At 40.0% G+C, this 267,710-nt stretch overlaps 3 protein-coding genes, 4 long non-coding RNA genes and 1 other non-coding gene across 10 annotated transcripts; 4 read left to right on the forward strand and 4 right to left on the reverse strand.

Annotated features, from left to right (window-relative positions):
- Positions 1-12,258: 12,258 nt before the first annotated feature.
- LOC126963972 (uncharacterized) lies at positions 12,259-29,001 on the forward strand. The gene is made up of 2 exons (XR_007729269.1): positions 12,259-12,416; positions 15,524-29,001. It is a non-coding gene; the product is annotated as an uncharacterized LOC126963972 (long non-coding RNA).
- Positions 29,002-34,876: 5,875 nt separating this feature from the next.
- On the forward strand, positions 34,877-83,894 carry LRRC8B (leucine rich repeat containing 8 VRAC subunit B). Of its 2 annotated transcripts, XM_050806411.1 has the most exons (5): positions 34,877-37,055; positions 54,821-54,875; positions 65,699-65,795; positions 68,744-70,908; positions 78,766-83,894. In XM_050806411.1, exons 4-5 carry the CDS (start codon positions 68,770-68,772, stop codon positions 79,036-79,038), a joined length of 2,412 nt encoding a protein of 803 aa, XP_050662368.1. In that variant the 5' UTR covers positions 34,877-37,055; positions 54,821-54,875; positions 65,699-65,795; positions 68,744-68,769; the 3' UTR covers positions 79,039-83,894. The 2 variants fall into 2 exon arrangements, with proteins under 2 accessions (XP_050662368.1, XP_050662376.1); XM_050806419.1 differs by lacking the exons at positions 34,877-37,055; positions 54,821-54,875; positions 65,699-65,795 and having other exon boundaries at positions 67,412-70,908.
- On the reverse strand, positions 69,442-78,982 carry LOC126964002 (uncharacterized). The gene is made up of 3 exons (XR_007729284.1): positions 78,904-78,982; positions 74,001-74,183; positions 69,442-69,543 (listed from the first exon to the last, which is right to left on the reverse strand). It is a non-coding gene; the product is annotated as an uncharacterized LOC126964002 (long non-coding RNA).
- A 33,978-nt stretch (positions 83,895-117,872) lies between the features above and the next one.
- LRRC8C (leucine rich repeat containing 8 VRAC subunit C) lies at positions 117,873-214,540 on the forward strand. Its single transcript, XM_050806424.1, has 3 exons — positions 117,873-118,109; positions 174,721-174,862; positions 207,698-214,540. Exons 2-3 carry the CDS (start codon positions 174,725-174,727, stop codon positions 209,969-209,971), a joined length of 2,412 nt encoding a protein of 803 aa, XP_050662381.1. The 5' UTR covers positions 117,873-118,109; positions 174,721-174,724; the 3' UTR covers positions 209,972-214,540.
- Positions 145,540-145,871, reverse strand: LOC126963966 (cytochrome c oxidase subunit NDUFA4-like). Its single transcript, XM_050806813.1, has one exon. It carries the CDS (start codon positions 145,815-145,817, stop codon positions 145,569-145,571), a length of 249 nt encoding a protein of 82 aa, XP_050662770.1. The 5' UTR covers positions 145,818-145,871; the 3' UTR covers positions 145,540-145,568.
- On the reverse strand, positions 213,370-237,791 carry LOC126963992 (uncharacterized). Of its 2 annotated transcripts, XR_007729280.1 has the most exons (5): positions 237,447-237,791; positions 235,612-235,750; positions 220,259-220,327; positions 218,700-218,836; positions 213,370-213,456 (listed from the first exon to the last, which is right to left on the reverse strand). It is a non-coding gene; the product is annotated as an uncharacterized LOC126963992 (long non-coding RNA). The 2 variants fall into 2 exon arrangements; XR_007729275.1 differs by having other exon boundaries at positions 235,612-237,791.
- A 15,472-nt stretch (positions 237,792-253,263) lies between these two features.
- LOC126964016 (uncharacterized) lies at positions 253,264-259,824 on the forward strand. The gene is made up of 2 exons (XR_007729296.1): positions 253,264-253,626; positions 258,183-259,824. It is a non-coding gene; the product is annotated as an uncharacterized LOC126964016 (long non-coding RNA).
- LOC126945668 (small nucleolar RNA U13) lies at positions 258,177-258,281 on the reverse strand. Its single transcript, XR_007722513.1, has one exon. It is a non-coding gene; the product is annotated as a small nucleolar RNA U13 (small nucleolar RNA).
- Positions 259,825-267,710: the final 7,886 nt, after the last annotated feature.

Genomic DNA, 267,710 nt, shown 5'->3' on the forward strand with positions numbered 1-267,710 from the left:
TAACAGTTCTTATCATAAAAACGTGTTAAACTTTGTCAAATGCTTTTTCCCCATTAATTGAGATGATCTTATGAATTTTTTCCTTTAGTTTGTTGATGTTGTGTATTACATTGATCAGTGTTCTTATGTTGAAATATCCTTCCTTGCACCAGAAATAAACTCTACTTGGTCACGATGTATAATCTTTGTAACATGCTGCAGAATTCAGTTTGCTACTATTTTGTTGAAGATATTTGCATGGATTTTAATAATTAACATTGGTCTGTAGGGTTTTTTTTTTTTTATTCTTGTAGCATCTTTGGCTTTGGTATCAAGGTAATTGGGCCTCATAGAATGAGTTTCAAATTATTCATTTCTCCTATTCAATTTTTCGGAAAAGTTTCAGAAAGATATTTTTGTGTGTTGTTCAAGTCCTCTAGTTTCTTTGTCTAGTTGTTCTATCCATTTTTGAGAGTGGCATATTGGAGTATTCAATTATTACTGTAGAATTGTCTGTTTTTCCCTTCAGTTCAATTAGTTTTTGCTTTGTAAATTTTGATAGTCTGCCATTAAGTGTGTAAATGTTTCTAATGGTTGTATCTTCCAGCTATATTGAATATTTTATTAATATATAATATCTTTCTTTGTCTTTTGTCATCTTTTTTACTTGTTTATTTGTCTCATATTATAATAGCTACCCTACTGTCTTTTTGTCATAGTTTGCGTGGATCATCTTTTTCCATCTTTCACTTTCGATCTACTTTTGTCTTTAGATCTAAAGTGAGTCTCTTATAGACAGCATATATTTGGATTCTGTTTGTTAATTCATTCTGCCAATTTCAGTGTTTTGACTGGAAGTATATTCCATTTACCTTTAAAGTAATTACTAACTAGGAATAACTTAATTCTATCATTTTGCTGTTGGTTTTCTATATGGCTGATAGCTTGCTTTTTCTTCATTTTCTGCATTACTGTGTTCTTTTGTGTTTCACTGATTTTTTTGTAGTGAAACATTAAATTCCCTTATAGTTTTCTTGTGTATATATTTTATAGCTATCTTTTTTTGTGATCACCATGGGAATTACATTTAATTTCATCAAATTAGAACACTATAATTTGAATTTAAGGTAGCATAATTCAATAACATACAAAAACTCTGTTCCTTTAACAGTTCCATCCTTGCCCATTTTTGTTGTGATGTCACAAAATTACCACTTTACCCATTGTATAGCCCAAACATAAACTAATGATTTTTAAAAAATGTATTAGTCTCTTGAATCACATAGACAACAGAATGTGAAGTTACAAACCAAAACTACAATTTGCTAGCTTTCAGTCTTTCAGGAAAAGTTTTTATTAACTTTTTTCCTTCGAATGGGCCATATTTTCCTGTTTCTTTGTATGCCTTGTAATTTTGTTGTTGGTGGTGGTGGTGTTGAAAACTGAACATTTGAATTTAATAATGTGGTCACTCTGGAAATTAAATTATTTTCCTTCCCTAAGACTTGTTGGGTCTTGATATTGATTTTGTTTTTGTGTTCTTGCAGGCTGTTTCTGTGCCAAGAATCAGCCTGAGGCATAAAATTAAGGTCCTTTAGGTCTTCACTAAGCATGCCCCTTTCCCTGGGCATGTTTGGTAACTTTTGCATTTCTCATTTTCCCTGTATATACAGTTGCTTTTGAATCTTCCAGCCGTTAATGTCTGGCTCTCAAAAGGGAAGAAAAAAATGAAACAGGAAAAGGGCACTGGATCCTTAAATCACCCGCAATTCACTTCTGCTAGAAGTAGAGGGGCTAGAAACAATTGTGGGAGATGTAATACCAATGGCCGCCTGAGTCTTTGTCTGCACCTCTGTCTTCAGAGGGACCAATCAGGGACCAGAGCACAGATGCCCAACATTTGGAGGGCAGGGTTCTTTTTACCTACCTTGGATCTCACCAGCTGTGTGTAAACTGCTCCTGGAACAAATTAACAGCTATCTGCCATGGAGGAGGAGGGGTAGGAATAGGAGTGGTATAACTGCTACTGTGCTAAGAATTGAAATAACCAAAAATAACAGCAATTTATTGTCCAAGCCTTCCCCTGAAAGCCATAAGCCTTCAATAGACTCCAGAGCTTCAAAATAGATTAGACAGCGTAATTGTTGCCTAGGTGAGACAAAGATGCTTTCTACTCTGCTTCCCCTCTCTGGGGTTGGGAGCTTCCCAGAATCCTCTCCCTTTGTCCATTTGTCCATTTGTCTATTTTTTTAGTTGAGTTATTTGACTTTTTATTTTTGAACTGTGCTTTTGTATTAGGCTATTCTTGCATTCCTATAAAGAAATATTCGAGACTGGGTAATTTATAAAGAAAAGAGGTTTAATTGGCTCACAGTTCTGCAGATTATACAAGCATGGCACCAGCATCTGCTTAGCTTCTGATGAGAGCCTCAGGGAACTTTTACTCATGGTAGAAGGGAAAGTGGGAGCAAGCATGTCATGTGGCAAGAGCAAGAACAAGAAAGCAATTGGGGAGGTGCCACATGCTTTTAAACAATCAGAGCTCATGAGAACTCACCCACTATCATGAGAACAACACCAAGCCATTCATGAGGGATCCACCCCCATACACCCCCATAACCCAAACACCTCCCACTAGGCCTCACTTCCAACGTTGGGAATTACATTTCAAAATGACATTTGGAGGGGACAAACATCTAAACTGGATCAATTTTCATACATTCTGGATACAATTCCCTCATCAGTTACGTGATTTGCAAATATTTCTGCCATTCTGTGGCCTATCTTCTCCCTTAACATTAAACTTTTAACTAATGTTGTCCCTCTCTTTCTACTTACAAAGACCAAGAAAGAACACCACATTTGTACAAATGTATGGATGCAAGAGCCCAGAAGGAATGGCAGAAATACAAGGCAAATAAATGAGACTTGGCATATGAGTGAAAATCATGTCATCCTCAATGCTAAAACAAATCTTAACTTGCAACACGGCAAAATATGTCTACTGTGCCATATTCTATTCCTAAAGTCCAGGATTTCTGAACACAAATCAGAATCTGCCTTCCAAAACCAATCAACTAAGAATTCCTACAGTGTGAACATCTCCAGCAGAGAGGACTAATGTTGCTTAAAATATTCCGTGTTAGTGGCTTTAAACTTACAAAACGTTTAGGAAGCAGTTACCACACTTTCCCATCCCCACACACCTAGACATATAAAATAAAAAAGCATTAATTTCATGTTAATGAACAGTTTATTGACTGCCCCCTATCCCAAGGTACCATGTTAGGCTTTGGAGTACCAAAGGGAGGAAAAGACATACTCAAGAAATTTAGAGTCTAGTTAAGAAGCTTGCCTCAATTTCCTAATCACCTTTCTTCCATCAGTCAAGGAAAGCATCTAGTAATTAATCAATCACTTCTCTAACCACACACATATATGTAGAAAAATGTATGGATGAATTGTCCTTGTTTGAAAACAGTAGGTTCAGGAGGTTGCTACTGTTTGGATGTTTGTTCCCTCAAAACTTATATTAAAATTTGATCTCTAATGTTGGAGGTGGGGCCTAATGGGAGGTGTATGGTACGTGAAGATGAATCCCTCATAAAGAGATTAATGCCTTCCTTGTGGTTGGGGAGGTAAGTGAGTTCTCACTCTTATTAGTTCCTGCAAGAGTCAATTGTTATAAACAACCTAGCACCTCCCTCCCCTCTCTCTTGCCTCCTCTCTCACCATCTGATTTCTATAGTCTGGCTCCCCTTCACCTCTGCCATGAGTGAAAGTAGCCTGAGGCCCTTACCAGAAGCTGAGCAGATGCTGGCACCATGCGTCCAGTACAGCCTGCAGAACTGTGAGTTAAAGAAACTCTTATTACCCAGCCTCCAGTGTTCCTTTATCAAAAAACAAATGGACTAAAACAAGGGCCTTAGAGACAAACTAATCAAAGCCTCTCATTTTAAAGATGAAAATTAAAAATACAAAGCAGGTAAGTGACTTACTTGAGATTGTTATCACAGCTAATACTAATATGGGACTTATTATGTTCCCAGAACTGCCTTATCACATTATATATTCGATCCTCACCACAGTCTATTCCTCAAGCAGCAAACTAATGCACAGAGAAATTGAGTAACTTGACAAAGACCAAACAGTTCATAAGGACAAAGCCAAGATTTGAACCCAGTAGTTTTGCTTCAGAATCCAAGCTATGTTTAGGTAGCTATTTCTAAATATAGGCATGAATTTCTGACACATGTTCATACACTGGCCTATTTGATACTAATCATCATGGTTGTTTCCAGCATCTCCAAATCTAATATCTCATGATATTATGGTACTTAAAAGTCACAAAACACACAAGTTGAAAAGAGTAGTGTGATTGCCAACGTGGATCTGGACGCTACCAGGAGGAGGAAATGAAGACATCCAAAGTCGTGACAAATATATTTGTAATAAGCTGACTTTGGCAAACATTGCCACTTGTATATTATTCTTTTGTCATCCCTAATCACCCCCATGTACTCCCTCCTACCTCCAAACCCTAGTCTTCTATATGTGTTTTCAATCAAGTAAGAACAGGTTAAGCTGTAAAACCTAAAGTGGGTGGAGTTGGGGTTACATCCTGGGATGACCCTGGAATATCCAAGATAGAGAAAATCTGTTTCAGACGTCTCAGACCTCGTTTCATTTCATACATTCACTTATCAATGAATAAATATTTATTCTGTGCCCACTTGGTAAAAAACACAGACCCATTTATTGGAAATACACCGGTCCATGTGATGAATTTGACCTTTTCCCTCCTCACACACACAGTGTCGTAGCATTCCTCCAGAGGAGGTAAGAGATCTGCAGTTAAGCAAGTGTCATCTTTCTACCTCGTGGACCTCTGAATGGTGCCTGAGCTGCAGGAGGTTTAACAGAGTGACTCAGCAAGGCGGGCGAGGGACTGCTAAGATTATTACTCACTCTTAGGTATACAGGCCATAGGGGTAAGAGAATGTTGTTTAGAAATGGCTATAATACATTATTTGAGTGATTTGTATGAGCTACCAACTAGTTTATAAGTAAAAATTGTTTGCTTTGTTATTGTATTTTGTCAGAATGCACATATCCTTTTTGTCCTTGGGGACCCTGAATAGCAAAATATTATATCTGCTTATTGAATTGATAAACGAAGGAATTCCAGAAATTTTGGAAATTGAGTTCACTCAAAGATAAATATGAAATTGCAAAATTTCTACCACCTATATATCTATTTTCATCTTTTAGTATGAGTACCCATGTCTTTCCTTGTAATCAAGCTACCATAACTTTCCCACCTACACTAAGGTCTTTGTCAGCCACCAAAATCTGTTCTGCTTACTAAAACAACAGGCTTCCTCTGAAGCCCTAAGTTCTTTAATTCACTCAGCATGATTTCTAAAAATGTTTTTCCCACTTTAACCCACTCTCTCCTTTATCAAGATAATAACTAATTAATTACCGTTGTCCCTCAATTTTGTAATGAGGTAAAAAAAAAAAAAAACATTATTTTAATACCCATTATCATATGGTAGCCAGGCTACATTCAGCTATCACAAAGCACATTTGAGTTATAGGTGTAAGTCTACATATCTTGTATATAGCTTGTGTTAGGGGATTCTACTGGACCCACATATTTGCTCACATATCTGGTTACATATTTACCAGCATATTTTACGTTTTAAAAACTTCAAGCTTCTTATGAGCAAGTGTCCTATTGCCTTTATATGCTCCAGAAACAGAAATTTGATGGAGACAAAGAATTGGATAAAAAGAAGGATGCAGAGATAAGTCAGTAGAAGAACAAGCAGGTAATTGGAAGGTGTGTTTGCATTTAGGTATGTAAGATTCAGGGACAAGGCCAATGAGGCTGGTGTTTTGAAACAGACTGAAAGTCTAGTTAGTTACAGTCTATCAATTCATCACATCCAACCCTCACACCCTTCTTAGAAATCTGCAGGGGCCGGGCACAGCGGCACACGCCTGTAATCCCAGCACTTTGGGAGGCCAAGGCAGGTGGATCACAAGGTCAGGAGTTCAAAACCAGCCTGGTCAAGATGGTGAAACCCTGTGTTTACTGGAAACACAAAAATTAGCTGGGCACAGTGTCAGGCGCCTGTAATCGCAGCTACTCAGGAGTCTGAGGCAGGAGAATTGCCTGTACCCGGGCTTCAGAGGTTGCAGTGAGCCAAGATTGTACCACTGTACTCCAGCCTGGGTGACAGAGTGAGACAGACAGACAGACAGACAGAAAGAAAGAAAGAAAGAGAGAGAGAGAGAGAAAGGGAGGGAGGGAGGGAGGGAAGGAGGAAGAAAGGAAGGAAGGAATCTGTAGGACTGTAGGCTATAGGAGAGCAGAGAAAGAAAGAGAGAGAGACGGAGGGAGGGAGGGAGGGGGAAGGGAGGGAGGGAGGGGGAAGGAAGGAAGGAAGGAAGGAAGGAAGGAAGGAAGGAAGGAAGGAAGGAAGGAAGGAAGGAAGGAAGGAAGGAAGGAAAGGGAGGGAGGGAGGAATCTGTAGGACTGTAGGCTACAGGAAAACAGGCCACATAAATCACAGACTCATGTATCTCCCAAAACTCCTACAATGCTTTTCACACCGTAGATAGAGAATAAATATTTATTGGATAGTAAATGAATAAATGAAACAAAATGAATTCTGAGAATTCTGAAACATCTTCTTATATAGTCCAGGATAGATATAAAAAACATATTGAAAAAAGAAACTATCTAGACTGTTAATGGCTTGCCCCAGGTCTCATGGCCAAAAGAGCCACCAGTCAAATCCAAGAGAAGACCCCATGTCCAGTGCTCTTTCTAGCATACATCTTTTCCTTTCCAGCTCTATAAAATTCTGAATCTTGTTCTTTTATAACTTATTTTGAGTTTTTGCAAATTCTTAATAAGCCACAGACATATATCAGCTCCTACTCTTAGAGAATCAGTTTGAGAATGAAATCCAGTATTCTATATGTATTATAATTAATAGATAGCTTTATATCAGGCTGAGAACATAAAAGAAAAACCCTACAGCTGCTGAGAAAAAAAGGGAAAATCAAGGTCTAGCTAGTGTCAGACCTGAGTTACTCCAAACCCAAGAAATGGATGCATTCAGTATTAGGAACCTCAGAAGCCAGCTTTCACGGCACCAGGAAACCTCTTGCCCAGATTTCAACAGAGTTCAGGGAACACAGATTGAATCCTCCCAGGGATCCCAGCAAATATCTCAGTCACTAGCAAAACTCATGAGGGCTTTTTTTAGACCACTTCACAGGAGCAGAGGAGCACCAGTTCTGCTTTAATTGTGGACTTTCAGCTGGCTTTCTTACAAATATTTTCTTGGAAGTCATTTTCTTTTTACAGATAGGAAAAGGACAAGAGTCAATAACTGCCTGGCTGCTCTATGGTGGATTCCCACACGTGACCCAGATGACAGCAAATATTCTTTCTTTAAATGGGATGCATGGGAAATTTTCAAAGAAATTTTTGGACAACTTCCCAGAAGACAGATTAACTGAAGATGTCAGGCATCCCGCTGCAGGAATTGGGTGTTTTTCCTAGAAGAAAGGTCTGGAAGGTCACCTTCACAGCACTTGTTTGATAAGGAAGGGGCATAGTATAGTTCAGGCAGAGTGGGCAGTCAGCACAGCGGGTAGTGATCAATTCTGTGTGAATTGATCCCCAATCATAGTCTCGGTTTGAAATAGTCACAACTGGTTACCCTGCGTTCTTGCAGTCTGTGTTCTTATTCAGCCAGTCTCGCACAACTGCAGTTTGAATTTCTAGATCAAGCTACCTTAATCTGAACACACGGGCAATATCCAACTCACCCCATCTTCAGAATTCTCACCACTGAGCTCATTCTCCAGGGTCATTCTCAGAATTTGTCCCAGGCCCAAAGAAAACTCATTTTAAATCTCTGCAACATGTCAGAAAAACATGACCAACTGTCAGAAAAACATGACAAACTGTTTAACAAAAAATAAATAACTAAACATTCCTCATCAACAACAACGTGCTCAATCATACACAGCTGAACCATTGGGATTCTGGCAAACTTCCTGAGAATGCTTTTTTTTTTTTTTTCCTTGAGACGGAGTCTCACTCTGTTGCCCAGGCTGGACTGTGGTGGTGCAGTCTCCACTCACTGCAAGCTCCAGCTCCCGGGTTCACAACATTCTTCCGCCTCAATCTCCCAAGTAGCTGGGACTACAGGTGCCCGCTACCAAGCCCGGCTAATTTTTTCTATATTTTTTAGTAGAGACGGGGTTTCACCGTGTTAGTCAAGATGGTCTCGGTCTCCGGACCTCGTGATCCACCCCCCTTGGCCCCGCAAAGTGCTGGGATTACAGGCATGAGCCACCGCGCCCAGCCAAGAATGCAAAATTACGGGTGGCCTTGATTCATAGACTTCGGTTCTTTTCTTCTGATCTGACACTTCATTAGAACAAACTTGATCCATGATGCTGAGACTAAATTTAAACACCATGGCCGGGCATGGTGGCTCACGTCTATAATCCCAGCACTTTGGGAGGCCGAGGCAGGTGGATTGCTTGGGCTTAGGAGTTCGAGCCCCCCTGGCCAACATGGCGAAACCCTGTCTCTACCAAAAATACAAAAATTAGCCAAGTGTGGTGGCAAGTGCCTGTGATCCCAGCTACTCGAGAGGCTGAGGTGGGAGGATCACTGGAGCCCAGGAAGTTGAGGCTGCAGTGAGCCATGATTGTGCCACTACACACTAGCCTGGGTGACAGAGCAAGACTCCATCTCAAAAAAAAAGAACAAGAAAAAGAAAAAAAGTTAAAATATAAAATGTATGTAATTAAACATTTTAATTGAGAACCCTGAAGGTAAACTTCCTCAGACCTCTGTTCAATGCGATTCTCCCTCAGTCCTGCACCAACCTCAACTCCCCTGTAGGAGGCTGTGTTCTCTCTGGTTATGCCTTCCCCACCAGAGTACAATATCTTTAAGAAGAAGAATTACTATATTTATCTTGGTATTCTCCCTCACCTCTGTCAGGTCCTCAGTGCTTTTTTTATGTGTTGTAGGCATTCAATGTTTAATTAATAGATATAAATTCAATGTTTAATAAACTTATTTCTTTAAAGAAATAGATTTTCATTCTCATAAAGTATTTTTCAAATACTAAATTGAAAAAAAAAACTTTAGTGTTAGATAAGATTGTCTTTCCTTTATCATAAAATTTTTCTCAAGACTCAGAAAAAACCAAACTCTTATCAAGGTGGCCACATGGAGCATAGCTTAATGTTGATGACACTGAGAGATTTTCTTTAAATTTTAGTTGTTTTTCAGGGAATCAGCCCAGGAGACACCTGCCAAACCCAGGAGTTAGGTGGTTATTTCATGTGGGTCATGGAATTCAACCACCAGAAGACCAAATTGTGGTGATTGTTTCATTTTCTATTATTTGTGACTTTGCTTATGTCACTGGATAGAGGAACTGGCCACACTTACTGTTCATTCTCATCCCCTTTATCACCTGAGTGTAAAGACCCTACCTTGAGGTATTGTTCAGATGTTGTAGAGACAGAATATTTTCATATTGGCTTCTTCACCAGATTCTCAGCTTGCCAGAAAGAGCCAGGAGGCTGGATTGGTTATTTTAAGACAAAGTTTAGGGCCAATAAGACAAAGGTAAAGGATGTAGTCCTTTTAAATCCTGCTCCTGTTTCAAAAGTTTAAGTTCCCTTCTCTCCATAACGCATTTTCTGACTACTTACACCCATGTTGTTCAATCTTCATTTCCTTTGAGAAGAAGATGCCCTTGTTTTCTGTGTTCATCTAAGTTGTGGGCTGCTGGGGTCAGGGACCAAGTTTTATGCTTCTTTGGTATCACCCATGATGTCTAGCACACGGCTGGGCACATAATAAGTGCTGTGAGACAAAAATGGAATCTCTGGACCCCAAACTCACTATGTCAAAGGAAAAGTTCAGCTTTTCCTTTGAAACTGAGTCACTTAAAAAACTGCCTTCTTTTGTTATCAGGCAGCTGCAACAATAAAAGGCCACATATCTCCCCAGATAGTCTCCTTCACAAATTGCTTACAGAGAAATTCCTTGTAGGTCCCTAAATCTTTCAGAATGCATATCTCTCCTATAAATGAGCCCTAAAACAGAGTGAATCTCATTATGACAATAAGATAACAGCTCATCTTCACAGGTATGGTATAAGGACAAGACTAGAAATCATCCCTCTGCCCACCTCAAGACAAATTCATAATTGACTTTCCCCCTATTTTCACGTTTATCTTATGTAAAATGTAGATTTACTGAGCATGAGGGGAACACATAATCACCATTCCTCTACCCACTCCTCACATGCAAAATGTGAATTCACTGGGCACTAATCAAAGCCTCACAAGAATGTAACTTCTTCCCTCATTGCCTACCCTCCCACTTCCCTTTTTTGGTTTTTTTTCTTTTTTTTTTTCCTTTTCTCCTTCCCCTCCTGCTGGCTCTTTCCCCTTTAAATACTGAAGTCCTCAAAACTCTCTTTGTAAAAGGCAGAGATCACAGACGTTCCTGTATTTGTGCTTTTTCCTGGTAAATGTCCTTAACCTTGGCAAAATAAACCTCTAAAACGATTGAGACCCGCCTGTCATTTTTTTTTTTTTGGTGCTTAATATCACTATTTTAGACTTGGGTAAATCCGGCTGTGGAAGTAGTGACAGAGTCTTTTAGAATTTTCTTCTACCAAAAATAATTAATCAGAAAGTCCCTGAGAGAATTTCAGATATTTCTGTAAGGATCAAACCTAAATTTAAATACACTCATAGATCTGTTCATAATCCCAGTGTCTCACACATATAAACTCAATAAAAATTTACTGAATGACCAAGTGAAGAAATGTTCTTTCAGCTTTTCCTTCGAGACTCAGAAAAAAGATATCTGCAATTCCAGAATGGACTGAGTGAACAAGAACAGATCAGTGACACAAAGCCAGCCTTCTTTTTCCCTTTCAGGGTGACTCAAATTGTAGTCCTAATCTGAACAGTGTGAGACACAACTCCATCTCATATAACTCAATAGTGCATTTGCTATACTCCCATTTACACAAACTGCTCAGATGCCCCAAATGCTGAGTCTGTTCGCCTTCATTCTATTCCTTTGGGAGATGCCGGTACAAACTTGTTTTTCCTTTCTTTTTTAAATGGAGATGTGATCACCATAGCAACTAAAAGATATAAATCTTGCCTAATTGAATTAGTGTGCTCAAGATAATAGGGCACAAACTGAGTTAAAACTGGGATGAGGGCAAGAGTGGGGAAATGGATGAAGATGATAAAAATATTTACATCCCTAGAATTTCTGGGTTTGGATTGTTTCATAAGGAATATTTTTGGCCTTCAAATGCAGGGCCACTTGGGAGAGAAGCAGGTGGGGCAGTAGTTGAGGTGTCTCTGCAGTTGATTCGCAGTGAAAGGCAGGTTATGAGTATAGGGACAGCCCTTCGGCCATATGGTCCCCTCCCTATCCTGAGGATAAGGACATTTGAGAGAAGCCAATGGCATTGGAGGGCCAGAATCGAACTTAAGCCGCTTAGTTGGTATAACTGTAAACCCTCCCTCACAGGGGCTGGGCCCTGAAACCTTTCTAAGCAGGGTAAAGAAAGGTAAAGGGACTTCCTTGTCGAAGAGGAGGTTCCCGCGTTCGCACCCTAGCTTTCCCTCAGGGTTCAACACGCGTTATATAAATGCCAAGTTACTCAGGGGCGCACACGTGAGAAGGCTGGGGCCCGACACACGCGGTGTACTGCCGGTCACCGGTGTGGTGCGCTGGGGGGACACACCAAAGCCCCTGTCCCTCCCGCCTCTGGAACGCAGTCCCCGCTCTTTCCAGCTGCTCCGCGGGGTGTGTGGCTGTGCGCTGCCTCCTGCGGATCCGAGGCTGGGCGAGCGGGCCGCGGTGGCCACATGGCGCGCTCGGGGAGATAGCAGCTGCGCTTTGTTTCCAGCAGTGAGAGGTGAGTCACCGGCTCCCGCAGCCCCAGAGCTGGGCAAACACTCAGGCCCAGGCAGCTGAAAAATTCACAGCAGGAGCAGCTACCCAAGCGGCTGCAGGCTTTTCCTTCTCTTCCTCCTCCTCCTCCGCCACTGCTACCGCCACCGCCGTGATCGCCGCCTCCGCGCCCTGCCTCCGCCCAGTCCCCTCCTCCTCCACCCGCGAACTTAGTCAGCGGTTCGCGCCGCCGCGCGCCCATTGGCCGGCGGAACGCGCCGCGTCACAATGGAGCCGGTCGGAGGCGGTGAGCTGGGCAGCGCCGGGGCTTCCCGCTGAGCCCGCAGCCGCCGGCAGCCGGGAAAGTGCAGGCGCGGGGCCGCCGCCTGCGCGCCTGGAGCGGCCCGGGAGCACGCTGAGAGGAGCGCGGGCGCCCGGGGCAGGAGTCGCGCAGGTAGGTCGGAGCGTGACACCCGGGTTCCAGGAGGGGGAGTCGCGCCGACCGAGGTTGGGAGGAGGAACACCGGGTACGGGGACGCAGCAGGTGGGGCTGGCCGAGCAGGTGCGGTTACCTGTGCACGCCTCACCTGCGAGCCAGGCTGCGGGTCGGTGGCGCGGCTGCGGAGACGAGTGGCGGCTTCGTTCTGCTCCCTGCCTTCGGGAGAGACAGAGCCCCACACTCAGAGGACCTCTCCTGTGTGCTGGGGTCATTTGGGGCAAGAGGAGTGGGCGGTCGCGCGGAGGCGGTTCCCTCTGTCTCCCCCGGGAGTCTTGGCGTTGCACCTGAGCGTGAGTCCTCGGGGCGGGGCGGGAAGGGGGTTCCGCTTTCCCAGGCTGGCGTCTCGCTCCAGGTGAGCGCAACTCCCCTGAGGGTGCCCCCATTAGGTTGCTCTCTTTTGCCCCCTGCACTGGTGCTGTTTATTGGGAACTATTTTACGCTCTTGGATACTCGTTGTTTGCCTATAATTTGGTGGCGGTGTTGGCTGTTGATTTGTTTGAGAAAGAAGGGGCAAGCGATACCAATTTAAAAAGAAGACTCAAGAGTTTCCCTTGAGCTTAGTTGAGCAGGTGCTGAGAGGTCAGAAGGGTGGAGGCTCAGTATTGGCTCATTAATCTGTGTCCTCAACTGACTTCCTAACGTCCATAGATTGCCTTTAGATGACATTTGTGGAAGACTTTTTTTTTCTTTGTGGTCAAAAAGACACCCCTCTAAAAGAACAAAACCGACATGTGAACTTCCTTGAATAAATTCACTTCGCCTAAAGACAAAACAAACAAAACATCCCACTGATAAAAGATATAAGTATGAACATTTTAAATTGTAAATATATAGCCAAATTAAAACAATTTGTTCAGCGTATATTAAGACATTAAATAGCATGATTTTTATTAAAAGACTTAACCCATTTGCAAATGATATAATAGTCTTTCCAGAACACCCCAGAAATCTAAAAACAGATGTATCTTGATCAGATGATTCTGTCCCCTAAACCTAGGTGTAGGAGTGAGGATGGAAAAGAAGTCAAACTGCAGTATAATTTTTTAAACCATTCCAGTACCCTCTATGTGTATAGGCTACACCTCCTGAAAACCCCAAATGCTCTTTGTTTTTCTGTTTGTTTGTTTTGTTTTGAGACAGAGTCTCAGTCTGTTGCCCAGGCTGGAGTGCAGTAGTGCAATCTCCGCTCACTGCAACCTCCACCTCCTGGGTTCAAGTGATTCTCCTGCCTCAGCAGGCGCCTGCCACCACGCCCGGCTAATTTTTATATTTTTAGTAGAGGCGGGGTTTCACCATGTTGACCAGGCTCATCTCGAACTCCTGATCTCAAATGATCCACCCACCTTGGCCTCCCAGAGTGCTGGGATTACAGGTGTGAACCCAAATGCTCTTTGAATTGTGGGTGCCCGGGCGACTTTCTTTTTCTCTTGGCTTTCCTTGTCAGCAGCTCTACTCAGAGAATATAAAGTGACAGCCAACCCTCCAAGGTAATTGGGCCTGTGTAATTTTAGAATATAAGCCCTAACATGTCTGATACTTCTGTAAGCTAAAAAGAGGTCCCTTCATTCTGGTAGAGAATGGGGGTGATGATGTCATTGAGTGCACCCTTGGGTCATGGCACTTTCCTTAGCCTTAGTATCCCCCAAAACATTTTTAAATCTGCTTGTAGGAATTAAGTTTACCATTCTTTGAAATGTGTTCTCTTTTTCTTCAGTTGGTAAGGTGTTCCAACATGTTCAGCCTATTATGAATCTCTTCACATTCTGAATGATTTGACTAGTTGAGATTTGCTTTTTTAAATCTCTTCTCTACCGCTGTCACAATTTCCCATTGCTATTTTAATTTTCAGAATCCTCAGAATGAAAACACCAACAATAATTAAAATGAAAAGGGGCTTAATAAAACTTAAAGGATACTAAGCCCTCCAAGTATTTTAGGCTAATCTATGTGAGCATTTTCCTGCAGTGGCCTGAAATTTGTTATTTTTTGTTGTTTTCTGAAGTTTAAGGGGGAAAATATTTTAAAATTTAAAACATCCTTGCTTTAGCCAAACTTTTTCTTATAAACAAGGGTTTTTGTTTTTGTATTTTAGTTTTCAAATTCTTCTGATGATACCTGAGTATTTTATGTTTTCTGAATTTTTTACTATTCATAGCCTGTTTAATCCAATCCCCGATTTTCACTTGGTGTGTCTCTAAAGTTGAATTCTCAAATTTTACTCTTATTTCTCCTTCCCAGCATCCTTCTACCACACACTGATATTTTTAGAAATGAATGCATTCTGATTCTGTCATGTTCTTACACACTTGGTGGAATGATTTGCATTGCCTTGCATGTAGCAGATACCCTACTGCTATCCTGACTCCCAGAGCACTGGGTACATCAGCAAACAGTTCAGACCTGTGACCGTTCAAGAGGAATTTGGGAGACCCAGTTATAGTGTAGAATTTATTTAACCATTTGTAAAATGCCTTCTAATTTGTGTCATATCTGTTTTCATATTGCTGCCTTTTATTGCTATTGCCTACTTTCATTTTCTTCCCCATCTGTATTTTCTAAACTTCCTACGTGCCTTTATTATGACTTAATTTCTCTGGTGTTTAAACTAATGCCTTTGGCAGACATAATAACCTATTTTTCTTTTTCTGATCATTAAGATTGATCTTAAATAAAATTAGGCCTAGCTCCAATCATTGATCTCTCTCCTGAGTTCTTATCACTGTGGTTCATTTAGAAACTGAACAAAGGGTAACAATAAACTCCCTGTTCTATGACTGCCTTTCCTTTAGGATTCTACTGAATTGCAACACAATTTACATTTACTCCTTCAATGCTGCCAAGAACCTGAGTAAAGGAAATTAATAAAAATGAGTTGTCAGGGCTTCAACCTTGACCTTTCCCTTTGGCCTTTTTGACCTTTTTGCTGTTTTTGATATGGGTCATGTGATTCTGCTTGTTTCTTTCTAGACTGTATATATTTAAACTTCATCTCTTGCTTTTTTTAAATTTCAGAGTCCCTTTAAATTCTTTCTTCTCATCTGTCATCCTGTGACCATTTCCAGGGCTCCGTTCTGCAATGCCTGTTCTTCGACTGACAAGCACAGCATCTTTCACAGACACTGCCAGCTGCACAGCTTCTATTTCTCTTCTGTTTCCAGCTCCATGCAGGTGACTGAGATCTTCCTCTGCTCATCTCTGATGGAGACCACATTCTTTATTGTTGAGTAGCATATTCCTTTTGATTCTTTCTCAGGTAGCAGATATAAGAGCATATTTGAACCTTCCTTATTCTGTCAGATTCCTTTTCAGCATTTTGGAACTTTTTTTTTTTTTCAAAATCTCTTGCAAATTACAAGCAAGAGTTCTTCAAGGTTTTACCTAAGAGAACAGACTTTGCAGACTGACAGGCCTGATTCTGAATTCTGTGCCATCACTTTGGATGAGTTGTGGATTAGTTAAAATTAGTTGCCAGCTACAGAGACTGCAAAGAACAATGGCTTAGTCAAAATGATGCTTGTTTCTCTTTCACATTAAAAAAACTTGCAGAGAGGCAATCTATGGCTGGTATGATGGTTCTACAGTCTTCTGAGAACTAGGCTGATTCTACCTTTTGGATCATCTACCATAAATAAGATGAGGTCCTCAGCTTCATGATCCCAAGATGGAGCTTCAGCCATCACCCCCAAGTTCCAAGTAGCGGAAAGGAGGAAAGAAGGAAAAAAGAAGGAGGGGAAATGCAAGAGCCCATGGTCTCTGAAGGAAAATTCCTGGATGCTGTCATATACTTCTTGTTATATGTCATTGCGTAGAACTTAGTAACATGACCTCAGGTAGCTGGAATAGAGACTCAGAAATACTATCCTTATTCCAGACAGTCTTATTCCTAGCTAAATTTAAAAAAAAAAAGAGAGGCTCAGATCCTTAGCAAAAAGTGGGGAATTTTGGAGATATCCAAACACCATAGCTATCCTAACCCTCTTTTTTCTTGACTAATACTGTCTTTCTCACAGGAGTCTTAGGATTAAAATAAATGTTATACATTAACACATCTAATGTAGTATCTGGCGTAAAACATGCTTTCAGTAAATGCTGTTTATATTGCTGCTTATTTCTTTTCCTTGAATTGTCTAGTTTCTCTGCTACAACATCACTGGCCCCCAAATCCTATTAATATTTTAAATACTTGGGCACTTACCCCACTTGGTGTTACCAGACTGCTGTGTTGTATCTTGTCATGGGAGGAGATGAGGTTTTTGAGTGTCAGGGAGCAAGACATTATTACTCAATGTCAGCATTTATTCTTAGCCTAAAAACATGGCCCATGAAATCAAATAGATCTGGACACAAATCCTCCCTCAGTATGCAACCATAGTCTCTCTCTCTCTCTCTCAGTTTTTTTAATCTGTAAACTGGATAATAGCTGACTGTTAAGGTTGAATGAAAAAAGTATATAAAGTGCTTAATACTGTCCTCAGTAAAGTGGTAGCTTTTCTTTTTTAATTTGGCCTAACCTGTGTGAGCCTTTTCAAAAACAGTACTTATTCTGTTTTTTTAAAAGTTATAAAATTATCTGTAAAATCAGTTTATCACCCAAGTGATAGCAAAATTTTTTCTATCTATGTTGATATAACAAAATACAGAATGGTTAATGATACAGAATGTTTAAGCCTTAACCTTCCTCAGCCTTGAATTATTTTTGGCTGAGCCACTCTCAGAAGCTAAACATCACCACCATTTAAAATATTTCACAGTATTTTTTCTTCAGTAGCTATTAAGCATTTAGTTTGTGCCAGGCAATGATGATGAGCAAAAATGTACATGGTCCCCACCCTTATGAAGATCTGGGACCATACTGAGGAGGACAGGTGAATCAATCACTCACTGCAAACAGATGAGAAGTTGTCACTGTGAGGTTGCTATAAAGGAGACATTGGTTGGGCATGGTGGCTCATGCCTGTAATCCCAGCGCTTTGGGAGGCTGAGGCGGGCAGATCATCTGAGGTGGGGAGTTCGAAACCATTCTGGTTAACGTGGTGAAACCCCGTCTCTACTAAAAATACACACACCCACACAAAAAAAAATTAGCCAGGCGTGGTGGCAGGTGCCTGTAGTCCCAGCTACTCAGGAGACTGAGGCAGGAGAATGGCATGAACCCGGGAGGCGGAGCTTGCAGTGAGCTGAGATCATGCCATTGCACTCCAGCCTGGGTGACAGAGCAAGACTCCATCTCCAAAAAAATAATAATAAATAAAATAAGAGTATATCATGTATAACTTCTTAATGTGACACTCAGGAATAATCTAATGCTTTTACAGTTTATTTGGGCTATATTAGCAAACTTTAAATACAGATGCTGTCTCCACACAACAAGCAGATGCATCTGAGACGGCACTGTAAAGTAGTATATTTTTGTAGAGGGTCAGAGGGTTGATCTGCATCATCCTTAGCCAATGGAATTTGAAACCACATGGCTGAATGGAGAAAGACTGTTGGCAAAAAAAATCAGTAGCCCATAAAGCAGCAATGGAAAATGACCACAGGATGGGAAGTATGAGCAGTGTGTTTCAGAGGGTTGGGTGACTGGACTAGGCATGGGATGGCCTTCTCAAAGACGGTGGACAACCCCCACGGCCAGTCCCTCTGTACCTTTCCATTTTGCACAGACAGGAACCAGCATGGCAGGGGGTGCTATTGGCAGGTGCATTAAAAGGTACCATTTCTCCTTGCCGTGTCCTGCTGAGCTATTAGGGGAGTTTGTGGGGGAAATGATGCCTCTCTAATCCCTGTAACAGCCTTGGCGGATGGCAGGGAACACTCTACTTTGATGCATCTTCCATGTACTGTGGTATTTTCCATGTATTGTGGTATGACGTGACTGAGCCTTGGGGGTTAAACCATGAGCCATTGCACTGCAGAATGTTTCTTGCTCTGAGTCGACAAATTTAAGATAAATTCTGTTCATCTAAAGATTTTAACTTCATTTCTCTTAACAAAACTGAGTTTATTCCTGGCCCCATTTCAATGCTAAAATAAGCAGTCCTAAGCTAAGCAATGACTTGTCTTTGAGAAGCATTTGTGGATCATGTAGGGAAGCTTAAATTTTTCCCTGAAGGTTTGATAATTTGAGTCTATGAAACAAAGTGATAATAGCTTCACAGGAAAAAAAGGCTGATAAATTTTATTATGTGCACATGTATGCACAGGAGTCGTATAAAATATTTTAAAAACTCAAAGAAATGGCCAGATGGTTAATGCTTATATACCATCTTGAGGTAACAGAAAGAACAGGGGCTGAGAGCATGGCTAAAAACAGGTAATGGTGGTAAACCAGGTTATGGTGGCAAGACAGGTTATGGGAAGGAGAGAAGAGGAGGCCTGGCCAGCAAAGGTGGTCTTGTTATCTAAATGAACCTCTCTGGTAGCAGCCCTCAGATAGAATAGATGGTAAATGTTTCTTTCAGACCTTTAAATCTGTCAGACTCTCAGTTAATCTTTCCTAGATCCAGACAGACAAGGTGGGGCCTCAGAGAAAGCCCGGCTGCATCAATGCAGATACTCTACAGACACAAATCTCCCCAATAAATGACAGCTTTACAGGCCTACTTCTGTTTTGCCCTCCTAACAGCCATCTCAAAATATGTCAAAGAAGTATATTTTGGGGTGCAATATTTTGGTTTCCTTCAGTCATCATGCTGTTTCTCAGAGGCACAGTGTCGTGCATGGTGGTCAGGTTTGCAGGCAATCCTAAGAGAGTTTATCTTGGCCACTGGTACCCTCAGGTGTCAGAGTCTTTCACCCTCCCTCTCCCTGGAATGCCCTTGTAACTTGGACTTCCTGCTTCGGATTTGCCCAGGTATTTGCAATTCCTCCCTCAGTGGCACACCAAGCTCCTTCCTACCTCAGGGGTTTCTCAGTTGTTGTTCTTTCTGCCTGGAATGTTCTTCCCTTATAAATTTCCATGACTACTTTCTGCTCAAGAGTCAGCTCAAATGTGACCTCAGAAATACATTCCCTGGCCAAAAGTACCCATACCCCCTACCTATGTTCCCATCATAGTCTTTCAAACCTTGGTTTATTGTTTGCTTGCTTGTTTATGCTCTATTCCCCTCACCCCCACCAAAATATAAGTTCTGTGAAAGCAAGAACTTTGTCTCCCTTGTTTAACTGCTCTCAAGTCTGGTGTGCAGTAAACGTGCCCAAACTGCTGCATGTGATAGTGGGTGAATAATATTACCTCACTGATATGATTTGGCTGTGTGCCCAGGCAAATCTTATCTTGAATTGTAGTTTACATAATCCCCACGTGTCGTGGGAGGGACTGGGTGGAGATTATTGAATCATGGGGGCAGTTTCCCCCATCCTGTTCTTGCGATAGTGAGCTAGTTCTCACACTATCTGATGGTTTTATAAGGGGCTTCCCTCTTCACTGGGCACTCATTCTGTCTCCTGGCACCCTGTGAAGAGATGCCTTGCATTATGATTGTAAGTTTCCTGAGGCTCCCACAAGCCATGCAGAACTGTGAGTCAATTACACTTCTTTCCTTTATAAATTACCCAGTCTTGGGTATGTCTTCATTAGCAGTGTGAGAATGGACTAATACACCAAGTAGTTATAAAATGGGAATAATAATATCCATGCCACCTACCTCACAGAACAAATGAGGGCCTGGAGTTAGTGTATTGAATGCTTTCCTCAGAATTTTCTGTTCACCTTTAGATTCTGTGTTTTTGCCAACAGCAATACTATTTACCCAAGTATATATCCCAAGTTTCTTGGAACCCATTCTGGGCTTCTCCTTGCTTTATTCTCCCTACAGTCCTCTTATAGGATTGGTAACCCATTTGTCTAGAGTCTGTAGCCTTCAAGTCTTTCTATCACTGTCCTTCCTCTACAGCCCATTTTCTGCTGTGAGTCTTCAGGAACACTGCCAGTTATCTTCTAACTGATAATGACTTTGTAGTCTTGAGCATAGTGTCTGCTACCATCACCTACAAATTTATTGTCCACACTGCAGAAAATAATCTTTCTAAAAGACAAATCTCATCCCATAATTGCCTGGTTTAATAAGCCTTTAATGGCTCCCTATGCCTCAGGATTAAGTCGAAACACCATGGTGTGGCATGTGTGAAAGTCTTCCTTTGTCTGACTTCTGCAGCTCTTCAGCTTCATCTCTTGCCACTCTGTCATTTCTGTGTCCGCAGTGCATGTACCATAGACACAGTGTGCGGTCACACCCCCATACACCAGCTGTCCTAAACTATTTGCAGTACAGGGAGGAAGGTTCTAGATAGTCAGATGGCTTCATTCCATAGCTTTGTTCCTTCCCTTTATTTGGGATCCTCTTGACAAGCACACGACCATCTTTCAAGGCTCAGTTAAAGCGTACCTCTTCTGAAAGACCCTTCCTGACACCTTCTCTCTGCCTGTCACCCCCAACAGCTCCTCATTCCCGCCTCTGTGCCGCTTCTGAGCTATACCTATCATAGTACCTAGGCTAAGGAACATCTTGGCCTCCTCCTGGATGCTTCTTCATGATAAACACTATATTTTGTTCATTTCCTGGGATTTCTGGGCCAGATGTCATACATGGCATACTGTGGGCATGCGGTGGATATCCAGGAGAGAATTAGGGAATAAAATTAGCATAATTATTACCTAGTCTAGGGCTTCATTTCAATAATGTACTTTTGACTGGTATTTGCATAAAGTTTTAAAGAATATCTCCTTGAAGGTTAGAAGTAACAAGGTATATTATACATGCTGTTAATAGATATCTGTTGAATAGCTAAAGTACTTTGTTTATGAGCTACGGTTTATTGAACACTTACTGTGTTCAGAGTTCCAGATTTAGCAACTTGTAGGGGATGCTTGAGATGGCTTTTGTACTTTAATGAAATAATCCTGACTTTGGCTTTCTATTAGAAGTCAAAATTTTAGGTGGTCAACACAGGCTCTTCTTCTTGGCTTACAAGTAGTTTATAACAGTATCTCTGAATGTTTTTGAGTATCCTCTACAAAGATTTTGAAAAACGATTTGTTCTCATACATTTTTAAAGTTAATGTCTAAAATTTTTCATCATAATTTTGAATAGTTGCAGACAGTTGCATTTCTAATGTATAACTATTGGGTTTTAAAATCACTCTTTTAAATGTACCCAATGGAAGTTAAATTAAATACCAAAGTAATTTGATGTCTCTCATCATCCATTTAAGAAACATAAAAATAAGCTCTTCTAGAAAAGTCAGGAATTTTACATAGATCTTTTTTCTCATGGAACTCATTTTATTCCTCTTCTATTCTATAAAACTTAATCCCAATGTAACACTGTTATGATTGAAAGTTTATCATTGATTATGATGTCTTACTTTTGTGACATACACACACACACAAACACACACACACACACAATATATTTGTTTTTAAAAAAGTACTTGTGACAATAAGGCTCTAAATGTTGAAAAACATTTCTTTTGAATTGTTATTATGATTTTTCACTAGTACACAATTGACCAGAACAACACATATAATCAAAGCAAGTGTTTCTTTTTAAATGGAAGTGCTTAAGAAGTCTTGCCATATAAACATGGGAATGAAGTCAGTATAATTCCATTCTGTCTTCTAAACTCCTGAGTTATATGCCCAAAGATATCTGATGATTTATCACAAAAACGATTTTTCAATTGCTTGATGGTTTGATTAGGTCTTCCTCCAGTGTTGATCTAATCAAAGAAATAGAAACTTTACTCTGACTCCCAAAAGGATTTTTCTCAGGCCTGAAAGTCTTTCACTTTGTCAGTATCTGTAATCCTATGGTTATTTCAAAATGGCCCTCTGCTTGGGGGCCTGGAGATTTTTACAACCCAAGACAATGCACCATAAGTGAACTTCTGAGAAATAAGATGTTTGCCTTTCTTTTTTACTGCACTAAAAGGGTGAATCTGAAAAGGGGACAAAGAATATGGTTGGAAAGAACAAGTTGGACAATATGTATTTTGAAGGAGGTCCTCTTAGGCAGGGTTAATTGATTTAGAAGTAGATTCCACCACATTGTCTATCACTCCAAATAAGACTCCCAAGCCCCGTACCCCAGCTTGGAGATCACTGGTTTGGACACTAAAGAAAATTTTTCAGTCAAATTAGGTATCAACCATTAGGTCCCTAGTAGGCCAATTTAAAGATTCCCCCTTGGTGTACACAGGGATATCAGATAGGGAAAGAGCATGGTTAGAACATATCACTCTTTTGGACCTAGGCATGGTGGCTGGAGCCTGTAATCCCAGCTACTCAGGAGACTGAGGTGGAAGGATGCGGTGAGCTATGATAGCACTACTGCACTCCAGCGAAGGTGACAGAGCAAGACGCTGTTTTACAAAAAACAATAACAAAAAAGAACATCACCTTTATAAATATACCTAATAGAAACTAATTTGATACCAAAGTGATTTAGTTACCATCATCCATTTTAAGAATGCACGAACAAACTCACCTAGAATAGTAAGAAATTGTATACAATTCTTTGATACCCATTATTAGACTAGATAGGAAAAGAACATTGGTTAAAGATAACCAGACGCTTGACTGACAGTCATCTGGGTGAGTGAGTGACTGGTTTCTAAGAACAAGTCTTAATCCCACTGGGAAAAAAAATGCTTAAGCATTTTATCAAGAAAACTAATTTCTTGGAAGAGTTTGTGAATTCCAGCATGCAAAAAGGTTTGGTCCTGGGCTAGCTTTGGGGCATATTTTTTTTCTTTACAGATAAATGCAATTGAGAGGGAAAGGAGTGGACAACAGGTTGGAGTTGGGCCTGGCCATCACCTTGTTAAGTTGGGAGCCTTTCCTGGGCCCTCTGGATTTCTGGACATTCTGTTCCTGTTTAAGAGGGTACTGTATAGCTGTCCCCTGCTCTCTTGCCTTCATATAGCAAAACAGCCTATAGCAAATCTCTGCAGAAACCCCCCCCAACACATCACTTACTATGATAGACATTTGCCCATCACTGCTAACATATTAAGTGTTTATATTCACATTTATTTTCCTGATGACATGCAGTAGAGGATACAAACATTATTCCCATGATACAAACGTGGAAACTGAGTTCCTGAGGGGATATGTGGCTTATGTAAGTGAACCACACAGTTACCAGCAGATCTGGTACTCGAATCCTGATAAAACAGCTTTTTCTATAATACATTGCTTGGCTCCTTTTTACAGGTGTATTATTTTAGAAAAATCTCTAAGGATTGGGAAACTTGCCTTAAAGTAATAGTATGAAGATTGAGATAGATAATTTCATAAAATGCCTGGTAGAGTGCACGGCTCATAGCAGGCCCTAGAGTTTTTGAAAAGAAAATTAATGTATTTGAGTATTTGCTCTTACATGCTTCATTTTACAGATTTTTTAAAAATTAATTCATTCAGTAGATTTTTTGAGCACTTAATATGTGCCAGGCACTGTTAACAGGCACAGGGAAAAAATCCAACAGAGAAAACAGAAGAAAACCCTTTTTGCATGAAGCGTATATACTAGAGGAGGGGAAATAGGCAAATGCAAGGTATCATGTCATGCAACAAAGTGCTATGAAGAACAGTAAAACAGAGTGAAGCACTAGAGAGTGGTTCTTGGTGGGGATTAGGTAGTATCCAGTCAGGGACAGCATTTCTGGGGTGGGCAGTTTTGATACCGAGTATTATGCTCACCTGAGTCTGAGTTCAAGCTTTGAGTTTATTTGGGTAAGTTGATTCGAATCATGGTATTCCAGAGTTGTACGGAAGTAACCTGAGAGGGTACTTTTAATTTTTAACTTTTTAATATTATGGATATACTTGAAGGTCTTTCCCAGAATACACACATACTCATATGTGTACGATTTCAACATGCCTTGAAATCATCCTTAGAGTCCGCAAGCTCATACCCCTGTTCTATTTCAGTCATTTCTTTTAACTGGTAAGATACTAAGATTGAGAAAGGCAAAGTAAAAATTTTCCACAGTGTCACAACTAATTAGTGACTGAATCAAGGACCTAAGATTCCCACAAAGTCATTTATTGTTTTTTCTATTAAAATGTGTAAGTAACACCAGGTCTAGTAGGGGAGGCTTGAGGCTTGAGTTCAAGGCTGTGGCACTACGATCATGCTATAAATAGCCACTACATTCCATCCTGGGCAACATAGCAAGACCCTGTCGCTTAAGAAAAAAAAATTTGCAAGTGGCTAGAGTGTTTCTCCTGATTATTTTGTATATGCATTGCTATGATCTGAGTCTGAGTGTTGGTGTTCCAGCAGAATTCATGTGTTGAAACCTAATCCCGAGGCAACAGTAATGAGAGGTAGGACATTTGGAAGATGATCAGATTGCAAAGGCAAAGCCCTCATGAATGGGACTGGTGTTCTTTTTTCTTTTCTTTTCTTTTCTTTTTTTTTTTTTTAATTTTGAGACAGCGTTTTGCTCTGTTGTCCATGCTGGAGTGCAGTGGCATGATCTCGGCTCACTGTAACCTCCACCTCCTGGGTTCAAGCAATTCTCCTGCCTCAGCCTCCCTAGTAGCTGGGATTAAAAGCACATGCCACTACACCAGGCTAATTTTTGTATTTTTAGTAGAGATGGGGTTTCACCATGTTGGCCAGCCTGGTCTCGAACTCCTGACTTCAAGTGATCCACCTGCCTCAGCCTCCCAGAGTGCTGGGATTACAGGCATGAGCCACCACACCTATCCAGGATTGGTGTTCTTATAAAGGAGGTTGGAGGGAGGTTGTTTGCCTCTCCCACCACGTGAGGATACAGCAATAGGGCACCATCTATGAGGAACTGGCCGTCACCAGTCACCAAGTCTGCTGACATCTTGATCTCGGAATTCCTAACTCCTGGAACTGCAAGAAATAAATGTTTGTTGTTTACAAGCCACCCCAGTTCATGGTATTGTTATAGGAGCCTGAATGGATTAAGACATGCATCATTTTTATTTACACAGAGTAAAACCTCCCCAAGTAGTTTGTGTGGCTGGTAAGACTTCTTGTCCTGTTTCCTGACCAGTATCACAAGATAAATAACATTTCAAGTATTCCAAATGTCCTAGAAAATTATGAGCAAGGAGAACTCTGGCTGGTGGCAGGAGAGTAAAAAGCAAATTAAGAAGTGGAGGTCTTGCAGTGGGAAAATTTCTTTCCTTACCAATGAAATTTTGGCATGGCAAAGAACAGTTAGGAACTGATAGTGCCTTTGAAGGTCTGAACCAATGGACAGCAGATAATATTCCTCTTTCTTTCATAGAAGCAGTGACTCCCTTAGAGTGAAGCATCAGCCATCCCCCACCCCAACCCCAGTGATTTCCTTTGGGGACATTTTATACAGAGACTTGGAAGATAAACTTGTCACCTTTAGGAAAATATTCATTGTAGTAAGTTATCTTCCCAACCACACTTCCTTAACAGATGTTTTAATTTTTAGTACTGCAAAGTAACTAAACATTTTAAGTAGCAGTCATCCACACTGCGGCATGAATACGTCATTTCCAAAACTGGATGCTGTTTAAAGGTTTCAATTAGCATCTTCAAGATTGTTTTGTTTTGTTTTGTTTTTGAGACAGAGCCTCTCTTTGTTGCCCAAGCTGGAATGCAGTGATGTGATCTCAGCTCACTGCAACCTCCACCTACTGGATTCAAGCAATTCTCCTGCCTCAGCCTCCCAAGTAGCTGGGACTACAAGCACCCACCACCACGCCTGGCTAATTTATGTGTTCTTTTAATAGAGATGGGGTTTCGCCACATTGGCCAGGCTGATCTCAAACTCCTGACCTCAGGTGATCCGCCCATCTTGGCCTCCCAAAGTGCTGGGATTACTGACGTGAGCCATGGCGCCCAGCCCCTTCAAGGTTTTTAATACATCTGGCTTTAAAATCTCAGAAGCCTAGCAAGACTATCTCCTAGAAACATTGATATTTATTTAAATTTTAGGGTGTTTTCTATTGTTGCTCTCTTAAAGGCAAAGAAAACCTATTTTTCTAGTTAGAATTACCCCTTAATGCATTGACAACTCTGAAAGAAGAAATTCTAGCCTTTTCTCTCTTAATCAGTGAAAGGCCCTTTCCCCCATATTGCCCTCTCTGCCCCCCATTTTTGGGTATTTCTAGCCTACTTTTTCATCTGTATGCCTTGTTACTATGGTGACAGGCACCATAGAAATAGAGAACAAAGCAGATGTAATAAGCGTCTCCTACATGGTTTACAATGCTAAAAAGAGATCTAAGATTTTCAGGCATTGCTTTTTCTTCATTGATGGTAGAAATGGACCAGCCCAACATTGTTGGGATATAGGGGCTGGTATGGGCTGCTTTGGACCCTGCAATTCCCATTGTCCTTGACTTTATCAGTCCTTATTCTACCCAGGAGTCATGAAGGTGAAGAAAGACTAATGGGAGTCTGCATGGAAAGTGTAATATAGAAATTAGGGCCGCAGAAACAGCGCGTTGCAAAGGACAGATACTTCTGCTGAAGCATATTCCATGGGAGGGAATCTTGAGCCAGCTGTAATGTTCACCACTCATTGATCCTTTTGCTTGATTTTGCATTGTTGAACTTAACCTTTCAGTAGAAAGATTTATCAGCTAGGTTTCTCCCACTTCAAGGTACTTAGCCTATATTAGATTTTTTAAAAAATTAAATAAAAATAAATCTGGATTACTAATAACTTGCAATATTTGCTCCTGGCCATTGTGGCCATTGAATTTTTTAAAATAAGTAGTTAAACAGCTCATGCATGCTTATCTTGTACTTGTTTTAGAATTATAATTAAATATTTAGCAGATACTGTGAAAGTTATTGTTTTCCATAAGATCCAGGAGAAATTGTCCATAAATTGCTTTTAACCTTCTACATGCATGTTTATTATTTTATTTATTACATCTTCTTGTATCATTTCTGGATATCTTTAATCAATTACCTAAGATTAAATAAAGTGTTCCAGTTACTCAATTCCATCACCTGGACAATTATTTTTAAGTTTATTATTTTTTAAGTTTCATGTTGCTTATATTTTTTGGGGGGACATGTATAGTTTTAAAATAATACTATGTTTAGAATATAAAGTTATGATACATGAATCAAATGTTTGGAGCTATAGAAGCTGAATGATCCATGTGCCCATTGCATTGTGGTATGAGGGCCTGAAACTCCTTCTACCTCTAAATTCTTGTTTCTTTGCCTATGTGGCTCATTTCTTTTTGCTTGATGAGCAAAAGAAGTATTCTTTCCCAATTTTGTTATCTGTTGTGATGGCGCTAACAGTGATGTGAAAATATGTCTGAATCAACCCCACACTTTGAGTTTTAAAAAACCCACACCGTGTAACCTTCCCCAGTCATGTCAGCTTTTCCCCTTTGTGGCATGAATGAAAGAACAAGAGCATTGGAGTGGGAGTTGGAACACCCAGTGCTGACCTTGGCACAGCCTCTGCCAGGGGTGAGCTTGGAGATACATTTATAACCCTATACACAGCATACGGCTTCACCAGGAAGAGCCCAGGAGCCCCAAGGAAGGTTTTGAGAGATTATATTGATTTGTTTTGGGAAATAACACTGGCAACTCTATGGAGGGTGTGCTGAAGATGAGAGAGATCATACTGCAAGACCAAGTAGGGCAGTGGGATGAAGTAGAGGAGACTAGTAGAAAAGTTAGTTTAGAAAGAAGTCATAGGATTAAATATCCTGTTTCCTTTTATCAGAAGAGCCTATGGTAATTACTTAAGTCAAACTGTGATTACTGACATTTTACTAGTTTTACTATAACTTCTAACTTTTTCAGAGAAGGAGTGGATCATTTTGAGCCAAATGATTTGCGGTCAAATGGTCAAATTTTGGGTTACCAGTGAGTGTGCTTTATATTAGCACAACTTTAAAAATCATAGCTTCTAAGCATGGATGTCTTCTGACTGGAAATGGGAAAGGATTTGGGAGAAGTACTATTTGTTGTATGGAAGAATAATGACATTTTGCACAGGAGGGGTTTGCTGAAACCAGGTCCTCCAGGCAGTGTAGCTCATTGTCTTCCAGAAAGCTAAAAAATTATGGGCTCATTGGGTAGGGTTTCTTAGCCTAGAGAGAATAGAGGTTGTATTTGTGAGGAGCTTATTCTTTCATGGACTGCTGTTCTCTAAAACCTCCCGGGCAGAGAGAGTTCCCATCACTTTTGGTGGTGTCATCACTGTGAACGTAGAAAGTAGACCAGGTAGAATTATTTCTGTTTTTATCAATTAAAAAGCTGACTTTCTGAGACTGCATAACTTGGCTAAAGTTAAGGCAGATGGTAGGCAGATAGGAGTTCAGTCTCCTCCATCTTTTTCCTGACTTCTACTGTACCATGTGCCTGAAGTAGCCACCTTCACACATTCTTTGGAACAGAAAGTGTTGACTATACTAAGAATCAAATTTCCCTGATAATTTTTGTAACTGTCCTCTTGATATAATCTACAAATTATATTATTTAAATGAATAATTCACAGATTTAAAAATTTCAATGTGCTATACGGCTTTTACCTTTAAAAGTTGTAAAATCCTGGGAGCATTTGAAACTGAAACGCAAACCCAGGGCTACTCTCACGTACCAAAAATATGGAACTAGACAGAGATCTCCTGGCCTGGAACATGTCTTGCTTTCATGATGTCGTGGTTATTATTTATTTCTTGAACCTGCACCTACATTTAGCTAAGGGACTAGAGAAGAGTATCATCTGCTAGGGCAAGCTTTTGAGCTCTCTGGCTCAGTTCTCACAGTGGCTCAGTCTCCTAAGAGTTTCAGAGTCTTCAAGGTGTTTCCTCTACCTGCCCCACAGCATCTAAAGCACTTATTATGATTATAATAAAATAACAGAGGATTTGTTTAATCTTTGTCTGTGTCACCAGACTATAAATTCCATGAGGTAGAGATAGCACCTGTTTGAGGACATCACTGGTTTTGTTTATTTTGTTGCTTCTCCAGTGCCATTTACCACGTAACAGCCACTAAATATTTACTGAATGAGTGAGTGAATGAGTGAATGAATGAATCCATTTAGCCTGTTGTTCCTTCCATTGAGCTAAGCTACTTTTTATTTTTCTCAGAGATCGCTTTGAAGAATATTCATATTAATGCTCATTTTACTATTATGAATTTACTAGTCGTGCATGTTTAGATAAGTCACATAACTGTCTCAGTTGCCTTATCTGTAAAGTGGAGAAAATCTCATGGGGTTTTTGAGAGTTTTAAATAACTTATATAAGCACTTATAAAAATACTTAACATAAAGCTGTCATCATGAGTATTGGCATCCGTTATTGTTATAGTATACAAGTATATTCAACTACTTCAGCCTCACATTAGCTACTTCTTAGGGCTTATGTGTCCTCACACTAGACTTGTTTTGTCTTATGTACTGGGGGGAGCTATTAAGGCAAGCTCCACCTGATTTATCTTTTGTAAATTGTCAGTTCCATTAACTAGACTTAAATTTACTTTTTTCTGGTAATTTTTAAAGTAGAGTCAAATTACTTAATGCTGAAAAATTAGGCTTGCATAGTTGTTGATCTAATAAAAGCATTATTGACAAAATAGAAAAAATTAAGCTTTCTCGGGACAAGATCACAAAAGCCTCTACATTTCTGTTATAGCCTGAAACTTTTTCAGTCTTCACATTTTCTGAAATTCAACCTTATTTGGTAAATAGACAAGTAAAAGAAAACTGTGGTCCTTCACATTTTTAATGGATATTTTGAGACATGTAGACTATAACCTCGAAAAGTCTTTTATGCAAATTGGTCATCATGGGTAACAACACTCAAAGTATTCAAAGTAACATAAGTCTAAGGTATAAATTCATGTTTTATTTGTTAGGAGTCTTAGAACTTCTTTGATTCTTTTTCTGTTGTGCATGAAGGTAACAAAAACCAGTGAGTGGTAGTTTTCTTATTATAAAACAATCTTTACAAGAGAAAATTTATTCTAATATTATCTAAGTTTTGAAAAACTGATTTTTTTTTTTTTAAGATGGAGTCTTGCTCTGTCACCCAGGCTGGAGTGCAGTGGCACAATCTCAGCTCACTGCAACCTCTGCCTCCTGAGTTCAAGTGATTCTCCTGCCTCAGCCTCCCAAGTAGCTGGGACAACAGGCACATGCCAGCACGCCTGGCTAATTTTTTTTTTTTTTTTAGTAGAGATGAGATTTTGCCACATGGCCAGGCTGGTCTCGAACTTCTGACCTCAGATGATCCACCCACCTTGGTTTCCCAAAGTGCTGGGATTACAGATGTGAGCCACCGTGCCTGGCCATTTTTTTCTTTTTTTTTTTTTTTTTTTTTTTTTGAGATGGGGTCTTGCTCTGTCTCTCAGGCTGGAGTGCAGTGGCACTGTCATGGCTCACTCTAGCCTTGACCTCCCAGGCTCAGGCTATCTTCCTGCCTCAGCTTCCTGAGTAGCTGGGACCACAGTTGCATGCCACCAAGCCTGTAATTATTATTATTATTAATTATTTGTAGAGATGAAGTCTTGCTATGTTGCCCAGGCTGGTTTTTAACTCTTGGACTCAAATGATTCTCCCTCCCTGGCCTACCAAAATGCTGAGATTATAATCCTGAGCCACTGCACCCAGATGATTTTTAAAATCTCTATAAATGTCTGTTTATGCAGAACAAGATGTAAGAATACATAGTTATTTGGTGTGTGCAGCAGGGTTTCATGAGAAGGGAAGGGAAATAAAAGAAAGGAAGCTGTTGTTCAGTAGTTTACACTTTTGATTCTTATTGTTTTCCTCTCTAGTAACATCCCAGGGATGTTACACATGGTGAAGTCATATGTTTTAAAAAAAGTATTTCTAAACAAAATGTTTCTTTCCCTAATTAGATTCTGATTTGGGTGCTTTATTGTCAGTGTGCTGGGAATTTTGGAATGTTCTCTGTGTATTTCTATGATTTTGACCTAATAATCTCATTTGGATTTACCAGGCTCAGCAGCTGTTGTTTTTATCGACTATTGCTAAGTCGTATTAATGTCCAAAGTTGAAAAATCCTTTTCCTGTGCTGGCCTAGATTATTCAGAGTTTTATAAAATTTAAGTCTTTTCTCCAATGCCTGTGATTTTTATTTGCTTGTAAGAAACCTTATAATATTAATATCCCAGTGGGTTCTTGAGATGGGCTAAGCCTATTTGCAGATCTCTCACAGGATGCTAGTGATGTTTGCAGGATGGTTTGTAGAACAGTGCTTTCCTGATAGATCCATCTATCCTCTTTTCTACTGGAGCAAGAAAAAAGCCTCAATTCCATTGACTTTAAGTACTGTTTGGTGTAACATGATAGATCGTTGCAATTTGATATTAATGATTTTCCTTTGGCAAAGCAGAATGCAAAGTTGAGAAGTCAAAGACATTGAGAATGCCCTAGGAGAGCATAAACTCAAAATTATAACCATTTTATTGGATACAATTGAAAAGTTTTATTTGAAGAGGAAATCAGATGTTGAATTTTGCCTTTTGATTTGATTTTTAATGTAATAGGAAGTTTTCTTACATAGTTGAAAACATATTGCTTTCTTTGTAATTTCTAATTTGTTTGTTTTAATGATAAGGCAGTGGTTTTTGAGGTCTGAGAAAGATACCAGTATGCTGTTACATTCCTCCCAGGGTGAGTTTTCTTGATTCTTAATCCCATCTGATCTCTGTACTGTCACATTCCCTTTTTTTCTGTTGGGAGTTTAAAATTATTCTCCTTATACATTTAGGATTCAAACCAATAGCTTTTCTTGTTGTCTAGGGATATGGTTAATGATTTCCGCATTTACAGGTAAAGATGAGCATCAACAGTGTACTTTATCAATTATAAAATCATCTTTATATAATAATCATATTTGATTCTGACAATTTAGAGAGGGAACGAGGAAGAATGACTGCAATTAATTCCTGTTCCTCAGAGAAGTCACACAGTATACCCCAAATAGCATGTAAACAGAAGAGCAGGACAAGAACCAGGCCTTTTAGCTCTGTGTCCAGTCTTCTTCCCACCCTCTCATACTGTGTCTGCATACCCTGTCCAAGACATTTACCAAGGCATTTACCAAGACATTTCCCACGTACAGAATTTGGTTAATATGCTGAATAAAATTATTGTGTCAAATTTTAATAAACTCTATAAAACCAAGTGTGTATCCTTCGGTTCTTTCCCTGTTAAATGTGAATTCTTGCACTATATGTACGGCGAGAGAGCTTTCCTGCTTTCAAGGCCAGTGACAGTGAGTGTCCAACTTTAAGGTAAGAACAAGAGGACAACAATAAGACAGATGTCCCAAGAAGGCATATGACTCACAAGTTCAGTGGAAACATCGTAGGAGGTGAGGCTTGCAGGACGTGATAAGATTTGGAAAGCTGAAGAAGGGGGTGGACGGGAAATGTTTGAGCAGAGGTGTGTAGGAAAGAATGTATGCAGTACTGAAATCATTGCAGATGAAATGATACATCCAGGATTTGCTTCAAAACACCTGGCATGGGTGTGATATGAATTGATCATTGTTGGGACTGGGTAAATGGTATATGGGGGACCCTTATGATATTATTCATACTTCTGTATACATTAGAAAATTTCCATAGTAATAATTTTTTTTAAATAAAAATGGTATGTGTTTTTTGGACAATAGGTTAGGCTGGCCTGTCAGAATAGAGAGCATTGTTCAAAGGCATAGTAGGAAAGGTTGGAAAAGCAGCCTGGCACCCAATTCGATGGTGAGAGAGGATTTGTGAATGTGTGCTGTGGAGTTTCGGTGAGTGCTAATAGGCACTGGTTCATTGGTTGGACTTGAGTTCTACTTGACTGTGAGCCCAAAGTGGAGTTGCAGTCCAGTGTTGGCATCTTATCAAGGATGACAGTACTCCACTTTATCATCTGCTTCAGGACTGTCACATCTAATGTGCCATATTCAGTTCTGGAAGGCACATTTAAAGAGGACTTTTTGCGAACCAAGTTTCAATGGTGGGATATGTCAAGCCCAGAAGAGTAACTCACATCTTCCTAGCAATCTTCTTTCTGTCAGAACACTCCGTCAGCTCATGGTTGTCTACCTGGAATAGACGTATTTTCCCTTCTTCCAAGTCTCTCTACTACTCCCTTTCAAACTCTTTTTCTTTTGAGAGCCAAAGAATAGGCAATAAAAAGCAAATTAATCACATCTCTATGATTCCTGAGTGACATGAAGGTACATAATCACAGTGGCATCTGACTCAACCTCCTGGCAACAGACTAACAGCTGGATGAGCTATACCCAGAAAGGAGCCCTTAGTGTAGCTTTCTGAAGCAAAGTTCCTCCTCCTCCCTGCTGAAGCTGTTTCTCTATAGCTCAGTAGAAAAGACAAGAGATGTATCAGAGAAATTTGGGTAATTGGTAATATTAAGGAATTGTTAATTATTTGTATATGATTTAGTAATGATTCTAGAGCTGACACACATAAGCTTGTGAAAGCTGTTGTGTTATAGGAATTTTGCAAGCTAGTCAAACATAGTCATTAAAAACTAAATTGTACAAACTTAAAGTATTAAAAGTAAAATAAATACTCAAAACTCTCACTCCCTAACAATTTTAATATAATTTGTTGTTATCTGTGCTGTTAAGGTTATTGATGTCTAAGGTGTCTGCAGAGTAGAAGTACTCTATAATGACGTATGACACATCTCTTCTCAACTCCACATTCAGTGACATCATGTTGGTACTTTGAAGTTGGCCATGGTGGGAATCATGGAAAATGGCAAAGATCCAGGGTCCTTTTTTTTTCCTTTTTCTCAGCAAACTGGTTGCTAAATATTTACCAGCACACCACTGGGTATTATGATGATATTGTGGTTATGTCTTAAAGACTCTTTCTGTTTTAGGGATCCAGACTGAAATAAGACAGAATATATCTAGAATCTGTTTCAAAATAATCCAATGAGGGTGGGTATTGTGATGTTGAATCAGAGTGGTGGGCAGATGGGTGTCATCGTACCGCTCTCTCAACTTTTGTGTATATTTAAAATTTTCCATAATAAAATGTTAAAACAGCAATTGTGGAATGTTACAATGAAAATAAATTGCCTGTACCTAGTAGACATAGATAGCAGTCCAGTCTGGCACCTGTCTGTCCTTCAAACTTTGATGCCGACATCCCTTTGATGAAATCATATTCTCAAATTTTTGAGCGCTTATTTCGTAAATGGTTCACATAGGTCATTGATTTTAAAGATCTGTTTCTCATTAAATAAAATCAAGAAACCACTATGTGCAGTTTATCATGCCCATCAGGGCAAAGGAATCCACTAGAGCCTTCCCAAGGATAGCAGAAAGCTCTCTTCATAGTGGGCGGGCGGGGAGGCGGGGGGGGGCATTCATTGTTGGAATGCAATCCTGTTTGCAAAACCAGTTGTACGAATAGGGAAAAATGAATCAAGTAATTGCTCAGAAGGCTACTTGCGGCTACATGACAGCTGTGTACCCTTTAGATTTATTTTCAGTCTAGCTGATTTGAGTCATTGCCCAAAAAAGGAGTGTTGTCAAGTGAATTGTCTTTTATGCAGATGATGACAGCCTTTCTAAATATTGCCTTGCTGATATAAGGGATGTGTTTGGAATTACTGGCCTATGAATTAAACTAGTCCTAATCCAAACGATTTAAAAAGTTCTCGCTTAGGTTATATATTGATTACATTTCACAAAGAGCACAAAAGAACTATATTTTTTCTAGCATATATTTAGACATCAAATGGAAAAGTTATAGCATGAATTACTCAGAATACATCATTTTTTTCTAAGTTTGAAGTTTTAATTTCATTCTTAATATCAATTTGGAGTATGGTAATAGTTTCTCCTTGGATTTGATTATGCAATAATACATACAAACTAAATCCAGTTTACCAGGAAAAAAATTTATGTTGAGTAATGAATGCAAGTGGTCACTATGATTATCCCATCAAACAGGGTAGTGAGGAAATTATTAGGTTTTATAATGGGGACAGAGAAGGACAATCAGAACCTTGAGGGGGAAAGTAGTCTATTCTGTCTTGTAATGTTAAGTTAATGTGAGTTTCTGGTCCGTGTAGAAATACAGACTTAGACCATTCTCTTAAGTTAATGACAAAAAAATTCAAAGCCTCGAGCAATGAAAACAACAGATGCAAACTCAGATTTGTTTTGACCCCTCAGTTTTGTTTCACCCTGGGCTGAAACAGATGCTGCAAATAGGAATTAAGATCAGGGAAGCCAGAAATCAGAAGAGTGTGGGTAGGAGAAAAATCGTTATAACTTCTCCTCATAAGACAGAGCTGGACAGAAAAATCACCTGGAGAAACTGGGAGCCTTTGTTGACACTTTGCTGCAGTTTTTCCCATGTTAATTCCTTTGTACCAATACCCTTCAGGGCCCTGCAGGGTCCCGCCACAGCATACATTCTGAGAGTTTGTTTGAGGCATATAAATATAATAGAAGTCATAGTTCGAAATTAAGTTGGAGCATGAAGATTGGGGTGTGATTGCTAAGAAAAAAAGCACATATTAAGTTCCTGAAGTGAGATAATCACAGGCTTGTGATTATTCACTCAGAAACCATTTACTGAGCCCCTACTATCTGGGCTAGGCAATGGGATACCACAGTGAGCCCTGCAAATAGAAGCCCTGTGCTACCAGAGCTTACTGCTTACTGTGCGGAGAAATGCGATAAACAGCATAAGTATATAGTACATTAAACGGAGACAGATTCTGTAGGATAAACAAAACCAGAGCAATTCTTCAAAATTAAATTCCCAAAGGATAACATTTTCCAACTCTATCAAAGCTAGCAAAGAAAGGAGATTGATATTTATAAAACGTAACGCACACCACATCAGAAATTATTTCATGTTTCCATTAACCCTGTTGATATGATAAATATATTCACTATCTCTACAACCATTAGAGAACAAATTAAAGATGAAGTAGCTTGGGAAAGGGAGCAGCTTTTTAACACTGAAGTGAAATGAAAAATATGCCCTAATGTTTTGTTAGTGAGTTGACAGTTCATGATCAGGAAGACAGTGAGCACCTGCAATAGGGAGGCTGGAAGTTATTTTTATAAAGAATGTCTTTGATTGCTTCCAATTCTATTTATCTCCAGTTGGACAACTAAGTAAAAGTCATTTGAAGAGATGTTTTGTAGTTATGTGGATGCGGGTTTGCATATGTGGATGTTTTCGAACATACAAACTTCATATTTTAATGAATTCAGTCATCTTCATAAAAAACTAAATTGTCCCAATTTTAAATGGAAATATTCTGGAAGGAAGGTATTAAATGAGTTCTTTTATGTGGGAGATGGACTGAGACTGCATTGAGTTATTTAAGTAACTTTTAAAATTTTACCAAGTGCAGGTCTTTAAGTCCAACATTGGCCCGAGTCTTCGGCAAAAACAGCCTAACAAACTCATTGATATTTTTTCCTCTCCCTAGGGCTCCAGTTTGTGTTTTCAGTTGCCTACTAGACCTCACTACCTGGATGGCCCACAGGTACTGCAAACTCAGTGTTTTAAATAACACACTCACTAGCCTCCTTCATCATTGACCCTGTGGCCAAAGCTAGGGTAAGTCACTTGTCGTTGAGTCCTGACTCTCCTTAACATCTAATCTGCTACCAAGTCCTTCTAATGGATACCTAAGGAGCTCTAGAGTCTATGCCCATAAGCTAGTTAGCAGAGCACCTGCTTGAAAGCACTTACAAGTAATAGTAGTATTTTTGCTTCTGTCTGCTCTTCTCTTCCCACTCAGTTACATCTTAGTTCAAGCCTCCTTTCCTGATGTTTATCATCTGGACAATTGATCTATCCTGGTCTCCTCCCTATGTGTATTTCTCCTTTTTAATGAGTTGTTCATGCTGCTACCAAAGTGGCAAATTCTAACTTTTTAAATTTAAGATTTGACACTGACTGGATTAAGTCACTGCCTTTCACAAATACCTTTTTGGGTTCAGTAGAATGGTACCTGTGTCTCATTAGGTCTGGACCTAAATGGTCTTTTCATCTCACCTTCTTCAGCTTTCCCATTAGGTTCACTTGCGAGAACAGTACTCAGTCAAACCTTAGCTATGCCAAACCTTTAATAAAGGATAAAAGATTAATTATGTTAATTATTAGCCTTGCTTTGAAATGAAAGGGCAAAATTCACCACATAGCTTCTTGGTCTTCCACTGAATATTGGAATATTAACTAGCACTTTATAACAGAGCCTTTCACCAGGCCAACTTTACTGCTCTTCCCTTTTCCCATCTCTCTCATCAGCCAGAACCCACCGTTCTGCCTAAATTCCTTCATTCCTTCATCCACTGATACTGCCATGGTCTTCACTCTGACTGCTTCAGCATTGAATGACTGCAGTAGGATCCTGCCTGGTTCCCTTACCTTCATTTCCCCTGGCCCCTGATTCTGCCCCATTGTATCTCTCATGCCTCACCAGATTAATTTTCCTAAAACATTGCTTGCATTCTGTTTTAGAATCTATAATTGTTCTCTTTTGTAAGTCAATTCAAGCCATACGCTCATATTCTGGAATCTCCAACCGTAAATGTCCTCACTGCCTCATTTATTTGTGAAGTCATCTCCCTCTGGCCGTGAAGATCCTCTGCAGCCTCACTGCTCTTCCTCAGACAACACCCTTCTGCTCTGTCCCTCCCCACCACCCCACTGGAGATCTTTTTCCTGCCCCAGCCCATGCATATCCCTAACAGCTCAGAGATACCTTATCTATATTGCCTTCTCCATTCCCTGAGCTATACCTGTTCACCTTATGGGAGGAAGCCTTGGATGGTTGGAAGAGCACCATGTTTGGTGTCAGTAATGGGATCAAGCTGTTGCTCACCAGTCATGTGTCTTCAGCAGCTAATTTTTTTCTCTCTGAGCTTATATCCTTATTCTAAAGTCAAGTATATGACTTAAGTGACTGAAAAAAAATGCTCCAAAAACTTTTGAGCATTATATAGATGTTCAGAGTTGTTCTACTCCACTATTTAATCCTTTATTTTTTTTCCTTTTCACCTTGTGTATAAATTTCCCATTTTCCTAACTTTGTAAGTGTTTTAAGGATAGATATAAAATGAAATATACTTTCTTATCTTATTCGGACCATACCACAGCAAATGCTCAATGAATTCTCCCTGTCAAGAGAATTCATTGAATATAAATATAAAGGATCAGGCTCTGTGGTGAAAGTACAGTATTTGATAAAGTGAGTGAGGGAGTAACAAGAAAAGAGGGTGCCCAAAGAAAAGGGGACTGATTAGGGGACTGGCCAGCCTCAATACTTTTTGGTGCATCCACAGACAAGCTCTGAATGAGACCCACTAGCCAGGCTCTTCAACCTCTTAACACCATGGCAATAGAATTGACTCAGTTTCTTAAGTGTCACACTGTTCTTAAAACATAGTAGGCTCTCAAGTGTTTCTAGAAGTCACTAACCACATGATTTGCGTATTATATATATTTATACACATGCATGTATGGTGCCAATAGATTTGTCTGTCACTGCTTATTTATTCATAGTTTTTTTCCCTTTTAAATTTCATTCTTATACAGAGCAGCAGTATGTCTGCTTTGTCTGCAGAGTAGCACTAATGTTCAGATTTGCATTGTGTTTGTGCAGTGTCTAATAGGGGCTACCTGATCACTTGCTGAAGTCATAGGTAGTTCAGGAACTATCTTCTTATTTAGATCGCTATGAAGTTTTCATAAAAGTATTGTCCTGTGTATAATACTAAACTTACTCAAATCCTGCTTAAAATTAAAAATAAGTATAAAGAATAATAATTAGTAAATGAGAATTTATTTTATTTTTGCATGGTGTCTTCTAGCCCCTTCTCCCACACCCGACCTCCTTGGAATAAGAAATATGGTAATGGAAACCAGAAATTGATGATCCTACTTAGTATCCATCTTAGCAGAAAAATTTAAACAGTAGTGAGTTTTGTTTGCTAACACTATCCTTGGACAATAAGAATAATCGTTAGGTACTTATAATAACTCTCACTATGTTTAGGTCACTGAGTCAGTTAAAAGCAGACTAATCAGTAAAATACATTTTCTGGTTTTAGAGAGCTTATAATTTACAGTAGATTAAAGGGAATGACAGTAACCCCAGCAAAATAATTAAGAGAAATGTGATTTACTTGTTACCTAAGAAGCAAAAGATACATTTTTCTCCAAAGTAAGTCATTAAAGATTGCAATTGTTTATACCAAAGTTGATTTGCTACCATGAAAATGATTGCTTAACCCTGCTCCCTGCATTCACCAGGCGGGCTGGGTGAGTGCTTGTGTTTCAGATGAGCCAGCCTGGCTACAGGAAAAGATATTTGCATAGAAGACTGGGGACATTGCCACACAACAAAATGAAGAATTATGCTTTCAAAATTCCTTTTATTACTGCCTTGATTAAATTGTTGTTTCCAAGGGAATGGATTTTCAGATGAAATTTTAATATGCTTCAGATAATTCCAATTGTGTTCTTTCGTTTTACTCGGCTTTCACAATATGATCATATTTGGTTTCACTTCCTGGTTAGTGCACACAAGCCTGTTGCTGGGAAATATTTGAATAAAGTGTTTATGAGAGAAGACTATTGTTTCAAAGTAGAGGAAGGCATTTTGGTTTGATTTAGACTTAGTTCATGTAGTAATTTTTATATAAATAAAATTTCTGACATGTAAATTGGTTAAAAACACTCTTTAAAAATAATTTAAAGGACTTATTTGGCACTGAAATTAAGTTACCTTGTGGTGAAATCATCTCGTCTACAGAACTGTTTGATTAGGTACCAGTTGTGCAACAAATGAAATGTTTGTCCATAATTAGAGTAATTGTTACTTGATTTTAAACAGAGGTTTGATTGCATAGTGAGTGTCATAATGCCAAATGATTTTTCCATTGATTAAGGGCCCAGTGTATTCTTAAGTTGATCGTTTGCTCTCAGTGTGTTTAACCTGGCTAGAATATATCTGGCACCCTTTTGTGTATGTTGTAAATGACTGCTCTTCTGTGTTACTTCATACAAAATCTTTGCCTATTCTAAAAGTGGTATTTTTACCATTAAGTATTTAATTCCACCAGAGTACTCAGGTATTACCTAGTCTAAAAAAGTACAAATCAAATTTATTTCTCTTTTGAAAAAGTCAGTTAAGACTTTCAGGAAACGTGTGCTTCCTTAAAATCTAATTGCTTTGTCCATTTGCGTCAATTTACTGGCTAAATCTGAAAGTTTAATTTTTTAAAGCGTAACTATTTTTCTACTCAGAATTTTAATTTTGAAGTCCATCTGTGTTTTATTTCTCAAGGTACCCAGATATATACCCTAATATAAAATTAGGCTTCCTGCTGTCAATCTTGAACTCTCTCTAATGAATTCCTTCTGATGCTTTCAAATTAATTTTCTTGGTATATAATAGTATGTCCTTAAATGTATTTTTCTATCATTCCCTTGCTCAGATACCACCAGTGACTTCCTACTGCTTATATCAAGCCTAAATTCCTCTCTGCTTATAAAAATATTTGAATATTCTAAAAGTGATATTTTTACCCCTAAAGCAATAATTTCTCAGGTGCCTGTTGCATTCTGCGCCTGAGTTATGTCTTGAAAATTTTTTAGTGTGGCATTTGAGACTTACTTAGCATTTGATCCTAATCACCTTTCCACTCTTATCCCTATCATTTCTGTCTCATAAATTCCACTCCATCTCTGTGTGTGCTAATTCATTAAATTGACCTTGACTTTCTTTTGCCTTCTTTATTGGTTGTTCCATTCCTCCACATAAAATATTATGTGCCCTGTTACTAACCACCCCTTTTTACCCCTTATTCCTTCACCCCCTAACTATATAAATCTTATGCGACTTTCTTGGTCCAACTCATAAACCCTGTGCAGTGACTATTGTTCTTCTAGCATATATTACCTTAAGATGTAACTGTGTAATTCATTTGTTTGGTCTTGTACTTATGCCTTCTTTCACCAATGCATAAGCTCCTTTTGAGATTTAGGTCTGAGTGTGACACCTTTCTATTGCCTTCATCAGCTGGGCCAGTTCTTTGCACCCAGCAGAAGCCTCATCATGATTGTCGAGTACACCTAGTGTCAGAGCATGTGCAAGATGTAACATTTCCACTTTCTCTTGGTGCCCCATGACGCCAGTTGGTGTCATACAAGACCCTCTTCATTTCTACCTTTCTTCAACTGACAGAGACTAAGTTGTTGCCTTCCTTAAATGGATAAGAGTCTCCATACAATAAAAACAGATGGTATTGTCAGATATAAATAGGTAAATATTATTTTGTGTGTGTGGGTGAGAGAAAAAAGACAGGAAAAAACTACACTTGTAGCTTTCTTGGCACAATCTTTTTGCCTTTCAAATTTGGTTGCTAAGAAATAACCATAGATTCGTCTACTGTGTATAAAAGAGAAACACAGAGACTCTGTGTGTTTTACAGCCAATTTTGTCACTGAGCTATGACAGAGCCTCACCCGGATTTAGAAGTCATGTGTCAGACTTCCAGATGGGGAGTCTATCTTTTGTCTCCTGGAAAACCATTGTTTCCAGAGGGCCCATGTTTCTCCCCTTTGCTGAGACCAAGTGAAGCTGCAGAATCCTGCTGAGTTATGAAGCCCGAAGCCAACCTAATGTGCAGGAATGACCTGTCACATTTTTTGGAATGTAGGCATTCTATTTGATTCATATTAGTTATTTGTGGGTTATCTTAGAAGAAGCTTACTCTGTCACTTCAGAGTGCCCAGAGCTGCACCAACTTATTCTGAATGCCATGGCGGAGCTAAATTTGTCTTCTCTGCTGATGAGGCTCAAATGGAGTCTTTAGTCTCTGCTAAAGGATTCAGGAAGCCTTGCACGTCACATAGAATTTGGGATGTGAATTGAAGGTAAGAAGGTATGAAGATTGTAAGATACTTTTGCAGCTTTTGCTTCCAAGCAAGGAGGTCTAATTAAAACTCTTGTATCTGTTAAATTAATATTTACTAGCAGCTTCTACAAGCTAAGCCCTGGGATGCTATGATAAGCATGATACATGTAGACCAGACCTCAGAGAGAAATAAACCTTTAATCAAACAATTACTTATAGGTTTGTGATAAATGTTATGAAAGGAAGGGATAGAGAACTACAGGAGTATGTTGTGAAGTGACCTGTCATGTCAAGAAGGTGTCCCTTAGGAAATAACTTTATTAGTCGTTGATTCAGGGCATCAATGACTTAAACGACTGCCTTGTTTTGGCCTTGAAAGCAAGCTTGACCTTTTAAGTGAACTATCTGGCACTGTTTGAAATTGCAACCGCCACTGAAATAAGAATTCGCTCTCCTTATGAGACTTTTCTTATACAGCATCATGTTATATGTATAATAAATTCATATTTGGCCTTTTCCCCCATGTCACATCACAGAGCCCCATTCCTGATAAGAGTGTCCTTTGTTATTCATAGTGAGCCCCTGTTAACCATACCTAAGTTTTGTTTTAATGTGGTAACTCATTGTAGGCACCTGGGTAGCCTCAGGATGGGGGCTGGTCACCAGAGGATCCAACCATGTGATTCCAGCATTGGAACTTTTACACCCACCATCAACGTCTGGAAAGGGGAGAGGGACTGGAGATTTTCAATCACTAACGGCCAATGTTATTTAATCAATGATGCCTACATAATGAAGTTTTCATAAAAACCCCTAAACAATGGGGTTCAGGTAACTTCCAGGTTGGTGAACACATCAAAGTGCTGGGAGGGTGCTGAGGTTGGAAAGAGCAGAGAAGCTCCATCCTCCCACTGCCCTCAAATACCTTGCCTTTTGCATCTCTTCCATTTGGCTGTTCCTGAGTTGTATCCTTTATAATAAATCAATAATGGTGAGTAAGGTGTTTTCCTGAGTTCTGTGAGTTATTCTAGTAAATTATCAAATTTGAAGAGAACGTTATGGGAACCCCCAAATTTATAGTCAAGTCAAACAGAAGTACAGGTAGTCTGGATTCCTGGGACTTGTGATTGAGTTTGAAGCAAACGCAGTCTTGTAGAATGGAGCCCTTTAAACCTGTGGAGTCTGATGCTAACTCTGAGTAGTTTATGTCAGAATAGGATTGAATTTTAGGACACCCAGTTGGTGTTACAGGGAGTGATATCAGAAAAAAAGACATCTCACTCTGCATTTACCCTAAATGTAAACCAGACGTTCTCCCTCTCCAGCTGAAGAGCAAATGGCAACCAGTGATTTTGACTACCAGCAACCATTAACCAAGTCACAAATGTGAAGCATTAATTTAACACCAAGGTAAAAACGGACATTTTACCTGAATCATACGTGACACAAGAGCTTGCTTTTTCAAAACAGACTGGTTTCTCTCTGAATGCGCTTGCCCAGTGTTTCATTCCCTACACCTTCTTCCATGGAAAATAGGAGCTGGAACAGATAAGCAGTGTTGACTGACTGGAATCTTTTAGAAGAGCTTCTCTGGGTTGGGCAGTTAGGCATGTGCACTCCATTGGCACAGTGAGCTAGAGATTGTGCGCATTCTCTTTTTGTCTTTTTCCAAATCCCCAATTAACAGACCTTAAGTGATCCATTATCCATCCATTATTGCAAGGCAGATTTGGAGAATAATTTTCTACTGAGGTTGTTGTTTTGTCACAGTGAAACAAATGACTGACATTCTGTGTTTGGGCCACGTAGTTCTTCTGAACCCCTGGGCCTCAGTGCCTTTTTTGAAGAGTTCTTTTTGACTTCGCAATAGGACCTAAATGTGATGAAATGTCAATGTCTTTGCAACACTTGCTGTTTTGTTTCCCTGGAACCAGAGTGGCATAAATAAAGCTCACTTCCTGGGTTGTTTTGTTTGAAGATACTGTCCCAAGGCCAAAAGCATCCTCTTTTTAAATCACTTTGCTAGTAAAAGCATTAGCTTTCTTTATGAGTTCTCTTTTGCATTTGTTTGCTACTGCAGTGATTTCAGAGTGCTTCCATGATATTTGTTTTACCACTAATATCAATTCTTGAGCCAGTATGATTGTCTGTATTTTAAAGCTGAGGAGATGGAGGCCTGTATTTGATGAGTGACTTAAGCCCATGCAGATAATGGTGGAGGCAGGCCTGGGACTCAGTCCAGTGTTCATTTTCCACACTGCTGCCATGGAAAACCAGCCCCTGCGTCTTACTCTCACTAGTGCGAGGAGTGGAGAAGCAAAATGATACTGTACTCAGTCAGCAGCAGACACATAAATAAAATTTCCTAATTTTTATGTATGTGTTTTTTCCTATATTGTGTGTGCCCCTGCTAGGGCTTGGGGAACGTTGAAATTAGGAAATTTGTACTTACCTAAAACAGCTCTAGAACACTTAACACGGCAACAGATCAGCAAATAGGGCAATTGCTCTAAGATGTGCAGGGTTGACTCTCACAGCAGTGACTGCTGCTGACCAGTAAGTCAAGAAAACTGGGCCTGGCGTGGTGGCTCACGCCTGTAATCCTAGCACTTTGGGAGGCTGAGGCGGGCGGATCATGAGGTCAGGAGCTCGACACCATCCTGGCTAAGACAGTGAAACCCCGTCTCTACTAAAAATACAAAAAAAATTAGCCGGGCGTTGTGGTGGGCGCCTGTAGTCCCAGCTACTCGGGAGGCTGAGGCAGGAGAATGGCGTGAACCCGGGAGGCAGAGCATGCAGTGAGCCGAGATTGAACCACTGCACTCCAGCCTGGGCGACAGAGCGAGACTCCGTCTCAAAAAAAAAAAAAAAAAAAAAAAAAATCTGTAAAAATGCCTAGTATCTGTAAGCATAGACACCACTGAAGTATAGATAGAAATAAAGTCAGAGGCTTTGAAAATCCCTTGCCATCACAGCAGGGTTCCAAACTGATTGGAATCCATAAGACAGGCAGCATGATAAAGCAAGAGGTGGCCATAGCTAACTGTGAGGCTGAGTGAGTGTCCACAGTGAGTCACAGGGCGAAGCATCCTGTTGTCATGTTTGTACTGTTCTCAAGTGATCCACGATCACTGTGATCACAGAATTAATAATCCAATCTGCCCTACATTTTGGGGTCAAACTTAGCACTCCTGGGAGGGAAACAGTAAGAGCCAATAAAACATAAAGCAAGAGAAGCTGGAGATCACCACTCTTTCCCCTCATTTCCCAGTGGCAAGCCTCCCAACCCTCCCTGAGACATTGCTTTGTCTTTATAATAAGAAAGCAGCAAGTCAAGAGGTGACATGTTTTAGAAAGAGCTCTCTGGCTGCAGTATGGAAATGGGACTAAGGAGGGCAAGAGAAGAGGTGATTTCAGAGTCATCCTGCCCAAAGAGGACATGGGCCCCACCCAAGACAGTGGTAGCAAGATTGTAGAAGGAACTGGTTTAAGAGGCCGTTGGATTTGAGGGAATAGAAGAAGAGAAAGTTTCTGGGTTAGGTGCCTGCCTTAGTCTGTTTGTGCTGCTGTAACAAAACACCTAAAACTGGGTAATTTATAAGTAACATAAATGTATTCCTTTCCAGCTCTGGAGGCTGGAAAGTCCGAGATCAACATGCTACAGATTTGGTTTCTGGACCATGAACATGGTATAGGAGTAGAAGAGCAACAGGGATAGAATGAGAGAACTTACCCTTCAAGCCCTTTTACAAGGCACTAAATCCCATCCTTGAGGGCAGAGTCCTCATAGCCCAATCACCTCTTAAAGGCTACATTTCTTAATATTGTTGCACTGAGGATTAAGCTTCAACATGAATTTTGAAGGGGACACAAACATCCAAACCATAGCAGTCAGTGCCTTAGCCCTTGATGTTGCTATCAACCTGAGATTCAGGGATCGAGGAAGGGCAGGTATGATATCTAGGTGTGGGAGGAAACAGTAGATGCAGTTTGGGACATGCTGCTTGAGTTGCTTCCACACATCTCGGTATATAGCCAGGACGATGTTGGGGAGACGATTCTGCAGCTTGGGGTTAGGAAGCTGGGCTCATCATATACACAGAGGTGGTGGATGAAACCTTAAGCATAATGCTCAAGATGTCACCCGAGCATAGCATATGTGTGAGTAGAGAAGCAACAGGCCCAAGACTGAACCCCAATGCTTAAGGGGTAAGGTAGTATTAGAAACCTTCCATGGTCCTAATACCTTTTTATCTTCAGTTAAAATTAGTACTTCCTGCTGGGTGTGGTGGCTCATGCCTGTATACCCAGCACTTTGGGAGGCCGACGTGGGACAATCGCTTGTGTCCAGGAGTTTGAGACCAGCCTGAGCAACATTGTGAGACTCTGTCTCTACAAAAAAATCAAAAAATAGCTGGGTGTGGTGGCGTGTGCCTGTAGTCCCAGCTACTCGGGAAGCTAAGGTGGGGTGCATTGAGCCATGACCACAACACTACACTCAGCTAAGTGGCAGAGTGAGACCCTGTCTCAAAAATATATATATATATATCTATACACACACACACACGTACACACATACGCACACCCACACACATTTTTGTGTATATGTGAGGCAGAGTGAGTGCCCATAGCAAGCCACATGGTGAAGCATCCTGTTATCCTACTTATTTATAAACATATAAATAAATTTTAAAAATTAGTACTTCCATTATATTGGCTTGGTGACCTTTTCTTGCTATAACCAATTTTTACTCTCTTTTTCAGTGAGACCAATTTATGAGTTGGCAATTGTAGACATTGTACTCCCTTTCTAAGAAAACCTGCACCATTGCTTTTCCTGGTGTTCTAACTTTAAACCCCTTCTCAATCCTCACCACTCCAGAGGAGTCTTTCAGACTAGATATCCCCTAGCTCCAACCACAGTTAATAAACTCATTGCATTGTGGGAAACTGGAAGTAGAGACTCTCTCAATCATTTGCTCTCTCTAACATTACATGTAAGGAAAATTAGGTTAAGTGAGGTGACAAAGCCAACATTATACCATCAGTAAGATGTAAAGCAAGGAGTAGAACTTGAGTTTCCTAACACCTAGTTGGGTATTCATTTGATCAGGTCATGCTGCCTTGTAGTGTTGATCCTTCCCTATATCTCAGTAATGGTTACTTTCCTTCATTTGAACATCTAATCACATTACTACATTCCCATCATCCACCTAATATAGTTCTATGGAGAGGCAGAGCAGCTGTTTCTCTATTATTAACTCATTTGATAGGGCTTTTAATATATCTGTCTCATTTGATATATCTTTTAATATGTTTGTCTCATTTGATATGCCTTTATCCACTTGTGCTTTAGGTGAGCAGTTCGACCCCACATATCCAGAGACTATGGAAGTAACAAGGCAATCATGCAAAAATGGGTTTATTACGAAAGTCTCAGGGATAGGTGGATGGATGGATGGATTGATCTGTTTGTTTCACATGGGCACCCATTAAGTGTGTCTACTATCACTAAGGCCAAGGATTGCTATTACTGTCTTATAACCACCTCCCAAAACACTCACACACACACACACACACACACACACACACACACACACACACACACCCTCTTACCACCACCCATCCTCCCACCTTCTTATCTTTTCCTTTTCCTCCCTGCCTTTACCTACCCTATTATTGCTGTCCTTGATGCCTTCTGGTGGATTGACCTCTTAACAAAAGATTAACAAGAGGATCAAATACTTTGCATATCCATTAAATTTTTAGTGAATTTTATAAACGTGGAAGCTTCAATTGTTATTTTAGGGAAAAAAAGATCTCCCATATTCAGTTACCTTAATAGTTACCAGAAGATTTTTAAAATTTCTTAACTTCATATATTGCGATTTATCCTTTTTTTTTTTTTTTTTTTTTTTCTTTCAGAGACTTGATCTCACTCTGTCATCCAGGCTGGAGCTCAGTGGTGTGCAGTCTCGGCTCACTGTAGCCTTGACCTCCTGAACTCAAGCAGTCCTCCTGCCTCATCCCCCTGAGTAGCTGGGAGTAGAGGCAGGTGTCACTATGCCCAGCTAATTTTTAAATTTGTTGTAGAGACAGGATCTTGCCTTGTTGCCCAAACTGGTCTCAAACTCCTGGGCTCAAGTATCTTCCCATCTTGACCTCCTAACGTGCTGGGATTACAGGCATGAGCCACCATGCCTGGCCATATTGCTATTTAGTAAAGAAGACGTAAACCTTTTCTAGACAAATTTGGGGGATCACATTCCTCTCCCACCCAAATCAGGATGCTCTCCCACCCAAGGAAGGATGTACCCTTCCTCTGGCTATCTATCATGTCAACCTTAAGTATTTAAAACAGGCAGGCAGCATGGAAGAATTCAAGGTAACAAAATTGATAATTAAATATTTAGTATTTATTGTAACCTATGAATTATGAACAAAGCAAATTCAACACATTAAAATTTTATTTTTTGTGTTGGTATGTTTTCTAGTATATTGAGACCGACAGTATATTTAATTTGTGTAATCCATTTATGTTCATTTTAAAGCAATAAGAACAGTTTTCCTGTTTTACATGAGTATAGATTTTTTTGTGGAGATATATATATGTAACAAAATTTACTTTTTAAACTATTTTAAGTACTTTTTACTTTTTTAAGTATTTTAACTATTTTTAATTCTGTGGCATTGAGTTCATTTATATTGTTGTACAACCATGATTATAGATTTTAAGTCATGACCCTCTGCTTGGGTGACAGTCATATCAGACCTGTCTGCAGCATAAATCTTGATAGACATTGCATCAAAGAGTAGAAGTTACCAGCACAGGTTAACTTTTTAAAAATGTGGCATCAAGGTATATTAAAGATTTCACAACACTTTGCCTTCCTTATGGGCCATATAGTAAATGATTAAGAACAGTTACATTGATATTTCACGACACTTTCTAGTAATGAGTCTTGTGATGTATGGTGAGAACTGGCATGGAAATCACAACTTAGGTGGAAAGCCAAACCTCCAGTATCTAATCTGCTATTTGTTTATAGGATCATACTTTAAAGGCAATCATTAAAGGATTAATTTTAGATAAAGCTACTACTGTGTTAATAAATAACCATGTTTAGTGCTTACACTGTACCTGCTGCTGTGCTAAGCATTTGAATTGTAGTTGCCTCAATTAATTCTTAAAACAACTCCATTAGGTTGAAACCATTATTATGGTTATTATCCCTATTTTACAGATGAGAAAAGTGATAGCTTATCTAAGATCAAGCAGATGGTAAACAACAAAGTCAAACCTCAATCTTAACTATTCTGCTACCTTCCCTTCCAAGTCTCTCACATTTTCATCAGTTTTAGGATGAGAACTAGGCCAAAGTAACACATTGAAAACATGTGATACTCCTTTTTAAAGTCTTTCAAAAAGAAGGTCGTATATGGGTAGTATGGTTTTGATTTATTTTAACCACATTTTAATCGATATGTCTGGAAGAAAAGCCATGTAAAACACTATTATTTAACTGCAGATTAAACTTGGGTTATTCATCTTGTTATTAAATTGTTGGTAAATGTTTCTTCATAAGAGGCTGTGCAAGCAGGATGTACCCTTGCTCTGGCTATCTATCATGTCGACTTTAATTATTTAATAGGCAGCCAGGATGGAGGAAGCACTTGTTGATTCTGTTTCCTAGATGGAATACTGAGCAAAGAGCTAGGAAAACAAAATAGATCTCATTCTTAAATTGTCTCTTTTAGTTCTAAAAGATAGATTGTAACTTTGAGAAAAGGAGAAAGCTGTCACATTCTATATAAAACTCCTTTTTATATAGCTCCTCGGGGAGGCTGTGTACCAGATGGCTCTTAGTCAGCTCTGTTGTGAATGCTGGGTCTGCCTCTGAGCTTGAGCAAGTTTGTTTCTCGGAACCTCAACTTTTTCACCTTTAGAGTCGGCTAATACCTATTTCACCAGGTACACCGTAAATGTTACCCTTCCCCTACCATCACCCCTTTCCATTCAACAGTAATTATTGAGACTGTTAGTGTTACTTCTTCCTGCACACCTGACTCTTCCAAGAGCTCAAAGGCTGAAGCAGGAAGACATCAAATCAGATATTGGTGATTCAGTTTAATGGAAGCATAATAGAACTATCAGTATTCCCTAAATGCTAAAGAAGCATGAAGGACTAACTGCTTGTTTACGGGGACACATAGGGTAGCAGTGTTTGTTTTAAACATATTTTGTGTTTAATAGTCACTTAATACTGAACATTAAACCTTTGTGTTTTGTGGTCAGAAATTAGCTCAAGCACTAGGCTGATTTGCAATGCGTAACAATTTGATTTTGTCTTTGGGTTAAGAGTATATTATAGCAGATGTAGCATTCTTTACAGTGATCATTATCAGATGTTATTGATTTTATGAGACTAAAGCAATAAGGACATGCAATATTGGCAGCTCAATCATAGCTCACAGCATTGTGGAATTATAACATTTATGAAGCACCTAATATGTGGTTGACTCTCAGGACACTAGAAAGGTCCTTGCCCTCCAGAGTTCAGGACAAGTGGGCACAGAATTGTATGATATGCAGCATGCTTGTTTGGATGCTACCTTGATAATTCCGTTGGTCCCAGTGTTGTTCTTGTTGCATTATACTTAGGTTAACTTGTGGAAAAGGGAATAATTGTGAAATCATAATTTGATAAGATATTAAGGTCATTTTGGAATGCTCTGGCATTTACCCAGTGGTCCAACACTGATTCAAAATGACTCTCAGTCATTATAATGCAGCCACTCAGGCTGAATTGACAGCAGTTTTCCATTCAGATTTGTGAAATGTCCCATTTGGTGAGTAAGTTGGCAAATACAAATTTTTCTCCTTTCTCCCTGAAGGATGAAGACTTAGTCTCTGCTTCTGAATTTCTGCCCCTGCCATGGGGTCTTGGAAATGCCTGAGTCTCTGTCCCTGTCATGTTGCCACCCTTCCATACCCACCATGTGTGTGCATAAGTGGTGTTCACAGATCTTTCTGAGAGCCAGGCCTTCTCCTCTGTACCCTTGGTTCCTAAATGGGTGGTGAAACCTGATCTGCTGTCCTTCATTTACTCAACAGTGATTTACTAAATATTCATGGCACAGAGAGAGACAAGACCGATGCAAGGGGAGTGGGCTTATCACTGATCACTCTGGGCTCTGGACAGGCTAAGGATTTGATGCCACTTCACACTGGTATTCATTAAATATTTGTTCACAGTGTTTTTAAGTGGAGTAGTGAAGCACTGTATGGAAAAAGAGTAGCAAAAGAGCCCTCTGGGTCCTCCTTTTGCCAGTTTCTGACCCAAAGGAAATAGACTCATGATATTTTCTTCCAACCACATTCAATACCATCCTTGAGAAAGGTTCAGTAGGTACTATTTTTGTTTAATCTAGTTAAGTTTCCAGAGATCTAAATGCCCCATTGATGAATCCATACATGGTAGCTGCTATAATATCTAGGACCTTAATCTAGCCCATGAAAGAGACATTGGGATACATCCCTGGGATACCGATAAATGAGATACTGCCCCAGCCCTCAAAGAATTGGAGGCAATAGCTTCACATATATTAATAAACACTGTAAAAGAAATATTAGCAAATGACTTCCTGGAACACAGATGAAGGAGCAACAAATTCAGCCTGTGCTGGTCTGGATGGCTCATAGAGGTGATTCCACTTGATCCAGAATGGGAGAGATGATGCAGTGGGATGTTCTTTTTTTAAATCCATCTGTTATTTATGATTTTGAGATTTTCAAACTGATGAAATGGGAGGCTTTAATTTTACGTAGTCTGAAGCCTTAAACTTATACAATTGCCTGAGGCAGGGTGAATGAGTATGGTATTACAGTGATTTCTGCCGTAGCTCTCCTGCCAGAAAAGGTCCCAGTGACTATGCCTTTAACCCAGTTCAGGTCCTTTGACCAGAGATTCTTGACATCTTGCTAGATCTTTCCTAAGATTTAACTATCCCTACAAAACAAATACGCCCAAATGGAAAGCCATGCTCAAATTCCAAAATTGTATAGTAGTTCTTTGTGCACTACAAAAAAGTTTGTTTTGTCAAATCCACCATCTCTCCTAACCAGAAAGAAACAAGAACATCAAGAGTAAGATCCTTTGGGGCCTTTTGTTTTTCTATCAGAAAGCTGATTGTTGCTGTATTGTTCCTTAATCCTCAGTCACTTGGGAGCCATGCCTTGTATGTCCTTCATTGGGAGCCTTCCTTTCAGGAAGAAGCTCTTATTTGAGAAAGAAGAGAATTCTCAGTGTTATACTTATCTCCAAATCTTCCAGAATACCCTTTTATTTTTAGGTTATCTTGGAATTGACTTTTTAAGTTAAAATACACACGTCTTGTGTCCTTCCTCTGGAGAGAGAATGTTTTTGAAGGGGTAGATCAGCTAGTTGTGTAACACTCATTAGCATAGCAAGCTGGCGGACGTGCTGACGCAGGCCGCCTGCCTCAGCAGCTGGGTCGGTCAGAATTGCTGTAACAATCTTTGTCCTCTTTTTATCCTGCCTAATATGGACTATTTATGCTATTCTAAGAAGCATTGTCATTTAGTATTTCACATTTCATTCTTCCAACTTGGTACTTTTGTGTTCTGCTAAGGAGGAAGAAAGGTGATAAGTTTAGTTATAGTTTCTAAAATTGGTTTGAATGATTTGGTTTTATCCTGAATAAAGAAACTCAGCTACATTTTGTTATTTACTTTACTTGACAGCAGTGGCTTCACCCTGAGATGACAAATTTTCATTACGAGAGAGCTGTCATTGAGCTCTACATTTATATCTTCTCAGCAAAATATTCCTCTGGTTTAGGTAAATGTTAAATAGGAGAGAGGAATGAAATGTATTAGTAAGTATGCTGAAACATGTTCAATTCAACTCAAAGAAATGCCAAATAAAGCAACAATAAGATAATTTTTCACATAGGAATTAGCAAAATTTTTTAATAATGATTTCTAAATCTGGTGAGGTGTTACTCATACATTGTTGACAGGAAAGAAAATTGGTATAACCTTTCTGAGAAATAATTTGATGCTGTATATCAGAGGCCTTAAAATGTTTATGCTCTTTTGACCTAATTCCTTCATTTTGGAAGTATATGCAAAACAAAACAAAAAAACATATGAAGAGTACAGAGATGTTTACAACATTATTAGTATTAAAAAAAAAGGAAAATTGAAAATTTAGTAGGGGAATGATTTCGTAAACTAAGACATATCCATGCATGAACTATATGCTTCCATCAAAAATGATTCTTAAAGAAACTTCGGCCGGGCGCGGTGGCTCAAGCCTGTAATCCCAGCACTTTGGGAGGCCGAGACGGGCGGATCACGAGTTCAGGAGATCGAGACCATCCTGGCTAACACAGTGAAACCCTGTCTCTACTAAAATACAAAAAAAAAAAATTAGCCGGGCGAGGTGGTGGGCGCCTGTAGTCCCAGCTACTCGGGAGGCTGAGGCAGGAGAATGGCGTGAACCCGGGAGGCGGGGCTTGCAGTGAGCTGAGATCCGACCACTGCACTCCAGCCTGGGGGACAGAGCCAGACTCCATCTCAAAAAAAAAAAAAAAAAGAAACTTCGTAGCAGTATCAAAAAAGCCTGTGTTATATAAGTGGCAAAAAAAGATCTCAGTATTGTGCCATTGAATTTTATAATGGCATAATTGTATAAAACCAGTAGGTCAACAAAAATTAAAAACTGGACAAAGAAAACTATCCCAAATGTTAAGTCTTTCACTGCGTTTCCCCTTTTAAAAAGCATAGATACTTTCAATTTGTTTTCTGTCTTATATTTATAAAATCAGTGGTACTCATATATAATGCTGTCTTATTCTCCATTAAAAATTCATTGTGCACTTTGGGAGGCCGAGGCAGGTGGATCACGAGGTCAGGAGATGGAGACCATCCTGGTTAACATGGCGAAAACCTGTCTCTACTAAAAGTACAAAAAATTAGCCGGGCGTGGTGGTGGGTGCCTGTAGTCCCAGCTACTCAGGAGGCTGAGGCAGGAGAATGGCGTGAACCCGGGAGGCGGAGCTTGCAGTGAGCCGAGATCGCGCCACTGCACTCCATCCAGCCTGGGCGACAGAGCGAGACTCCGTCTCAAAAAAAAAAAAAAAAAAAAAAAAAATTCAACGTTTATGTTTTGTGCCTTGTAAGCTACTGTTGTGATGAAGTAAAATGTGTAGTTTGTGACAGTGATTTGTTTCTCTCCCTGGGTAATAGTTAACCTCTTTGAGAAGTCAGAAGGTGATCTCTTTAATGCTTTCTTTTTAAGTAAGTTATCTTTTGTATGTTTCATAAAATTATTATATATGTTGGAAATTTTAGAACCATATCAGTGGATGAATTATCTTGCAGTCCTGTGATGTGTAAAATATAACAATATGCTTGTGATTTCTCCTTAGGAACTTTTCAAATTGAGACTAATTGCAGAGGTTCCAGTTGACCAGCATTCATAGGGTAAGATTAACATCCTGAATTATAAACACATGGTAAAGATAATTACAATTAAGTTGGTAGCTTGGGGCAAATAGATACTGAATACTTAGTATGTAAAAGAGATTACTATTCTTACAGATGTTTTGAGTAAAATCTTTCTGAGGTTTTTAAACCAGTTAATAAACAGAAAATTAGATCTGTAACCTTTTAGTAAAAATGTCATCTTCCTACCTTTTGTGGATTTTGTATGCAGGAAAATATATGTGTATATGATATTCGTCATTTTTAACAGTAAAATCTAAGGAATATAATAAATGCCCATGGCAGACTTAGAGTCCATGTCTGTATTTTTCTGATTTTTGTTTAAGGTAGAATTTTTAATACTGCCATAGATTTGGTTTGCTGTATTTCTATTAAGTAAAAGATGGCCATACTTTCTTTGAGTAGGCAAATCAGAAATAAGCCCTATACTCCGTTGCTTCCTGCAAACATCATTCCGTCTTTTGTAATTGCAGAAGATTAATCTTGAGTTAGATTGTAGCAGTGCTTTTAGCTTTGACACAATGAATGAAGAATTTGTACGCTGTATAATAGCACAACTCTCTAATGTTCTGAATACAGCTTAAAAGTGTCACCCAGCTCTGAACATATAGTCTAGATGAATCAGTGGTGAAGATAAGCGGTCTGTCACCTACTGCATTCTAAACACCTTTCTTTTTTACAGATGAAGGTGAAGATCCTTTGACTTCTTAGGTATATTCACATTTCCATTCTGACTCATTGAGTTAACCATAAATTCTTTTTAATTTTATAATTTCAACCTTTATTTTAGATTTGGGGATACATGATCAGGTTTGTTATCAGGGTATACTGCATGACACTGAGGTTGGGAGTAAGGATGATCCTGTCACCCAGGTAGTGAGCATAGTGTACAATAGGAAAACTGTCAGCCCTTGCCTCTCTCCCTTCCTTTCTCCTTTTGGAGTCCCCAGTGTCTGTTGTTCCCATCTTTATATCTATGTGTACCCAATGCTTAGCTCCCACTTATAAGTGAAAAAATGTATTTAGTTTTCTGTTTCTACTTTAGCTCACAGAGGATAATGGCCTCCACCTTCATCCATGTTGCTGCAAAGGACTTGATTTCCTTCTTTTTTATGGCTGTGTAGTCTTCCATGGTGTATATGTACCATATTTTCCCTTTTTTTATCTTTTTTTTAAATTTTTATTTTAAGTTCAGGGGTACACGTGCAAGTTTGCTACATAGGTATACTTGTGTCATGGGGGTTTGTGGTGGATATTATTTTATCACCCAGGGATTAAGCTGAGTACCCATTAGTTATTTTCCCTGGTCCTCTTTCTTCTCCCACCCTCCACCCTTTGATAGGCCCCAGTATGTGGTGTTCCCCTCTATGTGTCCATGTGTTCTCATCATTTAGCTCCTACTTGTAAGTAAGAAAACGTGGCTTGCAGAACATTTGGTTTTCTGTTCCTGCATTAGTTTGCTAAGGATAATGCCTCCAGTTCCATCCATGTCCCTTCAAAGGACATAGTATCATTTTTTTTTATGGCTGCATAGTATGCCGTGGTGTATATGTACCACATTTCCTTTATCTAGTCTATCATTGATGGGCATTTAGGTTGATTCCATGTCTTTGCTATTGTGAATAGTGCTGCAATGAATATACACATGCATGTGTCTTTATAATAGAATGATTTATATGCTTTGGGTATGTGCCCAGTAATGGGATGGCTGAGTTGAATGGTGTTTCTGTCTTTAGGTCTTTGAGGAATTGCCACATTGTCTTCCACAATGGTTGAACTGATTTACACTCCCACCAACAGTGTGTACGCATTCCTTTTTCTCCACAACCTCATCAGCATCTGTTTTTTGACCTTTTAATAATATCCTTTCTGGCTGGTGTGAGATGGTATCTCATTGTGGTTTTGATTTGCATTTCTCTAATGATCAGTGATGCTGATCATTTTTTCATATGCTTCTTGGCCATGTGTATGTCTTCTTTTGAGTAATGTCTGTTCATGTGTTTGCCCACTTTTTTATGGGGTTGTTTTTTCTTGTAAATTTGTTTAAGTTCCTTAAGATGCTGGATATTAGACCTTTGTCGGATGCATAGTTTGCAAAAATTTTTTCCCATTCTGTAGGTTGTTTGTTTACTCTGTTGATAGCAGAAGCTCTTTAATTTAATTAGGTCCATTTGTCAGTTTTTGCTTCTGTTCCCATTGCTTTTGGCATCTTCATTATTAAATCTTTGCCCATGCTTATTGTCCTGAACGGTATTGCCTAGGTTGTCTTCTGGGGTTTTTATAATTTGGGATTTTATGTTTAAGTCTTTAATCCATCTTGAGTTAGTTTTTCTATATGATGTAAGGAAGGGGTCCAGTTTTAATCTTCTGTATATGACTAGCCAGTTATCCCAGCACCATTTATCAAATAGGGAATCCTTCCCCCATTGCTCGTTTTTGTGTTGTTGAAGACCAGATAGTGGTAGGTATGCGGTCTTATTTCTGGGTTCTCTATTCTGTGCCATTGGTCTATCTGTCTGCTTTGTGCCAGTACCATGCTATTTTGGGTTATTGTAGCCCTGTAGTATAGTTTGAAGTCTGGCAATGTGATGCCTCCAACTTTGTTTCTTTTGCTTAGCATTGCCTTGGCTATGCAGAGTTTTGTTTGTTTGTTTTGTTTTGTTTTGTTCCACGTGAAGTTTAAAATGGTTTTTTCTAGTTCTGTGAAGAATTTCAATGGTAGTTTAATAGGAATAGCATTGAATCTATACATTGCTTTGAACAGTATAGACATTTTAATGATAGAGATTCTTCTTATCCATGAGCATGGAATGTTTTTCCATTTATTTTGTGTCGTCTTCAACTTCTTTGAGCAGTGGTTTGTAGTTCTCCCTAGTTAGCTGTATTCCCAGGTATTTTATTCTTTCTGTGCCAGTTGTAAATGGGAGTTTGTCCCTGAGTTGGCTCTCGACATGACTGTTGTTGGTGTATAGGAATGCTAGTGATTTTCACACATTGATTTTGTATCTGGAGACTTTGCTGAAGTTATCAGCTTAAGAAGCTTTTGGGCTGAGACTATGGGGTATAAGACCATGTTGTCACAGACAGGGATATTTTGCTTTCCTCTTTTCCTATTTGGATGCACTTTATTTCTTTCTCTTGCCTCATTGCCCTGGCAAGGACTTCAATACTGTGTTGAATAGGAATGGTGAGAGAGAGTATTATTATTGTGTGCTGGTTTTCTTTCTTTCTTTCTTTCTTTTTCTCTTTTTTGCTAAGGAGTGTTTTACTTCCAAGTATGTGATCAATTTTAAAGTATGTACCATGTAGCAGTGGCAATGAGAAAAATGTATATTGTGTTTTTGGTTGGATAGTTCTGTAGATATCTATCAGGTCCATTTGATTCAGTGTTGAGTTTAGGTCCTGAATATCTTTGTTAATTTTCTGTCTCAGTGACCTAATATTGTCAGTGGGGTGTTAAAGTCTCCTACTATTTTTGATTGGGAGTCTAAGTCTCTTTAAGGTCTCTAAGAACTTGCTTTGTGAATCTGGTGCTCCTATGCTTATGAAGCTTCGTTTGGCCAGATATGAAATTCTGGGTTAAAATTTCTGTTAAGAATGTTGAATATTGACTTCTAATCTCTTCTGGCTGGTAGGGTTTCAGCTGAAAAGTTTGCTATTAGTCTGAAGGACTTTTCATTGTAGGTGACCTGACCTTTCTCTCTAGCTGCCTTTAACATTTTGTCTTTCACTTCAACCTTGGAGAATCTGTTGATTGTGTGTCTTGGGGATCATCTTCTTGTAAAGTATCTTACTGGGGTTCTCTGCACTTCCTGAATTGAATGTTGGCCTCTCTAGCTAGATTGGGGAAGTTTTCATGGATGATATCCTGAAATATGTTTTCCAGGTTGGTTCCATTCTCCCCATCTCTTTCAGGTAAACCAATCAGCCATAGATTCAGTCTTTTTATATAATCCCATATTTCTTGGAGGCTTTGTTCATTTAGAAAGGCCATCCTCCAACTTTGAGATTATTTTGTCCACTTGGTCTCTGCTGTCTGCCTGTCATTTGAAAGGTGAGAGTGTGATTCAGAAGGGATTACATAGGCAGTGGGTTTTGTTTTACATAGTATGACTTGCTTACTGTGGTGTGGGTGTGGTCAGGAAAATAGTCTTATAAACAGCAAAAGGTGATGGAGAAGGATTTGAGGTTGTCTTCTCTATAAGAATTATCCAGCAACTCGTGGCTTATGCTTGTGTTCATCTTACAAGAATATGGCTGCAACTTCTTTTATTTTAAGTAGATTTTAGAAAATATAGTAGCTTACTAAAAACTTCAAAGAATTGGGAGATCTTTTCCTAAAGAGAAAAATATTATCTACATTAAATATATGATGTATTCTGTAACTGCCAGAAATAAGTAAAAGTGAAGCAATATTCCTTAAAGTTTAGAACAACTCAAATGTCCGCCGGGCACGGTGACTCACGCCTATAATCCCAGCACTTTGGGAGGCCGAGGTGGGTGGATCATGAGGTCAGGAGATAGAGACCATCCTGGCTAACACAGTGAAACCCCATCTCTACTAAAAATACAAAAAATTAGCCAGGCGTGGTGGCGGGCACCTGTAGTCCCAGCTATGTGGGAGGCTGAGGCAGGAGAATGGCGTGAACCCGGGAGGGGGAGGTTGCAGTGAGCCGAGATCACACCCTGCACTCCAGCCTGGGTGGCAGAGCGAGACTCCATCAAAAAAAAAAAAAAAAAAAGAACAACTCGGATGTCATTAGGATTTCTATAATTTCTATATTTTTTCCCATAGTTTTAATTCACTCAGTAACTTTTTAATTTAATTTATTACTATTTATAGTTATTTATTTTATTTCATTTATTCAGTAACTTTCTCCGAGGGCTTCTGATGACTAGGGTAATTTTCCTAATGTTTAGAGTATTCATCAGATTGTTTCCCAGACCCATTATCTTACTACAGCTTTGGGTCAGAAGCTCTGGAAAGGCAGTTGTGTGTCTCTGTTCTCCTTTGGTTCTCTGTATTATTTTATGATGATGTCAGCTTCTTTCCTTGAATTCTGATTTTTGTGTTCCAGAAATACTGTGCTTCTCCTTTACCACATTGACCCTGCTTCTCTATCCTTTTTCACTCTTCCTTATCTAATAAGCCTTCCTGATCTATTTTATAGAGGGAACAGCAATTCTGTCCTTCACTCACTAAATTCTTTCTCTCAAATAATTCATTTCTGTGGCACTGACCACCACTTAAATTTGGTCATGACTTCCTACAGTGGGCTAAACATGGCTGCTAAGGCTTAGCAACTTATCCATCAAGAGGTGGAGTTGATTTCCCCACCCTTGGAATCTGGCTGGCTGTGGTAGGTTTTTTGATCAATAGAATGTGGCAGAAATGGTGTGGAGTAATTTCCAAGGCTGGGCCTTAAGAGACTTGTAGTGTCTGCTTTTGTGTGCTTGAAACATTCCTTCTTAGCTCTTAGTCTCTTGCTGTGAGGAAGCCTAATTAGCCATATAGAGGACTGGCAAGGCCCCTGGTCGACAGCCTAAGCTGGGCTCCCAGCCAGCAATCAGTAGAAGCACCAGTGTTGTGACTGAGGCACTTTGGGCCTTCTAAGTATTCTAGCGCTCCAGCCAACACCATATGAACTGCCACATCATTCCATAGAATCATGAGAAATTATTAATTGTTAGTTTAGCCACTAAGTTTTGACTTGTTACACAGAATAAAGAATCAAAACAAAAGTTGGTACCTAGAAGTGAGATGCTGCCATAATAAAAAATCTGTCATTTTGTCTTTGAGACCAGGTGTCAGTGAAGGCCTGAAGGGCAGTTAGAATACTGTTGCTGTTGGAGGATGTCAAATGGTACCCTTGCTTTATATTGAGAAAAAAGTCAGCAAGACCATCACCTGCAGTAACATGGAACATAGATAATGAACCTAATGAACTTGTGGATCTAGCTTAGGAGATTTTCCAGCAAAATATCAGAAGCTCCGAGTGACCCCTTTAACTCCTTTTTTAACTCCTTTTTCTTTTTGTTTGATACTATGATCAAAGTATTTCAAGAAAGAGACCAATTAAAGAAGAAACTATTTTGATTTTAAGCAGACTTTAGAGGAAGTATTTCCAATCTTGAATTTTCTCAGATTGTAAATCCAACTGTTTCTCATCCCCAGCTCTTCTACCCAGCAAAAGATACTCAAAGAAAGAAATGGCCTCAGGTCCAAAGATCAGATCAGATCCAGAACATTACTGCCAGTAAAACATGGTCTCAAGGTGAAAATAAAAGTAAAGGCATAGCTGTAAGACCCTTTATTAAAACTTTAAAAAGATTGAAGGCAGTGCCTCATAGAACTTCTCAGCTAAATGGTAGGGCTTCTAATAATTTCAAGTGTCTTGTCCCACAGCTTTCTGGAACTGAGTTAGATGACAAGATCCTGGACTTCAAGCCTGAATTTGATGCCATAGTGGGATGAAGTTTTGGGGGGGATCTTGAGAAAGTGTTAGTGTGCTTTGCATGTAAGAGGAATGTAAATCATTGCATGGCCAGAGAGTAGACTGTGGTGGATTAAGCATGGCTGGAGACTCTTTGCCACTCCTCCCATTAAAAGGTGGAGTCCACTTCCCTTCCCCTTGAATCTGGACTGGACTTATGACTCCTTTGGCCAGTAGATTTTGGTGGATGTGTCAGTGTGTAGCTTCAAGCCTATGCCTTACAAGAGCTATAGCTTTTACTTTTGTGCTTGGAATGTATTGTCTTAGAACCCACCCACCATGCTATGTGAGGACACTCAAAGAGCCACATGGAGTCTCACATGAAGGAGTTACCAGCCAGCAGTTAGCACCAACAACCAGCCTAAGGAATGAGGACATTTTGTACCTTCCAACCATCTGGAAAGTGTGCCAGCCAACACTATGAAGTGAAAGAACCTCCCACAGAATCTCAAGAAATAAAACTTTTTCTTAAGCCATTAAGGCTTGGAATATGCAGAACAGTTAGCAAAAACCCTCCCATCTCTATTGCTGCTGAGTTCTTGCCACTCCCTGGGAAAGGCTCTGTCACCCTGAATACACCCTAAAAGTTTGAATGGTTGGGGGATCTTTTTCATTTTGTACATTTAATTGTTATATAAATATTTATTGTGCCCCATGTGCTAGAAACTGTGTAAGATACTATAATATCATAGGATCAAAATCTGAATCCACTTGACTCCTGCCTCTGCGTGGACCTCTTTATCTGATGTTGCTATAGGTGGTACTGAATTTTAATTTCCCTTGACTATTTTATTCTTGGCTTTCTTTTTGAACATATTATAAACTTTACCCTTATTATTTCTCACCCACATAATTGAAATAGGCTTTCAGCCGCTCCCTTTGTTTCTAATCCCTCCTCCCACAAACCATCCTGCATATCTCCATAGCTCAGTGATTCACTGTTCTACCGCTTCACATTTCTGAGACTCTGAAGGGTTCATGTGGAGATGGTATCTGTTACTTTGTAGTCTGTAGAGTGGAGAGAGCATCCTAGATGTCTAGTGCAACTTCCATGAAGACTTAAAAGATAGGCGCTTTTCTCAGATAACTTTATTGTCTATCTTGTAAGCTTTCTCCTCCTGGGGAGATTTGGGGAAAAAAAAAAAAATCTGGCCTCTCCTAGACCAATTGACTTGCTCTGTGGGAGTAAGGCCTGGGTTTAGGTTTCTTTTAAAAGTGCCCCAAGAGGTTCTAAGGTGAAGCTGAGATTGAGAATCACTGTCTTAGATTTGTGATTCTTGAAAAGTGGTCCTTGGACCAGCAGCATCAACATGAACTAGGAATTTGTTAGCAATGCAGTTCTCGAGACCTACTTCCTACCTTATGAATTGGCCACTCGGAGGGATGGACTCATCATGTGATGTTTTAATAAGCTCTTGTGATTTTTATGTCCATTAATGTTAGAGAACCACTATTAGAAAAATCTAGGTCTCAAAACTACAACTGAGTTTGGGAAGTGTGTTTGTTATTTGAAAATCACTGTACTAACAAGATCTGAAAGAGCTGGAAAGGGACATAAGGAAACTGGTATATCAAATGTTACTGCTGGTGATCATTTAGGTACTTGAAAATGTTTAATGCGTGTCATTAAATCTCTCAAGAGTGGTTAAATGAGTTACTTAGCATAAAGAAAGGGGGCAAATTAATCAGAGATACTGATGCATTGTTTCCTGGAGAAAGAACTCAACAAAAGGTGAATTTAAATTTCAGTTAGATATATGTTAGTCCCAAAAAACATCTTAATGGGAAGTAGCACTAAACATTTTGAAGGGCTCTAAGGTGATTTTTAAATCAGTGTTCAATGAGAGTAATGTAGAGAACCGCTTTTTGGAATTGTTCGGCTATAATCCCTGCCTGGGGTCAGAGACAGATCTTTGAAGTAGCCTCCAGTTCTCAGTATATAATGACACTAAATACCATCTGATCATCATTTGTTTATTTTTTCACTTGTTATTTTAGAAATGCTTTCAAAGTAAAATAAGTACTGGGAAGTACTGATGCCTAACTTGAATGTTGATTTTACAGTCTTAGAGACTTTGGAGTAAGATTGTCAGTGAATTCATGTGTTTTGAAAAAGCTTTTATGACTTCTTAATGAGGTTTAAAAGCTGAAAGAATGGGATTAGAACTGCAAAATCCATTACTCTTAACATTTCTTTGGAATGATTTAGTGTGTTTGTATATTAGAAATAGAGATCTTATTTGGATTGAGTCACCATTGTTTACTAAAATATGGTCTGGAAACAATTTCCTGGACAGACAGTATTAAATGGCATAATGACAAAGGATAGCTATGCTTAAACTCTCTAGTTAAGCACTTCATAGGAAAATTAGCATCATTTTATATATAGGAATGCTGAGATGTTTTATATATACTTAAATCCAGATGCTATATATTTAAATATTAAGTTTTAGTTCAGTAGAAAATATTTAGTAGGAAAATATTTAGCTGAAAAAGTAGATTGTATGTAATGGAAGACATTACAGAAAACTAGATTTACATCCTTATTCAAAAGATTATAATAGAACCCAGTTATAATGCAGATATTGGGTGAGTTGGGAAAGAGCGATAATTAGCTTTTTCTTCAGCTTTTGAGAGACCTAAGACTGTTAATTGGATTGACTGAGACCATGTCGTCTGGTGTGCATGAGGTTGGGATTTGAGTCTGAGGACCTAGGTTCCAGTTGCAACTTTATTTCTTGCAGGTTTTGTCACCTTGGGCAAGGTAAATTCTTTGAGCCTGCGTTAATTTCTATGCATATAAACATAAAGAGTAATACTATTTATTTCAGTGGCTTGTTTTAAGTATAAAACAAATTAATGTAAATGAGACATGCTTTGAAAGTAGAAAAACAGATGTTAAATTATTAATAAAGTAGAAAGTGTATTTCTGATATTTAAGGAGAACTGTATTGTATAAAAAGAATCATGGCTGAGTAGCATTTTTGAATTATGCAATAAATTCTTTTCTGGCATGTTACAAATGCAGCTGCTGTGAAAGAATATGTAAAATGTTTCACACATCAGATGTCTTTATCATGCTCAGTGCACATAAATGCAGTCATGTGATATATGTTGTAAGACTTTTATAAAGGCTTGTGAATTGTGAATGAGAAATTCTTACTCCAGTGGTGCCATGTAATTATGAATTAGTATACAGCTAGGTTCTTATACATACTAAGTGTGCTTTCTAACCTTCAAAACAATTTGATGCTGGATGGTGACTAATTGTAAAATAGGCTTTGCACATGACTTGGTAAACCCAAAGTAAGTTTCGGACATGCCCAGCTTTTTGATATTTGAAATGACAAGCTTACAAGATTATTGCTAAAAATATCTTAAATACAATTTGGGGTCAGTACTCTTAGGAGTATTTGAAGTACTTTTTAAAACGGATTGTATAATACAAAACCTCCCTAGAAACTTTTTTTTGAGGTTTCATAGGTACTAAAAGATATAATTTTTACATTCAATTAAAAACAAATTCTAGCATTTTACAATTTTCTCACAGTTCAAATTATCAATATATATGTAATTTAACTATCACAAATTATTGAACTATAAATGTTACAAATGGGTTTTATTAACCTCTAAATTAAACAAATATAAAGCCTAAGTATGTTTAATAATAACATAATTTCCAGTAATTTCAGCCATATTTCTGAGCTGTATCTGGAAAGGTGTATTAACTTGTCACTTTTTCTAATGAGATTGGTAGGCTAAATTTTAGGAGCACTGAGACTTATTTGGATAGATGTTTGGTTTTAAATATGGGTACAGAAATCACTTGGTGTGACAAGCCATCTGAAAAATGCAAATAAGAACAACTGTGTATAAGGAATGAGTGAGATAAATTAACATATGTCGACTACTTAGAAAAACTAAGTGTTCATCTAAGTGTTGTAGATACAGAATTTTAAAATATGTTGTGTTTAAATTTCTGAAGGAACTTCCCTGTAATTGAAAAGAAGTTCAGGGAGTGAGTATGGTTTAATGAATATGAGTGGGGCCCTGTAGATACAACTTTGCCAGAATGTGCCCCAGTGTGAAAAGTAAACTGGCCTGTGAAAATCTAAGCCAGGCACAGTGGCTCACACCTGTAATCCCAGCATTTGAGAGGCCAAGGTGGAAGGATTGCTTGAGGCCAGGAGCATGAAAATCTATTTGCCATATCATGTCTTATGACAGAGAGGGTTTCTGGAGACAGTATCTTCAGTTTGTTTGTTTGAATGACTATAGCTATTTTAAGATATTTATGTTTTCTCATAGAATGAAGACAAACACAGAGATGGTGTGTCTAAGAAACTTCAAAAGGTGTAGACCTCCTGACTGAAGCATATTGATTTATTTAATTTTTTTCATTATAGTAAGTATAAATATTTAAAACACATTATTCTGGTCAATGTTGACTTGTATTTTTATTGACTAAATATTCACTCTCTGTCAAATACCCTTATCATTGTTAGAGCTACTGTTGTTTTCATTCTTCTGCAATTTCAGTTGCATATCTTAAATTAATTTAATTCTCAGGACCTTTGAGAGGACAAATGAAACATGAATTCAGAGCTGAAAGAATCCTTTGAAATTATCTGCTTCACTCTTTTTATCCATTACAAGAAATTCCTTTGCAACTTCCCTGATGGATGGTCATTTTATTGATCAAGATTCTGCTCAGGACATAGAGCTGAACTGTTTCACAGAGCAGCCAGTTCGATGACTTTCCACCACAGACTGAATCAAAATGTAATTTTCTAAAGCTTCCACCTACCTGGTTCTACCTTGGGAGCAAATCCACTATTCTTTCACCTGTGAGGTTGTTGTGCAAAAATGTAAAGATAAATTCTCAGGCTCACCTAGTCATCTGTTATCTCAGCTGAATTTCATCAATTGCCTGTGTTCCTCTGTAGGAAATGGTTTGGAAACAACAGCTCCTGGTTGGTTTTTGGCCCATTTTATCTTTAACCTGTAACTGAGCATTGGGTTTCAGTATTGTGATCTCACCAGGCAGGTACAGGAGGACTGCAGCTCCTTTATCTGGGTTCACCTATTAATATGGCCAGAAGTTATAATCAATATTTCAACATAACAGCTATCACATGACTAGCTGAAAGTATGCATACATGTCAACTAAAATCCTAAAGTGTTTTTCACATGTTCTTTCTTTCATCCAGCAGTGTTTTCTACCATCCCTCACCCCCCTGGCCACATCATATTTATAGTATTTTGAGGTCTAAGCCCAGGACTTTCTCTTTGCCTCATATATTCCTCTCATTTTAGTTTCTGTCTTACCTTGACACACAATTATGTAAGGCAGAGAGGTGAGGCGGAATGAGAAGAGTTGAGAGTTAGAAATAGACCCACTTAGCTGGAGTGAAGGAGAGAAGCCCTGAAGAGTTATATAATCCACCTGTAGGTCCTAGGAGGAAGGTGAATCCATATAATATAATGTGATGCCCAGAGAGGACACAAGCAGAAAGTAGTGCTCCAGTCCAGCAATTAAACTCAGAAATTGTAGAATGCCCTAACAGGTATAAGAGCATGAAGCTGTAGGGTTCAGGGTCAGATGGTCAGGAATATGCTGAGGATGAGACTTATTAACAGGGAGCAGGGACTCTGTAATGGGACTCTAAGGTTCAAGGCAAGATACCAGACCCCAGAAAGAGGGCAAATGAGAGTAAAAAAAGTCTTCCTGGCTGGGCACAGTGTCTCAGGCCTATAATCTCAGCTCTTTGGGAGGCCAAGGCGGGCAGATCACAAGGTCAGGAGTTCGAGACCAGCCTGGCCAACATGGTGAAAGCCCATCTCTACTAAAAAGACACAAAAATTAGCCGGACATGGTGGCATGCACCTGTAGTCCCAGCTGCTCAGGAGGCTGAGGCAGGAGAATTGCTTGGACCTGGGAGGCGAAGGTTTCAGTGAGCTGAGATTGCGCCACTAGACTCCGTGTCAAAAAAAAAAAAAAAAAAAAAAAAAAAAAAAAAAAAAAAAAAAGTATTCCTTGGGGATGCTACTAATACTAGGGTGTCTAGAGAGAAACTCAGGCCCAGAATAGATGGTAAGACTCCAGACTCAAGAAAATCCAGGAGAAGCCCTTGGAAATAGGTTAGAGCTGGACTACCAGCAAGGGAGGACCATGCTACCATTACTATTTTTCTTCTTTTTCTTAGCAGATATTTTCTAAGACCCACATATTTCCTTTTACCTTACTCTGTGTTATCTTATAGATGATCTGGATTTTACTGATTAGCAATTTTTGAAACGATGTATGTAAGACTCAACATAGAAATTCTCAGGAATGTTGTCTGAATACTTTTCAGTATGAAAATACAAGATAATCTTGTTTTCCTGAAGTCAAAAATAATTTAATAATGGAATATACCTTATTCGTTTATCTTTTTAGTACTTTGCCATCACAACATTAAACATGAGAGGGAGTCCCCGTGATCGAGTATTCTAGCAGAGCTTTTCTTCCTTATTCTTTTTTAAGCCATAACTTTTAAATACTTCCCAAGTTTTAAATACTCAAAGTTTTTTAATACTCACGTACTTAAATTACAAAGTGAAAGCTTGTGTGGAAAGGAGATATAATACATTCAGTGACAGGTTGTTTTGGGCATAGAATTGTAGACCCCTCTAAGCCTAAGGGGTAATTTTACAAAGCAGAGCTTGCTTAAAAGAGGCTCCTTGTGGTGACTAAAACAACTTTCGGGCTATAAGTGATGCTTCAGACATGGGAGAAGGTGTGGAAAGGAGCTTACTCAGACATTTTGGAAGGTGCAATGTGACCATTGGAAATTAGGTGGCTGGCTGTGGTGGCTCATAGTTGTAATTCCAGCACTTTCAGAGGCCAAGCAGGGAAGATCACTTGAGGCCAAGAGTCTAAGGCCTGTGAGACCCTGTCAAATAAAGAAAGAAAGAGAGAGAGAAAGAGCGGGGGGTGAGGAAGGGAGGAAGGAGCATAGGAACAAGTTTTTCAAATGTCAGTTGAAGACAGATTGACTCCTGGTTTTTAGTAGCCTAGCCTGGAGTTGAGATCCAAGACGTAATGAGATAATTACCTCAAGAGCTCCCCCTAAATTTCTTTCTAGTCACTATCACTAAACGGTCCCCCATCTAAGAGACTATGGCTCAAAGTTGGATGGCCTATGGTTTCAAATGAAACCAGAAGACTTATGTGCCCCTTGATCAGCTCTCCCTTTTAGGTTTGACCCCAGAGCTAAATCCTGCTTGGGAAGGAGGGCATGTGTGTATGAGCATTAGAGTGAAATGCTTATTTGAGTACTTGCTTCAGTAGTGTTTATTTTCCTCTTCCAGTTTCTGTCCTCCTACAAGGGAAAGTCATGATTACACTAACTGAGCTAAAATGCTTAGCAGATGCCCAGTCATCTTATCACATCTTAAAACCATGGTGGGACGTCTTCTGGTATTACATCACACTGATCATGCTGCTGGTGGCCGTGCTGGCCGGAGCTCTCCAGCTGACGCAGAGCAGGGTTCTGTGCTGTCTTCCATGCAAAGTGGAATTTGACAATCACTGTGCCGTGCCTTGGGACATCCTGAAAGCCAGCATGAACACATCCTCTAATCCTGGGACACCGCTTCCACTCCCCCTCCGAATCCAGAATGACCTCCACCGACAGCAGTACTCCTATATCGATGCCGTCTGTTACGAGAAACAGCTCCATTGGTTTGCAAAGTTTTTCCCCTACCTGGTGCTCTTGCACACGCTCATCTTTGCAGCCTGTAGCAACTTTTGGCTTCACTACCCCAGTACCAGTTCCAGGCTCGAGCATTTTGTGGCCATCCTTCACAAATGCTTCGATTCTCCATGGACCACCCGCGCCCTGTCAGAAACAGTGGCCGAGCAGTCAGTGAGGCCTCTGAAACTCTCCAAGTCCAAGATTCTGCTTTCGTCCTCAGGGTGTTCAGCTGACATAGATTCTAGCAAACAGTCATTGCCCTACCCGCAGCCAGGTTTGGAGTCAGCTGGCATAGAAAGCCCAACTTCCAGTGTCCTGGACAAGAAGGAGGGTGAACAGGCCAAAGCCATCTTTGAAAAAGTGAGAAGATTCCGCATGCACGTGGAGCAGAAGGACATCATTTATAGAGTATATCTGAAACAGATAATAGTCAAAGTCATTTTGTTTGTGCTTATCATAACTTATGTTCCATATTTTTTAACCTACATCACTCTTGAAATCGACTGTTCAGTTGATGTGCAGGCTTTTACAGGATACAAGCGCTACCAGTGTGTCTATTCCTTGGCAGAAATCTTTAAGGTCCTGGCTTCATTTTATGTCATTTTGGTTATACTTTACGGTCTGACCTCTTCCTACAGCCTGTGGTGGATGCTGAGGAGTTCCCTGAAGCAATATTCCTTTGAGGCATTAAGAGAAAAAAGCAACTACAGTGACATCCCTGATGTCAAGAATGACTTTGCCTTCATCCTTCATCTGGCTGATCAGTATGATCCTCTTTATTCCAAACGCTTCTCCATATTCCTGTCAGAGGTCAGTGAGAACAAACTGAAACAGATCAACCTCAATAATGAATGGACAGTTGAGAAACTGAAAAGTAAGCTTGTGAAAAATGCCCAGGACAAGATAGAGCTGCATCTTTTTATGCTCAATGGTCTTCCAGACAATGTCTTTGAGTTAACTGAAATGGAAGTGCTAAGCCTGGAGCTTATCCCAGAGGTGAAGCTGCCCTCTGCAGTCTCACAGCTGGTCAACCTCAAGGAGCTTCGTGTGTACCATTCATCTCTGGTCGTAGACCATCCTGCACTGGCCTTTCTAGAGGAGAATTTAAAAATCCTCCGCCTGAAATTTACTGAAATGGGAAAAATCCCACGCTGGGTATTTCACCTCAAGAATCTCAAGGAACTTTATCTTTCAGGCTGTGTTCTCCCTGAACAGTTGAGTACTATGCAGTTGGAGGGCTTTCAGGACTTAAAAAATCTGAGGACCCTCTACTTGAAGAGCAGCCTCTCCCGGATCCCACAGGTTGTTACAGACCTCCTGCCTTCACTGCAGAAACTGTCCCTTGATAATGAGGGAAGCAAACTGGTTGTGTTGAACAACTTGAAAAAGATGGTCAATCTGAAAAGCCTAGAACTGATCAGCTGTGACCTGGAACGCATTCCACACTCCATTTTCAGCCTGAATAATTTGCATGAGTTAGACCTAAGGGAAAACAACCTTAAAACTGTGGAAGAGATCATTAGCTTTCAGCATCTTCAGAATCTTTCCTGCTTAAAGTTATGGCACAATAACATTGCTTATATTCCTGCACAGATTGGGGCATTATCTAACCTCGAGCAGCTCTCTTTGGACCATAATAATATTGAGAATCTGCCCTTGCAGCTTTTCCTATGCACCAAACTACATTATTTGGATCTAAGCTATAACCACTTGACCTTCATTCCAGAAGAAATCCAGTATCTGAGCAATTTGCAGTACTTTGCTGTGACCAACAACAATGTAAGTAAATCCATTCCTTCTTTTGTTCAGTATCTGCCGCACTTGTAGTGTGTTACATAGGGCAAGCAAACACACTTCAAATCATGCTATGTGTTCTCAAGCCAAGCCCAATCTGATCTTGTATAAATTACCAAAACACTGAGCATCCATTTTTAATCTAACTTACAAGTCGTCATGGAGATTTTATGAAAAAACATATAAGCATTTGGCACAATTCCTGGCACATAATAGTTGCTCAGCAAATGTTTTTCTCTGTGTTTTTTTTTCCCCCAATTTTTTACATAAACATCACAAAATATTTTAAACTATTTAATTCGTTATGGTAGAGCTTACTTTTTGTTTTATGAAGGTTTTAGGTATTTAGGGAGTTTGGTAAAACTTTTCCGCTTTCCAAATCTGTCATAATAAAATAACTTCTTATTTTAAAATGCTGGGATTATGAATTATTCATAAATCCTTTTTGTGACGTTGTGAAAAAGATTTGAAATCTGCATGCATGTCTAGAAAGATGATTCAAAATGAAAGGCCTGCCTCCATAATGCAACACTATGGCTTCTTAGAAGCTTTTTCCAGGATCCATACTTTAGAATGAACCATAATTTGCAATAGTAAAGCCAAGTTAAGGAAAACTTAACTTTACCAAAACATGAAAAAACAAAATAAATGAGTAGTTTCCTAGGTTAAGATATGGAGGAGGAGGAAAAAGTAAAAATTCATGGTAGTCTAAAGGTAAGAGAGTGAGGCTAATGTCCATTTTGGAAGAAAGAGGGAAAACCTGGTCAGAAATCAAATCTACCAAGGGATGAAACTGACATTCCTCTACTTGAAAATGGGTACAGCTGTTCCACCACTCTTCAAAATATATTATCCAAAAATTAGCTGGGCGTGGTGGCGGGTGCCTGAAGTCCCAGCTACTCAGGAGCCTGAGGCAGGAGAATCGCTTGAACCCGGGAGGCAGAGGTTGCAGTGAGCTGAGATTCCGCCACTGCACTCAAGCCTAGTGACAGAGCGAGACTCTGTCTCAAAAAAAAAGAAAGAAAAGAAAAAGAAAATCTATTATCTTTTAGACTTTTTGTAGTTCATATGTCATGGTAAATATAGTTATGAGCATCGTGTTGGCTAATAAACATATTAATTATACATTATTTTTGAAAACCATGGGTGTTAGAGAAATACCAGAAAATTGGGGGTGAGAGCAAAATTCATGCTGATTTTTAGAACTCTCTGACTTTATTCATATATAAAAGGAGCGAGTCCATTGTTAGACAAATGAGACATCTTCAGATCTTAAAAGTTTGTGAGATTTTAAAACTGCATTAGGATTGACCTAGATTAACAGTGTGCAACAGAAAGGGCTTGCTGAAACACAGATTCCTGAGCCCCGCTCCCAGGGTTTCCAATTCAGCAGGCCGGATCTAAGACCCAAGAGTCTGCATTTCTAAAACGTCCCCAGGTGGAGCTGATGATGCTGGCCTAGTGACTGCACTCTGAAAATCACAGGTCTAGAAGTATATCAATGCCATTTAATTAGGCACATAATTAATATTAATATTTTGCTCACATTTTTTTATTGTTAAATTTTAATAAAAATATAAATAATATTTTTAAAGGCATTGGTTCCACTAAGCAGTTACAGACAGTTAAATCACTTTCAAAAATGGATTTTTGAAAGTTGCAGCTTATTCAGGTGTTAGCTGGCCATGCATTATTTAAATGTATGAGTAGGTGAATGTTTTCACCGAGTTAATGTAATAAAGAAACCTTAAGACCCTTAGTACTTTTGACACAAGTTTATGGAATGGAATCCTGGACAATATCTGAAGAATAAGTGTGAATATCAGACACATGCTTTCTTGAATAAGAAAGGATACTTTGTACCACAAGAAAAGTCTTATGCTGAAAATACTTTATAACCAAAATAGAATGGTATCTTTTTGAGTGGGTTGTCCCAGAAATCTGAGAAAAAAGTAGTTGCTGAGCATCTTTGGAGCCAAAATGATGAACATGACATCTTAGGTGAACTTAGAGTCAAAGAAACACTGTGCAGACACTATGTAACAACAATATAAATAAACTAAAACTCATCAGAGGACAGCCACCAGGAAGATGAAAACCCTGATGGAATACTTTAGCCTCATGATGGGAAGTACAGGTGGGAAGGGAGAATCGTCCACAATATTGGTCTTCAGATATTTGAAAAATTTACATGCAGAGTAAAACTTGCTGGGAATAACTACAGTGTTAGAACTTAGGGCAAATGGAGAGAACTAGGGCCAGCAGGGAAAGATTTCTCATCTTTCCCATAAGCATCCAAAGATTGAATGAGCATTTGAGGAGGGAAAAGTCATTTTCTTATTAATAAAACTCTCCAGACAGGGACTGCCAGATACTCAGCAGGAGGGTTGTTAAAGGGCATCAGGAATTCATGTTTCATGTGGGGATTTAACGAATTTCAAGATTATTTCCAACCTTGAGAGTCTCATGATTCTGAGTTAGACCAAAATATTGAACTATGAGGTCAGGAGTTCGAGGCCAGCCTGGCCAATATGGTGAAACCCCATCTCTATTAAAAATAAAAAAATTAGCCGGGCATGGTGGCACGTGCCTGTAGTCTCAGCTGCTCAGGAGCCTGAGGCAGAAGAATCGCTTGAACCCGGGAGGCAGAAGTTGCAGTGAGCCGAGATTACGCCACTGCACTCCAGCCTGGGCAACGGAGCAAGACTCCATCTCAAAAAAGGAAAAAAAGAAAATATCACACTGGCTGCATACATAGTTAGATATGCATATACTCAGAAATTCAAGCCAATTAATCCATGTGGAATGGCAGTTGATAAAGATTCCTATAACATGCATTTTAAACGTCTGATCTCAAGACTTGGGCAGTGTATCAGGTTTATAGATGGAGGCAACAAATACTACCTCATAAGCAGAAAAGACGTTAGTTGAAAGGATATTAGGTATCTCATATTACCACTGAAAAGACTGCAAAAGTAAGCTTGGAAAACAGGCACAAAGTAAGACAGCAGTGAGGACTGTAGCTAGAATCATAGCGGAAAAGCACAATGGTGAGGATACACTTCCGAGGACCTTACCGGCTCAGAGCACTGGTTCTGTTCCTGAAAACTTGATGTTGCTGCTCTTGTGACCCTGGGCCTTCCACAGAATAGATTCTTCGTGGCTTCGACTTCTTTGTGATGTTAGCCCCAATTCAAAGTCCGAGTCTGAGCAGCTGATTGGCACAGCTAATGAATGCCCACATTGTGGCTGTAAGAGAGCTGAGAACACAAGAATCTGGTGGTGGTAGTTTCTCTAGTAGGAAGTGAGCTCTACTACCTACCAAGACTCATAAGGTAGGGAATTACCTCGATATGGGAAGGTATTCGGCAGTCCCTGGGTGGCAGATATTCACTGAGCGGGAGAGCCTTTAACATATGAATATGCGTTGTGCTTCTCCAACGAGAGATGGTATGCAATATTTGCCAAATGTGTTTGAGCAAGACGCTTTTTTTATAGAGTGACTCTTGTGTTCTGTGAAGCATACCCTAGAACACTGGATTAGGGAAGTGTTAAAAAATAGAGGTCATCCACAGAGGACTGAAATAAGCGTGCCCAGATGTACAAAGAGATGAGACCATTTAGTAAGGTGGGTCAGAATGGAGAGTGCCTGGAAATCTCCTGGTCAAATTCATGTTTGATTCATTGGATAGTGACTAGGGTAAGACTTGAGCTTGAAAGTGCTAGTTAGCCTGAACTGGTACCTTCAAAGGAGGCTCTGATTGTAGCATATGAAAGGCTTGTGAGAGGACAGCCAAGAAACAAAACCCCATGGAAAGGCTGAATCAGTTACGATTTAGAAGTAGGAATCCAGATTTAAAACAAGAGACAAAGACTCTCATACCTGAAAGGAACACTGAATCCGCAGACTGCAGCCTGGGGGTCAGGTCTACCCACTGCCTGTTTTTATACAGCCCAGGCTAGGATTGGTTTTTACATTTTTAGATGGTTGGGGGAAGAAAATCAAAAGAATATTTTGTGACCCATGAAAATTATATGAAATTCAAATTTCAATTTTCACAAATAGATTCCATTCTTCTTATTAGGGGGCCTGTATTACAACAAAATGATATTCAATTGTTATATTTTGAATTTCATCACTTAAAAATGTATGGAATTTTTTTTCTATTATATAAGGACCTACATAATATTTTCAGTTTTGCCTCTTGGCCCAGAAAGCCTAAAATACTTATTCTTCTGGTCCTTTGGAGAAAAACTTTGCCAGCCCCTACTCTAGTCCACTTCCCTTATTTTACTGATGCTCAGAGCAGTTCACCTGAGGTCTGAAGTTTCCTGGCAAGGGGGCTAGGATGGAACCCAAACATTCTGATTTCTACTCTACTGTTCTTCTCCTATGTCTCGTTGGATCAATCCAAGTGATTTTACATGGGGAACAGTATGTGCGGGTGGGCGTGGAAGGTGGGAGAATTGGAGGCCAAGATCCATCCCTATCGCAGTGCCAAAGAGTAATTGGATTATGGTGGCATTGATTGTAATGGAGAGAAGCACAAGGCTTTGAACTAGGTTTGCTGAAATCTTAGACCAGTCCAGTTTACAGCTAGGTCTTCTTACTTCCACATTTGTGCTTTTTTTTTTTTTTTTCTTACATTAGTTTGAAGACTTCTAGCCAGAAGATGAATAATGTAGAAATTCCTTCTGAAGATCATCTGTGTGACACTGAGTTTTGTTGTTTTTGGCATCACTACTTAGAAATATTCAGCTGTGTTTCTTGAAATGATTGGACTTTAGGGTTTGGTAAGCATTTCCCAAGATAGCATGTGTCATTGGCCAGGAAAAAAAAAGGAAATCTGGTATTGAGAAGGATTCTAAAGTAAGATCCCAGCCTCTGGGAAAAAGCGGGGGTATTTAATTTACAATGTCAGCCATAGATGTAAAAGAAAAGCATCCTGTTCTCGGGGACTTCAGTTCATTTTGCTGAAGACATTTGGTTGTCAGAGAATTCTAGGATGTAGAGAGATTACATAGCCATTAGTTTTTGTTGTTGTCATCTATTTTGTAGTTTATTATATAGTTTATGTAGGTGTGTATTATATATTATAGTTTATTCCATAAAACCATTTTGTTGTTGAAGTATGTCATCCCCATAATAGCCTGTAAGCTTTCTCATTGGTTTTTTAGAAGAAATCAGTGATCCATTAAGGTAATATTTTGCTCTCTGGCTCATGTGTCATACAGTCTAAGAAAGGGCATGCTAAATAAATTAGTTTTCAGTAATTGTTTTCCAACATTTTTTATAAAATTTGTTTTTATAAAATTTGTTGACCCAGGCAAAATTGGAGTTCTTGTAAGCTTCAAGGCAAACTATTTTTAAAACTATAAGTAGATTTTTCAGGATACAATTGCTGAGTTGAAGGAAAGTCTTGAGTCTTTAACAAAACTCTCCAGGCTCATTTAGAAAAATTGAATGAGAGTAGGTGAGGTAAGATCCTGTGCCTTAGTTGGGCAGAGAGCTGGAGAGAAAGCCCTGGAGATGGACCCTTGCACATAGGAGGAGTTTCGCCAGCGCAGCTCTTGACTCACATTCACAGCAGCAATGCTAAGGGACTGGCCCTGAGGCTCACTCCCACTGCCTTGGGAAATCCCTTTCCTCTGCTGGAGCCTGAGAAGTCCACTGAAATCACAGATGTAGAGATTTGAAAGGAGACTGGTGGGAATGTGGTAGTGCTGATAACCAGACAAGAGAGTGAGGGCAATGGCTTCAGGGTAATCACCCAGTAGGAAATCAGTCCAGTTAAAGGAGGTTCTTGCTGGGAATCTGAAGCTGACTGAAGAAGGGAAATATGGAATTCCCTAATGCAGTTCAGGTTAGGGTACTTTTCTTCATACCACTCATTACAGACAATTGTGTAATTGTTTAATGTTTCTCTCTTCCGTGAGACTAGTGCTTCTCAACTGGGAATGATTTTGCCTCCCAAGAGACATTTGTCTGGAAACATTTTTAGTTGTCACAACCGGGAAGGGGAGTGTCACTGGCAACTGGTGGGTAGAGGCTGAGGATGCTGCTAAACATCCTACACTGCACAGGACAGCCCCACAGCAAGAATTTTTCCACCCAGAATGTCAACAATGCTGAGGCTGAGATGTCAATGGTGACCTGCATTATTAGGCTAGTTTTCAAAGGCAGTCTTTCTAACTCAGTACTTTATCCCAGCAGCTAGCTGGGAACCTGGCACATCAGAAGGCACTCAGCACGTGCTCACTGAATATAAATGAGCCAAGCCTAATTTCTTTTTTAGCCAGTTTGCCTGAGTCATTTCATAGGCACCAACAAGCACTCTTAATAATGCACACTGTAAAGGACTGATTTTTTCTCCACTTGGACATCACTGACCCTACTTCTGAGCTGCAGGTGCCTCTGTGCAGAAGGGCTTGCCTTAGAAAGAGGTTGCATTTCTTCTCATCTCTCTGCCTCATCTCTCAATATAGGTCTGCATATGTTGGGTTTGCATTGCTCTTGGAAAGGAAATGAAAGTAAAGGGTAGATATTTTTCCCTTTGTTTATATCTAATATTTTAGTGTACAGTGACGATCTATATGGAATGTTGTTCTTAGCAGTGACAGTAATTAGATTTATTTTTAAGGATATACAGCACTGAATGTGTGTTAGAGGGAGGGGTGATGTTGGAGAATGGAGTTTACAACATCATTAACATTTTTTATGGAATTTGGTCATTTTTTAGCTTATATAAAAGCTATTTATCCTTTTGAGGAGAGACAGTTCTGGATGGCCCTAGAAACTTGTCTCCCATCAGGTCTGCATTAGCCCATCAGAGGATATAGGCCAAGTCCCTGAGTGCCCTTTTTATCCCTGTTTCTAACAAAGCCAGTTTTTGAACCAAGGAACCTACATTATTTCATAGTTTTGTAGGTGGCCCCTGTCCCCAGCCAATATGTAAAGTATTATGGGGGTGGGGGGCGGTGGTATGTGCAGTCTATCTATGCTGAGGCCAGACTTACCCCTCAGTGAAGTGATGGGTTGAAGGGATTGTGTATGTGCTCAACTTCTTCTCTGGAGGTCTTTCCTCAATAAACCCTATTTCTTGTATGTACTGTGGCTCCCTTAGAAATCGACATACAACCTATCTACCATATAGGGGAGCAGTCAACGTGAGCAGCTTTAGGAGTTAACCTAATTTGCATAATATGTATTATATTTAAAATTATCTCTGTATTATAAATTATTTAATTGAAACCATGCCAGAGGGAAGGAACAAGAGTAAATATTCAGGTGTATGTGTATGTAGAGGGGAATGAAATGTGCATGTATATATAATCATGTTTTTTTGCTTCTGCTTCTGTAGGCTTTTTTAAAACAGAGAATAAAGTTTTCAGGCTGCTCTCAGGATCTTAGGATGTTTTTAAGGGTATTATTCATTACATTACACAGTAAATGTTTTATGAAGACTCTTGAGGGTGATTTATTTCTGATCCAGGACTCAAGAGTAATTATTATTCTTCTTACTGGTTGGTTTTTTATCTTAACGACAATGTGTGTATAACTACATTTTCTTTAAGAATTGCTTGTTAGAGTGTTTAAAACCAAACTTTTTGCCCACCCATATACAGCAAGGATGTAGGTGTCCAAGGTAGCCACAGTCCTCACTCCTCGCTGTACTCCTGTCTTTATTTTCCCTCTATCTTTTCATCTGCTTCAAATTTATCATCATTGTGGTCTACATCACTTATAAACCTCCAGAAATGTGTTTTTGGGCAAAAGGTAAATGTCTTATCATAAAACACCAAAAATCTATTTTACCAATTTCTTTTTTCTTCCCTTTCTAGATTGAGATGCTACCAGATGGGCTGTTTCAGTGCAAAAAGCTGCAATGTTTACTTTTGGGGAAAAATAGCTTGATGAATTTGTCCCCTCACGTGGGTGAGCTGTCCAACCTTACTCATCTGGAGCTCATTGGTAATTACCTGGAAACACTTCCTCCTGAACTGGAAGGATGTCAGTCCCTAAAACGGAGCTGTCTGATTGTTGAGGAGAACTTGCTCAATACTCTTCCTCTCCCTGTAACAGAACGTTTACAGACGTGCTTAGACAAATGTTGACTTAAAGAAAAGAGACCCATGTTTCAAAATCATTTTTAAAAGTATGCTCGGCTGGGCGTGGTGGCTCACGCCTCTAATCCCAGCACTTTGGGAGGCCAAGATGGGCAGATTGCTTGAGGACAGGAGTTTGAGACCAGTCTGGCCAACCTGGTGAAACCCCATCTCTGCTAAAAATACAAAAAAAATTAGCCGGGCATGGTGGCATGCACCTGTAATCCCAGCTACTTGGGAGGCTGAGGCAGGGGAATTGCTTGAACCAGGGAGGTGGAGGTTGCAGTGAGCCAAGATTGTGCCACTGTACACCAGCCTGGGTAACACAGCAAGACTCTGTCTCAAAAAAAATAAATAAATAAAAATAAAATAATGCTCCAGGGCTTTAAATGAGAAGTATAATTTTCTAAGTTAATAGAGATGAAGAATGGGTGACTATTATGATGAACCATAACTAAATGTCTTATTAAAGCAACTCAGTGTCTAGCCCTAAATTAACCAGGTAAAAACTGTTAACACTAACCTGAAGTTTGTGAATAATTGTTCTTTAACTTATTGAGATGTTGCAAGAAATGCACATCGAGGGTGGACTGGGAGCTATGAAATGACTGAATTCCTCCTTGCAGTGTTTGCCTTCAAGATTGTATAGGTGTTCTCTCCTCTTCTTCCCCCAGTCCCCATTACTTATTTGCACACTTGTTTTAACTGACTTCCTGTTTTGATATTTATCACCAAGAACATAAACTCATCAATATGAATTGTCTTGATGTATACTCACCACTGTCTTTGATTTATGTTCCTAAATTTTTTTAGATGGGGTGTATTGTGCTTGGCAGAATTCGTTTTTGGCTTAATTTTTACTTCCTTTCCCAGCTTGCTTGAGTCTTCCTTAACCTGGTTTTTCTCAACACCAATGATGACCCTGAGAAAATGCCTGCATTTGACCTTTGCCTAGAACAGGAGCTGAGTATTTAAGATGTATTATCCCTGGGGCATCCTGAAAATTAATGTATTCCCCAAAATTTCTTCTTGTCTATCATCAAGGCCTTTTTTTATTTGTTAAGAATTTTTATATTAAATGTAAAACATATAAATATTTTCTATTGTATAATCTTGGATTCAAAATCTGTGAGGATTGTTTTTGTAAGATACATAGAATTTATGCATTTCTTTATGAACTTACTGTTAGTGTACTTGGTTTTGGCTGTTTATGACTCTGATGTTTGTGTACATTCTGCTCCAAAATGTTTTTGTACTCTGCAACTAATTACTTTTGGATAACAAAAGCCTTGTGTTTAATGCCCTAAAGTATTTGGGGGTTTCCTTGTGAGAGAGTGGCCGAATCATCTACCTCTCTCTTCCCTAGTCGCTGTGCAATCGTACGGGTACAATTCTTAATTACTTACAAAAACTGTGATAGAGGGGAGAGGTACAGATTTGGTTTTGAAATTAATTTTAAAATATAGAAATTTAGTAAGAGTTAAAGCAAAAGACTTTTTTTCCCCTCCATCTGCGTAATCTCTAGCTGTGATTATAATGTAAAACAGCCTCTATTCAGTGTCTAAAATGAGTTCTCAAAACCCACAAAGAAATAGATCCATTTAACTGAAATTCATCTCATGCCTTTATCTAACTTTTCTGGAAAATACATTTTGCTCCTTTTTATAAAGAGCTTTGTGTTTGGCCTTTTATTATGCATATTTTTTAATGAATAAAATCAACTGACTCATTTTTGGGAAATGTACATCTTTAATGTGTTTTTCCCTAAGGGTCTAGGCATTATGATGTCACCTCTTCATTTTGGATATAACTATGAAGAAATCTATTAACTGCACCTACACAAAACGGGAAAGCACTATAGGTAAACAGTACTGTGTATATGGAATTGTGGTGCGTGGTAAATGTTTTCTCTTGCTTTGTTCCAGAAGGATGAAAGTGAGTCTTTAAAGCATAGCAAATAGAGCTTCCCTCATCTGCCACACACTCCTGCACTAAAGTTCAGAGAAAGGAATTATTCAAATCAAATGAAATTTGAATAATATTGGCTATAAGGAATATAGGACACCAAACACACTGCCTCACACATTATTGTTTATTCTGAATGGAAAGGAACAGTGTAAAAATAAATGACTTAACCAAAACTTGCCTTTAGTCAGAACATTCAGCTCTCAGGGAAGCAGGTATAACTGATGAAACTTCTAGGACTTCAGAAAACAGATTCTAATTATATCCATGTTTTTTGTTGTTATTTTCTTTTTTTTAAGTGTGAGTTGATGTTTATTTTAGTGTTTCACAATAGAATTATCATGTATACTGATTCCAGTGTGGTATATGATTAAGTTTTGGACATGAATATGCCAAAAGTGCTTAAACGTTTTTGGCCACATAACTAGCTAGAATTTGTATGAAAGAATCTCACCCTCTTTTATAGGAGGAATTTTCAAAACAAAATTCAGATTTGCTACCATTCACCTGACGAACTTCTCCATGGCTCGTCACTGGTTTGGTTCAACTGCAAAAGTCATTGGCTAAATTTCCCTTATCACCTACATAAATTTCTAGAGGAATTTACTAGCAGGATTAATAATAAATATTATAAACTGCTTTCCACACACTAGGGTATAATTATTGGTGCAATCTGTATTGTTTTTGATGCCATGGTTTTACATCTTTTAATTTAAACCTTATACGCCAGTGTTTAGGTCGCTTTTGAGACAAGGTAGCCCTGATGCAAGGAGCAATGAGGCTACTACTTCACATAAAAAATAGGGTGTTAATACCACCTTTACTGTACAGTTGGAGCAGATCTTTATTTCACAAGTGTTCGTATTCACTTAACAGAATTTTAATAAAGACAATTAAGTTTGTTAAATTATAATTATGAGACTTTCGTTGGCATTTGATTTCAAGAATACATATGCATTTTCCAAAAAATAAATGTGGAGGTTATTCAGAACAAAATTCATAGCTTATGGTAGTAATGGCATGGGTTACTTTTATTTGCATGCACACACAGACACACATACTTCATGTATGTAAATTATAATATTATTTTTTGATATATCTAGTGGGGTTTTTTTCCCAAAATTGCAGGAGGTTGTAGATTAAATAGTAGGATAGCAAGTTTTTCAATTCATTAGTCATGAAGTGCTGTATTCCCTAAGTTATGACATTTAAAAGAAATCACATGCTCAACCTTGATCTGAGAACCTAAGTGTTTCTGAGCATTCGAGTAAAGGAGTAGTGTTCTTTTCCTAACTTACATCAGGGTACATCTGTGTGGCACATAGATACTATATTTTCATTCTTCACTCCCAGTCTTAATTTCTTTCTCCTGTATGTCACTGTATTTTATGTCACTTCACATTATGTTAAACAGGGTAAATAGAGATCCTCAGTATCTCAGTGCTGTGGCATAGCTCCGATAGGTGTGCTGTGGTGCACTGCAGTGATGTATTTGCATAACATTGTTTGATAGTGAAAAAATTTTTTTTCTGTTCAAGTGTTTTGTGATTAAAATTTTATGTTTAATTAAAATATTGCATAATATTGATGGGTTCAAAAACCATTAAAATAATCAAACAATTATTCTGTGGCCTTAACATTATTTTCTTGCGTTTTCAATAAAATTTTCTTTTCATCTTTCCATCTTCACATTCTCTTAGCATCATCCTGTGCACATAAGGTATGTTGTTTTTCTTATTCACTCACCTACTGCACTAAATTTGATCAGCACTTTAACAGAATATATTTATGCTAGAAGATTTGCAATGATATTTGAGCATGTATTTATTTAGGAGGAAGCCATTGCCTATAATTATGTCTCATTGAGTAGTTTTATTTTACCCATCCTGCAGTATTTACAGCTGATCTCTACCCAAAGCAGGACAATGTAACTGTTTTGTTTTCAGTAACTGTACATTGCATCAGAATCTGTTTATTTCTTTTTGGAAACAGAGACAGAATGGTGGGAGAGGGAAGGAGTTATTTTGCATTCCAGTTTGGATTATGAAGTCATTATATATATTTGAAATAGTGTAAACTAATTACTGTTGCAGAATGCCCTCGATACAATTATTTCTTTTCAGCTGGATGTGAAAAGCTGAAGCAGTGAAAACCTGCAGTCCTATTTAATTGGTTTCCTTCTGTTTCTTGTCCATCACTTCTGTATCCACAGGGAGCTATCTACTGCATACCTTTGGTAACAGGCTACCTTCTCTTCAAATTTTTAATATGAATAATTTCATCAGCACTAAAGCATTAACATAGAATAATGAGCCGAAGTACTGAATTGAGATGGCTTTCAGTTGAGCTTCATTTCATATTTAACTTTTGCATTTGACTTGTATAATACACTACTGCTGAGAAAAACAATTATGAATGCCTTCTGCATGTTGTACATTATTTCTAGCAGAGATGGTGCAATTTTAAGAATACAAAGGGGTATAGAGTTAGAATGGATGTGTTCATGCATGTATATGTTGTGTTTAAATATTAACGTTTACAAGAAGATTTTTTTAAAAAAATTCTTCAAATATTTCACTCAGTGAAATAATGGGCCAATCTGGAATAGAGACATTTTCTTTGGTTAGTGCAAGAGTGAAAACTAGCATTTGTTAACCTTCACATATTTATCTGTGCACAATTGTTTTTGCTTCTGGTAATGAATTATTAGAAAATGGAAGATTTTGTTCAATATTTTTGGCCCTCAGGTTTACCGTGTAAATTTGCATTTTTGGTGGTAAATCCCTTTGCCGCAGATTCAGTAGCTTTTGGTAAACTTCACTGTTTTTAAAGTACCTTTTGTGTAAAATAAAGATCCAATTTTTATAACAAATGGCAAATAAAAACACTAAATGCTGGAAGAAGTTGACTGTACTAATTTTAACCAAGTTCCAAAAGTGATTCCCTCACTCTTCTCATGCTTCCTTGTACCGTCGTACTGTTATTCACCAAATGATAGATTTCAGATTTACATATGAATCTTACAACAGTGGTATGAGTTTTCAAAATATGCTGCCATGGCCACAAAATAACAAGCACCTGAAGAGCTGCGTGGATCCTAGAATACATGGGTTGTGAGGGACAGTAGATCTCTCACAAGTGGGCCCATCTTTCCTTGGAATTACTCAGGGAACAATGTTCACAGAACACCTCATCTCCTTTCTTCTTGGTGTCTGTTTCTCCATTTCCTGTTTAACATTAACACTGAATTGTGAACCAGGTAAGCAAAAGCTAAAGAACTGCAAGACAGACAATTCTGAGATGGTTTAGTCAAAGGAGAAAAAATTGAATTACTGAATACAATATGTACATGATAGTTTGAACTTTTCGATAGAAAACAGTCTCTCTCCATCTCTTACACACACGCACACAGTTTCAGGACCACATTAGAAAGCTGATAGCCAGAACTTTGATGGAATATATATAGACTGAATCAGATTATGAAGGAAAGTAACTTAATTGTTCCCTGGCCATATTCTCTGAAAATGCAGTAAGTCATTCAAGAAAGGCTTCCCCCATCTCTTAAGTGGTTCAGGAATGGGAAGTCTATTGAAATGAAGTGAGTGCCTGCCTCCAGGCATTAGCAGCCTTTCAGGGACTGCTAGGTGCTTTGAGATGCTGAAGTTATATGCTAACAGTCTGCAGGGCAGTGACATGCCCCCCTAAACACAGCAATAATTGTGGCTTCATGTGCTTCAGCATTCACTTCCACATTTCAAAGTGGCTTTTTGAAAAAGTGGTAAAGGGCTTGACTGGAAGGGAGAGACTCCGGTGCTGTTGAGGGCAGGGTTCCATTCTCTGGAGCTGCAACTTTTGTTATGATTTGTTTCCTTCTCCTCTGTTCCCACCTGGTGTTCTTTGTTACCCTCATTCCTGAGGTCTAGGGAAAAGCAGTTTACCCAAAATGCACAAAGCCAGACCTCAAACTCAAGTCCCATATTTACATAAGATCCTACATCAACATGCTAAAGAAGGATCCGAAAAGGCCTCTTTCACATGCGTAGTCCCTTTAAAATGCAAATCTCTTTATCCCATGTTTTCTCATCTTACCCTAGACTCAAGTTACGTCTTTCTGCCTCCTAAATAGCAGAGATTCTATAGAGCTGCCTGTCATCTCGTGAGATTTTCAATTTCCTTATGATAAATACCTTCCATTTTGGATCCCTTTGTATTCCTATAGGGCTCAACCCACATCATTTTTTACTCTCTACCTCCCTCTGCTGCTGAGAGGAGAAAATGTCAAATAGAAGCATGCCACTAGTACCCCCGTGTAGGTAAATATAACTCCAGATTCTTTTGGAGAAAAAGATGCCTATCTTACTTACCTGCGAAGCCATCACAGATTCTCTCTGCTTTCCTTTAACACCAAACCTTCTGGTCAGTCCTGTTTCTTCACTGACTATTCACTTCTTAACCCACTTCTGTCCAGCTCTCCACATGTCCCAGTTTCTGCCTGTCCTGGTAATTTCTCTTACACAGATTACCAATCACTTATTTGCCAAGAGCAGTGACTTCTCAGTCCTAGACTCTGTAGGTAGAGTGGAAATGCCTTTTTAGGTTTATCAACATTTGTAAATCTTGGCCAACCTTCTTCCTCATGGAGTGTGGGCCTCACAATTGCAGGTATAAAAGATTTACAAAGTTAGGAATCAGCACTGCCCCTGCAATTACTGTTTTGGAGCCTAGCCTCTCCTTCCTGATACGGTCCTTAAACCACAGCATCCAGTTTCTTGCTCCTATACTCAGTTTCTCCTTGCCTTGCTTTGCCTTTATCAAATGCAGCCCCCAAGGTAAGATCTTGAGGATTCATTGGCCCTCACTTAATATCAGTAACTCTATCTCAAATGAGATGCACATAGAAAGCCCCATATGGTTCCTGGCACCAGGATCAGACCATAATATGCAGGCACCCTGGGCAGGTAAGAGTGTGGTACCCCTTTAAAAGAACATGCTTAGAATGTTTATTCAACATGTTTTTGGCAGAAATGGGAAAACCGGTGTTCTGTTAGAAAAAACAATCATGAACCTTTTAACTATCTTTGTATTCCTTTTTCCAAAACTAAAACTCTATCTAGCAAGAATGAGATAGAGTTAAAGATAATTTAGCGGAAGGACAAGTGGGCCTAGGGGCTGTAGGGAATATGAGTTTTTACAGCTCACGGCATTTCTGTTGAATATCCCCAACTGACAATCACCTCCCAGGCCTTGTGAGCAGGCCTGTCAGCTGCTAAGTCTCCCTTCTTGTTCCCTTTCAAAGCATCCTACTCTCTTTGTCCCCCACCTAGCCTCACCTATTACTAACTCCCATCTTCAAGAATATGAAATACCTGTTATTCCAAGGATGATGCTTTACTTATGCTCACCAAAATACATGTCTCCCAGTTATCAAGATTCTCTCTTTCTAGAAGATAGTTTCTTGCCACAGGTTCAAATTTAAAATAAGAGACTTATTCCATATGCTGAATGGGCGAAGGGCCAAGTTTCATTTGTTAGGCTGCTAACATAAGGAATTACATGTGGAAACCTGAGTTAACTGGCACCAAATTTCCAATTACTCCAATGACATGTAGTTACTCCTTGTAAATTAATACCCCAGGCACCTGTTTAAGGGCACTTACCCTTAGTTCAGCACAGCCTAGCATGTGAGTACCTTGTATATGGCCATGACTATTTTCTTCTCAACAGGAATCAATGAGTTACCATTGTGGTGGGAAAAACTTTTTCCCTTGAAATACTTCTCAGTCATTAAGGCGTAGGTGGGAAGGTTTCCCTTCTGGAGTTTCTGAAACTGCACCACTAGTGGGGACTAAACACCACCTGTGTGAAGGGAGTTTCCTTGTAGTCTTTCCCTGAGCGGGGGTTGGATTCACACCCTTGTCTACAGTAATGCATAGAGAAACTTCTCAGATCCTCAAGGGGAGAAAAGAACAGTTCTGTTTTTCAAGTGGATCAAACCACCCTTTTCATAATAGATTGAGTCTTTCTCTGGCAGTTGTTCTGTGAAAAGGGAAAGCCTAAAGAAGTAGCCAAGTGAAAAATTGATGCAACGTGCATTAAGTGGCCTGAGGAAAATTTACTTGACTTGTGGTATCAGAGCAGCACAATGCACATCAGGAACCTCACTGGTGGCTTCAAATTGAGAAAAGATAATAATTAACTCTTTCCTGCTCCTTGAGTTTGGAGAGCGTCACATTAGGAAGAAGTATTGAGGTGATATATGACAACAACTTTATTTTGCACCTCCTGTGTGCCAGGCAGTCTACTAGCTTTTCCATGTGTGCTATCTCAATCCAGCCAACAACCCTATTTGGTAGGTTGTTCTGATTTTACAGGTGAGAAAGAAGACTTCAAAATTATTACCATCCCAAGGTGTCATGACTGTTGAGAAGAGGAACCATATTCAACCTACAGTTCTGCATAGCCCGTTTCTACAGAGATTTAGCTGAACATTAAACATCAACTTTATCCTCTCATAACCACCTTGGTGTTTTGAAAACTCTGGTTTTCAGAGCTCAGTGGTCTCGTCCAGTCTGCTTTGATCCTAGTGCTTCCTCCTGCTCCATATCTGTCCTAGTTTCTATCTCCTTCTTAGCCATAGTCATTTCCTATATGTTTTATTTTCCTCCTCATCCTCTAATGTAATTCTGGATTCAGAGAACTTCCCAATGAGAATTTGCTGAGAAGGAAGGGTTAAGTGGCTTGTTGGAGATCACAGCCCCAGTGATTCAGGAAGATGGTACCTAGATCTGTGCATGCCCCTGTTGAGTGCTCTTTTCACTCTGCTGGGCTGGCTCTGAAGAGCACAGATAATCCGCATTTAACCAAAGCCTAGTGGAAGAGCCAGATCAGCACCCATGTCTCCTACCTAACTCTAGAATCTGTGTATTCTCTAACAAGCTGCATTCATTTTAGTTGTAATCTGCATCTTAATGATAATCCCTTCCCAGGCACAGTGCATCACTGTACCAAAGAACTTTAGGCCATTTTCCCCATTTCACATATAAGCAAACTGGGCTCTAAAAGAGACACCTTCAGTAGTTACCATTATTGGAAACTACTAAAGCACCTGCCACAAGCTTAATATCATTAATCCTTAAAGCATATCAAGTAGGCATTACCTATATTTTACAGGTTCAGGTAGCTTAACTAACACACTAGATTATATAGCTAGCATAGCACATGGAAGAGTCAAGTTTTAAACTGGGGACTCCATAGCACCATAGACTCTGCTTTTTATATACTATGCACTGCCATGGTCATATGGCTAGTAAGTGGTAGGGTTGTGAGCACAGTCTAGGATTTTAACATCTAACTTAGTACTCTGTTCTTTATAATGTGCAGACTCTGAATAGTCTGTTGAAAAGTGTAGATGTGTGCACACCTACACACACAGTTTTAAACATTTTAGTACAATTTCTTCCAAAGAACCCATTTATTTATAAACTTTGATCATTTTGAAAGTGCATAGTTTATATTTTGATGCTTTAACCTAAATCTATGAGTATATTTGCTCTCATTAGAAGAATGGAGTGTCATCCTGGATTTCTGACCCCGTGGGTGATGTTGGATAATGACCCCAACCTCTTAAAAAGAGTTGTTAACATGTAGCGTTTTTTGTTTCAGTTTGCAAATGAGGCTCACTGTCAGTTTGGGTTTTATTAGAGAATGGAAGTTCCAGTTTAACTCCCTGAAAGTGCTGATTTATTATAGGAAAATGCTGGCAAGCATTTTAGACTTGCAAAATGACTTCTAATCACAGTTCAGGCGAAATTCGTTCTTCTGCTGATTTAGAATGTTGGAGAGTGAGAAGAGTGAGGAGGAGGGACAAGTTATGCTGTCCTTATTGAATTCATGCCGTGTTCCAGATAAGAAGCTGCCTTCCTTGCCCTGGAAGATGCTGTGACCCTGGCTTTGCCTTCTGGCTGAATGCACTGCTAAGCAGGAAGAAAGCCTCAACCCCAGCTCTAACAATCCACTGCCATTTAGCACTGGTTCACTTGGCATTTCCCCGAGATTCTTCAAAACGCTAGCTCTTTGAAATGTTTTTCATGTCAGGTCCACGTGAGTCACCTGCTCAGCTGTCCCCAAGGCCCATTACACAGTGGGACTGTGGCTCTAAGGGGTCCCAGGCCCTCTCCACTGAGCTCTTCTATGAAAGGAAGATGGCTTACCAAATGACCTTACTGGGACTTTGCACTATTTTTAAATTTTCTAGAATATGAAAGAAATTGGCCCTTCTCCCTTTTTCTTTCTTTCTGGTAGTGAGTATAATAATTTCTCCTGATGAACAGAGTGTCCACAGAGAATTGTTTCATGCTGGTAATCAGGCAGATGGCTTGGGTGTTGTCTCAGATCATCAGTAAAGGCCCCAGCTAAGTTAATGACTAGAAGGACCTGGGAGAAATTAACATGCTTCTCATGGTAAGCTGTGGCTTGGGGAAGTTGGCGATGGTGAGGATGCTGGAGGCTGTCTGACGGAGGGAGAGAAAATAGGGTTCTTGTAACTTCTGGGCTTCAGCACCAGCCCTCGTGATCCTGCCATTGCCAGTGTGATCTGCCTTACGTCAGCATGCACAGGGTCCCAGCCTAACAGCCTCGTGAGTGGTGGGCTTGGATGCTCGCTAGCCGGCCTTCCAACTCCAATATTCTGATCTACATAAAATGCTGAGTGAGTGGGAAGTGTTGATCACGTTTAATAGTGAGTAATTTTCTTAAGAACTTGAGTATGTCATACATTTCTTTTTTCAGCTTTGGAAATGATTCACTTTTATGACACATGAATAAGACTTATTCACTAAAGAACCTCGAGCATAATAGCAAGTGAAGGAGGATGGAATTATCTTAAAGGGCTGTTCTGCAGCGCCTCCCCATCAGGAGAGCCAAGTAGACAGTGAAGAAAAGCTATTTAGGGTAGGACAGATAGAAACATTCCCAGCAGGGCCTTCACAATGCTCAGGTTACAATTCCCAGTTAAGAGAAATGTCCTGAGGTTGCACAGGTATAAAAGTGACCTGTGAGGTACTTGGCTCTCTTGGGCTTTAACACCAAAATTTGAAAGTTGAGGCTGACCCTTTATCACTGGCTTTCCTCCCAGAGTCTGACCTGGGGCAAACAGATTGCCTGACAGTTTTAAGTACTCCAGTTTCTGTTCAGCTGAGACTAACAGGCTCCCCGTTGGAGAAACATGGCTCTAGGTTTCAGTGCACTGAGAGATGTTAAATTCTGCCTGGTCTCAGGGTACAGCCCCACCTGGGTGCCAGCTCCAAGGGCAGACTATGCACTCACCAGGCTCATCTGATATGCAGTGGGCAGACATAGCTATGTGCTGTTCACCTGCTCTGTGCCCTCATGCCCAGTCTAAGACTGTCCAAAGCCCAGCCTAGTCTCTGCTTTATCTGGAAGAAGAAAAGACCATTGTCCTGGACTGAAAGCCCAGAAGGTACTCATCTCCAACCTGGATCAGAGCCCTATTTTCACCGGTAACTCTTGAGTCATCTTGTATCTCTGAGCCTCAGCTTCCTCATCTGTAAAATATAAGCTTTATTCTATAAATATTGAGTGTCTGCTCCTTACCCAGATGCTGCCTAAGATATTGTGAATACAGTGAGGGACAGCAGGGACAAATAAGACCCGCTCCTCATGGAAACAAACTTCATAAGATCTTAGGAGGATTCCATGAGATAATGTGTGTAAAGTGTTAGCATCTTGTCTGACCCTAGTGGGTGCTTTCTACATGTTAGCTTTAATGAGTTTGCCTCCAAAGATGGTAGAAAATACTTCAAAGTATGTCCTTTCCTGCCTTGGTCTGTGCACATGCATTTCTCTCTGCCAAAAAGGCTCTTCCTTAATTCCTATGCCTAGCTAACTCCTGTTCATCCAGTTCTCAGTATAAATGGTCACTTCTTCAAGGTGGCATTTTTCTGACCAGTCCATCCTTAGATCCCCGTTTGTTCCCAGGGCAACTGGTACTATACTTTGAGGTATCCATCCTCTTGATAATTATGACTTGTTTAGTGTCTGTTTCCCTGACTAGACTGTAAACCTAGTGTAAACAGCATCCATGTTGACCAGAAATCTTGATGCTGAGCTTTGAGATTCTGCATAAACATCTGACCATCTTGCTGATATTTGAAGGGAATGTTCCCCTTCGAATGAGAAAATTGCACTGGACAGAAAAGAAGAATCTGGCCCACCAGGAGCACATGGGTCCTTTCTTCCCTCTTTTCTCTCTCCTACCATGAAGAGTAGGGACGGCCAAGAAATGGCTGAAGAAAGGCCATTCCCTGGGCAGTACCCACATCTCCTAGAAGCAGCAGGTAGTCAGGGAATGTACGACGGAGAGCTGGGTTCCCCATTGTTCAGAGGAACTTATCCAGAGCCCATTCAAGGACGTACTGGGAATGGGGCAGTAAGGGGCTTCTTTGATACCATCTGCCACAGCCACACCCTTGTCTGTTCTCACCACAGCCAGGCAGCATGACTTAATGGAAGTCTTGTTTCTTGTATCTATAGACAGTAAAAGCCTGATAAAATGAAATCTAAGGTCGTAAGACTGAAATGGCGTCAGCAGCAGAAATGTGTCTGTCACCTTGTGTGAAAGATGCCCCCAGCCTCAGTACCTTTTGGATGAGACCTTGGCAAACATACAGCCATTTACATGTGACTCACCAGAAATGTGAATGTTCTTGCCCTTTTGTGCCCTGTGGGGTTTAACAAAGCAGCAATGTGACCTGACCCCAGTGGTTTTCTTTTGGCCAGAATCCAAGTCCTCCAGGCAGTGCTGGACTTCCCACATGCATTCCTGCCAGCCCACTATATAGAACTACAGGGCAGTCCTCTCTGCCAAGCCTTTCTAACTTCTATGCCTTTGTCCAGGCTGTTCCCTCAACCAGAAGTTCCTTTTTTCCATACATACACATATGAATAAACCTCAATTCATTCTTCAAGACTAAGATGATATCACTCTATAAGTTCTCTGACCATCCTCTTTCCCCCAAATTGGAGTTAGTTATTCTGAACCCTTATACCAATATAGTGAAATTATTTACGGATTTCCCGCTAAGTCATCTGAAGGCAGAAACCAAATCTTGTTCACATTTGTGTCCCCTTCGACTAATATAGTATCTGCACCTACAATTTGCTATAGTATTCTATACTGTAGGTGCATAATGAATGAATAGCTGAAAGTCGAGCATTTGCAAGGTGTGTGCTGGCCAGCGGGTCAGCCAGGATGCCTAAGGGCAAAGGCATGTGCCAGAAACCATGAGTGGAGACGCTTGTGGACAAATTGTTGAAACAGTGAGAAGTTGTTAAAGCCTTGTGGGTAAGGAAATGGCATAAGGAAGTAGTACTTTGGATACACTCTTTGAGGGCATGGGTGCAATGATGTTAAAGGAAGAAAACTTATATTTATTCTATAGATGGGGGAACTGAGGCTTGGGGAAGTTAAGTAATTTGCCAAAGGACACACAGCTAGTAAGTAAAGGACACCGGTTTAGAATCTAGACCTGGTTTCAAAGTTTGTGTTCTTAAACATATGCAAAAACTCAACCACATCTGCATACAACACCTTGAACTAGTGTCCTTTAGATCTTCAGGGAATTCCCCTCCCAACTGTGTTAAGTTTGATGCCAGAATATCACTAGCCCTCATGGGGCCTCAGTTTCCTCTTCAGTAAATGAGGAGAGTTGGGGTAAGTGACTCTAAGGCCACTTTTAGGCTCTGAGATGCTATGATTCTCTATAGAGTACAAATGGACTTTCTAACCTGGAAGTCAGCTTGGTCAAAACATAAGCGTACTTGTGTATTGGGCCTGAAAATCCTTCTCAGGTGTTGCAGTCATGATTCCAATACACACAAAAAGCTTAGAGGTCTAATCATTCGTCCCAAATGAGTATTCAAAATATACTCGGGCATCTAAGTTTTCTGAACTCACAGAAAGTTCCTGTTTATCTGAAGTCTACTTAAGTCACAGCAAAGTTTCCACTCATTCTCCATGCTTTCCATGTTATTCCAAATCACACTCAAAGAAAGTTCAGTATTGCATTACCCACATCTGTGGCACCCAACTCCCAATCCCCCCGCCACCTCACCTCATCACACAAGTCTCAATCGACCATACATGCAGTTATCTAACTTTAGGCTGAATCTTAGGGTGGAACACATCTGAAAATGTCTGTGTGGTTCAGAATGAACTCTGAAAAAGTTTCCACCCATACCATTGAATAACATCCTGTTGTTTTGGCTTTTTTTTTCTATCAAATCTGTGTAATAATGCCTTTGATTTGGCTTTCATTTGCAATGATCTGCCTGACACCATTTTTCTGAAACATTCAGAACCAGATACAATCTTATTATAGTCAGCTACATAAAGTGGACCTTTCAGAGCATAAAGAAACATCTGTCTTCCATCTGTCGTGCCTGAAAAATAGGACTTTCAATAGAGCACTTTGTAGGACACTAGTGCTTTTAATGGGCAAGAAATCCTTTTCTGACTAAAATCTCAATAAATATATCTAACAGAATTATTTTCATCTTACAAACTGTCTTTGAAAGAGCACTTCAAAGGCCACTCTAGCAAAGTGGCTTATTAAGAACATTGTCTCTAGACTCAGCCAACCTGGTTCAAACACTTGGTCTGTGATATACTGGCTGTGTGATCTTGGAAAGTTATTTTACCCTGATAATTTTAAGTTTTCTCGGGGATGTAAAACAGAATGCTAGCACCTACCCTGAGAGACAATATTTTTAAAGAGACTGGCACATAGTACAGCACCAAATAAACATCAGATGCTGTTCCTGTTTTGTTATTGCTGCTATTAATACTAGGAGCAGGATGGCCTGATTCCTGATGCAGCTGAATGAACACAGCATTTGGAATCAGAAAACCTGATTTTGCACTCTACCATTGCCACTGACTAGTCAGATGACCCTGGGGAAATCACTGAATGCTTCTCAACTTAGCCTCCTCATCTGTAAAACAGGGAAAATAAAAATAGCTATCTCACAGATAACGACTGTGAGGTTCAAATAAGGTGATTTATGTGAATTTCCTTTGCCAACTTCTAAACTCGGTACATATGCGTTACTTGGTGATTGTTAGTGTTATGGACTGAACGTTTGTGTCTTCCCCCAGAATTTATACATTGAATCTGTAACCCACAATATGAAGGTATTAGGAGGTGGGGCTTTGGGGGGTAGTTAGGTTTAGATGAGGTCACGAGGGTGGAGCCCCATGTTAGAATTAGTATCCTTACAAGAAGTGACTAACAGCTCACTCTCTGTCTGTGTATGTCATGTGAGGACAGAGCAAAAAGTCAGCCGCCTACAAGCCAGGAAGAGGGCCCCCACCAAGAAGTGAATCTGCCAACACCTTTGTCTTGGACTTCCTAGCCTCTGGAACTGTGAGAGACAAAGTGTCTGTTGCTTCAGCCACCCAGTCTAGGATACTTGTTATCACAGCTCAAACTGACTGAGACCCTTAGTAACAACACCAGAACTGAAGAATATATCTAATTTTCTTATTCAGAAATTTTTATTTACAAAAACCTTAGTGATGTGCTCAAGTAATTATAGCTGATTTCCACTTAGTCACAGAAGTGAGGACTCTTTGCATGGACTAAGGTAGCATCAGGTGCAGAAGGTCTGCCTTTTCCAACAAAATTTTGTCATCACTGTGTACTCACCTTAGACCTGGTCTCTGTGAATGTTTAAAATGTGTCCTTTCTGTTAGTGATGGGTCAGGAAAAAATAAGAAATTAAGAGAAAAATCTTTAAAATGTGTCCTGGTCAATTGCCAATATATCTGAAGAGGTGGTGTTTCGGGATCTTTCGGGTGTCACTTTTCTGGCCGGAAACCTCAGTGGCTGGTGGTGCCTTTGTCTGAGTTTTGCTCGGCCCGCAAGGCTTGTTCCACCCACTCGGCCTGGCAGGTTGCACTCAGCTCACACTACCAGTCTGGATCCCATGCCTCTAAGAGAGACTGTGAGTCAGGCGTGGAGTGGCAAGGGGTGTGTAGGCGAGTATGGGGTCTGGCCACTGCACAGTCAGACATGCCGGCTGCTACCACAGGGTGGGCAGCTCCAGGTGCCAGCACAGGCACTGGTTCTCTGTGAGGTTGCAGCTGGAGCAGGCGCACCACAAGCACCTTCCTCGGCGGGCACCGGGGAATGTAGCAGCACCCAGAAACTTGGAAACATCAGGAACCGCGGAGCCCCGAAGAGGGAGTCAAAGCCCTGGCTCTGGGAGCTCCCAGGTCTGGGCTTCCCGAAGGGCCACAACTCTTCTCTCCTTTTCACCCACAACATGGCGAGCAAGGGGCATGTTTCAGCCCTGTTTGGGTTATAGATATTTTAGCTTCGCCATTTGGCTGGCCCTGAGTTCTTGAGCTGCAACCAGGAAGAATGAGGTGCACAGACAAGTGGAGGGTAAACAAGACAAAGAGGAGCTTTTTTGAGCGGTAGAACAGCTCAGAGGAGACCTGCAGTGGGTATCTCAACCAGTGTTCAGCTCCCATCAGAGAGGGTAGTTCCTCTCTGCAGCTGGTCATCCCATCGTCTTCTCAGCTCTCAGCAGACGGGAAACCCTGGGGTGGGCAGCTCCTCTCTGCAGCAGGTCATCCCATCGTCTCTCCGTCCTCTATCCTCTCTCTGTCCTCTGCTGGAGTCTGGCTGAACCAAGGGTTTTTAAGGGCCTCAGAGGGGAGGAAGTGTGTGCTGATTGGTCCATGGGTAGCCGTGGGCAAGCCCAGGAAAAGCTCTACAAGTCCTCCCTCTGGTCCTTGGGACTGGCAGCCCGGCCCTCAGGCTTCAGGTCCTCCCTGGTTTGAGGGTGGGGCTTCACTAGGGACCAATCCCCTTCCACCCAGGAGACTGTCTGCCTCCTGCTACTGTTCATGACACCCAGACTGTTCATGCCAAGGGACACCTGCAGGCCAGCACCGGGCTGTCCTCAGCACCTCCTCGGCCTCCCTCCCCACTGTGCTTGTCAGTGCCCAAAGTCCAGAGGGGGCTCAGGCGGCAGGGGCCTGGCATGTCAGCACTGCCCTGTGTGTGTGTGTACACCCAGCTGGGCTGTGACAGCGCCCACACTTGGCCTCAACTCCACTCTGTGATTGGAGCCAACAGCAGGGAGAGGCCAGGAAGTGGGAGCAGACACCTTCAAGCCTACGGGGGCTAACGGGGGAGATTCCCAGGTCCCCTGAGAGTGCAGAGATGCCCGGGTCTGCAGCAGCAACCTGGACGGCTATAGAGGTGCCTAGGAGGGTGGGGCTCCTGCCTGCTCCTTGCTCCTGCTGGTTCCGTGGAACACTGCACCACTCCTGGCCCGGCTCCACCTCAGGGCCCCTCTCTGTGTGCCCCTCTGTGCCCAACCATGCTGCCCCCACACCAGAGGGCAATTCAGCCTGGCCCTATCGTGGAGGCTCCCAGGGCAGCAGGCTCCGAGGGTTCCCAGGGGCAGGCTCCTCCGGGGACTATCCACCTCCTCCCCACACCTCCCCACAGTGGCAGTGGGCAAGAGCGATGACATAGGGCCAGGGTACAGAGTGGCAGAGGCTCTGGGTCTGGGAGTGGGTCCCGCCTGGCTGCAGCCAGTGCAATGGCAGCTGCTCTGGATGGCCCCCCACTGCCATCAGCTGTAAGACAGAAAAGGGCTGTCAACTTGCTTACTGGGTGTTGTTTTGATGTGGTAAATGCAGGTTTTTCAGATTGTATCTCCCTTCCCTTCCCAGTGCATTCAAAACAACTAGCAATTCAGCTACTTTCTGCCCTTTTGGGTACCTGATCTCTTTTGTCCGTTTTGTAGTATGGAAGTCATTGGGCTGGGGTTTTCTTTTTTTTTTTTTTTTTTTTGAGACGGAGTCTCGCTCTGTCACCCAGGCTGGAGTGCGGTGGCCGGATCTCAGCTCACTGCAAGCTCCGCCTCCCGGGTTCACGCCTTCTCCTGCCTCAGCCTCCCGAGTAGCTGGGACTATAGGCGCCCGTCGCCCGGCACGGGGTTTCACGTGTCAGCCAGGATGGTCTCGATCTCCTGACCTCGTGATCCGCCGGTCTCGGCCTCCCAAAGTGCTGGGATTACAGGCGTGAGCCACCGCGCCCGGCCTGGGCTGGGGTTTTCGATACCGGTCAGACTTAAATCTGAGTCCTGCCTCCTCAACTTCCCAGCTGCGTTATCAAGTCAGGCAACCTTTCTACAACTCAAGTTTTCTCATCTGCAAAATGGGGAAGAATAATAACCATGTTTCAAGGTGATTAAGAAAATTGAGGCCGGGCACGGTGGCTCAAGCCTGTAATCCCAGCAAGAGGCCGAGACGGGCGGATCATGAGGTCAGGAGATCGAACCATCCTGGCTGACACGGTGAAACCCCGTCCCTCTAAAAAATACAAAAAATCTGTAGTCCCAGATACTCGGGAGGCTGAGGCAGGAGAATGGGTGAACCCGGGATGTGGAGCTTGCAGTGAGCCGAGATCTGGCCACTGCACTCCAGCCTGGGCGGCAGAGCGAGACTCCGTCTCAAAAAAAAAAAAAAAAAAAAAAAAAAAAAAAAAAAAAAAAAGAAAGAAAATTGAAACAACACATATAAAATTCTTAGTCATATCTGACAACCAATAGGTACCTATCACCTTATCTTCCTTCCCTTGAATCTTCTTCTTACCCACTCTCACTCCCTATGCCTGATTATTGAGCCCTTTCTGGGGCCCTTGGTGAGATGATCACTAACAGAATCAATGGCTAATAGAGCCTGTAAGAAAGTGTCCCTGGGGAAACAATCAATATTTCTAAACTAAAATTATTGTTCCAGGTCTTTTTTTTTTTTTTTTTTTTTTTTTTTGAGACGGAGTCTCGCTCTGTCACCCAGGCTGGAGTGCAGTGGCCGGATCTCAGCTCACTGCAAGCTCCGCCTGCCGGGTTTACGCCATTCTCCTGGCTCAGCCTCCGGAGTAGCTGGGACTACAGGCGCCCACCACCTCGCCCGGCTAGTTTTTCGTATTTTTTAGTAGAGACGGGGTTTCACCGTGTTAGCCAGGATGGTCTCGATCTCCTGACCTCGTGATCCGCCCATCTCGGCCTCCCAAAGTGCTGGGATTACAGGCTTGAGCCACCGCGCCCGGCCTGTTCCAGGTCTTATAAACGCTTGGGGCTTTGGGATATTTCAGTAAAAACAATAGATTCCTACTAGATATATTTGCTAATTTAATATCTTAAGGTATGTGTGTGTGAGCTTGGATAGTAGACACATAATGGCTTGCTATGTAAAGCAAAAGAGCAAATAGTATCTGAACCTGATGGACAGAAAACCCACCATGTGTCAGCAGTCAAATATCGGACTCAAAATATAAAGCAAATGAGAAAAATACCCCCCGATTGCCTGTAGAACTGCCCTGTCCAATGTGATCACCACTAGCCACATGTGGCTATTCAGGTCTTGGAATGTGGCTTGTTTGAATGAAGATGTTCTGTAAGGATAAAATACACACTAGACTTCAAAAATAGGTTTAAAACAAAATAAAATAAATCAATATTTTTATATTGATTACATCTTAAAAGGATATTTTGGCTATATTGAGTTAAATAATGTATATTATTAAAAGTAATTTCATTGATTTCTTTTTACTTTTTAAAATGCAGATACTAGAAAAGTTTAAATTACCTCTATGGCTTGCATCTTATTTCTACCAGGCAGTTGTGCTCTAGAATAAAGTCTAAACTTGACCTTGACCTGAACCTTAAGTCTTCAGTACCTTAGAAACATTAAGACATAAAGTCACTAAATTCAAGTCTGGAAATAGGGACAATTATTGCATACCTACTAAGAGTACAAAGATTAATAATGCAGAGTTCTTGTCTTTAAGAAAGTGAACTGCGATTCATTGAACTCTACTTTGAGCCAGGATCTGAGCATCCCTGCAAGTTAGTATTATAAAATTTCCATACAACTCATCTCTAGCCTTCAATGCCTCCTCCATTCAGGACCCAGAAATCTTCCTGAACTGATATGAGCACAAGCATTCTCTTCCCCATTACCCTCTTTCCAATTCCAGCCTGTAACTACTATAAAAACAAACAAACAAACAAACAAACAAACGGGAAGACGGAAGGGGGATGTGTACTTTCTATATTACTTATTCCAGTGCCAGGACCTTTCTTTATCTTTAAATTTGTGAACTTTTGAAATCCCATTAGATCAACTGCAAGGAAATAATAGTGTCCATGCTAGAAAAAGCACACAAACTGAGTTATTTACTTCTCAATCAGCTCAGCTTCTCACCATAAAGCATCAGGAGCAATTACTCTTATTTTTCTCGAAGACAAAAGCAGAGTCTCACTCCTGTCACCCAGGCTATAATGGCATGATCACAGCTCACTCCAGCCTCAGCTTCCCAGGTTCAGGTGATTCTCCCACCTCAGCCCCTGGGACTACAGGCACGTGCCACCACACCTGGCTAATTTTTTGTATATTTGGGAAAGACAGGGTTTTACCATGTTGCCTGGCTGCTCTCCAACTCCTGAGCTCAAGCATTCCACCTGCCTTGGACTCCCAAAGTGTTGGGATCACAGGCATGAGCCATTGCACCCAGTCTGGATTTCTAACAGGCACCTCAAACTTAACATGTTCAAAGCAGAATTCCAGATTTTCCATCCCTTCCACCTGTTCCTCTTAAACTATTTTGCATCTCAGAAAATTGACATTCTTCCTAGTAACCAGGCTAAAAGCTTTGGAGTTATTTCTAACTCCTCTCCCTCTCTTAACCCACATTCAACCTGTCACATATTCTTAAAGCTCTACTTTCAAAAGGATGTGTTGACCAGAATTTGGCCACTTCTCACCACCTGACATCGATTACCCTGGTACAAACCATTATGGAGTCTCCCTTTGATGACTTAATAACATCCTAACTTTGTTCCCTGCAGACTGCTCTTAGCACAGCAGCCAGAGTAACCCTGACACAACTTAGATCACATCACCTCTGCTCAAAACTTTCCAGTATGAGAGCGACAGTGACTACAGCCAAATTCTCTTTGGTGTTGCCCAAAGCTCTGCACTCATTGACTCCAGCCATACTGGACTCCTTGCTGTTCCTCAAACACACCAGGGAGTCTCCCAACCCCAAAATATTCTTTCTCCAGTAGCCACAGGCCCACCCTTACACCTCCTTCAGGTCTTTCTTCAACTGCCTTTTTGCAGGGTTGATACTTCCCTGATCAGCCTTTTAAAAATTTGTCATTGCCTTGTCCAAATACTCCCTTTCTCTGTATTATTATCCTTTATAGCACTTATCACCAGCTGACATGTCTTCTACTCATTTTTTATTATTTGTGTCCTCTGAAATAGAATATAAACCCCACAAAGATGAGGAGTTTATTTATTTATTGCTATATTTCTAGTTCCTAAAATAGTACCTGGCCCAAAATATATGTTATTTAATAAATATTTGTTAAATGAATGAATGAAATTTTCAGATGAGAAAAATGGGCGGGGCCTGGTGGCTTATGTCTATAATCCCACCACTTTGGGAGACCAAAGCGGGCAGATCACTTGAGATTAGGAATTCAAGACCAGCCTGGCCAACACAGGAAAACCCCGTTTCTACTAGAAATACAAATATTAGCGAGGCATGATGGCATGCACCTGTAATCCCAGCTACTCAGGAGGCTGAGGCAGGAGAATCGTTTGAACCCGGGAGGCGGAGGTTGCAGTGAGCTTAGATCACGACACTGCACTCCAGCCTGGGCAACAGAGTGAGACCCTGTCTCAAAATAAGAGAGAGAGAGAGAAATGACATAGGGAAGTTCAGTTTTAGCCCAACACCAATGGACTAGTAAGGTCAGACTGACTCCTGAGGATTAGAACTCAGGTCTGACTGACTCCTGAGCCCGTGCTCATTCCAACTCTCTATCTGGTTCTCAGGAAGATAATAGGGGGCTCCAATATCCAACTACAAGAGCTGACAGGCTGTAAAGGGCCATGGGGGAAGCACACACCAAGGTTCAAGTGTAAATCCTGCTAGAAATACTGAGCTAAAACAGAACAACACTTTTGGCAGCATTGTTGACAGTCCCTGAGATGAAGGAAAGTAATTTGAGGGCATCTGCTGAAACTTTCCAGTTTTAAGACTGGCTTTCACTATTTTTCTTTCAGCTGTCGCTTTCTCAGATAATGAATGTACCATATGTCTCTATCTCCAGGTTCCCATACAAATTAGGAAACTAAAAATGCCAGATGATTAAAACAGATTTCTGCTTGTTTCCATGGGAAATCAACTGCTGGGAGCCCTCAGGAAATGAGAGGAAGACTGTGTTCAGCTGAAGGTGTTCACTGGTGAGAACATGCACTCTGCTTGCAACTCAGGTACCAGTCTACAGACTGTTCAAAATTTTGGCCCAGGTGAGACACCGTCCTGAGCTGCCTGCCCTGTTGGTGGCCAAGTGAGACTGTGGAGATCACTGGGCCCTGTCCTACTCTCTTGTGCCTCCACAACCAGGGGGCTGGGAACTATATGCCAGGTTCTTCATGTTAGGTCCCAGCCAATGGTGCCAGGAAGATTTACTAATGACAAATAGACAGTAATACAGGGGCCCAGCCTCATCAACCCAGTGTGAGTTCAGCATATTTTGAGCCCTCTAGCAGATCTTCTGGAAGACAGTGGGGATGTACCATCAAGGATTCTTGCTAGAAGGGTCACTTCTGGCCATCCACAACTAGACAGAGTTAATTCAGGTGTGTGGGAACAGCATTCTGTAAAACACAGCCAAGCGTGCCCCAGGCAACTGTGCCAAGGATATCTCTAGGAGGCTCTGATGATTACTTGTTCCTGCTTGCCCCAGAATTAGCACCAATTTGCCTGAAAGAGATAACATTGAGGGAGGAGGTTGCAAAGAGATTTCATTATTGTCTTGACAGTGAAAATCTCTGATTTGTCTGGGGAAAATTGGTTCAGGAGCTGACTCTAGTCTAACTTGAGTGTCGATAAATCTCACTCCACCTCTTGCAAATCTAGGGGGAAAAGACAACCTTTCTTGGCTTTATTAAACCAGAGTGTGACTTGGGCATGCCATAATAAGGCTCAAAGATGGAAACTAGGCAGTAAAGGAGAACGTAGAGTTTAAATTTGGATTCAGACAACCCTGAATGTTAATGCTTGTTCTTTAACTTACTATGAGATCTCAGGGAATTCTGAGCCACTATGAGTGCCTACAAAGTGAGGATAAGAATACCTACTCCTCAGGGAGGCTATGTCTTCATAACTTATGTTATATATGTCTTCATAAGCTTATGTGAAATAAGCTAACATAAGTAAAAGCATTTGTTCTGAGCCTGCTAGGCAGTGGATACTCAATGCCTTGTGACTTCTCTTTTCTTTCCCTCTGTTGCTATGTTTTACTGTCAAAATTGGAAACAGATAGCTTACTGAGCAATAAGTAGGCAGGGCCCTCCCTCTCCATACACCACTATCACCAGTACCAGCAACTTGATTTTTCTCAGAATTACTATCTAGGATATAGACAGAGCAAAGAAATCCAAATCTTCACATATAACATATCCACTTACTTATAACTTATCATCTAGGCTTGATTTTTTTTTTTTTTTTTTTTACCTAGGTAGAATATTTTTCAGAGAAACTAAGCGACGAAGGACACTCATGTTGTCTTCTGCCTAAATAAACCACTAGCAGAACCCTGTGAAATTAAAACCATGGTTCACAGTACAGTCCAAATGCCTTGCCCTAGGCTAGTCAAAATATGTTGACTCCTCCTGTCTTCAGATGATTCATAGGCATGATTACTTAGCATGAGGCTATCCTAACATGTTCTAGGTAAGCCAGATTAGAGGAAGCAGTTTTATCATTTTGTGGTCCTGGGCAGGCCATTAGTAAATCAGTTTTTCCATTGCAGCTATGCTATACAATCACGCTCCAGTGAGTTGATCTATTTCTATAGATTCTAGTAATAGCTATTTAATACCGTCTCTATTCTGTTTCCACCTCAACTCAATTCTGACACTACCAGAATTGGCACAGGTTAAGGGGCAGTGTCCTTCATGAGACTGCCCTCACTTAGGATGCCAGTCATTCTCAGGAGGTCCCCAGGCAGCTCACACTTCTGCCCAACTGGCTTCAAATTTAGTGACTCCTATGACCCTGTCAGGTTCAGTCACTCACTAGAACAACTCACAGAACCAAGAAAGCACAGATTTGATTACAGGCTTTTATAAAGACTACATCTCAAGAAGCGCTAAATGAAGACATACAAAGGACGAGATCAGGGAGAGACCATACAGCTTCCACACCCTCACCCCATGGACTCAACCCATGCACCCTCTTGGTATAGCTTTATGTTCACCAATCAGGAAGCTCCCCTGAGCCTTAGCATCCACAGTTTTTATTGGGCTTTCATTTTATATATGGCTGATTAAATTCTTGGTCAAATGATTGAACTCAGTCTCCAGCCCCCTTCCCCTCCTGGTTAGTTGAGTTTTTAACTCAGGTCAGGCTGGCCCAAAGTTTGAGCACTCTAATCCCATGGTTAGTCTTACTGGTGACCAGCTTCCATCCTGAAACTACACAGGAGGCTATGGTCAGCCACTTCATTTGTATAACAAAGAGACCTCCATCACTTAGGGAATGCAGTGGGTTTTAAAAGCTCTGTAGTAGGAACCAGGAAAAAAGACCAATATAATCTTTATTATACCACAGTCTCCTACTGAGATTTACAAACCATGCAGGATTTGAGTTTAAGTTTTTCCCTTTGGACAATGGGGAGTTACTTAAAGCAAGGGGAAATTGTTACTGAGCAACTACTCTGGGCCAGCCATTCATTATATATGTGTTGAAAGCAGCACTTTGGGAAGATAAATCAGATGACTGCATGGAGAGTGGGTTGGATAAAACTAAAATGGGAAGACTGGGAAGGAGACAGTGGCCACTAGGTAGGCATAAAGTGATGAGAGCAAAACTAGAGGAGAGACATGGAAATGCAAAGGGAGGAAAGGAAGAGTTTGAGAGATATTTTGAAGGAAGATTTCATTTTATCTAAAGTTTTGTCACCATTACAAAATACTACACAATGGTTAGAGTAGTTAAAACTGCTTGAAGAGTTAAAACTACTTTCTGAAGATAGCCAAGTAATATAGATAAAATGTCTCCTCTGTGATTTACAAGACCTTAGTATTTTATCTCTTGAACAAACTTCAGGACCCCGTCTCAATCTTTAATGGCATACTCCCATTGGTTTCTGGACAGAAATATTGACACCTCTTGTCTTCAAATGGCTGAACTGTTTGTTTTAAAATTAATATTGCCCAATTTTACATTTCAAACAGCCTTTTGAAGTTTGCTTTAGAGTATGAGGCCCTCCCTACTCTGTAGATCACAATTGTATGAAGGATTTGCAGAGATCTTGAGATGCATCCCTGTATAAATCATGTGAAAAAGAACATGTAACACTGGTGTGTTAAAACTAGCTATTTCTTCCTGCATGTGATTTCAGTAAACAATGAAAGTCTTTTTTCAAAATTATTGGTGTGTAGCCATTTTTCTACATCAGTAACTAGGACATTGACTCATTCATATCCACAGAAGTTCAACAATATTACAGATACTTTAGATAAGAATGTCTCAAAAATACAATTTCCTGTGTTTAAATTTGGGGTGGGGGAAAGAAATGATTATTTTAGTGTATCATGGGTGATATATTAAATTGAAATAAAAATGTAGAAACATTTTTAAGTTATATTCGTTTTATATTTATATAAAATTTATAAATTTTAATAAAAATTACACTTTATTTACATAAATGAATACAAAGTTAAATAATCAAATAAACTTTTTATATAATAAATATATAACTATATATGTATATTATATAATATTAATTCAGGTAATAAGTACTCACTATGTTTACTTTTTAAATATTTTATTATAATTAAGCTGACTTATAAGAAAACTGTCAATTGGTAACTCTTTACAATATAATTAAAAATTTAAAGAAAGATTCCCTTTGGCATTATACTACACACAATTAAATCAAATCAACAAATTTTAACCTCTACCGTGTGGAAAATAGAAATGGAAAACTGTTTAAAATAAGGATGCAATTCGCCGTTAAATATTAACAAAAATTAATGCTTGTCACATGCTTACAGTGTGTCAGTCTCTGCTCTAGTATTTTATATGTATTAAATAATCTAACCCTCACAACCAGACTATAAAGTAGACACTATAATTATCCCCATTTATTTCTTGGGAAACTGAGGCTCAGAGAAGTTAAGCAACTTATTTAAGTTCTTATAGGTATGGAAGGTAAGAGAGATGATTAATGACTATAGAGTGTTTTAGTCCCTTTGAACTGCTATGAAAAAAAATACCTTAGACCAAGTAACTTATAAACATTTATTGCTCATAGTTCTGGAGGCTGAGAAGTTCAGGTTAAGGCGCCAGCAGATTTGGTGGCTGGTAAGGGCTTAGTTTCTGCTTCATAAATGGTACCTTTTTGCTGCCTCTTTGCTGCATCTTCATATGGCAAAAGGGATAAGCTCCCTAAAGCCTCTATCATGAGGGCATTAATCCCATTCATGACGCTGGAAATCTAATGGCCTAATCACTTCCCAAAGGCCCCACCTCTTAATATTATCACGCTGGGAATTAGGTTTCAACATATGAATTTTGAGGGGACACAAACATTCAAACCACAGGAAAGAGTTTACAGAAAAGAAGGTGTGAGAAAAACTTTATGAAGATAGAATTTGAAGTGAACATTTAAAGACTGATGGAATTTGGAGAGAAAGAGAGTATAGTGATAAGGAGAAAAAGGAAGTAAGAAATTAGGAGGTGGTATAAAGACACATGCAAAGTCAGGGAGGCAGTAAAGAGCTATAAACCCATCAGAACCATGTGCAAATTTGATTAAAGACCTGCAAAGTTCAGGAAGATGATTTTTCCAAAACAAATAGTTGATTTCCTACGGGATCTACAGAAATTCAGTCATCATATGTGTTATAAAAAATGCCAATGCAGGTTTAAATCCAGGTAAATTCAAATACTTCCAGTTAAAAAATGTCAATACTTCCTTTTAGCTACTTGAGATTTCACAAGATCAGGGGATTCATACTTGCTTCTCTTAAACCTCTTAATTCACTTTAGATAACAGAAACAGAAAGTAAGTTCTACTCAACTCTATTCTTCAAGGTCTTAACAGAAAGAGAGAAAAATATCCACCAATCTTCACAAAAGTTTCTCAGCAAAGACCATAATGACTCCTCATTTTCTTGTGAAAATGGTGTCAGGGGATGCTAGAAGTGAAACTTGCTTTTGCATCTGAAATGTGTATCATACTATTTGTTTTCAGTAGCCAGGACACTGCATAGATCTAACGTCGCAGAGAATTTTGCATGAAACCTTTCCATTGCTATTTTTTATAAATCATTTTGGAGTTTGAGAGGCTAGGCAGCAAGCTATAAAGGTTGCATATTAAATGATTTCCTCATCATCCTAAGAAATAATCATACAAGATTTTAAAAATTCCTTTCCCCTTAAAGCACTCAGAAGTCTTGCACCACTCCCCACCTCACCCTCCTTGGGAAACTGGAGAGGCTGAGCTGCCAGTCTGATCTGAGGAAAAGTATTGTGATGTGACTTATAGCCTAGGCAACATCACAATGTGCCCATCTGGGGACTCTGGAAACTGGGCAGTTTGGGGCTGACAGTAATACTCCTTATAATCACGAAAAATGGAAACATCCTCAGGTAGAGAATAAGTAACTTTTAAAATATTGCTGCTCTTTCCTCTCTCTTTGGATATAGACTTAAAGACACTCAACATCTCTTGGTATTTGTTTTAGGTTATTAAATGATTTTTCAAATGCAACTATGTTAGGAGTTTGGGATACAACAAAACCTTATGTGAAACATTTCCAAGTGGCATAACTAGAATGTCTCCCTACTCAAAATAGGCTATACGGTATCTTTTTTTCTCCGTCAGCATGGACTGATGGATACCAATTCACCCTTAATGATCCTGAAATATATTCACTGTAGAGAAATGAAGATCAAAAACATTGTATATGTGAAGATAATTAGGTATGAAACTCCAGATAAGCAACATTGTTTATTTTTGTTTAACACTCTAGGGGAAAAAATGACATTTTCCAGCAGTTTAAAATACTGTGATGTTTTAAGATAGAAAGGGCATGATAAGAGTGTGGGCTTTCGAGTCAGGCTGTCTGGGTTGTACTCTTGGCTGTGCCACCACTAGAGCATGAGGCTGGGCAAGTGACATTACCTGTATGTACCTCAGACTCCCTATCTGTGAAATGGGAATAATAAGATTACCTCTGTTATCCTGTTATTACATGGATGTAATGAAATAATACATGTAAAATCTTTAACATCATGCCTGACATAGAGTAAATCCTCAACAAATGTTAATCAGCTACCTTGTCTGTATCATTCAAATCACGGCAGCAAGTTGTCAGCCTACCTCTTATAAATGTGCAGACCTGGTTGTTTTCAAATCAATACTGTTATACTTTAAAGTCTCTGACAATTTTTCAATCAGAAAGTGTTTGCTTCAAAGCAAATGATCAGAAACATTATTATAGAAGGTATAATTTTGAATTCTAGTTAAGCCAATAAAATGAATAGTTAATATAAAATGGTATCAGATCAGATGTAAATAGCTATTATCTGGAGCATTTTACAAGCTAAAGAATATTAGAGACACTTAAGAGATCAGAGATGTTTTCAGTCTCCTAAATGAGACTATAAGCTGTTTTCATGTTGTGGTTAAAGACTCCTCCTTTTGGTCACTGGAAGCAGTTCATCTCATCTGAACCCTAGTGTTCTCCTCTATTTTTCTTTTGGAAGCTATCAATGCAACTAACTCAGACACACACACACACACACACACACACACACACACACTCTTTAACGTAACACGGTAATTCCTTTTCACGGAGAATTGATTTTTTAAATAATTTTTCAAAATAAAATAGAATATAAAATATTGTCTCATCATTGTAATGAAATGTTATCATGCTGGACTTTAAATTTATGGTGGCTTTTCTTTGAAATTCCTTAATCAGAGTACATCACTTCTAATAGCTCTCTATTGAATCTTCCTCAGAAACAAGGATGGAAGACTATAAAAAATGCCACGAGAGGCCAGGCACAGTGGCTCACGCCTGTAATCCCAGCACTTTGGAGGCCGCAGCAGGCAGATCGTGAGGTCAGGAGATCGAGACCATCTTGGCTAACACAGTGAAACTCCATCTCTACTAAAATTAGAAAAAATTAGCCAGGCATGGTGGCACGCACCTGTAGTCCCAGCTAGTGGGAAGGCTGAGGCAGCAGAATCATTTGAACCCGGGAGGCAGAGGTTGCAGTGAGCTGAGATTGCGCCACTGCACTCCAACCTGGGCAACAGAACAAGACTCCGTCTCAGAAAAAAAAAAAAAAATGCCACAACAGGCCTAGAAAAGCATTCATATGAGAGAATATTCATTAGATCAGGAATGATTCAGCGAGGGCGAGCAGATAAGGATATCAAGTTATCCCATCAATTTCCACCTAGTAGAGAGGAAAAAGCTAGTTGTTGTGAAGAAATGTGGAGGCTCTGAAATTTTCTTATCCTTGGAAACTAAAATATTAGCCTGCTACACTTTCTTGGATGCTGGTATAAGACATGAAAAGTCCTGGGTCAGAGACAAAAGAAAGTTTACTACTCACTTCAATAGCAGTATCCAAAGTATCAGCATTTTTCTATCAGTTACTGGAGACCCACTTCCCACAGGGAGAAGCAAAGAGAGCCAGAAAGCACCTAACTCCACAGTGGATTGTGCTATAGAAGAGGAATCCTAAGCTTAAGGAATGTCAACTTTTTATGAGCAGTAACTATGCTTCCCATTTGCTTTGGGGAAAAACATTATCTTTATTATACTGGACAGTAAACATGTCTGGCTTTTGCTCCACAGAAAGACATTATCTCTATCTTTCAAGGCTGTTCACTGTACAAACATCCTTGAACATTTATTTTGGAAGAAACGGTACAAATACACTAGAGACCCATAGAGAACTGTCTTCTAACAGTCACCAATAATAGACTATTCTATGTCATCTTTTTTGTGCTCAGAATATGTGTGTGTTCTATATCAGTTTCAGCTATTTCTGAAAGGATGTCATGGAACCCAGAGGCTAACAAGAGTATGTAAAAGCCAGGGAACTATTCCTCAGTGTAAAGGAACAAAGCTGCACTATTACCAATGAGAATGGGTGCTCTTTGTCCTATTAAAGATGACAGGCACTCCATTATGGCTGATGTTTGTAAGGAAAATAGCTGAAGAAAACATCTACCAAGAGGCCTTATCTTGACAGACATTCATTAGAAGTTATAGAGCCCACAATTCCCTTCTCTTTCCAACACGAAAAGTCTTATGAAGGCTCTGCAGTCTTTAACTCAAAAATAACAAAATATTCTATTCTGAGGAATTTTATTCTTTTGGGATGTTGATAGGTGTAATAAAGGAAATAGCTCCATGGCCAAGTGAAGTTAAAGAAATGCTAGGTTGAGCAAAATTTAACAAGTATTTTTAATACAGGACTTCTCAAAGCCCTAAGCATACTAATATGCATTGTGAATCTTCAAGGAGGATACAGTACTTCTCAAACAAATTTGACCATAGATTATTCCTATTTCTCAGGACATCTCAAGGGGTAGAGTTCTATGGACAGCTTAGAAATGCCTCACTAGAGGACTGGCTCTCTCAGGGGGAGTGGATGGTGGAAGACAAAGGTACTTCGGGAAGATACTGGCTGACTGGTCTGCCCTGCCTCTAGACAGAATTCCTGTGGATAGCAGCTAGCAGCGATGGATAACTTCCTGCTTCCTTCATTAAACGCTGGTGATGATATCCATTATTGACTGAAATCTAAGGAAGATAAACGTGTATAATTTTAAGATCTATGTATATTCTCATGCCAAACAAGCCCTAAAAAGACATCTTTCCCAATCCTCTCACTTTCAGATGAGGACTGAAGATACAAAGACATTAAGAGATTTGTCCCAAGTCACAAAGTTAGTCAGTGAAAGAAGTATGACTGGAATCCAGGTCTCATCAATTCCAGGTTATGTTCTTTTCACTAACAGCAAAAGTGGCCATTAACACTATCACTGATACTAAGAAGGGAAATCAGGCTTTGTTGTTGCTGATGTTGTTTCCTAAAGAGATTCAGGAAACTAAGAAATAAGCTCCAAAAATGCTCAAAAAAAAAAAAAAAAAAAAAGGAATCATACCTCAGGATGGGTAGTGGCTTTCATGGAGAGAGCATGTGGGCATGGCTATGGCATTTCCTAAACATACAAAGCACCGTCCACAATAATTTTTCAAAGAGAGAATCATGTTTATGTGCGTAACAAGAGCATCTTCAATTTCACTACCCTGATAAGTTTTCCTGAGCCATGGATCTGCATGTCTCAAAGAGAGGACAGTTTCTCATTCAAAACAAAGATACAATTGCTTAGGCTTAAAATTAGATGCTTTGTCAGGGCTGATGCCACTGAAATTTGAGGCAATTCAATGTTAAGTTGTGATCTGAGAGGCTCTATGGCATATTGTGTATGCATAATAAAATATGGTGTTAGGAAAAGACTGAAAAATTTGAGCCCTGGAAAAAAATCAGTCACATTCTTAAGGAGATATTATTAATGTATTTTTAATCCAAAAATTTCTAAACCATTTAAATGTTCCATTGTCTTTAGAATAACTCACTTCATGGCTACAGCCAGTCATTTGTAGATTTAATTAATAAGTTAACACATGCAAACTTTTTAGAACAGTAGCTGCAGGTGCCGAATACATAAAAGCAAGCAACTATTCCTTAGTAACACAGTTATAGCAGTGATATTTAGGTGCAAAGAAGTCAGTCCTGACAATACAAAACTTTTTACTTTAAACTTCCACTACATACGTGTATAGGAAAAAACTCCTATATGCTACTACTCACATCAATACTTTTAGCCTCCAAATGTGTGGGGTTTTCCTCACAATAATTCAGTTCTCCAGTGGACACTGACTGGTATCCTATAATTTAACTCAGTTCTGATATTACCTGAAGATAGCATTAGACCCCACAGGCTAAGGGCTCAGTCCCCAAGACTGCTTCCCCATCCCCCAATTTCACATGCCAATCATAAGTGGCAGGTTCCCATGTTATATTAGGATATATACCACTTCTGTCCAACTTGGCTACAAATCAAGGTTCCCATAACTCCTCCTCAGGTTTAATCATTTACTAGAATGGCCTACAGAGCTCAGGAAAAGCTTACTTTCTAGATTACTAGTTTATTACAAAGGATATATTAAAGGATGCAAATAAATAGCCAGATGAAGAGATACATAGGGTAAGATCCAGAAGGGTCCTGAGTATAGAAGCTTCTGTACCTATGGAGCTTTGGGGTACACCCACCCCTACAGCAGGTGAATGTGTTCTTGTTCATCAACCTGGAAGGCCTCTGAACTCCATCCTTTTGGGTTTCTATAAAGGCATCATTACATAGGCCTGATTGATTAAATCATTAGCATTGGTAATTAAGTCAGTTTTCAGTTCTTCTCCACTCCCAAAAGGTCAAAGGTCCAGGTGGGGCTGAAAATTCCAACCCTCTAGTCTACACACACACACACACACACACACACACACACACACACACACGTTTAAGTTTCCATAGCAACCAGCTCCCATCCTGCAGTTATCTAGGGGCTTTCCAAAAATTGCTTCATTAACATAAACCCAGGTGTGGTTGAAGGGGACATCTTATGAGTAACAAAAGACACTTTTTTCACCTTTATCTGGAGCTATTTCAGGAACTAAGAACAAAACCCAAATAAAATCAAAAATGATCCTATAGCTCTAATCACTGAGGAAATTACAAGAGTTTTAGAAGCTGTAAGCCAGGAACCATAATGACCAATATATATATATTTTTTGTTATATCACAGTATAATAATATTTCTCATGTGAAAGTTACTTATCTATCCTTGACCCGCTCTGAACAATAATTCTAAGAATGAGACTCTCTGTCTGGTTATAGTTCATGTTGCCTTAACTCGGAGCCACAGACACATTATGATCTTTCATTAAGAAGTTTGCTTTTAGTCATAAAGTGCTTTTCAATTAAAGAGTAAGCTGTAAAACCAGCTCATGAAGGCACATGTGGGATATGAGTACACTAGTGGAAAAAGCACAAATCAATGCAATTTTGAAAGACTGAAAAAGTACATTATTAATCTTACTGAAATAACTGATGGGTTCCATTTAAAAATAAATACTCCTTTCCTATAGGATTAAGTAGTGAGTAAGCATGAGAACCCTGAAATTAGACTTGCCTAGGCCCAAATCACAACTCTTCTACTCACTGGTCATGTGACCTTTGGCTAGCTACTGGATTACAATGGGCCTCTGTTTTCTTATCTGTCAACAAAAAATAATACTGCCTGTGTAATAGATAGCTATGGTGAATAAATGAGACAATGCATATAAAGCTAGTACACATTGAGCATCTGAAATTAGGTGCTCCAAATTTTCGAACACTGACATGATGCTTATAGGAAATTCTCATTGGAGCATTTTAGACTTTTGAATTTGGGATGCTCAATGGGTAAGTAAGTATAGTGCAAATATTCAAAATCTGAAATCCAAAACAAGCATTTTGGAAAATGAAGTCCCAAGCATTTTGGAAAACAGATATTCAACCTGCATTTAGCACACAGTGTGTACCTCATAAGTGTTTATTCTTTATCATTTCCAAAGAAAATTTCACAAGTTAGTGGGATCAAACAATTCTGTCTTGGGGTGGTAAAATAAATAAGGTTGGTTTTAGAAGAATCTGATTCAAAGTTTTATAAAATCTTATTTTTAGGTTCTTGGTACAGTAGGGAGCAAAAAGGGGTGATTCCTTTCCTTCCTATCATAAGAGTAACAGCTGACACCTCTCCAACAAAAGCAAATTAACAAGAGAAAAGCATAACAAATTTATTTGATCATAGTTTTATGTGACACAGGAGCCTTCAGAATGAAGACCCAAAGATATAGGGGCAACTATTCCTTTACTAGAATTTTTATTTTTGATTTAGGGTCTCACTCTGTAGCTCAGGGTGGAGTGCAATGTCCTGATCATAGCTCACTGTAACCTGTAACTTCTGGGCTCAAGTGATGTTCCACTTCGGCCTCCCAAAATGCTGGGGTTATAGGTATGAGCCACCGCTCTTGGCCCATTTTTATGCTTAGGTTCAATGAAGTATGGAAAGCTGTGTAGAAATATGATTGGACAAAAGGGGTATGATCCAGTGCTAATAGGCTGAATGGGGAAACCCAGCAAGGCCTGTCCAGATTTCTTCTTGGCCTTTCTATATGACATTCCTTCCTCCCAGGTATGGGGTAGGACCCCCCTAGAATGAGGGTCTTAATTTCTTTATGGCCAGCGGTTAGCAAGAAAGAGAAAGGGAAGGGAATGAGAAGATTAGAGTAAATTTTTTAGGCTTTCAGGCTGGTTTTGGGGAAAAGGTTCTGGTTTATATGGTCCGCCTCAGGCAAGAAGGATTCCAGTTTCTATGGCTTCCTTTAAGGGAGAAGGAGAGTGAGAGACAGGAGGGCAGGAAAAAGCTAGACAGAGACTTTGCTTCTGAGGCTGCTTTTAAGTCCTTCACTTTGGGGTATCATTTTTAGCCCCAATAGACCACCCTCTCCTCTGGTACAAATTCAACTACCATTTTGGGGTAAAGTCCACATTTGACAACATTACCTCTCAGGCAACTTTTTGGGCAAAAGACATTTTCTAGGGAAGGTTTCATTTTTCCCTGTCTTAGCATTTTTAATGGCATAGAGTCAAGGATTTCAAAACTATTGCTTAAGGCAGCATTTATCTTGCAGGTATTAATTCAGAAAGTGCTAATGGTTGCAACAGTGTGAACAGCTGGAACTTAAAACAACAAAGTTTTCTTTTAGCTCAGTTTCTTCCCACAAAGCTCAGAAATGGTCTGGGGAGCAGATGGGCACGGGATGGATAGAGAATGCAGTGTAAAATCCTGTGGTGGTTTTGGTTTAGAATGTAGATTTTACTTGCACTCTTACCAGGCAGGATCAACTGAAATCAAATGTAAAACAAAACAAGAATAGCAGGTTGGTCTGAAAGAATAATCCCAGCATTGACATCATCAGGGTTTAAGCAGATATATATACATAATACATAAATTTAGTATGAATTATTTATGAGCTAAAGGGTTCAGGTTTTAGCGCCTGTAGAATAGTAAGAGTTATATTGAAAGTCAGAACCAATGCAAGAAATTGAGACATTTAAAAACTCATTATTTCAATATTTAATATCAGGTCCTGTGCAGGGTGTCACTAATAGACATAAAAGTGAATCAAGATACAGCCCTGCCCTGGAGAGGCTCCCAGACTCCGTAGTGAAGAAGCATGTAAAGAGACAAATGAGAGCATACCATGGTAAGTGCTGTGGTCACACAAGGAAGGGTTACACTTGCCTAGAAACTGTGGAGGCTTCATAGAGAAGGTGACTTTTAAATTATGCCTTCAGGCTGGGCCTGGTGGCTCATGCCTATAATCCCAGCATTTTGGGAGGCCAAGGCGGGTGGATCACCTGAGGTCAGGGGTTTGAGACCAGCCTGGCCAACATGGTGAAAACCCATCCCTACTAAAAAAAAAAAAAAAAAAATTAGCTGGGCATGGTGGTGGGTACCTGTTAATCCCAGCTACTCAGGAGGATAAGGCAGGCAGAATTGCTTGAACCTGGAAGGTGAAGGTTGCAGTGAGTGGAGTTCACACAGAGTGAGACTCTGTCTCAGAATTAATTAATTAATTAATTATGCCTTCAAGGAATAACTCAACCCAGCCTCAGTTTTCTTACAGCTAACAACAAAACAACAATATAACATAATTGCTGTTATCATACAACCCACTAGAGGGGTTACAGATATTCTAAATCTCACCACAACCCTAAAAGGTAGCTATATTCCAATAGACGGATGAGGAAACTGAAGTTCACAGCTAGCAATACAAGAGTTAAGCCCAGACCTATTTCATTCCAAATCCCTTACCACAGCCCCACACGGCCCAGAAATATCTACTTCTGCTCCTATCACCAACCTGTACATGGTTATCTGATAATTACGTAGAGTCTTTAGTGTTGGAACTACTCACTCTGGAAGTCCAATTAGAATGTCAAAATTTAGCCTAAAGAATTGGGTATAAAGTGAAAGGTCAAGACAGAGACTGTGTACCCAGTTCATCTAGCTCATAGTACCCTCTCCTTTCTGGAGATGTGCTGAATTTTAAGCACATTTACTTCAAAATGGTTTATTCTGGTTTGTGTGTATGCATGATTCCCTCTTCCATGAACTATGAACACCCTGAAGTCAGAGAATAAGCCTTGTACTTATTTAAGACCCTCCCTCAAGTTGACTGATTGCTAATTCTCCCAGTCCTTTACAGAGAGCTTGCTAAGTGTGGATGTTGATGTGAATTAGATGGACTGAGATGAGATGACTAGGTTTAAGGTTTACATGCTACAAAATAAGAAAAAGTGAACTAAGCCGTGTAGCATAGTTTTTAGACTAGTAGCTTTCAAGCATTAACGTGCATGTGAATTACCTGCCTACACGTGAAAAACTACCCAGTTGATCCAATTAGAAGGCAGACACAGAGTAGCCAAAAGTATTGCAATAAAGCAACTTGGGGTGGACTCAACTTGCAGGGGATTCAGATCCCAGGTTTCCAAACCTTTTTGCTATTCCTGGTTCTTTTGCTTTCGATGAAGAGTAGTAAGTACGATAGTAGCTCTCATTTACTGACTACTTACAAAGTGCTTGGCACTGTTCTTGGTGATTTGAGCATATTAGCTAATTCTCACAGCACCCTGTACTACTATACCTATACTGATGATAAGGGGATGTGGGTCGGGGGGAGGGGGCAGGTAAAAAGAACAGTAAATTTCCTAAGTTTAAACTGGAAGAGCAGGGATTTAATCCTGGTTCACCTGAGTACAAAGTCTAAGGTTCAATGGTTCCTTGACACTGGGTAGCAAGGGAACATTTCAGGGATGCCTAAGCTTGTGGTCAGGTGCCAGTGGTACAAAGCCAGAAGTGTATTAGAGAGCCCTTGCAGAATAAGGCCCTCCACAGGAGGGTTGTAACCTTGGTACTTCTGTGTTTAAATTCAGGTAAGGTCAGAGCCTCACTGTGTTTAAATTCAGGTAAGGTAAGAGAATTGAAGAGGTAAAACTACCTTAGAGAGTACTGCTGCATCTACCCTGGTGACTTACAAGGTACTTGACTTTTTTTTGTTTGTTTGTTTTTAAGCAAATTGCTAAAGTTAGCCTTTGCCTTTTTCCCCCAGACTCTCTAGGAATTTTTCCCACCTGCTGACTAGGAGGTAAGCCACGACCTAAATTTTTGTCTTGTTCTAGGTTAATTAAGACTGGTGTTAGATTCAGCTCCTAAGGCCTAAGAGAATTTAAGATTGTCTTCTGGGAAGGACACCCAACAGCAGCACTGGAATTGGAAAAAAAAGTGTAGGATTTTGCTGAGTGAGCAGGGGGAAAGCAATGTAAAGCCCAAGAGAATATCTTTTGAACAAATGTCCTTTTCATTTTGGTTTAGAAATAGAAACATAGTAAAAGGAGGCGACTGCTTTCTGAAGGCTTGTAGTATGAAAACAGGCCAACTGGTCAGCGACTAGTTGTCTATCAGTTTCTCTACTCACATACATCTGTCTTTTCCAGACTGCCAGTGCGGAGCACTAGTTTGACTTTGGGTGCTCTTCAAATAGCTGGCATTGATAAGGCATTCCCAGAAGACTGTTACTTAGTAATCTTGTCTGTACATTTTTTCACTGGGAAGAGATTTTCCATACAGAGAGCTGCCAGCTTTCAAGACGTCAGTTTGCTTTTTCATCCTGAAATTGGGTAGGAAAACGGGGAGAAGAAAAGCACAGTTCAGATCAATCAATGAGGGAGAACCCCTCCCCCCATACTCGCTAAATAACAGGTGGTTTTGCTGTGCACCGTCAACTCCTTTATGCGGGAGCTGTAGGCGGGGCATTCCAACTGAATCTCCCCGGAATCTGCCGCTTAGCCCGTCTTGCAGCGGCGGTGCAGTTGGGGATTCCGGCCTGAAAGGAGACATGGTTGTCAAGGGGCTCAAGAGCTTCGTGATCCAAGGATATTGGGTTTTGCTTTTCTCCTTCTCCATCTCCCTCAGTGTATCCCACCGTCCCCTCCCCACCCTTCTTTTAGGAGGCCTTCGCTTCTCCTGTGGAGGGGTTATCTTCATCCTGACCCTGGCCTTCGGAGGAGTTCCCAGAAGGGCTATTTTTAGTGGTGGCTGCTCCCCTCTAACTTACCCCGGGGGAGGAGCTGCGGTGGCTGAGCCGACGCTGCGCGCACAGCCGCCTGTGGTTTTCCGCGAATTGTTAGGGATGAGTGGTGGAGGTGGTATTAGACGCAGCCGAATCCCCCCACGCAGAGCCCGCCAGGTGGGCGTCTCAGGGGTGGGAGTGGCCGCGTCGCGAAGCGGAGACAGGATTTCTCTCCCAGTCCTGGAGAAAGCCCCCGGCGGCGGGCGGCAGCCCTCGCTGGCGGGTCCTGGGCGCGGGGTGGTCTCTGCAGGGGAGGAAGTTCCCGGGCAGCGCGGCCTGCGTCACAGCGGGGCTGGCACCGCGGAGTCGACTCGGCTGGCGGTAGCGACCCCAGGGCCGGGCGCTGGGCGGCGCTGGCTGCCGCTGGCCCAGCTGCGCGCGGGGCGGTGCTGGAGGCGGCTCCGTCCGCGGCCGGGGAGGCGGAGGGGAGGAGGGCTTGCGGGGCTGGGGCGTTAGCTGCGTCCCGGCTGGAAGCCCGCGAAGAGAACGAGGAGGAGGGCGCCGCCGTGGCCGCGGCTGCAGTGCTCTGGCGCTACAAGCCATGAGCAGCGGTCCCGCGAGAGACCCCGCCGTCGCTGGCAGCCGCTGAGCCCGACCCCCAGGCAGCTCGCTGCTCCCTAGGACCCTCTGCAGCCGACACCCTCGCGCCCGGAGGTAAGGGCGGGGGATCCGCGGAGGGATGGAGAGGGGCAGCCCGCAGAGGGCCACCCGCTCGGTCTGCCGGGCGCGCCGCACCAGGACTCGCCCCGCCTCACTCGCGTCCCTGCCTCCCCCCGGCTCTCAGAATGTGGTTGCCCGCCCGGCGTGTGGTGCCGGGAACCATCCGCTACTGCGGCTCAGGAGCCCGCCAACCCCTACCCCACCCAATCCACGCTAGCCCCGGCGGCCGCGCGAGGACCCCAGCCCGGCGCCCAGCGCCGCGCGGCCGCGGCAGGTCGTGCAGACTGGGCACGGGGGCGGGGGGCGGTCCGCGAGGGAAAATGCGTCCGTGGCCGGGGCGATCGTCGTTCTTTCCTACCTCGAAAATCCCTGAGACCCCGGGGCCTATCCTTTCCGGTCTGCCACCCCCCTGCCACCTCCGAACCCTTGAAGTTAGCACTTTTGGGGAGGTAGAGGAATTGGAAGGTTTCTCGAAGAAACGTGAGAGCACCGTGTGCTCACCTGCAGGACTGAAGGGGAGGGGGTTCAGCTCGATCGGGCGGGCCCCAGAAGCCAGGTGTCTAGGCCAGCGGTTGAGGCCAAGACCACTGCCTTCATCCCACGCCGAGGCTCGCTAATCTTTCCCTTTCCAGCTGGTTCCACCAACGAGATGATTAGGGATGGAGTTAGCAACTCAGGAGCGTTAGGATGTGTTCTGTGGACGCGAATGCCTTTCTTTTCTCCCTCAGCCAGTTCTTCCCTCCCCAACCCCCCACGCCTGCCCGGTATACAGCAAAGTCCAAACAGTTTCTTCCAAACCTTGCATCCTCCGTAGTTTTGCGATAGCCGGACACCTAGCCCGCATCCTAATGCGGATATTTCGGAGTGTTACGGCCAAACTTGCCTTGGTTTCAAATTCCTTAAGCATGTTAAAGCCTCAGCAAACGTTAGGAAACATTTTCAGGTTCCCATCCTCCTTAAAGTAAAAAATAAGAACCAATCCATCTTTGTGGGAGTGCCGGCGTTTGGCACGGGGAGGCTTGAATTACCTCCATTTAAAGCAGCCTTTGAGGGAAGGAATAGGTAAAGGAAATTACGGCCCTATTTAAGTCACATACTTCTTTCGCGGTAGTGTGAGAAATGTAGCCTTAACCAACAGTCACATTTCCCGACAGGTATGTGGTGGTTTCCCAAAGCATGGATGAGGCTTCAGCGTGGGCAGGTCATTAAGATGTCATTTAGACGAAAAAGGAGTAAAAGTGGAGTAGTCCTCTTGGTTAGCACAACGCTACAAAATCTCTCTGGCGAGAGCCAATCATTTTTATACATTTATACATTCTGTTTATTTTTAAATAATTTGTTGAAAACCCAAAACATAATCTAAACTGCACAAAACTTGCTCAATTCATAAACAATGTGTTAAGTGTGTAAACAAACATTAAATGTATACAGCTTTAGTCTAGGATATTTGTATTTCTTATGACTCGCTTTAATAGGGAAGGCCAGGGCTATTGGTTTGCTTTCCTCTGGAGTGATTAACAAATTCTGTCTTTGGGTCAGTTTGTTGCCTTTGAGGGGGATGTAGGGCAGTTTTGCAAAGATGGATATTTGCCATGGTTCACTTAATAGGTTGGCCACAGACCGGACTCATCAACCCAAGAATTGTATCAGAGATACCAAGCATATTTAACAATTTTCTTATTAATAAAATCAAGCCTTTATTAATAGTACTAATCTATTATTTCTCAGATTAAGCACTTTAGTGAAATGTGTTTTTAAAAGGGAATGCTTTTAGTGAAAATAATGCGTTCGGAGCTGTAAGATAAATGAATGAAAATGCTGCACTTTATTTCCATGAAGTTTATCTTTTAAAAAACAATACAAAGTTAGAAATATGTTTAACTCCCAGGTGTTCAATTTTTACCAATTTGTTATGATTTTTAATAGTCTATAGTATTATTTATAGTCACCTATAACATTATAATAGAGCAAGCCCAGGTTTAAAATGAAATGAGGTGGAAACTATATTTTGCCAAGAATTGTGTTAACGATTTAATATGGTACATTTCTATAACATAATGTAGCTGCATGCTAGATACCTAATACACATTATCTCAGGTTCTTACAACGAACCCCTAAGGTAGATGGTACCATCTACATTTTACAAAAAAGGAAGTTCAGAGTTTCTGACTTGGCCAAAGACTATACAGCTAAGTTAGTGCCTGAATGAAGTCAAGCCTCCTTAGTCTTAATGATATACTTTTTAAAAAAATTATTCAAAGCTGCTTATTTTTTCTATATAAATTTTTTGTTAACTCACCATAATGACTATATGAGGAAACAGAGATTGTAAAGTTTTCTGCCCAGCATTTTCCGTATAACAGAATTCCAATTCTGAATCAAGGCCATCTGTTTCTAAAACCCATGTTCTTGCCACTGTTTTCTATTAAATGACTGATCCAGAGCTTAACCTTAACGGACAATTTACTCCTGCCCATCAGCTATTATCACTGACATGACAATGATGGTCTCATGGGCTGTAACACACTCCCAAGATTTTATACTTCATTTCTGGAGTGTTGGCTGTATCTCCAATTCCAGATCACTCATGAAAGCATATTACAACTAATGAGGGTTACATAACCATGGAGGTATCCTTGAATCTACTTGATTCCTTTTGAACTATAAATCATTCTAGTTTGGCATGGAGTAAAGAGAATGGCCTCCAGAAAAAGCTGCTATCAAATTCGGACTCTACTGCGCAGTAGGAGTGCAAATGAGCTCAGATTATTCAACTTCTTTGAACCCTGGTTTCCTCTTGTATAATGGGCTTAATAAAGCCTCCTTAGCTGGATCACTGTACGGATTACTTGTAATAGTGCATGTAAAGGACAGCTTCTGTCACCCAGTAGGTGCTCAGTAAAGATAAACACCAGTGTATTGTAGCACTGGTAGAAATTTCTGCTGTATTTCACTTTATGTATATTTTACATGCATGTAGTGATTAGTCATTGCTATCAGTGATTCACTCTTTATATGATTATACAAACGTGTAATCTGATTCTTAGCATCTTTAACTTTTGAATCACATCCTTTTTTGTTGTCTTGAGTCAGAAACATGTATTCACATTCTGTAGTTTTTCCTTTGTTCTTACTCTTTTATTTTATTTTTTTTTATTTTTACTTTACTAACAATATGTCAATGGATCAGAATTTGTATTTTTTGGCAAACATACTTTCCTGTTTTCTGCCTCTCCTGATCTCTTAGCCTTGTATATCACTCAGGGTACCATGACAATGCCAGTCTCTCCCCACCACACACCTCACCCTTGACCAAGTCTCCAACAGCTGCAATTCTGCGTCTCCTACAAGGCTCAGCATAAAAGCTACCTCCCTCATGAGCCTGCCTGTTTCCCTCCAGATCCTTGTCAGTTCACTTATAATTCAGACAACACGTACGCCTCCAAAAGTGCTGGGATTACAGGCATGAGCCACTGCACCCAGCCCACTCCTAACGCTTTTTAAATTTTTTTAAAAAAATTGTTATTTTTCCAGGTAATACATTTGAAAGACTTTAAACTCTTTGATGTCAGGGATTTTTTAAAATTTCTTTATATTTTTGCTTGGGATAATACACAGATGGTTTCTATTTCCTGAATGAGAGACAAATCGGATATTCTTAGATCCTTACAGTAAGTAGGAAAGACACCCAAATTGTTAGTGGCACCTTCTTTGTTATCTTGAGACTTGTTCAACCCAGGCTTCTCCACTAGTTTAATTGGTATTACATTTGCTGGAAAGCTATCATGCTTAAACAAAGCCTTGGACATTAGGTACCATGTAAAATAGCTATGTTTCGTTAATAAATTGCTTCCATGGTAATATAACCTCATTAAGTTGCAAATATACTGAGTATGTCAACCGTATTTGAGTCGTTTGGTAGTTTAGATGGGTCATGGTCCAAATGTACTTCTTTAAGAATAAAATGTACTTGAGGGGAAGGAACACCTACCTCAGAGAAGAGGTTGAGATAATGAGCAAGGAGGATTTCAGACCACTTTCACTGAAAGTAAAACTCAGCATGGCACAGTGTGGAGGCTACAACCAGAAGTGGAGAATTAGCACAAGCAGAAGACCCACTCTGAATATGACTCACTATACATATGAGGGGTAGAAAAATAAAATGGAAGAGGTAAAATAAACGAAGCATAACTGTAATACTTTATGACTGAGGCCTGCTAGATATTGGTCATTCTTGGACTGTAAAAGTAGAAAAGAGACTGTGGGGTCAAGATGGGCAAGAAAGAGAAACTAACGTCGCCTTGGACATCTAGCACAGCAACAGACTCCCACTTGCTCGAGGGCCAGCACAGAGCGACAAGAGTGTAATCTCAGAACTTTGTTTGAAATACATAGTTTGGCAGGAATATATTGAAAATTTCCTAATGATTACAAGATAGAGAATGTCTAAGCTCTTTTCCAATATCAGGTATAAAACACAAAACCCCAGACTACCTACTTAGGAGTATAACATACCATCACAAATTTGAGGAATGCATTTAGGATCATTTTCTGGTATTGGATGGGTGTTCTTTTGAAATATGGTTGTAAGTCTAACATTTGGTGTATCTAACCGAATGTTAATTGATAGAGACAAAGTGATATGGGTTCAGAAAATAGAATTCAGAGAAGAAAAGGAAGAATTGGCAAAATCAAAAAATCAATTTTAAGAAAAATATGGTAAAGCTTAGGGAAGTAACTGAAAATGTTCCAGATGACCAAAGTATTTTGAGTCAAAGAAATCCAGGAGAGCTATATGTTCTTTAAAGACCCTTTCTAAGGACTCAGAAGAATAAAAGCTCTTTCCATACCAGAAGATGTTGTAAAGGTAAACAAGAAGGAAATTAGTTTGTCTAAAACAAAAATCCATCCTAGGGCCGGAAACACTAGAGAGAACATAGTGGAGCTGATTTCATTTCTCAACCTTTTTTTGATTATTAACCTCAGTCTGTGAACCCTTTTTGCGTAAGTTGTAACAACACAGATACACTGTGTTTATGAACTGTGACTCTTTGGTGGATCACAAACCATTATTTAAGGTTTTGTTACCCCGCCTTCACCTCAACCAATTTTTCCTAGGGGCAAGATTGTCCCCGCATTGAGAACACATGGTGTAGCATGATTCTATATGATGTTTAAAATCACAAAAGAGCCATATAAAACTTAAAGACATGAAAAATAGTCAACATATCTATGTATTTTTTGTATGAATATATACAATACCTTAATTTACACGTCCTCTGGAACTAGATTACTTTTTTTGCAAATAAAGCATACTTTATTGACCCTTCAACTGAAATTTATATGTAAAAATGTAAGGTTTCTAGTCCCAATTTTACATTGACAAAATTATTAAATTCATAAAGTTGTCTCTCAAATCCTCCCCTACCTGCATCCTTTTATTTCCTGGAAGGGAAGCCCTCCCTAAACTTCAGACATTCAACATCCTTTATATATTTCTGTTATGCTGGAATGCTGTGGTATTATTCATTCTTTTGACTGATCAATTGTATGAGTATAAATTGGTTTGTCTCTATTAGAGAATTTATGTTTTAAACTGTAATTTTATTTATTTATTTTTTTTTTGAGACGGAGTCTTACTCTGTCTCCAGGCTGGAGTGCAGTGACGCGATCTTGGCTCACTGCAACCTCTGCCTCCTGGGTCCAAGCAATTCTCCTGCCTCAGTCTCCAGAGTAGCTGGGACTACAGGCACAGGCCACCATGCCTGGCTAATTTTTTTGTATTTTTAGTAGAGATAGGGTTTCACCACATTGGCCAGGATGGTCTCGATTTCTTGACCTCGTGATCCACCTGCCTTGGCCTCCCAAAGTGCTGGGATTACAGGTGTGAGCCACCACACCCGGCCTACTTATTTATAATTATGAAACACTGCGTTCCATAGCTAAGAGATTTCAGTTCACAACAAGTAGATCTGTGGGGAGGAGAAGAGAGGGCCTCTGAAGAAATTCTCAGCTTTCTCATGTTTAGCGCTTTGCTCAGGTTCTTTAGGTAGCATGAGCCTATCGTGGCAGCTGTGAGGACTAGAGGAGCTTGTCTCCTTTATATATTGGCTGCTTTCAGCATCTGGAGCCTGGCATGCTCCCTTCCCCCAAAACAACTCATCCCTCATCTCTTCCAGCTTTTATTTAAACCATATTCTTTTCCTTTACCCTCAAACCTCCAGAAATATATTTGTTTTTACACATATTTTCTCTGTTTAATTTTTGGAGCTACACTGAAACTGCCACAAGGGCAGAGGCCATATCTGTGTTGTTCACTGCCATATCTGCAGCACTTGCAAAGTGTCTGGGGCATAGGTGCTCAATAAATAATCATGTCATAAATATTTAATGACATAATTTACAGTAACATTTCTTACCTATTTGGAGTATATCCATTGTCTTTTCTACTATTTTAGATTTTGATGATGAAATTTGAAAGTATACTTAGAAGTCATACTTCTTGATAGGGACATTAAGAGACATGTAAATATTTCTATATGTGATTGAAAAGCAGGAGAAAGTATATAAATAATTATAAATTAAGAGCAAGCGTATAAAACATGAGTTAAGACATCAAAGTAAATCCTAGGTAGCAGTCACTAAATAAACTAAAAATATGAAAACTCATGCATCTTGTCAGTTCTCCTTATGTATTTTTTTTTTTTTTTTTTTTTTTTTTTTTTTGAGACAGAATGTTGCTGTGTTGCCCAGGCTAGAGTGCAGTAGCATGATCTCAGCTCACTGCAACCTCTGCCTCCTGGCTTCAAGTGATTCTCCTGCCTCAGTCTCCCGAGTAGCTGGGATTACAAGCGCCTGCCACTGAACCCAGCCAATTTTTGTATTTTTAGCAGAGACAAGGTTTGACCATCTTGGCCAGGCTGGTCTCGAACTCCTGACCCCATGATCTACCCGCCTCAGCTTCCCAAAGTGCTGGGATTGCAGGCATGAGCCACTGCACCCAGCCTGTCCTTATGTATTTTAAGAACTTATCAAAATCAACAAAAATTACTAACTTGTCTTTTTCAAATATCTTAGAGATTTATGAAAACTAGAAACTGGCTCAAATATCTTTTTAATATGAAAGATATACCCTATAAATCTAACTTCTGGGAAACTACTGTAGAGAAATTACTATGAAAATGGCTTCATTAGCAAAACATTGTCAGGCTAATTTATATTATCTCTTGATATTAGCAAGGTTCAGTATAATATGCTTATCAGTAAAGTTAGGAGATACCGTCCAGCACACATAACTTTCTAGTTAGTGCACTGCTATGTGGATAACTGTGACCAGAAAGTAGTTATCAACGGAGGAAGTAGCAGCTGGAGGTATGTCTGGGTTTGGATGAGTTGGGTGTTTTAGAATTTTGTCTGAGGATCTGGATGGCATAATAGGAAACATGCAGGTCATATTTATATAAGTGACTTTGTGGTGTATAGAGTGCTTGATTTTGAAGCAAGAATTTGAAATGAGTTTGGCAAAATAAAATATATAAAATTAAAATGAAAGGAAATAATCAAAGACAAGCAATTAAATTCATTTAAGGGAAGCACAGGGTGGTACATTGAATAAAACTAAGCAAATGACGTAAATATACTACATTTGTATTTATTTTATTAAATTTGTTACTGTAGTTTCCAGTATTTAGAATAGTGTATGACATGGAGCAAAGGTTTAATAAATATTTGCTGAATAAATATGTTAATATAATGTAAGATAAAGGAAGACAACATGCGATTAGAGCAAAAGTAAGATTATTCCTAAGGGGATGGAAATGCGTAACTACTAAACTGTTAGAAAAACCTTTTGGACAAATAATTTCTGAGCATGTGTTAAAATTTTATTTGTCTTATATGTAAAATATTTGTAGTAGATGGATTCAAAAATTCATTCTTGGGGAAATTTGATAAGAAAAGTGAATGGTCAGATATAGCTAACCTAGATTAAAAAAAATGTGGGTTCAAGGTCACTAGACTTTTCACTGACACCTAACAATTTGACTGGATGGCTAGGTAGCTGGTTTCTAAGAACAAATGTTTCCCTATTAAACTTAATCAGAAAATTGCTTAATTATTAGGAATATGTGTTTCTTCATAGAAGGAGATTGTGAATTCCACCTCACAAATAGGTTCTGTTCCTGATCAAGTTAGGAACTTTTTCTTTTTTTTTTAATAGTCACTCAATTTAGACAGTCTTTGCAGGTCTGTCTTGGTCAAGGAAAAGTCTATCCTTTTACGTTTTTGTGTTAGGGTCATTGAATTTGGTACCTACTCATTAACTTTTAGGAGTTAATCCTAAAATAAGGATTTTAGGATTCCTTATTTACACTTTACATCCAGAGTCACAGTTACAAGCACTATTTATATAAACACTGATAATACTTTGAACTGGTTTTCTATGGCAGGGAAGATTTTCGAAGCATAATCTAAACTAACATAGTGTCAGTGTTATCTACTTATATAGATATAAAGTAGGGCTTCTATATTTCTGTGTTCTGTTCTACTTAGCATGCTTTGTTTTAAAAGGTCCCGCAAGAGGAGCTTATTAATCCATTTAAACGATCTTTTTGTGTGATCAGCGCATTTGCTGCCATATGATATTGCACAACCAGTAAGGCCAGTGAGTTAACATCTTTGTGGAAGCTTTGTAAAATCCTTGAAGTTGTGTTTTTTATTGCTTCTTTCACACTAGAAGTACTTTTTATAGTACTTTCCTCTCAGCTTGTCTACTCCAAGGCCAGAACTCAAAGAGTATCTAATTTATCTCTATCAGATTTTGCCTCTAGTACTTGTAACTGTAGTATCCCTATTTTCTTGATGACCCATTTTACCCTCCTCAGATTCTTATCCTGCTAGATAGTTATATTCCTTACTGCCTAAAAAGTTGAGATTCTGTCGGCCCTAGAGTAGATACCAGACTAGTATCCGGGAGGATGTTCTGTGCATTGCTACAATTTAGGTAGTGTAGCATTAATACCTTAATAGGATTTTTATGTCAAACTGAATTTATCTCTAAATGTGACGCTTTGGGCACAGCATGTTAGAAATTAGGTTTATTCATGGCTGGGCACGGTGGCTCCTGCCTGTAATCCCAGCACTTTGGGAGGCCTAGGCAAGTGAATCACCTGAGGTCAGGAGTTCGAGACCAGCCTGGCCAACATGGTGAAATCCCACCTCTACTAAAATATAAAAATTGGCCAGGCACGGTGGTTCACGCCTGTAATCCCAGCACTTTGAGAGGCCAAGGTAGGTGGATCACAAGGTCAGGAGTTCAAGACCAGCCTGGCCAAGATAGTGAAACCCCATCTCTACTAAAAATATAAAACTTAGCCAGGCATAGTGGCACACACCTGTAATCCCAGCTACTCAGGAGGCTGAGGCAGAGAATTGCTTAAACCCAGGAGGTGGAGGTTGCAGTGAGCTGAGATCATGCCACTGCACTCCAGCCTGGGCGACAGAGCAGGACTCCATCTCAAAAAAATAAATAAATACATACATACATACAAAAGTTAACTGGATATGTTGGTGCACGTCTGTAATCCCAGCTACTCGGGAGGCTGAGACATGAAAATCACTTGAACCCGGGAGGCGGAGGTTGCAGTGAGCCGAGATCAAGCCACTACACTCTGACCTGGGTAACAGAGTGAGACTCCGTCTCAAACAAACAAACAAACAAAAAGGTTTATTCAATTATATACCAGTAGGAAGGAGGATATATTCTATTCTTTTTTGTTGTTTGTTTGTTTTTGAGAGAGGGCCTTGCTCTGTCATCCTAGCCAGAGTGCAATGGCACCATCTTGCTTACTACAACCTCTACCTCTAAGACTCAAGCCATCCTTCTATCTCACTGTCCAGAGTAGCTAGGAGCACAGGCACACACCACCATACCCAGCTATTTTTTGTAGAAACAGGGTTTCATCATGTGGCCCAAGCTGTTCTCAAACTCCTGAGGTCAAGCAATCCACCTGCCCTGCCTCACGAAGTGCTGGAGTTACAGACATAAGCCGCCATGTCCGGCTGGGAGGACATACTAATGAACCTATACAAATAGCTACATTACCAGGAACAGTAAAGGGTCTCAATGTGTATAGTAATGACTGCCATTCTGCATAGTTTTGTGGACTGGGCAAACCTATTTATGTCACATTTTATAGAGAATTGCAGATTCCATGATAGTGGAGTTATCTACAAAAAGTTGTGTTTCTTTTAAGTACAGTAAGAATAAGTAAAGTTTATCTAAATGATCATTAACAAAAATGAGTTATGTTTCTATATGTTTACCTCTTTGAAATTCCATTTTGAAAGGATTATTATGTTCTCCTGGGTATTCACTAGTTTTTGTCACAGCTTTTCCTGTTGTCATTTCATACAGGATATTTTCCTTCAGAGTCATAGAATACTCGAAATTTTGTGAGTTCCAGAATTCTAGAGCATGTGCTCATGCTGTGTAGTATTCTGAGGAATATAGCCTCTCACCCTCTACAACTGGGCTTCTGACATATATGGTACTATTTGATAATATACCAATCAAACATTTGAATTGTGATATAGCTGTAGGCATAACCAATGATCAGAGATGTTTAAGTTACAATTTTTTTGTTTCAAGTTTTTAAAAAATATAGCCTACAAATGCACTGAAATAACCTACTAAATTAAGGATTAGAGATAATAATCTAAGAAGAAAAACAGGGGCTTATCAAATACCTCTCAAAAAATAAAACATCAATGGTGGGATAGCTTTGTATCAATTAATTCCTGAGTTTATAACAATTATAAACTGACCAAAATATCAAACCCCACTGTTTTTTATTTAGTTTATTTATTTATTTGAGACAGGGTCTTGCTCTGTTGCCCAGGCTGGAGTGCAGAGGCATGATCTCCGCTCACTGCAACCTTCACCTCCCAGGCTCAGGCAGTTCTCCCACCTCAGCTTCCTGAGCAGCTAAGACTACAGGCACGTGCCACCGCACCCGGTTAATGTTTTGTATATTTAGTAGAGACAGGGTTTTACCATGTTGCCTGCACTCGCTGCCTGCTGTGGCCTCCCAAAGTGCTGAGATTACAGGCATGAGCCACAGTGCCCAGACAAAACCCCACTATTTAAAGGCATGGGAATGAAACCAAAGCAAGTAGAAATGGAGGGGAACTGATCCTGGCCAGAAAGAGACTCCACTGGATGAGATTTAAATTATGGCTTTTCTCCTGAAACCAGTACCCAGTCCATATGGTCTACAGCTACTAACTCTCATACCTGAGTAGACTGCAGTCATACTGACTTGAAAAGTCTGAAGGTGGAGTTTGAGCCTTGCTCTGTGGTTAGAAAGTGAAGGGGAAATCCTAGGGGGGGAAAGTCACATAAAAGAGATTGCCCCCAAATCTGCATATAAACTCTTACCAGATCTTTGCCTGACCCCAGAAATGCTCATGAGAGGAGTTAGGCTCCGTGTAAGCCTAAACCCCTTAGCAGCAGGAAGCCTAAAATGCTTGAGCAGACATTTTAGCTGCTGCCCACCTTAGAGAAGACAGTTTAGTTTCAGTATAACCAAATTAATGGCCTGCTAAAGCTAAAAATTAGTACTTTTCAAAGGGAAATAATAGACTACAGAGCTTCCATAATATGTCATCCAGAATATCCAGGATAAAATCAGACTAGTAGGCATGAAAATGCACAGGAAATGTGTAACTCATTATCAAGACAAAGTATAGTCAATAGAAATTAACTCCAAGATGATCCAAATGTTAGAGTTAGCAAATAATAATTTTAAAACTGCTGTTATAGTATTGTGAAAAGAAAATATAGTCATAATGAATTAACAGATGAGAACTCTCAGCAAAGAAATGGAAATTATGAAAAAGAGTAAAATAGAAATTCCAGAATGAAAAATCCACTGGATGAGCTTAACAGCAATTGGAGGTAGCAAAGTAAGGAGCAGAGAATTTAAACATGTATCGATAGAAATAATATAATCTGAACAATAGAGAGAAAATGATTGGAAAAAAATTGACTTGCCCCTTCTGAAAGAACACATTTGGGTTGGGTGAGAAAAAATATGTAACTTTTGCTCTCTGGGTACAATATATGGTAAGTAAATAACTTTACAGATTTATTTCTAGAAAAGGCCATCTGGAAAATAATTTTTCTTTTTGAGTTACCAGTTACCTATCCTACTTAGCTAATTCAAAAAAATTAATTTTATCTCAATATGTGTTATTTTTCGTACAAATCACACAGGCCAAACAATGGTGTGTGACAATTTTTGGTGTTAAACGTTAGTTTTTAAAATAAAATTACTAAAGTGGGAGGATCACTTGAGCCCAGGAGTTCAAAACCAGACTGGGCAACATGGTGAGACCCATCTCTACAAAAAATAAAAATTAAAAAAGTTAGCCGGGCATGGTGGCTCATGCCTGTGGTTCCAGCTACTCTGGAGGCTGAGGCAGGAGGATGGCTTGAGCCCAGGAGGCTGAGGCTGTGGTGAACTATGTTTGCAACACTGCACTCCAACCTGGGTGACAGAGCAAGATCCTGTCTCAAAAATAAATAAAATTAATTTTATAAAGCATGTTATGAAATAAGATTATAGTCTTATTTGAATATTATGAAGAACAAAAATATGTTTATAAATCTAATACGTAGGTGAAAACTATTGTGTAAGTATTTTGCCAAAGACTATTCATTAAATTCCTAATTTTAATATTAACCCCTGTCTTAAAATTAATTATCTTAAATTACAATTCAAATTACCATTTAAAATAATACAATTACTGTTCGTATTCAAAGCCTATAAGAGAAATACAACATCCCATGATTTAACATTACTGCAACATTGCCTAACATTTACAACCATTAAAGAACAGACACTAGTTATAATTCATTGTTGGGTACATCTACAGTCTTAAATTTTTAGTATAAATAATAACCAACCATCTGACCTATGAGATAAATATAAGGAAGTTAATATCTTCTAGTTTAATACACATTGTGTCAGAGAACAGATAGGGTGAACCAAAATACATCAATGAATTGTGCAAACTACAATACATTTTTAACAGCTTTATTGAGATACAATATACAAACCACATATTTGTTTACAGTATACAATTCAATAGCTTTTAACATAATTATATAATTGTGTAACTATCACTATAATCTAATTTTAAAACATTTTTATCACCCCAAAAAGTAACATCTATGCATTAGCTATTACCCCTGCTTCTCATCCTCTACTTCTCCCAGCCTCTAAACAGTCATTACTCTATTTTTGTCACAATAGATTTGCCTATTCTGGACAGCTCATGTAAGTGGTATCAAAAATACGTGTTTTTTTCTTCTTTCACTTAGCATATATTTAAGGTTCGTTAATGTCGTGGCATATATCAGTGCCCCACTTCTTTTCTTTGTCAAATAATATTTCATAGTCTCAACATACCACATTTTGTTTATCCATCCATCAGTTAATGGGCATTTTGGTTGTTTTCACCTTTTAGCTTTTGTAAATAGTTTTTTATGAACATTCATGTGTATGTATTTGAGTACCTGTTTTCGATTCCTTTGGATATTCCCCTAGGAGTAGAATTTCTGGGTAATATGATAACTCTGTGTTTGACATTGTGATGTAAATGAGGTATGATTTTTGCATCCTATCCCTAACTAAAATAAAATCGGTGCTAAGGCATTTAACTGTCTTTTTAATGACGTTTAACAAACTAATTTGTCTAAGCATTAATCATTACTGGAATATCAATTGAACTTCAAATTTTATATAATTAATTCAGGGTTGTTTGCAAAGTACTATTAAAGCACTAGTAAATCTCTTTACATTTTGGATTGAAAGTTCTAGTTAAATATAGAAAGAGGTGCTGAAAGCTGACAGGGTAGCTAGTTGCATTTTTGTTGTTCTTGTTCCTTATCCTTAGCGACCTGTACACCATCCATTAACTCCAAACATTCCTTCTGGGCATTTTTCCCCTCTTATTGTGGTGTGTCCAGGAAAAGATACTAAGATTTTCTTAGTCTAGATATAAATAACTGCTATTAGCTTCTGTCTAGAAAATGTGAACTCTGTCTATTTGAAAGACTTCACAGTCATGCTAATTTCTCTCTGGAAGGAAGTAAAGTTATTTTACCTCCTGAAGGTAAATAAAACACCTTTCCTTGAAACATTCTTTCAGGCACTACTCTTTTGCCCAGGGTGGTGGCAGAGGAACTATCTTGACAGGTTGTCGATTCTATCTGTTTAGGTCTATTTAGAGATATTCTTTTAATTCACTGTCACCCAGACTTGGCAGAAATTTCCTTTAACTCTTTCTTGTCACACACCTGTGAAATCACCCAGGCAGATTTCCCCTCCTCTCTTTGTTTCAAAGTGAATTCATTTGTTTAATGAGATGTTCTTCAAAACACAGGACAATCTTTTGTGACCTCTTAACTTTCAGAGGCATTCTAAGCAAGTGAGAAGCTCTCATTCTAGTAGTTGAGTCCTAGGTACTCAAAGGACTCACTGACCAAAAATACAGAATGCTATAAATAACTGTTTACAGATACAGGCAAATGTACAGGAAACCTCTGAACCCATTCCTATAGGATACAATTTTAACTGTTTGACAAATGTAAATACCGATACAAATATATACACAAACCCACTTCAGGCAAAACACAAAATAGCTTAAGATTTCTGTGAATGTTTCATAGGATAATTTGCAGAAAGTTAAACATGACTCTTAAATATAGAATGAACAGTAAAAGATTTATTTAACTCATAAATGAGGGAGCCAGCAGGATGGCAAAACTGGTGCAAAGAGTGTTCAAGGAATTATTTTCGAAAGGAATGTTAGAATAACATTGCTAGATGTAAAACTAGGTAATGTCCTTCAGGGAAATAAAACCCATAATGTTTTGAGTTTTCTTTTCTACCAGCCAAAAATCTACAAGACTGGAATTTAATCAGTAGAAATTAGCAAGTTAAAAAAAAAAAGTATATTTCCCCAAATAATCCATGAGTGAGCCAATTAAATAATTATTCAGTATTACATTGAGAGGATATATTGCTCTGTCTTTCCTTCATTTCCAAGTTTTGGATACTTTTTGAAACAATGTACACTTGTTTATCCTAAATGTTCTTTTTAAGGGCTTTGGTTGTTTCTTAGTAATATAATAAATGTTAAGCCATGGAATGTGTCAAATACAAAACACTGGTGGTGGAAATCCTTAACCTTAGAACATGGGTTCCAGGAACAGAAGTTTTGGGTTCTACACTTCCATACTTACATCCCTCCAATATCAAATACTGCTCTGATTTCCCCCTGGGGGAAGAGTCCTGTTTTAACTCCAACCCCAAGTTCAACCACTTCTTAGAGCTCAAACAGCTCTCCAAGCTCTCAACTTAGATGGCAAGTCATTTTAAGCCCAGTAGAGTGGGAGTCACTTCAGATGGCCATTAGAAATTGACATTCAAGTGCTCAAATTGCCATATCTGAGAAAAAAACAAAAAATCCAACGATCAAGAAGCATAACACAATGGGTAACAATAGCATATATGCCATGAAGTACCTTGATCCGGAGGCTGACAGTAACTCTGTTTCTCTTGAGGTAAGCAAGTCTCCAAGGGAGTTCTGAGAACCATTGCAACAGGAATTGACAAGTTGTGGCCCATGCAGTTTGAGTTAGTGCAGTCTGTTTTGGTATGGCCCACTCGCTGAGATCGGCTTTTCTATTTTTTAAGAATTGTTTAAATTTTTAAAAAAGAATATGCAACATAGGCCGGGCGCAGTGGCTCCCGCCTGTAATCCCAGTACTTTGGGAGGCTGAGGCGGGCAGATCATGAGATCAGGAGATTGAGACCTTCCTGGCTAACACGGTGAAACTCTGTCTCTGCTGAAAGTACAAAAAATTAGCCGGGCGCGGTGGCGGGCACGTGTAGTCCCAGCTACTCGGGAGGCTGAGGCAGGAGAATGGCGTGAACCCGGGAGGCGGAGCTTGCAGTGGGCCGAGATCGCACCACTGCACTCCAGCCTGGGCATCAGAGTGAGACTCCATCTCAAAAAAAAAAAAAAAAGAAGAAAGAATATGCAACATAGACCACATATGATTTATAAACCCTAAGTATTTTCTTTCCCTCCGTTTATAGGAAAGAGTTTATGGCCAGGATGGTCTCGATCTCCTGACCTCGTGATCCGCCCGTCTCGGCCTCCCAAAGTGCCGGGATTACAGGCTTGAGCCACCGCGCCCAGCCGATCCTTGCATTTTTAAAAAAATTGACAAGTTACTTGTTAGTGTTAAAGCTTTATACTAAACTTGCTCTAAGGGAGGAGTTTGTTAGTAGGCTAATTCAGAGATTTGCTCTTGATAGGGACATTTTGTAGTAAAAGAGAATGGTTAGAAAAATCACTAGATTTGACATCAAAAGAAAACAATATTTTGCTAAAGGTCACTAAATTCTTGTTTGACAGCTGGTCAACTGCATGGGTCATATCTGATTTCCCAAAATAAGTCCTAGTGTCATTAAAGTTCATGAGAATCAACTACTGAAGCATTTTATCAGGAGCACTCATTTCTTTCTGAGAGGAAGTTGTAAGTAATATCACACAAACAGGTTTGGGACTATTTTTCTTTTTCAAGGCAATGTAGTATATTTTAAAAAGCATACGCTGGAGTGCTGGGGTGCAGTAAAAGAAAAGTAAAACTGTAGGAATCTTTTGATGCCACTCTAACTCATACCTTGTTGGAATTTAGATACACAATGAAATATGAAGATAAAACACTGGGGAAAGAATCAGAAGACCATCAGAGAGTGGGTTAGAGCATTGAAAACAGGATCTATGTGGGAAAGATGAAAGGAATTGAGATATTGCTGCTAAGATGGGTTCCAGGAAAATGTTAGTAATTACTTCCAGGGGTATGAAAAGGTCTCTAACTGAATCTGAAGAGCAATTTTGCATGTCTTCTGGAAAGAGATAAAAGTGTAACCTGCTGCACAAAGATTTTGGTGGTTAAAAATAATAATTTTCAAGCTTCAAGTAATCAACCTTCTCACAAATTTTCATAGTGGCTGGGTCTCTGGGATGTCTTAAAAATAGAACAGAGTTGGGGCTCTCTGTCATGGGTTTAGTGTGGTCTTGCCTGAAGGTTTAGTCAGATAACCCCTTGTGATCAGTCTTGCATTATCATTTAAAACCACACTAGGTACAAGGCTCTCAGTGATGGATCAAAGGAAAAATAAAAGAGGACCACACTGGGTGCAGATCACCAGATCCACTGGCTTTCTAAGGGATTAAAAAGAAAGCCACTCTCCCAGAGGACTTACTCTCTATGACAGAAGGACAGGATAAACAAATATACAAGTGGCAAGTTATGGGGCCGCAATATCACAGGAGAAGGGGGAAATTGTTGCAACTATATAAACATCTGGAAAGGGACACAATTAAAAATACAGCTCATAAGGCAAAGATCTGGAGGAGGTGAGGAGAGGCAGATATCTGCGGAGAAGAGATCTGAGAAGAGGGGACAGCAAATATAAATATGTTCCCCTGGCATGAAGGAGGAACAGCAAGAAGGCCAGTGTGGGTGCAGGGCTCTGCGCAATGGGGAGAGTGGTTATTAAGAGAGGGTGCTGCAATGGGGAGAGTGGTTATTAAGAGACGGTGCTGTAGGCTCATGAAGTGTCCACCTCTACTCTGAATGAGATGAGGAACCATTAGAGGGTTCTTAATCTGACTTGAGTTTTCAAAGGATCACTCTGGCTGTGGTATAGAGCAATCATTAGCCAACCTTTTGGTTTCAGGGCATTTGTACTCGAATTATTGAAAACTCCAAAGAGCTCTAACCCATAAGAGCTCAGAAATGTAAATTTGATTATTTATTTATTTATTTATTTATTTATTTTAAAATACTAATAGTTCCACTGCATGCTAACACAAGTAACATATTTTTTGAAATTATATTTTCCAAAACAAAAGAATAAAAAGATGTCAGTGTTTAAGTTTTTGCAGATGTCTTTAATGTCTGGCAGTCTGTTCACTGTCATCTATCATTTAGCCTCTAGAAAGCTTCACTGTGCATTCACAAGAAAATGAATTTAAAAGGCCAATAATGTTTAGTATTCTTGTGAAAATAGTTTTGACCTCGCTGATTCCGCAAAAAGGCACACTGTGAGAAGCAATGGTAAAGAGTAGACTAACTGTAAGAGACAAGGATGGAACCTATTGTAATAAACCAAATGAGACATGCTTGCGCCTTGGGTTATAGCAGGAGAGGTAGGGAGAACTGGTTAGATACTAGATAGATTTTGAAGATTGAGCCTACAGGTTTTGCTGACAGGATAGACCTGAATGTAAGAGAAAAAAATTAAAAATTGACTCCAAGGTTTTGACCCAGAGGAACTGCAAAGATGGATTTTCTATTAACTGAAATATGGATGGTTGTGGAAATAGCAGATTTGGGGTGAAATGAAGAATTATTTTGGACTTGTTAATTTCAATCCAGCAGTATCACTACTAGGTATCTACCCAAAGGAAAAGAAATCATTATATCAAAAAGCTACCTGCACTCGTGTGTTTATAGCAGCATCATTCATAACAGCAAAGATATGGAATCAATCTAAGTGTCCATCAATGGATGACTGGATAAAGAAAATGTGGTATATATACACAATGGAATATTATTCAGCCATGGAAAAGGATGAAATCATGTCTTTTGATGGATAGACATGATAGAACGTGGATAGAACTGGAGGCCATTTTCTTAAGTGAAGCAACTCAGAAACAGACAAATAGTGCATGTTTTCACTGAGAAGTAGGAGCTAAATAACGTGAACACATGGACATAGCATGTGGAATAATAGACATTGGAGACTTGGAAGGGTAGAAGTGGGGAGGCAGGTAAGGGATGAGAAATTACTAAATAAGTATAATACACATTATTCAGGTGATGGTTACACTAAAATCCCAGACTTCACCACTACCCAGTATAGCCATGTAGCAAAATTGCACTTGCACCCTTTAAATTTATACAAAAAAAGATAAATGTCTACTAAACATCCAGTTGCAAATGTCAAGTCAGCAGCTGGATATTTAAGTCTCAATTCAGGGGATGGATGTCTTACTGCCTTTATATTCCCCAATACTTTTTAAGGAGAGAATACATAAAAATAAATTTTCTGCATCCTTCTATGTCTGAAATACACTATTCTATTCTCAAATTTGAAAGTTAGTTTGGTTGGGTACTAAACTCTACATTGACAACCACTTTCACTAAGAATTTGAAGGCTTTTTACAACTATTTTCTAGCATACAATAATACCATATTGTTGGTAAAAAGTGTAATACTGATCTGATTTTTGTTTCTTTATATGCACCCTTTTACCCTCTCTGTTTGCTGCCTTCTGCAAGCTTTTAGGATCTTCTCATTATCTCCAGTGTTCATGAGAGTATGGGTCTTTATTAACTCATTGTGTGCTAGCACTTTAGTAAGCCTTTTATTTATTTATTATTATTATTTTTGAGACAAGGTCCTGCTATATTGCCCAGACTGGATTTGAACCCCTAGGCCCAAATGATCCTCCTTCCTCAGCCTCTTGAGTAGCTGGGATTACAAGCATGAGCCACCATGCACAGCTAGTCAGCCTTTTTAATATGAAGTCTCATGTCCTACAGTTTGGGAAAATTTGCTTGCACTCTCTTCTTGATACCTCTGTGTTCATTTTCTCCTTTCACTCTTTAATTTCCATTATTCAAACATTGAATCTGGAGTCTGTATATTATTTTTCCCTGTCTGTTTTTTTTTTCTACTTTAAGATTTATTTCATCAACATTATCTAACCTTATATTGATTTTTTCATTATCTTATTTTTAATTTCCAAGTTTTTTTCCAGTGTGTTTATTTTATAAATACAATATCTCCTGCTAGGTCTCTGAGAATATTAATTATAGTTAGGAAGTTTTTAAATGTGAACTCCTGCTCTCTGCTTTCCTTTTGGTTTTAATGTCTTTATTTGTTCCTTTGATTGTCTTATTTATATCTGTCTTTCAGTTGGAGGCATTCTTCAAATGACTGATGATCTATATCTGTATCTTCAAATGTCTTAGTCTGTTTTGTGCTGCTGTAACAGAATACCAAGACTGGATAATTTATAATGAACGTAAAATTTTGGGCTTACAGTTCTGAAGGCTGGAATTCCAATATCAAGGTGCGGGCATCTGGCGAGGGCCTTCTTGTAGCATTTTCATATGGCAGAGGCATCACATGGTGGAATGGCAAAGAGAGAGCTAAAGAGAGCAAGAGCCAGAGGGGGCAAATCCACTCCTAAGGTAACACTAATCCAAGCATGAGGGCAGAGCCCTCATGACCTAAACAACTCTTAAAGATCTCACCTCTTAATACTATTATGATGGCAATTAAATTCCAACATGAGTTTTCTAGGAGGCAAACATTCAAACCATCCCATCATATTTAATAGTGAGGCATAGAAAGCTGATTGTGAGTTCTTTGTGAATTGTAGAACTTGTCCACTGAAGGGCATCACAATAGGGTTATTAGGTCATGAGCAGCCTTTTTGTTGTATGACTTCCACTGGTATGTCAGTGCTACAGATAGAGCGTTCTAAATTCAAAAATCTAAAATCTGAAATGCTTCACAATCCGAAACTTTTTGAGTGCCAATGTGCTGTTCAAAGGCAATGTTCATTACAACATTTTTGGTTTTAGATTTTCAGATTAGGGATGCTCAATCAGTAAGTATAATAATCCTAATATTCCAAAATTTGAAAAACTTCAAAACACTTCTCATTCCAAGCATTTTGGATAAGGGATACTGAACCTGGATAGAATTACAACTCCTAGTATCTCACTGCCTTTCAAGGGCACATCTAAGTTATCTTTATTCCCCATGCAACCCAAAGTTAGGGGTGTGTGTGTGTGTGTGTGTGTGTGTGTGTGTGTGAGAGAGAGAGAGAGAGAGAGAGAGAATGTATTGATTGGACACATACAGGTGTGGCAGTGTTGTGAAAATGTAAAGATATCAGGATAGTAGGACTTGCCCAATATATTGTAGTCAAAAGTGGAGTTGGTTCTAGAACATTGGACTTTTAGTCTAAGGTTCTTTCTACAACTGTTGCTCCTCTTGCTTTCCATCAGTGCCTTTATCAGCATAAAACAGATTTTGTGCGTATTTCAGGAATCTGGGAGTAGAGTTTCAAGCACTCTGCTTGAAGGATCAAAATTTTGTTTAATATCTTCTGTTTTAACTTTTTAAAAGCACAAGAATTTTGCCTTTGATTCTATATCCTTGTTTGTTGGTTTCAATGTAACATTTTCTTTTTCCTTTTTTTTTTTTTTTTTTTTTTTGAGAGAAGGTCTTGCTCTGTCACCCTGGCTAGAGGCTAGAGTGCAGTGGCATGATCACAGCTAACTGCAGCCTCAAGCCCCTGGGCTCAAGCAGTCTGTCTCAGCCCCCCAAGTAGCTGGAACTACAGGTACGCACCACCACACCTGGCTAATATTTTAATTTTTTGTAGAGACAGGGTCTTAATATGTTGCCCAGATAGGTTTCAAACTCCTGAGCTCAAGCCATCCTCCCACCTTGACCTCCCAAAGTGCTAGGATTACAGGCATACACCATCGGCCGGGCCAGCATTTTTTTAAATCCAAATATTTGAGTAAAGTCAGTGTACCAGGAAAATATGCTCCCCCTCCTCCATGTGATATGCATTCAGCTACTCCAGTGGGAAAGCCCTGCCCGTGTGACTAAGAGTTAGGTGAAGAGTTCAAATGCTGTCAGAGAGATTCTCCATCTTCTCCACACACGCGCGCGTGCACGTACACACGCATGCATGTGCACACACACACCCCCCATACACAATGGTGACTTGAAGAAAGGACATTCTTTCTCTCTCATAACAGTCTTAACATAGTCATGTGGATCTGTTACTGTCGAGGACTTGGCCTCCTTATGTCTTGGTATTCTACCCTTGCTAACATGTATCCCTTACTTGTCTGTTGAAGATGATTAGTACTAAGCCTGCATCCCATCTCAGAGGTGGGGAGGAAGGTATATGGAAGGCTCATTTAAGGACACAACTCCAAGCTAAGTATATCTTTTCTGGTTATATGCCATTGGCTAGGACTAAGTTCCACACCATACCTGCCTTCAAGGGAGCTGGAACATGTACTTTATTATTACATAAGAAGGAGAGGCCGAATACTGGAAAACAAGCAGCTGTGTCTCTCACTGTCATGCTGCCATCTTACAGCTAGAGGTACAAAGAGCACAGGGACATTGTAGTAGCTCACAACAAAGATTCAACATGAGGGCTCTTTCAGTGACCTTTCCTGAAGATTATATGACTCACCTTCCAAGAACTCTCCCTTGAGGGGAAATGTTGATCCCACAGATTGCAGCTAGTTTCCTCAGCCTCAGCTGCTAACCATCCTGTAGACCCTATAAAGGCAGCTGTGTTTCTGGATGGCAGTGGTCAGAGGACAGCCCTTCCATAAGCTGGTGATCTCCACATCATCACGTCTAACTGCCTGTCAAGTGTGGGGTGGGGATGGGCCCTTGCTCTTAAGCACCTGTTCATTAACTTTATCATTATTGCTCTTAGCTATCAAGGCTTTCTTAAAAATTGGGTCATGCTCCAGAGATGCTAGGTACTGAGTAAGCTCAAAGAGTCACATAGTCAGTGGGGAATCTAGTGGAAGTGTGCATTTGAGACCTCTGGGTTTCCAGGCATGTAATTCAAGAATTGGGGCAGGTTGGCATTTCACAGAGTTTTGTTTCTATATATCCATGCAACAAGCATAGGTAACACATGGAGTTAGAAATAATTGATTGGGAGGAATTGGCCTGTCTTGAGGCAATGGAAAAAATAGCAAATGTTTTCAAGAGGACCCCACAATTTGGGGGTACTGTCAGGCACTTTCCATGAACAGCAGATATAGTGGAACATACAGTAAATTGGATTTTTCAGAATCCAGAAGATTCCCAAGAGAGAAGCCTAGGTAATTTTCTTTTTTTTTATTCAAAGTTTATTAAATAATACAAACACTGTTCTAAAAAGCAAGAAGTCAGGAAATATTTTCTTAATTAAATAGTGTAGTTGACAATTTTCACACTGACTGCCAGCTGCTTTTCCAAGTGTGCATGATTCAAAGAGGTTAAATAACCTGCCCAAAGTCACTAGGCTAGTAGCCACAGAGCTAGATTTCAAACCTAGGTCTTTCTGGCTATAAAACATACATTGTAACTATTTCATTATATTATACAAAATGTTGAGTAGAGATGACTTCCTTTGATTTTTATTTTTTAGATTAATGTGGCCGCTTATGACTAAACTTAGAGTTCTGGAAATGCAGATATTCAATGAGGTAGTAGTATATACATCTAAGGTAATAACAGGAGTCTTTTTTGTTTGTTTTACTGTTGACATATATTGCCTTGGACTAAGGACTTCATATCACCCTAAATGTACACAACTGTAATCAGTTCATAGGAAAAGAATTTGTACAAACTACCTTTAAATTTTGTATTAAAATGCTATTACTGTATTGTTGGTATCCTAAATAGGAACATATCCTGTCTTTATGATGGTTTGCCTAACGTGGTAGTGGGCTTAGTAAGTAGTTGCCATTGTGGTTTAGAAGATGCTTAGTATGACTGGGTGTGGTGGCTCACACCTGTAATCCCAACACTTTGGGAGGCTGAGGAGGACAGATCACAAGGTCAGGAGTTCAAGACCATCCTGGCCAATATGGTGAAACCCCGTCTCTACTAAAAATACAAAAATTATCTGGGCGTGGTAGCGCACACCTGTAGTCCCAGCTACTCGGGAGACTGAGGCAGGAGCGCTTGAACCCGGGAGGCAGAGGTTGCAGTGAGCCCAGATTGCGCCACTTACTCCAGCCTGGGTGACAGAGTGAGACTCGGTCTCAAAAACAAAACAAAACAAAAATAAAATAAAAAATAAAAAAATAAAATAAAATAAAATAAAGAGATGCTTAGTATGATGAAAAATTACTAAGAATTTCTGAAAATTTTTCAGGAGACCTATTCTTCAAAAGACGGGAAAAAATTTTAAACCTGAACTGGAGTCATGTACATATTAGAGTATTTTATAAACAAAAACATAGTCGATGAGATGTGTCATTAATGTTAAGCAGCGGATTTACTTCCAGAGGATCTCAGGAATGAAGTGTATGACTGTGTGTAACTTTACATTTACTCAACTGGATTAAGATTTTTTTTTAATTGAAATATACCATGCTTTCGAAAAGCCCCCTTGTGCCACATCCAAGAGCAGAATAGGCTCCTTATATAAGAGAACCACAAATCTTGAAAACAGCAGTTTTCCTTGATGTTCTTTGGCCACACTACTGTTTGGTTTAACTAGCATTTCTGGTATTGGAGTTGTTTGAGTCTCAGAATGACTTTGCTTAGAATTTTTATATTTCTGCCAGACCTCTTCCTGTTGACATACTTGAACTGAATCAGAATTATTTGAGTGATCATCATAAGCATTGTTAAATATAGTATTTGAAAACAGTCTAAGGGCCTGAAATATTAATTAATGTATTCGGGTGTGTTTGCTTGGAAACCTGGAATGAAGACTGTTTGAAAATATATTTATTTTTAGAATATAATCTGAAAAAGGCTTTAAAAATTCTGAGGCTCAGTAAAGTTTTAAAATAGTAATTATTCATATCTCAACATCCCAGATGCCAAGGCATTTTATGTAGTGGAAGTGGGGAAGGTGGTAGAATCACTACATTTTAAAAATATGCAGCTATGTCCTCATTTTAAGAAAGATTATACCTAAATACCATTTCTATTTTTATATCAGGATCACCTATGAACAGGATTAAGGAAATCCTCATTATCCTTCCAAAACTAAACAATTGATATAAAGTGTAACATTCGTTTCATTATTTTTCATTCTGAGTGATAAACCATAAAATGTGTCTTGGAAATATGTATGTACCATATGCTGAAAATGGGCACATTTCTGACAGGGAAATGAACCACCTGTACTCTCATTTAGCTCTTGAGCGAAGTGTAGATTCCACTCTTTAAATTCTTTAAAGTTATAAGTGCCTGACCAAGAGGCTATAGAGCGAAAAGATTTATAGCCAAAGAATTAGGAGCCACTGCTAATGAAAAAGCAAACCAATTTAAAAGACAACGTATCTGAGTATGTGTATATTACACTCTAAGTATGATATATATTTAGAAGTGTCTCTGATATTATAATGAGAATTAATAGGAAATTGTAGGTAGTGTCTTCTCCAGTTTGTTTTGTGTGTGTGTGTGTGTGTGTGTCTGTGTGTGTCTGTGATGAAGTTTTACTATGTTGCCCAGGCTTGCCTCAAACTCTGGGGATCAAGCAGTCCTCCCACCTTAGCCTCCCAAGTAGCTAGACTGTGTCACCAAGTCCAGCTATCCCAGTTTTTATGAAACACTTCTGTAAAGGAAAATACCCTTTCCTGTTAACTAATTCCTAAATTCATTCAAGAAGGAATTCAACTCAGTTTTCAATTGTTTTGTTCTGTTGTCTATGGAATGTTAGGTTTAGTGACTTAGATTAACGCGTTCTAAAACCAGATTACCTAGATTGTACGCAGGCCCCTCTGCTTACCACTCTGTAACCCCAGGCAGAATATTGACCTTCCTAAGCCTCCATTTCTTCAGTAAGAGTAGGCTGATAGTACCTGGAGCCCAGAGACATTTGGGCATTAAGTAATGTAATATGTATGACGTGCCTGGCACTTCTAAGTACACAGTAAACCTCAGCTCATGTTATGATAGTGGTGGGGTTTTCCTTTATACAGAAAGAGAACTTCATTTTACAGTAACAGTAATTAACTGTTAGTATTAAAACTGTCAATAAAATGGTAATGAACTGTTACTCTAAAACAAAACATTTATAAATATGGACCCCGTCAGAACTACAGTTTTAATGTTCAAAGCATCATCTACATTGAGAAACTGTTTTGAGGGGTAAATCATTGCTGTACATGTGGACCTAGCTCTGTGTCATGCAAAACTGTTACGGCTCAGACAACTAGGTCAGGGACTGGGCATGTGAAATGAGCAACGTGGTCTCTGCCCTTACAGAATTTACAGTGTGGGAGTGGAGATAGTTGAGAATATAAATAACCCAGGGGAGTGAAGGGGTGAACAGAGCAAGTAGGAAAGTGTTGATCTTGGACTGCTTAGGAAAATACTCAGCCACGGGCTTCCAAAATAGGACACTGCAGCTGTGGTCTGAGACCCCTTCAAATATTATCCAAACAGCATGCTCTTCCTGAGAGAGGGTGGGCTGTGTGGGGTAGCCTGACAGTCCTGATCTGGGAAGAGGCGGTGTCCAGGTAACTATTAACCGAAGATGTGATATTAAAATATACATTTATGGAGCACTGAAATCATTTTAAGTGAGCAAACGCTGCCTTTGGTAGTCCAGATAAAGCTCTGGTTTTTCACCTAAGACCTCACTTAGCACGTAGCTGTACTTTTTATCACAAACAGAAGAAACAGATATTTTGGGGAGAATAGGTCTCAACCTCACCTACATGTTGGAATCACTTGAGGACCTTCAAAACAAAACAAAACAAAACAAAACAAAAACCTCATGCCTGGGCCCCACCCCAGGGGTTCTGATTTAACTGCACCCAGGCATCAGTGTTTGTAAAACTCTCCAGGTGATTCCAATGTGCAGCCAAAGTTGAGAACCACTCTTCCTCCCTATCCTAGGTTTTATTTCCCCCCAGGTGTTCGCTAATAAATTTCAGGAGACTAGCTCAGCCAAATTCTGTCAACAGGTTTTGCAATCAGAAGTTATTAATTTAATACTAGTCCATATGTTTTCCCTTTGAAAACATGTGCACTTTCTGCGTTTCAGTAAGTAATGTTGGCTCCTGGAGAAATACTCATCTTAAGCTCCTAGTGGAGCAAAAGAACCTTTCTCATCCAGCACCCGGCCTCCAGACAGCAAGCTCACCATCGAAACATGATTCACTGTCCTATTTTTCACATCTCCTTGGCATGACCAACCCTCGGATTTCATCCTGCAACCATTTATTTGGTCATTTAACAATGGGTTGTTTCTTCCTAAATCTCTCATGCAGCAGTTTAAAGCCTGTAATGTGCAAAGTTGAAGCATTTTTGTATTTGGCACTGAAGTCTATCCATGGACGTCCAGGCTCTGGACTCCTCTGGTAGCCTTTTGTATTCCTTTGCTTGTCTCAATTTACGTAGTGTTTCTTTTTGTTTTGTTTTGTTTTCCAAGTTTCAGTTATTTACTAATCAGCATAATCGCCAATAGATTACATCAAAATGATTCCATGCATTTAGAGGAGAGAAGTATTTCCTGGTTAAGCGGAAAATTGTGTGGATGGCTTCTGGAAGACCTTGATGTGAAACATTTGTTAGAAATCTGGACCTTCTTTCTTCAGTTTGCTGTAATCCACATTCACTGAGTAGAACTTGTATTGATCATTGGGACCCGGTTTGTTCCGGGGCTCTGGGTTACTCTTTCTGTCCCAACTAACATCTGGATTGAACAATGCCAGACACGAGAGATACAGTGCTGCTCCAGTACCTCCAGCTCCAATAAATACAAAGAGGGGGATCAAGCTTAGATGCTTCTTGGATTGAGTGATGATCTGGCAGAGCATGTTTGCTGCAGAGGCCTCCGATTGGAAAGGAGAGAACCAGCTTAGCCACTAGGCTCTGGGCTAAGTAGTATCTCCATAGTGTTTCTTTATAGGTTCTGTTTCTACCACTTTACTCTTTTAATTAACAGATATCTACTGAATGATAAATATGGGCCAGATGCTCTTCTGGGCATTAGGGACAAAACATTTTCCAAATTGGGCAAAAATTTCTGCCCTCCTGGGACTTGCATTCAAGAGGGAGGAGAAAGAAAAGGAAATGCATAATTAGCTAAAATATATATGGTATATTCAAAGGTGTTAAGTGCTATGGAGAAAAATAAGGCAGGGCAGGAGGAAAGGGAGTGCTATGGCTGAGATACGGTGTGATATTAAATCGGCTTTGCAGTATTATTCAAATAAGAGGGTGAAGGCTTGGAACAGAGGAGTAGTGATGGAAATGGTGAAAAGTGTTTGAAATCTGGGCAAGTTTCGGCAAGGCCTAAAGAAGATGAAGGATTGAGCCCTGCAGATACCAGGAAGATGGAATTCCAGACAGAGGCATTGCAAATGCAAAAGCAGGAGTGAACCTGGGGTGCCAAGAAGCCACTATAACAAGGGTGTCCAATCTTTTGGCCTCCCTGGGACACATTGGAAGAAGAAGAATTGTCTTGGGCCACACATAAAATACACTAACGATAGCTGATGAGCTAAAAGAAAAAGAAATCACAAAATCGCATAATGTTTTAGGAAAGCCTACAAATTTCTGTTGGGTCGTATTTAAAGCCATCCTGGGCCACATGCGGTCTGCAGGCCACAGATTGGACAAGCTTGTGCTAGAAGGCCCAGTGTGGCTGGAGCAAAGCAGGTGTGCAGGAGAGAACTATGAGACTGGTGTGGGGTGGCAGTGAGATTGCAGAGGGCCTTTTAGGACTTTTGTAAAGATTTTGGCTTTTTCACTGAGTGAGATGGAGAATTATTAGAGGATTTTGAATGGAGAAGAAACCCAGGATCATTCTGGTTGCTCACTTGAGACGACTCTAGGGGTCGTTGGTAGAAGTGGAGAGACTAGTCAGGAAGATATTGCAATAATCTAATTGAGAGATGATGGTGGCTTGGATCAGGGTAGTAGTTAAGATGGGTCAGAAATTGTTGGAATCTGAATATATTTTTGTAGGTAAAATTTTTTGCCCTTAAATGTAATATGTAATATGTTTCCATATTCCTCGTAAAATAGAGCCCTAAACTCCAGTAAGAGACCTGAATAATGCTAGTTATGGAAAAAGGTTAACTGTCTGACTCTTGAACACCACAAATTTAGTATTGTGTTGTCTTCCCCACCATGTGGTAGATATTATTTCCCTATGTTTCTTTTTTCTTTTTAAATTATACTTTAAGTTCTGGGATACATGTGCAGAACCTGCAGGTTTGTTACATAGGTATACACGTGCCATGGTGGTTTGCTGTGCCCATCAACCCGTCATCTACATTAGGTATTTCTTCTAATGCTATCCCTCCCCCAGACCCCACCCACCAACAAGCCTCAGTGTATGATGTTCCCCTCCCTATGTCCGTGTGTTCTCATTGTTCAGCTCCCACTTATGAGTGAGAACATGTGGTGTTTGGTTTTCTGTTCTTGTGTTAGTTTGCTGAGAATTATGGTTTCCAGCTTCATCCATGTCCCTGCAAAGGACATGAACTCATCCTTTTTTTATGGCTGCATAGTATTCCACAGTGTATATGTGCCACATTTTCTTTATCCAGTCTATCATTGATGGGCATTTGGGTTGGTTCCAAGTCTTTGCTATTGTGAACAGTGCTGCAGTAAACCTACGTACACATGTGCCTTTATAGTAGAATGATTTATAATCCTTTGGGCATAGATCCAGTAATGGGATTGCTGGGTCAAATGGTATTTATGGTTCTAGATCCTTGAGGAATTGCCACACTGTCTTCCACAACGGTTGAACTAATTTCCACTCCCAACAGTGTAAAAGTGTTTGTTTCTCCAACTCCAATGACTTTTTTTTTTTTTTTTTTTTTTTTTTTGAGACTGAGTCTGGCTCTGTCGCCCAGGCTGGACTCCCCGAGTAGCTGGGACCACACAGTGCTAGTTTAAAAGAGTGGGGTTTCCCAGGATGGTTTCTCCACATCCTCTCGGCATCCCAAAGTGTGGGTTACCTGAGACCGCGCCCTTTTTAATGATCACCATTCTAACTGGTGTGAGATGGTATCTCATTGTGGTTTTGATTTGCATTTCTCTAATGACCAGTGATGATGAGCTTTTTTTCATGTTTGTTGGCTGCATAAATGTCTTCTTTTGAGAAGTGTCTGTTCATATCCTTCGCCCACTTTTTGATGGTGTTGATTTTTTTCTTGTAAACTTGTTTAAATTCTTTGTAGATTCTGGATATTAGCCCTTTGTCAGATGAATAGATTGCAAAAATTTTCTCCCATTCTGTAGGTTGCCTATTCACCCTGATGACAGTTTTTGTTTGCTTGTTTGTTTTTTCTGTGCAGAAGCTCTTTAGTTTAATTAGATCCCATTTGTCAATTTTGGCTTTTGTTGCCATTGCTTTTGGTGTTTTAGTCATGAAGTCTTTGCCCATGCTTATGTCCTGAATGGTATTGCGTAGATTTTCTTCTAGGGTTTTTATGGTTTTAGGTCTTACATTTAAGTCTTTAATCCATCTTGAGTTAATTTTTATATAAGCTGTAAGGAAGGGGTGCAGTTTCAGTTTTCTGCATATGGCTAGCCAGTTTTCCCAACACCATTTACTAAAGAGGGAACCCTTTCCCCATGGGTTGTTTTTGTCAGGTTTGTCAAAGATCAGATGGTTGTAGAGGTGTGGTGGTATTTCTGAGGCCTCTGTTCTGTTCCATTGGTCTATACATGTGTTTTGGTACCAGTACCATGCTGTTTTGATTACTGCAGCCTTGCAGTATAGTTTGAAGTCAGGTAGTATGATGCCTCCAGCTGTGTTCTTTTGGCCTAGGATTGTCTTGGCTATGTGAGCTCTTTTTTGGTTCCATATGAAATGTAAAGTAGTTTTTTTCTAATTATGTGAAGAAAGTCAGTGGTAGCTTGACGGTGATAGCATTGCATGCATCTATAAATTACTTTGGGTAGTGTGGCCATTTTCACGATATTGATTCTTTCTATCCATGTGCATGGAATGTTTTTACGTTTGTTTGTGTCCTCTCTTATTTCCTTCAGCAGTAGTTTGTAGTTCTTGAAGAGGTTCTTCACATCCCTTGTAAGTTGTGTTCCCAGGTATTTTATTCTCTTTGTAGTAATTGTGAATGGGAGTTCACTCATGATTTGACTGTTTGTCTATTATTGATGTATAGAAATGCTTGTGATTTTTACACATTGATTTTGTATCCTGAGACTTTGCTGAAGTTGCTTATCAGCTTAGGGAGATGACAGTGGGGTTTTCTAAATATACAATCATGTCATCTGCAAACAGAGACAGTTTGAGTTCCTCTCTTCCTATTTGAATATCCTTTATTTCTTTATCTTGCCTTATTGCCCTGGCCAGAACTTCCAATACTACGTTGAATAGGAGTGGTGAGAGAGGGCATCTTGTCTTGTGCCTGTTTTCAAAGGGCATGCTTTCAGCTTTTCCCATTAGTAATGATATTCGCTGTGGGTTTGTCATAAATAGCTCTTATTTTGAGATAATCCCATCAATACCTAGTTTATTGAGAGTTTTTAGCATGAAGGGGTGTTGAGTTTTGTTGAAGGCCTTTTCTGCCTCTATTGCGATAATCATGTGATTTTTGTCGTTGGTTCTGTTTATGTGATTTATTATGTGTTTTGATTTGCATATGTTTAGGCCTAGGTTAATATACATGTTGGTGTCTTCGTTTTTAGTTAAAAAGTTTAAAAAGCAAAATATAATAATTTAATAACAAAAAGCTTACTGAATAAGGAATAAAATATATTTTTGTTCAGTTATAAAATATGTTTGTGTTTTAAGCCAAATGTTATTATGAAAGTGACAGAAAGTTAAAAAGAATGTTTAAAGTTTAAAAAGTAAAAAAGTTGCAATAACCTACAGTTTATTATTGAAGAAAGAAAAATATTCTTTATAAATTTAGTGTAACCTAGGTGTACAGTGTTTATTATTATGAAGTCTGCGGCAGTGCAAAGTAACATCCTAGGCCCTCACATTCACTCACCACTCACTTGCTGACCCATCCAGAGCACCTTCCAGTCCTGCAAACTCCATTCGTGGCAAGTGCCCTATACAGGTGTACTATTTTTAATCTTTTATGCTTTTTTTATTGTACCTTTCCTATGTTGAGATACACAAATACTATTGTGTTGCAGTTACCTACAGGATTCAGTACAGGAAAATGCTGTACAGATTTATAGCCTAGGAGCAAGACGCCAAACCCTGTAGCCTAAGTGTATAGTAGGCTACACCGTCTCGGACTGTATAAGTACACTCTATGACGTCCACACGACAAAATTGCCTAATGATGCATTTCTCGGAACATATCCCCATTGTTACACAACATATGACTGCATTTTGACCGAAACGATCAATGATCGCTATTGCACTGCTGTTGCTTAATAAACATGTACATTCCCTTCTTACAGTCTTCGCCTTATTCCGTGGTAGGTCCCTGGAAGTTGACAGAGGCCGGCAATGTGAGTAGAGGAAAAAACATGATACTGTTAATAATATAAAGGAGCCCATGATTCAAAACAAATGAGGCCCAGGGCACCTCTTGTCCCACTCCTGTCCTTAATTCCTTCTCCCAACTCTAAATAAGATAGAATTGTCTTTTTCCAGCTCCATGCAGATCTCTCAGGTGGCCTCTTATGACTTCTTTGCTTCCTCTTTGCCCCTAAACAGAGTGCAAGTATCATGAGAAAATGCAGAGTGGTACAAAAGAAATCTGGTGTTCTCTTCCTCAAAACCAAGTGCACCTTACTCTAATTTCTGGTAGTCACATAAACATTTCTGTTATTCATTTTAATAACTGGGAGAATTTCAGATTAAGTAGATGCTCATTTCTCATTTCATTGGTTCAGCAATTACTTACTGAGTACTTTTTATGTGCCAGATACTGTTCTAGGCTCTGGGAGACATGAGTGAACAAAATAAAGTCCCCATTTCTTAGGAGCTTACCTTATGATGCAGCAGAGAGACAGAAGTACAACTAAATGAGTAATACCTGTATAGTATATCTGATAAAGATAATGCTATTGAGGAAAGCAACTTAGGGAATGAAAAAGGGAGTGCTGGGATGGCATGCTCTTGCTTTTGGTGAGTTGGTATTAATGTTTTCAATAGGGTAGCCAGAAAAGGTGTCTCCAATAATGATATATGTGTAGAGACCTGAGGGAAGTGAGAAAACAATATTCATGCCAATATCTGGTGGCAGAATGCTCCTTGCTACAGGAAGTCCTTAGATAGTTTTCCCCTCTCTATATGCTCCCTAGGTGGTTTCATCCTACCACTTTTTATAACCCTAATGACTCCCGAACTTCTATCTCTATCCCAGATCTTTCCTATCTTTAGTCCAGTATATCCAGCTGTTTGTGGAGCCCCTCCACTTGGAAGTCTAGTAGACATCTCAAATTTCAGATGTCTCTATCCAAACTCCTTATTCCCCACTCCCTAAACCTACTTTCTGCAGCTTCTCACTCTCTTTATAAAATGGCAACTCCATGATTTCAGCTTCTCAACTTAAAAATATTGGACTCATATTGATTCTTCTGTCTCAAACCTCACACCCAATCCATCAGCCAGAGCATGAGTTACTTATATTAGGAAAAACTAAAAAAGGAGTAAACCTGGGGCAGTGGGAGGAAGAAATTTAGGTAAAATACAAAGGAGAGCAGTAATAGAGCTACTTGCTGGGCAGTGTTTGATGGGATGAGGAAAATCTAAGCTGAGGGCATTTGAGCCTTGGAACTCAGGTTGCTGAGAAATCACATCCTAAGCCACATTCCCTTAAAAGAGCTAAAACTTTAAAGTGGTTTGCTATGTTTTGATATCTTTTAACATCAAGAGTGAGTTAGTTGGCAAAACTCAAGCTGTCAACCCATGGATTAGAAAGAGACTTTAGGGGCCGGGCGCGGTGGCTCAAGCCTGTAATCCCAGCACTTTGGGAGGCCGAGACGGGCGGATCATGAGGTCAGGAGATCGAGACCATCCTGGCTAACCCGGTGAAACTCCGTCTCTACTAAAAAATACAAAAAACTAGCCGGGCGAGGTGGCGGGCGCCTGTAGTCCCAGCTACTCGGGAGGCTGAGGCAGGAGAATGGCGTGAACCAGGGAGGCGGAGCTTGCAGTGAGCTGAGATCCGGCCACTGCACTCCAGCCTGGGCGACAGAGCGAGACTCCGTCTCAAAAAAAAAAAAAAAAAAAAAAAAAAAAAGAAAGAGACTTTAGGTACCCATGAGAATATTTTACATAAAGTTTACCTAAAGTATTTTCCATTTCCTGCTTCTGGAAATATTGTGGGCCCTGGATGGAGAAGACAGAAGTGCAAAGTCATAATAATAATTTTAACAAACAGCATTTGAACCAGTCATAGAAAAACGAATGTTCGTTGTTGGCGTATCTACAATAAAGCAAAACACTTAGCTGAAACATCAGGGAAGGGAAGATGCTGATAAATTTCATGGGGTAAAAGATGGTTAAATACTTAAGTATCTTGATTATATTAATTTGAACAAGGAAAAGGAAGGAAGTGGTCACTGTCCTTCTGTTTTCATTTGGTATATATTTCCCAGTATTCAAATTCTCAGTATAGAAGGTTCTCACTGTTTTGCTGCACCAAGTTCCTGGAAATCACATACAGATCCCCCTAAAGGAGATTGGAACAGTGCAATATCTGGGGACTGCATTCTCCACCCAAGGACTTAGCATCAAATGAAAAACAGGTATAACCAAGAGCATAACACAAAAGAGCTTCAGTGGCTCTGGTAAAATTTTATTTTTTTAGCTATTTATTATAGAAGGGTAAGTTTCACCCTAGTGACTTCTTCATGGACAGAAGCAGAATCCTTTATAACTTCTAAAAAGATCATTTCTCAGACTGGATTTCTCTCAGTGTCAGATTTTAGGCTACAGTGTTCAAGTCACAAATATGATTTCCCTGAATGCAATCCTGAAAGAGGTGAATTTCCAAATAGGTGCTTTTGCCAATGGATATCAAGTCTAAATTTCCCGTAAAGGAGATTGTTAGAAACTAAAATAATTTCCCTCTTTAAGTGAAATGAGCTTGGACATTGGAATCTGAAAGCCCTGAGTTGGAATTTTTGCTATGCCCTTCACAGGCTTTCCAATTTGGAGAAATTATTTAATCTCTCTTTGTATGTTTCCTCTTCTGTACAGCAAAGATAATACCTACTTCAAGGGTTTAATGTGGAGGTTCAACAGATAACATTTTTAATGCCTGGCAGTTAGTAAGCATGATAACATTATATGTCAATTATATACCTTTTCTTTCCTATTTAACCAACACAATTTTTAAAAGTTTATTTCTTCTGTTTTTAGAAAGAATTCTATTTTAGTATGGTACCTCAAGTTAGGACAGAAGTCTCCAAACACCGATAAATTCTTATTCTTAAGAGTAAACTTCATTATTCACAATAACCAAGATGTAAAAATAACCAAAATGTCCATTGACAGATGAATAGAAAAAGAAAATGTAGTATATACCCACGATGGAATACTACTCAGCCTTTAAAAAACAGGAAATTCTGCAATATGTGACAACATGGATGAATGAGGACATTCTGATAAGTGAAATAAGCCAGTCACAGAAAGATATATGATTCCATATATGAAGTATCTAAAATAGTCAAATTAATGAAATCAAAGAGAATACTGGTGGTTGCCAGGGGCTGGGGAGATGGGGAAATGGGGAGCTATTAATACTAATCAATGGGCATCAAGTTTGTTTGCAACATGAGTAAGCTTTAAAGATCTGCTGTACAACATTGTACCTGTAGTTACCCAAACTATATGGTATGCTTAAAATTTTAAGCAGGTAGATCTTACGTTATGCTCTTACCAAAATAAAATGTTTAAAAAATCATAAACTCTTTATAATTATCAAATATGATTGTCATCTCTATTGCTAATATTAGTAGCTGTCATCTATTGAGTGCTAATTCCTGCCTAGTACCACTGTTAGTGTTTGCCACTCTTACGTGCTTCCCCAGCAATCCTGTGAAGCAAGATACTATTCTTTTCCCCATTTTCAAGATGAGAAAACAGAAGGATTAAGTAAGTTGCTTGTGGTCACCCAGCTTACAAGTGACAGAGTCAGGATACAAACCCAGGCACCCTGACTTCAGTGCTATGCTCCCAACCACTATGATTCTAAAGTATCATTTTTATATTCTAGTACTATATTAATATGATTGTCTGCCCTTGAGAGGAGTCATTTATTGCCTTAATAACCAATGACAGATCTCCTCCAAAAAAGTAGAGATTGGACATGGAAAATGTAACCTAGGAGGATGTTTCTATTTCTTATGTTTGTTTCTTTTTTCTTTTGCCTTTTCCTGCAATAAAACCAGATCTTTAGAATGAGTGGAGATTCTATGTCATTTGCAGAAAAGTGAGTGGGTGGAAATAATCTATAATGTTTAACTTTTTTAATTATTTAAGATTATATATAACTGAAGGAAATCTCATTTGATCCCTGCAAACCCTTTCCCATTCGCCTTATTTAATTCTGTGAGTCGAAAAAAGGAAAGGTCCAGAATAGTTATTAGATCAGCTTAGTTCTTATTATTAATACCATGCTTTCACTCCTTTGGATATTTTCTGTATTTAATCCCTTTGCATGTTTTTTGCATGTTGCCATGGTAAAGCTCATTCCATGATGTGAGGGACCCTAGTGCTGAAGAAGGTTTTCTTAGTGTTAAACCTCGCATTTTCATTTCCGCATTTTATCTTGGTGTTACCAGGGCAACCCAAATCATTTCATTTTCTCTTTGAAGCTGATGCCCTTAGCCTGTTAAACCCTCATGCTGACTCATTCATGTTCTTGCCATTTTTTTTCTAGTTTAATTCTGGTAACTACTTTCTTTACAACATATGTTTTCTGCTTTTCTTTCTATAATCATAACAGCTAATGCATTGTTGGTGTAGTGGTTAAATATTTGTGGGGGGGGTTTACAAATCCCACTGAAGATTGGAAAAGAGCTGTGGACTTTCTCATCAGAAAAATGTCAGTTTAAAAAAGTACGGATGAAAATATTGAATATATAGAAGTTTATTCAAGTATCTCTTATACAAATCTATTTGGTTCTTAGCTTTTGAATAGCAAGTTGCAAGAATTGATATAGCAAGGAATTTATCAAAAAAATGTATCAGAATCTATTGCATCTTTAAATTTAGATTGTGAAAATGAAGGTACCTGGTTATTTCTGTTGTCATATCTTCATCCCAGGGCAGTCCCATGCTTGGTTTTATACCCCGTTTGTCTCTGGCATGTCTCTTGGCAAACCACCTGCAGGAGTTAAAAAGCTAGTTGGTGTGCATCTTTTCCAGTGCTGGCCTGGCTTATGCAAGCCCCTTGGGTTTGAATCAGTATAAAGAGCTGAGGAGCAAAGAAAGGGGATAATACATTTTTTGGTTCCCTGGTTGATAGATCTGTTACTCACATATGCTCTTTTTTTTCTTTCTTTGCATTTTTTAGAGATGAGGTCTGACTCTGTCACCCAGGCTGGAGTGCAGTGGCTATTCATGGGTACCATCATAGTTCACCGCATCCTTAAACACCTGGTCTCAAATGGTTCTCCTGCCTCAGTCACCCGAGTGGTCAAATATTCTACTACAGCTTTTTATTTATCTTCTATCCCCAGGGCTTGGCACTGAGTAGTTAGGTAAAATGTGTTGAAAAAGGTTAGGGAGGGAAGAAGGTTAGAGAGGAGGAAGGGAGAAAAGGAAAGAGGAAGGGCATACTCAAGGAAGGGAAGAAGAAAAAGAGAAAATTAAAAAACAGATCAAAGGAGACTATCCTCTGAGCAAAGACAATCGCTCTGTATAGCTCAAAAGTCAGTTCCTAAGGAAGAATTCTAGGTAGATTTTGAGTGAGGGGCCCTCATGGCAGGCTGGCACACATTTGGATAAATGCAGGGGAGTAAAGACATGGTTGACCCATATGTTGCTGTGTGTGTTCAGTCTCAGGAGATTGTTGAGCAGCCCATGACTGGTGATGACCGGCCCACTGAGATTCCAATCGCCTTCAGTGCCTGTCTTGAGAATTTTGTGAACTTGGTACAAACATGGGCTATTGAGCCAGATTTTAACATGGAATTTATGTTTACACTGAATTAATGTTGAGGCATTATGTGGAGGATGACCCAGTATAGGTCAGAGTCAGTTTGCATGTTCTGGAAGGCAGTTTTCCCCATTTAACAGCCAGATGCAAGGTGAAGCTGTGAAGCTTTACATGAGTCTACAGAAAGCATGGGTAGATTTTCACACATACCGTACAAAACAACTTTTGGTGAATGAGTCTTGTGACTCTTTGCCAGTTCCATCAAGAGCATGTCACGTGTTGCCCTCCTTGTCTCAAATCATCTGGACTGGCTCAGGCTACCCCATCCTTATGTCTCTACAGATAGAAAATGACAGTGTCCAACCTTATTCAAAATAAACAGAAACAAAACATTTATAAGTAATGGATAGCAAAATGAAACATTTTAAGAGGGGTAAAACAAAAAAAAAAGCCATTACATTGCAGACCCTTCACTCTGTCTGGAATGTTCTCCTGGCCCTGGCCTCCAATTTTACCTAGTTAACTATTACTACTTATACTATACTTCATAATTCCATGCAAGCATCACTTCCTAAACCCCCAGTAGCTGAGGTCCTAATGTATGCTATCAGAGTGTCCTAAACTTCTACTTCATCTTGCTTGTCACAATTGTGATTAAATGGTTGTGTGTCATTGTTTACTGTCTTTCCACCATAAGGCATGGTTCATGAAGAGAGGGATTATGTCTGTCTTACTCATCACTTTATTCACATTAATGAGCTCAACACCTTGCAGATAAAGCTATTCTATTACTTATAGAAAGAATGAATCAAGTTCCAGGCATTGTGGTAAGTGCTAGGAATATAAAGCTTTCGAAGACACTGCATCTGTCCTTTGGAAACTTTGTACTCCAGTAGCTATCTCCATTGATAATCTATTCAGCCTCTAGAAACAGAAAGACCAAGGATACATTAAGATCCTAGAACTTTCTCCACCCCCATTCCCCTACATCCCACGTCTTTCTCACAAGAATCCCAAGTCTGGCTGTGTTTGTATCCAAGGATATTGAATAGAAATGAACCAACTTATATTTCCACCAATTTCCATTTCTCTGTTGAGTGGATATTTATTTATTTATTTATTTATTTTTGTAGAAACTATTTTAATTTATGTCTGTGTTACCTAATGTTTTAGGTTCCTAAAACATTAGTCTGTGTTAAGTTTTTAAGATGGGTCATTGGAAAAGAAGATCAAACATTACAAGAGCAAGTAAAAACAAACATCCCCACAGTTGTTTCATAAACCCTGTCCTTTCCCTTGGCCCTAAGCCTGTTTTCCACTACCCAAAACATCATCCACTTCATTCCTAAGTCCTTCTTCAGAACTTCTAAAGATCTCTCTTCTTTGAAGTGTTGGACTTTTACAAGTAAGTTTTTTCTTCTTTCTTCCATACTTTTTTCTACTCGTCCTAAAGTTTTAATTGAATTCCTGTGACCTTTCTATGCTTTTTTTCAGCATTTGTGATTAATATATTTAAACCTCCCAATTTAACAACTTTTGAGCCAGTTTTGTTCTTTTCAAGCACCCGCAATGTGCCTTGTTAATCCTCCTGATGAATTTGCTGAGCAAAATCAGTTCTGAAATCAGCTTTAGATGTCACCATGCAAGTTGATACATTGCTAGACTTCCATATCTTGTCTTCTAGGTTTTAAACCGTTTTTAAAAATATATTTGGCAAGGCTCTGGATATCTTTGAGATGGTTTTCTCAGGAAGACCTCATCTGGCTCCAAGCCAGCTTTCTTACTAATAATATCAACTCCAAGCGATTTCAAAATACTGTACCGTTTGTCAATGAAGATGGCACTGCTTTTGATCTTGTTCCAAGTTAGCTGATGAGCTTTATATTCTTTCCTCTACTTTTTTTTCTGACGTAGGATGCAAATTAATAAATCCAAGATATTACACTTAGACCATTCTTGTAACTTTCTTTTTAATTACTCATCTATTTACCCAATAAATATATATTGAGCACCTACTATATGCCAAATACTGTGAAGTTTAGGGAAAACAGTGGTGGACAGAACAAATTATTTCTGCCTTCATGGAGCTTATAGCCTAGGGAAGACCAATGTAAATCCAAGAGCACAGATAAATGGAAAGTACTCTCTGACAGGGGTCATGAGCGGGTATCCACAATGAGAGCCTGAAACTCTGGATGTGATGGAGTCAGAGAGATTGGGGACAGCTTCCCTGAGCAAGTGGTGCTAGAACCTGGGTCTGCAGTATGCATGGGAGTTAACAAAGCAACTTGGGTGGGTATTGAAAGAACATTCCAGTTGTGGGATTAGTACCAAAAGGCCCCTGCCGCTATTATGTATGTTCTTTGTAATGACTTCTCAGGATCTACACAGACTGTTGGCCTTTGCTATCGTGTAATGCGTTACCTAGTTTCACTATTTCTTTTTGAGGGAGGATAGGTTTTTTTTCTGTTTTTAAATTAAAGAACATATCTATCTTCAGAAACAATGTATTTTAATTAAATGATTCATATTTTGTGAAAATATTTTTCATATAGATATTTGGCACAACGTAGATTTGAGAGACCAATAACATTTGGCTATATCCACCTAGAGCCTTCCTATAAAGAAACTTTCCATGCCCTTTCTCAGCTTCTAGAATGTGTGACTCTATGAGCATCAAATGTCTTTGCATTAGATATTTAGCTCTGCTGTGAGTAAAGAAGACTTAGAAGAGGGAACTCATAACATGTCTAACTTGGAAAAGATGGCCATTAAATCAATGTGTTGAATATAGAGCCAAACCCAACCATTATTTCTCCTTTAGATACAAAGCCTTGCATTATATATTCATTAGCTGGACAGACAAAACCTAACATTCTGATTTTTAGGTACATTCATATCAGTTGGTTGTTTGTTTTGTTGTGTTTTGTTTTGTTTTGTTTTAGATGGAGTCTGGCTCTGTCCCCCAGGCTGGAGTGCAGTGGCGCTATCTTGACTCACTGCAAGCTCCGCCTCCCAGATTCACGCCATTCTCCTGCCTCAGCCTCCCGAGTAGCTGGAAACTACAGGCACCCGCCACCACGCCCGGCTAAGTTTTTGTATTTTTAGTAGAGACGGGGTTTCACCATGGTCTCAATCTCCTGACCTCGTGATCCACCTGCCTCGGCCTCCCAAAGTGCTGGGATTACAGGTGTGAGCCACCGCGCCCGGGCCCTCATATCAGTTTTAATGCTCCTGAAGAGCCATTTTTCCTGGAGGCTGGAGGACCTGAAATTTTTCCTTCCATCACGAACTTTACTGAGCTCATCCAACAGGAAAGACCAGTCAACAGCTGGCATGAGATGGAAGGCAGCCTTCTTGAAAAGCTCCAAAGATAATTAGTCAACAGTTAGTGTTTTTCTGCAACTATCAAATCTTCCATGGTCCCTGATACTAGACGGTACATTTTAAATGGTAGATTCCTGTAAAGATTAGCTTAATTGAAAAGGAAGATAAAAATGATCATACTCTAAACCCGTTAGTCTTTCAGTCTGTCACTTTAAACATCAGTCTCTTGGTTTCTGAGCAGTGTTACTTTGTTTCCTAGTTTTTTATATTTAACATAGCTGGAAATTTTAAATGTTACCCCTATTTAACAAAACAAAAAGCAAGTGGAAAAGTGTTTGACAAAAAGTTGCTTTAGCTTCCCTATCACACTTTTTGGTTGACAGTTAGTGCAGGTACCAGTCTACCAACTATTTTTATGGAAAGGTATTTGAAAAACCAGCTACATTTCTTGTCAGAACAGAAAAGACAACTTTCTCCCTATGAAATCATTAAGAGTTCAACTCAGAAAACAAACAGACAAACAAAAAACCTTTTTTTTTTAGTATTCTAGGCCCCAGAGCAAGGAATATAAAATGAAAGGTGATCCCTTGCCTTTTCAGAAAACTGTAAATTCCAGAAGTTACAAAATAAACAAGAAACGTTAGTTTTAATGCTCTTGAGGGCAGGAGTCTTCTTGCCTTCTGTACCCTCCTCTCCTTGCTGCCCTTCATCAGAAAGCAAGCAGCATTCCCCGCAGATGGCTTTGCCAGTACCTGCCGTGCCTGGGTTTTCTGGGCTGCGCTGTATGTTCGTGGTGTTAGAACCTTGTTAGAACCTGTTGCTTAGAACCCTGTGTCCTCTTTGTTCAAGGGGTAAAACTGGATTGGAGATAAACCTCAGTCTCTTTCTGTACATTGAAGGAAGAGATCAGTGATCCTCAAACTAGTCATTACAGATTTCCCCAGTTGAATTCGACTTAGCTTTTGGATGTTGAGACTGATAAGGTGATTGAAAACCTGGCCTTAACCACAGCCAATGATATTGAGAGTTCAAGGAGAAACACACAGCCTTTTCAAGGGTTTAGAATCTGATTGGGATTGGGAAGGGGTGTGTATCCATGCTACCTCATGGAAGAGTGGATAAAGGAGACAGAAAAAAAAATTAGAATGAAGAGGTGACTAAGAAGGCCAGTAAGATGCAGAGAGCTGAGCCATTTCTGAGAGAGACTATAGGTATACTCAGAATAACAGAGATATGGAAAGAAATGACTGACATTTGGTGATAATCTTCTATGAACAGTTTTTAAAGGACTATTAGATCTCAGCTTAGCTTCACTTCAGAAAGGATTTCTGAATTTAAATGCACTTGAATTGTGCAGAATAGGCATTAAATAATTATTAGTATCATATACATATAGCTGAAGCTATTTGACAATAATCCCAAAGAAATTAAAGCTTTAAGATCTCAGTGAGATTTAGAAATGCAATATTCCAGATCATTATTTTGTTAATAATACTTTAATGTTTAGATTTGTTTTCTATCACCTGTTTCTTAATAGGTTCGTGTTCTGACAAGGGAGTCACATTTGGCCATTTTCTTGGGTACGAGCTAAGACCTCAGAAGACATTATTGATCAACACATCCTCTTTAGCACTAGTGACAGAACATTGTACATTAAAAATTCAATGATATTTAACTTTGAAATTATAAATTATTCCTGATTTCTTTCCTCATTTCAGACATTCTCTTCGGTAGTGGATGTTCTTTGAATAATCATTATTTACAACATGGAGCTATTCGGTAATAGTCTCTCTCTCTCTCATTTATTGCAATGTCAGGGCCGATCTATGGGGATAATAACATAATGAAAGAGTTGGTCCTTACTACAAAATGCTCGATTGAGTGTGTCTTTATCTGTGTGAGTGATAAGCCTGGATAAGTCTATTTCAGTATAACAAATTTGTATCGAGGGCTGCTTCTAAGACACTGTGCTGCTTTCTTGAAGATACAGAGATGAGATATAAATTCTATCCTTGGTGAAATAAAAATACTGTAACAACCTCTTTAAATGCACTATTGGTACAGGAAACAATAATCAACCCCATTTACAAAGGAGTTTCAATTCATGTTTTTTTAGGAATTTCTTCAATGAATATTCTCCCATGAGTGTACATGTGGGTGAGGGGTTCTCTCAGCACTTAGCACAGTGCCTGACATATAATTCCCTCTCATAATTTATAGCAAGCACATGAGTGAATGAAAGTGAGTTATGCTTGTGAGAGGAAAAAAGCAGGTACTGATCATAGATTTTTAGTGGATTCAAAGACCTATGACTACAATAATATAGGTAACTGTGGAAACTATCATGTAAAGCAAAGGCCTTGAGATGTACAGCCTGAAGTACACACAATTAAAAGGATTTTTCTTTAAATATGTGAAGAGCATAATCAGAAAGGAATAATATCTTCATTGTTTAAAAGAGAACTAAAATTGCTAGGTAGAAGTACTTTTGCCACCCCCACCAACACTCTTAGAAAAATAGGTTAAGCGCAACTTGAAGACTTTCCAAATAATGTAATTGGTCCATTAATTGAACATACAATATCATGGAGCTATCCAAGGAAAAGATAAGATAGAAGTATTCCAAGGAAAAGATAAGATAGAAGTATTAATTGGGTTGCAAGTTCTGCTTACCTCTTAAGATTCGAGTCAAGAGTTCTATCATTTTATGATGCTATGAGGGCAGTACAGCTTAAGAATCATTTAAATGTGTTAATGTACGTTTATTTTTTCTTTTGTATTGTCAAATAAGAAACATGAAAAGAGAAATTTGAGTACAGGAAGAATTCTATTTAAACTATGTGTTTCTTAATACAGTTTAACTTCTTTCAGTTCCAGTCAGCATCATGTGGTATTAACAAAGAGCTCTAGATGGAAAGAAGAAAGATTTGGTTATAAGTTATAGTTCACCATTAGCTGTGTTCCTCGGACAAGTCACCTAATCTCTCTTGGCTCAGGATTTTCAGCCATAAAGTAAGGGGTCTGGACTGGATGATCTCTTTGACCTTTTTCAGGTTATAAAATTTTATTTTATTTTATTTTATTTATTTTTATTTTTATTTTATTTATTTATTTTTTTTTTGAGACGGAGTCTCGCTCTGTCGCCGGGGCTGGAGCGCAGTGGCCGGATCTCAGCTCACTGCAAGCTCCGCCTCCCGGGTTTACGCCATTCTCCTGCCTCAGCCTCCTGTGTAGCTGGGACTACAGGCGCCCGCCACCTCGCCCGGCTAGTTTTTTTGTATTTTTTTTTTTTTAGTAGAGATGGGGTTTCACCGTGTTCGCCAGGATGGTCTCGATCTCCTGACCTCGTGATCCGCCCGTCTCGGCCTCCCAAAGTGCTGGGATTACAGGCTTGAGCCACCGCGCCAGGCCTGGGTTATAAAATTTTATAACCCATTTATGATTTTCTCATTTAATTAAATACATTTCTACAGAACCATATAATTATGTTCTGCTTCAGTGGATTTTCCTAGAAATATTTTGTCATGAATGCCACAACTGTACAATAAAACACAATCTACAGTCATGCTCTCCCAAGAGAGAAAGGTATAATTTTTATGTAATTGAGAATTTTGCCTTTTTTCTCCTGCTTTTTATTTCCATCCTTGCACTGCCAAAAGAAAAGCAACTTGTTTTACAACTGATGTTTTCAGCATATTCTGATGACTTTGTTTTGATTTGTGGAACCTTTGAGTACAACTGAAAAGAACCCATAAATTTAAAATCATGGCATTTCTGTTCCTTACCTCTTTTGCCCTTGTTCACACTGGCTTTAGCTATGCTAATGTCCTGGCCCTGTGTGTGGGATCTTCCTACCGTGGCAGGGTCAGACATATACTTTGCTTTTAGCTTCAGTAATAAAAATTGCAAAAGCAATTATATCCCACTTTCTTAACTCAAATTACTATGTATTCACCCATTTATTCATCAAACATTAGTTGAGTATCTAATACATGCCAAGCATTATTTTCTAGGTACTTGTAACACATTGATGAACACAATAGAACTGATAAGTGAAGTTCTGTCATCATGAAACTTGCATTCTTGTGGAAGTAGAGATGCAATACATCAAGAAATACAAGGCTGGGTGTGGTGGCTCACACCTCTAATCCCAGCACTCTGGGAGACTGAGGCAGGTGGATCACCTGAAGTCAGGAGTTCAAGACCAGCCTGACCATCATGGAGAAACCCCATCTCTACTGAAAATACAAAATTAACCAGGCATGGTGGCACATGCCTGTAATCCCAGCTACTCCGGAGGCTGAGGCAGGAGAATCGCGTGAACCTGGGAGGCAGATGTTGCAGTAAGCCAAGATCGCGCCATTGCACTCCAGCCTGGGCAACAAGGGAGAAACTCCGTCTAAAAAAAAAAGAAAGAAAGAAAGAAAAAACACAATAAATGAGGGTTTTTTGACAGACCGCATGTGATTTTATGAGACAGAGAGGAGTCAAGGATGACTCCAAGATTTGTGGCCTAAGCAGCTGGAAAGACAGAGTTGCTATTTACTGAATAGGAAAGCCATAAGTGGAGAAGGGTTTGCTATGGGGATGGGGAATAGGGGACTGGGACAGGAGTAGGTTTTGGACAGGCTGAGTTTGATGTGTCTAGTGGATATCCGAGAGGAGATGTCGAGTAGGTAGTGGGATCTGTGAGTCTGGATGGAGATATGAATGTGTGAAATGTTAAGTATAGATGATATTGAAACATTGAGGCCAGATGCAATCACAAGGGGACTGAATGCATTAGGGAAGACAAGAGGAACTAAGAGTAAGCATTGGGATGCTCCAAAAAAGGAGGTCAGAAAGAAGAGGAGGAAACAATGAAGGAATAGCCAGGGAAGTAGAAGGAAAACAAGAAGGCTATGGTGTCCTTTAAAAGCCAAGGGAGGAATGGTCAAATTACATGAAATGCTGCTCATAAATAAGATGAGGAATGAAAGGCCAGGCACAGTGGCTCATGCCCATAATCCCAGCAGTTTGGGAGGCCTAGGTGGGTGGATCACTTGAGACTAGGAGTTTGAGACCATCCTGGCCAACATGGTGAAATCTTGTCTCTACTTAAAATACAAAAATTAGCTGGGTGTGGTGGTGCATACCTGTAGTCCCAGCTACCCAGGAGGCTGAGACAGAATCACTTGAACTCAGGAGGTGGAGGTTACAGTGAGCCAAGATCACACCACTGCACTCCAGTCTGGGTGACAGAGCCAGACCCTGTCTCCAAAAAAACAACAAAAGAAGGAATGAGAACTGACCATTGGATTCAACAACATAGATGAGTAATACACATGGGGTTCTTTTCTGTTGAATTCTTATTTCATGTACTCAGCAACTATTAAAAGACATTACTGATAAGATAAATTAAAATCCTTTGTAGTAAGTTGAAAATCAAGGTTGGAGGAAATATATTTATATTTCTAAAATAGAAAAATGTTTAGCTAGAAATAAAATTATGCTGATCGATCTTTAGCTCCCTATTTAAGACTTAGACAAAGGAACAGTGACCCTCTGCCTCAGTGGTTCTCAAAGTGTGGCCCATGGAAGCCTGGCAACTTAGACCTTTTTAAGGGACCCCGTGAAGTCAAAACTGTTTTGTAATGCTAAGGTGTTTTTTGCCTATTTCACTGATGGTACAAAAGCCATGGTTAGTAAGGCACCTTCACATTATTTAAGATAGAGGCACCCGACTGTGCTGAAGGGATTATGTTTTTTTATTTATTTATTTATTTATTTATTATTATTATACTTTAAGTTGTAGGGTACATGTGCATAACGTGCAGGTTTGTTACATATGTATACTTGTGCCATGCTGGTGTGCTGCACCCATCAACTCGTCATTTACATCAGGTATAACTCCCAATGCAATCCCTCCCCCCTCCCCCCTCCCCATGATAGGCCCCTGTGTGTGATGTTCCCCTTCCTGAGTCCAAGTGATCTCATTGTTCAGTTCCCACCTATGAGTGAGAACATGCGGTGTTTGGTTTTCTGTTCTTGTGATAGTTTGCTAAGAATGATGGTTTCCAGCTGCATCCATGTCCCTACAAAGGACACAAACTCATCCTTTTTGATGGCTGCATAGTATTCCATGGTGTATATGTGCCACATTTTCTTAATCCAATCTGTCACTGATGGACATTTGGGTTGATTCCAAGTCTTTGCTATTGTGAATAGTGCTGCAATAAACATACGTGTGCATGTGTCTTTATAGCAGCATAATTTATAATCCTTTGGGTATATACCCAGTAATGGGATGGCTGGGTCATATGGTACATCTAGTTCTAGATCCTTGAGGAATCGCCATACTGTTTTCCATAATGGTTGAACTAGTTTACAATCCCACCAACAGTGTAAAAGTGTTCCTATTTCTCCACATCCTCTCCAGCACCTGTTGTTTCCTGACTTTTTAATGATCGCCATTCTAACTGGTGTGAGATGGTATCTCATTGTGGTTTTGATTTGCATTTCTCTGATGGCCAGTGATGATGAGCATTTTTTCATGTGTCTTTTGGCTGTATGAGTGTCTTCTTTTGAGAAATGTCTGTTCATATCCTTTGCCCACTTTTTGATGGGGTTGTTTGTTTTTTTCTTGTAAATTTGTTTGAGTTCTTTGTAGGTTCTGGATATTAGCCCTTTGTCAGATGAGTAGATTGCAAAAATTTTCTCCCATTCTGTAGGTTGCCTGTTCACTCTCTGATGGTAGTTTCTTTTGCTGTGCAGAAGCTCTTTAGTTTAATTAGATCCCATTTGTCAATTTTGGCTTTTGCTGCCGTTGCTTTTGGTGTTTTAGACATGAAGTCTTTGCCCATGCCTATGTCCTGAATGGTACTACCTAGGTTTTCCTCTAGGATTTTTATGGTATTAGGTCTAACATTTAAGTCTCTAATCCATCTTGAATTAATTTTCGTATAAGGAGTAAGGAAAGGATCCAGTTTCAGCTTTCTACTTATGGCTAGCCAATTTTCCCAGCACCATTTATTAAATAGGGAATCCTTTCCCCATTTCTTGTTTCTCTCAGGTTTGTCAAAGATCAGATGGCTGTAGATGTGTGGTATTATTTCTGAGGACTCTGTTCTGTTCCATTGGTCTATATCTCTGTTTTGGTACCAGTACCATGTTGTTTTGGTTACTGTAGCCTTGTAGTATAGTTTGAAGTCAGGTAGCGTGATGCCTCCAGCTTTGTTCTTTTGACTTAGGATTGTCTTGGAGATGTGGGCTCTTTTTTGGTTCCATATGAACTTTAAAGCAGTTTTTTCCAATTCTGTGAAGAAACTCATTGGTAGCTTGATGGGGATGGCATTGAATCTATAAATTACCTTGGGCAGTATGGCCATTTTCACGATATTGATTCTTCCTATCCATGAGCATGGTATGTTCTTCCATTTGTTTGTGTCCTCTTTTATTTCACTGAGCAGTGGTTTGTAGTTCTCCTTGAAGAGGTCCTTTACATCCCTTGTAAGTTGGATTCCTAGGTATTTGATTCTCTTTGAAGCAATTGTGAATGGAAGTTCATTCCTGATTTGGCTCTCTATTTGTCTGTTACTGGTGTATAAGAATGCTTGTGATTTTTGCACATTAATTTTGTATCCTGAGACTTTGCTGAAGTTGCTTATCAGCTTAAGGAGATTTTGGGCTGAGACAATGGGGTTTTCTAAATATACAATCATGTCATCTGCAAACAGGGACAGTTTGACTTCTTCTTTTCCTAACTGAATACCCTTGATTTCTTTCTCTTGCCTAATTGCCCTAGCCAGAACTTCCAACACTATGTTGAATAGGAGTGGTGAGAGAGGGCATCCCTGTCTTGTGCCAGTTTTCAAAGGGAATTTTTCCAGTTTTTGCCCATTCAGTATGATATTGGCTGTGGGTTTGTCATAGATAGCTCTTATTATTTTGAGGTACGTTCCATCAATACCGAATTTATTGAGCGTTTTTTAGCATGAAGGGCTGTTGAATTTTGTCAAAAGCCTTTTCTGCATCTATTGAGATAATCATGTGGTTCTTGTCTTTGGTTCTCTTTATATGCTGGATTATGTTTATTGATTTGCGAATGTTGAACCAGCCTTGCATCCCAGGGATGAAGCCCACTTGATCATGGTGGATAAGCTTTTTGATGTGTTGCTGAATCCGGTTTGCCAGTATTTTATTGAGGATTTTTGCATCGATGTTCATCGGGGATATTGGTCTAAAATTCTCTTTTTTTGTTGTGTCTCTGCCAGGCTTTGGTATCAGGATGATGTTGGCCTCATAAAATGAGTTAGGGAGGATTCCCTCTTTTTCTATTGATTGGAATAGTTTCAGAAGGAATGGTACCAGCTCCTCCTTGTACCTCTGGTAGAATTCAGCTGTGAATCCGTCTGGTCCTGGACTTTTTTTGGTTGGTAGGCTATTAATTGTTGCCTCAATTTCAGAGCCTGCTATTGGTCTATTCAGGGATTCAACTTCTTCCTGGTTTAGTCTTGGAAGAGTGTAAGTGTCCAGGAAATTATCCATTTCTTCTAGATTTTCCAGTTTATTTGCATAGAGGTGTTTATAGTATTCTCTGATGGTAGTTTGTATTTCTGTGGGGTCGATGGTGATATCCCCTTTATCATTTTTAATTGCGTCGATTTGATTCTTCCCTCTTTTCTTCTTTATTAGTCTTGCTAGTGGTCTGTCAATTTTGTTGATCTTTTCAAAAAACCAACTCCTGGATTCATTGATTTTTTGGAGAGTTTTTTGTGTCTCTATCTCCTTCAGTTCTGCTCTGATCTTAGTTATTTCTAGCCTTCTGCTAGCTTTCGAATGTGTTTGCTCTTGCTTCTCTAGTTCTTTTAATTGCGATGTTAGAGTGTCAATTTTAGATCTTTCCTGCTTTCTCTTGTGGGCATTTAGTGCTATAAATTTCCTTCTACACACTGCTTTAAATGTGTCCCAGAGATTCTGGTATGTTGTATCTTTGTTCTCATTGGTTTCAAAGAACATCTTTATTTCTGCCTTCATTTCGTTATGTACCCAGTAGTCATTCAGGAGCAGGTTGTTCAGTTTCCATGTAGTTGAGCGGTTTTGATTGAGTTTCTTAGTCCTGAGTTCTAGTTTGATTGCACTGTGGTCTGAGAGACAGTTTGTTATATTTTCTGTTCTTGTACATTTGCTGAGGAGTGTTTTACTTCCAATTACGTGGTCGATTTTGGAGTAAGTACGATGTGGTGCTGAGAAGAATGTATATTCTGTTGATTTGGGGTGGAGAGTTCTATAGATGTCTATTAGGTCTGCTTGCTGCAGAGATGAGTTCAATTCCTGGATATCCTTATTAACTTTCTGTCTCGTTGATCTGTCTAATGTTGACAGTGGAGTGTTGAAGTCTCCCATTATTATTGTATGGGAGTCTAAGTCTCTTTGTAAGTCTCTAAGGACTTGCTTTATGAATCTGGGTGCTCCTGTATTGGGTGCATATATATTTAGGATAGTTAGCTCTTCCTGTTGAATTGATCCCTTTACCATTATGTAATGGCCTTCTTTGTCTCTTTTGATCTTTGATGGTTTAAAGTCTGTTTTATCAGAGACTAGTATTGCAACCCCCGCTTTTTTTTGTTCTCCATTTGCTTGGTAAATCTTCCTCCATCCCTTTATTTTGAGCCTATGTATGTCTCTGCGTGTGAGATGGGTCTCCTGAATACAGCAGACTGATGGGTCTTGACTCTTTATCCAGTTTGCCAGTCTGTGTCTTTTAATTGGAGCATTTAGTCCATTTACATTTAAGGTTAAGATTGTTATGTGTGAACTTGATCCTGCCATTATGATATTAACTGGTTATTTTGCTCGTTAGTTGATGCAGTTTCTTCCTAGCCTCGATGGTCTTTACATTTTGGCATGTTTTTGCAATGGCTGGTACCGGTTGTTGCTTTCCATGTTTAGTGCTTCCTTCAGGGTCTCTTGTAAGGCAGGCCTAGTGGTGACAAAATCTCTAAGCATTTGCTTATCTGTAAAGGATTTTATTTCTCCTTCACTTATGAAACTTAGTTTGGCTGGATATGAAATTCTGGGTTGAAAATTCTTTTCTTTAAGAATGTTGAATATTGGCCCCCACTCTCTTCTGGCTTGGAGAGTTTCTGCCGAGAGATCTGCTGTTAGTCTGATGGGCTTCCCTTTGTGGGTAACCCGACCTTTCTCTCTGGCTGCCCTTAAGATTTTTTCCTTCATTTCAACTTTGGTGAATCTGGCAATTATGTGCCTTGGAGTTGCTCTTCTCGAGGAGTATCTTTGTGGTGTTCTCTGTATTTCCTGGATTTGAATGTTGGCCTGCCCTACTAGGTTGGGGAAGTTCTCCTGGATGATATCCTGCAGAGTGTTTTCCAACTTGGTTCCATTTTCCCCCTCACTTTCAGGCACCCCAATCAGACGTAGATTTGGTCTTTTTACATAATCCCATACTTCTTGCAGGCTTTGTTCATTTCTTTTTCTTCTTTTTTCTTTTGGTTTCTCTTCTCGCTTCATTTCATTCATTTGATCCTCAATCGCAGATACTCTTTCTTCCAGTTGATCAAGTCGGTTACTGAAGCTTGTGCATTTGTCACGTATTTCTCGTGTCATGGTTTTTTCATCTCTTTCATTTCGTTTATGACCTTCTCTGCATTAATTACTCTAGCCATCAATTCTTCCACTTTTTTTTCAAGATTTTTAGTTTCTTTGCGCTGGGTACGTAATTCCTCCTTTAGCTCTGAGAAATTTGATGGACTGAAGCCTTCTTCTCTCATCTCGTCAAAGTCATTCTCCGTCCAGCTTTGATCCGTTGCTGGCGATGAGCTGCGCTCCTTTGCCAGGGGAGATGCGCTCTTATTTTTTGAATTTCCAGCTTTTCTGCCCTGCTTTTTCCCCATCTTTGTGGTTTTATCTGCCTCTGGTCTTTGATGATGGTGATGTACTGATGGGGTTTTGGTGTAGGTGTCCTTCCTGTTTGATAGTTTTCCTTCTAACAGTCAGGACCCTCAGCTGTAGGTCTGTTGGAGATTGCTTGAGGTCCACTCCAGACCCTGTTTGCCTGGGTATCAGCAGCAGAGGCTGCAGAAGATAGAATATTTCTGAACAGCGAGTGTACCTGTCTGATTCTTGCTTTGGAAGCTTCCTCTCAGGTGTGTACTCCACCCTGTGAGGTGTGGGGTGTCAGACTGCCCCTAGTGGGGGATGTCTCCCAGTTAGGCTACTCAGTGGTCAGGGACCCACTTGAGCAGGGAGTCTGTCCCTTCTCAGATCTCAACCTCCGTGTTGGGAGATCCACTGCTCTCTTCAAGCTGTCAGACAGAGTCGTTTGCGTCTGCAGAGGTTTCGGCTGCGTTTGTTATTGCCCTGTCCCCAGAGGTGGAGTCTACAGAGACAGGCAGGTTTCCTTGAGCTGCTGTGAGCTCCACCCAGTTCGAGCTTCCCAGCAGCTTTGTTTACCTACTTAAGCCTCAGCAATGGCGGGCGCCCCTCCCCCAGCCTCACTGCTGCCTTGCCGGTAGATCACAGACTGCTGTGCTAGCAATGAGGAAGGCTCCGTGGGTGTGGGACCCTCCTGGCCAGGTGTGGGATATGATCTCCTGGTGTGCCTGTTTGCTTAAAGCGCAGTATTGGGGTGGGAGTTACCCAATTTTCCAGGTGTTGTGTGTCTCAGTTCCCCTGGCTAGGAAAAGGGATTGCCTTCCCCCTTGCGCTTCCCAGGTGAGGCAATGCCTCGCCCTGCTTCAGCTCTCGCTGGTCGGGCTGCAGCAGCTGACCAGCACCGATCATCCGGCACTCCCCAGTGAGATGAACCCAGTACCTCAGTTGAAAATGCAGAAATCACCGGTCTTCTGTGTCGCTCGCGCTGGGAGTTGGAGACTGGAGCTGTTCCTATTCGGCCATCTTGCTCCGGCCCCCCCCCCCCCCCCCCCCGCGGGATTGTGTTCTTCACTGGTAATACTTGCAATTAAAAAACTAGGTTCACTTACTGTCCTTATTGAGGCAGTAAAAATTATTGTTTTAATAACTCTCAACCTTTGACTGCATATTTTATTAATACACTATATGATCAAATGGAAAGAATACATAAAGCACTTCTGCTGCATTCCAAAGTACAATGGTTGTCTCAAGAGAAAGCTCTTGTGTAATGGAGTTGAAAGTAGAATGAGCTACTTTATCACATCATACTACTTTTACTTGAATAAAACAACTGATTATTGAGACTTGAGTATGTGGCATATATATCCTCAAAATGAATGAAGTGATCCTGACACTTCAAGGAGAACAACTAAAGTATTTGTTGACAGCAATAAAATTCAAACTTTCAAGTGATAATTAGAATTTTGGAAAACTCGTGGTCACCACTATAAGCTTGACAGCTTCCCAATACTTAAACATTTTTCTGATGATAGCAGTGGTGATATTAATGAATTTTTAAATATTATTACTAAAATACGTCTTAATATTTTATTATGATGAAATGTGCCAACATTTGGAAGATCTGGATAAATCAGTGATCCAATGTTTTCCAAATTACCAATGCATGATGTTACAAAATCATGCATGTGTTACAAAATCATACATGTGTAAAAAGATCCATTCAAAGTACAAGATAGACTAATTAAATTTTTTTTTTTTTTTTTTTTTTTTTTTTTTTGAGATGGAGTCTTACTCTGTCACCAGGCTGGAGTGCAGTGGCATGATCTCAGCTCACTGCAACCTCTGCCTCCTGGGTTCAAGCGATTCTCCTGCCTCAGCCTCCCAAGTAGCTGGGATTACAAGTGCATGCCACCACGCCCAGCTAATTTTTGTATTTTTAGTAGAGTTGGGGTTTCACCATGTTGGCCAGGATGGTCTTGATCTCCTGACCTCGTGATCCACCAACCTTGGCCTCCCAAAGTGCTGGGATTACAGGCGAGCCACTGAGCCCGGCCACTAATTAATTCTAATATAATGAGGTATAAAAAGTTGTTTGATATAGTTTCCAGTTTCCATATTGCAACTAAGTTAGTCAAGGTTTAGCATGGTATCAAAAATAAATATATACCATGATATAAAAAGGATACTCCTCCCTTTTCCAACCACATGTCTTTGTGAGGCCATGTTTGGTCCATACATTTCAGACAAAACAACATATCATATCACAATAGATGGAAATTTCAGACAAAACAACATATCATAATAGATTGCAGAAGCAGATATGTCTTCTATTCAGCTGTCTTTTATATTAAGCCAGGCATTAAAGGGATTTGCAAAAATTTAGAACAATTTCATTGGTCTACTAATTTTGTTTTGGAAAATATGGTTATTTTTCATGATATATGTTGATTAATGAGTTTACTTTTTAATAAATTACATATATTTTTAGTTTATTGGTTTTTCACTTCTAGGTGTGGCAAATATGTATAGGTGTAACCCATGTAAACACTTTGGGGTTCTCCTCATTGTTGTAGAGCATGAGGGGTTCCTGAGACCAAAAAGTTAAGAGAGCCACTGCTCTATATTGGTGCATTTTATTTCTGAAATTGTTGCTCACTTTTATAAATAAGTCCAATTTCCTCTATGATGTAAAGAAACTTATGGAGGAGACAACAACCAAATCTATCAAGGAACAATAGACTATAACACAGGTGGTTTGCTAGTTATCCCTGCCACTGCAGCTGATTAGGGTCACCCCATATCTGAGTTGGATGAGCATTGCTTCATGAATAAACATCAGAATTTATTCAACAGACAGTTGTTCATAGCTTCTTGTTTTTCCAGCAGTATGGCAAGTAATGGGGATGCAAAATAGAGTAAGACAGTAGCTTCTGAAGTGGAACTTGGAAGTCAAGATGAGTTTATGCCATCTGTTACTGCCACTGAGACAACTGTGACTATCAAACATTTGGGCAGTGGCACTGTAATAATTTACTGAGAAAAAAAAGAGGCCATAAAGTGTCAGGAAAATGGAAGTTCGGACTAGTCTGAAATTTTAATCACACTCGAAATATACAAAGTAATGTATTGAGCTTGTGCAGTTTGCCTGCAACACGTGTTTTAAGGAGACACATAGGCAGAACATGTAGATTCTACCCTCAAGAAACTTGTAGTCTAATGGTGGTAACAGAAAGGAGTTAAGAAAAGCTGTGTTTCAGTAAAATGAGGAAATTATATTCTGCATAGATGTCAAGTAGGTAGGTCAGAGAGGAGAACATCGCCAGGCTGTTGAAATTTTCAACGTTGTGTTAACAGATTCAAAAAGAAGACAAATTATTGTTTAAGAAAAAGTCACAATGCAGCAAGACAGAATAGATAACATTGTAATTGTTGCCAAAGCTGTAATCAAAGAAGAGGCTTTGCTTTTATCTGGGACGTTTATTGTCTATCTAGCTCTTAATTCAGTATTAGGGAAGGAAGGTGAAATTTTTTTGGCCGTCCTTGGCCACCCTTATTCCTTGCCATAAGATAAAGAAAGAATATTTCTCCTCACAGTAGCAGGATAATTAACCTCAAGTCCTGGGTCACACCAAAGGCAGTGAGAATGAGTAAGAAAGGAGGGGGCAGATCAAGAAAAGAATGTGCCTCTTTTTCCCTTTTCCCAGAGCCTTGGGTGCACCCTATTCATTTATCTTCTGTCATTTGGTTAGAGATAGGAGTTTCCAGAGTAAACTGTTGTCTCAGAGGAGAAAATTAGGATAAGTTTGGGGTTCACAGTGAAATGTGAGAAGTACAGGAAACAGAGTAAAAAATCAAGATACAAGCATGGAGACAAAAAGGAAACAAGGAAGAAAAATCGAGGCCTCCTCAACCCACTACCATCAATAAGACCTTTCTTCTTAAAAGACAAGGACCACGTTGAAACACTGTTTTCCTTTCCCATGGAACGAGCAAAATGCTTTATAAATAGGGCTCAGTAAAGAATTAACACAAATGAATGCTAAAATTACACTTAAAAATAGTTTAAAGCAACAACAACAAAAAAATAGCTTAAAGCAATAACCCAAGATGGTAAGATAAATAGCAAAAACATTTCAAGGGATGAGCTCTAGTCTTTCTGGCATCTTCATGTTCTGTTTAAGAGAAATGAGGGTCCAGGAAATAACTGGGACTTGGCAAGTGTCTGGCCATGTTCTTTCTGTCCCACCTGGTGCACAAAGGGAACCTTGTTATTGGACATGTGGGTCTCCTTATTTCCTCAACTGGTGGTTTTATTCAGTGGCTCATCAAAACATTGATGTGTCTTGACAGCTCTTGAACTAATTCAGACCTCTGCTGTGAGGAGTTGGAGCCACATTTGGTAACAATGCAGTATGTTGTACTTGAAGATAAATTAATTTACAAGTAATCTCTCCTTTCTCAGAAACATGATTCCCGTGACAGAATTCCGGCAGTTCTCTGAGCAGCAGCCTGCCTTCCGAGTGCTGAAGCCATGGTGGGATGTGTTTACCGATTACCTCTCGGTAGCCATGCTCATGATCGGCGTGTTTGGATGTACTTTACAGGTAGGTGCCTAGATCCCTGGCAAAATGGGGGCCAGAGCAAGACACAAGTCAATGAAACCTCTTTAGAGAGCTGGCTGTGTGATTTTTAACCGTGTAAGTATCAGTCACTGTTCTCTGTAGATGTATCTGTAATCATAGCAGATCACCTGAAACACCTGTTTACTGGGCTTTCCTAATAAGGTAAATATGGTACTTGAAAGATTTCAATGAGCCCAAAGAGCAATTGACTATAGTCAAGTAATGTCTGATGTCACTAACATCAAAGGGGGCCCCTTATCTTTCCAAACTGGCTTCACAGTGAAATGTAGCATATATCCAGCACCATTGATATTGCCAAAGTGGAACTTTTTGCTTTTCTTCATCCTTTACCCTTACCCCTAATAAGATTTTCTGAAAGAACTAACATTTTGATGAGATATGATTATTTTACTGAATGTTTAGTTCTGAATTTAAAAAGAACCCAATAAAAGTTTATATAGATGCCATCTATGTATGTATTGAATCCGGGTATTTTTTACATAGCTGCTATGTTCCAGGTACCATACTTTGAGGACATGGATACATATAAGTAGTTCATATCTAGGGGAGAAATAAATAAACTAGCAATCAAAATAACTTGTGTTATACTATGGTAGAGGTGTCCATTAAGGCACTAAGGGAATGCTGAAGAGAAACCCTCACTTTGGTTTGGGAATAAAAGAAAAGGTGGTGGTTGAATTAAAACTTGGAAAACCAGCTGAAGTTAGTCAAGAACCTCTCCTTAGCTGAAAGTCAGAGGACACCAAGAGGAGAAAAGAAAGCTCTGAGTCATGGATGGGAGAAAGAACATGACATCTTTGGGAAGCTGTCAGTAGGACCGGCACATTTGGGGTGTCGATATGAGAGCTGAAGCCATGCTTGCAAGGAGAATCACCCAGGGAGAATGTGATGGGAAGGCAGTGTCAGTAGTAACGTTAAAGAGTAAATGGAGAAGAAAGTGGGGCCCTTGAAGAAGACTGAGAAGAGGCAGCCATAAGGACAGATGTAAACCAGGAGAGAGGCATAGGTCAGAAGCCAAAGGAAGCCATGGACAATGATGGCAGCCAACACAACTAACTCAGGGGCTAAGAAGGGAAAGTAGCAACTGCATCATTAGAAATCTTAGGTCAGTGGCTGGAAAAGTGGATGGAAATCAACGTATTATAGAAGCTATGGGGTAGATGTGATTTTTCAGGTAGATCAGCTGGAAAAGGAGGTATAGGGAGAGAGAGAAATCACTAGAAGTGGTACAGAGTGAAAATAAAGGACTTTTAAAAGTTGGCCTTAAAAATAGTAACACATACTGCTTCCTATGTGTCAGGAACTCTTTTGAACACTTTACATATATTTTAACAAATGTCATCCTCATGACAACTCGAAGATGATATAGGTTCTATTACTATCCTCACAAGTGAGACATCTGAGGCACAGAGAGGCTAAGGATCCTCCCAAGGTGAGTACTGAAGCCTTTATTCAGTCCAGGTGATTTGGTTCCAAAGTTCCTGCTCTTCGTCCCTCACACCATGCTGTCTTTTATTTGGTCACTGAAAATATCTTGCCCCCTCCCCTCCAACAAGGGTGCCAGTGAGATGTTATTGTCTTAAAAAAGGGGCATAAATTCATTCATAAAGAAAATAGTTGTTGAAGAACCTACTGTGTATCAGGCACTGTTCTACTAAGAATTGTCAATGAAGGAGAAAAAAGACAAAACTCCCAGCTTTATGAACTTTAAATTCTATGGGGAAAATAAGCAAAATAAGCAAAATCAATTAGTAAATATGTTAGTGGATAAAGACAATGGGAAAAAATAAAGCATGCAAAGATGGTAGAAGGTTACTACAGGTAAGATAGAAGCTGCAATCTTCAAATAGGATGGCCTGGGAAGGCCTCATTGGAAAGGTGACTTTTGGCCAAGAAATTAAAAGAGGTCCAGGAGCAGGCCAGGCAGATGTCCTGGAAGGAGGCTTCCAGGCAGAGGGAACAGCAAGAGCAAGAGGCGCATAGTGAAAGGAAGGCACAGGACCCTTCCTTTTCTGCAGAAGAGTTGGATTTTATGATGTTCTCACGTTCTCAGTTTTCTAGTTCTGTTTCCCTGGAGACCCGATAAAGGTCAAATGTTAACTGTGTTACTAGGCAACATTATGGCATAAATGACCACTCATTGGTCAACTGTATCTGGGCTGGAAGAGTGATAAATGCCTGGTAGGAAGCTGTATCATTGGACTTCTGTGACTGTGGTAAAACTTGTGATTCAGCATGCTCCTTGACACATCAAAGATTAATCTATTGAGTTACAGGAGATATTGGTTCCTTTGAGGCACAAGGCTTTTAAGCCAGGGTAAGTTCTGAACCTACCTAAAGTGGATCTCTTTTCCTTGCACTGGAGATGATATGGGGAGGAGAGGCTTGGGGAGGACAGCAGTGTGGACAGCTACATGGACAGTTGTGAAGATTTTCCTAAATGGGGAAAGACTGATGTTGCCTTGCTGGTGACTCTAATCTGTGTATTTCTAAAGTGATTCTGGTGCCAAATGAAGTTTATGGTAATCTTGTAAGTCTGAATGTTAAGGTGAACCTAGAAAGTCCCCTGGTGATGTTACAGGCCTGAAGCAGGATTACCTCTATAATGTTGAGGAAAATCCACGAGGCCAGTGTGCCAGAGAAATGTGAGTGAGGGGAAGAGCAGTGAAAGGTGAGGCCTGAGACGCAATGGGTGCCAGATCATGTAGGGCCTTCTAGGCCACTGGAGGGCTTGGCTTTGTTCTGAGTGAGTTAGAACATGTTTGGAGGAATAATGAGGAGAGGATTAGCATAATTTATGTTTTAACAAGACTACTACAGCTGTTGAGAATGCACTGTAGGGGGTGAGGATGGAAGTGAGGGTGGTATTTGGAAGGCCAGTGCAATAATCCAGGCAAGAAATGAATTAAATGGTTTGAGTAGGGTGAAAGCAGGTGTTCTGCATGTATTTTGAAGGAAACCCCACCAAGATTTGCTGAAAGATTAAATGTGAAATACAAGAGAAAAAAAGAAATCCGCTGGGCGTGGTGGCTCATGCCTGTAATCCCAACACTTTTGGGAGACCGAGGTGGGTGGATCACCTGGGGTCAGGAGTTCAAAACCAGCCTGGCCAACATGGTGAAACCCCATCTCTACTAACAATACAAAAATTAGCCAGGCATGTTGGCATTGCACCTGTAATCCCAGCTACTCGGGAGACTGGGGCAGGAGAATCGCCTGAACCTGGGAGGCAGAGGTTGCAGTGAGCCAAGATTGCACCACTGCACTCCAGCCTGGGTGACAAAGCAAGACTCTGTCTCAAAAAAAAAAAAAAAAAAAAAAAAAAAAAAAGAAAGAAAAGAAAAGAAATCAAGGATGACTAAGATTTTTAGACCTCGGCAACTAGAAAAGTTTGTTTTTAAACATGTTAAATTTGTGATATATGTTAAACATCAACATGGAGATATTAAGTAATCAGTTGGATGTAAAACCCAGGAGTTTGGGGTTAGTGATGGTCAATTTCCTGAGGAAGGAGGTGAAGATCCAGGATCTAGGAGGAAGGATTACCCTTGATTTGGGTGAAGGAAGCATCTTCCACCAGAATGGGAATGATAGCTACAGATGCATTTTTATTTGTTAGGGAGACAGAAAGATGGGAGTCTGTGCCTTATGGCTTGTTGTTTCTCTGTGATGGAGAAAACAACATTTACTGAGAGATTGTGAGGGTGAGGGATGTAGCAGGAATTAGCAACAAGGAAGGTAGAAGAGCAGGGGTCTCAAGGAGAAGGTTAGATTTGGGGTGGCTAGTTTGGGAAATAGTAGAGGGAGGTGGCATAGATTAGCAGGAGCACTCTCAACCTGTCTTCACTACTGTGCCGTGGCTCACAGCACTGCTGCAGGATCTGCCTAACAAGCACAGGGAATTGTTTCTCTTGTTTACATATTCCATGGCAACGCGAAGTGCAGAAAAGAGAAAGGACACAGAAAATCTTTTAGAATAAGTAGTTAACTTGCAATGAAATTAATGAAAAGAGTGTACTTATGAAAATGTCTATAATGAGCATCATTTAGGAGATGTGCCTGCAGTAAGTTCAGGAGATTCAAGCACAAGCTAAACCTCTTTTCCTGTGTGCTGCTCAGAATCATCTTCCTGCAGCACAACCCCACAGTGTCTCTCTACAGTCCAGAAGCCTTTTGAGCTCCCCACTGACCAGCCTTCTCAGCACCACCACTGTTACCTCCCACAATTGGTGGCTCCTGCTCAGATAGGTTAACTAACTGAGGCCCTTCACACATAGGCCTCTTTCATCTCTTCAGCCGTTAAAGAGAAATCTGATGCCAGTTGACTGGGTACAGGAAGTGTTGTCTGAGATGACAGGGTTCTGAGAAAAAATGAGATGCCAAAAGAAATTTTGCATCAGAATATGAAGGCTACAGGGCACAGAATTCATATGGGGTGGTCTACTCAATTCAACAAACAATCCTGTGCATCAGCAATGTATCAGACACTGTGTGGGGTGCTAGATGCCAAACGAAAAACAGCACAGCCCATGCCTTCAGATTGCTAATAGTCTGAAGACCATAGAAACACATAAACAGTGTCTTCCAATGTGTAATTGCCTTAATGGTGCCTCAAGAGCATCAAATATGATGTTGTCATCTCAGTCACTGGAAGTTAGGGACTCAAGGAGAAGATAATTGAATGAAGTCTCAAAGAATGAGTATACAAAACCAAAATATATATTTTAATGAGAGGAATGAAGGGGAGAACTCAGTATTAACGGAATATTTAGTGTGATCATTTTACAAAGCCCTCATGGATTGGCACAGTGACTGGAAGGCCCAGATGGCATTTTTTGGAGAGGGTGGAATTAGGGATATTAAACATCCTGCAATCGGTAGGACATTCCCACACAACAGAATTGTTTTATCCAGAATGCTAAAAGCACATCCATGGAGTAACGCTGGCAAGAGAACCTGTGCTAGAATCTGTATGTACTTTATTTAGTTCCCAGAACAAACCTGTGAAAGCAGATTAGTCCCATTTTTCAGATGAGAATTCCAAAGTATAGAAGGTTAGATAACTTGTCCCAAAGCCAAGAGGGATGCAGCTGAGATTCCAATCTTAGGCTGATTCTCCAGGTGTGTGTCACCCCTGTGCACACTGCTATCACATATTATGGAACCATCACAATTGCACAGATTATGAGGGCAAGGTTTGGCTTATAAAACAGGATTTTCAGTGTAAAAGCAAGTACAAAATGATAAAAAGAGAAAATAGTTACAAAAAGCATCAATTTTATGAATTACAAATTAAAATTTTAAGGGGCATTCACTATATACCTGCTATTTAAAAAGAAAAATTTGCAATCTATAGTAAGCATTAACAAAACAAGAAAGAATTCATGTTATAAATTATTAAAGTAAAACTACCTAGGATCCATATAACAAAGTAATGTCCCGTAGGGGAAGAATTTAAGCTCTTATTTTAGCTGTGCTATGATAATCCACTAAAAATGGCTTAATGACTGATAACTCTAAACAACGGATTCTCTGTGAAGCTCAAGTTCCTTTCTCATTCCCAACGTGATGTTAAAATTGTTAAAATATATTTTTATGCCTTGATTTTCCCCTTGTAAAATGAAAGCACAATCATTCTTTCTGATCTTATTTACAAAGCAAGTTAACTCCTAGATTGGAATACATGAAAAGGCAAAATCTAAGGTGGAGTTAGAAGAACACTCTTCGATGACAAAATAGTAATCCAACAGCTTTTACAGTAACTGTTTTGTAAGTTACTTTTTTCATGTCAAGTTAACAGCTGATACCTGTTTACTCCTAAAAGATTGTATTCATATAGGTTTAACACTACTCAGCTTGGAAAATACTGGGGAATTAAGGTTATTATCTATCAAGGGAGTGTTGATTCTTTCTTGCCCTATGTAAAAGGATTGGAACCAGCTCTCTTGCCTTACTTGTCTGACAAATATTTATTCATTTCTGAGCAAGTAGCTCTATTCAAGGCTGCCATGGAATAAGAGCATGTATAAAGAGCATTCCTTAGATTACATCAATCTACATAAGAACAAATATAAACTCACTGTAAGCCAGGAGAATGTAGGAGTATATGTGTCTGTCCTATTCCTGTACAGTCATACACCCTCAAGGACCAGTAGTGTAAACGCCCAACTTTGTGCTATAAACAACACTATTCAAAAACTCAGCACATTCAACAAAATAGACCAAATCCTGAGAGGTCAACACATTGCTTCCTGGAAAAATAAGATTGCTTTAGATCTCTGCTCAGTGACTCCAGGTTATCTTATTATGACCACATCCAAAACAGCCCATGGGCAGACCGTTACCAAATATAGAATTAGCAGTTAGAAACCAGAAACAGGAACTGGAAGATGCAAGCCCCCTGGAAGCCCTAGGGGACCTGCCTTGTGATTGTTACATAGAAAAGACATTTCCTGCTTTCTGAATTTGGAAGGGAAAAAAAAGAATTATTTCAATGACGAAGCCACCTATAAAAAAATCCTGCAAGATTTAACCCAATCACTGGGAGCAAAGTGGCCAGCAGGGTCACGCTATCAAAAAGGTTAGGACATGTGCGTTTGTTGGTTAGAGCTGCTCCCCACTTTGATTTTTAGGGCATATTGAAATTAATTTCTACTTCTCTGATTTAGAGCCGTCAATGTCAGCTCCATGACAAATGACCTTCAGGTGAAAATGCTCACAGGCAGTTCACGGGAAGGTACAGGCAATCAGAATTACAGATTCCAGAATGATTTCAGAAGACTTCATTTTGCTAATGTGCCTGAATTCTTGCTTCTACTTCCCCCATGCAGTCATCTGCTGTATATCGTCTGGGATTTCTAGTAGATCTTTTTCTTTTGCCAAATTTGAATTTTATAGATAGAAGCCCAGAAATTCTTACTTAGAATCAGTAATACTGATTACATCAGAATACTGGTGAAATCACAGATAGAAGTGAAGGCTTAAAATTAAGACCTCATCTCAGATATGTTCCTTTTATTTTATTTTATTTTATTTTATTTTATTTTATTTTATTTTATTTGAGACAGAGTCTCACTCTGTCACCCAGGCTGGAGTGCAGTGGCACAGTCTCGGCTCACTGCAACCTCTGCCTTCCAGGTTCAAGCAATTCTCATACCTCAGCCACCTGAGTAGCTGGGTTTACCAGCATGCACCACCACACCCAGCTAATTTTTGTATTTTTAGTGGAGACGGAGTTTCAAGATGTTGGCCAGGCTGGTCTCGAACTCCTGGCCTAGAGTGATCCACCCACCTCAGCCTTCCAAAGTGCTGGGATTACAGGCATGAGCCACTGCAACAGCCCAGTTGTATAAAGTTTCCATGTACCCACCTTACACCTCTGTTCTACTAGGGTCTTTGGGGAATATGAAACAAAAATTATTTAGATGGTGAAAATAATTGTGAAGAGCAACCTTTGTCATCTCTGTGGGGATGGTGGTGAATGCTGTGAAAGAAACACTATTTCAAAACCTCTGTTACATCTAGTATCAAAAATATGCCTTAGTTGGGACCTCCTTTTTATGGTGGTTTATTCGAACTGACACTTTCGGTCTTCCCTAGAATTTTACTTCTTGTCATCTATCACCTTGACAATTTTACGTGGACTGAATTCCTGGCCACAAGAATAACATAGGAGTGAGTGCCTTTCGCTTCACTGTCTTGGGTTTAAGATAGTTCATGAATCTAAATGCTCTTCTTAGATTATCTGATACCATCCAATGCCAGTCAGTGAATGGGGAATGTTTCCGTTTTTCTCATTGTTAGGTATTGTTATGATCTTGTTGCCTATTGATTGTTTAATAATACATCTTTTTCACCAAATAAGAAAGCACTGACAGAATATGAGGCTTTTTTCCTATGTAAAGCAGGTATCTACTATATATTTAGCCTCTGTCGTTGATCCTGTGTGTGAATCATTCAAAACTTCTGTTTAAAGGCCTATGTTAAATAAGTGCACTATGACATGGAGGCAGGTGGCCTTGTGTTTCTAATCAGGGCCTTTGACTTGGAGATGTTCCCCAGTCCTCTGATCATATCAGCAAACAGATCTACTGTACCACTTACTGCCCTTACTTTCTTCCTCTCAAAGTCTTCTCTCTTCACTGAGAGCACTGGTGGCATTCTGAACCACTCAGCAATATAGGGGCCCTGTGGTGAGGATTAGGCTAACATTGGGACTACATTTTAATTGTAGGTAAGTTTCTATGTTATATCTGGAGTCTCCTGTTTAATATAAACGGTGAATGCTGCTGCTTCTATGCTACCAATTTCCTTCGTAAAATCCTGCATTTTTGTTATGCCTATTTTACAATTCCTATTGTTTTGGAATAGCAAGTTTTCATACAGTGAAAAAACCTTAATCTATTAATATGATTTTGTGTCCACTTCTAAAAATATGAACTAAGATATCCCAACTGGAAAGATACATACCAACTGAAGGATTTAACAAAAGAACAAGATACCATCCAAAATAGCAACAAAAGCTATTGGGTATCTAGGAATTAAGCTAACCAATAATACACAAGGCCTTCATAGAAAAGTTCTAAATGTCTAAGACATAAATGACATATAAGGCAATTTGAATGACTGGAAAGACATTTCATGTTCTTGAGCGGCACAGAATTGGTTTTACGAAAATGTCTAGTCTCCACAAATTTTTTCATAAATTCAATGCAATATTAATAAAATCCCAATTAGATTTTTTGAAAAATTTGATAAACTTAACATTTATATGAGGCATGCTCACTTATGGTGGTAGAGGGGAATAAGGTGGCATAAGAGGTAAAAGGAATGAGAGAGAAAAGTGGCGGGGAGCAGAGTGGATGTGAGAAAGTGGGTTTTGCATCAACTGATGCTAATAACCCTTTGCATCGAGAAACATGAATAATTCAATCCTTTGTCCCTGAGGTTCCCCTCTCCCGATCTCACTCACACACACACACACACACACACACACACACACACACACACACACACACTCACCCCTTTCTTCTAATTTCCTTTATAGAACCTGTCAGATGTTCCATCCAAATATCATCCTTTTTTTTCCAATTATAATTGTTTTTTTAGATGGAGTCTCACTCTGTTGCCCAGGCTGGAGTGCAGTGGCATGATCTCAGCTCACTGCAACCTCCACCTCCCAGGTTCAAGCAATTCTCATGCCTTGGCCTCCGGATTAGCTGGGACTACAGGCACGCACCACCACACCTGGCTAATTTTTGCATTTTTAGTAGAGATGGGGTTTCACTATGCTGGTCAGGCTGGTCTCAAACTCCTGACCTCAGGTGATCTGTCTCCCTCAGTTTCCCAAAATGCTGGGATTACAGACGTGAGCCACCTTGCCCGCCCTCTAAATCTCTTTGCAAACATTTCAATTGTGTTTCACAAGTAGGAAATTCCTTAACTATAAAGTTCACAAATGAGACAATCATTAGCTTTAATATTTGTCATCCCCTTGTCTAAAAAACAAAAATCTAGTTGGAAGAATTACCTCTAACTTGTAGGAATATAAACTCCATAAGGCCAGGCAGGCCTCATCATTCAGGTTCGTTTCTGTATCCCCAGAACAGAAGTCAGTAGCAGGCACCATGTAAGTAAGTGCCCAAAAGAATGCATTTTGTGGAATGAAGGGATGAGTGAATGAAGAAGTGTAGATGACATGTTTTAGCCATGTGCTAATATATTGTGAACACCTGGTGTCCTTGAAAAGCAGCTGAGAACTTTCAATTACAGATGTAGAATACTACATTTATTTCTTGGCATTTTACCCCACAAGTTAAGAAGTTGTGACCAATAGAGGAGAGGGACCAAAAGACCTTGTATGAGGCCTGATTGAGGGCATGCTTATCTTCAAGTTGAGAAGATGGAAAGGGCATGAGAATGAGGACAGCAGACCCTGGAAGGGCCGCCATGTGAAACGTATAAATGGCTTCAACTTATCCCTGGGGTCTCACCTTGAAGACCAAATAGAATCAACAGAGAAGTTTTAGGATGGAATATTTTGGCTCATACAAACTCAAGCTTTTAAAAAGCTACGAACTTTCTGAGAATGTCACGTAGGTTGTAAGTTTCCTATTATTGGAGATACACTTCCAGAAATTGAATAACCTGGGTGGAGGGGAAGCTACAAGGAGAATCCATATGTCATGACATGAGAACCATTTGTTCTTTACATATAGTATTTCTAGGCAATGGAGTTAGGCAGTGATAAAAATGACAAAATGCCTGCCAACAAATAAACACATTTAAAATACTATGTCAGATAGAAATGCTTTGAAAAAGACAAAGCAGCGCAAGGAGAGAGTGTGCAGGGGGTCTCCCTCAAAATAGAGTAGCCAAGGAAGTCCTCTCTGAAAAGGTGAGGACTGAAAAGGCACAGAACAAAAGGAACTGAGAGAGGGAGGCTACCTGCAGAAAGAACATTGCACACAGAGGGAGTAGAAGAGGCCAGTGTGGCAGGTACAGTGATAGCACAAGGGCAGTGGCCCCTTTCAGTTTTTTGTTATTTGGATCCACTTGGTAAGGCCTGAAACAAGCATTGACCCGAATCAAGACCTAGTCATCTAGTGTCCTAGAGTACTTGTACCCCCATGAATGTCAGGTGTCTTAGATGTATGCGTCCAGCTTTACATCTGCCATCTCAGAGTTAGGACAAAGAATTTAATCCTATAGCCTCTTGGAAGCTGGGACCACATGAATTACCAAAACAGTTGTCATCACCCCTTGATTGGCACTTAATGAGCAACAGTGTATGGCAGAGAGTGTTAAGGGCATTATTTCATTGCTCCTATACGATTTCAAGTTGCTTACAGGCAAGATTCGTGTCCGATTCATTTTTCTACTTACCTGAGTGCCTTTGACCCAGCACAAACTCCAGAAATCTTTGGGTGACTGAATATATCAGTGCTTTAGCAGCTCTGAGAATTCACTACACTGTCTTACTAATAAAAACAATGATACAAAAATGCAGATTAGGACTGCATCATAAACTGGTGGAGGAAAGCTTTGTGTGGAGTATTTAATGAGGAGGTCAGAAAAATCCCGTTTCCTCCCCAAATTATAAAAAACAGCTAGTAAGGCTGGGCACAGTGACCTGTAATCCCAGCACTTTGGGGAGCCAAGGGAGATGGATCACCTGAGGTCAGCAGTTGGAAAACAGCCTGGCCAAGATGGCGACACCCCGTCTCTACCAAAATACAAAAAAATTAGCTGGGCATGGTGGCACATGCCTGTAATCCCAGCTACTCCACAGGCTAAGGCACGAGAATCGCTTGAACCTGGGAGGCAGAGGTTGCAGTGAGCCGAGGTCATGCTCCTGCACTCCAGCATTGGCAATAGAGGGAGAACCCATCTTGGGAAAAAAAAAAAAAAAAAAAACAACAGCTGGTAACAAATGATCCTTCTTGAGTAGTGTGAGAGTTTTACTACAGCCTTCTTCAGAGCCCATTGGGAATGCTGGGGGCTTCATCAGGAGAATAATTAGCATAAACCCAATGCCAGAGAGACAGGGCCTCATGTGTTAGAGTAACCAACTTGAAAAGAAAATTTTTTGATGATATAATGCAATAACATGCTAATAAGTGAGCAACAAATCATGATATATATTGTTATGTGCCCTCATAGGAAAACTACAGCTAAAGTTTGTGTAGAAAAAAAAACGCCTGCTGTTATGCCAAAGAAACTTAAGAAATTGTAGAAATTGAGGTACCTTATTAGAGGAAGTTACAGAGTTATTTCAGTAATATTATGGGAATATGTTTTACAGAAATGAAAATTTGGCGGGGATTTTGCCATATGTGGTTGTTTTTATAATAAAATTGTTAATAATTGTCATGGTGAAAGCCAGGTTTTTCTTATCCAGGTGGTTGTCCATTCATACTGATGTGTGGAGAGGTGTATTGCCAGCATCCCAGTGGAGACCTTACTACTAGTTGTGATTAAGTTCTGTAGCAGTATTAGTACTTCACAGTACACCCATGGATTGGATTTTATGAGCTGCCCTGAGAGTCTAATAACCTTCATGGTATTTTGTAGAAAAGTGTTTTGGTTTTTTTTTTTTTCATTCTAAATAACCAATTTTCAAATGAACTTTGCTTATGTTCATTAACTATTTAGTATACTTTAGTTTTTTAGGGATTTTTTTAAAAAGTCATTTAAAATATAGTGTTTCTTGAATAATGGTGATAGTTTCATGATACTGGTTTATTGTTATCCACAAAGGCTGTAGTCTTACACTAGTTAAATTTCCTTTAAAAATAATAGACTTTCAGAATTGGAAAAGAATTTATAAATGACTTAAGTCCAATATAGAAATCTATTTTATAACATCCTTGACATATTAATATCTAGATTTTGCTGGAGAATATTTGGTGATAAAAGAGTTTTGTTTAATTTTTTGCTATGAAACTGTAAATACTTCAACACATACTTATTGAATGTTGACTAGGTTTCCAATACTGTGTTAGGTATTATGGGGAATACAGAATAAAGGAGCTTAGAAAATAGTTGCAGAGCAAAATAACATATTCATTGTAACAATTTATTCTGCAACTCTTATAGGCACTATGCTAATTTCTGATGACACAAAAACTTAGCTTTGGTCCTAAAGATATTTAAACAGCTGCAAAGATAAACATTCATATACATCCTTCTAAAACAACATAATTGCTACAGTGTGAATAAAGTGCAGTGGGTACAAAGGAGAAATCATAGTTAACCCTGCCTGGGAAAATCAAGGTTCTTGACATTCTATATACAGGGTGGTTATAGGAATACAGGAATAAATTATATTCAGGGGGGAAAAAAGTGATATGGGGTATTATAAAAGATAAGACTTGTGAGGTATAGTAACATTCTACAAATGTCCACTTGGGGGTTTCTAGCAAATAAGGACTTTCAGCTTTGCTTTATTTTATTTGTTATTTTGGAGACAAGTTCTCACTATGTTGCCCAGGTTGCTTTGAAACTCCTGGTCTCTAGTGATCTTCCTGCCTCAGCCTCCTGAGTAGCTGGGATTACAGGTGTGTGCCACCTATCCCCAGCTTCTTTTTTTTTTTTTTGAGATGGAGTCTCACTCTGTCACCCAGGCTGGAGTATGTGCAGCGGTGTGATCTCACTGCAACCTCCACTTCCCAGGTTCAAGCGGTTCTCCTGCCTCAGCTTCCCTAGTAGTTGGGTTTACATCCGTGCACCACCACACCCTGCTAATTTGTGTATTTTTCATAGAGACGGGCTTTCACCATGTTGGCCAGAATGGTCTGGAACTTCTGACCTCAAGTGATCCACCCGCCTCAGCCTCCCAAAGTGCTGGGAGCCCGGCCCATGCCCAGCTTTTTTGTTATAATAGCACTTCCTGTTTCTAATAAAAGTATAAAGGCTTTTTTTTTTTTTTTTTAAATACAGTGTCTCGCTTTGTCACCCAGGCTGGGGTATAGTGGCTCAATCTCAGCTCTCTGCAACCTCTGCCTCCCGAGTTCGAGCGATTCTCCTGCCTCAGTCTCCCGAGTAACTGGGACTACAGACATGAACCACCACACCCAGCTAATTTTTGTATTTTTAGTAGAGACGGGGTTTCACCATGTTGGCCAGACTGGTCTCAAACTCCTGACCTCAGGTGATCTGTCCCCCTTGGGCTCCCAAAGTGCTGGGATTACAGGCGTGAGCCACCTCGCCCGGCCCTACATAAAGGCTTTTAAACATACATAGTGACTTTTTTCATCATGTTCAAAACATTAACTTTCCTAAGAAGTGTTTGAACTACTGGCAGTATTAAGGTCAGCTATCTTAAAATAGAATTGGCATCTCCCTACTCAAGTTATTTTAGTTCTTAAAAGCTGGTGAGATTCTTTGCCCTGATATCCAAAACTGGGGCTATGTGACCTTAAGTTCAGTATGTTAACTTATTGTTTAGGATGTTGATGTTAAATGTTATAGGTGCTAGATATTGGACTCAGAAAATGCTTAATGCAAGCTGAGACAGTGTTGTAGCAATATTCCCTGAAGAACACTTGTATGCATGATTATATCGGTTAGTCACTTAATATTATATTTTTAGAATTCTGCAAAGGTCTTTTGTCTAATAAATAGGCCATCAGCTATCTCATCATTTTACCTTGTAAGAAACCTTATATGCTCACTGGAAATAAAAAACCTGGATTTAAAAAAATAATAATCATTTCAGCTAGATCAAGTTAATTTTTTTTTTTTTTTTTTTTTTTTTTTTTTTTTTTTTTTTTGAGACGGAGTCTTGCTGTGTCACCCAGGCTGGAGTGCAATGGCCAGATCTCGGCTCACTGCAAGCTCCGCCTCCCGGGTTCACGCCATTCTCCTGCCTCAGCCTCCCGAGTAGCTGGGACTACAGGCACCTGCCACCTCGCCCGGCTAGTTGGTTTTTTTTTTGTATTTTTTATTAGAGACGGGGTTTCACCGTGTTAGCCAGGATGGTCTCGATCTCCTGACCTCGTGATCCGCCCGTCTCGGCCTCCCAAAGTGCTGGGATTACAGGCTTGAGCCACCGCGCCCGGCCAGATCAAGTTAATTTAAAGAGAAAAAAACTAAATCTTTCCCCAAAACTTCAAACAGAAAACATGGGCTCTCTCGTATGCTTTTAGTATGAGTTTAGGTGAAACACATGACTTTTCTGAGGCCCAGTTTTATAAAATGAGCAGGATAGGCGTCACTTCCATTTTCCAGATTTATTGTGGAAAAAAATGGTGATAAAATAGAAATGTATTGTTTTTAGTCTCTTTAGAAACTACAGACCTCAAAATGTCTTCTCTTGGACAATTACTCTGATCCTCCCCAATTGAAAAACAAAACAAAACAAAAAACTGCCTTCTCTTCATTTGGGGCATCTTCAGATAGTCATAAGTGTGATTAGTTGAGCCTCTAACAAACAGAGATTGAGAAAGGTATAGAATCCAGGACCAAATGTCCTAATTCCGATAGCTACCTACGTCCGTCTCCCAGAAGACTTTGCAGGAGCTATACAGACACAGGGGACAAGATCAGGCAGAAGAACATTTAATTAAAGCTAAGGCTCTGGCCCTAAACCACATTATCAGTTTCCTGGTGAGCTAGGCCACACTTCAGATAAGTCTCAAGCACTTTCTTTGCCTAAGCTCTGAAAAATCTACGTACCCGGAAAAAAAGTGGGGGCGTGGTAGGGAGTTCTGAAAAAAAAACTCCTTAGCTTCTTTTTCTACACCTTAATCTCTGCTGTGCTCAGGTCAAAAAAAAAGGTAATCTGGGTAAAGAACAGACAGAGGGGAGAGGGGAAGGGGAAGAGAGAAGACGGAGGAAGAGAGAGGGGAGAGAGATACTAATTTATTGTTGATTCTTCCTAACGCTCATCTGAACAATCCTCCTCAGGCCCTCCTAGGCTGCCATCAACTTCCCAGAGAGAGGCAGCTTCAGACCTATTGTGTCACATCAGTTTTAAGGAAAAAGGGAGACTTCCAAATGATGACCCCCTTTAGAAGCTCTGAAGAGGGAGTCAAAACAGACTGATCCCAAGGTAGAAACAACCGCCTGTGACACCAAGGTTCAGTGCTTTTCCTTAAGGTAACCATCTCTATCAAGCCCTCTTTCACCTAAGGAAAAAGAAGTCTTTTCTCCCCAATCTGGATGGAAAAACAAAGAAATCTTTTCTCCCGGATCAGACCTTTCCGACAGCTAAACAGTGAAACCCCGTCTCTACATCATCTGGATGATTCAGAGGCAGGAGAAAATGAGGAAATCCGGTGCGAGATCCGTCTCAAAAAAAAAAAAAAAAAAAAAAAAAAAGAAAAAGAAAAGTGCATAGATGAAATTCTCCCTCTCTAGGTAAAAGGCCTATTTGTCTGCAATGTGTGGAACCTGTCTTATCCAAATTGATAATATTTATGGAGTCCAAATAATCTTAAGTTCTAAAAATTATAATAATGATTGAAAAAAAAATCACTTGCCATCCAGCACACATAAATGACTAACAAGTGCCATGACTCTTGCCTTAACTGCAAGCCTTCTATGATGCCATAACAAATTATGGATATTATCTTTTGAGAATGACACTATCTATTCCTTCATGTAGATTGGACCACAACCTGGCAGTTGATATCATCTCACTTGGGGACATACTTTCATTTGCTAAAAATAAACAGCAAATTATTTTTCAATTATTATAGTAAGTTTCTAAACTAATCATTTAAAAATATCCTTTCGGAACAGTTTTATTTGTATGCTTCCCATATTTAGAATTCTGTATCTTTGTCGTGTTCATACATTGAGGATAATCTGGATGATTTCTGTTTCTCTTTGAACTCTCCCAATTTCTTTGATTCTACTCCTGCTCACAAATTCATCAGTAAACTGCAGGGTTTCTAGAGCTAAGTCAGCTGAGTACAGAACTAAGGTTTCAGTCCCTGGGCATTGCTTCCAAAAGAGATTTTCCTGTATTATTTTAAGAGCATAATTAGAGATAAATATTTCAAATTCTTTGAACAACTGAAACAAATAGTCTGTTATAAATCAAAACATGTTCTGTGTTTTTATGTATCCATTGAATTTTCTCACATGGTTGTTACTTTGAAATGGATGCTTTCCACATAGATCTTAAATTGCCATGGATCAAATAATTCACTGGTCTTTATGGCTTATGGAAAAAAATGCCATGAAGCAGAATGAGAGGAAGCTGCTTCAAATCTTACCCACCCCCTTCATTTCTGAAAAGATTTGTTCGTAATTCCTTGTTTGGCCTAGAGCAGCTTTCTTCAAAAGAAGTGGGGGAAAAAAACAATGTGGATACAACATTATCCAAGATATAGGTAATATAAGCATCCTTGATGGCTGGAAAGCTTCAGTTTAACCAAGGGTTAAAAAAATGAACATTAATAGCATGTATTGTCATCCTCATCCTCAGAAAAGTTAGTATGTCAGTATTTACAGTGATAGGAGAATTGTATTTACTAAGCAAAATTTCAACATGTAGACATGATTCTAATGTGGATATGATGGTTTCTTTCTTACCTAGGAATAAACAGACCATGTGTCCCAAATCTGGTACTCGCTTTGTGTCTCTTAAATGAGTCAGCACTTAACTCTGGCTTTAGAAATCACTAGACTGATATCACTTGGCAGTTTGGAGAATGTGCAAAATGAATTGTTTCATGTCAGAGGAAGGTAGCTAGAGGCCAAATATTTCCAGATGTTCTCTGGCATCTGAATATATGAATGCATATGCTTGCCTTAGCTGTGGTTTGTTCCTCCTTAGGGATATGGGGGACAGTGTTTATTTTATTTGTTCACTTCATATTTATTGCATACCTACTTTGTGCCAGGCAATGAAAACTAAGCATGGTGCCGATCTTTAAAGAGCTTACTGCTCCTTATACCGTTATTTGTTCTGTATAATGATTTAAGATATGCTGTAGCTTTTTCAGTGCTTAATCTTTCTATCAGTGACATTTAATGTTCCTCAGGCATTTCTCATGGTGCATAACTCAAGAAGTTTTGCTTGATACTAGTTTTTGATTATGTATTAATAAAATCTGTATAAAATGTACCATTATACTTTACCACTGAAGAAATCCATAAGTTCAGAAATCTAAGTTTGAATGAACTTATCTCTTCAATCCCTTGGATTTTTTTTCCCCAAGCACTCCATGCCTCAAATGTGCCAAGGTATGATTTCTTTTCTTTTCCTTTTCCTATTGCTATTGGAGAAATAGGCAACTAATAAAAACAGACCTTATACTCTGCTCTTGTAAATACCTTAGACTTTGGCAGTTTGCCTTAAACTGGTTTTTGTCTCACTTTACTATATGGGTGTAAACTTCCTCCCTGTACAGTGTGTTATTTCCTGGCCATGATATAAATGTTAAGCATCATCATCATTAAAAATAAGGGAGATTCAGACAAGTCCCAAAGGTGGAAAAAAAGAAAAGAGAGAGAGAGAGATATGATCCAAACAATGGAATGCTATATAGAGCTAAAAAAAAAAAAAAAAAAAAAAAAAAAAAAAAAAAAAAAAAAAAAAGCTCTCAAGCCATGAAAAGACATGGAGGAACATTAAATGAACATTGCTAAGTGAAAGAAGCTAATCTTAAAAGGATACATGCTGTATGATTCCAACTGTATTATATTCTGGAAAAGGCAAAACTACAGACAGTAAAAATATCAGTTGTTGCTTAGAAAGGACAAAGGAGGGAAGGTGTAAATAGGTATAGCTCAGAGGTCTTTTAGGGCAGTGAAATGACTCTGTAGGATATTACAATGGATACATGTTGTTATACATTTGTCCAAATCTACAGAACATCCAACACCAAGAGTGAACCCCAAGGTAACTGTAGACTTTGGATGATAATGATGTGTCAGTGTAGGTTCATCGATTGTAACAAATATACGACTGTGGTTGAGCTTGGTGATAATGGGGAAGGCTATACATGGGTGGAGGTAGGGAAATCTCTGTGCCTGCCTTTCAATTTTGCTGTGAACCTAAAGCTGCTCTAAGAAAATTTAAAAGCTTTTTTAAAAAGTAGAAGAAAAGAAGAGAGCATGTGCACAGCAAACAGGAAATGATGCCACATACTTGCAGTTTTGCTTTTCCATTTCTGCTGGAGACAAGGACAGTGTTTGTCCTGATGATAGTGATGCAGCATGTGTGGTTCGCACAGATGTCTATTTCTGTGCTCTTGTGGTGATTGCCCCCAAATATGCATATAGTGGACATAATGCATAGCAAGAGTTGTGAAAAGACATTTACTAAGAATGAAAGCATTTAAATGTTCACTCCTTCAGAGCCATCTACTCTGCCTTTTCAGTTCCTTCTTATTCTCACCAACACTTTTTGTACTTAAAATATTTTCCATAGTTCAGCCTTGAAACACAATCTACATTTTCAGAGTTGATTCTATCACTGATGAGGGAGTTGATCTCGTGCCTTTGGACAATGAGTGCTTTCTTTGACCTCTAGCATCTTGTTTCTGGGGGAAAGTGCTCAGTCAAGTTTGTGCATTAACTGATAACTTAGTAACATGAAAGTTAATTCCTTTCCCTTCTATTTCTATCCCTTTGCCCAGGATAAATGGGTCTACCTCAGAAAGGAAGAGTGACACTCCATCTTTTCAGTCTTTCTCCCTCTCTCTCCCCAAATGCATCCCTTTGCTCCTGCCTCTGGAACCACAGGCTCTAACCCAGTAGCTTCAAGTCCCAAATGAAGTTACTTCTACTCCACTGAGCCTACCCTGCTTACTCCAAGCCTGAGCTCTTACTGTACCTATTGTCATATTTGCACTCTCGTTTGATTTTTCATGTGGCTATTTATGTCCCTGTAGCAAGATTGCATGTGCTTTTAGAACAGCAAATACTGGCTATGCCTCTTTGGTTTTCCTATGACGCTTAGCATGTATTATCTTGGCACAAAAGTAATTGTGTTTTTTGCCATTACTTTCAATGACAAAAAACACAATTTTATGCTAACCTAATAGTAGATAGTAGGTATTCAATATGTTTCTGTTGGTAAAGGATAGCCTGCTCTTCGTATCTCTTAACAATCCCTGGAGAATAGGTCTTTGGGATGTGATTTTGCTATATCCTTCTTAGGTCAACAGACATAACTTGGTTTGTTCTGCCAGACTGGGGGCAAGTCTAGATGATCAACCTCAGGGTAGAAATCTTTGGTACTACCTATATTTGAATCGATGAGGTAGAGAGAGGATGAAGCATAAAGTTAACTGCCTTATATTCGCCACTTGCCTTTTTGTGGCTCCACTCTACCTGTTTGGATCAAATCTGTCATAACCAAGTTAAAGTACTGTCTTTTTAAAGAATAAGACACAATCTAAAGACTACATCTGGATCACAAGTTAACATATTGGAATGGTACCACCTATTTTATCATACACTGCAAATTTTCTTTTTTCCTCTTCCTATAACAATATAATCATAACTGTGTTTTAAAGTCCAAGCTGGTAGCTCATGCCTGTAATCCCAGCATTTTGGGGGTCCAAGGCAGGAGGATCACTTGAGCCCAGAAGTTCAAGACTAGCCTAGGCAATATAGTGAGAACCCATCTCTATAAAAAATAAAAATAGAAAACAGGTCCAAGCTGGAGAAATAATTTGGGGATTATAGTTCATAAAAAAGAACAATGGGGCCAGGTGCAATGGCTTACGTCTGTAATCCCAGCATTTTGGGAGGCCGAGGCAGGCACATCACAAGGTCAGGAGATTGAAACCATCCTGGCTAACACGGTGAAACCCTGTCTCTGCTAAAAATACAAAAAATTAGCTGGGCATGGTGGTGGGCGCCTGTAGTCCCAGCTACTTGGGAGGCTGAGGCAGGAGAATGGCGTGAACGCAGGAGGTGGAGCTTGCAATGAACCGAGATCGCACCACTGCACTCCAGCCTGGGCGACAGAGCGAGACTGCATCCACCCTTCCCCTGCAAAAAAAAAAAAAAAAGAAAGAAAGAAAAAAAAAAGAAAAAGAACCATGGACTTTATTGTCGAGGATATAGGAAAGTAAGTATTTTCATATGCTGTTGGTGGAACATGTGTAAAGAAATTCAGCCTTTTTTGAGGGGAGGGAATTTGACATGTAAGTTTACCTTGTGTGGCACTACCCAAGCAACACAATTTTTCATAATGTTAATTTGTCTCAACTAATTTTTGTATTAAGATATACACGTCTATATCTATCTGCGAAAGATGGTAAAACAGGTGTTACAATTCAAAACAGTCCTCTGTTCAATGTGTATAGTCATGATAGATATAAAAAGATAACAAAAATGCATACACAGACCCCAAAGCAAGATGAACATTTCTGTGGAGCACAAATGGAACGCTGAATGGGTCTGAATCAATTGCTGGGCTCTTATCCAAAACTAAGCGGTAGCAGCCAGGAGCTCAGCTCCTGCCAGTAAAGGGAACCATAAATGCACCAAGCAAGATAAGAGACTGGAGCCTGGTCACTGTTTCAAGCCAAAAGTCCCCACTCCCAAAAAGAAGCTGAAAAAATATAGTGATGAACTGGATGCTGGAGCCGGTACTTCAGAGGAAAGTGTGCATCTAAGGTGCCTGCCAACCAGAAACTGAGTCAGCCTGTCCACTGTCTCCCAGACTGACTCTGTGAGGTCCTGACATCACAGTGGAACATCAAAACACCATGATAAGACCTATTGATGGACTCTGGGAGGCTGGGGGCTGGGTGCAGAAAACCACAAAAGTACACTCAAGAGAAGCAGTGGAAAACATACGCCTACTCAGGATGTGTCTACCACCCAGAACACATGAAAAAAACTATGTTAAGAAAGACTATTAACAAAATTAACAATTGGAACACAGATTCATGCAAGATGAAATTAAGTTTTAACCAGATGACGATGAATTTAAAATAAATATACAGAGAGTGGTTAAAAAGATCAAGACATAACATTTAAAAAGTAGGGGCCGGGGTGCTGGGAAAATTGGGTAGCCATAAGTAGAAAGCTGAAACTGGATCCTTTCCTTCCTCCTTATACGAAAATTAATTCAAGATGGATTAGAGACTTAAATGTTAGACCTAAAACCATAAAAACCCTAGAAGAAAACCTAGGTAATACCATTCAGGACATAGGCATGGGCAAGGACTTCATGTCTAAAACACCAAAAGCAATGGCAACAAAAGCCAAAATTGAGAAATGGGATCTAATTAAACTAAAGCGCTTCTGCACAGCAAAAGAAATTACCATCAGAGTGAACAGGCAGTCTACAGAATGGGAGAACATTTTTGCAATCTACTCATCTGACAAAGGACTAATATCCAGAACCTACAAAGAACTCAAACAAATTTACTAGAAAAAAACAACCCCATCAAAAAGTGGGCAAAGGATATGAACAGACACTTCTCAAAAGAAGACATTCATGCAGCCAAGAGACACATGAAAAAATGCTTATCATCACTGGCCATCAGAGAAATGCAAATCAAAACCACAATGAGATACCATCTCACACCAGTTAGAATGGCAATCATTAAAAAATTAGGAAACAACAGAGGCTGGAGAGGATGTAGAGAAATAGGAACACTTTTACACTGTTGGTGGGACTGTAAACTAGTTCAACCATTGTGGAAGACAGTGTGGCAATTCCTCCAGGATCTAGAACTAGAAATACCATTTGACCCAGCAATCCCATTATTGGGTATATACCCAAAGGATTATAAATCATGCTGCTATAAAGACACATGCACACGTATGTTTATTGCGGCACTATTCACAATAGGAAAGACTTAAAATCAACCCAAATGTCCATCAGTGACAGACTGGATTAAGAAAATGTGGCACATACACACCATGGAATACTATGCAGCCATAAAAAAAGGATGAGTTCGTGTCCTTTGTAGGGACATGGATGCAGCTGGAAACCATCATTCTCAGCAAACTGTTGCAAGAACAGAAAACCAAACACCGCATGTTCTCACTCATAGGTAGGAATTGAACAATGAGAACACTTGGACACAGGAAGGGGAACATCACACACCGGGGCCTATTGTGGGGAGCGAGTAGGGGGGAGGGATAGCATTAGCAGATATACCTAATGTAAATGACGAGTTAATGAGTGCAGCACACCAACATGGCACAAGTATACATATGTAACAAACCTGCACGTTGTGCACATGTACCCTAGAACTTAAAGTATAATAATAATTAAAAAAAAGTAGGGGCCAGGTACAGTGGCAAACACCTGTAGTCCCTGCACTTTGGGAGGCTAAGGTAGGCACCTTGCTTGAGCCCAGGAGTTCAAAACCAGCCTGGGCAGCATGGCAAGACCCCATCTCTTAAAAAAGAAAAAAAAATTTTTTTTTTTTAGTTAGCCAAGCATGGTGGCACACACCTGTATTCCCAGCTACATGGCAGGCTGAGGTGGGAGGATCACTTGATCCCAGGATTTTGAAGCTGCTGTGAGCCATGATCATGCTACTGCACTCCAGCCTGGGCAACACAGCAAGACCCTATCTCAATCAGTCAATCAATAAAGTAGGTAGATATGACTTAAGAGCTGATATAACAAATTTAGAAATTTTGGAAATAAAGTCATTGAATTATAAAATATCAACAGAATAACTGGACTATATTCAGTAGCATAAAGAAGTAATGAATTAAACAAGAGTTCTGAGTTTACCCAGAGCCCGGCACAGAGAGAGACAGGAATCAAAACGCACACTCATAAAAGACAGACTGAGAGACACTAACGTACATCTCAGAGTAATTGTAGAAGAAAATGGAAGAAAGAATGGAGCAATATTTGAAGAAATATTTGCTTTAATTTCCCAAAATTAAAGAAAGTCAAGTCCTTAGTTCCAGATATGGAGTAGGATTAATCCACATATATTCAAAATTAAAGTGAACCTGCAGAAAATCCTGAGAATACAGGTAAAATCTTAAAAGCTACCTTAAAGATAGATTGTGCACTAAGGATGGTCTCGAACACAAACTGAGCCACCGCGCCTAAAGGTAAAATCTTAAAAGCTACCTTAAAGATAGATTGTGCACTAAAGAACACAAACTGACAGCCATCTTCTCATCAGAAAAAATACAAGGCAGGGAAAATGTAATAATATTTTTAAATGCTGAGAGGAAATTACTATCAAAACAGAGTTGTATAACTTACCAAATAATTACTGAAGAATGAAAGCAATATAGGAATTGTCAGTCTTACAAGATATATGAGTTTCCTATCCACAGACTTTTATTAAGAGTTATTAAGGTGTATGCTTCAACCAAAAGGAAAATGAATGCAGGGAGAAGTTATGGGATCTAAGAAAACTAGTGACTCATAATTTAATAAATATATAAACAAACACAAGTACAGATGGTGAAAAAAAAAAAAGTGTTTCAAAAGAAAGCAAACACAAACTCAGAACAACAAACCGGTATAGTTCAGTGGGTAGTTACAACATATCCTTGGAAGTGGTGTGGAGATACTAAAAATTTTAAATGTACATTTTAAGAAATTATAGATAACCTCTAGAAGATCAGAAATACAGTTGCTGTCTTCCTAACCAGCTGAGAAGGGGTTGGGTGGGAAATAGGAGATAGAGAAAAAATGACCAGTGCAGCAGAAGGCAGGAAGGAGAAGGGAAAAGTATAAAAGAAAACTAAAAATCTAGAAATAAGTGCAAATATCCAAATATGAGTGAGCAAAATAATGGATTAAGTTCACTTATAGAAAGAAAGGGGTGATTAGTTTGGTTTTTTAAAAATTCAAAAGACAGAAACCTAAAAAAAATTTTAAGAGTAAAAATAGAGATTAAAAGATAATATAACACAAATACCCAAAAAAGCTGGTAGAGTAATGTTAATATTAGATAGCATTTAGCTCTCCCATCTTCAAGAATACACCCTTTATCTAAACAAGGTATATATTTAGTTTTCTAATATGTACAGGTTCTTGTAACCACCACCACAAACACGATACAGAAGAATCTCAACACCCCAAAGAATTCCTGCTGCTGACCTTTGCAATGAACCCCCCAACCTCAGCCTTTAACCTCTGATCTGTTCTATGTCCTCATCTCTCTGTCCTATTTTTCAGAATGCCGTGTAAAATCAGATAGTATGTAACCTTTTGAGACTAACACATTTTTTAGTAGCAAAACTCCCTACATGCATGTCATCATGGGAATGTCTTCCCTAAATTATAGTACATCCACAATATGTAATTCCATGGCACTTAGAATGAAGTAGATATCCAGGTGCCAATGTATTAACATCTTCAAGACATACCGTGAAAGAGAAAAACTCAAGGTGCAGGAACAATACATCTAGTAAGATCTTATTTGTTTATATATTATATACATGTAAATGCACAGACATAGATCTGGAATGGTATACACCAAACTTATCAGGGCTCACGAAGGAATGGCAATGGGAATAGGAAGAAGGAAAGGGAGGACTCTACCTTCTGTGTTAAAAATAAATGTTTTGGCTGGGTGCGGTGGCTCACGCCTGTAATCCCAGCACTTTGGGAGACTGAGGCAGGCAGATCGTTTTGAGCACAGGAGTTTGAGACCAGCCTGGGCAACATGGTAAAACCCCATCTCTACAAAAAAAATACAAAAATTAGCCAGGTATGGTGGTGCATGCCTGTGGTCCCAGCCACTCAGGAGGCTGAGGTTGGAAAAGCACTTGAACCCGGGAGTTGGAGGTTGCAGTGAGCCAAGATCATGCCCCTGCACCCCAGCCTGGCAACAGAGCAAGACCCTGTCTCAACAATAAATAAATGTTTTTTTTTTAAAGACAGATTTACGGTAGCAAAAAAATAAAATACATAGACATAACTTCATAAGGTACAAAATCTATGTGAGAAAACTATAAAACACTCCTGAAAGGCACAAAATTAGATGCAAACAAGTAAAAAAACACACACCGTAAGGAGGAAGAATCAACATCATGTCAGTTCTTAACTTGTAAAGTGATCCCAATAAAAATACTACTAGGGTTTTTTTTTCTGTATCTACATAATTTGATGATAAAGTTTATTGTGAAAGACAAGCACAAATTTGAGCACTTGTCACACTAATTACTGATTCAGATGTCTCACTCTTGTTCTTGACTTTGAAGGGCTTTTTGTTCTTATTGGTATCCCAAACATAACAACTGGCATATGGTAGATACTACTCCAGAATGATTGACTTTTCCTGAGGCACACTCAGAATTCAGCATTTATGTTCTACATGTCTGGCATGTAATAGATAAGCTGCCTTTGTTTATATGTTCTTTGTTATTTCAGGCAGTTTCTCTGAAGCTAAGTGGTTTTATTTTGTTTTAACCTCAGCCCCTTGGTGTCTCATTCATGCAAATGTGATACCTTTTCAACTGGTTATCACAGGTGGGTTCTGCTTTTCACTTCCATACTTTTCTGGCAACTGCCTAAAAAAGTGTCATCCTGATGTGTCTCAATGATTCTAACAAAGGACTAAGACTAAAATAACGTACATCATACAAAAATGTTGCCATAAATATTATGACTTAAAATAGTGAAAATTTCTATTAAAAGGCCCTAATTTCACATTGACCATTCAAGGTATTTCAGTATGCAATAAAGTGTGCGCATACTCCACTTAAAATGAATCTCTCTGTAATCCCAGCACTTTGGGAGGCCGAGACGGGCGGATCACGAGGTCAGGAGATCGAGACCATCCTGGCTAATCCGGTGAAACCCCGTCTCTACTAAAATAATACAAAAAACTAGCCGGGCGAGGTGGCGGGCGCCTGTAGTCCCAGCTACTCGGGAGGCTGAGGCAGGAGAATGGCGTAAACCCGGGAGGCGGAGCTTGCAGTGAGCTGAGATCCGGCCACTGCACTCCAGCCTGGGCGACAGAGCAAGACTCCGTCTCAAAAAAAAAAAATGCATCTCTAAGTCTGATAGTTACATTTTAAAATATTTGATTTCTCTTCCTAATTCGAACAGCATTTTCAGGCAGGTTTGGATGGGTTGTTCCTTTTTTTAGGAAGCTTGAATTTTGGCCTATGTTTCTCTTGAAACCCTTCCCCTCCCCCATAGAAAGCAAAAGTAAGAAATTCAACTTATTTCATTGACCTTAGAATTGAGGAAGGATCTTCAAGATCCTCTTTTATCTTTTCAAAAATAGCTGTTGTGCTTTCTCAATATGATGATTTGCAGATCAGAATTGAAGAATCCAAATTTTAATGAATCCATTTAACCAATTATTGCAACCCTTGGGTTTCTTTTCTGTAAGTACTGCATAGATGTTATCACAGTCATGGAACAAGTTTATGTGTCCGTTTTTCTCTCCAAGGACTTTAATTGGGAAGCCTTGAGGAGTATTTTATACTCCTGGTGTCAGTTGTTCCTAAAGATCCAGAGGATAAGCAGGGCGCAGTGGCTCACTCCTGTAATCCTAGTACTTTGGGAGGCCAAGGTGGGCAGATCACGAGGTTAGGAGCTCGAGACCAGCCTGGCCAATATGGTGAAACCCCATCTCTACTTAAAATACAAAAATTAGTCGGGTGTGGTGGCATGCACCTGTAGTCCCAGCTACTTCAGAGGCTGAGGCAGAAGAATCACTTTAACCCAGGAGGCAGAGGTTGCAGTGAGCTGAGATCCCACCACTACACTCCAGCCTGGGTGACAGAGCAAGACTCCATCTCAAAAAAAAAAAAAAAAAAAAAAAAAAAGATCCAGAGGATATTGGGTCAATCCCCAGTCTAATGCCCCCAGGCAAGTTCCTAGAAGGATTAGGTTCCCATGGTCCCAGTTTCTGCTTCCATGGAAACCTTTAGATTACCTATCCCAGGTAAACTCTGTATAACTTTGATCATGGTGTGAAATTTGCTGTGATTCTACAAAATGCATTCATAAAAGGTGTGGCTGGGGTGTGTGTGTGTGTGTGTGTGTGTAACAGATTTTACTAAAGATTTGAGAAAGATTGAAAGGTATTTGTATCTCAAAATAGAAATAATGAGCATATACTCCAACCACCTGCTGTGTGGCTTGACCTAATTTTCTTCTTCCCTTCTAGCCTGTCCATGTTCTCCTGATTCACCTCCTCCTACTTCCAAGCCTGTTCACTCCAATGTAAAGTAGGCAGTTTAGCTGTCTCTTTGTACCTTGGCTTAATCCGACCCTTGCTCTCAGTGTCTCATTCTGTGTCCCTCTTTTCCTCCTTCACTTAGACATTTTCGTTACCATAAATGATTTCATTCAAAGAATTCTCAGAATTCTCATAGCAGCTTTTAGAATATTAATTTTTCTCACTTTTATGCATTTTAGATCAGGTTCTCTTATTCATTTTGATTTTTTTTTCTTCACGTCTTCCCCCAATTTCTTCCCCCTTTTTCTTTCCCTCTTCCTACATAAAGACGCCATGTAACTCTATTCTCAAGCTTTTTTCCTCCAAAAGCAGCTGAGAGTTGTCCTTGAAAGAAAATGGTGGAATTCCTCCATGTGATAATATGTGTGGATGAGCTGCTGGTGATGAACTGAGCCTCGGGGCTTTGTAGAAGGGGATGCAGTTGGGCACTTTCTCCCTGCCCCTACTCCAAGCACTCTTTCTTAGTCCTGTACCAACAGCCTGAAACCCTACAACTATTCTTTTGAGATTTGTTTTGTAGTCTTTCTTTAAGGCTTATTTTCCACCCTGATCTTTAAATTACTGTGTAAAGAAAAAGAAACGTGAAGTATAGGTCTGATTAGGCAGACTTCTCAAAAGGATAGGAAAGATGAAACAAAAACTTCCTAATTCTCACAGGCTACTGTTACACAGACATGGCAAAAACACATTTAACCTTTTTTGTTAAAAGAAGAAGAAGGAAAAGGAGAAGGAGATGGAAGAAGGAGGAAAAAGAAGAAAGAAGAGAAGAAAGAAGAAGCCTGCCTGCCTTATTTTTTTTTTTCCTTATTATTCTCTTTGAAAATTCTGATCCTTTTCCCAGTTCTTCCCAACATTGCAGTGTTCAGAAATACAGTTTCTATTTAACACGGAGGGTAACTTCCTCTCTCTTGTAGCTATGGCACTGTTTAAATCTTCATACTGTTTACTGTTGGACCTCTTAACCTGGCTGTTTCTTTTTGTAGTCCTGGATTTGACAGCCAGCCCTCACATTCTTTTGGAATTCTACTCAGAGCTGCCTCTCTGCAGGAGTCTTCTTGTGATGTGTTCCCTCAGCAGCATGAGATGCTACTGTTCTTAGTAACTAAATTCCAGTATTATTTTCTTCTCAGGGCTCATTTCTGGGTGATTAACAGCTTTTAGAAAATAGATCACTGTCTTTATTCTCCCAAGATTTGAGTAGGCACGCTTCAAAAAATATCTTCATGAAGGAATGAAAGAGAAATATGAAGTCAAAAGAGTGAACAGAACTTCTGGAGATTGCCTGTGATATAAGCTTCCTACGCTGGGCTGTTCTCTACAAAGCCATCCTAGCAGAAGCTAGGTGAAATGAGAAGAATGTGGGGAGTGGTGGAAGAACACTAGGCTGGAAAGAAAAGACAGATTTAAATTCCTGTTCTGCCATTTCCTAACTGCGTGAACATGTGCAGATCACTGAAGTTTTCTGAACCTTGGTCAGTTTGTTCTTCTGTAGAATGGAGAGAATGTGACCTACTTCTCCAGCATGGCAGATTCCAGCTAATTAGACATTTTTGTGCAAAATATAAAAGCGCAGTTGCACTGTGTGGACATAACCCCAAGTGCACACAGCTGAGTGAGAGGTACACAAGCTAGATTTCAGCCTACACTTGCCCTTCAGCTGGGCACCCTGGTACAGTGCATAACCTACAATCCTATACGGCAACCAAGTTCCTGAAGTCCACCATCTTCTTCCATTAGGAGCAAGCCTCGGGAAGGGGTGAGGCAGGGGTACAGAAATGGGGCCCACTTGGTTGCTTAGCAGGAACTTAGCACCGTAAGAAGATAAGAAGATGCCTCCCTTTTTACCTTCTATTTAATTTTGCTTTTACACTGATTCCTCCTCTGTATTTGCTTTTTTTTTTTTTTTTTTTTTTTTTTTTGAGACGGAGTCTCGCTGTGTCGCCCAGGCTGGAGTGCAGTGGCCGGATCTCAGCTCACTGCAAGCTCCGCCTCCCGGGTTTTTACGCCATTCTCCTGCCTCAGCCTCTCGAGTAGCCGGGACTACAGGCGCCCGCCACCTCGCCCGGCTAGTTTTGCGTATTTTTTAGTAGAGACGGGGTTTCACCGTGTTAGCCAGGATGGTCTCGAACTCCTGACCTCGTGATCCGCCCGTCTCGGCCTCCCAAAGTGCTGGGATTACAGGCTTGAGCCACCGCGCCCGGCCATTTTTTTTTTTTTTTTTTTTTTTTTTTGAGACAGAGTCTCACTCTGTCGCCCAGGCTGGAGTGCAGTGGTGAAATCTCAGCTCACCGCAAGCTTTGCCTCCCGAGTTCACTCCATTCTCCTGCCTCAGCCTACCGAGTAGCTTGGACTACAGGCTCCCGCCATCACGCCAGGCTAATTTTTTGTATTTTTAGTAGAGACGGGGTTTCACCATTTAGCCAGGATGGTCTCGATCTCCTGACCTCGTGATCTGCCTGCCTGGGTCTCCAAAGTGCTGGGATTACAGGCGTGAGCCACCGTGCCTGGCCTGTATGTTCATCTTATAATTAACAGTGTCATATTAACAATAGGTTCAAGGGTGTCACTCTTGAAGAATGTGCTCAAGGAAGCACATTCCTTTTCCGTGCTGATCTCTGGCCCCCTCCCTCTGCCTACTTCCCAAGTTGTTGGAGCATTAAATGAGACCATGAACAGGAAAGCATCTGGAACATGATCGCAAGCCCTTCTCTTTTATGTTTCTTCAAGATAGTCTAGTATTTGTCTGGGCTTTCTCCTGGTGGTTTTTTGTTTGTTTGTTTTTTGTTTTTATTTTATTCCAGGGGTTTCCAAAATATGGTGCTTGAATCCCGAGAAATATGATGAATGCTCCATTGATATGCGAAATAAAAGTGAAAACTTTTCTCTATATTTATTTTAAACTTGAAATAAGTTAGCTTTTTGATTGACATATTGATTGATGTCAATATTCATTAATTATAGGAAGACATAAATATAGTGGGTAGGCATACTCAACATTTTCCTCTAAGTAATAGAAATGTTTGAAGACCACTGCTGAATTCTCACATCTCAGTAGCCATCTGAATCCTCTAAATGCAATCGCATTTGTTGTTCTTACCTGCATTCTTTTGATTTAAATAGTAAATAGTTGCCCCCTGCTTTATCTTCCAAGACAGAACTTTATAAATCTTGTGGTGAAACCTCCTCTCTTCCCGCAATCTCATTTCTTGTTATCTGCATAGGACATGGCAAGCAGTAAGCCTTTTTCGTAAAATGTGACTTGCTTGTGCAAAATGATTGGTTAAGATAAAGTCAAATTGGGATCCTTCTGACTTAATCCTAGACATTTGGGAAAATGCGGATATGGGCTCTGGGTCTAGGTGATTCTGAGCTAGATGACATTAGGCAAGTTACTTAACCTGAGTCCATGCCTCAGTCTCCTCATCTATAAAATGGAAATAATAAGAGTACTTGCTGTCATCTGATTAAGAGGGCAATTAACAGAATTAATGCCCATGACTTTATGAAAAGATGGTCAGTTGCATATTAAGCACAACAGAAGTTTGCTGCTGTCATCACTGTAATCACCATCTTCATCTTCATTCCTGGAAGAGGTGTCCTGCACACCCGGACTGATAACAACCCTGAACTGGAAGCACTATTGGCAATTTTGGATTCATTTCCTTTCTCAGCAAATATACACTGGTGGTCTTCCATGTACCAGACACTTTACAAAGTGTTGGGTACTTCACTCTGTCGTCAGCCTCATGCTTCTATATGGTGGGATGCTAGTTCCCTTGTCACCAGCTTGTGGTCACCTTACCATGCTATAGCAGACCACTTTACAACAGGTTCAGTTTCTATGCCTATAATCAAGGTAAAGGACTTTGATGTGGCAAAATCACTAACCACTGTTGGTGCAGAATCACTAAACATTGTGGATTTCCAGCCATTTGACATTTTAAGGTACAAATAGACTTTCCCTGCATTATTAATTCCACATGTCATTGCTGAATTCTCTTTGGTTATTCTTCCTTTGAATTATCAGCTTTTTGTTCATAGAGTTCCACTTACATGGGCCTCCTCCTGAAGATGATTCCTCTAGGTCGATTCAATGTGTATTCTGTCACATCCTACCTTATCTTCAGAAAGGGTGCATGCATTCTCTCTTTCCCAAATTGCAATTTTTTGAGTCGGCTGGACATTCTTACAGCTTAATATTCTTTTCAACAAACTGAAGCATAGGTAGAAGGATGGTGGTTCTCAATGTAATATTTTGTGTGAAACGCTAGCAAACCTAAACAATTATTTTACTATTAAACACTTCTGTATTCTTTTATCTCTCTCTGAAGGAATAGTTTTTATAAAAGCTTAGCAAAATTTCCATTACATTCATTCATATTAATCTATACATACAGTCTAGAATATGTGTAGAAAAAGAAGGGGGAAACAAGACAGGAATTTCTTTCATACTTCCTCGTTCTTATCTTTCTGCTTCTCATACACAGACTGATACAATCTTTGGGGACATCTAACTCAAGATTGAGTCTGAGAAGGTGATATACTTCCCAGATCGATGACTGATTCTCCCAGAATCCAGTGAGAGAATTGCTAATTTTTTTTTTTTTTTTTTTGAGACAAAGTTTTGCTCTTGTCACCCATGTTGAAGTGCAGTGGCATGATCTCGGCTTACTGCAACCTCCACCTCCTGGGTTCAAGCAATTCTCCTACCTCAGCCTCCCAAGTACCTGGAATTACAGGCGCTCACCACGCCCAGCTAATTTTTGTATTTTTAGTCCAGACAGGGTTTCACCATGTTGGCCAGGCTGGTTTCAAACTCCTGATCTCAGGTGATCCACCCGCCTCGGCCTCACAAAGTGCTTGGATTACAGTTGTGAGTCACTGCGGCTGGCTGCTAATTTTTTAAAACACATGAATGTTCCCTAAATATTTATTTTCTTGTGAGTTGTTCTATGACCTGAAAAACCACTGTTTTATGTCATAACTTAGACATGATGAACAAAGTCAGATATTTCATTTTTCCAATATATGGGCTAAGAATAAAATCTTGGTGCTGGAATTGAACGTTGTATTCTCCAGGCAGAGGAAATGGACATTTATTGGATGTTACTGATGCTTTCCTTGCAGTAATGATATTATGAAAGCTCTTTGAGTAATATAATTTGAAAATATTATTTCTGTGTTTCAGGTCATGCAAGACAAGATAATCTGCCTTCCGAAAAGAGTGCAGCCTGCTCAGAACCACTCTTCCCTTTCGAATGTCTCTCAAGCAGTTGCCAGTACCACTCCACTGCCTCCACCTAAACCATCTCCTGCTAACCCCATCACTGTGGAGATGAAAGGCCTGAAGACAGATTTGGACCTTCAGCAGTACAGCTTTATAAACCAGATGTGTTATGAGCGAGCCCTCCACTGGTATGCCAAGTATTTCCCTTACCTTGTCCTCATCCATACCTTGGTCTTTATGCTCTGCAGTAACTTTTGGTTCAAATTCCCTGGCTCCAGCTCCAAAATAGAACATTTCATCTCCATTCTGGGGAAGTGTTTTGATTCTCCTTGGACCACACGGGCTTTATCTGAAGTGTCTGGGGAGGACTCAGAAGAAAAGGACAACAGGAAGAACAACATGAACAGATCCAACACCACCCAATCTGGTCCAGAAGGCAGCCTGGTCAACTCTCAGTCTTTAAAGTCCATTCCTGAGAAGTTTGTGGTTGATAAATCCACTGCAGGGGCTCTGGATAAAAAGGAGGGTGAGCAGGCGAAGGCCTTATTTGAGAAGGTGAAGAAGTTCAGGCTGCATGTGGAAGAAGGTGATATTCTATATGCCATGTATGTTCGCCAGACTGTACTTAAGGTTATCAAATTCCTAATCATCATTGCATATAATAGTGCTCTGGTTTCCAAGGTCCAGTTTACAGTGGACTGTAATGTGGACATTCAGGACATGACTGGATATAAAAACTTTTCTTGCAATCATACCATGGCACACTTGTTCTCAAAACTGTCCTTTTGCTATCTGTGCTTTGTTAGTATCTATGGATTGACGTGCCTTTATACCTTATACTGGCTGTTCTACCGTTCTCTACGGGAATATTCCTTTGAGTATGTCCGGCAGGAGACTGGAATTGATGATATTCCAGATGTGAAAAATGACTTTGCTTTTATGCTTCATATGATAGATCAGTATGACCCTCTCTATTCCAAGAGATTTGCAGTGTTCCTGTCTGAAGTCAGTGAAAACAAATTAAAGCAGCTGAACTTAAATAACGAATGGACTCCTGATAAACTGAGGCAGAAGCTACAGACAAATGCCCATAATCGACTGGAATTGCCCCTTATCATGCTCTCTGGCCTTCCAGACACTGTTTTTGAAATCACAGAGTTGCAATCTCTAAAACTTGAAATCATTAAGAACGTAATGATACCTGCCACCATTGCACAGCTAGACAATCTTCAAGAGCTCTCTCTGCACCAATGTTCTGTCAAAATCCACAGTGCGGCGCTCTCTTTCCTGAAGGAAAACCTCAAGGTCTTGAGCGTCAAGTTTGATGACATGAGGGAACTCCCCCCCTGGATGTATGGGCTCCGAAATCTGGAAGAGCTGTACCTAGTTGGCTCTCTAAGTCATGATATTTCCAGAAATGTCACCCTTGAGTCTCTGCGGGATCTCAAAAGCCTTAAAATTCTCTCTATCAAAAGCAATGTTTCCAAAATCCCTCAGGCAGTGGTTGATGTTTCCAGCCATCTCCAGAAGATGTGCATACATAATGATGGCACCAAGCTGGTGATGCTCAACAACTTAAAGAAGATGACCAATCTGACAGAGCTGGAGTTGGTCCACTGTGACCTGGAGCGTATTCCTCATGCCGTGTTCAGCCTACTCAGCCTCCAGGAATTGGACCTGAAGGAAAACAATCTGAAATCTATAGAAGAAATCGTTAGCTTTCAGCACTTGAGAAAGTTGACAGTGCTAAAACTGTGGCATAACAGCATCACTTACATCCCAGAGCATATAAAGAAACTCACCAGCCTGGAACGCCTGTCCTTTAGTCACAATAAAATAGAGGTGCTGCCTTCCCACCTCTTCCTATGCAACAAGATCCGATACTTGGACTTATCGTACAATGACATTCGATTTATCCCACCTGAAATCGGAGTTCTACAAAGTTTACAGTATTTTTCCATCACGTGTAATAAAGTGGAAAGCCTTCCAGATGAACTCTACTTCTGCAAGAAACTTAAAACTCTGAAGATTGGGAAAAACAGCCTATCTGTACTTTCACCGAAAATTGGAAATTTACTATTTCTTTCCTACTTAGATGTAAAAGGTAATCACTTTGAAATCCTCCCTCCTGAACTGGGTGACTGTCGGGCTCTGAAGCGAGCTGGTTTAGTTGTGGAAGATGCTCTGTTTGAAACTCTGCCTTCTGATGTCCGGGAGCAAATGAAAACAGAATAACTTATTTTTCGTTAAAGTTTGACTGAAACACGCTTCTACCAAATACAGTATGAATAATTAGGTAGTCTTAATGCCTTTCCTATTTTATTTTTTTTTCCTTTTCACACAAAACAAAATGTACACAAAGATTGCGTAAGGAGTATGTATTTTTAATAAAAATTTAATTGTATTTTTTCAATATTAATATTTTAAAGTTTTATTTGTCTTGAAACACAATGTATCTATTATCTACTGACAGAAAGAGATGGTTCCATTTGGTTTTTTGTTTTTGTTTTTTAGTTCATTCTTGTGGAAAGGAGGGAATTATAAGTTGCATGCTTTTTGGCATTTTTTAAATAGAGGAAGATATTTTGCCAAGGCCATTTTTAACTTGTTTACACCTGTACAGGTTTCTTATTTTTGTTTTCATTGTGTGTGTATCAAGGAATCTGTGCTAGTTATTTTAATACCAGCTGCCTTCTCCATTGGCCAAGACCTTCATTCAGTGGAATTTCACATAAGTGCATTGTCATAGAGTATTTTAAATGTTCCCCTGCCTCCAACAAAACCCTAAATTGTATTATTTCATATACCTGACAGTTCTTGTTATCCTTAGGCAAGGTTTTTGTGAGTGAAGAAAATAATCTTTAGTGGCTGGTATGTTTGAATTAGTCCTTTATCATTTAACTTATTTGCATTTTACCAACATTTTAAAAATATTTAAAACCTAAATACAGAGGCTCCTCCCACCTTAATCTCAATACTGCTATGTAGTACTGGTGAACAACCTTGGAGAACCTAGATTTATTTTAATATTCTAGTAGGTAATTACATTTAAAAATCATAGAATTAGAAGCCTGGTTTTTGAGTAATTTAATCATCTTTCATATCTTGATATGCGGCTGCATCAGATGGAAAACAAATTTACTAAAGCACCCTGTTAAAGAGCTGGTGTGCTCCAGTGAGGCCCTCTCCTTTTCTCAGCACAGTGTGGCAGTGATAATCTATTCAAACTTTGCCTGTTGCACAAAATAATCCAGTTATATATACAGTCAGCCTTCCGTACTTGTGGGTTCTGCATCTGTGGATTCCACCAACTGTAGATGGAAAATATTCAAAAAGAAAGTCGTGTCTGTGCTGAATATGTACAGACTTTTTCCTTGTCATTATTCCCTAAACAATACAGTGTAACAACTATTTAAATAGCATTTACATTGTTTTAGGTATTATAAATTACCTAGAAATAATTTAAAGTATATGGGAGGATGTGCATAGGTTATATGCAATTTCTGCACCATTTTATATCGAGGATTTGAACATCCTCAGATTTTGGTGTCCGAGGGCATCCTGAAATCAATTCCCCATGATACTGAGGGATGACTGGATATTAATCGATTTCCCTCAAGCCTGCCCTTGCTGTGAATACTAGTGCTACAAGCACGGGAACTCCATCTGCTCTCTGGCTTAAAATATGTATCTCATCTAAAATCGTTCGTTGAAGTGTGAATACATTGCTAAGTGGTTGTTGCTTAGCAATAATTTTTGCCTGACCATCAGCAGAGCTTTTATTTACCTTTGTACTTAAAATCCAACATAGCATGGGCTCTTGGGCAAAGTATTTCACTGACTATTAAGCATGTAGAACAGGAAAATGAAATACACTATTTGTGCCCTTGACCCAGAACCAGAACCATTGATTATGAGAACTTTGTTGTATGTACCAAATTCATATTGACCATTTTCTGAGCTCTGGACTGATCATAGTAAGTTTTGTGACTTAACAATGAAAGAAAGTAGAAAGATGCTTTGGGTTTTCCAAATGTTGTTTTTTAAAATTGCTCCTTGGGTGAATTGACCCAATGCTACTTTGACTCGTATACAGAAACCAATGATGGAAATTGCTCCTCAGAAATGTGTGCCTCATTTGTGTTTTCAACTTTACGATACATCATGGGGTGAAGCATTAGGGAAAGAGATTCTTTTGATTTGTTTAATAATCTAATTATACAGACCAAAGTGTTTTTAAGTTTCTGCTCTATGTTAATGTTTTAGAATGGTGATTTTGCTGATTAATTTAGACCCGAAATTGAAATAATGTGCTCACAATAATAACATGGTTATAGTTCTTGTATGATAAAGTATTCAATTTCAGAATATTGTTGGAATCCTGAGTTTGAACAGTGTGTTGTATTTAGAAACATAGCCCTATCTGTTTTAAACAAATAATTTGTTGGCCGATTGTCCGTGGTTGAGCATGACAAAAATACCTTGTTGAAAGGCAAGCTTAGGTAACTGCTGGCAAAACACCGGGTGCACTATTTTTCTGGATAAAATTTATAGGTATTTTCTATATTACCCTTCAAAAGGGATCTCTTCAGGTTAAAAATCACGCTTATGCTGAAGTCTTTATCTGGTGTTAACTAAAAATCTCATATGGGTTCGTAACTGAGGTCACTAATAATTCATTTTTATCACTTGTAAAAATTTGCTCAAAATTCCAAAAAATATTGATTTGGTTTTTAATGATTTTGCAAGCTGACCCCCAACCTAAGTTTTGATAACATTTAGTAAGTCAGTATAGCTCTGTGACTTCATGCTATAACTAAGAAGGAAAATTCAGATATTCCTATTAGATTTTATAAACCTTCAGAAGTCTCAAACTTAATTTTGAGTCTAAATTTTCTGACACTGGCCCTTTTTAATATTGTAAGTTTTTGTTCACTTAAGTAAAAAACATTTAATTACTATTTAGCCTTTAAATGGGAAACTCAGGTAATGAACTGCTGACTTTTCTAAAGTTCTTTAACTGATCAATTCAGTATAGAGGGATATTTATCTAATCACTTTCTGTATTTTACAAGTGCTCTTTCTAAAAAGGAATAACTAGTATAGCTCTATTTCCCCAATCTCTATAGGACTCGTGAGAAATTGCTTGTGTAAATATAAAAGCACCATATGTGTTCTTAACTCCTATGGCTGCTTGAAGCTCATGATGGATAAGTCTTTTTGTCAGTTTTAATTGTTAAGTACAGAACAAACAGTTGTTTGGTGATGGCCTGGTTGAAAGAGAGCATATAAGTATATACCAATAGAACTCGCCAAAGAAGACCACACCTCAGAAACTATTGCATTTTCTTGTTATGTGTTGGGTTTGATTTGTTTTTTTTTAATACAGCTCTTTTAATATAAAGATTCTTGATACAATGAAATCTCTTATTTCAAATGTAAGTTTTTCTTATTCTTCACCCACCCCTCCCCCTGCCATTGTATTTCCCATCTATTTAAAGGAGTTTCAACAATATACATTGCATCATATGCAGTAGGTACTGCTTTTTCAGAAAGACTTGGAAAACACACCTGCTATGAGTATTTTGTTCAGATGTAGCCATTTACCTGGCTCTCAAGTCGTCTTTGTGGAGAGGGTCTTAGACAAAAATCTTCCTTGTATTTACTTGGGGTAAGTGAAGTCCAAATTCTTACAGTATACTATTTCAGGATTTCTGATACTAAAAAAGAAAAAACAAAATCATTATATCTCTTATTAACACTTCCCCCAAGAAGGGTTGTGCTGTTATTTATTTTCTATTATAAGAAAAGTTCATTCTTTAAGTAGTTTCTTTTACCCTCTAATCTAATTTCATACCAAATACCTGATCAATAGAAATGATTTATTTCAACAGCAAACATTCCTAATCCATCGTTATAAAAAGTGTCAGCAGTACTTAGTAGTGAACAGATAAGGTCAATTTCAATATAATTCCACTTTGCTTTTAGAGACTAAATTAAGATTCAATTAACATTCTTCTATGAATTCTGAATGTGATAATGTGATTCAAACAGTCACATTGTTAGTAGGATCTTAGTAACTCAGGATAGCGTTCCATACTAACCTCAAGTGAGCAAAACAAATTATCTAAACAGTTTGGTTCTTAGGAGACTGCCTAAAAGATCAAGAAAATTTTCTCATCTTTTCTTTTTACTTAGAAACATTGCAAGAAAACTTGGATAGTCTTCACCAGACCTGCCATGATTTTATAAGATTTAGGCCTCAGTGACATGCTTCTGAAAGTTTCCTGCCAGCCGTCTAAACTAAGCATCCACTCATTCCATCTTCCCAAAGTCACTCACCGATAAAGGTAGCATCCTTAAGCTCATTTTTGAAAGGTGGAGGAGGATCTCCCCCTGCCCGAAGGAATTTTTTTATCAGAATACCTTGAAAGGGGGGTATATACATTTGGAAAACTTAATTTCTTGGCTGTGTTTGATAACAGTTCCTATGCATGGTTTTTAATGTGATGGAAATTTGTTTCTTTCTTTGGAATACCTCTCTCCACCCCCAACTTTATTCTTCCTCTTTAATGAATATTTTCATTGGAGTTCAAACTCCATGCCTTATGCGCTCATTCAGTTTTCTTTTTGCCCTTTGTTTACTCTGTCTGTATGTATGTCAAATGCTGGCAAAACTGAACTGTCAAGAAAATGCTTGAAAGTTGATTTGTCATAGTGCAAACTCATGATAAAATGTCTTAATGTTATTTGGATATGTAGTACATAGAAACAGAAAAATAAAGTCATTTTTATAACTTAAAATAGAGATTTGTCCCTCTCTTACTCATTTTTAGAAATCATGTTTATCGTTTGCATTTCTTAAACTATTACTAAGGCTCCCTTTTCTCTGCAGGAAATAAGCTGCATGCATTCTTTCACTTTGTGTAGAGCTAGTTTCTGTAATTGTGACTAATTATTTCCTTCCTTAATTCACTCTACTGTATCTACCTAAGGTGCCCCTGGAGTTTCATTTGGGTAATTAGTGCCTTAATATGTAATCTGGAGTGCAATTTCTATGCATTTGCCAAATCAGATTGTACAATGGCTGTCCAGCTTAGCTTTCAGTAAATAGTCTTATAGTAATGACTGTGGTTACTTAAAGGAATCGGCATGATCCTGCACAGCTAGGAGGCCTCCTCTAATTAGCCACATTCACTCCAGGCTTAGGGAAGCCCTCTACAAGGAAACTTTATGACCACTTATGCATAAGAAATGATGGGTAATTTTCAAAGTTAAATAGTCACTTTACATATTTTTATTAATAATAGTGTTTATTTTACTGATCATCAGCCCCTCTGGAGAAGGATTGTTGAGATAAGGAAGGGTGGTGAGTGTGATGGGAGAGGCTATGTAAGTGTGAGTAGCAGAAATTAGAAGAGATCATGTGAGAGCTCTGGAGAAATTCTGGAGACAAGAGCTAGGGAATGCAATAGGTAAGAGACATCTAGCAATTTCAGTGCAATATGCACGTACAGAAAAAACTCTGCCCGCTGCCATTCTCCACTGTCCCATCTTCTAGTCCTTTCACTTACACAGTATTGAGATAAATTCTGAAAATTTTTAAATTCGTTTAGTTATTAGTTACTATTGGCTAGCAACATAAACTTTTCATTTGGGTAGAGAAGTAAATGCATAAAAAGGAAGTTATTAAAGTTCATTTGAGACTCAGTGGAGTATTTATACTGTCAGAGCACAAGGCCCGCATATTTCTGAATGTAAGTTTGAATGTCATCCTAAATTTGCAAGTAGGAAAAAAGTGAAAGCTGTTCATTAGCTACATAATTTTGTGTGAGCATAGATATTTGAATGCAGACTATACTGTAGGTTTCACATTTAAACATATTTGAACACATTTAAGGACAAATAGAATAGTTATATGATCAGGCATATCATAAGTGATAGAATATTCTCAGAGTTTGAATATTTTGCATAAAAGATACAAGGTAGGCAATGATGTTATCAAACATGTAAACCAAATTGGCCGTTACGATTATTTTAATCCATGGATTTTTCTGTTATAAAGTTTGAGAATAAGTAGAAAATGGGCTTTTTTCAATCCTTTACAGAGTTAATTTTATTTCAACTCGAGTTACATCTAGACTTTTGCCATTAAAAAATAAATACTGTTTGGTTCAATCCTTATTAGTCTCAGGTAACAGATGTTTCAGGAAAAATGACACAAAAAGAGGCAACCTCTAAGTTTTACATTTTTTATCTCCTCCACAGTTATTCTACTCCCCAGCAGTGATGCTGATATGGCAAAAATATATATAGAGCATTTCTTCACTTTGAATTGGGAAATTTCTTGGGATTTCATTGTAATTTAACATAGACTATGTGTGACAATTTTGTTAAAATCATACTCTAATATTCAGACAGCTTAAAAATCTTTCTTAGGATGATTTAGTCCAAGAACAATGAAAACCAAAGCAAAAATAGGAAGATGTACTCCATATGCATTTGAGTAATAAATGTCCACAAGCTTATGAAATAATGAGTTCTGTTCATATCTATTGAGCTGTATGTATAAATTATATCTTCATAATTTAAATTTCTTTATGAAAAGTAGTTTGTCAGAGTTGCCACTGTTAACAAAATTCTAAAAGGCCATGTACAACAATGATCTCAAAATGAAAACGAAGTTTTATTGAATGGGTACAGGGCATTTCTGTGAGCCTTTCCAACAGGAAGTCAATTTGTTCAAAATTAGAAGACTATTTTTTCTGAACTCTCCCCCAGGTTCTAACCTCTGGTGGTGTGACTCAGACTTTCCTGGTAATCACACGTTGAGCCTTAACAATATCAGCATGCTAACAGATTTAGTAGTTTTATGCATCTAGAAACAAAGACAGGATGTTGACAGCCTTAAGTGATGAAGTATTTAAAATAAATTCATACTTGTAAAATTAAAAACTAGAGATTCAGCTTTAGTCAAAACAACCCAATCTAAACATTTAACTACGTAAATATTTTCTTAAGTCCAGGTAACCTCTCAAAGAAACCGATTTCATGTCAAATGGGAAATACAAAGAATGTCAGATTAAACACCTGGTTTATATTAAATAAGGCTGTCATTTGTTGGGGGGTAAGGGGAGAGTGGAGCTTAGAAAGCAGACTCCTGATAAGGAGTACTTAACACACTTTCTAAAATTCATAGTGATCTGTTGCCCTTCAAATTCTACCAACTTTAAAATAATCAAATCTCAAGTACAGCAAACCAGCTAGGTAATTATTTTCAGGTAACTTTCCCTAACTCAGAAACTGCTAGTGACTATTAAGTGCTTCAGTTATAAATCTGATCAAGAACTTGCATCGAAAATGTCAGAAAGTTAACTTCAAAATCTTACGGGAAAAACTGATAATGACATGCTCCATCCCCGCCCCCACCGCCCCCCGCCCCCTCCCCACCCGCTGAACCATATCCTGCGTGGATATTCTTAATAGCACTGCACTACACTATGGTAAACAACTCTAAGACAAAAGTTGCATTCTGGATTGTTTTCAAATATTTAGAATCGTTTTTTTCTTATATATACAGGGAGGAAAAAAAAATTATACAAAAATGTATCCAGGATTCTACAAATGCTTTAAGTAGGCTCAATAATAAAGAAGTTATACTTACTCTGTTTATGTACTTTGATCAGACAGGGACACGCAGAGTGTTGGATATTCATAGAAACGCCCTTTCGGTGGCCGGGCGCGGTGGCTCAAGCCTGTAATCCCAGCACTTTGGGAGGCCGAGACGGGTGGATCACGAGGTCAGGACATCCAGACCATCCTGGCTGACACGGTGAAACCCCGTCTCTACTAAAAAATACAAAAAACTAGCCGGGCGAAGTGGCGGGCGCCTGTAGTCCCAGCTACTCGGGAGGCTGAGGCAGGAGAATGGCGTAAACCTGGGAGGTGGAGCTTGCAGTGAGCTGAAATCAGGCCACTGCACTCCAGTCTGGGAGACAGCGAGATTCCGTCTCAAAGAAAAAAAAAGAAAAAAGAAAGAAATGCCCTTTCTTTTTTTATTGTTTTTTTATTTATTATTATTATTATTATACTTTAAGTTCTAGGGTACATGTGCATAACGTGCAGGTTTGTTACATATGTATACTTGTGCCATGTTGCTGTGCTGCACCCATCAACTCGTCAGCACCCATCAACTCGTCATTTACATCAGGTATAACTCCCAATGCAATCCCTCCCCCCTCCCCCCTCCCCATGATAGGCCCCGGTGTGTGATGTTCCCCTTCCTGAGTCCAAGTGATCTCATTGTTCAGTTCCCACCTATGAGTGAGAACATGCGGTGTTTGGTTTTCTGTTCTTGTGATAGTTTGCTAAGAATGATGGTTTCCAGCTGCATCCATGTCGCTACAAAGGACACAAACTCATCCTTTTTGATGGCTGCATAGTATTCCATGGTGTATATGTGCCACATTTTCTTAATCCAGTCTGTCACTGATGGACATTTGGGTTGATTCCAAGTCTTTGCTATTGTGAATAGTGCCGCAATAAACATACGTGTGCATGTGTCTTTATAGCAGCATGATTTATAATCCTTTGGGTATATACCCAGTAATGGGATGGCTGGGTCATATGGTACATCTAGTTCTAGATCCTTGAGGAATCGCCATACTGTTTTCCATAATGGTTGAACTAGTTTACAATCCCACTAACAGTGTAAAAGTGTTCCTATTTCTCCACATCCTCTCCAGCACCTGTTGTTTCCTGACTTTTTAATGATCGCCATTCTAACTGGTGTGAGATGGTATCTCATTGAAGAAATGCCCTTTCTATCGTCAGTTCCGTCCGTCCAAATCCAATCTAGGGCCCTGCATGTATTAAAATCCATGAGACTTTTTAAAGCATTTTAAAGACTTATTTAGATTTTCTCTTAACACTTTCTACCTGCCCCATTATTTAGGACACTTACCATTTGGATTATGTTGTTTTAGGACTTATCATATCTTTCCTTCCAAAGTTGGAGGCCCAGTGAGTGCAGGAACCAAGACTTCTTTATCTCTGTATTTCTCTGTGGTGCTTACCATTGTGACTTGTACCCAGTTGGCTCTAAAAAAAAACCACTGAATTAATCAAAAGGCCTAACTCTGTTAACTGAGGCCCTTAGAATGTGAGGGACCATCATCTCTGTTCAAATTCACTCCTAGGTATATGAGTTTCTTAGGACTACCATGACAAAGTACCACAAACTGGGTGGCTTAAACAGAAATTTATTGCCTCAGTTCTAAAGCACGATGTTTGCAGCAGGGTTGGTTCCTTCCAAGGACTGTAAGGAAGAGTTTATTGCGTCCCTCTCTCCTCATCTTTGATAGTTTGCTGGCAATCATTGATGATCCTTGATTTGTAGATGCATTACCTCCATCTCTGCCTTTATCTTCATATGACATTCTCCCCGTGTGTATCTATCTCTATGTCAAAATGCCACCGGGGCCTATCATGGGGAGGGGGGAGGGGGGAGGGGGGAGGGATCGCATTGGGAGTTATACCTGATGTAAATGACGAGTTGATGGGTGCTGACGAGTTGATGGGTGCAGCACACCAACATGGCACAAATATACATATGTAACAAACCTGCACATTATGCACATGTACCCTAGAACTTAAAGTATAATAATAATAATAATAAATAAATAAAAAAGAAAAAAAAAGAACATAGTAATACACCCTTATGACTTCATCTTAACTTGATAATCTGCAAAGACCATGTTTCCAAATAAGGTCATATTCACAGGTCCTGAGAGGTAGGACTTTAACATCTTTTGTGGGGATGGAATTCAATCCATAACACTAGGTGAGATTCTTCTCTTTCTTGATGAAGCTCTTAAATTCTAGGTTTATTACAAACAGAGATTTTGGAGCCATTGAAGAGTAGTTAGTCCAGAGGTTTTCAAATAATGTTCCAAGAAGCTCTGACTCTCCAACAAAGTATCTTGGAAAGACTCGGGGAGTGAACAGGGCTCCTGGTTTTATATCTGTTCCAATTAATATTTCCGTGTAACGAACCAGCCCAAAACTTAGCGGTGTAAAGCAACTACATTATGACACTCAGATTCTGTAGGTAAGGAATCTGGCACAGCAAAGACCTCTTATTTATGCTCCATGATGTGTGGAACCTCAGTTGGCAAGACTTAATGGCTGGGAGCTACAGTCATCTGGAGGCATCTTCACTCCCAAGTCTGGCATTTGATTCTAGCTGTTGGCAGGAACCTCAGCTGGGGCTATCGGCCAGAGCAAACCTCCCCATGCAGCCTGGGCTTCCTCCCAGCATGACAGCTGCAGGGCAGTCAGGCATCTTACATGATAACTTAGGGCCCAAAACAAGTGTTCCAAAAGACACAAAGGATGCTGCATCATCTGTCATGGCCTGTCCTCGAAAGTCACATTCCTCACTTCTGCCATACTCTTATTAGTTAAAACAGTCATAAATCTTGCCCCGTTTTGGAGCAGAGGCAGAGAAGACATAGAACCCACCTTTCAATGGGAGAAGTGCCAGTGTCACATCTTAAGAATATGTGGAACAGGAGGTATCGTTGTAGCCATCTATGAAAAATACAATCTGTCACACAATCTCACACCAAATTCTTCAACCATGGAGCAGCACTTTTAAATGTTTTACATGTAAGGACCTCTAACTCTTTAGTGTTTGCTAACACTTATAGATAAGAAACATAGGATGCATAGAGGCCAAGAAACACTCATGAATTTCATACATTCAGCATATCCAGCAATTATTATAGAAAAGCAGAAAATTGACAAACCTAGTGTTTTCATTTCTCCTTTTCTTTGGGCAAGCCGGGAGAGCCTGGCAGAATACATATTATGAAATAGCTGCAAGAAAGCCATCATTTCATATTATTGCCTCTTTAAAATCATTATCCTTTTGACAAGATTTCAATGAGGCACTTTTACAAATTTTGATTAACACTCTTGCTTCTCCTAGTGTAAGCCAAAATTTCCTAAATGCTCAGAGATGGGTGTGTACACACACCCCTTGTCTGTGACTTACACGAATGAATAAGAGGAAATGTCTCATCAGTCTCTGTGGTGAAAATGTGGAGAGACCAGGGGTGGGGCCTTAGCCAAACCCCTGAGCTTCCGGTTTTTATCCCAACAGAGAAGTGTACTCAGGGCCCTAGCTTCCTGCCCTCCCCAGCCTGACCCTGGTGAAGGTTACAAACCCTCCCAGCGACTGCAGTACCGGCAGTGAGAGCAGGTCTCTAGGCTTCTGCCTCCTTGCTTTGTGGCAGCCTTCTCAGTTGGGTCACATCATTCTTCTAGATCAGGAGGAACACTTAAGGGTTGGAAAAAGTTTTCTAGGAAATAATTACTCAAGAGCAAAGGGACCAGAAAAGTCCCAGAGATGTTCTCCAGCAGACAATTTAAACTAATGACTCGCTGCTGAGCAGCCTGCCCTATAATGGCTGATGTAAACTGTGTCTATGTAATGCTGTATTAAGATCTGCGTTCACCCTCCAGCCTACTAAATCTCCAAACCAATTCATTGAGGGCTTGCATCACTCCTTAAGATTTAGATGAAATTGGCTGTACCCCCAAGTCCACTGTCCTCCCTAAGGTTTCATAAATTTCCAATGTGTTTACATTTTCAGGCCACTGACTCTGAGCCTCTGTCTCTATGGAATGTCTTCCATTCATCAGCTCACCATTGCTTAGGATAGATCTCCATTCTAGAGTTTGATCCCTGTTCTTGAGCAAACCACTGCCCTCTTCCTGGATTTCCCCCAGCACTCACACTAGGTTTTCGTGCATTGTAGAAAGTTTAATGAAGGTTTGGAGAGACAGCAGAGCATTCATGAGAGCAGTGCAAGCTACTCTAAAACCCCATGTTTGTGAAAGCCACCCCCATCCTCCCTCTCCCAGCCCTTCCGTCTTTTACTCTGCTCCGCAACACCCATCTCAGGTTCCTCACTTCTGGCAGAGGGCCGCTCACTTTCTCTCTTGTTTCCTGGTCTCTCACTCTCCACCTCCTCACCCTCACCCTTGGCCCCCCTAGCGGCTTACCCACGTGTTTCTCTACACACTTCCATCCTGTAGGAGGGATTCTGGTGTCTGTTGTCCAGTTGTTTGATCAGCCTGATACAAGTCGCTGCTTGACCTGCACCTCTTTCCTGTCTTTCACAATCCTCCTCTTCTGCCCTCTGGATAAGCCAAATCTTGAAGCTTATCCCTCAGCCTTTTGTACCCCTTTGTCCTTACCCCAGCACTTGGTGGCCTCATTTACCTTCAGGGCTAGGTCGCAGCCTTTCTTTGGCGACTCTCGGATTTCTACTTCTGGTTAGCATCTCTTTTCCACCTCCCACCTCCAACTGCCTTCTGGACATTTCCTCCTGCCTGTCACCTCAAGCTTCCTGTGTTTAGAAGCAAACCTCTTCTAGGCACAACTCTCATATTTGCAACTGCCTCCTAAATAATCTCATCATGAGCTGCTCCCCCTTCCACACTAGACTCTCTCCTCTTCTCCACCACTAGACTGCTGTTCCCAGCTGTAACTCTGCCCTTATTCCTCCTCTGCTCAAAAACCTTCCCAGTGTCTTGTTGATATTGTCTGTGGGCCTTACCCTGACTTTCGAGGTGGACCACAAGATAGGCCTGACCTGCATTTCCAGCGCAAGCCCTGGAGTCCAAAAGGAGTTCCAATTCTTACTGTCCATTTACCTCATCCATGACTTTGAGCAAGTTCATTTAAACTCTCCAGCCTCTGTTTATGTTAAAGATATCCATATACTGGCCCTTCCCAGAAAGTACTAAAATGTACTGATGCTGGTCCCACCTCAGCCAAGTGCCTGATTAGCTCTATCATGGAGCAGTTTGGTGGGCTGTGAGAAGAGCTGAGTGGAGTTGGGGAAGATGATGTGTTCCCTCTTCTCTGAAGTTCAGATGTTGACAGGTAGCTGGCATTATGGGCGCTAAGGGCTACAGCCAAAACTTGGGCTGCATCAGCGAATCTGAGCCTGGGAGGCCCTGATGTCATGCATGGCCATTACACAATCGGTCCAGAGTTTATATCCCATCTCTGCCACTTTCTGCATGTATGTTTTGGAGCAAATCACTTAGCTCCTTGAGCTACATGCTCCTCATCTGTAAAATGGAAACCCATTTGAAAAGTTCCTGTGAGGATCAGTGGTCTGGGGTATGTTATATGCCTAGCTCGATGCTTACACTCAGAAAATTTGCTAGTCTCATGATGACTATAAACTGAGCTCTGGCTCTGGATAATATAAAAATTATCTACAATATTGCACATTTTCCTAAAGTCAACATTTTTTAACATGCAGAATGTGCTAGACAGTGTCATAAAGGCAGCAAGTTTGTATCTTTGTCCTCAAGGAGCTGGAGCATCATGGAGGAGTCACAGCTAAACAGCTACCACTGGGTAGCAGGATGAGTGATGCAGTGAGTGTGTAAGTGAAGTCCTCTGGAAACACAACTGCTTTCTCAATGACCAGCATTTTCCGGGCACCTTCTAGGTAGCAGATACTGTTCTAGATACTTAAGGACCAAAAATCAATACTATGATCCTTGTTCTCAAAAAGTCCATAATCTAATAGGAAAAGGCATCCATGCATTCAGATAGCTACAATGTGTTGTAAGAGCTAACCTAGAAGTCTGTTCACACTAGGAGCAGTGGGGAAAGTGGGCCAGAGTCACCTGACCATGGGAAAGGTTTCAGGAGATGAACCTGAACTGAGTCTTGATGCAGGTGATCCCCAGAAGAGAGATGAAAGGACGTCAGGGAAAGAGCTTTTAAGATGGGGACAGGGGCCTGAGAGACCATGTGGTGTCATTTGGAGAGCCTGGTGCCAGGAAAGGGTCATGGCCATTGAAATGGATGGGAGGTTAAGATGGAAAGACATGAGGATCAGCTTGAGGGTGCCCTGTGTATGCCACCCATGCCAGAGAGCTCTTTATTTTATCCTCCAGCAGTGGGAAATTGGGGACGGTATTTAAGCCCATCCTCAGTTACATTCAAAGGCAGGATAATCTTACAGTCTGTCGGAGCCTCCTCTCTGTGTTCAAATTCTTGCAAAAAGAAAGAAACTACCATCTTGTGTTTTAGAAAACCAAAGGCTGCAGAGAGAAGCCAAGAGGCGGCAGATTAACAATGCCCCAAGCATTTCACGGTGCATAAGACTCATAAACATTAATGTGTTACTTCAGCTTGTCCTTGGCATCACTAGACCTCAGGAAAACTACCCAGCAGACTCATTGTCCTTTGTCCCTGCCTCTTCCTCCTTATTTCACACCCTGGTTTATTTGCTTTGCTGCTGTTTTCCAGCTGATTACAGGAAATTTGCCCTGTTTCATGTCTAGAAAGTCAAAAGGAAATCACCCAGTTTACATGAACTCTGAGTGCCATTCTCAGTGCAAAGCTCTCCTCCTCCCTCTGCCTCTTATTGTACTGGTGTGCTCATTTGTGAGGTGCCATTCTCTGGGTATATGAGGATATGCAAAAGTTTGTATCTGCCCATCCTCCTTCAAGCCTACTCCCCGGGTAAGTCCAGTCTGCCTGCTTGGAGTCCTGTGGGCTGGATAACGCAGGGCGAGAGACACAGTGGAAGACGTAGCTTGGTTAGCCACGTGTCCCCATCAGACCTCTTGCTCTTTTTCTGTCCCCAGAGGAAAGGTGGAGCTCTCCTGCCCACAGAACTTAGTTTCATTTTCCCGTTCTTTCTAATGCTCTGTTCCTGCCCTACCCTCCTGGGTAGCACGGGCCTTAGTGTTTCTTCTGGACAGCACTCTGCAGAATGCTTTGGTTCGCCCAACCAAGGGCTTTGATACTACTGGGAAGACCGCAGGTTGAAACGCTAGAGAGCACACTTCTCCTCTGATGGTGCTTAGTTATTTTGCAACCCCTCCCTCAGCCACTGGCAGGACCCTGTCTGCCACAGCAGGGAGCCACAGCGTCTCTGGCACCCACGCTCCCCTGACCACACCCTGGGAGCCCCTGACTCTTTCCACCACTTTCCGTTACAGAGGAAGCGCCGCAGTTTGGAGTATGAGACTGGCCCCTACAGTGGCTCTTCAGAGGGACCAGGTGACATAACCTGAAAGCCTGAAAGTGAGAGGCAGTTTATGCCCGTAAGGTGAAATTTGACCAAATAGAGAAAAAAAAAAAAAAAAAAAAAAAAAAAAAAAAAAGCCCTGATGGGGCTGCCAATAAATTCTACACCCTCCCTTCCTCCAGCGGGTGATTCCTAGCTCAGTGGTTTGGTTTGTCCTGCCAGGGATGTCTCATACCACCAAGCAACCAGCTGTTTTGTCATGAAGCTATGACCAACTCGTTAACGAGTATTCACTTTCCTTCCTCCCAGCCTGAATTTTCCTTTTCTCTTATTTTTGCAACGCTGCCATGGCACCTCCCAGAAAAGCATTAGCAGGTAAGCTTTGCCTGAGACTCTTTTTGGAGAATCCACTAACCCTGGCCCAGTGAACTCAGAATAACACTCTGAACACATTAATTTGGCTGGTTTGTTCCTGGGTTGGCCTAAGCAGGTTTATAATCCCTTTTCCCTGATACCCACTAAGGCCCCAAAAGGAGGCCATTCCTTGTTTCTCCCTTGGAAGAGAATAGAGTTAGATTGGCAGACCCCTGGAAAACACTTAGGCAGACAGAGAACCATCACATCACTATTAGCATGATGTGGGGAGAAATGAAAACAATCGAAGTTTCCAAAAATGAGAATGATACATTTTTATAATAAAACACTAGGTAGACATGTAAAATAATGTTACAAATATATTTATTGACATATAATTCATTATGTGTTAATTGAAAAAAGTAACTTCAAAAAATTATGCACAGTGTGATCTCGTTTATGCAAGAAAGAAAAAATATATATATATGTTTAAAAATTGGGGCCGGGCACTGTGGCTCACACCTGTAATCACAGCACTTTGGGAGGCCGAGGCGGGTGGATCACCTGAGGTCAAGAAATCGAGACCATCCTGGCCAACACGGTGAAACCCCATCTCTACTAAAAATACAAAAAGTAGCTGGGCGAGGTGGTGCACGCCTGTTATCCCAGCTACTCAGGAGGCTGAGGCAGGAGAATCACTTGAACCCACAAGACAGAGATTGCAGTGAGCCGAGATCGCACCACTGCACTCCAGCCTGGGTGACAGAGGGAGACTCCATCTGAAAAAAATAAAAATAAAAATAAAATAAAGGGAAAAAGATAAACATCCAAATGCAAACAGAGATTGTCATTCAGTGCCAGGATTATAAGTGGGCTCTCTCTAATATTTTAGAATTTTTCCTCTAAGAATTACATATTAATTGTGTTTTTTTTTTTTTATTTAAAAGAGAAAAAAGTTTCTGGGCTTGGCAAATTCTGGCAAATGCACATTCTGCCAGCAATATGCTGTAACATTAGAAGAAAAATTAGATGAAGACCCAGAAAGACTCTGGAGGACTAAAGATAAGAGATATGCTTTCACATAGGCTTTTACTTATGGTGAGAATAATTAGACTGATATTGTTTAGAATTGCTCCAATAATATATACTTGTTCAAGCATAAAGGTAATACATGTGTGTATATATGTATATAAACAAGAGCAATATTATAGTATTGTTGTGGTCACTGTCCTTTGTGACTCAGCTCATAAAATATACCTGTGTATTTCATTATTGTATTATTCTTAATAATTGAATTGTCCTTAATATAAATATGTTGCTCCTTGAATTTTTTTTGTTATGTTTTTAGTTCTTGAGAAATTTTAAAGATAAACCATTGCCTCTGCACAGGGTGGGGCAAATGGTGAGCAGTCTATTTATTCAGCATACACCAAGTTCTGTCTATTTTTCAGAACTTAGCTGGGAACTAGAGAATCAGAATGTAAAGGCACATACAATTCCCTCAGTGAGCTGGTAAGGGACAAGGACCCGTGAACAAACATCCAAGATGGACTGCAATAAGTACTCTATGCCCAGGCCTCTAATGGGCCCAAGAAGGGCATGCAATCCAGGTAGGGAAACATGTAGTCAGGAAAGGTTTCCCCAGAGTAGGTGCTATCCGAGCTGTATGTTGAAGGACAAGTGGTATAGGAAAACAGCCTATTGCACGGCAAGAGTGATGCCATCCTGAAGTGAAATTGCTGTGATGGCTAATGTTTGACTCCTACATAGCAAGGTTTTATGCAGTAAGGTCTTTAAACAATGTTATAGCATAGATAGCCTGAAAAAGATGCTTCCCTAACCTTCCCAATAGTCAGAAGTTTCACAAGAAAATCTGAAACATGACCAACTGCACATGTTTTACTCTAAAATCTTGCTACAAGTATAGGAATCCAATGTCTCAAGGCCACCAGAGACCTTGTTTCTATACCTAAGTCCCTAATAAATGTTGATTTTTTCTTTTTTTTTTTTTTTTTTCCTGAGAAACTGAATTTGTCAGCCTCTTTCTTTGGCCTCTCAACTCCCTTGGCCTTTAGAGTTAGGTTTGCATAGACCTGTTCACCACATGGAATAAGCAAGAATTAGCCAAAGAAAGGGAGAAGGGCATTCTAAGGAGAGGCTCGGACATGTGGAAGAGAGCACGTCCAAGGATGGGAACAGTTAAAAATGTTGATCAGTGCTGTCCAGAACTATCTATGAAAGTCCTACATCTGTGATGTTCAAATGGTAGCTACTAGTCATGGTTGAGCAAGTGAGGAAGTGAAATTTTAATTATTTTATTTTTAAAATTTAAAAGGAAATAGCCACATGTAGCTAGTGGCTACTGTCTTGAGCAGTGTGGCTCTACCTAGTTTTTTTCAAAGTAGGCTTGGTTTTCATTTGAAAAGTGAAAAAGAGTCAGTACAAAATTTCGAAACGAGTAATTACATGAGTAGATTAGGAAGAAAGATTACTTGCAAATTTGAAAGCAGAGTAATTTGGACAGTTTTTAAGATGCATTCACTTTCCATGACCTTCTTAGAGAAGATTTTTTTTTTAAATGAAGCGTATATAAAACAAACTTTGCCATAAAATTCATTTTTGGAGCAAAAATGGACAAATAGGACCTAATTAAACTAAAGAGCTTCTGCACAGCAAGGTAAACTATCAAGGAAGTAAAAAGACAACCTAAAGAATGGGAGAAAATATTCATAAACTATGCATCCAACAAAGGTCTAATATCCAAAATTAAGAAGGAACTAAAACAAATCAACAAGCAAAACACAAATAACCCCATTAAAAAGTGGGCAAAGGGTATGAACAGATACTTCTCAAAAGAAGACATAAAAGTAGCCAACAAACATGAACAAATGTCCATCATAACTAATCATCAGAGAAATGCAAATCAAAACCACCGTGAGATACCATCTCACACCAGTAGAATGGCTTTTGTTAAAAGTCAAAAGATAGATGTTGGCAAGGCTGTGGAGAAAAGGGAACACTTACAAACTGTTGGTGGGAATGTAAATTAGTTCAGCCACTGTGGAGAGCAGTTTGGAGATTTCCCAGAAAACTGAGAGTTGAATTACCATTTGACCCAGCAATCCCTCTTCTGGGTAAAGGAAGATAAATCATTCTACCAAAAAGACACATGCACACATATGTTTATCACAGTGCTTTTCACAATAGCAAAGATGTGGAATCAAATCAGATGCCCATCAATTCTGGACTGGATAAAGAAAATAGAGTATGTACACACCATAAATAAATGAAATCATGTCCTTTGCAGCAACATGGATGGAACTGGAAACCACTATCCTAAGCAAACTAACACAGAATCAGAAAACCAAATACTGCATGTTCTCACTTATAGGTGGTAGCTAAACATTGGATACACATGGTCATAAAAATGGCAACAATAAACACTGAGAAATGCAAGAAGTGGGTGGGGGTAAGTGTTGAAAAAAACTATTGGGTGCCATGCTCAATCTCTGAGTGATGTATTTGTATTCCAAACTTCAGCATCATGCAATATAGCTTTGTAACAAACCTGCACATGTACCCCGATTCTAAAATAAAGGTTGAAAAAAATTATTTTTAGAAATGATCTGACAGTGGAAACTACCAAACAATTAGCTCACCTGCAAACTGAAAGGTAACAGATAACCATCCCAGCAGGAAACTGAGAAGACAGCATTAGGGAACCATTCCCTAGGGCCTGCATACAAATGACCAATTACACATATGAAACAGGATTCAACCTCACTAGGATTCTAGGATATTTCAGTAAAAATGAGATTCTCCTTTTCAACTGTCAAATTGGTAAACTTTTACTTTGAAGACTGAAGGTTGTTGAGAATGTAGATAAAGAGTTACTCCCTTTAAAACTCTTTAGGAGAAAAAATTGGTGCATCCTTTCTGGAGGCCATTTTGGCAAGATTATAGCGAAAGACTTGAAAATGTTTAAGCTCTGTCAGCCAGCTATTCCATTTCCGGGAACTTGCCATTAGGAAGTCATTAGAGAATCTTGAGAAGATTTACACATAAGGCTGTTCTATGTCTGTGTTACATACAACAGTGACAAAAATGACAACAAATTATTTGTGGTTCCCAACAGGGGATTTCTTAAATAAATTATGATACATCTACACAACTGAACGATGCCTAGCCATTAAATATCATGTTGTATATGAATACTTAACTGCATGGGGAAATGTGTGTGATATATTGTTTAGCAGAAAAATATCAAAACCCTATTAGAATGTAAGATTTTAGTTGTGTATATTTTTAATCATATGAATAGAAAAAATACTTGAGGGATATTCACCAAAATGTTAATGCCGTTTATTACCTAGTGATGTGATTATAGGTGGTTTTTATTTTCTTCTTTGTGTTTCTCTGTATTTTTTTAATTTTCTACAATGAAAATCTACGACATTTAAAATAGAAAAGCATTTTTTTAAATTAAGGTTGTCGATTATGTCTGTAGTGTTAAATTGTAACAGAAGTAATGGAAAGTGTGCAACCGCCACCTACAGAAGTGCCATACTAGATAAAACGATTAAAGTAGCAGCAGGCATCGGCTAGTCTAGACTTGTAGGCAGTAAAGCTTTTAAAGAGGCTAAGTGCCTTTGGAGTCCTTTCCAGAAATTCCTCCCTGCTTTTGGTAGCAGCAGAAGTGCTTTAATTAATCAAGATAAAATGTTTTCAGCAAGAGATAATTATGTATATGAAGTTCATCTTGCAGCCAAAGATGCGGACGGTTTGTAAAAATAGAGGGAATTTTCCCCTTGTTAGGTTCTTGCTAATGTTTTCACCCAGAAAAGTTTCCTAGTACCTGGAAAAGGAGAGAGGAGAGTAGCAAGGAAAGATTTAACCAGACTCAACAACCAGAAACCTCAGCTAATCTGAAATTCTTCCGCCTTTGACTTTCAGAAGAAAATGGAAGATCTCAAGAAAGCAACTCTGAATTGAGATTTGCCCATAACCATTTTCAGGCTATTTCTCAGGACTTTACCAACTCAGACTAGTCTCCAGATTTTCTATGTCCATATACTCATCCTATCCAATGAAAATAATTTCTAACGGTAAATGTGAGATTCCAGAAGAATTTTCAGAATCAATGAAAATAGATTAAATCATGTTATACACACTCTACTTACTATGCAGAAGGAAGAGCGGGAGGGAGAGAGACAGGATAGGGAGGAAGGAGGGGAAGGGAGGAAGAGGGAAGAAAGAAAGAAAAAAGAAAAGAGAGTGACTATGTAGACTGGGTCCCACCAAAAAAATCACAAGACTGTGTCAGACATCTGGCTTCCAAGGGTGAGGTACACCCTATGCAGTCTGGCCAGATGCCTAGCATCACACTTCGGTATTTTCCTTGGAAAATGAGAGTCCTGCTATCTCACACCCTCCCTCCTCCTCCAGAGGGATGGAAAGGGCCTTTTCCTTCACAAACTGGTTTGGAGGCTCATGGACATTGAATGGCATTCCCACTCCTCATGCCCGTCAGTCATTGCACCTACCTTAGTTTCACTGCCAATGTTGCTTCTGAATCTCCCTGATGCTCTTCCAGGAGTAGCTGATGAACTATTTAGACGATTCTGCTTGGACATTTCCCTTCCTGTCGTCTTTTATTACAGAAGTTATTTGTGCTTTGGCATTTGGAAACTTAATGACTTTCCCTTCTTCTCCTGATTCTAACAGATATTTAAAGGGGAAAAAAAAGTAGTCTTCTATTTCTAAAGTGACTTGGATGGGTAATGGGGTTTGCGATTAGAAGCAGAGACAGAGGACAGTTGATGGACAAACGATGGCAACTATGGGTCTCAGAAGATGATGATTCTGTTGGAGTTACTATTTATGTGACCCAGGCTGTGTGAACAGGATTGGATTATATGTGGGTCTCAGTAGATAGGGAAAAACAGGGACAGCAGAGAAGAACTTTGAAGAAACATATTTGCTTATATTATTTCAAAGTAGATTGTAAATAGTTGAGATTGGTAGATGCCGTAGGCAGAGGCAGGATAAAATGAATGAACAATTTCACATGTATGAGAGGTCACACTGCAAGTCTAACCCTGCCTCAGTTGGCAGCAGGGTTCATCCAGAGGCAATTAGATTTCTGGCTCCTGTGAACACTTGGAACCCAGTTTCCTGCCCCTTCCCCCACTTGATGTGTGTGTGCATGCACACGCAAACACACATAGACACAAACACCCAGCATGTGGCACATACAAGTCAACAGCAACAGCTCCTGCTCCAGGACTGACATTCACCTGCTGTGTCTAGGTCTCCAGTGCTACAGTCTCTGACTCCTGGCTCCTGAACCATGTGTACCCAGAGCCTTGGTGCCTGCCTGAAGGAGTCTCAGCTGATCTGAGATTCTGTCCTGTACATCCCAGGATTTCGATCCCAACTGGGTTTGTTCTTTGAAGCTTGATTTCTGTTTACAAAAGACTTGAACATATTTAAGCTCTGTCAGCCAGCTATTCCATTTCTGGGAATTTGCCATTAGGAAATAATTAGGGATTCTTGCAAAGATTTACGCATAAAGCTGTTCATGTCTGTGTTACATACAACAGTGAGAAAAATGACAACAAATTAAGTGTAGTTACCAACAGGGGATTTCTTAAATAAATTATGATCCATCTACACAACTGAACACTATGTAGCCATTAAATATCATGTTGTATATGAATACTTAACTGCATGGGGTTAAATGTGTGTGATATATTGTTTAGTAGAAAAATATCAAATCTCTATTAGAATATAAGATTTTAGTTGTGTATTTGTTTAAATGATATTAATAGAAAAAAAACTTGAGGGATATTCACCAAAATGTTAATGATGTTTATTACCTAGTGGTGTGATTATAGGTGATCTTTATTTTCTTCTTTATGTTTATTTTCTTCTCATGCTGTACTATACACTGCACCAGTTACTGTCTGTATGTTGGTATATGCAGCACCTATGGTAACTACAGCTCATATCTTAACCAGATGACAGAAACATACCTTAACAGACACGTTACTTCAGTATTTCACTCATATGAAAACACATGTCTCCTGAAACCTAAGTAATCTCTCCACTTGACTATGGTGGTCTTCCCCAGACATTGAGACCTCACCCTTTACAAACTATAGCCCAAATGGACTAAGAAGGTTCTGCCTTTCCTACATTTCTAACCCAGGCTCTATTTCCATTCATTCTGAATTTAGCTTCTTTCTGGTGTGATTTACCTCACCTTTGCCAAGAAGCAGTATGTATAACTTTGTACTGTAAAAAACACTCAGAGAAAACTATTAGTAATCAAAATCCTGTTGGACATAAATCATAACTAGTGAGGCAGAGTAACCAGGTGGAATATCACAAACCTTGGAATGAATAAGAACTGCTTTCCAACCCAGGCTTGTGAACTGTGAGATTGTGAACATGCTTCCTAATCTCTGTGAGCCTCTGTTTCCTCATTTATGAAATAGAAATAATAATACATGCCTCACAGGGTTGTTAAAACGGTCAAGTGACATAATGCATGTCAGGCTGTTAGCAGTAGTAAGTGACAAGGCTTCTAACAATTTAATTCTGTTTCCCTCTCCCCTTTTCCTAACTTATCTGTGGCTATAAATAGACACTTTTAGAGATTTAAATGTACAGTGTATATGTTCCAGGAGACCCAGAACTTATCTGTATCCCCAAGGAATATTACTTAGCACATAGTTAGGGTTCAATAAGTATTTGTTTAATGAATGAATGAACCATTGGTCTCTGCCTTTATCTAGGGAAATGACCAGTATCTGCTCTTTGATGGATTACTTAGTCTAAGAGGGCAATTCATCTTAAGTAAGTTCTCCTCAGCTAGCCTGCTGCCTGACAGACCATGCTGCCTCTGCACATCACCCTCTTAGTATAGTCATGTGTTGCTGAATGACAGGGATACCTTCCGAAAAATACATCGTTAGGTGATTTCATCAGTGTGGGAACATCATAGAGTGCACTTATGCAGACCTAGGTGTTGCGGTCTGCTATACACCTAGACTATATGGAATAGCCTATTGCTCCAAGGTACAAACCTACACAGCATGTCACTCTACTGAATACTGTAGGCAACTGTAACACAATGATAAGTATTTGCATATCTAAAAACAGAAAAAAAGGGACAGTAAAATGTTATAAAAGATTTAAAAACATACATTTGTATAAGGCACTTACCATGAATGAACCTTGCAGGACTGGAAGCTGCTCTGTGTGAGTCCGTGAGTGAGTGGTGAGTGAATATGAAGGCGTAGGACGTTACTGTACGCTACCATAAACTTTATAAACACTGCAAACTTAGGCTACACCCAATTTATAAACAAATTTTTTTATTCTTTCAATAACAAATTAGCCTTAGTTTACCGGAGCTTTTTAACTTTAAAATTTTTTTAATTTTTTAAACATTTTGTCTATTTTATAACACTTGGTTTAAAGTACAAATATATTGTACAACTGTACAAAAATATTATTTATATCTTTGTTCTTTAAGCTTTTTCTTTTTTTTTTTCTTTTTAAACTAAAACACAAACACACACATTAGCCTAGGCCTACCCACACTCAGGATCATCAATATCACTGTCTCCCACCTCCATATCTTGTCCATTGGAAGGTCTTCAGGGGCAGTAACACCCATGGAACTGCCGTCTCCTATGAGAACAATGCCTTCTTCTAGAATACCTCCCGAAGGACCTTCCCGAGGCTGCTTTACAGTTAACTTTTTTTAATAAGAAGAAGGAGTATACTCTAAAATAACAACATATGGTATAGTAAACACATAAACCAGTAGCACAGTCATTTATTATCAAGTATTATTTACTGTACATAATTATACGTGCTATGCTTTTATATGACTAGCAATAGGTTTGTTTACACCAGCATCACCACAAACACGTGAGTAATGTGTTGCACTACAATGTTACAACAGCTACAGCATCACTAGGCAGTAGTGACCGCATGGCTCCACGGTACTTTCAGGGCTGCGAGCTGAGCTGCCACGGGGCTGAGGGCAGTAGAAATTTTTCAGCTCCGTTATAATCTTATGGGACCACTGTCGTATACGTGATCTGCCGCTGACTGAAACATTGTTATGTGGTGTGTGACTGTACAAGAAGACGGGCCAGTTCTGCACAGTTCTCTTAGTCAATTCCCTGGTAGAGTGTCTCAGAGAGGTAAAGTGAAGTTAGGGAGTGGGTGGGGCCCTCTCTGCTCTGGCTCCAGCCCCAGATTTCTTTCTGAAGGCCAGAAGAGTCCTGACTGTCCCAGTGACCTCAGGACCAATTCATCCATTAGGAGCAATAGGCACAGAGAACTTTTAGAGGCCCACAAAAATGTTTTAATTTTAATTTCTTTTCAAATCAGAAGAAAAATAAATTGCTTATATAATAATAAATCTGGCCTTATATTAATTTTTATACCAACGCAGTCGTAAAATCTTTAAAAATTTTAATGGAGGAAAAGGCTCAAGAAGGCAAAAGCCATCGGGGCTCATGAAAGCCGTAGTGCAGCCCTGGGTGACCTGAGCAATACAGCAAAACCAGCCAAGCACTGAATTGCCCTGGGAGGGGCTGCTCCCAGGCTCTGCCCGGTCAGGGCAACCCTCAGTTTAGAGGCAGAAGGCCTTCCAAACCACCTCAACCTCTTAAATAAGGTGTACTGGGCACCGTGTACCTCCTCCCCTCACTTATTGATACAAAATAAGGGAAACAGCATGATCTCACTCTTTCTTCTCCCAAATAACACAAACCCAAGTGTGACCTCATCCCCTGACTCTCAAGTAAGGAAAGCTCATCAATGATCTCACCTCCTTTTTCCTCAAAAAGCAAGCTCACCCATGGCCTCCCCTTAGTCCAGGCAAGATCAAGCCTGATGTCACCCCCACCCCACCCCCCGCCGCCTCCCAATCCCTCCACCCCCATCTGGCTTGGTTCCTCCTCCCCCTCCCCGCAGCCTAAGTCTCCCCGTCCCGCCCTCTGGCAGATGACACATTTCTACCCCACTGCTTCTCAGAAGCGGCTCTGTCTGAAGGTGTGGGTGTCTGGCTGGACGCTGCTTCCTCTCAGCCCCAGGGCCAGGCAGCCGTCTAGAGACAGCATGGACCCAGCACCTAGGCAGTAACTCAGCCGTGGCAGCAGAAGAAAATTTATTCAAGGCTCAACACTAAAAGGGGAGTTTTTAGGCAAGTCTGAAGGACAGGCTGAGCCAACTCAGGATGAGAAACTAAAAAGCAAACGGGGAAATCCAGGGCTGAGAAATTCCTAGAAAATAATTTATAACCTTGGCTGGGAGAAGGTTCTCTAAGTTGACAGGATGAAGCAGGGACAGCCCTCAGCCCCACAGCTTGCAGCCCCAAAAGTACTGTGGAGCCACGCCATCTGTTTGCCCCTGTGCCCCACTCACCGTTGTACATCCTTTGCAGGTACTGTGCATCTGCAAGGAGAGAATGGCAGGCCCGTGACAGCCTGGGCAGCCCAGGTGGGCAATGGGGGACTCAGGACCCAAAGAGCAATACCAATGGAACCTGTAGCCCAGATTTGATCTGTGAGAAAGGGGCAAGACAGGGAAGAAGTTAACCTTGTAAATAAGTCTGTTCTGGCAATATGTCATTAGTTGGGGAGATTGTATGGTGTGAGGGTAGGGGGTTTGTGGGAACACTCTGTACTTCCTGTTCAATGTTGCTGTGCACCTAAAACTGCTAAAACAAAAACAAAGTCTAATTAGAAATTGGCTGAGAAAACAACAAAAAGCTGTTCTGTGGTCACAGAGCCCTGCCTAGCATCAGAAGTGGTTTGTTCTAGGTCAAGAGGAAGACTAGATAAGCAGGACCCACCAACCAAGGCGTTGTGATTGTAGGAGTCCCAAGAGATGAAAGCTCTCCTCTTCTCTCAGACCTTCAGCACAACTTTTGGTGTTAAAATTCCTTAACCATGTACAAATTGCTTTGCATTCTACTGCTAAGGAACAAGTGCCATGCAAATACTTAGGGAAGAGATAGACTCTAACATATGAATAGCTGACAACAGATCTTTTCCTAAGAAAAAGTTTCATATTCTAAGCTTCAGTTTCCTAATCTGTGAAATGATAACAATATAATCTGTCTGATGCGATGTCTTCTGGATCAGTTTGTGTTTGTTTTCTTAAATACAGATGGGCTCTCACTATGTCTCAAACTCCTGATCCCAAGCTATCCTCTAGCCTACACCTCTCTAAGTGCTGGGATTATAGGTGTGAGCTGCCGCACCTGGCCCCAGATCAGTTTGAAGTGAGATCTTTACCAGGTCACCACATTTAAAAGAGCTACCTTCCCCTCCTCAACTCTCACTAGCATTTCCTAGCACCCTTCTTTGTTTTATTTTTCTATATAACATTTATCATCATTTCCATATCATATATTTTACTTTTTAAATTCTCTTATCTCACTCCCTTTGGAATGTAAATTCCATGAAGCCAGGGATTTTTGTCTGTTTTCTTCTATATCCTCAGCACCTGGAATATTTTCTGGCATATAGTAGGTCATCAGTAAATACTTATTGAATGAATAATTCATATAACATCCTCAGCACAATACCAAGTATGTGATCCTGTTAACTATTATTTGTTTTATTTTCTTTTCAAAGCCCGGACAAAGGTGGCATTGTCCTGATGCTTTGGGAGGACCAGTGTGAAACTAGTTGTTTGGTTTTTCATCTCTGCTCCTACTTTCCTCACATGGAGGTCCTCTCAGGCTTCAGCCAGGTAGACCAGCAGCTGAGCTAGCCTGAAGGCAGTCTCTGAAGTCCAGGCAAACTGTCCTGGCTTGGCTTTCTCAAATGAAAAACAAACAAACAACAACAACAACAACAAAAGCCCTTTTCTCCACTCACACACTTCTGATGCCAAATTTATGGGTCATATTGAGCAATTCTCCAATTCTCAGGGGACACCAACTGGGTGTTGGATGTCCACTTTACTTCAATTATGACACTGGTTAGCTTGTGCTGACAGTTAACATGAGCCCCCACAGGTTAAGGACTCAGTCCCACAAGACTGCCCCCCCTTCATTTGTCAATTGCAAGCAGTGGGTCCCCAGGTGACCCATAACTTCCGGCTTGCTTACAGATCAGGGGCTCTCACAATCCCCTAAGCTTTCATCATTTTCTGCAGTGTCTCACAGAACTCAGAAACATTTTACCATTACTAGTTTATTATAAAGGAAAATATAAAGAATACAAATGAGCACACAGACAACGCAGTACCTGGAGGGAGGTCCAGAAGGGTACCAAGTGCAGGAGCTTCTGTCCCCACGGAGTTGGGGTGCACCACCCTCCCAGCACGTGAATGTGTCCACCAACTCAGGAGCTCTCTGAACCCCGTTGTTTGGGGTTTTTATGGGGGTTTCATTGCGTAGATATGGTTGCTTCAATCACTGGCTGTTAGTGATCGACTCACTCTCCAGCCCCCCTCCCTCCCAGGAAGTTGAGGTGGGGAATGGGGAGGGGAGATATGGCTGAAATTTCCAACCCTCTCGTCAAGGCTTGGTTTTCTGGTGACCAGCCCTCATCCTGAAGCTGGCTAGGGACCCCAGGTACTAGTCATCTCATTAGCATAAAAAAGACACTCATCACTCTGGAGATTTCAAGGGTCTTAAAAGCTCTTGTGTCAGGGAACTGAGAATAAGACCAAATACAACAAATGGTGCTTCTCTTACTCCTATCATTCAGGAAATGATGAGGTTTTTAAGACCTATGTGTCAGGAACTGGTGTAGAAGATTAAATATGTATTTTGTATTATGTCAGACAGCTGTAGGCAGAGGATTCAAGGGGCACAGCTACACCTCTAATGCCTTTGTGCAAATTATAAAAAGGTGGCTCCTTCAGGCCCATGGACTGGGGAAAAAGCTTTTATTCCTCTGGGCTGAAACATCGCTGAGACTGGTGAGAGAAGCAGGGTTATATTTCAACCCACTGTCTTCCTTCCCCATCAGCTAGACACTGTAGCGCAGTACAGAGACAGCACAGCTGTACCTGGTGGCTAACTATGGGAGAAAGTGGTAGTGGCAGGCTAGGGATATGTGGAAGACAAAATGCCTCACCTCTACTGTGCTCACCCCAGGGATCAGACTCTTTTTCTTTCCAACTGCAGCTGAATTGTTGTAGGGTTTCCTCAGGATGATGCTCACCTCCTGGTCCTTCTCCACCATGCCTTGACCTGTTCCAGGCCTGTGGCATCAATACTTAAACAGGGCTGACCTAGGAAGAATGGCTTTCTTGGGTGTAAATATTGAACAAGCAATGGACAGAGCCATTTGGGGAGGGGCAATGTGTTGTCATGGAAAGGCCACACATCCTGGAATCAACTGACCTGGTATGGTGGCTTGATGGGTGTCAACTTGATGAGGCTGAACTGCATTTCCCAGAATTCCCTTTGCTGCATGTTTTCCATTAGTGTGGACCACAGGAGATATTGTGTGAGAGTGGGAGGGAAGAAGTGAAACCACAGCCATTAAGTAGCTCACACATGTCTGTGTTGGCATGAATCTGCTGGCTCATTCACTACCTCCTCCAAACACATGGATGTTTTTGCCTTCCCAGAGCTCTCCACTGTGAGAGCACTTGGTTCTGTGGACTGGCCCCACCTCCTAATACTACCACCTTGGGATTAGGATTTCAATACATGAATTTGGGGGAGACATAAACATTCAGTCCATCGCAAATCTCTTGCATTCTTAGCAGATAGCTAAACAAACCAACCCCATCCCTGTCAATTGATCTTCTTCTCCCAGTTAAAACACCAGCATTTTCTCAGGATATTTGAGAGCTAGCGCTAGTACTCAAAGAAAGAGTATGGGTAGAACCTGTAAGCACCATATTAGGCTAGTCGGGGAGGTATTTTGGGGTGGTTCTCCCCAAATCCTACCATGAGCAGCATCATATACTTTATTTGGATTCATAATAAAGGTGATTATTTGTGACCTTATTAACAGGAAATATAAATGCCTCAAAGAAGGCTTCCACTGTTTAAAATTATTTTCCAATTTTTATGAGTTTGCTGGAATATGAGGTTATTCAGAGAAGGAGCCCTCTTGCAAGTCCCTGGCATCTTACCCTCAGTTCAATCTGCATTTTCTCTCTCAACATCCACGCATAAACAGCCAGCATCCAGCCACTCTCTGCATTTTATCCTGCTGTGTTATCACCCTGTCCTCCCTGTCTTGTCAAAAATGAGAAAAGGCATATTAGCCACCCTAGGACGGCTTGACACGGAAAAAGTGTCCTTTCAAAATCCCAGAATGTCATGATGAACTAGTTGAGAAAACACTATGATGGACTGTACTGGCTTCTCCAAAGTCAGCCCCTGTGGAAAAATATTGAACATTTGACTCATTCACTGACATTTGGGACAGTTAAATGGGAGAGGAAAAAAAGAAAAAGAAAGAAATGAATGAATAAATTGCTTCTTTTTTCTCCAGAGGTATCTGATTCAGGTGCCAAAGCTTATGAATCTTGGAATATAGTCAGCTACAATCATGGATGATTATCCAAATGAAGGGTCCAAACACTGGCAAAATAAAAAGCACATTTGGTCCATCACATTCCTAACAGAAATGGATGCACTGTAACAACCCGCAAGTTTCCTGGTACTGCTGCTGTCATTGCAAAACCATGGCTCCTTCAAAGTATCCATCTCTTGCCTCTGCCAGAAAAAGCCAGTCGTTAACAGAAACTAAATCCAAGGTCACTTACTTTCACATGAAGAGAATATTTTGGCAGCTGCCAAAATTCATTTTTCTAATGTGCACTTACCCAATAACTTAAGCTTGGCATCCTGGGCAGAATCCAACTTGGGTAATTCCATTTTCACAACCGAATTCCCCCAAGGAGTTTGAACTGAACATCACATTATTCTTCACTTCTCCGGCTATCCTCTCAGTAATCAAACAAATGCTTTTCATCCCTGAAGCGTCATGGAAATATAGGGGTGGGCGTTCAAAAAAGGGTTTCTTCTTAACAATATAGTGATGAGAGGTTCCATTATATGAACTCAGTAAAGTCCTTTGGAAGTCAAGACTGGTTTCATTTTTTAAATTATTATTTATTTATTTATTTATTTATTTATTTATTGAGATAGAGTCTCACTCTGTCACCCAGGCTAGAGTTTAGTGGCGCAATCTTGGCTTACTGCAACCTCTGCCTCCTGGGTTAAAGTGATTCTCCTGCCTCAGCCTCCTGAGTAGCTGAGATTACAGGCGCTTGCCACCATACCTGGCTAATTTTTTGTATTTTAGTAGAGATGGGGTTTCACCATGATGACCAGGCTGGTCTCAAACTCCTGGCCTCAAGTGAGCCACCCGCTTCAGCCTCCCAAAATGCTGGGATTACAGACACGAGTCACTGCGCCCACCTGGTTTCATTTATTTAACCAACAGGTATTGAGATTTGTACCACGTGCTGGTCTCAATATTGCAGGTGCAGCAGGACATAAGGCTTCTGCCCTCAAGAAGTAAATATTAGAATAAGTATGTGAAATAGGGCTGGAGAGAGACACAGGAATCAGACCATTAAGGCCATGATATGAGTTTGGATATTATTATAAGTAGAGTTGGAGAGTATTAGTGGAGTGATGATCAGATTCAGGGTTTTTAATAAGATCACTGTGAAGAGGAAGAGCCATTGTACAGGATACCTGTGGAACCAGGGTATTAATCTTCTGTTGTTTTCCATTGGAATCTAATCATTCTGGGGGTCAACACAGCTATGGCCAGATTTTCCTCCGTGCCATTCTTCAAACAGCCTTGAATTCTTGGTAACTCACAGCCAAATAGTCCAAAGCCATGGTTTGACCACATGGGTCATCAGCACTGCTCCACGACTGATGCTGCTTCCCCTTCTTCTCTAGCCAGCTGTACTTCATGAGCTCCCTTTGGTCATTCAGGACACCAGAAACAAGTAAACTAAGAAGGATTAGTTCATCTCCATGACCTGCTCCAAGAACTTTAAAAGTAGGTCAGTGGCAAAGTCTAAGAGCAGAGATGTATGTATACATATATGAGACTTACTAAATGATGGCATTCTGGGAAGAACATCACCACTGATAAAGAATCATTGAAACTTTCTATTTCTGTGAACAGAAGTAAATATAAATCTTAAAGTCATAGAATCTGAGTGTAATAGAGGACTTCAGTGTTTATCAAGTCCAACTTCCCACCCAAGGTAGGATTCTTCTATGTGGCCCTGACAGGGAGTCTCATGTCCTATACCCCTCCATATCACATAAAAATATCAGAGGAGTCAATTTAAATGCACACTGTTCTGTTGGCTAGGGAAGGTCATTGACTGTGACATCTATTGCTCAAAATTGCAGTCTGAAGGGCCAAATAGCAGACAGAAAAAGTCATATCTTAAAGAGGGGCGAAGGTCACAACCTAGAAAGAGAACGCCCAATAAGCTTGTCAATCTCAGCAGCAAGTTGGAAGAAGGGCATCAAGTATACAGAGCCAGAACAAGAAGATGCCCAAGATGCTGATGGGTGACAAATATGGACTAAGTAGATTGGAGGTGAGCGCATTTGGAGGGATTTCTAAGGGTGTCTGCAGGTTCTCATGATAAATTTTTTATATGGTTCTCACACAGATTTATATAATTGTGCCAGGTACTTTTGGGGGGTCTAGAAGGGAATTTCTATCTTGCTTCTGCTAAATGATCCCTCTCTCACAATGGTAGCCCATTCCATCATTAGGAAATGCCGACAATCAGAATATTCTCCGCACCCTGTTGCCTCTGGCCATAGATCTGTTCTTGCATGACACGCAGAGCAAATCTAAATTTATTTTTCTCATGATGACCTTTCAAATAATTAAAGCAGATCCTATGTTCCTGTTCAGTATTTCCTGCTCTAGGCTACATCTCTCCTGATTCCTTCAACTGTTCTCAGATGATGTAATTTTATAGCTTCCAAACTTTCAAGTTGGAAAGGGCCTCAGAAATTCAAGTACAGATCTCTCTCTTTGCCCGGGAGGAAGATAACGTTTACAGAGATGAAATGCAGCTTTGGGTAGAGGGGGGAGTAGATTTTGCCCAATGTCATCTGGAAGTGGCAGTTTCAAAACTTAAACCTGAATCTCTTCATCTGAAGTCTAGTGTTTTCCCGGTATCTTTCAACAAACCTTAGGATCCTACTCACTTTCCTCTGGATTCATTCCAGCTTCTCAGTCTTCTTCTTCAAATGGAGCCCCTTTTGTTGAACCCACCAGCAGATGTGGTCCAGCCAACCAAGAGAACAAGGGGATTGTTACCGATTTTATTCTAAACTTCATAAATCCATTAATGCTGCTATGATTACTTTAGATTTCTTTGGCAGGCCCTGGTGATTCATACTGAACATGTGGTTAACTAAAACCATTTGTTTTGTGTGGTTTTCTTTTACTTGAAATGTGTCAAGCAAGACATTTTCCACCTTGTACTAAAATAGTTCATTTTTAATTTAACCAAAGTGGAGGACTTTATATTTAATCTTCCTAAATATCTCTTTGTTAATTTAGTGTATCTTTCCACTTGGTTGAGATATTTTTGAATTTTAATTCTATCAAACATATTAACTAATCATCCATGTTTTATGATATACATAGATTCAATAAGCACACTGTGGCAAAGACAATTCTTGCCAAATATGCCGTGTACTCCTTTACTTTACCCAGATGCTGTTGCAATTGGGTTGGAGCCATGTGACTTCCTCCAGCCAATGGACAGTGAATAAAGGTGATGTCACTTCTGGGCCAAGGCATTTAAGACACAATCTGATACTTCTATTCCTCTATTCCCCTGATGCAGAGACCTTGAACGCCATATGTTCTAGACATAACCGTAGGTGGAGCTTACATGAGCCTGTGGCAATACATTAAAGACATTTGACTATATTCTATGAATTCAAATTTTTATCAGCTACAAATTCGTTTCCACCCAAAAACATCATTAAAGATTTAGGTAAATGTTGAATATGTCAAATTAGCTTGATTTAGCCATTCCACAATGAATACATATCAAAACATCATGTTATATACCATATGTGTATGTGTGTGTGTGTGTGTGTGTGTGTGTGTGTGTGTGTGTGTTTGTAGTTTGGTTGGTTGGTTGGTTTTTTTTTAGACAGAGTTTTGCTCTTGTCGCCCAGGCTAGAGCGCAATGGCATGATCTCGGCTCACTGCAACCTCCACCTCCCAGGTTCAAGTGATGATTCTCCTGCCTCAGTCTCCCAAGTAGCTGGGATTACAAGCACCCGCCACCAAGTCCAGCTATGTTTTTTTTTTTTTTTTTCAGTAGAGATAGGGTTTCACCATGTTGGCAAGGCTGGTCTCGAACTCCTGACCTCAGACGATCCACCCGCCTCAGCCTCCCGAAGTGTTGGGATTACAGGTGTGAACCACCGCACCCGGCCTAGTTTTTATTTATCGATTTAAAAAATATTTTAGTTAAATGCCTTGTTAAAATCTAAATACGTTAAGTCCCAAGAACCATGGTAATCCACGAAAGGTTTATAAGCATGGGCATGATATGATCAGATTTGCATTTTAAAGATGCATCTGGGTGGGGAGTGATTGGAGGGAACTAAGACTAGGAGCAGGGAGAAGAGCTAAGAGGCTGGTTCATGGGCATTTGAAAAGGGAACTGTGGTTATTGGAGCCATTGTGAAATCACTAAAACAAAGTTCTGTTGAAGTCACCTATTTTTATTTTTGCTAGTGTTGCTAGACTGGTGTGTTAGAGAAATGACAAAGTTCATAGTCTTGAACTTCTTGCCTGCTACTCAGTTTTGTCCTGCCACTCAGGTTTGTCCTGTCACATTCTCCTCCTCTGTCCTCCAGCCATATGGACCCCTTTTGGTTTACTTCTGTGTCTTGAGGATTCTGTCGGATGCTTTTGCAGAGGCTCTTCCCTCTATTTAGAATGCTTTTCTACTCTGTCCCCTTTTCCAGGCTAATTTCATGCTTTAGATCTCTCAGTTTTTTCAGAGAGGCCTCCTCTGATTCCCCAAAACCAAGTTAGATCCCCTTGCTTAAATCTTCATTGCTCCAACCCCTTTCAAAGCATTCATTGCCACTGTAATCACTTCTTACAAAATCACTTTTTCTTTTGACACTAAAAATTCCTTGAGTACAAAGGCCACTTCTGTTGTGTTTACCATTAGTAACTTAAAATAGTGCAAAGTAGATGTTCACATTTGTTATACAGGATTATCTAATCATTTGTTCTGGAAATGTGTCTAAACCATGTGAATTACAGATTTTAGAATCTTTTTATTCTTTGCCCTTCTCCAGATTCTGAGCAGTTCCTCTTTCTTGCAGCATTTTTCAGAGATTACTGACAGTGGTTCTATGTTGCAACAGCAAGTTCTCTCAGTTGTCTGGGTTGTCATTGCTTTAGTGCAGGGATCAGCAAACTGCAGTCCAGCGCAAATCTGGCTAGCAGCCTATTTTTGTAAATAAAGTTTTATTGGAACACAGCCATGCCTATTTCCAACTGTCCATGACTGCCTTCACACTATAACAGTGGAGTTGAGTAGTTTCAACCAAGACCATATGGCCTGCAAAGCCTAAAATATCACTTTTATAGAAAAAAATTGCCGACCTCTAGTCTAGTATAAATATTTGAGCTCATTTAAGACAGCTAGTGCTTCCTTTGTATCACCTCATCTATATTTGACGTCTTTGCATCTTTGCCCATCTTTGATCAGCCTTTACAATTTGGAAATTATTCTATTGAAGAATTTAGAACAAAATTGACAGCTGCTGCCCATAGTCATCTGCTGACATAAATCTTCTGCCCCATGTGGTGCCTGCTCCACATTGTTCTCTTTGCTCTCTATGTGTCTAACAAAGCCCGTTTTATTGCCCTTAGAATTTTTATAAAATGTATTTCACACTCTGCTTCTTTTTGCAGGTTATATTCTGTCTTGATTATGTACTCCTCCTTCCTACAGTTCTTCATGACCCTTTAGGAACTCACCAAAGAGCTCTCTTGGCAGCCAGACGCTCCCTTTGTTCAGAATCACTTTCACTTGTGTTATCAGAATTTTATTTTTGAAAGTCCTCTCTCTCTCATTAATGAGTCTTTAGATCAGGTCTTTAGGTTATACCTGTGAGTTTTTCTTTCTCTTTTTCTGAAACATCCAAATGTTTCCAGGAGAGTTTTGAGAGCATGTCAGAAGGTCAGATATCCTTAGCCATTTCAGACTCTCAGATGACAATCCATTCCACTTCTATTCCTCCTCAACCAGTTATTCTGCTTGGTCAGTGTTACAGTTAAATTGTGGTCCCTCAAAAAGATATGTTGGACCCCCAGTACCTCCCAATATGAGTTTATTTGGAAACAGGATCTTTACAGAGGTCAAGTTAAACTGAGGTGAAAAGGGTGAGTGTCTGTGAGCACAGGGTTCTGGGAAGCATAGAGGCAGATGCCTGACTCAGAGTCTGAAGGCGGGGAGGTAGAGAGGAACGCCTTGTGGAGAAAATTCTGTTTCAGCTGAGTCGGAAAACAGTGAAGAGTGTTTAGCAAAGGCACCACTAGGGGTGCTCTGGAGGAGCTGGAGCCTTCCCTATGATTTCTGTTACTCCCCGCACCCCATCACCAGCAACCTCATAGTAAAAACTAACATTTATTCAATATTCATGTACCAAGCACAGTTATCATAAGATAACCAGTCATTATTTTATTTAATCATCACAAGAATCCTATTATTACTATCCTAAGTCCATAGAGAGACTGGGGTACATGGAGGTCAAGACCCTTGTCTGAGTTCACTAAGCTGAGTGAGGCACCTAGCGCTTAAACTCAGGCAGGCTGCTTGCAGGAGCTGTGCCCTTAACCTACCTTTCCTGCAAAGGAAAAGAGCATACCTGCTCTGCCAGGCAGCTTTGAAACAAGTCCTCTAGCATCGTTCTACCCACATCAGGGCTTCAAACAGATGGCCACCACTAAGCCCCTCCTTTAGAGAAATGCTAGAATGCTCTTGAAAATGAGCCAAACAAATAAAAGAAGTATGGGAAGTTGGGAGAAGGGAGGAATCCTCAGGCTCTCCAGAGACAGCAGGAAGATTTTTTTTTTTTTTTTTTTTTTTTTTTTTTTTTGATACAGGATCTCACAGTCGCCCAGGCTGGAGTGCAGTGGCACCATCAAGGCTCACTGCCACCTCAACCACCCTGGGCTCAGGTGATCCTCCCACCTCGGCCTCCTGAGTAGCTAGGACCACAGGTGCGCACTACCACACCCAGCTAATTTTTCTATTTTTTTGTAGAGATATGGTTTTGCCATGTTGCTCAGGCTGGTCTCAAACTCCTGGGCTCAAGTGATCTGCCCACTGCAGCCTCCCAAAGTGCTGGGATTACGGGGTTGAGCCACTGTGACTAGCCGGCAGGAAGATTTTTAATAACAAATAGCTAGAAAGTGGGCGGGTGTCAAAAGTTCTTCAGCCCTGATCCTGTCCTACTAGGAAAGTGCTTCTCAGCAGAAAGGAAATCCCTTTCTAGAATGAGACTTACTAACACCATTTACATGTAAGAGCATGTCCAGGGACACATTCAAGATGTGCCTAAGAGCAGGTCTGCATGGGTGAGCCTCAACTGACCCATTGGTCACTCATTTCATCTCTGACTCTCCCCTTGCCTACTCTCTCTCCATCTCCCCCAGCTTCTCTTCTGTGCTACTCAATCTGCCCCACAAGCCACAAAAACAACCTGTTAATGTTCGTGGCATGCAGTTTTTTCAGACCTTAACAGGTGAAACTTCAGGGTCAGAACCTCATAGCACAGCCCCAGATCATCCTCACCCCACGGCAGCCATTCAGGATGGCCTCACAGAAGCCTGCAAGGAAATCAGTTCCTGGCTGGAATTAAATAACAAGGAGCCTCTAGAAATCAAGATTTGACACTGACAACTGAAGAACTTAAGTTATTGGGAATGAGACGGCATGACAGATGCTACCCCAGTCCCAAGCATGTCGACTTGCCTCGAGCACACTGTAAGTGTTTAGATAGCTTTGGACAAATGCTGTCTTGAACTGCCAGGTTATACCTTGGTATTTAAGAGACCATTACTCGGCACAACATGGCAGCTAGTATTTAAAACAAATGGTAAAGAGGAAAGGCAATCATTTCCTCACTAAATGAAATAGGAGATATGAATCTGAGGAACACAATCTGGCACTGATTGAAAGTAAATTACCAGCTGATTAGACGGCTGTAAATACAGGGAGAGAAGCCTCAACCAGCAGCTGGATTTTGTAAGGAAGAGGGCAATTAGAGAGGGCACCGGCGAGGCAGAGCACAGGCAGGGCTCTGCACAGAGCAGACAGGGCAGCTCTGCATCCCCAGGATTACAAAGGCAGGAAGGGGTTTTTAGGAAGTGTTCTATGAATGGAGCCTGCATGACGGGAGAGCTCCCCACTCCCACTCTCCCCGCCCTACCTCCGTAGTGAGCATGAAGAGAACTGCCAGCCCCTATCTAGCAGCAGTTAGGTTGGGTATTTGTTATCGCAACACAGGAAGTATCAACAAATTCTCTTCCTTTTTCAGGCTGTACTCAATCTGGAAGCTTTTTGCTTCCTATCAAAAGCCAGGGACTTGAAAACTACTTAGATCCCTGTAGCCTACAGGGACAAAGTTCATGCAGATCTCAGTGGGAGATGCCATCTCCAGATAGCAACTGGGGCCAGTTTTTGCAGATGGCACGCGCTTAAAGATGCAAGCCTCCATGATTACCAAGAACTGAGAACTCTCTGCAATTAGCAGGAGTGTAACTGGAAAACCGAGGGCTCCTCTGTGCCTTACCAAAAGACATTCCCTCTTCCTCTGGCAAGTTGGAGAAGATAATTTGGCCAGCCTAGGAGGAAGTGATTGATTGAGACAGAAATGGTAGAGAGAAGGATGACTGTGATTTTTACTTTGGTGATGGGCATGAACATAACAAAGAACAGATGGTGGATGCCTTAGTCCCACTGGTGTTATCAATTCCATAGCCCTGAGCCCTGCCCTGCTACAGGCTTGTGTAATTCTCAAGCATGTGCTCTCATGGCCCAAGGGGAGAATATGCAGCACACACCCTCCAGCTGCGAGGTTAACTCAGCAATGCTCCACCTTTGTCATCTTTGGATTCCAGCACTCAGGCCCTGGATATACCTCTCACCAGAAGTGAACACCTGGTGGGGGCTGCAGTAGATCCAATGACCACATCAGCTGCAGTTTGCATCTCGAAGAAATGATTCCAAAGTAACATGACAGGGGACATATGAGATGATAAGTAAACAATAGAGAATAAAAATAATGGAGGAAGAGTTGAGGAAAAGGTCTCCTTTGAGCTAGGATAAAGTCATTTCCTTAGCCAGATCTAAGGGTTTAACTCTTAATTTAGAGGCACCAAGAAGTTACAACACATAGTGCTACTTGAAGCTTATTTTATAGATAACATACTTAACTGTTAACAGATTCAGTTAGCTGTTTACAGTTTAGTTAACTGGATATAGTTCTCAACCCACATGGGGTCAGTCATTTTCAACAAATCTTTTTATTTTCTCTATAGAATTCAGAGTTAAAGAACTCCTTAAAGGATACACAAAACTGTCAACAGTAGTTAAGATTTCAGTGGTCTGGGGGTGAATTCCAGGTAAGTAGTCCCTCTTATCAAATGTTTCTTTAACAATGCTTGTAGCTGTCTTGACGTGACAGCCATCACAAAAGCCAATATTAATCAGATCACTAAAGGGACACAAATAACTGACACTAGCCAAGAAAGAATTCAAAGATATTTTTGAACTAGTTTGGGGCCAACTTTTGTGTGAGAAGAGAAGAGGAATTGAGTTCACTTCATCTGGTGTTAACTGAAATAAGAGTTAATGTGCGAAATATCTTCATCACTGACTAAAACTAAGATCACAGATTAGAGCGCCAAAGGGTGTGACTAGAAGGAAGTGTCAGCATTGCAGAAAAGAATGCAAAACCAGGAGGATCTCATGTTAACAGCTGGCTGCCTAATGGATAAGAAATATGGTCAGAACACAAGGAAGGAGACTGGCGAGTAATGAAGCTGAATTTAAAGGCTTTCAACAAAGCCACCTTCTCTTGAAGAATTACCACTCCTCCTGCTGCCCTCAGGACAATTCCTGAGCGTGCTGGTGAGAGGCTTTTGTTCAATCATCCCCAGGGTCCTTCAGCTCTTCCTTCCCTGATAAAGTAGAGGTGAAGATCAATTTTACCTAAGTAAACATTTGGTTCTCACAGCCATAAGAGAGAACATTCGGTTCTCACAGAAGTACGTACAACTTCTCTTAAGACAGCTCCGTTTTCCTAAACACAGTGTATGAACCCCCAAGATCCTACAATGTTCCCTGGAGTCAGTTTAAAGTGTTGAGTCCTCTCTGGTTCTAGGATTCTAGAAGGATCAAAGTTTATTAACAAATCATATAGCAACTACGGCTGCCCAACTTTTCCACACAGTTTCATCTCTGTAACTACATCATGCTAATGCAATTACTATCAAAATTTAAATAAGTTTTTTTCATAGCCATAGACAAGCTTACTCTAAAATTTAGATGGAAAGGGAAAGACCGAAGAATTGCTAAAAAAAAAAAAAAAAAAAAAAAAAAAAAAAAAAAAAAAGAAAACAAACAAAAAAAACTAAAAACAAGAATAAAGTGGGAAGAATCACTCTTCCCAATGTTAAGGCCCAATATGTAACTGCAGTATCCAGACAGTATGGTACTGGTAGAGGGAACAGGCAAAGCAATCAGTGGAACAGAATAGAGAACACAGATATAGACCCACTCAAAATTCCCATTAATTTTAGACAAAGAAGTAAAAGCAATGCAATAGAGGAGAAATAGCCTTTTCAATAAATGCTGCTGGAGCAGTTGGACCTAAACCAATACCAAAATCAACTGAAAATGGATCATGGACTCAAACGTAAACATACAACTATATAAGAGAAAAATCTTTGGGGTGTAGGACTAAGCAAAGTTCTTAGACTTGATATCAAAAGCACGAGCCATAAGAAGAAAAATTTATAAATTGGATCTCATCAAAATTAAAAAATTTGTTCTATGAAAGACCTTGGACAAAGGATCAAAAGACAAATTACAGACAGGAAGAAAATATTTAGAAATTACATATCTAAGAAAGGTCTTGATCTAAAATATATAAAGAACTCTCAACATAAAAAAAAAAAAAGGGACAGCTGTCGTCTGAATGTTTGTGTCTCTCCAAAACTCATGTGTTGAGATCTAAACCCCAAGGTGATGGTATTAAGAGGCGGGACCTTTGGGAGGTGATTAGATCATGAAGTGGAGGGCTCATGAGTGAGATCAGTGCCCTTATAAAAGAGCCCAAGGGAGCTTATCTGCCCCTTTCACTAGGTGAGGACACCGGGGAAAAGGACTGTTCTAGGAAACAGGAAGTGAGCACTCACCAGACGCCAAATCTGATCTTGGACTTCCAGCCTCCAGAACTGTGAGAATTAAATTGCTGTTGTTTATAAGTCATCCAGTTTACAGTGTTTTGTTATAGCAGCCTGAGTGACCAAGACAAGGGCTCAAGGCCTCCTTCAGCACCACGTTTTATGACATGTGTTCTGTGAACCGTTTGACTTCGGATCTTAGGGGAGGAGGAGGTAGCAGAGGGATTGGTAAAATGCCAATTCCCGTATACCACTCCAGAAATTCTGATTCCATAGATTTGGGCAGGACCTGACAAATCTGCATTTAAAACAAACTTCTTGGGAGTTTTTTTTATCATTATTATTAAAATTCGAGAACTCCCACCATGGCCCAATCTACCAAATTATAAAGGAAGAGCATGCTGGGCACAGTGGCTCATGCCTGTAATCCCAGCTTTTTAGGAGGCTGAGGAGAGTAGATCACTTGAGGTCAGAAGTTCAAGACCAGCCTGGCCAACATGGTGAAACCCCATCTCTACTAATAATACAAAAATTAGCTGGGCGTGGTGGTGCGTGCCTGTAATCCCAACTACTTGGGACGCTGAGGCAGGAAAATCACTTGAACTCAGGAGGCAGAGGTTGCAGTGAGCTGAGATCACGCCACTGCACTCCAGCCTGGGCAACAGAGTGAGAATCCATCTCAAACAAACAAACAAAAGAAGAAGAAGAGCAGCATTAGAAAGAAAACCTGGACTGTGATAGTTGTGCCCTAAAGGGACAAGCAAAAAGAAAGGGGATAAAGACTAGCAACAACCCAGAAGTGTTGTGAACAACAATTTCTAAGAAGTGACCATTCTCTATATTTATTAGGATGTGAAAGAAATGAAGTTCCCTCTCATACACACACATACGAGAATACAAGTCTGAGGACAACTTGCTCCGGGTGAAGAATTTTTTTAATTCTCATATTCATGCTCAAGGAGCAAGGCATATGTTCACAAGGGGCAATGAGAGCCCTGGAGAGACCAGGTTCTCTGAGGGTAGGACACATACTTTGGCAACTTGGGGGACACGTTCCTGAGCTGAACTGGTGTCTCTGGAGCCCATATGAGTTGGGCCTGTGGGGGCACCACAGACAGGGACCCTGGCATTGCTGATAAGTGAAGGGTCTGCCACAGAGGTCTCTAACATGACTTTCTACCACCACCTTTCCCGCTCACTCGCACATCAATAGACACAGGTATATTAAGCGGCAGCTCTTCCTCACCTTGTCATCAAACAGTCTGTTTCTGCCTTCACCATTCTGCATCTGACCTTTCACAGGTAGCAAGAGAAGAGCCTAAGGAGCAGCAGGCAACATGCTGAAGTGCAGAGCCAGGTCAAGGCTGGGTTTGTCTGCGCAGCTGGTGAGTAAGAGGCTGTGACCAAGGCTCTGAGAAATATGGACAGCAGCCAGCCTGACAAAGAGAACAAAGAACTGCCCAGGGGAAGGTGAAGAAGGTAACTGTCAACCCTTCAAAAAGTGAAATGGCCTTTAGTAAGATGAAGGCCAGCCCATAAGAGATGCCAGCCAAGATGGAATAATGCGCAGATTTTCATCTAAGGGTGGGCATGACCTGTTGACCTGATCCAGGCACCGGGCTTCTGAGATTCCCTTCCTAGCCCTGCCCACACACCCCGCACCAGACGCCCTTTCCCCAGCCTAGGTCTCTGAGTTTCTCATCCGTTGCTCGCTTGTGTCTATTGTATGTCTTCTTCGTCAAAATCGACGGGGGCTAATTAGCGGTGAAAACAGAGACTTCAGCTCATTTCCGTTCACCTCATTATTTGTTTCTCTTTTGGGCTGAAGCCAAACAACAAACAAACATTAGCATTCCCCCTGCAGAGCAGGCACATAGACACATGGGAGCATGTTACACACACCACACCCTCACAGCATGCACACATGCACACGCACACGCACACACACCTGCTCCACTGCTACTCGGCTGTGCGAGGTCTCTGTGGCCCCGCTGTCTCGGGGCATCTAGGGTAACACCTCTTTCCATTTCAGACCCGGGACTGGGAAAAACGTAAGAAATTGTATAATGGAATGGCCCTGGGCAAGCAGGGAAAGGAGTTGGGAATTTCCGGAAGCACAATCCCCCCGGGCCAGCACTGGTGTTAATTAAGGGCGCTGCTGGTGTTTTGCAGGCAGCTGTTTCCTCCTCCGGCCCTCCTGTTCCCCGGGCCGCCTGGGCACCGGCGCCTGCACTCTGGCATTCATTGCTCTACCGTAAGCCTTGTTTCTAGCCGTTTTCAATCAAGTGGGAGACCGTCCAAATTTCCTTCTCAATGACAATCAACTGTTCTAAATCCAAGCTCCCATTAAGCGTTCCAGGGGCTGACCTGACTTGGAATTTAAGCAGCAGCCCCGCCCTCCCTGGAGGGAGCGGCAGCCGGGGCTCCAGATGAGGCGGGCCTGCCTCCTAGTGGCCAAGATGCTGCACGGCAGCTCTGAGGGCTCGCGGGCTGTGCAGCCGCCACCCGAGGACACTGGGAGGAGGCACAGTAAGAGAATCCTTAGAGCCTAACTCCCCTGTCTCCGTCGCCCTCGAGCCGTTCCAGTCCCCAAGTCCCATCCCCTTTCCCTCCCCGACATCTCTCCTCGTTGCCCCACTCTGGCTCCGTCGAACTGCAGTGGTCTGTTAGCTGGACTCTACCTCCAGCTTCTGTATCGAATCCATACACCTCACTGCCAATTCGTCTTCCGGACCCTTGTTGTCGATCCTCTATCATCTCTCATTAAGGCTCTGCTGAGCCTCCTCTTTACGTATAGGGAGGATCCTCAAGCGGAGAGTCACACCCTTCCTGGAGAGGGGTATCGCCAGCCACGACAAGGCGAGCCGCCTTTCTCCCCACACGCCCAAAAAGGCGATGACCCTCCCCAGGCCGCGCTCGCGCTGAACCTCTGTTGCTGAGCTGCAGTTCCTGGAGGTGTCCTGTCGCTCAAATGTGGGGACGCGGGAAAAAGATTGAGAAGGTAAAAGTTCAAACCAGGCAAAAGTTCAAACCTCTTGGCCCTCCACAATCTGGCCTCAAGTTTCCCTTCTAGCCTTAGTGCTAGAATAGAATGATATGAAGGGTTAGAATGCCAGGTGTGCTACGTTTTAGTCATGTAACTATGAAAGGTTCTAAAGTCTAAATGTCTTTACAAGGTTGTTATGGAGACTAAAAGAGGTCGCCTGAGTATCACATTTAGCACAATGCTTGCCACATAGTGAATGTTCAATAAATGGCAGCTGTCATTTTCCCTCCCCCGTTAGTAAGACAACTGGTTTGCTCACAGTTCTGATACCGGCCTCAAACTGAACTTTCCATCTCTGCACCTTGGCTTTTGACACCTTATTTGCCTGGAGCATCCACTATCACCACTTTGGTCAAAGCCACTGTCACCTCCTGCAATAGACTAATTCATCTCCCTGCTCCCACCCACAGTTATTTTTAATCTAGCAACCAGAATTTTTTAAAGTGTAAATCAGATTATGTCACTCATCTCAAACCCCTATTGTAGCTCCCCATTTCACTCCGTGTAAAAGCCAAAGCACTCACCATGTCCTTGAGGCCCTACATGATCTGGCTGTTTCCCCCCTCATATTATTTCCCATAGCTTTCTCCCTTGTTCACTCTATTTCTTCCACAGTGACCAATTGCTTTTGCTGGAACATACCAGCAATTTATTAATAGCCTTTGTGTTGGCTTTTCCCTCTACCCAGAATACTTTCCTCACATACCTGCATAGCTCTTTCCCTTACTTTTTCGTGACTTTGCTCAGCTGGCACATTAAAAAAAAAAAAAAAGCCAGCCAGGCATGGCGGCTCAAACCTGTACTCTCAGCACTTTGAGAGGTGAAGGTGGCAGATAACTTGGGCCCAGAAGTTCCAGACCAGCCTAGGCAACACAGCAAAACCCCATCTCTACAAAAAATACAAAATATATTTTTTGTAGAGGACAGTGGCACACACTTGTAGTCCCAGCTACTTGGGAGGCAGGAGGACCGCTTGAGCCTGGGAGGTTGAGGCTGCAGTGTGAGCGATAATCATGCCACTGCACTCCAGCCTGGGCAACAGAGCAAGACCCTGTCAAAAAAACAAATAAGTAAAAGCCAATCCTGACCACATATTTAACATTTCAAACTGCTGTACTTTCCCCCAGTACTTCCAATCCCCTTTATCTTGCCCAACTTCTCCTTTTCCATAGCACATACCATATTCCTTACTACCTTCTAAAATAATATATATAACGAAGCCAACCATTGGCAAATGAATCTCTCGTAATTTGCTGACGGGAGTGTAACTTGTTACAACTACTTTGGAAATCTTTTAGAGAGTATCTACTAAAGCTAAAAATACCTTATTTTACTCTTGTATGTAAATCTAACAAATTGCAAATCCAACAAAAAGGAGTACTTTTTGTCGGATTTATTTTGGTCATTTCTGTAAACATAATGTTATATAATATAAGATATATAGTTATATATTAGTTGCTTTAATCATATAGCTATATAATCATATACTTCATGATCTAATTGTGTCACACATAATAATCTTAGTTGCTTTAATCATTTCGCTAAACTAGGAACAACCCAAATGTCAATCTACAGTAAAATGAATAAATTTTTATTTTTTTCAAACAATAAGTACACAGCAATTAAAAATAAATTATTCCTGGTATTCATTAACAACATGAATGAGTCCAGAATCTAATATTGAGCAAGAGAAGTTGGAAACCAAAAAATACCTCCTATATGATTTAATTTACTTGAAGTTCAAGAAAGGTAAGACTTTAATGATAGAAGTCAGAATAGAGCTACTTATTTCTCTAATTGGGATGTAACCTAATTTTTCTGAAAACAGGGATAATATTCATCTTGCAGGACTGCTGGGAAAATTGCAGATAATGTATATCTAACATCTAGTACCAAGTTCCTAGCACAGAATATTTGCTAATGAAATGATAGTTTGTATTCACATATGTTCTTAATTCATGTTAGTTTGATAATTGCCAAGTAAAAAGATAGTTTTACTAAACCCAAAGGTTCTGGTTGCATGTAACATTCATTGCCACCCAATAGCCATATCCCTTTTATTCCTTACTAATAAAATCCATATTCTTTTTCAGGACAGCTATGTGCCCAGCCCTGAAAGATAAAGCATGACAAGTCTAAGCCAATCAAGAAACTCTCATACCCCTTTGCCAGATATTCACTCTCCCAACTCCTCCTTGCGGCTAGGGGTGCCCATGTGCCCAGTTCTGGCCAATGAGATTTAAAGAGCAATTCTGATGGCAAATTGCTTAGGAAAGATTTCTCCTCTTTACTGAAAGGAGATAGACACACACGCTCTAGCTACCTCCTGTTTTCTGCCTTTGCACAAATGATTCCCAGAGCTATGACAACCATATTTTTACCGTGAGAATCATAAAGGTAATGACACACAGTCCTAAAATAGCAGAGTTATCGGTCACCTACCTTCAGACTTTTTGTCCTAAGAGTTAATTATCTTTATTATTTAAGCCACCATTAGTTAATTATTCTGTTACTTGTAGCTGAAATCATTCCTAACTGTGACTGTTTACTTCTAAAGTACTAGTATACAAAAGAGAATCATAAACTGATAAGACATCTTACTGTGCTCTCTTTAATATTCCCGGTGTCTTCGTGGTGCTTTTATGAGTCTCCTCCTTACCAGTTTACTAAAATGTCATTTTCTAGTCAAATATCTTTCAATGGTATATGAACTCACTAATAAGACCAATAACTTTCCAAAGGCCTTTAGGGCTAAGACATACATTTAAAACTCAGGGAAATTCTACACAGTTGCTGACTCCTGTTGGAGGTTGACCAACTGCTAAACTCTGGCAGTAACACATATTAGCCTATATTTGCCCACAAGCACACCAGAGTGCCAATTCTGTAACTGTAAATACACTGTGAACAGTTGGTCCATCCAAGCAGGGCTCATTCCTGGTTGGCAAGGCAAATTACTATGATGTTAATAAAGTTCTAGGCCCCCTCCCTTGCATAAGCCGTTTTCATGCTTGGGACCCAAGCAATGTGTTCCCATAGTCATAAGCTTTTGTAAAACTTGTGAGCTAGGTTAACTAAAATCGGTTAAGACCTCTGTCTCTTTCCTCTCCAGCTTACCGTTTGTTACACCTGCTCTTCTGTAGGGTGTTAACTACAATCGGTTAAGACCTCTGACTCTTTCCTCTCCAGCTTACTGTCTGTTACATTTGCTCTTCTGTAGGGTGGTCTTTTTGTTTGTTTTGGAGATGGAGTCTTGCTCTGTCATCCAAGCTGGAGTGCAGTGACGCCATCTCAGCTCACAGCAACCTCCACCTCCAGGGTTCAAGTGATTCTCCTGCCTCAGCCTCCCAAGTAGCTGGAATTACAGGCGCACACCACCACAACAAGCTAATTTTTTTTTTTTTGTATTTTTAGTAGAAATGGGGTTTCCCCATGTTGGCCATGCTGTTCTCAAACTCCTGACCTCAGGTGATCTGCCTGCCTTGGCCCTCCAAAGTGCTGGAATTACAGGCGTGAGCCACCGCACCTGGTCAAGGGTGATTTTAAAGAGGCAAGGGGTGATTGGATTCAGCTAAGGGGAAGCTGACTTGAAGAGACATAGAGTTTGGGTTAAGAAGGTTATTTATATGTGGTTCACTTCCATATCTAAGTTATTGTTAGCTATTGTGGTGCTGGAATGGCTTCCAGCAATATTTCCAATGCTCCTTTGCTACTCAACCAATATCTGACAGACAGGTGCAAAGCTAGAGGTCATATTGTGATTTTAATGTAACCTATTGTACTTGGCATTGGAAGTTTGTAGGTAATCACATAGACAAAGTTTTCAAAAGTATGAAACCAGAAGCTAGCCTGTGGAAAATTCTGCCAATCTTCAGTTATGTAAAAGTCTGAGCTGAGGATTTAATTCTCAAAGACGCCTGGTCAAAATGGAAGTTCTGTCCTGTTGAGAATATACATGATAAGCAGTATATGCAATTATAAACCCAATATTTTTTATTTTTGAGGTAAATCACACAAAATAGAATTTATCAGAAATCCTGTATTGTAGGACACAAACCAGTGCCAGGTTCACACTGACTGTGTCTGTTTAGTCATGTATTTTATACATCCCAATATGTTGGATCACATCGCATCCTGAAGACAAAGAGCAGATTTAGAGAAAAGAGAATGAAAAAGTATTCATCAATAAATTACAACAACCTAAAGAAACATTCCAGTGATAAAATCACCACACATATTTATAAAATAAGCCCATGTACGTAGTGTAAGTAAGTAGCTTAATGCAATGATGTTTAAAATGGATTTTACTTACTCCTCTATGTACCTTAATTTCATGTAGCTTTGCGTATTTATTCAGAATTATTGATTATATTAAAATTCAAAAGAATTATAAAGGTATATGTAAGACAATTCATTAATAAAAGAATTACATAATTTTTCCTGGACTTTTGATGTTTGTGACGTATTTGTCAACATTTTATTCTTTTTTAATTTTTCTTCTTTCATGACAGACACGGTATGTGTGGATGTTGTAACAGGGTTTGAAGGAAGCATCTCACACAACTCACATGTGAGAACCCAATCATCACATTTATAAAACACAAAAGGATCAGCATTTTAAAATTTGTAATTTGTGGATTTTTCTCATTCCAAGTAAATAGTTGTTTACATACCCAATTTTTTATCTTTGTTTTTGTTTTAATTTTTTATTTCTTTTTTATTTTTTCTATTTTCTAGACAACCAATTTTTTATTCCTAACTTTGCATTCTTTTTCTTAAAGAAAGCCTCTGCCAAATTGTGTAAGCTCCTACCCCTGGTCATCAGGCAACAGTCACAATCAGTCAAGACTGCAAATGATATTTACCAATTTGGTTACCTTGGAAGTTCTTTCAATGTCAGGCTTTAAAAGGGCAAGAGTATTAACTGAGAAGAATTGAAGCCACTTTATTGAATGCCCTACATAGTTTGTTAGGTGAACATAACCTAATGTTAAAATAGAACACTTCTCACCTCAGTTTCTCCAGAGGGACTGACATTGTAGCTCTCAGGTACCAATGTGTGCATGGGACAGAACCCGGTAAGAGGAATCTAAAACAAAATAAACCCTGATGTTTGGGTTTGGTTTCAACATTTAAGGTCGTTTATCCAAGGGCTTCTTTCTCTCTTCAAGAATAGAAAAGATTTGTTGCAGAGTAAGAAGAAAGAAGAAAAATTCTAGTGAGAAGGATTTTTTGGAAGTTTTTGCTGTAAGCCTGAAGTCCTGTATCTCAAGAGGAAATAAGGGGTGAGGAGACACCTGAACCTCCCTCAAGTTTTGAGGGCCTTCAACACGGCCATTCTGAGAGTCTAATGTGAGTCACCTGAAGTTTGAAAGACAGTGGGCTGAGGGCTGATTTCTGCCCCAGAAAATCTGTAGAGTAAGAGAGAAGCTGGCCAATTGTGTTGAGGATGATGAAGCCAAAGCAAGTAGCTGCTACCTCTGGGAAATTCCTGCAACCCCAAGCCCCTGCAGTGGAAGGACAAGGCGTGTTCCCCCAGTGTACGACAGGATAGAGGACCAGCGATCCTGAGGCTGTGTGAGGCTCTATCAGAGAGGACCTCCTAGAAGGGGCAATGGGACTCCACAGTGTGTGGGGGTGGATCCTCTAAAGTGGGGAGCTGTCAGCAGAAGAAGGGGCATCAACACAGCTCCAGAGATCCCACAGAGGGGGTACCCCCCAAAAGAGTGCTCAAGAGAATATCAGCTTTAAATGTCAGCCCACACTCAGCACAAAGTCAAATTATGGCAGATAGGGCTGAGTAAGAAAATTCCCTTCTACTATTTTTGATTCCTCTCTTTATGTCCCAACCCTAGGGGCAAGCCTAATGGGGAAGAGGAGCAGGAAAAGAGAAATGAAGGATCAAGCCTTCCTCTCTCACTGCAGGCAGCCAGCTCATACTGGGGCTGCCCAAGAAAGGGAGACAATTCAACATTAAATAAAATTCAAGGTTTTAGATTTTTCCAGGGCTCGGTATTCTAATGTGTGGATTGGGCTGTGTTTGTAACTTAAAATGACCACAAGACAGACTGTAAATTACCTTGGGGTGAACTGTATTCATCCAAGGCAGGAAAAGATTACCATACAAAATAAACTTTATAGGATCAATAAGAACAAAAGTCAGGTTGTGTTTTTATCACATTCCACGTGTCACATTTGTTCAACACTTTTGTTACATTAAGAAGAACCTATTAGAAAGCCATAAATAACTTAAAACTTTAATAATGGTATTGATCTGATATCACTTTCTGATTGTTTTTCTTTGGGCTTTAGTGAAATCCATATTCCTAAGTGACCAGATTCATGTCTCTGTCTTGATATTAATCTGAATCATTCATTCATTAACCCAACAAGTATTTATTGAGATCTAACGAGGTTAGATTCCTAAGCTCTACTTTGGTCATGTCCAAGACCCCTACTCAAGAACCTTCTGTGAGTCCTCACTGTTTACAGCAGACAGGAATAACAGTGGGGTAGGGCTTTACCTCACCTCACCTCCCTCTCTCACTGTGTGTTCTGACATATGCCTTAGGTGCTGGGGGAGTGCCCTTACCTCCCCGTTCAACAGCCCACCCCCAATGCTGCCCTAAAAGCCACTGTGATGTGTCAGAGGATTCATTTAATTTGCTCTTACCAGAGCCCCTATCCTTTGCCCATCTAAATCACTTGGATAAAAAGGGAATTGAATTATATTTCATTTAGATTCAACTTACATTTTCTTTTTTTTTAATTTATTAAGCCAGGAATATGATATTCTCTCTTGGCAGCAGCCCAGCGATAATCGTTTAAGCCCAGATCCTTTCTCTAATGCCGTATCCTGGGGAAGGAAAGCTTATGGGGATTTCATGAGTGGTTCTGGTGAAATGACAGTTTATTTATCTCCAGGGGCTCTTTAGTCTTCACCTCTTGCACCTGTCCCAACAGAAGGTTTGGAGGCTTTGGGGTCAAAGCAGTTTGATTGGGAGAAGAAGGACAGGAACAGCAGTTATAAATGTCTGACTACAGCCCACTTGTAAGAGATCTTTGCAGTTCACACAAATGAAGTGGACTTCAAATGCACTATTCTAGGACAATATGCCTCCCTAGTGTCTCCTTTGTGGCCGCCATATACCACGTTTGGAAGAGAAAATTGTTCCTATGCAGCTTGTTTTATTTTTGTTTAATCGAATAAACAAGGGTTTTTCCATGTCAAAAATAAAATAAAATAAAATGAATTTTTGGCCGGGCGCAGTGGCTCACGCCTGTAATCCCAACACTTTGGGAGGCTGAGGCGGGTGGATCACTTGAAGTCAGGAGTTTGAGACCAGTCTGGCCAACATGGTGAAACCCTGTCTCTACTAAAAATACAAAAATTAGCCAGGCATGGTGGTGTGTGCCTGTAGTCCTGCTCAGGAGACCGAGGCACAAGAATTGCTTGAACCCTGGAGGCAGAGGTTGCAGTGAGCTGAGATCACGCCACTGCACTCCAGCCTGGGTGACAAGAGCAAGACTCCGTCTCAAAAAAAAAAAAAAAAAGAATAAAAAAGAATTTTTGAATTAAGCGTGATTATCCTTTTGCAGCTTGTTGTACATTCAAAATACAAGTATTGGAAGATAAGATTAACACCTGTATTCTGTGCTTTTTAAATTTTTTTTTTATTATTAGTGTTGTTACTCAATGTAACAATCACTTACTAAGCTACAGTGCTAAACGTCAGGGATTTAAAAGATCAACCAGAAAGGGGTTGGAGAGGGGGAGATTCGCGCTGAGGGAGTAATCCAGAGAGGCGGGTAGCCTGACCATAATCTTCAGCAGTTACCCAAAAGCCACCCAGGTAACATGATGAGGATGAAAATAAACAGAAAGTGAGAAATCTGGCGAAAAAATTAAAATGCTGCCTGGCATGGTGGCTCACACCTGTAATTCCAGCACTTTGGGAGGCCGAGGTGGGAAGATCACTTGAGCTCAGGAGTTGGAGACCAGCCTGCAGAGTATAGCAAGACTTCACCTCTACAAAAAAATAAAAACTAGCCTAGCATGCTGGTGCATGCCTGAAGTCCCAACTACTTGGGAAGCTGAGGTGGGAGGATGGCTTGAGCCTGGGAGGCAGAGGCTGTAGTGAGCCAAGATTGCACCACTGCATTCCAGGCTGGGTGACAGAGCAAGACCTTGTCTTTAAAAAAAAAAAAAGAAAGAAAAATGCTATCTTTATTGATCTAAGACCTGTAATTTCAAGACATATGCTTATTATGAAAATGCAGCTTCAAGACAAGACTTAGTCTCTGCTGCCCATCATATTTTAAAGCTGCCACAAAAGAAGTTTACGGTCTGTTGGAGTAAGAGATTGATGTGTGCACAAATAAATTACAAGACAGTAAATGCTATAATAGGGCAATGTATTTTCTTAATGAACCCTTTGTGGGATGGATCAAGAGTATCCATTTTCTTCTGGTAAACAGCAATCTGAACCCAAGAGATAATCCTTTCTCAAACACCCGATCAGCAATCAGCCAGCACTAATGTCTTGATATTTCTCAGGAATATACTCTAGTGGTTTCGCCTCCTGGAAGACGCTGTGAGGAAGATTGTCCTTGCAGCCCTGAGCCTGTTGCCACTCCTTACTAAGGGCCTTATTAAGGGCATGCCCGGAGCCATCACAGTCTGCTCTGTTTGGAAAGGGGTCTGGGCATCAAGACTTATCACTCTGAATACTGTGGGATTTTCTTCTACCTAAGACAAAAGAAAGAAGCAATCCCATTAATGTGTGCTTTTCAGGATCTGTTGGGTTTTTCATTTGTTACTGCTTTGGGAACTTTTTCTGTGTGCCAGCACAGGGCTACGCACTGGACATACCACGATGAGCAAGACGGATGTCCATGCCCTCATGGATCTTAGAGAACCTAAAAGATTCTCATTTCTCTCTGAATTCTTCACAGGATAAACTGCCCTGGCATTTTCAGTTTTCTTTTTCCTCCTTCACCAGGAAGACTGACCCAAGCTTTCTCCTTGGGGGCTGCCCCCAAAAGACTAGCTCAGTGTTATTCACACACCTGCAGATAGTTGTCCAGGTATATGAATTTCAGTGCATGAAAATAACATGCTTTCCCCGTGTTATTCTCTATCACGGCACTCTGTGTACTATCTTATTGGTGCTTACAGGCTGAAGTAATTAATTTTTCTACTTGTTCATTACCTGACCTTCTCACTGGAATGTAAACTCCATGGAGGCAAAGACCTTCTTAATATTCTCAGCTGAATCCTCAGTTCCTAATCAGCCCCTTGCATGCCACAGATGCTCAATATTTGTTGAATTAATAAATACATAGAAAGAAGGAAGGAAGAGAGAAAGAGAGTCAGAAAATGTTATGCAAGCCTTACCAAAAATAGGGGAACCTGATTTCCTAAGGACTTTACATATTCTTGAATGTGTTCCATTTATAAGGGAATCATGGGTCTGGCACAACATCTTTGACCAATGTCCAGAAGTCTACTAGAAATTTTCCTGGACATTCTCTCAGGGAAAACACTAAGTGAAGTAGTCTGGGCCTTGTGGACCTGGAGGCACACAACTGGAAAAGGTTTATTAGTTCTTGATATCACTGAGTAGAGAAGGAGAGAAAGAAACACAAACTCCTGGGCTCTAGGAAGCCAGCTCCACCTGTGGCTTAGATACATCCTTAGAAATAAGAGACAGGCAGGGTTTGCACGGGTCTGCAATGTTTTCCTTTAACCAAGGCCCACATTCTAATGAAATATATTTCTTGTTCGTATAAAACCACCCTTAAAAAGATTTTTTCCAACATCCATAAGTGTGTTTTTCTAGTTAGAGTTGACATAGGCTGAGAGTGAACCTATGTAATTGGCTAAGCAAGGATGCGTGCAGACGATGAGGCCATTATTGCAAGGAAATGCATATAATCAGGTAAGTATGATCCCTCAGAACTACAACGTTGGCGTGGGTTAAGAATTTTAGATATTTGAAGTTATTGGTTTATTCATATTGTATGCATTTATTAAACATTTATTAAGCACATACTTATTCAATTACTAACATGGATGACTAAACCAAATCATGCCGGTTGGGGAGGGAAATGGTAGTGGCCACTACTGGGTGTCTCAGATGCTTAGTGGAGCTGTTTCATGATGCCATGGATTGGAGGTGCAGACGCACTGCTCCTGCACCTGGAGTGCAGTATTTCCCAGTCCATCTCCTGTGGGGTGAAAGTGTTTTTTGGTGCTATTGAGGGTACATGGGCATCATACAAAAAGCTTACATCAGAAGATACATTTTACTGCTGTTTATCAGTAGCCATCTATACGAAAATGCTGGTGAGGTCACTACTTGGATAATGTAGTACAAATGCAAACACTGGTAAGCAATCTAAATTATAACCACTTCATGTGTAAGAGAAGCACAAGGCCAGGCAGCCATTTGTAGGTAGATTACACTTTCAGTGCTAGAGCCAGAATTCACATTTCTCTGGATTTCCGGTTTGCCAGCAGGTACCATGTATGTAAGGTCCTCCTCTGCATGATACTGGGAAATAGTGGTCCTGGCACCCTTGCTTGTCAAGCAACAACAGCATAGCTGTCCTATCCCTAAACTGCCCCATGGAATTATGCCACTGTGCAGCCACTGTGGATCACTCTCTGGCATTGACTAATCTGCTACTGCTTTCTTTCTTTCTTTCTTTTCTTTTTCCTTTTTATTTCTTTTTTTATTTTATTTTATTTTATTTTTTGAGATGGAGTATCAATCACTCTGTAGCCCAAGCTGGAGCACAGTGGCATGATCTCTGCTCACTGGTGCCTCCACCTCCTGGGCTCAAGCGATTCTCCTGCCTCAGCCTCCCAAGTAGCTGGAACTATAGGTGCATGCCACCGCACCCAGCTGATTTTTTGTATTTTAGTAGAGACAGGGTTTTACCATGTTGCCCAGGGTGCTCTCGAACTCCTGAGGTCAGGCGATTCGCCTGCCCCGACTTTCCAGAGTACTGGGATTACAGGCGTGAGCCACCACGCCCGGCTAATCTGCTGCTTTCTAATGATCCTGCCGCCACTGAATGTGAAATGTAGCTCACATATGCCACAAAACATTCAGAAAGTCCTTGACATAGAGGGTACCCTTGTATATATTTCTTGACTGGTTTCTATATAGTCCATATAGTCTCTGAGAAAAGTTTCTTGATTCTCTCAGCTGGAATAATCTTTCTCACCCTGAAATCTCAGAGCACAGCAGCAGCACCACTGATGACCTTTTGTCATATCTCTCCTACTGATCTTCAAAATCAGGAAGATCTGTGTGGTAAGCAGGGTAATGGCCCCCAAAGACAACCATGTCCTAATGCTTGGAATCTGTGAATATGTTAGGTTACATGGAAAGGAGGAATTAAAGTTGCAGATGAAATGAAAGTTGCTAATCTTCTGTAGAGATGGAGAGATTATCCTGGATCATCTAGGAGGGCCCAAGGTAATTACAAGGGTCCTTATAAATGAAAGAAGGCAGGACAATCTGAGCCAGAGGAGATGCAATCATGGAAGCAGGGTTGAAATGATGCAATTGCTGCTCTATGAGGACGGGGGGCTGGGGGAGCCATGAGCCAAGGAACAGGGGCAGCCCCCCAAAGCTGGAAAAGGCCTGGAAACAGATTCTCCCACAGAGCCCCTAGAAGGAACCCGGCCCTGCCGTATCTTTATTTTAGCCCAGTGAGACCCATTTTGAACTTCTCACCCACAGAACTGTAAGATAATAAATTTGTGTTGTATTAAGCCAAAAAGATTATGGTACTTTTTTACAGCAGCAATAGGAAACTAATATAGTATGTCTGATTTATCTTTCTTTCCATCAGTGCCTAACACAGGGTCTTATTTTCAGATGGCATCCTATAAGCATGTGTTGAATGAATGACTACTGAAAAACTACTGTTTTATACCTATAGTTGGTCTTTTGTTGTGGGAAAATATGCATAGTATTTACCATTTTAGCCATTGATAAGTGTGCAGTTAAGTGGCAATAAATACATTCACAATGTTGTATAACCATCACCATTATCTAAACTTAAAAGTTTTTCATCAGCCCCACAAAAACTACACATTAAATAATAACTCCTCCATTCTCCTACTCCCAGACCCTGGTAACCACTATTCCACTTTCTGTCTCTATGAATTTGCCTGTTCTAGGTACTTCATACATGTGAAATCATACGATGTATATCCTTCTGTGTCTGACTTGTTTCCCAAACATGCTTTTAAGTTTCATCCATGTTGTAGCATATACCAAAATTGTATTCCTTTTTATGGCTGAATAATACTAGTGTGTGTGTGTGTGTGTGTGTGTGTGTGTGTGTGTACACAAACCACATTTTGTTTATCCATTCATCTGTTCATGGACACTTGGGTTGTTTATACCTTTTGGCATTTGTGAGTAACACTGCTATAAAATTTGGTGTGCAAACATCTGTTCTTTATCTCTCCAAGTTCTAATTTTAAAAACATAAAGAGAGAGAGATAGATAGATAATAGATAGATGATAAATTTCTGTTGAAATTTCTGATAGACAGATAGATTTCCTCTTTCAATTCTTTTGGGTATATAACTGAAGTAGAATGACTGGGTCATATGGTAGTTTTATGCTTAACCTTCTGAGAAATTGTCAAATTGTTTCCCATAGTGTCTGTACCAATTTACCTTCTCACCAGTAATGTGCAAGGTTCCAATTTCTACACATCTACACATCCTCACCAACACTTGTTATTTTCCATCTTGTTTTGTCTTTTAACTATAGCCATGCTAGCAGGTGTGAGGTGGTACTCATTGTGATTTTGATTTAAATTTCCCTAATGACTCATGACACCAAACATCTTTTTCAGGTTTATGGACCATTTGTATACCTTCTTTGGAGAAATTTCTATTCAAGTCTTTTGCCCATTTTTGAATTAGGTTATATTTTTGAGTTTTAGGTATTCTTCATATATTCCAGATATTAATACTTTATCAGATATGTGCTTTGCAAATATTTCCCCCCACCTAGTGGGTTGTATTTTTGCTTTTAAAGTATCCTTTGATACACACAAGCAAAATTGTATCCTTTGATTCACAGAATACTTTTTTTTTTTTTTTTGAGACGGTGTCTCCCCCTGTCACCAGGCTGGGGTGCAGTGGTGCAATCTCGGCTCACTGCAACCTCCACCTCCCAGGTTCAAGCGATGCTTCTGCCTTAGCCTCCCGAGTAGCTGGGATTACAGGCACGCGCCACGACACCCAGCTAATTTTTGTATTTTTAGTAGAAACGGGGTTTCACCATGTTGGCCAGGATGGTCTCAATCTCCTGACCTCGTGATCTGCCTGCCTCAGCCTCCCAAAGTGCTAGTATTACAGGCATGAGCTACCACGCCCAGCCTTGATTTAATTTTCTACTCTGTGTCTATCATCACATAAAGGATTGTCCAAACAGCAGAATTTGTGTGTAGCTAGGTGCTCTTTTATATGTGAAAATCTCAGACTAAATAGCTTTATTTACAATAGCCCAAAATCGTAAACAACCCAAATGCTCATCAGTAATAGAATGGATGAATAAACTGTGGAATATCAAAACAGTGAATGCAGTCCTATGTTAAGTACAAACAAGGATGAATCTCATTGACATACTGATAAGGAAGGAGGCCAGACACAAAACTACACACACAGTATGTTTCCTTTTATTATGAGGTTAGAGAGCAGGCAGCACAAATCTATGGTTATAGATGTCAGGTCTTTGGTTACATGAAGAGGGATATTAAGAAGAGACATAAGAGAGACAAAGAAGCCTTCTGAGCTGTTGGAAATATATCTTGATCTAGGCAGTGGCTACATGGGGGTGTGTGTGTGTGTAAATTCATCAAGTTTACACAGGATTTGTACACTTCACTGTTTATATATTATACCTCAATTTAAAACTTTTTTAAATCTCTGGTTAATGGTGAGGTTCACAGGGTTCATGTTAGTATATCATAATAGTGATTTTTCCATCAGAATATAGTCT

Source organism: Macaca thibetana, chromosome 1 (genome assembly GCF_024542745.1).
Source record: "Macaca thibetana thibetana isolate TM-01 chromosome 1, ASM2454274v1, whole genome shotgun sequence".
Classification (NCBI taxonomy): domain Eukaryota; kingdom Metazoa; phylum Chordata; class Mammalia; order Primates; family Cercopithecidae; genus Macaca; species Macaca thibetana.

Bases quoted from the DNA above. Each gene is read 5' to 3' on its own strand.
- LRRC8B (XM_050806411.1), top strand. From the start codon at position 68,770: ATGATTACACTAACTGAGCTAAAATGCTTAGCAGATGCCCAGTCATCT. The intron at 70,909-78,765 runs GTAAGTAAATCC...TTCCCTTTCTAG, and splicing joins TTGCTGTGACCAACAACAAT to ATTGAGATGCTACCAGATGG.
- LOC126963966 (XM_050806813.1), bottom strand. From the start codon at position 145,817: ATGCTCTGCCAGATCATCACTCAATCCAAGAAGCATCTAAGCTTGATC.
- LRRC8C (XM_050806424.1), top strand. From the start codon at position 174,725: ATGATTCCCGTGACAGAATTCCGGCAGTTCTCTGAGCAGCAGCCTGCC. The intron at 174,863-207,697 runs GTAGGTGCCTAG...TCTGTGTTTCAG, and splicing joins TGTTTGGATGTACTTTACAG to GTCATGCAAGACAAGATAAT.